Source organism: Taudactylus pleione, unplaced genomic scaffold (genome assembly GCF_031769625.1).
Source record: "Taudactylus pleione unplaced genomic scaffold, aTauple2 ptg000019l, whole genome shotgun sequence".
Taxonomy (NCBI): Eukaryota; Metazoa; Chordata; class Amphibia; order Anura; family Myobatrachidae; genus Taudactylus; species Taudactylus pleione.
This window is the reverse complement of record NW_028284421.1, coordinates 9,239,489-9,527,846: the sequence shown is the minus strand read 5'-3', so window position 1 is coordinate 9,527,846 and position 288,358 is coordinate 9,239,489. Positions and strand designations below refer to the sequence as shown.

At 42.0% G+C, this 288,358-nt stretch overlaps 2 protein-coding genes across 8 annotated transcripts in view; one reads left to right on the top strand and one right to left on the bottom strand.

Moving 5' to 3' along the window:
• The window catches only part of THSD4 (thrombospondin type 1 domain containing 4), an 898,709-nt gene extending 856,503 nt beyond the window's left edge, over nucleotides 1-42,206 (top strand). Inside the window, exons 14-18 of the mRNA XM_088445395.1 lie at nucleotides 3,888-4,061; nucleotides 5,043-5,216; nucleotides 30,979-31,158; nucleotides 34,642-34,786; nucleotides 38,576-42,206. Of these exons, the coding sequence (XP_088301521.1) occupies nucleotides 3,888-4,061; nucleotides 5,043-5,216; nucleotides 30,979-31,158; nucleotides 34,642-34,786; nucleotides 38,576-38,718 (816 nt within the window). The 3' untranslated portion in view covers nucleotides 38,719-42,206. The remainder of the gene's footprint in view (nucleotides 1-3,887; nucleotides 4,062-5,042; nucleotides 5,217-30,978; nucleotides 31,159-34,641; nucleotides 34,787-38,575) is intronic.
• Nucleotides 42,207-61,331: 19,125 nt separating this feature from the next.
• On the bottom strand, nucleotides 61,332-278,934 carry LOC148540320 (bone morphogenetic protein 7-like). Of its 7 annotated transcripts, XM_088443291.1 has the most exons (6): nucleotides 278,826-278,934; nucleotides 238,494-238,607; nucleotides 234,723-234,777; nucleotides 96,933-97,087; nucleotides 71,828-72,182; nucleotides 61,332-63,235 (listed from the first exon to the last, which is right to left on the bottom strand). In XM_088443291.1, exon 6 carries the CDS (start codon nucleotides 63,218-63,220, stop codon nucleotides 61,946-61,948), a length of 1,275 nt encoding a protein of 424 aa, XP_088299417.1. In that variant the 5' UTR covers nucleotides 63,221-63,235; nucleotides 71,828-72,182; nucleotides 96,933-97,087; nucleotides 234,723-234,777; nucleotides 238,494-238,607; nucleotides 278,826-278,934; the 3' UTR covers nucleotides 61,332-61,945. The 7 variants fall into 7 exon arrangements, with proteins under 7 accessions (XP_088299417.1, XP_088299410.1, XP_088299444.1 ...); XM_088443284.1 differs by lacking the exon at nucleotides 238,494-238,607; XM_088443318.1 differs by lacking the exons at nucleotides 234,723-234,777; nucleotides 238,494-238,607 and adding an exon at nucleotides 187,107-187,196.
• Nucleotides 278,935-288,358: the final 9,424 nt, after the last annotated feature.

Below are 288,358 nucleotides of genomic sequence, written 5' to 3'. Positions count from 1 at the left end.
CTTACACACAAAGTCACAGACACACACAATACTATACTTACCTGAAGCCCCGCTACTGTGTCCACAACTGTTTAACTACTGCGTCCTTGGTCCTCGCACTGGGCAATATATGGGAGAGATGTCAAGACATATCTCCCTTCACCCACTGCGGGAGCAGGAAGGTGGAGCTCAGGTGTGAGCTCCAGCCTCTGGCTGCCACTTCAGGGAAAAAGCTGCTGGGCCCCCGCTGGAAATGTGTAGGCAGCGGCGGTGCCTCTCCAGGCTGATTACGTTGCACCGGCCGTGCCCCTAACCCTCCCCCCCCACAGCCTACACCTAACCCCCCTAGTTCCTAAACCTAATCTATCACCCCTCCCTCGTAGCCTAAACCTAACCCTCCATATACAGTATATGCAGATCGAGTGATCTGCAGATGATGGTTGTTCATACACACTGAACAACCTTCATCTGGCCACTGGTCCCGCGTCGCACCTCCATCCTTGCAGTCTCTGCTGCAAGTGTACAGGCGGTCGGCTGACCGCCTATACACATAGGGCCTGATTCAGCAAGGATCACTATTTCGCGTCTCACTGCAAAAATGTGCTAATAATTACAATCGCAATGCCTTCGCAGCCAAACATAAGGACTCCCACTTTACCTTACACACATCCGTAGTACTTTGCAAGTTTGCGAAACCATCGGTAACATCAAGTACAATCGGAGCCTCATGCATACTTGCACAAGCACTGACCTTACTTTAAAATTGCTAACCTCATTGCACGCAGTGAAAGCCCAAGCTGCACATGGCATCACAATGGCTAATTTATGTATGCCCCTGTAACGGCGTTCAAATGTACTGGCACGCTTGCATTTCGCCGACCACCCCCCTCACCAAACCCAAATGGTTACTTCGTGTCCAATCACTCATGCATAGTCACAGCAATCGCTGTCCCGATCACAGTGAGGTCTTCGCGCGCTGCGATGCATGTCCAAAATGCAACAATTGGCCGATTGCGTACGTAATTGCAGTTGTTTTCGATAATGAATCAGACCCACAGCACAATGGACAGATATATCTGCCATCATCTGTGAAGCACAGTCAACGTGATAATTCTGTGAACGACGTCGTGATTGGCCAATATATCTGCCAGTGTGTACCCATCTTAAGCTAATACAAGACATTCTGATCATACCCTAAACATACATTTTTTTTGAATCAATGAATTGTAATTAAAGACTTTGGGCCAAATGTAATAGGTAGTCTGTTTTGGTAAATTGCGAGTTTGGTGCTAAACTCGCAATTTTTCACAACTCTCCAATGTAATAGGGTGTCTGTTCACTAAAACTCGCATTTTTCAGAGTTACTAAAACTCTCCATTCTCAAACTCGCATCCAGATGTTTTCACATTGAAAACAATCAACTCGCCCAATGTAATAGAGTGTCTGTTTCAGACTCGCAAAAAAAAGATTACCAAAAGTCCCCAAATAATAGACCTGCTTCAGGCTAGCGAGTACATCCTGAGCAGGTCAGATTACCACTGAAACATGCACATATCCATGAGATATGTACATGTTTCTGTGTGTACTTATGTTAAATGTTTTTAACTAAAAAAAAATTACGTGCACCCCCTCCCCAAAAGCATAACCAGCCCCGGGCTTTATAAAGCCTGTTCTGGTTCTAAAAATACAGGGGCCAAAATGTGTAGGGGACCCCTGTATATTAAGAACCAGCACGGGGCTTTGTTGAGCTGGTTCTGGAAAATCAGGGGACAAAACGAGTAGGGGTCCCCTGAAAATTCCAGAACCAGCACCGAACTCTTTCTAGCGGGGGGATAATGCCACAGCCAGGGAAAACCTTTCACCGGTTTCCCCGGCCAAAGCATTATCCCTGGCCGCTAGTCAGTCCAAGCCGGGGATCCCTGGGGAGTTGGGTACCCCCCAATAAAGGGATATCCCTCTCCAGGGCACCCCAGGCCTAGACTGATAGCCCGGGGCTATCCCCAGCACCCTAGGACGGTGGGTGCCGGGTTGATAGTGTAAAGTGTAAAAATAAAGTTTGCATATTGTCTTTAGTTGTAGAACCACAAGTACCTGCAAGCCTTCCCTGCATGCTGGTATTTGGAGAACCACAAATTCCAGCATGCGGGGCATTACGGGCCCGCTGGCACTTGTAGTTCCACAACTAAAGAAATACGTAAATAAACAAACATACACCGTGAATGTAAAATTTAATTAAAACATACATGCATACTCACACTCACACATACTCACCTAGTATCCGAAGGAATCCATAGGGGTGTACCTGAAAAAAAAAATCCATACTCACCTCTCCTATGCGTAAATCACGTCCACTGGCAATCCAGGGGTTAAAATAAAAAAACACAAAAAACCCGATCCATGCCGGACTGAGCAAAGGTATGTGTGTACACATACCTTTGCTCCGCGTAAGTGACCGGGACACACGTGTGCCCCGTCAGTGAAGGGGCCGCCAGCCAATCAGGGAGCATCTCCGTCGGAGCAGCTCCCTGATTAGCTGAATGCGGCCAGCCTGTGTCTCCCATAGACGTCTATGGTGAGAAATCCCCATTGAAGTCTTTGGTGGGAAGCGCTACATCGTAGCCGAAAGATTAATAGAGGTTAATCTTGTGGTTACATCAATGATACAATGTCGCGCTGTAACCACCATGAATGCAGGCAGCACAACTTTTGGACATCTATACTGTAGACCAAAATCATAGCTAGCCAATTAACCTTCCGGTATGTTTTTGGACTATGGAAGAAAATCATAGCAGCCAGTGGAAGCCCATGCAAACAACATACAAAATTACATAGAAGCATATTTACCTACTTTTTCAATATTGCCTCTGGAAAATCTGGTGGGTGATGTCAAGGCGGAAGGTCAGAATTTGTGGCATTGTGCAGCAGGGACGGAAAGACAATAACACAATTCACCGTAAGTTGCATAATCAAGGATCTGTATTGTCCACTTCCCTAGTGCAGTGGGCAGGAACCAGGAGGCTGACTTTCATTCTTGGGTATCTGCCAGAGCTCCTTGAAATTGAGCAGTTTTCAGTAGAGTAGGCAAACATGTGTAGGTGCCCTGGTCAGAATCAATGCTACAAGCCAGAATTGCTAGAAAAAAAAAAATACAAGCATTAGATGAACAGCACATTAATTTATTATTTGGTTTCTGTTGCAAATCAGTTTGGAAAAAATGTTTAATCTGTTTTACCAAAGACGTATTAATACTTTGCTGGGTGCACAGAAAACTTTCTTAGTTTGGCATAAAGCCCAATAGGTTCAGCTGCATTATACCACTTGGCTTCATTTGTAAGCATAGGGCAATCTTTTCTTTTCATTTGGACATTTGTGTATCTACCAGTGGAGGGGAATAAAAAACCTGTTTACTTGTTTAGCTTAGAAGCACCAGCCATTAGTCATATTCTTATTAGTTAATATTATGTCATCCTTAAACTTCTGACACATAGTTATAGCTCAGCATCAAATGGATTGACCTCTGACCATTATTAGAAATAGCATTGTGGAGATTACTAGGTTATCTAGCAATTCTCTGAATTTGTTTTGATTCACTCAAACACTTGACTTTAGAACATTATTCCAATTCATGTTGTTTCTCTTTTGTTCCAATTTTATGGTAAATTGCTAAAATAATAAAATTAATAATAATAAATTATTAATAATAATACATTCATCATCATCATCATCATCATAATAATAATAAATGCTGTATTAACCAGGTCTGGTCTTAACACACAGGGCACCAATTTCCATCCTATTTAGTGCCAGGTGTCATTATGCCATCGTTCTTATTGGTCATGATCACACTGGATGTTTGTGTACAGAGTCCGTTGTAGCACTTATACCTTACCATTTTGTTTCATTTGCAGTGTTCTGTGCCCTGTGGTGTGGGGCAGAAGACACGCGATGTAAAATGCGTCAGTAACATTGGGGATAATGTCGACGATGAAGAATGCAATATGATGCTTCGGCCAAACGACATTGAAAACTGTGACATGGGTCCGTGTGCTAAGAGTTGGTTCCTTACAGAATGGAGTGATAGGGTAAGATATGTGTTTCTGCCATCAAGTCACATGGCTTCACTTAGCTGTGATTCATTCCATGTTCCACAAGATAATATAAAATATTAACACTTAGGATATTCAAATAGAGAGGTTAAATGTAAACTAAGATTTTAGTATGGGCTGTTTAATAATAATTTTATTTATATAGCTCTTTCTCCAATAGGATTTAAGGTACTTTACAGAATACATGAACTTAATCGAGAGGTTTATATTTACAGAAAGCACAGAATCTATGAACATAATGCAGAGCTGAGTCAGCCATTATGGGTATACATTAGTTTCAAGGATTATTAGTCCTACCTGGTACCAGGCCAAGAAGCCATTTTGGGCCCACTACATAGTTTGCAATGTGCGAGTTAAGCAATATAAGGAAATAAGACATACAAGGGTAAAAATGAAAAACACCTAACAATATACCCATGGCATTGCTCTATGGATTTATTGACGTTGTTATGGGAATGCAATCTAGAGACTGTGATTTGTCACTTTAGCTAGTCCCATAAGACTTCACATTACAGTATGGTGGACATAAAGCAATGTTATAGAGAAAAAACATTGGCCGTTCACTACATACCAATGTGGTACAGATAGAAAACGATCCGAATACTCACAATCCAAACAAAATCTATGAAAACTAAACCTTTTTGCTTCAATATTACGGAGGTCTGCCTATTGAATCCACATACATTTCTTGCTGTAATAGCATTATTGAAAATGCCATCCTCGTGCTATTGACAAGCCAGGTCAGTGTGCCATTTATAATTGCAGATATTACATTTGGGAATGCAAATGATCTCTCTTTAAGTGACATTTTATAGGAACATGGTGACCATTGGTTTAGAAAACTCCAAATGTTTTTAATTTACTATTGTTTGAATCTAAGCCAGTGTGTATCCCCTGTGCGGCTCCCCATAGGTAACTACTGGCTGTCAGAGTAATTGCTTCCTCCTTCTGTTCCAGTGCTCAGCAGAGTGTGGAGAGGGAGTGCGGACACGGTCAGTGGTTTGCATGTCCAATCACATCAGCAGTTTACCGCTAGAAGGCTGTGGAAACAACAGACCGCCAGAGACTACAAGCTGTGATAACGGGCCATGTCAAGGCAAGGTTGAGTGGTTTACTGGAGCTTGGAGTCAGGTAAGTCAGTGTATTGTAATCAGCTGATTTTTTGTCTAAATGAAAAAAGAAAATATCTGAAGCTTGGTAAATATTTACTGAGTCAGAATAAGGATAGTAAATAATAATACAAAATACATAAAACTATGTTATATTTAGAGGCCTTGGCAGACTTTTTACCATCGCAGAGAATCATATACACTATATTTTTAGTTTCTTAAATAAAGCTGAATATAGTGATTAATAAATATTTGCCATTCATCCAGAACCTCCACTGCAAATGTATTTATTACTTTATTTGAAGATTATTTTTTACCTTACTGAAATTCTTGATTCACATTCTTTAGTGCTATAAAATGCATGGTAAGTGTGTGGTATGTAGGCCAGTGACAGTACATAGCATAGCAAATGGGTAATGGAATGCACACTATGGCATATACTGTAGCTGTGTTTACCAACTCCAGTCCTCAGGGAACCCTAACAGTACATGTTTTCCATCTCTCCTTGGTGGAGCACAGGTGTATTCACTATGGACTGACACACTTTAAATCCACACATGGTTCTGATTATTTCACTTGTGATTATGTGAGGAGCCATGGAACCAGGCAGTTAGGGATTCTTGAGATATTGGATTTGGAAAACACTGGCATATAGTATTCCAGCCCTGTCTGCTATCCCAGGTGCAGAACAATTTCTGCCTCCCGTGTTCACTTTTTCAGGACCAGCTGACTGTCCACAGATGTAGAGTAAGGTCAAATAACAAGTAAATAGAATTGTGAATCGTAAAATGAAGAGAACCCTATTTCCAAAATTATTACAGACACACACACACACATATATATATATATATATATATACATATAAGAAGATGAGCTTGCACTCAGTTATTGACATCCAACTGCAGGGATGCTCATGTAGAAACATAGCAGGATGTTGTTCATACACACATTACCTGGATAGCAGGGCACTTCCCAAGCTTATTGATAATAAAGAAAGGTCATTTATTAATCCATATCAAAACATCATTAGAGCTGACGTTTCACTCCTCTTGGGAATCTTAACCATGACAGATGAGAATATCCCAAAAGATCTATAGCAACCACACCCTGCTTTGGACAAACTGTAGTTGCATCAGATGATGGTGTTTCTCTGTCTTGCATGCCCATTGGGCAGTCCAGAATCCAGAGCTTGTCTGACAGATTTGAAGATTTCCTACTGAAAATGAATAACTTGTAGATCACAAAGAAGATCATGATTTGCTTAATAAAATGGTGCAAGGTTCTAACAACTTGATATGCAACCCACCTTGATATCCATTTTACTTAACAATTAGTAGTAGGCTATTATGGAGTCCCAAATATTTATTCCCATATGCAAAACATAATAAACGAGTTTACACATAATTGAGCCCTGCATCCCAAGCAGAGGCCCATTTGACCAGAACAGAACGTACTTCTAATTTTCCCCATATACATACAGATGCCCATTTTGTGGATATACACTGCAGAACTATTTTAACAGTGAACATAGGGCCTGATTCAGACCCGGACGCTATCCGCAGTGCGCTCGCTATTGCCGATGGTTGCTAATCTGAGCATGCGTATGCATCGTAGTGCGTGTGTGCAAACTACACAGTGCGTTCGCAGATCCCTTGCTCGTACAGCAAAGCCAGCCCAGCAGAGTGAGTGACAGGAGAGGCCATTTGTGGGTGGTAACAGGGGCAGTCCAGTAAAAACGGGGGAGTGAAGGTGCGAACGCAAGCGTGTCTGAGTGTTTCAACGCCGTTTTAGAGGCGTGCATAATTAGCAGGCAGCGTCATAGTACACGTCAACAGCCATTTTTTTCCTCTGTTTTCCTTGCAATGCTTGCGGTAGAAAAAAAGCTACCACAAGCACTGCGTTCACATCCGATAGTGGTCGATGTACCAATGTTTTCATCAACTTCCAGGAGATGACGTGGGGCAGTGGGCGTCTCTGCATACGCTAAGGGGAGTCTGCATACACAAAGTGAACGCTCGTACAGGTACGGTGGGCGTGCCTATGCCTTGGCGAGCGCTCGCTCCCCACCGCGTCACTTTCAAATATTTGCATACACATCGAGCGAGCGTACGCTCATAGCAACCGGGTCTGAATCAGGCCCATAGCTCCTATTAGAGCTATACAGTGTAAATCAATAGGAATTACAGTTTAAATATTACAAGTAAGCAGTGCTGTCAGTGTCTGCATTGGTGGCTTCTCAAACAAAAAAACTTTAGTGCTGAATGTGCTAGAACTCAATATTAGAGCAACTGTATTGGGTGCTGTCGCACATGTTTGTATCTACTGTACCAAGAACAAAAGAAAGTAAATACAGTACTCGTTAACCTAATGTGAAAATAGAAAAAAAAAAGTACAATGCTACCGGTACCATATACAACAATTGTTATAAGATCCATGGTGCTATTCCATAAATTAGAGGTTAATCTTAAGGCAACTATATATGGAGACCATCAGGCATAAGAATGTATATCCCAAAGTGATAGGAAATGAGACTTGTCCAGCCACACTGATAGTAGCAGTCACATGCTGTATGAATTAGGCTGCTTGAGCGGGATCGGTATGATTTACCGCCGGCCGCATGGCCCGGCAGTGAAGATCCCGACAGCAGCTAAGGTAAGTATATAAACTAACCTAACCCCCCCCCCCCACACCCAAGTGTCTAACCCTAACCCCCTCTTCTCCGCTGCCTAAACCTAAGTCTTCCGGGGGGGTGCCTAACCCTAACCCCCTTCCCCTAACCCTCCCGGGGGGGCTGCCTAACCCTAAGTCCCCCCCAGGAGCCCCTAACCTAACCTTCCCCCCTTGCGGCTGTCCGCGCCCAGCCCCTGGTTTATCTTCGATCGGGACGCCGGGTGTCGGGTTCCCGGTGTAGATAAAATGACAGATTGGACAGTCGGGATGCCGACAGTCGGGATTTAGACCACCGGCATCCTGACTGCATCCCGTTTGGGCCACACAGTGATAATGACAATCACGTGCTGCTAGAAACATTAGTGGAAAGAGTGGTACATGGATTGTGCAAAGTCACTTACTGTATGGTCCGCACGGAGTCAGTGATGGGGTGCATTTTTTTTTTTTTTTAAAGAAGGGGATAGGTTGTGCAGTTGTTTCTTTTGACAATGTATTAAAACATGTCAAATACAGAAAATGGGAAAAACTAGAAATACATAAGTAAAATAAATATTCCTCATCATCCCTGTGTTTGCAATCACTTTGTTTGGAGACAGAGAGTAACATGCACTGTATACTGTCCACTCCTCAGTCCTTCAGTCAGTAGTAGCCCAATGCTTATTTGTTCCTTAACATCCCCTAGAGCAGTAGTGGTTCCCAAACTGGGTGCTGTGGGGCACTTGTAGATGTGCTACGGGTTGGTGATCCAAGAGAAGACCAAATCAAAATGTTAATGTCAGCTATTAGCACTGGTTTTGCCTATCATAAATATGTGGACAAACAGAAGCTCAATGCTGTCCATCACCATAGAACAGTTTACTTAATTTAATAACCTTGCTGAATATATCAATAAGAAACTTTTGACCTAGGGGTGCCTTGAAAAAAAATGCTGGTACACTGTGGAGCCGTAATTAAAAAAAGTTTGAGAACCAATGCCCTAGGGAGGTTGGGACCAGTATGTAGGCACTCACTCATGATAGTCTCCAAGCCAGAATGTTTGAGGGTAGGCTGTATAGCAGCAGGAGCACCTGCCTCTAATACAACTCCTCATCCATAAGTTAACATGACCACCACCCATATCAGAGAACTAGATGTGGCATGGCTAAGTAGCTCTCTATAATAGCTCCTGCCCCCCAGTGCTTACCATGGCCCACTCAATATAAACAGAAGTGCCTGGGGCCTTGATCAGCACACCTCATTCTTAATTACAGCTACTCATGTCAGACTAGCTGTTCAGTCCAAACTCCATGGATACTGTCCCAAGATAAATAGCCTCAACAGTGGTTGATTTTAAAGTAAGCATATTTCAAGAGGATAGATTACAAATTGAACCCTGATGCATTTCATCGAAGGTACGAATTACTCAGAGAGTTACTGTACCGGAACTAGTTTCTTTGTGGTTTATATAGACCTTTCTAATTACAAGTCATGCCCCTCATCACAGTAAAAAAACAATCTTAATACTGTACACAAAAAAATTTAATTATAGACAATGATTTTGAAAAAATATGCTTTCAAAATATAGATTTTCAAGTTTGATATTATAGTACTTTTATATGTAAGTAATCTCCACATACAAACACTATTGGACATCAAGTAACCTAAACAATTAACAACACTATTTGAACCTCTAAGAGATTTCTTCTTGTTTTGCAATACCTCTACAATATCTGAGTATACACATTCTGTACTAATGTTTTATATGCAGCCATCTGAGGTTAAGTTAATATTTCTTGTAGAAATATTCCATTAACACATAGTGTTTATTTTCATATAGAGACAATGTAGTACAGTACATCTACTCTAAATATCCATCCAAGGAACAGTACAAACAGAATATAAAACTAATGTAAAGGTTTATAAAGACTTTCTCCTTGTAAGGTATTCAGTAAATTCCATTGTAAAATACAATGTACTATACCAAATTTCAAGGTCTGTTCTAAAAATAAAGCTGTCAAAGTTTTATAACCCAATAGTTTAGAATGTACAAAAATAACCCAAAAAGGTACATTGTTAAGTGGCAGAAATGCTAAAGAAAAATAAATTAACTTTAGAGTTTTCAAGCCAGACTCTGCTGTGACATTGTCTAATAAGGAACAAAACAAAAGAAAAAGATTTAGCATTAGTTGAGTTTGCTTAGGGGTAGTAGGAGTATTTAGGTGACAGATGAAGAATACGCAGTTTGGCTATGCCTCAGCTTCCCTAAGGAGCCGCTGTTAAAGATAAATCTAAACCCTTGTTCCTACTTCAAGGTTCCTTTTTATTCCTGTTTAAAATATGCTGTTGCCAGTGGTAGAAGTGCATTAAGCAAAGAATCAGAGTCATGAAAGGTACACTATGTCTTCTTGGTAGGACTTTGGCTTGACCTCAGCAAGTATAGTTCTTAAAGCCAACATTCCACTGAGTTGGCTCAAAAATGGCTGCTAATGAAGACTTTCATTATTATATCCATCTGGCACAAAAACGAGAGCTTGCAAAATGTTATGCTGATCTATTCTATTGTATCTTTGGCCCAGAGCTTTCCACAGGTCACGCATGCTTTTTTTTCTTTTACTTGTACAGCTCAATGTTTCACTCCATTGTACAAAATAACAGTGGTAGTGGAAGACTCTTATGTGCTCACAGCAATACACTGTTTTGTTCTGGTTGGATTGTAATCTGTGTGTTCTTCTAAAGCCATTTATTACTCTTGTGGCTCCGGATGGAATAAACTGGTAATAGGTTTGGAAGATTCGTAAAATATGGATGAGTTGACAGACCTTTCTAAATTGCAAATTCGCTTATAATATGATTGTAACCAGTAATAAAGTATGTATTCAATTTTGATATGTAGAAGCCCTCTGAGATAAAAACATGGCACAATGAAAACTTCAGTAGTTTAATTTGACTGCATGAGAGTACTTCTGGAGCTGAAAAGGGAAATAGCAAGTAAACAAAGAAATTGAACATTAATCTTTTTAGGAGACTAGAGCTCATAAATAATGTATGAAATGTGTAATTTGCTATTGTGTGTAGTGCTAGTAATAGCTGGTGCATGCAGTTTTTCCTTGTACTGCTCATATTATAAGTAATTTACATCTGTAAGCTCTGTAGCTTCTGCTTCATACTTAACCAGAAATTGTATTGTATTGCAGTGTTTAACAATCATATTACACAACTGTGAGTGACCAGCAAACTATGCAGTCTGATATAACAAACATATAGTACAGCCTTAAACCAAAGATTCCTCACTTCCCCCATTGCACCACACGTGTTAAGTAGAATTGGACAAGATAGAGTCATAGTAATTACCAGTGAAATGCACTAGTATCATTGGTTATTACATTATGGTTGCTTATCCTTCATTACACAGAATTTAATTGCCAACACCAGTCATGCTTGTTGCTATTGTCTGCACTTGGCCATATCTGTGGCTTGTTCAGATTCATCATGCAAAAGGGGGCACAGAGAAATTTTAAAACACTTTGAAATGTTGTAACCTACCCTATGGCGGAGCTTCATCACCGACAACCGGAGGCACACCACCAACCTGTTACCGGCCTACAGTCCGGAGGGGTTGAACACTGGCTGGGAGTTCAATGTGTTTTTCGGAGGCATTCATCATGCCTCTAACCCTAAACTATTGCTTCCAAAAAGCTGCTCTCTCAGCTGTCAGCTTTTCAGAAGTGCATGCGCAGCTTAAAACAGTGGAGCAAGCAGCCGCAGGCAGGCATCTTAAAAAATCCCTCTGCTGCACAAGCTGCCGGGTAAATGACAGTTTGTGAGACTATACCATCTCAGGATGACATACAGTAACACCACCAAGTTCTGATAAAAAGATTTTTTGGAACTTGATGAATGACAGACTGTGGAAATTATCATTGGACAGTTGTAACCAGGAGATATCTGTGATATCTCCATAGTTACATGAACGAGTCTGGCACTTAATTTATGCAAAAGTAGGTGAAAATGTTAATTTTCATCTGCTTTTGTAGAAATTGGGTAATGATGAATATAGCCCTTGGGGGCCTCTTCATCATCAGAAAAATTGTAAGGTGATAATTATGTTTTGAGCTTGCATCGAGTTTAGTGCAAATATCAGAGGCATTCATCATGCTTCCTTTACTAATTTATCACTTTCCACAAGCTACTCTTTCTGTAGGAACAGCTTTTCGGAGGTGCAAGGTACTTCCATGCTTTTTCTGCATTCTCTGCACAGTCTGTTTTCCCTCCCCAAATCCTCTCCCCCCGATGTCTTCTCCCTCCCCGCCGTCCCATGCATTGTCTCCCTGCTCACTGTCCCCGAAACTCCTGTGTGCTGTGGCCGGCGGACAGAACTGAAGCTGGGAACAGAGAAGAAGGTGAGTACTCCTTCTGTAGAGGAGAGGGTGGTAGGAAGCGAAGACTTCATGCCGGTTCCCCACCGCCACTCTTCGCAGCTGTAGACACTCTTGCAGGCTGTGGGAACCGAATACAGAGGTGAGGAGAGACTTTGGTGGAACCGGCAGCTGCAGTAAGGAAAGACACAGTGGGAAGGGATCTGAATAAATCCCTCTGCTGCACAAGCTTGTGAACACATTCGGGTGCTGTACATCATCTGAGGATGGTGAACAGTAACACCATCAAGTTTAAATTGTTTTTTTTTTGGAACTTGATGAATTACATAATTTCCACCTCCCATACTAAAGTATAGGGGTTGTGGAAATTATCGGGGCACAATTGTACCCAGGAGATATCAATGATATTGCCTACTTTACACAGTTAATGAATGGCCCTGAAACTTAATTTCTACAAAAGTAGGTGAAAATGTTAAACTTTATCTTGAACTGCTTTTTATAGAAAATGTGACACACTTTACTTTGTAAGTTCAGAGTGGAGAAAGATTCTCCATAATGGTGCTTGTGTTAGCAGACCAGCTGTGGCCAATCAGAGCAAGCAGAAACACTTTATTGCAATCCATGATTCCTATATGAGTATTTCAATTACATTGTGAACGCCAGCATTGGATAGCTTGAACCTTTGACCACTCTCCAAACATAGCATTGAGATAGTTATCTTACTATAAAACTCCTCCACATCCAACAATGTGAAATTAAAACTATGTTTCAAAGGTGTTTATATTACTAATGAATTAACATATTAAGTTTTGTTAAATTGTATGTGCCAGTAACAGGAGGTTGCAGTGAGTTACATGTGTGTCGGATGTAAACTATTGCAGTCATTGTGAATCAGTAACAGCAGCTAGATGTCAGCATAGTAATATTTTTTTTTTCCTGACTGAAGAATGAAACAACATCAGATAAACGTTAACAGAAATCTTAGCTTTGACTAAGGTTTCTCTGTTAGGCTTAACTAAGGTTTGCAAATACCAATGCTGCATGAGATTGTGGAGAGTACCCTGACTCTAGGTATCACTGCTTAATTAACTTTCTTTTTTTTAAAGTACATTTTTTTTAAAGAAATTTAATACAGCCAGAGGTGGAACTAGCGGCGATGCAGCCGGTTGCTTGTACCGGGGCCTGCTGTGGTGCAGGGGCCCTGCAGCCAACAGCACCGCTGCACCCGCCGCTAGTGTACCCCAGTGCCCCACAGTATTTAAGTGTAGTGTAGACCGCAGTGAGAGCAGTCCGCACTGCACAGTAACAAACACTTCCGCCGTCAGCAGTGGCTGTGTGTTTGTTATAACAGCTAATGAGATTCAGACATACTCTCATTGGCTGCTGCATCCATGGAAGGAGCCAGGCTGGAGCTAACTCATGAGCTCCGCCTTCCAGCTCCCGCAGTGGGTGCAGAGCGAGAGCAGGTCAGGAGGACGGAGGAGCAGACAGCGGCGGGTGCAGGAGAGGGGATTTAGGTAAGTGCTTTTTTTGTGTATTTGTTCTATAGGTGGACTACTACTGGGGGCACTGCACATAGGGGGGACTACTAGTGAGAGCAGTGCACATAGGGGGGACTACTACTGGGTGCACTGCACATAGGGGGGACTACTACTGGGGGCATTGCACATAGCGGGGACTACTACTGGGGGCACTGCACATAGGGGGGACTACTACTGAGGGCACTGCACATAGGGGGGACTACTACCGGGGGCCCTGCACACAGGGGGGACTACTACTTGGAGCACTGCACATAAGGGGGACTACTACTGGCGGCACTGCACATAGGGGGGACTACTAGTGAGAGCAGTGCACATAGGGGGGACTACTACTGGAGGCACTGAACATAGGGGGGGCTACTACTGGGGGCACACTGCACATGGGGACTACTACTGGGGGCACTGCACACAGCGGGGATCACTACTGGGGGCACTGCACCCAGGGGGTCTACTATTGGGGGCACTGAACATAGGGGGGACTACTACTGGGGGCACACTGCACATAGGGGGGACTACTACTGGGGGCACTGCATAGGGGGGCCCGAAGCATTTTCTTGCCCTGGGCCCAACACTCTCTAGTTCTGCCATTGAATACAGCCATATAGAAAAAGTTACATATTCAAAAAGCATCCACGTACAAGTATGTCCCAACTGGTATAATACAGAAAAGGAAGCATACAAGGAGCATGAGATACAGTTTTATATATCAAGCAGAAACTTTGAAAAGAAATGAGAAGAGGAAGGAAAGAGGACTGGAAAGCAAGAGGAAAAAGGGGGAGGAGGGAGGGGTACCATCATGAATAGCTGGTTTAGCCAGGAGCACATAGTAAATGTACAGACAGCAATGTATACTAATAGGATAGGAGTCCACAGCTGCAATTTGGACCTAAAGGACATAAATATATAGGCTAAATGAATCAGAAAGCTGGCCCTAAAACTAAGCAAAGGACGCCACACACACGCACGGGAGCATAAAATAAATTTAAATTAAAGTTGAGCCTAGACTGAAGTTTCCTGGGTGAAGCGAATGTAGTATAATTGAACCAAATCTGATGAATTTATCCAGTTTATCTTGCAAGGCATTGGTGATCCTTTCCATATTTGCAATAATTCATATCTTGGACAATACCATAAGCATGGAGGGAGGAGAGGGCTGCTTACAGCATCTAGCCAAAGCACCCCTGGCAGCATGAAGAACATTATGGACAAGTCTATTAGATGAGGCACTAAATCTGGAGACTGGTAGCCCTAATAAGGCAGGCCAAGGGCTCAGGGGAACCCATGTTAAAAAATCTTCCCCAGAAGGTACTTAGGCCTTCATTCAGAGGCGGCCGTACGGTCTATGACCGCATGGCCGCCTCGATGTTTGTCAAGTGCGCATGCGCACGAGGGAGCCGGCTCCTTCGTGCGCATGCGTGAGACCCGCTACGACCGACAGCGCCGGTCGTAGCGGGTCTCTTTCCAAAGGGGGTGAGCTGTCGATGTTGATTGACAGCTCGCCCTGTTTGGAAGACGGGCCGGGGGGGTGGCAGCCCAAACGGAGGCGTTCCCATGGGAATGCCTACCATTTGGGGGAGGCCCCACTGACATCACTAGTGATGTCAGTGGAGAGCTTCCGGCTCTGACAGAGCCAGAAGCTCTCCGGGGCTTACGACAAGTGAGACCCTACCCTAGGGTCTCGTCGTAAGCCCCGATGGTCGCGATGGTCTCTGACCATCACGACCATCACCCTAGCGGTCGTTAGAGCTGTGGGTGTAAACCCACAGCCTAACGACCGAAACAGAGGCGGGCGGTCAGGATGCAAGCGGCCGCCCAGTTTCTGAGCGACCGCTTGCATCCTCCGACCGCCTCTGAATGAGGCCCTTAGTGCCTGATTCAACAAGGAACGCAGTTGGTAATATGCACGCAATCGACCACTGTTGCATACTGCGCATGCCTATGGATCGCAGTGTGTGTGCACGAAATGGCCACTGCGATCAGGACTGCGTTCACAGTGACTACGCAGACCCATCACAGAGTGATAGACAGAAAGTACCATTTGTGGGAGGTGACGGGAGGGGGGGTGGTCAGCTGAACGCAGACGTGCCAGTGCGTTTCAATGCCGTTGCAGGGGCGTGCATAAATTATCCACTGCGATTCCCTATGCAGCCTGAGGTCTCATAGCGTGCGTGGAAGTTAGCAATTTCTGAGTAAAGTCAGGGCTTGTGCAAGTGTGTGTGAGGCTGCGATGGGCATCCTTATGTAGTGCAGCGGAGGCATTTGCAATCGCAATGAATTAGCTTACTATCGCAGTTCCACTGCGTGCATAATTGCTATTGCATTCGCAGTTGTGTTCCATAGTGAATCAGGCCCTTAATATCAACCCAGTATGTGCGAATCTTAGGGCATTTCTACAAAATATCTTGATAAAGTCCCTGTCCTGCCCACAACCCTGCCATCATAAAGGAGAGGACAAAGGGTAGATTTTGTGCAATCTGGAGGGAACCAGATACCACCTAGTATACATTTTCTAAGAGTTTTCCTTAATCATGGAGGAGATACTAGACTGTGCTACATTTTGTCTTATGATCAACATGCATCTTCTCCTGAGGATATCCAAATTCTGCTCCCAGCTACTTTCATGTGGAAGAATAGAGGGCCTGATTCAGAGCCGGACGCTATTTGCGGACAGTCATTCCAACAGAGGGGTCGGCTATTTAAATTGAGCGCTCGCTCTTTGCGGTTTGTTGACACCTCTATGTCTGAGCGAGCGAATAATGCGCATGCTATTTTGTAAAGACGCCCCTTTGCCGTTCGCATCACACGTCATCTCCGGTATTTAGTAGATTAATTGGGAACATTGAAAGGCATCTGAACTGCTCGCAGTGCTTGTGGTAGGTATTTCTTACCGCTATCACTGCGAGCAGTTCAGGCTAAAAGACAACCAAGTGACGTGGTCGATGACGCTCCTTTACTAATTATGCACTCCCATTAAATGCCCTTTTGACCATTAGGCACGCCTGCATTTGGATCTCCACTCCCCCGTTTTCAAGCACCTTCCCCTGTTACCACCCACAAATGGTACATTCTGTCAATCAAATTAGCAGCCCCTCGCTGTTTTGCGAGTGCACGATTTCCGACCACAATGACTGGTTTGCGCATTACGACCCATAAGCATGCGCAGTTGTGCGAACATCGCTCAGTGCGAATGAGCGGCCGCTTACGAGCGGCTCTGAATCAGGCCCAGAGTCTGGACCAGAGGAGCGAATCATATTATAAAATGGAGATAATACCTTGTCTCATAGGGGGCTAGTAACAATCTCTCATAAGGTGTTAAGTGTCTCAAGATCGCTTTTCTAGGAGTTTAAATGGGAGCATAATTGTAAATGCTTAAAGAGTATATGTCGGAATACATGATATTTATGAGATAAAGAGTCTAAGAAACACCAGGACATACCTTCAATAAGATCAAAAACAAATCTAGGATGAACAGGTAGCTGAACCCAGGAGCATGACTGAATGAGCATGGAGCCTGGAGGGAGGTCTGGGCTATCCCAAAGGGGAGTAATTGGGGAAGGGTGGGAGGAGAGGTCAAAATTGGTGCAGAGGAGCCAAATAGGAGTAAAGTCTTAAGATCCACGTCCTGAATAAGCTGGTAGGAGAAATTTTAGCTAGGATAAGTTAGCATTTGCCATTTCAATCTGGACCCAGGGTAAATTAATGGTAGGGGAAAACCACGTGTGTATCTGGCTAAAATGGTTTGCATAGTAGCACTTCCTTAAATCAGGCAGACCTCTACCCTCACCCAATGGACCTCTGAATAAAATTTAGGCTTTTAGTCTGGGAGGTTTATCCAGCCAGATAAAATACATTTTCTCCTTCTGCACCTGATGCAAAGCCTCAACAGAGTTACGCAAAGGGATGGTTTGCATATAATAAAGAATTCTAGGTAACACTCCATACATCCGCACCACGAGATTATTTGCTTTCGCTAAACTTGAAGGTTGGATGCTACTATAACAAAGAAAGAAGGAAAATTCTCCTTTATATTGAAACTCATATCAGTCTATGATAAAAATGCCCAGGTACTTAGTGCGCCAAGTGAAATTTAAGTTTTTGGGCTGAAAAAGGGACTTACGGCGGGTGGAGCTTCATCTATGGCCGCTTTTTACTTAGGCTCCCACATCCAGCTTAGAATCCTATTCAATCTGAGCTCAAAACCTGTCCTAATATTCTTATATATTCTAATACCTGAGAGTTTCAGGCTGACCAGGGACTATCTATTTTGGAAGGAGCTCCTGTGATTCCCCGGAATACAGATTTATAAAGTGTTGTGCTTATGACTGCCTTAGTTTTGGCGTGAATTCCACGCTCCCTATCTATATAATTCAAACTGCCTGACTGGGATTTGGTCTTGAGAGTGACTGCACGGTTGCTGTTGTCTCACGTGAGGTAAAGAGTGTGCATCGGGATTGAGCCTGGTTGGAAACTTTCAAAGGTGTCGCTGTGTGACTTACCTCTCTCTGCTGCCGGAGGCTTCTTTCTCTGATATGTGGACCCTGCTCTACCTGGTGTGTCTGCACTGTTCCTCTGCTGGCTGCCTGACACCTATCTGGATGATCCGGTCCATCTGTTGGGGACACCTGTGGCTGCTGCTCTGTGTGAGACTGCCTGCTCTTCCTGGCTTCATGCTGTATCCTGCTCAGCTTTTCCTACGCTGAGTTGACAGCTTCCATCTGGCTTTTTGCTGTAGTTGGAAGGACTCTGCTTTCGGCTGCACATAGCAGTGCCTGGGACTTTACCTTTGCCTGGACCATGAGAGGATCTGAAGCTGATAGTATTGGATGCTGAACTCACATTCCTTTCTGCCTGGATGCCTCCTTTGATGTCAATGTGATGGCTGGTGCTACTGCTGTTTTGGGTGCTGAAATCTTTCATCCCCTCTAACAGTTATTGTATAAATCCTTTACTAACCACCTGCACTGCTTTAAGTAGAGCCTTACATAAGAGAGCTGTTTACTATCCAGGCTGTACTGCATTTTAGTTTTTATCTCCAGTTGCCTTATTGTCACTTAGGACAACTTATTTGAGTCCACTCTGACCACATTAAAACCACAATTCACATTGCACTCTTCAAACTTCTTGCTGTGTCTAATGGTGCGTACACACTGTACGATCAGTCAGCATTAATGATATCGCAGACTGATTGTCCTGCACCTTCCTGGTGTGCTGGATGATCGTTATTGGTCATCCAGCACACCACCAACCCACCGATGACAGGCCAGTGACCAGCAATCAATGATCGTGGGTCCCTATGTAACCTGGTCGATATCGACCAAGTTGGCCTGCAGGCACAGGTCAATGGTCGATATCATTATCGTCCATATGTGCCTGCGCATCGCTGGTTGTTAGTAGGCACCAAAAATTTAACGATCTGAACAATAACGATATGGTAGATATCGTTATCATGCATTTTTATCGTACCGTGTGTACACACCATAACCCCTTTTTGTTACCACAAACAATAAGTCTCACAACCTATAACAATTGTCATTGTAATATGTCTAATACTGTTGTCTCTTGGCCCATTCTGGCATTTACAATCTGTATTGTGCCTTATTAAAGACTGTATGTTCTTTTTTAACCCCCATTTCTTTCCCATGCCCTGTTTGCTATTGTGCTACTAGTATTTATTACCCCATTTTTTTACTTGCCTTTGTATATGCTTATCTACACCAGGATGGTTTATTGTCTCCTAGGAAAATGTCTTTTGCTTTACCCAGGCTTCTCAATCTCTACTCTACACCATTCCTTATATGTAATATCTTACCTTTATCTACCTTTTACAAGCTATGACATTTATCACTGAGATTATATTTGTTTAGCTATGTTCTTCTCCATCTTTGTTCCCCTCTCCCCATGACTCTTATTCTTGCTCATTATACCATCTAGTTTTGGAGATATTGAAAGATTGAGAAAGTTTCTTGTTACGCTATTATCCCTATTTTACATGTACAGTGCATCCGGAAAGTATTCACAAGGCTTAAATTTTTCCACATTTTGTTATGTTACAGCCTTATTCCAAAATGGAATAAATACATTTTTGTTAGGGGTGTGCACCGGCCACTTTTCGTGTTTTGTGTTTTGGTTTTGGATCTGGATCTTTCTTCGTGTTTTGGATCTGGATTGGTTTTGCCAAAACCACCCTTCCGTGTTTTGGGTTCTGGGTTTTGTGTTTTGGATCTGTATTTTTTTTGAAAAAAAGTATAAAAACAGCTAAAATCACAGAATTTGTGGGTTTTTCTGCTCCTATGCTATTATTAACCCCAATAACCTTAATTTCCACTAATTTCCAGTCTATTCTGAACACCTCACAATAGTGTTTTTATGTCCAAAAGGTTGCACCGAGGTAGCTGGATGACTATGCTAAGCGATACAAGTGGGCGGCACAAACACGTGGCCCTTCTAGGAGTGACACTGCAGTGGCAGACAGGAAGGCAGTTTGAAAAACTAGGCCCCAAACAGTACATAATGCAAAGAAAAAAAAGAGGTGCAAGATGGAATTGTCCTTGGGCCCTCCCACCCACCCTTATGTTGCATAAACAGGACATGCACACTTTAACAAACCAATCATTTCAGCGCCAGGGTCTGCCACACGACTGTGGCTGAAATGATTGATTCATTTGGGCCCCCACAAAACAAGCTGGCAATTAATCTGTCCCTGCACAAACTGGCTCTACGGAGGCAAGATGTCATCCTCATCCACCGATTCCTCACCCTCTTCAGTGTTGTGTACATCCTCATCCTCACAGAGGATTAATTCGTCACCGCTGGAATCCACCACCACAGTTCCCTCTGTATGTTCTGGAGGCTGGTCTCCCTGGAAGAGTTGATAATTCATTTTTATGAACATCATCTTCTCCACATTTTGTGGAAGCAACCTCCTACGCCTTTCGCTGTCAAGGTTCCCGGCTGCACTAAACACTCTTTAGGAGTACACACTGGAAGGGGGCAACTCAGGTAAAATAGAGCCAGTTTGTACAGGGGCCTCCAAATTGCCTCTTTTTCCTGCCAGTACAGGTACGGACTGTCTGACATCCTACTTGGATGCTGTCACCCATGTAATCCTCCACTATTCTGTCAATGGTGACAGTATCATATGCAGTGACAGTAGACATGTCAGAAATTTTTGCCAGGTCCTTCAGTCCAGACCATATGTCCAAACTTGGTCCTGCCTGCCCTGCATCACCGCCAGCTGGTTGCTTAGTATACCAAAGTTTTTTCCTGGCAGCCCCAGTTGCAGAAGAAAATGAAGAAGGAGCTGTTGACGTGTCACGTTCTGCTTCAGCTGACACCAGCAGGTCTTTGCACCTCTGCAGGCTTGTGTCAGTCGAAAAGAGAGATACCACATAGGCTTTAAATCTAGGATCGAGCACGGCGGCCAAAATGTAGTGGTCTGATTTCAATAGATTGACCACCCTGGAATCCTGGCAAAGCCAATGAAGGGCTTCATCCACAAGTCCCACATGCCTAGCGGAATCACTCCGTCTTAGCTCCTCCTTCACTTTCTCCAGCTGCTTCTGCAAAAGCCTGATGAGGGGAATGACGTGACTCAAGCTGGCAGTGTCTAAACTGACTTCACGTGTGGCAAGTTCGAAGGGCTGGAGAACCTTGCACAACACAGAAATCATTCTCCACTGCGCTTGAGTCAGGCGCATACCCCCTCCTTTGCCTATGTCATAGGTGGATGTATAGGCTTGAATGGCCTTTTGCTGCTCCTCCATCCTCTGAAGCATATAGAGGGTTGAGTTCCACCGCGTCAAAACCTCTTGCTTCAGGTGATGGCGGGGCAGGTTCAAGAGTGTTTGCTGGCACTCCAGTCGCTGAATGGCGAAAGTGGACAGAAATTTTTCGGGCCACCCAAAGCGTCTCCTGCACGCCCCTGTCACTTTTCAGAAAATTCTGCACCACCAAGTTTATTGTGTAAGCAAAACATGGGACGTGCTGGAATTTGTCCAGATGTAATGCCTGCACAATATTGGTGGCGTTGTCAGATATCACAAATCCCCAGGAGAGTCTGAGTGGGTTAAGCCACTGGGCGATGATTTCCCTCTCTAAGAGGTTGTCGGCGGTGTGCCTCTTACTGAAACTGGTGATACACAGCGTAGCCTGCCTTGGAACGAGCTGGCGTTTCTGAGATGCTGCGACTGGTGACGCTGCTGTTGTTGCTGCGTAAGGTGATACATCTACCCAGTGGGCTGTCACAGTCATATAGTCCTTAGTCTGCCCTGTTCCACTTGTCCACATGTCCGTGGTTAAGTGGACATTGGGTACAACCGCATTTTTCAGGACACTGAGGACACTTATTCTGACGTTTCTGTACAGTCTCTGTATCGCCTGCCTAGTGAAGTGGAATCTAGACGGGATTTGGAACCGGGGACACACTACCTCCATCAATTGTCTAAATCCCACTGCACTAATGGCAGATACCGGACACACATCTAACACCAACATAGCAGTCAAGGCCTCAGTTATCCGTTTTGCTTCAGGATGACTGCTGTCGTTCTTCATCCTCCTTGCTAAGGACTGTTGGAGGGTCAATTGTTTAGTAAAAGTAGTGGTGTTCCTACTTCCTCTCTGGGATGATGAACGACTCCCAGCAGCAACAGCAGCAGTGGCAGCAGTAGGCGTAGCAATGCAGGATCCTCCGGAGGGATCCCGGATAGGATAGTCAGTCATGCCAGTGACATGGCCTGCAGGACTACTTCCGATCCTGACTAAGGAGGAAATTGACGAGGAGGGAGTTGACAGTGTGGTTTGCAGGCGCTTGGATACAACAGGACAAACACAGAAAATATTTTTTTATTTTGTTTGGAGTGCACTTTGGGGGTTACACCACCCTTTAACCAGCCGGCCCTTTACTTATGACACAGGCGCACGCTTGGCGCTACTTTGTTGTTGCACATGCGTCTACTGCGCACACAATTCACAAACACAAAAAATTATTTTTTCTTTTGTTTGGAGTGCACTTTGGGGGTTACAGCACCCTTTAATGGACAAGCCAGCCTGCCCTTATGACACAGGCGCACGCTTGGTGCTACTTTGTTGTTGCACGTGCGGCTACTGCGCACACAATTCACAAACACAAAAAAAATAAAATAATTTTTTTTGGAGTGCACTTTGGGGGAGCACCCCTGATGCACAGATCACCCCCTGGACAACACTACAGCACCCCTCTAGGACTACAGCTTTTATGGGACACTGCGCAACACAGTAAAGCCAGCTCCTATAGACTTTGGAGTGGACACAGCCCCTATGGACAACTGACTGCACAACACAGCCCAGCCAGCCCCTATGACAGCAGCACAACACAGCCCAGCCAGCCCCTATGACAGCAGCACAACACAGCCCAGCTAGCCCCTATGAACAACAGCAGCACAACACCGCCCAGTCAGCCCCTATGGACTGAGTGGTCACAGCCCCTATGGACAACAGCAGCACAACACAGCCCAGCCAGCCCTAGCTCCCACCCTCCCTCTTCACTGTCCACAGCCGGAGTGAGAAATGGTGCTGACGCGGGGACCTTTTATAGAATCCAAAACCCGCCAGATCCGGAAGGCGGGATGATGACGTTTTGCCTCGATTTCAGTTCCGAGTCAGGCGGGAAAAGTCGAGCCTGACTCGGATACGACTTGGATTGGGGGGGCTCGGGGGGGCTCTGAAATCCGAACCCGCTCATCCCTAATTTTTGTCCTCAAAATTCTTCACACAATACCCCATAATGACAACGTGTAAAAAGTTTTTTTGCGGTTTTTGCAAATTTAATCAAAAAAATGAAAAATAAGAAATCACACGTACATAAATATTCACAACCTTTGCTCAATACTTTGCTGATGAACATTTGGCAGCAATTACAGCCTCAAGTCTATTTCTATATGATGCCACAAACTTAGCATACCTATCTTTGGGCAGTTTCGCCCATTCCTCTTTGCAGCACCTCTCAGGCTCCATCAGGGTGAATGGGAAGCGTCGGTGCACAGCCATTTTCAGATCTCATCTGAGATGTTCAACTGAATTCAAGTCTGGGCCACTCAATGACATTCACAGAGTTGTCCTGAAGTCAGTCCTTTGATATCTTGGCTGTGTGCTTAGGGTCGTTGTCCTGCTGAAAGATGAACAGTCACCCCAGTCTGAGATCAAGAGCGCTCTGGAGCAGGTTTTCAACCAGGATGTCTCTGTACATTGCTGCATTCATCTTTCCCTCTATCCTGACTAGTCTCCCAGTTCCTGCCACTGGAAAACATCCCCACAGCATGATGCTGCCACCACCATGCTTCACTGTAGAGATGGTATTGGCCTAGTGATGAGCGGTGCCTGGTTTGCTCCAATCATAATGCCTGGCATTCAAGCCAAAGAGTTTAATCTTTGTCGTATCAGACCAGAGAGTCCTTCAGGTGCATTTTGGCAAACTCCAGGTGGGCTGGCATGTGCTTTTTACTAGGGAGGTAGAGAAGAGATGGGGTCTATACCTGACTGTATCAGGAATACTGGGGCGTGGTCTGACCTAGTAATGGGGTGTATAATATAAATTTTAATTTTGGAGGATAGGTCTTAGCCAATAAAGATCATATCTATTCTAGTTTAAATTATGAACCTGGGAGAAAAGAATATAATTCTTTGCACATGGGTCCTGGACTCTCCAGGAGTCAAATAACAAGTAGTTCTTAGCTGTAGAGTTGCGATCACTAGTAGAGGCCAACGAGGAAGGTAGAGGATGTGACTGGTCGAATTTGTAGTGGACAACCGTATTAAAATCCCACACCAGAATAATGTCTCCTTTGCAATACCGGTTAAGTTTAGTATCCAGTACAGCAAAGAAAGATACTTGGTTAACATTGGGGACATATGTTTATCAAAGTAACAGGGACTTTGTTTAATGTGCCCACCACTATGAAAAATCTGCCCCTTTTTACTTTTACAACCGTCTCCATTTCTAGTTGTAAATGGGTGGCCACTAGCATTGCAACTCCTCGCTTCTTGTGCATATGGTCACTTGCATGAAGGGCTACAAGGAAACCTCATGGAGAGCAGTTCTGAATGGGAAGTCCCGAGAAAATGCGGCTCCTGGAGGAACACAATAATCCCAGCAACTGCTGTAAAACAGGTGGTCTGCTTTTGTGGGCTATTTAGACCCTTAACATTATATATGTTACTATACACATTGTCGATGGGCACCAAGGAGCCACCTATGGCAATACATGCAATCCCAGCACCTGGACCCCCAGGGAAAAGGAGAAGACTACTATCCAAAAGAGCATGAGTCTGCAATAGTGAGCACCCATTAATGGAAAGAGTGAGGAAAAACTTCAAAGCCTCCACCTCTTTAGGAATGGCAGGATTAAGCTTTGATAGTAAATGATGAGCCTCTTCCTTCGATTTAGCTGATAGCTGTCTCACTTCTGATGTAATTATGAGAGAGAAAGGCAACCACCATCTATATTTGATGTGATTGTCCTGGATATTCTGGGTACAGTCCCTAAGATCAAAATGCCTCTTGAGTGTGGTAGGGGAATGGTCTTGGAAAACCAACAGGTGGTGAGCTTCAAAGAGACAGTTGATTCTTTTCAAATATCTTTTCTTTAGAATTGAAGTAGTGGCACCTCAGCACCACATCTCAAGGAGGGGCCATAGAGGAAGGTTTGGGTCTTAATGTGTACCTTATCCAAGAGCAGCAACTCAATTGGAGCATCAGGGAGGAGATTCTGAAAGAAACAGATCAGAAAGTACTCTAATTGAGCCAGCTCAATAGATTCAGGGATGTTTGCACTAGGCTCTCAGCCTGCATAACCGAGAGGGAGTGTTCCATATCCTGCTGAAATTGGATAACCTCATCCACCTTATGATCAACTTCATCTGTATGGGACCCCAACAATCTCAGAATGGAATGCTTTCTTGAGAGATGTAATTTAGGAAAGGATAGAGACAATGCTATCTTCCATTGAGGCACCTGAGGTCTCCATCCCCTTCTTCGAATCAGAGACTGTAGCTGCATGGGAGCTAGAAGCTTGTTTATGAGACGGGGGATGCATTTTGGAGAAGAAATAGGTCATATCCACCACAATCATATCCACAAGAACATTTTAAAGGTGAGGGTAGGGTGGAATGGTAGCAAGTGGTAGGCTGGAGAGATAGGACAGCATACAACACAATAAGAAATATAGTTTTACCACTGAAAGTGCACTGTCCACTGTGTAGGGATTCTGTACTCAGGACCTGATTCAGACCTGCTCGCTAGGATGTGATCGCTCGTTGCTGGATGATATTTGCATTCTGCGCATGCATCACATTGTGCGTGCGTGAACCACTGTAATAGATCAGGAAGCACTTGCTCGCTCAGCATAGACAGCCCAGTTGAATGAGTGGCAGGAGAGGCCGTTTGTGGGTGGTAACAGGGGCAGGCCACTGGAAACGGGGGAGTGGAGGTGCGAACGCAGGCGTGTCTGAGAATCTTAACGCCATTTCAGAGGCGTGCATAAATAAAAGGCACCATCATAGTACACGTCATCTAGTTTTATTTGACACTGAAGTGCTCGCAGTTCTTGCAGCAAGGTATAGTCAACCTCAAGCGCTGTGAGCACATCTGATGGTGCTCGATGTACCAATGTTTTCATGCACTTCTTGGAGATGACGTGCACAAGTGGGCATCTTATGAATGGTGGATGGGCGTCTGCATACACAAAGTGATCGCTCGCCAAGACACAGTGGGCGTGCTAATGCCTTGCCGTGCGATCTCCTGCCTTGTTGGGCTTGCACTGAATTTGCATATGCTGGGAGCGAGCGGCCGCATCTAGCGAGCGGCTCTGAAACAGGCCCTCAGATCACTGCTGGTAGGCATCCTGGGTTCAGCATCCACAGCAGAGGGCACAATAGGTGAAGAAGCACCCACAGATCAGAAAAAAATCAAGAGGTCAACAGTCACCTGCTTACAACAATTTGAATCCTCTGCCATCTAGGTCAAGCTCTGACACTATGGCGCCGCAGGAGAAACAGCTCAGTGGTAAGCCCCAGATGCCCGATTAACTTTCTAAAGACTGTTGCACAAAGAGATTTCAACCAATATTCTGTGCTTCCTACTCCCCAGCACAAGCAAATACCTTCAAGATAGTAGTGCGCCATTGATCCTAGGCCTTCATAATAGTCACAGCTCAAAGGATGGAAAAGATCCGTGCACCAAAAAAAATACAACAACAAACTGTTGTATTGGTAATGTTCTGGAGCATTGCAGTCCCATTTTCTCAAGACCCTTCACCACACCAGCACAATTTCATAATCATTATAAGGTGTCCATGCTGCAATTATAACTAGCCTATAATGTTGCTGATTAGTTTGACATTCTGCTGCAGCAATTTCAGTCACTATTAATAGAGTGTAATGCAGATAAACGTCAATGAAACAGGGGTGCTACATTACAATAAAAGCAATTAAATGTTTTATTTTCACCCTGTAAAGTTTAGGCTGCTTAAAATTCTAATTTGTTGCAAAGTGTATATTAGATATGAAAAAAATTGTTTTAATTTTGCTTAAAAATTAACGCTCATTACTTTAATTGTATAAGTAGTACAGTATTTTACTTATTGCCTATAAAATGTTAATTGAAAATAACACAATTAATATTTTCACCTTTATTACTACTATTAAATCTACGTACTATTAAACGTTTTTTATTGTATAATAGTTTCATTTTAAATGTCAGTGTAAGCCCAATAAACGTACAGTACAAGGTGTGAGTGATAAAACTGTAATAATTAGCACTAAGACTGTAATAAACCAACATATGTATAGTGATGGTTGCACGCATTCTGCACAATGTTTGATTAAACTTTCTGTTGCACAATAATTCATAGGACTAATAATTATTTTTAAATACAATTTGACTAGTTTCCTCCTTTAAATGTTGATTTTTCATCAATGATTAAGGCTTATACAGAAAGTATAAACTACGAATGCTCGCTCCGAACCAGAAATGCATTTGGTAATTTGGTCATCATGTAGCCCTAGTATAAAAAAAGCACTCCGACACAGGAAAGTATACAAAAATTGTATTATTAGGAACATCTCTATCCTGTCTGATGATATACAGGGTAACAGATCTGTACTTGATGGAATTGTCCCTCTGAATATACTCTCAGTTCTCCAGGGCTGGAAAATTGAAGATTAGTATTTTCCAGACAGTTTTAGGGATTTTGCGTTGTTTCACTTGCTATCAAAGTAGATGGATGAAGTGTGGACAAAGAGTGCCTCAGTCAGTTGGTTCCATTAATAAGCTGGAAGGTAGCTTTTTTTGAATTACATATAAAGATATCAGACTACCATTTAAGTTATTAACGTGTTGTCCTGGGTTTTTTTTTGCCCTAGGTCATACAATCAGTTTTACAGTGCCAAGTTTTAGCTAGCAAGACACATTCCTTTCCTTTATGAGGAATGACTCTGTCCACTTTGCACTAAAAACAGCCTAAGCTAACACAGATCAACTAGTGTGTTGAGATCTCTGATCAGCTGGGCAGCTGAACACAAGGTGGTTGCTGAAAAAGAAATGTAACTCATAAGTTGATAATAGCAGCCATGCAATACAGGCACTTCTACGTCACTAAATCTTAGTTTTCACATTGGGGCCTACCTTACAGACCTGGTCAAAATAGATTTTGGAGTGGCTTGTTAGACCATGGCCCGTTAGACCATGGCCCACTATAACCTCAGATATTCAGTACAGTTATTCATTGCAACCAATCTCCTACCAATTTGTTAGAGTAACCTCATAATTTGTCCTGATTTTTACTTAGGGAATGTTGTAGGGTGTAGGAAAGTGTTGACATATGTGCCCCTTTTTAATTGGGGACTTTGGCAGGTATGCTTCAGGGAGAAGCTGCTGCTTGGCTACATCTCACTCAGCATGCTATGCTAATAGTGAGGGCGATTCAATTCAACGCAAATTGAATAGCGCCAGGAGCGAGCTCCTGGAGCTATTCAATTCAGTGCGCTGTTTGGGCGGGCTAAGGATTTTTTCCCTCCTGGGGATGCGAGGAGAAATCCGCCCAAAGTGCCAGGCGCGCAGCTGTTTTTCTGCTTAGCGCGGCGCTAACAGCCGCACGCCCGGCACTATGGTCAGAGAATGCCGGTTAACGCGCCATAACACCCTTGTTTAGGCACAATAACCAGCATTCTCCGACCACACAGCGCACAGAATTGAATAGCTTTGGGAGATCGCTCCCGGAGCTATTCAATTCGCATTGAATTGAATCGCCCCCCAGTGATGGGTTATCTAATTTTTGCTTGAACATTCACCATCCCTATAATGTCCAATCAGTAATGCAATGGAAAAATGTGTAAAATTATGGTGCCCATTATTTTATTTTACAACACTTCAATCTACAACAGAGTTTATCATATCATTCTTAGCAAGATGCCTACAATGTACAATCTATACCCTAATTAGTCATCTTTCCAACAGTGGCGTAACTAGGGTATTTGGAGCCTAGGGCAAATTTGAAAAGGGAGACCCCCCGGATATGTGCGCGCGGCAAAAAAAATGGGCATGATCACTTAAAAATGGGGCGTGTCAACATGGCACACCCCTTTATTTTCACACTGAATATTCCTATCCATATGCACCTTAACCCCACTAGTGCCCCTTATACAGTACCCCCAGTATGCAGTTGTGGTCCCTCTTATGCAGGCCCACAGTAGTGCCCCTTATATAGTATCCCCAGTAGTGGTCCCCCTTATACAGCCCCCAATTAGTTCCCCTTATTCAGTGCCCCCAGTAGTGGTCCCCACAAATGCAGTGCCCCATGTAGTGTTCCCCCTTATGCAGTACCCCCAGTAGCAGTCCCCACAATGCAGTGCACCCAGTAGTGGTATCCCCTTATGCAGTGCCCTTTATATAGTGCCCCCAGTAGTAGTCCCCCCCATGCAGTTTTCCCAGTAGTGGTCCCCTTATGCAGGCACCCAGTAGTGATCCCCCCCCCTATCTAGTGCCCCCTGTAGTGGTCCCCCGAGTGCAGTGCCCCTAGCAGTAAGCCCCTTATATAGTGCCCCCAGCAGTAGTCCCCCCCATGCAGTGCCCCCAGTAGTGGTCCCCCTGATGCAGGCCCCCAGTAGTGATCCCCCCCTATCCAGTGCCCCCTGTAGTGGTCCTTCCTATTATTGCCCCCAGTAGCGGTCCCCCCAGTGCAGTGCCCCTAGTAGTAGGCCCCTTTTATAATGTCCCCAGTAGTAGTTCCCCCCCCCAAGTAGTAGTCCCCAGTAGAGGTTCCTCCTCCCAATTAAGTGCCCCCAGTAGTAGCCCCCCCAGTACAGGTCCTCCCAGTAATGGTGCCCCCAGTAGTAGCCACCCCCCTCCCCCGTTGTGCCCCCACCCCCAGTAGAGGTCCCCTCAGTAGTAGCCACCTCCCTCCCTAGTTGTGCCCCCAGTAGTGCAGACAGGTTTAAAAGAAATATATATACAAATATACTTACCTGAATCCACGCTGCTGCTCCGGACCACAACACCGCTCCCACCGCCGGCGCCCGCCAGTCCTCCTGGGCTGGCGCACTCAGCATTATGGGAGAGATGTCATGACGTCTGTCCCATTACCCACTGCAGGAGCCGGATGGAAGCCCGGCTCTTGCAGTGGGTGCTGCAGCAGTCAATGAGAGTCTATCTGACTCTCATTGGCTGCTGTTTAACACACGCATCGCCACCAATGCTCACGGCGATGCGTGTGTTATGCACAGCCTGAGCCTGCCTCCTGGCGCTATCCCTAGTGTGTATGTGTGTGAGCATGTGGTAGGGAATATAGATTGTAAGATCCACTGGGGCAGGGACTGATGTGAATGTCCAAATATTCTCTGTAAAGCGCTGCGTAATATGTATGCGCTATATAAATAACTGGTAATAATAATAATAATCTGTAATATGGCACCTTCATATTAACCATGGAGAGGATCATGTGACTTTTTGTGAGTTTGGCGCCTTACTTCATCTAGAAAAACAATAATAAATAAGTTTAATATGTACTTTTAGAATTTATGTGTATTGAAGTTCACCAAGGGCAATTGCTGGTGTCCATATTATCAGTACATTTAAGTAAAAAAGTATAAATTTAGAGTATGTCCACTGTCTTAACACGATTGTTACAATGCAGCTTTATGCAATATTTTGCGTATCTTTGTGCAATGACTCTTGTTTTGGTCTTCTCCATAGTGCTCTGTTGAATGTGGAACTGGAACTCAGCAGAGAGATGTAATTTGCATTCGGAAGACAGCCGAGGGTTTTACAGTTGTGAAGCCTCAGGAATGTTCTTATCTGGAGCGGCCTCCAAACCAACAGTCCTGCCATCTTAAATCCTGTGGCACAAAATGGTTCTATACTGACTGGAGTGCGGTAAGTTGTTTTATTTTAGGGTACTTGAGCGGCCAGGAAGACCATCGCGACCATCGGGCTTGCGACGAGACCCTTGTGGTAGGGTCTCATTGCCACAAGGCCTGGAGTGCTTTCGGCTTTATCAGAGCCGAAGGCACTCCCACTGACATCACTTGTGATGTCAGTGGGGCCGGCCCCAGACGGTAGGCGTTCCCATGGGAACGCCTCCGTCTGGGCCGGCACGCCCACCATAAGGGGCGTGCTGTCACTCAACATCGACAGCACGCCCCCTTTGGTGCGAGACCCAGAGCGACCGTTTGCTCGTCACTATCCGGGTCTCGCACATGTGCACGACGGAGCCACCTCCATCGTGCGCATGCGCACTGGGCCAACATTGACCCGCTTGCGAGCGGGTCTGAATTAGGCCCTCATTGCAGAGAGAACACAAGTGTCCTACATTCATTATTATCATCACTCATGGTAATGTGTAAATCCCCTTCACGGAGAGGACCCTGACGTCATCAGCCAGTGTCCAGCGTCATTCCCCACCATCCAAGTGGGCGTAGAGGGGGAATATAACCTTGTGGCAAGCATAGCGAGCCACCGAGCCCGAAACGTAGCGAGCGCAGCGAGCCCGTGAGGGGACAACTTTCTTCTTTAGGTGGGGACAACTTTCGGTACTTGAGTACATAAAGTACACAAGTACCATTTAAAACATTCATTGGGTTCTCTCTGCAATGAGTCCGTAAAGTACACAAGTACCTATTTTAGTTATAATTTTGTATTAAGTATAGTTGTATTCTGTATCTCACACTTTTTAGCAGTCATGTATGTAAGAATTAACTGTTCTGCAAAGAATGTCAACATTGTTTCTCATACCAGCCTTTATGTTAGTCATATTGTCCATGTGTTTATGTCTATGTGGAAGAAGATTCTATGGTCTGATAAGACCAAAGTTGAACTCTTCAGCTACAAAGCTGAGCGCTATGCTTCACCATTTGTAGTGTGACGCATGGTGGTGGCAGCATCATTTTATGCATAACCTGAGCAATTTTGCAATGGAGAATAGGCTGACATTTCAGCATCTAGATGTGCAAAACTCGTAGACACTTGCCCAAATCGTTGGTATAATCGTTGCTAAAGGCAGTTCTATAAAGTATGAACTTTGGGGTTGAGTAGTGGCAAAGTTAGACATATCTCAAAGACTAAAGGGTTCACTGATGCACTTGTCTGAAAGTGCTGCATGTGCTCTACAAGAATATTATCCTGCACCCAGTGGTGTAGCCAGCTCTTGACATGGGAGGAGCAAAGTTGGAAAAATAGTATACAGAGTCTCCAATGACCACCTTACAGTACAAAAAGCATCACTGTGACCACTGTACTACACAGAGAGAATTTCTGTGCCTACCATACAATACAAAGCAATTTTTTTTAACACCTCACAATACAAAGAGCATTTTGAGATCACCATACACTACACAGAGATTGCCAAAGCATCCCCTCATGACTAATTAACCCTTTCTCAAATATCATTCACTTTTGCAACATCATTGTAACAACCCCATTCATCATAATTAGTGCCTTAAAACTTTAACTCCCTCATCTTAATCATTAACCACATCATTGATTTAATTAATATTTATTAACACCCTCATTATCTTACTCAATCCAATTACAAAAACTTTTCACATTAAAGAACCCTTCATCTTAATGAACTCTATTAAACTCTTTGCTCTCTTCGATAAAATCCATTTAAAACTTGTACTCCTTATACTTATTGACTTCCCTACACATTCCCTCCTATGCCACTTACCTGTTGCTAATCTTATAGCACTTATTTGTGTGCCATGGTCACTGGAACATGAAAAAAGGATATGGCCTTCTAAAGGACTTCTTCCAACCACGGATAGATGCAGTAATAGGCTGCACAGTCCCTATAATGGGGGGGGGTCAGTGGATAGCCACGGTATTTGCCCACCTGCCTCTCCTTAACTCCTCCATTCTCAGACCATGGCACCCAGCAAAAAAAAAAACATAATAGGCAGCGTCTGGGCAACCCTGCACTGACTAGTGTCTCTACCTGAAGGAGCTATTTTAAGAGTTCTTCAGCAAAGGGGAGCGGTCGCTCCCCCTGAAACCCCACTGGCTATGCCTCATGGGGTATTCATTTAATCACCTATTTTCAGTATTTTGTTCATTAAAAAAGTGGTTCAACCATTTGTCAAAACTAATTTGCTCATTATTGAGTTTTTTGTTTCGATTAGAGGGAATAAATTCCAATTAAATACATCATTGTTCCATGATGTAACATAGCAAAATGTGAAAAAGTCCTCCCCCTTCCCCCTTCATTTATTTCTACTCATTCCTTGCTCAACAAATTGATCCCATCTTAGATAATTAGAGGCCCATGTGCTGTATACTTATGTATGCATAAGAATTGTGACAAGAATCTCTTTTGTTCAACACAGAGAGCAAACACAACTCTCAGATAGTACACTGGGAAAGAACCACAATATACCTCATATGGGTCCAATATGAAATCACAATAAAATATTGAAATATTTGGTAGAAGAACCTGCTTTTGTACTGTATGTACCCTTTTAGCTAAAAAAAAATAAATTAATAGCTTAAATACTTTTCCATTTTAATTTCTCACACATGCTAAATGCGGTGTTAATAGAATTAAGGTGATCTAGACTCATGCAAATAGAATTGCTATTTTTTCATATACTTTCCCAAAGTCATATAGTTTTAGTCCTAGCAACTTCCTTAATATAAGAATATGAGTTTAAATTTATCAATTAAATTGTATTTTAGGATTAGTAATTCTTTAAAGATAAGCTGTCACACAAAGATGAAGATGTTCCTCTTTCACTAAAGTAAATGTTCTCTTTTTAGTATAAACATTAATTGGAACATTTGTAATGTCTATAGGTCACTGCATTCTGTACCTTGTGTGTAATGAGAACTTGCTATCTTCGGAATACCTGATAGAGACAGACAGCTTTTTCCAACAAATATAAATCAAACATTTATGTCTATTATTAAATATACTGTGAGACTAAAGGCCCCCATACATGGCACGATATACGTGCTGATCCGACGGATCGGCACGATATAGGTGCTATATTGTGCCGTGTATGGGCACAATATCGTACCTGATATCGTGCTGCGCGCTTCCGCGGAGTCATACATCGCATCCCCAGATCTTCCTGCAGAACCATCTGATCTGGGATGCGATGTACGATCCCATTCAGATGAAGGAGGGGGGAGCCGGCATATCGTGCGGTCCCCGCAGACCGCACGATTGCTGACGGTGACAGCACGATATATCTACCAACGGATCGGCAGTCGCCCTACAAGGTGCATCGCACCATGTATGAGTTGTGAAATGTTAGTATTTCCTTCTATTTATTTGTAAAATAGCCAGTAAGCTTCACTTATTATGTAACAGTTCTCTCTACCTAATTTGTCCTACCTGTCTGATGTCCCTTGACTCTCTAGTGCTCAAAGTCTTGTGAAGGTGGTTTCCGGGTGCGTGAGGTCCGGTGCCTGGCCAGTGACATGTCACACAGTGATAAGTGTGAAGCAGATCTTAAACCAGAGGGCACAGAAACATGCAATCCACAGGACTGTATTCCAGAAATAGGTAATTAGTAGAGTCTGCTTCAAAACATTAACAGGAAGAAATTTAAAAGTAAAGAAAATTATATTTACTGTATTTTACATTATGGTAAACAAGTTATATTAAAAACCATGTGTATATTTGGGCAGGTGTTAAATGTAGCCGTATGTGTCTCTTTATAACATATTTTGGCACACAGTAAGTCACATGGTTTACAAAAGGCATACACGCCTATGGTTTGCTTAAGCCGCACTTTAGTAAATTTACCACATAGAGTCTATTTACACATCCATAAACGTGTGTGTGTTGTTTTTTACATATATTTGCATATTCATTAGTTATCATTGGTAAAATTTCCCATTTTATGGGTAATGCGCACCTGACAATACAATGTAATGCAATAGTTCAAAGGATTTAGCAAATTATGCAAATATGCATAAAAGGGTCAAAATAATAAGTTTGATGTGTTATTATTCTAATGAATATGGGGTTGAAGCAGAGTTGTCTGTAAATGCTCCCACATTGCTTGTATGGAAATGATGTATCTAAATAATAATGATTATTATTATTAATGTATAAATTGGCCAGTGTGCAGAGTTTTATGCATCTCTGCGACCACATGGCTCCTATCTGCACACTTGCTTTATAGCAGTCATCACCACTTGACAATTGCATCAGTCCTCTCCCTGGTGCAAAAGAACCATCTAAAAACAGGTGTAATTACTCATACACACAAAGCAGAGCCACCGACACACCTTCACACCTTCACTAAACTTTTGCTATGTACAATCACCCCATAACCACCCAGTTATACCCCTTCAGATGCATGTGGAAATGCACCCATGTTGTGTACAACTTTTCATAGCCCATACAGTAGTTGCATAGGCTCATCTCCAGGACAATGTGAAACCAAGATATGCTCTGCAAAACTGACTTGCATTCAACTTCGCATGGTCCCCAATATGTGTTTGTAAAGGAGTGATTAGAGCAGGTCATTATCTAGCAGATATCTAATTATAGAAGTCTAAATATAATAATTAACTATCCTAAACATTTTTTTTAAATAGGAATGATGCAGATAATAAATGGTGGAGAGCCCTACTGTATATTATTATTATTACAAGACAGGTATAATATATTCATGTGGAATATATATTCTGTGCCAAAAAACTAGATTACATAAAATATGAATCTACTTGTTTTGGTTCAAATTGTTTCTTTATGTAGCAGGACTTTTTTTATATGAATACATAGGAGTAATCTATGATGTACAAAATTGCAGAGACACGGCAGACTGCCTAGGTTCTGTAAAAACAAAAAGTTTGCAAGGAAATATTCTAGTTTTTACACCAGTAGATTGGGCAGAGCAATGGCATTGTTTGCCAAATGTGGACTGTACCCAGTTGTGCATACCCATGCTAATAGGGGATTTTGGTTTTGGGGACTGAGATAATTATACTGCAATAAAGGGTGTAGATTGCACATATTTGGCAAGCTCTGGCTTTGTGAAAGAGAATAGCAATTCATGACTGAGAAATTGGAAAGGATTGCTAACGTCCAGGGATGCTGAGGGGAATGGGACGGGAAGGGGGGATGTTCTGATTATCCATGCCCGGGCTTGTTGGAGGGGCTGTCCAGTCCCAGTAATCCTCTGCCCCTATATTGCATCTGTGCACAGGCAATTTCCGGAGCTATATTGGATCAATGAGGCTTCTATTCTCCTGGATCCTGTAGGTCTGTGAGTGTGAGAGGAGTCTGATGCTGAGCACAGTGTGTGTAAATGGGGACCTATCCTGGGCTGTGGGTGTGAGAGGAGTTGGGGGTCATATTTTAAAGAATTACAAAATGTATGATTTCTCAATATTGGTAAATAAACAAAACCACTTTGAAATCATGCATTTGCATTATCGCCTTCATAGCTCTACAATAAAATTAGTAATTCAAATAAAAACAAATAAAACATAATGAATTTCTTTTGAATCTACTTCAATGAACTACAGTAGATTCTACAGCAATCAGGGGTTAGGTTATGCTTTGGGAATACCCAACTTGCCCATGACATATAAAGTAGCTTTTAAAGTCTTAGCCCCAAACTACAATTTCCCTAATTAGATACAATTTGCAGAACACTGTATTCTCCAGAAATCAAAGCAAAAAGCATTTTCGAATTGGGTTGGTAGGATAGCTGCAATCAATTGGGTGTTTTGTTTTACAAATATACTGTAGGAACACATTTCATCTGGCATTGTATCATGATGGAGAACCCCTGAGCTGCTGATGTCCTCTTCACTTCCAAATGTGGAGCTGTTGGGCTTCAATAACAACATTTATCAGAAAAATGTTCCTCATCTATAGTCTTGGAATCTGTGAAAGTCCCTCCCACCCCTATATATATATATATATATATATACACACACACACACACACACAGTTAGGTGCATGAATATTGGGACATTGACAGAATTTTCATATTTTGGCCTCTATTCACCACCACAATGGATTTGAAATGAAACAAACAAGATGTGCTTTAACTGCAGACTTTCAGATTTCATTTGAGGGTGATTACATCCAAGTCAGGTGAACGGTGTAGGAATTACAACGGTTTCTATACTTCAGAATTCATTCTGCTGCTTTTGTCAGCAGTCACATCATCAATAAATACAAGGGAACCAGTTCCATTGGCAGCCATACATGCCCACGCCATGACACTACCACCACCATGCTTCACTGATGAGGTGGTATGCTTTGGATCATGAGCAGTTCCTTTCCTTCTCCATACTCTTTTCTTCCCATCACTCTGGTACAAGTTGATCTTTGTCTCATCTGTCCATAGGATGTTGTTCCAGAACTGTAATGGCTCTTTTAGATGTTGTTGGCAAACTCTAATCTGGTCTTCCTGTTTTTGTGGCTCACCAATGGTTTACATCTTGTGGTGAACCCTCTATATTCACTCTTGTGAAGTCTTCTCTTGATTGTTGACTTTGACACATATATACACCTACCTCCTTGAGAGTGTTCTGGATTTGGCCAACTGTTGTGAAGGGGTTTTTCTTCACAAGGGAAATAATTCTTCTGTCATCCACCACAGTTGTTTTCCGTGGTCTTCCGGGTCTTTTGTTGTTGCTGAGCTCTCCGGTGCGTTCTTCTTTTTAAGAATGTTCCAAACAGTTGATTTGGCCACACCTAATGTTTTTGCTATCTCTCTGATGGGTTTGTTTTGATTTTTCAGCCTAATGATGGCTTGCTTCACTGATAGTGACAGCTCTTTGGATCTCATATTGAGAGTCGACAGCAACTGATTCCAAATGCAAATGTCACACCTAGATTCAACTCCAGACCTTTTACCTGCTTAATTTATAATGAAATAACGAGGGAATAGCCCACACCTGTCCATGAAATAGCGTTTGAGTTGATAGTCCCATTACTTTTGGCCCCTTAAAAAGTGGGAGTCACATATAGAAACCGTTGTAATTCCTACACCGTTCACCTGATTTGGATGTAATTACCCTCAAATTAAATCTGAAAGTCTGCAGTTAAAGCACATCTTGTTTGTTTCATTTCAAAGCCATTGTGGTGGTGAATAGAGGCCAAAATATGAAAATTCTGTCAATGTCCCAATATTTATGCACCTGACTGTATATATATATAAATATAAAATACAATCTTTGGCAAACTGTGTCTTGACACCAGGGTTAAGGTGTCCCGGAAAATGTACCCTACAATTCAGCTGGAGATGGGGAGGAAAATGGGAGAAGCCTTTTTAACAGTTGTCCCAGTTCAGAAAAAATAATTGTTCTTTTTCTTTTGAAACAGATGAAACTTGCAAAGACAAATACTACAACTGCAACGTGGTAGTACAGGCCAGACTGTGTGTGTATGCTTATTACAAGACTGCATGTTGTGCTTCCTGTGTGAAAGCAGCAAGACGACAACCAGGATTTGGAGGAAGGAGATAACAACTACTGAGTATTTACCCCTGCACAAGAGGCAGTAGTGAAGCGGTGACAATGACTGATGACTCCTTGCCTCTGGCTTGTACAGTATGAACTCTTCATTGTACTTCAAATAGGACTTCATTACAATCCAGCTGTCTCAACCACCACCACTGTTATAGCAATGTTTTGACCTTTTACTTTAATAATATGGGCAGAAATTTTTTTACAGCACTATTTTAAACTTGACTTTGTATACACTGGTTGAGCAATAATGTCCCCAGCCTTCAGCAAATAAGAGGAGCCAAATTAAGAGGCACGAAGTTGGCATCTCTCTTTTTTTATTTTAATTTTTTTTTTACTTGGGTCAATGTGGTATTTCATGTACTGTATATAATCAAGAAATGGTTCTAGATTAATAATAGTCTGGGATGTTGGATTAACAACTTTGTAAATAATGTTTTTATATATAAAATGGAAATGCTGCAGTTTTATGGTTCATGTTAGTACATTGGAACATGTTTAAATAAACAGTATGTTGGGCTATTTGTAAATTTCTCAGTAACTAGTCAAAAATATAAAAAAAAGAATATATATATAAATCAGTTATTGTAAACAGTTTGTAATGGTGGAGGTTGCCCATTGGAGTATATTTTATTATATTCTATAAATCTGAACTATAAAAGCTCACATATCTTCCAGCTAGAAATATCTCGAGTATCTTCCCAGTGCCCCCCCCCTTTGCCTTTCCTGTTGCGCACTCTGTCCATGTAAGAACCATGCTTTCAATATTTAAGTTTCACACTTGCAATATATTTCTTAGCATATATCAATACTATTTACCAAGAAGCTGGACTATAAAATTAAATATGAAATAAGGACCAGATAGTAAACCGACAACTGTTAGCAAACTAGTGCCAGCCTGTGTTACCCACAGTTCTTAGCACCTTATGGCTGAGCATCATGACAAATGCAAATGCTGGAATGATAAAAGTTTTGTATTTACAAACTAAAGGTGCCTATCCACTAGAAGACAGGCAAAAGACTACACAATTACGACATTGTAATCGTGCAGTTGTTTGTCAGTCTGTGATGTGCCTACAGTGAACGAGTAGTCGTTCAGTGTAGACACAATCGATCATCTGCAAACATGATGAACCTGACGTTATCGTCAGGTTGACCAGCATGTTTGCTTGATGATAGATGTCTAAACGACCAATTTTTTAAACAATCTGTAATGGTGCCTAGTGGATAGGCACCTTTACAGTTATGTGTGCTCACATTTCCAGTCTACTGTTACCAACTGTCCCTAACTTCCAGGTTTTAAAGTTTTGCCCCTCTAAATGGCCTAATTTTTCAGGACAGACAAATTCCACAATAACACTTCTCTTTCTGAATATGGTAAGTGCAATTTGTCCTATACCATACTGTTAAGTAGGCTTTGTAACATATAGTTATTTAAGAGGAGTAATAGGGGGGGGTGGATAGCATGCACCAGACCCCTCTCTGCTTTTTAAGAATAGAGTAGAAATGGAATGCTAGAGTGCCATAACCACACCCTTACCCAAATTGTTCTATGGTGCCTGGCCATACACGGCTCTGTCCTTAGGGCCTGATTCAGCATGGATAGCTATTTCGATCACAGCTGCGATTACGCACTCAGTTCTAAAGCAAAAATATACTAATGTTTGCAACCACTCAGCCAGCATAGAGACGCCCACTACCACTTTCTCACATCCGTAAGACCTCGCAATCCTGTGTATACATCGAGTAACATCGGACCCTCAGCCAGATTACAGCAGGTCTGACCTGTCTCAGCAATTGCATCTCATATTGCACACAGTGAGTACTCAAACTACGTATGTAGTCACAGTGGCTAATTTATGCACGGCCAGGAAACGGCTTTAAACGGACAGGCACGCCTGCGTTTCTCCGACCACTCCTCCGTCACCACCCCCAAATGCTGACATCCCGTCACTCACTCTGCGTTGGCTTTGTTTCTGCCTACGTGATAACAGTGCGATCACTATACTGACTGCGCACGCGTACTGTGGTGCATACGCATGCGCAATACACACCATAGGCTGATCTGCGTACGCTGTTGCAATTACGATCCTTGAGGAATCAGGCCATTAGCTGCTGAGGTGAAAGATCTAAGAATATCACACAGTCTTCCTGGGAATTACCTTAAAATGTTGCCATCTAAGTACTCACATGAGAAATAAATTGTGTGCACATTAAGGGTGTTCATTTTGTCCTGAAAGAATGTATTAATTTGTTGTTTTTCTAATTATGTTCAGTTACAATATTTGACGAAAATGTACATTTCATTTCTAAACTTTTGTCCAAACATAAAATATATCAGCAAATACTAAGAATTGAATTAAAGACAAGTATTGTGTGTCGGTTTCTTCAAGCAGACGGTAATTGCTGGTTCCTCTGATCACCAATGATCTTTTATTCCCCATAGACTTTCTGTAGGGGTTCAAATACATGCAAAATATGAAATAAAGCAAACATGATAAATACTTTTTATGTCTATAGATACTAAATTCATTAGTATTTGGTTTTGCCTGTACTGAAGCAAAGTTCTGCCAGCTGCTCAATGGCAGTGCACTTTGTGAACATTAAATCCATAAGAACATATTGGTGTATGATTATTAGTTGTGACATTGTGTATGAGGCAATACATCAAATACTTGATTGAGTATAATTGAACTATATTATGTTGCTTGGGCGTCTATTCGTCATCCCTTAATTTCTACCAAAATAGGTGAAAATTAACATTTTCACCTACTTTTGTAGAAATTAAGTTTTTCCATTCATTAACTGTGTAATGCAGGAGACATCACTGATATCTCCTGATTACAATTGTCCCCTGATCATTTCCACAGTCCCCATTCTTTACTATGGGGATATAGAAATTATGTAATTCGCTAAATTCCAAAAAAAAATCTGTCTTCTGAATCTGATGGGACATTTTCTCCTGCTGCTCCAGTCTTCTGAGAAACTCCCCAGCCCGTCTCCATGTTGCACATGCACAGCTTCAAGACAGGCTGTGGTATACAAAGACCAAAGCAGCAGGAGAAACGTCTATCACTTCCGAAAAGCTGGCTCCGGAAAGAGAGCATCTTATCGGAAGTGATACTTTTGGTAATGAGGCATGATGAATGCCTCCAAAAGGTTTTTTGAACTCGCTGCTAATTCAAAACATAATTATCAATACTGATAATTTTGTCATGAAGAATAAGTTACTTAGTAAAGCTAAATTTACTGAACTGAACTACAGTATGCGTTTTATGTGACCTGATGTTATGCATCTTTTGTATATACAGTACACTCCTATAGGACTAGTGACATCGCTCAGGCCCAGAATGCACTGTAACCCCTTCTAACACAAACAAATGTGGCCCAGAAGGAGTTAAAGGATTTTCCTTGTCTGCCATACTTTGTCCCACTTTTATTGTTTATTGGAATTGTATTCAACTTTAATCATCATAAAGACAGATTCAAAAAGAACACTTTGAATAATGTTTGATATATTTTTTAAAAGCTATTTTCATATTCGCTTTACTTTATTTAATGGTTATTTATATAGCCACTACATGTCATGAAATGCTTTACAAACTACAGTATATGTAATCATTCAGATCATTCCCTGCCGATTGGAGATTACATTCTGTATCATCTACTACACACACAGGCACTAGGATTAATTTTGTCAGCAGCCCATCAATCAGTATGTCATTGGAGTGTGGAAGCAAACTGGAACACCCAGAGGAAGCCACACAAACACAGGGAGAACATACAAAACCTACACAGTTAGAACTCAGATTGGAATCAAACCCACTGTTAAGGGGGGTATCCACTAGACGATAAAGTTGAACGATTGAATGATAATGATAAAATCATTCGATAATCTTTGATAATCGTTTGAACATCGTTTGCAAATCGTGCAGTAATTGTTTCTAACGATGTACGATGCGCGCTCCCGCTGGTCGTTTGATCGTCTCCTCCATCGACTGAACATGCAGGTCAATTTCACTTGATTGCTTACAAATCGTTTACACATCGTTCACGCTGAACGATCAAACTATGAACTACTGTCTGCCCACTATAGCTGAAAGCTCTCAATCACAGATTAAAACAACATAGTTTATTGTTAGATCTTTTGCAAATCGTTTGCAAATCTTTTGCAAATCCTTTGAACAATTTGCAAAGGATTTGCAAAAGATTTGCAGAGTGGAAGATCATATTTCAAGGGAAACTTCAAGGGAAAATCGTTAAGAGGTTGGACAGGGATAAAATCGTCTAGTGGATGCCCCCCATTAGGCAGCAGTACCAACCATTGTGTCATTAAATAAAAGTGAGCATTCAGAATGATACATACGCTATGATGCAATTACATGGTACCCACTCTAAACAGCCACTTCCTGTCTCATTAGAAAATGAAAGAAATGCACAGATGTAGCAGTTATCTGTGTATAATGGTAAGTGGTACAGATGTTCTCCTTTTCCAGGAAAGCAATCTGTCTTCTCTGTTAGTATTCTACATGTATTTCAGCTTTATCCTGCTTTTGCCAGCCAATGACAATTTTTGACAATCAAGGAGCGTATTCTTCTATGACTAATTCTAGTTAGTTGGATATTTTCTATTACTACAAATAAATGCAAGAGTGGATGTGGTGCCTTATAGTGCATTCTTAGTACCCTTTTACATCAAAGTCCCGGGTCTAACCCAGGATTTGGAACACGTTTCAAACCCGGGACCCGGGACCCTTTTACACTGCGGCACCGACCCGGGCTATCATTTATTATGCTAAATTATTTTTTTTAATAGGGAATAAAATCAGAACAAGTAAAATCTAGACCTGTTTGCCTAACTTCAGTCATGGATAATGGATTCTGAAGAATGCAATTTGACAACACAGTGAACTTTAAGAAAGGAAAGACCAATCATGTCTAAGAAACAAAATTAGTTTTTATGAAGAGATACGTTTTGACTAAATCTTATGATCCTGATACAAGAATTTAGCAAAAGCAGTCAATGTTGCTCCATATACCAGTCTGATACATAAGATGAGAGTGCTACAAAGTAGTGGACAATATAAATGGAAAGTTTCTCCTAGTCTTGTTGATGATGATAACAAAAATTGCATCATTTATAAATATCCCATCAATATTTGATTGAATTCAGATATGGTGACTGAGAAGGCCATGACATATGGATAGCATCAGTGTCATGCTCATGAAACCATTGGGTATGCACACATGCTCTCTAAATGAGGTGTATTGTCTGGAAGACACCCATCCATAAGGAAACTACATATTACTGCTTATTAATTAATATTGTTAGTTGTCTGAGTGAACCTAGACATGTTGACCCATATTTATTTTCTGAAAATGTAAACTGAATTTATACACTGCTTTTATCTTCCTTATGTTTGAGGAAGGGGTTTACAAGTGGCACCCCTTCCTTGTTTACGGCATCTATTTATAACAATGCATTTGAGATCTGCAAGTTCTCTATCTCTTGCCAAATTTTTGTTTGTTGACCACCACTGTATGTTTTTTCTTCTTTTATTAAAAAAATTAGTTGACTTTGATCTTTTGTATCCTCATTCCAGGTTAATAGGAAGTATAACTAGAAAACTTCTCATGTGCATTTTGGCTCATAGACTGTCTTCTATAGTAGCCACCATTAATCCTAAAACTCAGCTGTTGCCCATGGGCTCTTGTTTTAATTTCAGCTCTCTTTCTAGTAATATAAATAAGCTGAGCTGAAGTTAACCATATGGATTCATAATTTTCTTAAATTTGCCTTTACTATAACTAGGTCTTTTGTGAAAGTTCCTGTGAGATTGACATTCCAAAATGGAGACATTTACTGGATATTGAAAATTGTGATTGAATATTGTTAATCTTTTTTTTATGTGGCTTGGTACATGGAAAAAGGCATTTTTTACTCCCACTGAGGGGTTAGGAAACTCCTACTTCTACAACATTTTAAATGGTACTTACTGACTCCATTTTAAACTTCCTGATGTTGATGTGTATGTTGAGCTTCCTTTGAGCTAGAATAGTGTGAGGACTTCAGCTGTTTTTCTCCACAATTACTATTTTAAAACGGAATCCTGTTCTGCTTTGCTTTGTTGACACTTTGGAAAACTATATTATGCCAGATCAGAATTTTAAAGTTTTTCTTTGCAGCTTCTCCTTCCCTAAATCCTATAACATGAGATCTTTTAAAATTGGTCCATGGAAGATTACATTACCAGGAGCTCTACCATATATCCCTCTAGTACCATGTCTATTTGAGGTCCATTCTTTTAGCAACATTAAAAGTCTGCCTCCCACATTCATCCCCAATTAAGAATGGACCACTTTAGTATCATTGAGAAGAGATTCTAAAGAATCTTTGAAAATCCTTCCCCTTCTATATATGTTTTGCAATATATTCTACCAGGCTTGTAGAGGTTTAACTTCTTGAAATCTATCTGTGAGTTCCCAAATCTATTTTGCTTTTGAAAATATTTCCGTTTTGATCTACCGAATTAAAAAATTAAAACATCAAACTTTTGACCAAAAACATATCTGCCCTCAAAGGGAAATTAATTCTTGGATTATGCATCTACATTCAAGGGTCATAATCACAATGTCCTTCTGACTACCAGAGAGTATGCCACAATTCTGAAAGATATTCTGATTGCACCATATGAGGCTTCACAAAATGTATTTTGTGTATATCCTGCACAATTTTGAGAAGTTAATTTATTTTAAAACCATTTGTATACATCTTTCCAAGTACACCATAGCCTTAATGTTCCAGATGCCACTGCAACTGCTGGCCTCCTAGCTGCTACAGCTGTTGAATGTAACTATGTTGGTCCCTCTTCAGGTTCTCCTACCCATGTTATCGTTAAAGCAATCAACATCTTCAAGGAGGATATTTGTTATCCTGGATTGTCTAGCAAACACTGTTTGGTGGTGTGTCCCAGGTTTTAGTCTCCTTGAAATGGAAAGTGTACCCACATTTGCCTATTCAATTGTAGTATGGCATTTATGTGGGGCTTCCACTTTTCTTCACTGACTCCTTTAATAACTTTATTAAGAGGAAATTGGCAGGTCTTTTTCTTTAACCAGCAAAACAGTGCTTCTTTAGTGGACTGTGCTTCTCTAGACCGCAGGTTCTCAAACTCTGTCCTCAGGACCCCAAACAGTGCATGGGTTCCAGGCCTCCTCACAGAATCAGAAGTGAAATAATTAGCTCCACCTGTGGATCTTTTAAAATGTGTCAGTGAGTAATGAGTACACCTGTGCACCTGCTAGGTGACCTTGAAAACGTGAACTGTGTGGGGTCCTGAGGACCGAGTTTGAGAACCACTGCCCTAGACTCATCAATCTCCATCACTGTATAGATAGCTTTTAACAGACTATCTATTAAATCTATATTGATATTAGTTTGGAACTAAGCAATCATCAGACAAATCAAATGCATTACAATCAACCTGCTGCAGATATGTTTCAGACATATGGGAAGCTGAAAACATTTGGCCTGAGTTAAAAACACAAGATAATGGCCCAGGCCAGAGGTTCCCAAATGCAGTTCTCAAGGCCCCCCATCAGGTTTTTTTGAGATATCCATGGTTGAACACAGGTGACTTAATTAAGGGTGTGGTTCATTAGGTCTACATTGTCTAGATAGACAATGTTTGAGTAGACAATGGAAGATAGACAGGCAATAGATAGATACGGACTGAAGGTCGACACACTAAAGGTCGACTGGTAACAAGCTCGACAGGTATGAAGGTCGACGGGGACTGAAGGTTGACAGGGTCAGAAGGTCAACACACTAAAGGTCGACTGGTAACAAGGTCGACAGGCAGTAGGTCGACACTCATGTCAAATGGTCGACACTTTAAAAAAAAATTAGGGGTAGGTACTTACTCCGACGGGTCGACTAGTAACAAGGTCGACAGGTATGAAGGTCGACAGGCAGTAGGTCAACACTTATATATCAAATGGTCGACTTTTTTTTGTTAGGGTTAGTGTCAGGGTTAGGGTTAGGCACTTGCCCCGATGGTTAGGGTTAGGCACCAAGAGAAGGGTTAGGGTAAAGATTAGGGCTAAAAAACACAACAAACCATGTGTCAACCATTTGCATATCGACCATATGAGTGTTGACCTAATGAGCATGTCGACCTTCAGTACATCAACCTTGTTACCAGTCGACCTTTAGTGTGTCAACCTTCTGACCCTGTCAACCTTCAGTCCATGTCGACCTACTGCCTGTCGACATTCATACCTGTCTACCTTGTTACCAGTCGACTTTTAGCGTCGACTTATGACCCTGTCGACCTTTAGTGTGCTGACCTTCTGACCCTGTTGACCTTCAGTACCTGTTGACCTTGTTACTAGTTGACCTTCAATGTGTCGACCTTCAGACCCTGTCGACCTTCAGTCCCTGTCTATTGCCTGTCGACCTTGTTACCAGTTGACCTTTAGTGTGTCGACCTTATGACCCTGTCGACCTACTGCCTGTCGACCTTCATACCAGTCAACCTTCTGACCCTGTCGACCTTCTGACCCTGTCTACCTGCATGTCGACCTTCATACCTGTCGACCTTGTTACTAGTCGACCTTCAGTCCCTGTCTATCTATTGCCTACCCAAACATTGTCTGACAATGTAGACCTAATGACCGGATACCCTTAATTAGTACCTCAGTCAATTTGATTTAACCACCTGTGCTCAACCATGGACTGTGCTAAAACCTGAACTGTTGGGGAGCCTTGAGGACCGCATTTGGGAACCTCTGGCCCAGGCTCTTATACCAATGCACTAGCAACAGAAAAATAGGCGTGATTAAAGCTATTCAAATGTGGTAAACCTAAGGTGGGGTTCCAGACTATAGATAGACAGTAAAAAGGTCGACAGTATCTAGATTGACACTAGATATTAGACAGTCATTAGGTTGACTGGGACAAAATGTCGACATGGACAAAAGGTCAAACCCTAATGGTCGACATGTACAAATGGTCAAAATGTCAACACAAAAATGATCGACACGTGATTTTGTTTATTAGGATTAGGCACTTATCAGAGGGATAGGGTTAAGCATTTACCCTGATGGTTAGGCACCAGGCGGGGAGGTTAGGGTTATGCACTTACTGGAGGGTTAGACACTAGAAAGGACTGTTAGGGTCAGGTACCTACCACGACAGTTAGGGTTAGGCACCAAGTGAAGGGTTAGGGTAAAGATTCGGGCTATAAAACAAGAAAAAAAATCATGTATCGGCCATTTTTGTGTTGACCTTTTGTCCCTGTCACCCATTTGTACCTGTCGACCTATTGACTGTCTAACATCTGGTGTCTGTCTAGACACTATCAACCTTTTTACTGTCTCTCTCTTAATCCACAGCCCCTAAGATGGTTGTGGTTATATTTAGATACAAAATAGTAATCAAATACAATATCTAACAGTCCCATCTGACTAATATTTAGCATTCTAGTGACCATAGAGACCACAGAGTGCATCTTTGCACCTGACACACAATAGTACCAACATCCTTGTAACTACCACACAATACAAGGATCATCCTTATGAACGAAACACAATGTAGAGTTCATGTTCCTCCCAGCCCCATCCTTTTTTATTAAGTTTTTTTTATATAGCACACATATTCTTTCCAAAGAATATTTAGTTATTCACATCAGTCCCTGCCCAAGTGGAGCTTACAATCATTCCCTACCACATGTACCCACACACACACACACAGACATATACACTTGGGCTAACAATTTTTCTTTGTTAGAAGCCAATTAACGTACCAGCATGTTTTTGGATAGAGCCCCCAGAAGAAAGCCACACACGCACAAGGAGGACATACACACTCCACACAGTTACTGCCTTGGTGGAAATTAAGGGCCTGATTCAGAGACGGACGCTCTGAACGAGCGCTCGCTCTGAATCAGGGCGGTTATTTTTTTTCCGGCCTCCTGGCCGCTGGCATAGCTGTGGGTGAATACCCACAGCTATTGCAAGCGGCCAGGTTGATGACCATCGGCTTGCGATGAGACCCTTGTGGTAGGGTCTCGTGGCTGCAAGCCCCAGAGAGCTTCTGGCTCTAATAGAGCCGGAAGCTCTCCCACTGACATCACTGGTGATGTCAGTGGGGCCGCCCCAAAATGGCAGGCATTCCTTAGGGAATGCCTCAGTTTGGCCAGCCACCCCCCCTGCACACCTACCAAACGGGGTGAGCTGCCAATCACCATCGACAGCTCGTCCCCTTTGGTGCGAGATCCGGAACACCCATCTCTAGCCGGGTCTTGCGCATGCGCACGATGGAGCCGGCTCCTTCGTGCACATGCCCAGTGTGCAAACATCGACCCGGTTGCGAGCGCTCAGCGCTTGTGACCGGGTCTGAATCAGGCCCTAAATCCAATACGATACAAAGGAACGTAAACATCTGCACACTTATCATAGTGCTTGAAATATTAACCCCGTATTCCTTAATTCATATACATATAGGTCGGGGGTGCTGCCAACAGACAAAAAGAAATTAAGATATCACAAAGAGAAAAAAAGGCAAAGATTTGTCCTCCTATGTGGCGCACTTGTCCATAATTAAATAAAATATATAACGTCTTTATTAGATATGCATTAAAACATTCCAAACGGAATACAATTACAGCGAAATAGGATAAAAAAGGGGGGGGGGAATGTGAAACTATTAGTAGAAAAAATGTGATATTAAAATAACGAAAAGAATCCTGCCGTGTGAATTTTATTTCATATTTATATTATCATTAATTTCCATGCTGTACAAACCTAAATTATTTATTTGCAGAGCTTCTGTGTTAATTAATGTAAAATGCGTTTTATTACATTTATGGGAGCGTTACTCAAATCATCTTCACCTTCAATCAATATTTGTGTGAATAAGGGGTGACCGTATATCTTCACCGCCAATCAATATTCATGCGGATAAGATGTAGTAGTATATATCAGCGTCATAAATAATTCCTAATATAGCTCTAGCTTTATCTAAACGCTATTATATGCTTATAATTCCTTAAAGATGTGTATCCATTTAGGACATATTATTTTACTACGGTTTCATATTGCTGCCACCTTAATTCATCACAAAAGATATCGATTGCCAATATCAGTTAATTCCAAATAGTTGTAATAATAGTTCTCAATTATAGAGAGCTAGAAATTTAGCTATATTAATATATAAATTTCTGCTGTTTAATGGGATCTAGTAACATGGTTATTTCAATTTAGAGTTCACATATATAAAGAGTGCACATTGTCCTGTAACTGGACATTTTCCACATATACATAAATGTCCTGTAAATGGACATATAACACAGAAATATTGTAGCGCCCAGTCAAATGAGTGAATAATATATTACTTATGTTTCATTACAATGGTGAGTTGTTTCTAACATATGAGAGCGCCGTACAGCCGCTCGAGTATATTTGCAACAGTGTTGTCAATCACCGTCAGCACTAATCAGCGCGCTTCGCTGATTAGCTTTGTCAAGGCAAAAAGTTTTTGCCTTGACAAAGCTAATCAGCGAAACGCACGTCGGCGTGTGTACTCCGTGCAATAATATTGTAGCATTGTAGCCTCGTCCAGTTACAGGACAACTTAATAGTTAATTTTGTGTATCTTATTTCTGTGTTATATGTCCATTTACAGGACATTTATGTATATGTGGAAAATGTCCAGTTACAGGACAATGTGCACTCTTTATATATGTGAACTCTAATGGGATCTAGTAACATGGTTATTTCAATTTAAACAGCAGAACTTTATATATTAATATAGCTAAATTTCTAGCTCTCTATAATTGAGAACTATTATTACAACTATTTGGAATTAACTGATATTGGCAATCGATATCTTTTGTGATGAATTAATGTGGCAGCAATATGAAACCGTAGTAAAATAATATGTCCTAAATGGATACACATCTTTAAGGAATTATAAGCATATAATAGCGTTTAGATAAAGCTAGAGCTATATTAGGAATTATTTATGACGCTGATATATACTACTACATCTTATCCGCATGAATATTGATTGGCGGTGAAGATATACGGTCACCCCTTATTCACACAAATATTGATTGAAGGTGAAGATGATTTGAGTAACGCTCCCATAAATGTAATAAAACGCATTTTACATTAATTAACACAGAAGCTCTGCAAATAAATAATTTAGGTTTGTACAGCATGGAAATTAATGATAATATAAATATGAAATAAAATTCACACGGCAGGATTCTTTTCATTATTTTAATATCACATTTTTTCTACTAATAGTTTCACATTTCCCCCCCCCTTTTTTTATCCTATTTCGCTGTAATTGTATTCCGTTTGGAATGTTTTAATGCATATCTAATAAAGACGTTATATATTTTATTTAATTATGGACAAGTGCGCCACATAGGAGGACAAATCTTTGCCTTTTTTTCCCTTTGTGATATCCTAAATCCAATACCTCAGTGCTATGAGGCAGTAATGCTAACCATTACACCAACCATGCTGCCTCATTGTGACTTGTGGGGGGGTTTAAATTTATACATGCTGAATCTAATTAGATTAAAAAATACTTATTGAACCACTAGAATCACAGAGCATGTTCAGCACAGCCCCCAATCCCTGCCCCCCCCTGTGCCAGCATTCCCCATTATTAGCACCTACTAATATTGGCACCCCTAATTAATGTTTCACAGTCTTCTCTGAAAAAAGCAAGCGACTACTAATCAACGGTCTTAGAGAATAGTAATTGCAAACCCTTAGGCAAGTGAGGGACTTCAATTCACCTAAACCAGGCAAAATGAACTGCTGGCTGAGTCTGAATGGCACGGCACTACTGGTGGGGTGAAAAAAAGTGTGGTGAGGAAGAGAGAGGAGGAACAATGGTGGAAAAAGGGAAAGCACAGGGAACAAATCTAGCATTCACTTTGTAACTATTGTGACAAAAACATTGGGGAAGTTGTCAAGGGGAGATATATATGCCCCAAATTCCTAATTTCTGTCTGGTAGACAGTTAACTAATCAGCAACCTTGATTTCCAGACCACCTGTGAGAGGCTGATAAAAAGTGGGTGGGTTTCTCTAGTCTGTCCCTCACTGCCTGGGGAGCAGGTTGAGGTCTGCAGAGAGAGATTGACCATTGCCTGTGAATGTAAGTGCTGTGCTGTTTTGTGAGTTGGATACAAGGGGGTAAATTTCCGTTTGTGGTCGATTTGGTAATTCTTTGCAATGTGGGTGTGAATTTGTAAATCAGAGATTTACTAAAGCTCACATTGCACCCAAATCACAACTCAAACACAACTTATCGCACCAAATCAATGCAATACATCATCAGACCAAAACATGCATCCTTAACTTTGGCACAAATGCAAACCATGGATTTACTAAGAATCAGGTTTGTAAAATTGATCAGATTTGCACAACAATACACAAAATCAATATACACTAAATCAGTGGCGTGATTTCAATGTAAAAAAAACATTTCTATTTAGCCAAAGCTGCCTGCTGATCCACCTTCACCTCTGACTCTCCCCCCTCAGCCCCGCTCCTACCACTCTGTCCCTCCATAACAAATAGCACAAATAACAAACTAAATAAAACCTGCACTACACTCTTCACACACACACCACAGACACACACAACAACAGATAAGACTAAAATAAAATCAACAAGGGACAAAAAAGTGGACAAACTGTAAAATGAGACAAAACTACAAATGAACACAATACAACTCACAAAATCACTCACCAATCAATATCTGAAAACAAATATTCTACTTTCCAGCCCAAGTGCTAACTCCTGCCAAGTAAATCTACCACAATGCACATGTTTGGAGAAAGCATCACATGCAATGTGTCATCACAATTCCCTTATAAAAATGTCCCAAACAGTTCAATCAGAAAATGGCAGGAAATGATTTCTGATTTTGATCGTATTTGATCAATTTGAGAAACGTCTATTTGATTGTATTGTTCCATATACAAACACACCACAAATCGGTGAGTATCAACATCAAAACAAAAATGACAGTCAAACATGATAATTAGCAAATTTGTGATTTGTAGCATAAAACGTTCCGGCAATGTCCTACAAATCTTAGTAATTTCACCCCTAGGTCCTTCCACCTTGAGAGAGGGAATTGTAGGTTAGTTAGAGCCAAACAGGCTCTCAAATAGAACTTACTGCGGATACTTGTACCAAGGCCCTGAACTGGCGTGCTACCAATTGACTGCTGCATGCAAGGTACTACGGTTTACCCCAGGAGATGGCAACCCTTTCCTGATCTGGTGACACCATCATATTAAATACCATTTAAAAACACTCATAATGTTAGTCTCAAGACTCTCAACCAGGGACTCTATATAAAGGCTCCATATTTTATTAAACCTTGTGGATCCAGACTCTAAATCTGGCAAAGCTTGCCTCTCCATATAAAATGTGTCCAATAAAGTCATCCCAGCTAAGGGGGAATTGGGAACATCAATTGTCCAAGGATTAGTTTTCTTACAACAGTCACATTCACTGTCAGCAAGGAATACAGGGCTGGCATTCTGAATGTCTGTGGCCAGTGCCTGAAGTTAGTAAATAACAGTGCAAACTATTATTTGTACTGTTATTTGCAAACTCCTCCACTCCAGGATATTTCAGAAGATGCATCAAAAATGTTGGCAAGGCTTGTAGCAGTCTTTTTACAGAGACAAATAATTATTTGATGTTCTAAAGAATACATCCACCTTTGTGGACATTATTATTTATATCATATTATATTTATTATTTTTTAAAGAGTTACCTACTGAACTACAATCATTGCTTAAATACACCTTCTGAGTTGGATAAACTAAACTTGTTTGCTGCTTTATGGGTGGGTTCTTTCAGGGATGTTGCAAGGTTTCTAGGCATCTTAGGCAAAGCTACATACAGTAATAGCACCCCTGCTCTTCTCAACACATTCTGGCTAACTCAACACATACATGCAGACTCAAGTTCCAGTCCCCTAGTCATACACAGTCACAAGTCATACTGAAAGGTAGATAGAGGGCCTAATTCAGACCCGCTCGCGAGCGCTGAGCGCTCGCAAGCGGGTCGATGTTGGCCAAGTGCGCATGCGCAAGAAGTCGCTATGGGTCTCGCACCAAAGAGGGCGTGCTGTCGATGTGAAATGACAGCACGCCCCCTTTGGTGGGCGTGCCGGGGGCGTGGCTGCCCAGAAGGAGGCGTTCCCATGGGAACGCCTACCGTCTGGGGCTGGCCCCACTGACATCACACGTGATGTCAGTGGGAGTGCTTTAGGCTCTGATAGAGCCAAAAGCACTCCAGGGCTTGCGGCAATGAGACCCTACCGCAAGGGTCTCGTCGTAAGCCTGATGGTCGCGATGGTCTTGACCATCGCGACCATCTTCCTGGCCGCTCGCTATAGCTGTGGGTGGTGACCCACAGCTATACGAGTGCCCAGGAGGCCGCTCCAAAAAGTAAGAGGAACGGCCCTGATTCAGAGCGAGCGCTCTGTCAGAGCGTCCGACTCTGAATCAGGGCCAGAGTCCGCACTAGTATTCACAATGTGAGGTTTGAAAAAATATCTATAGTTCATCAAAGAACCAACATTATGGTCTATTACCTGGTAAATCAATCTGACCCTTTATTGGTGGTGCTCCCAAAAGTAATTTGTGTAGAACACATAAGAACATTTTTGCTGAGAAGCAAAAGAACAAATAAAGTCTTTCTGGGGCACTCTTAAAGACGTGTATGCAAAATGATGAAAACATAAAACTTAACTTTTAATTGAACAACCCTTATATAAAACAAGAGTAGAAAGAATATACTCTAAGACAAAATCAAGAAAAATATACAATCACAGAATAAATTCATGTACTGATGTTGTTGCGGCGAAAATTTTAATAATATTCCTTAATTTGTCAATTCAATCTAAAAAGGGAAAAGTAGACACCCACCTCAATTCAATTTATACTACATACAATATTCAAAGTACATCTATTGAGGATGTACTTCATTCAATGTCTCACATTCAGATTCAAAAATCAAACAGCCTTGTATCATATTTTATACTTCATCCAAAATTAATTAAGTTTACAGAGGTAAAGTCAAAGTAAATAAGTAGAAAAGTAATAACCAGCACACAGAATATCAACAAAAGAGTCTGGTTTAGGCTTCTATTAGACCAGTCCAATCATATATACAGTATGTCAAATAATCACAGATCTGTACGAACTGACACAAGACTATTATGCAAAATAATCGACAATAATAAACTAGATGGTCATTCACTAATAATTATATCAACAGAGAGAGTAACAGTCTATGATTCAAATTAAAACATAATCAGTGTGTATTCAGCACTAAGTCAGATATATTGCTAGTAATTATCAATAAAATAGATCCTGGGATTGTAAAAAGCAATTGGTAGAGAACCCCTCGTGTACATGTGAGAATATCAGAGACGTCTGTGTGTAAAAGAATGTAGAAAAGCCCAGGGAAGGAGCTGTGTCTCACCACCTCTGCTTTCCTGGTCTGGAAACATCAAACCAGGGATGAGAGAGTGGTCCCCACTGTACCCCAGGGAAACAACAAATCAAATGCTTCTGCTGTCACAAGTCAGACTGCGAAAGTAGCTGCAAACAAGGCCTGATTCAGAATTGGACGCAGTGTTGATGCTACATGTATGCGGTCGATGTCAGAGCATGTATCCGAGCAGCACTGCACATGCATCCTCATGGTTACCACTGAGAGTTGCAGAATGAATTTAGACAGATAGGCAGTTTCATTGGGCGTGTCTGTGTGGTAATAGGGGCTAGCCCAGAGGTTCCCAAAACTCAGTCCTCAAGGAACCCTAACAGAGCAGGTTTTAAGGATAACCATGCTTCGGCACAGGTGAAAATTAGTACCTCAGTCTTTTAAATTAACCATCTCTTCTCAACCATGAATAGCCTTAAAACCTGGACAATTAGGGTGCCTTGAGGACCGAATTTTGGAAACCTCTAGGCTAGACAGATGCAGGCATGGCGCTGTCAGCAACTGCATCTTTTTCCACATTTGCACTGATACCAGCAAATGGTGATTGTGCACCTCCATAGGACTAGTGCAATCTCCAATGGTGCATCTTAATGTGCACAGCAGCCGACTAGCGCCGCAGCCAGTGGGCACCTGTATGAGTCCCATCGATGCAGTTGCGCTGCAGAAAAATACAGATATGTCCACTTGCAACTTTGCCGTTTGCACGGTAAATTGTGCCATCTATGACACAAGTCGCACGCCCACAAACGGGTAAGCATGCTGCATACGCACACATAGGATTGCATGGTGTGAATGCAGTGCACTGCATGGCGTACCATAGTGCACGCAGTCACTGCAAATCGCATGGTGCGATGTGTGTGCATCAGTGGCGTAAGTTCATCCCTGACGCCCGGAGGCAAGTTATAATATGGTGCCTCCCTGTCACAGCCACTGACACTGTATTGTAGCAATTTGCTTAGACGAAGGCAGCAGCTGATGGTATGACATGGAGCTCTCCACTAGTGTATGGTGGCTTCTCAGGCACTGAGAAGAGGTGCCATGTATTGGGCGGCCGTGACGGTCCACTCCGGGTACACAGTTACAGACCTAAGTTGGGTGAATATGTTGTGGACAATGGAGAAGGTGCCCCTTCAGAGCTGGAGCCCGGCGTTAGGCGTCTCCATTGTCTCCCAAACTCCTGCCCCTGGTGTGCATGTTTCCAGTGCAAGCAGCAAGGATGCAAGAGGACACATCTGTATGCAGTCGAGGCTGTAATAGCGTGTGCTACTGCACCTGGCCAACTATAAGAAAAGTTGTGCATTCATACTGCAAAAAGTCACAATTTCCCTTTAAATCTGATTTTGAATAAAGCACTTAATCTGGCCATCCACTATACAGTTTTCTGTCAGATATCTGTCCAATCTGGCTGGTTGGAATGAAAATCTGGTAATGTATGGGAGCAAATGACAAACGTCCATTTGCTCACAAACACTGGAAAATAGCCAAAAATGGTTGTTCAAATTGGTTAAATTTGTGTGTTTTAACCAATTTGTCTGAACAATTTTTTTTGTCCTTTTTCAGTGTCTAAAACCATATGATCTACTGTCAATTGCTCCCATACATTACCAGGTTTTCATTCCAACCAGCCAGATTGGACAGATATCTGACAGAAAAATATATAATGGATGCCCAGCTTTAATGAAAGTGGCAGTGTTTGGGATCACCAGGAAAGCCGATTTTCAGAGCAGCTTTCCCAGCATCGGAGCAATATATAATTGCATCAGTAATATTTTATCTGACACCGCAACTCATGTTTCAGACACTTAATCTATGAGCTGTTATCACAATTCCAAAGCTTGGTACATCCATCAGCCTTGCAGCCTCTATAGAAACCTATGGTCTGAAATGGAGGGCCCACGAGATCTCGGATATCTACTGTGGTCCATCGTTCTTACATTCAGGAACTTCCCCCCCTAAAAAAGGGTATTGTATTTTTTCAAGGGAATATCTTGCAAATATATTTTAATAAATATGCCCTATAGAGATTAGTTTACTACTGTCAGGCATAGATTTCAAATGTTTGCACTTCAAGGCCAGCTAGTGCTCAGTCTAAGAATGTTTCACCATGGCGTATCCTGCTAAGCTAAGGATAATTTACAATGGCCACCCATCTTAGAAATGTTAAGTTACTTTGGTTCACCATATTATTTGTTTGCATTTATACTTGTATTGTTACTTGTCTTTGGCAGTGATTTGTTTTTTCCAGGAGGAACATTTTGAAAAGGTAATTTGCTGGAATAATTGTGGTTACAGATTAATAAACATAATAGATTGCTAACCTTTGTGTAGTTTTGTGGAGTGTAGTGAGGCTTAATTCGCATGTGGGGGGTCCTCAATTCATGGCATTCATTCAGTAGGCCCACTGGCGATTGTGTAGGGTCTTACAGAAATCTACACCAAAAAGAAAAGGGGCATTGTTATTATCTTTATAAAAGAACCCTACTATATATTATTCATTAGGTGGTCACTGACCATTGTGAACATTAGTTTAATGGGATATCATGATTGAAGCCGAAAAATTTACTCTGTCTGTTCCCCAAATGCTTTCTTTCCATATCCCAGTTATGTTTACAATGGGACACTCTAAATTTTATATTAGTAAGGAAGTTAGTACAGTTATAGTAGATAATCTGTAAACTGGACAAATCCAATGCCATAATAATACATTTGACTTCTCACTGGCAAAGTATTCATCTGTTCAAAAACACCCACACCCTTTCATATCTATGGAGGTTATTTAACCCGCAGAATAAGGTGTTTATTTTCCATTTACATGTACACAGGTCATTCTAGAATTGATTATTTATTGACATCTAACCACTTTCCCCCTATAATTGCTTTCACTACAACCCATAATATTCTTGTTTATGACCACTCCCAGGTTCATTTGTCTTGCACATCCTGATGACATGTCCTGATTTTTATTTCTGACACTATCATTCTGGTGTAATGCAATGAGATAATTTTTGTAGTGATCTCACTCACAGATGGTACAAGGGATGCCAATGCTTACATTACCTGCACTGCAATACTGGCGCCGGTCATAGTCCCGGTGCCAGCATCCCGACCGCCGGGATGCTGAATGTAAGTAGCGGGGCCTAATCCACTGTATGTAGTTAAATTTACCAGCGGCTGGGATGCCAGCTGTCGGAATCCTGATGTTAGAATCCCGACCCGGGACTAAAGATAGCCCGACGACAAAATCCCAACAGCCAACAACCCGACCAAAGGTAAGCAGAGCTTTCTAGCTGTTAGCTAGGTTTAGAGTGCGAGAAGGGGGTGGTTAGAGTTAGGCACCCCCGGTGGGAGGTTAGGCACCACCAGGGGGAGGTTAGGGTTAGGCACCACTAAGGGAGGGTTAGGGATAGAGGGGGAAGAATGGTAGGGTTAGGGTACTTAATTCCCCTGTTGGCATCTTCTCCCTTTGGGCTTCCGGTGTTGGGATATGAACCGGCGGACTTCATTCCCATGCCATATTATATATATTAAAAAGGGGAAGTGTAAACATAAATATGATTAGATAGTAACTTGTAGTCTCTTTTTACTAATATGATTGATAGCTTGATAACCTGTAATCTGTAAAGTAATTTGCAATCTTGTATCTTTTCAACAAGATGTGACTATAGCATTCTGTGTGATAGGTAATATATGGTTTGGTTGATAATAACCCTATATTACATGATCTTTAATTACCCACCATTGTTGTGGAAATCCCTTGCTGTTATTATGATTGGATTATATCCAAAAATTAGTGTTGCAGATGTAACTTAGTTACCCATTGTCTACGGGAGCAAATCTGTTTTGTGGATGAATCTTAATTACCCATTGTCTACAGGAGTAAATCACATGTTATGAAGGGTACACACTGTGCCGGCAGATCTGCCGACACAGCGGCGATCAAGTAAGCTATACAGATTTACCTATCGGCCACTACGTCAGATGTTCCATGACATCACAAGTTGAGCTGTTAGTCACTGGCTATCCCTGCAGCAAGTGTACACAGAGCCAGATGCACCGATATACTGTATCTGCGGATATATCGGCCATCTGCTGTGCTGCAGAGAAGATGCAATGTGTCTGTGAACGAGATATATCACGAGTATGTTGGGGGTGTGCACCTCCCATATGTCTGAACTATCAGCCGTTCAATTGAATGGACGATATATCACTCAGTGTGTATCCAGCTTTAGTATTCATACATAGTCTTTCATAGCTATCAAACTATCCTAAAAGCGGTTTGCTAAAATATTGCTATATACAGCAATGTGTATTTTATAAAATAGAGCTCTGGTTCTGATTTATCCAGGAGACCGTTGCAACTTGCATTTGCTCATTTAATTTCAAGCATATACAGTATTATACTAATGTATCTAATTATTTGAGACAGTATCTGGATGTATCCTTTTATCTACATTCCCTTACAGTATGTTTGAAAGGAAATGAAGGAGGTATCCATGCTAAAAGATGCACAAAGTGCTGGTATATAATATTAATATCTATTACCAGAATAATCTTTTATATTTGTATTCACAAATGTTGTATTCACAAAATCTTAGCTTAAAGGATATGGTAATAATATATAGGATACATAAGAGATATAGGAGTGTATAATATGATAAGCTAACAATAAAATACAATGGGATAGTTATTAAAGCTCTGTGTTCTAATCACATGTCCATGCTCTATAAATATAGCAGGTGAAGTAGCTAGCTTTAACCTTTATATAGCCCAACTACCAAGTCTTGGGGTAATACCACTATGACTGTCGCATTACCCGTAAGGGTGAGCAGGACCCTGGCTACTATATTCCAAAGATAATGACAGCGGCTAACTTACATTAGATCCACAGTATGTGGAGAAGGCTTGTGGGTCTCTCTGAACCAACAAACGTTTTGCAATAACGCTTGAAAGCCAACGTTATTTCACCGGCAATCCTCACGGACTATTATGCCTGCTTTATTTGCAGAGTACGATTGTTAAATTAATTACGTACATTAAGTGGACATGTTATAACACAGATGCTGAGGGGTGCAATGTTTTCAACATATTGTAACTGTAGGAGTTTCTATGCAGTAAATGCTACGAGGGTTCTATATTATTAATTTATGTAATTCTATAACATTTGCGGGTTTTTTTATTCACATCTGCTTATAGTACTGTGAAGACATATATTTTTTTGAGAATACACCAATTGTGAAATAATCAGGAAAAAAATACATGAAAGCTGTATCAAGAGTTCACAGTCTAACCTACTGTATTAAGTATCCGTTCTTTAAATTAACTAAAGCTAGGTAAACACTATTAGATTATCTGTCTGATCTGGTTGTCTGAAAGAAAAATCTGGTAATGTATGGGAGCAAATAATCAACCATTTGTTCCCAAACACTGGAAAAAATGCAAAAAAGGTTGTTCAGACAAATTGGTTCAACTGGTTAAATATGATGGGCACATCTAACCAGTGGATAGAAACAAGCAGGGGAATAAAAAGAAAACAGTCAGGTGTAGCATAACATTATCAATGTGTAGGCTTTTATGTCTTGTCATATATACAGCATATATATATATATATATATATATATATATATATATGCTGTATATATAAAGTGCTGCTTCTCACCTCTATGGTGAGAATTCAAGTGTGTTGCCCGTCGGTGGCCACTAGATGGCGCCCAATGGAGCAATTCAATTGTTGCTCCGTTGGGACACGCACAGCCTCTGGCACTGAAATTTCTACTCGCAGCTGAGCAGAAATGATCAAAAAATGACCCGTTTGAGCACTCAATGGCACGACAATTTACAGTCATTTTGACAGGATGCTAACTAGTATTTAATAATAGCCAGCTCCACGCTTAATATAAATAATTGTAAGAGGAGTTTGAAAAAGGTGGGGAAGCACCAGATCTCTTTTTTAAGACACTAAGCAAAAATGTTTTTTACATAACATGTCCAAAAAATAAATAAAACAAAAGGGATTTTACTGCAGGAATGAATGTATTCAATGAATAGAAAAAAAAACCATGATGTTCAACATATTTATTAAATTATAAAAAAAACCAAAGGAACCTTTACATGTGATATTCAGGATACACCAAACACAGCAATTAACATTTTTGGGGACCCCGTCTCCAGTACTTCTTGAGACTCTGAAATTGCAGCACAAACTTTCTCTTTGTTCGAACTTTTTTCAATCTACTAGCATCAATATACGGTATTCCTTGCTGCCATACTCCACCTTCTGAGTTTATGGTTGATACAGTCGGGGGAGCGCTTGTATTTTACTCCAGTCCACAAGCACCACTGGGTGGTCTGGCAAAACCAACTAGAATTTTTATTTTTAAACCAAAACGTTACATTATATAGAACTTCATAGAATTAAAAAAAAAGTACCCCGAGTTATACAACGATGTTTATGCAAAACTACTCAAAAAGATAATAAAACTATTTCCAAAATAAAAGTTAGAAAAATATATTACAGTATGTCACATTAAAATAAAAATCATTCTTCATTATTGCTACATTAATACAAAAAAGCTCTTAAAACATCAAAAACAAATACTTAGGGACACTAAAAAAATTGAAAATCATGCTGTTCCAATTTCAATAATTGTAACTCCATGTCACCTGTAGTGGGTCTAGTGGCAGCCACATGATCGAACTACCATGTTTCTATACTTTTTCAATATAACATTGGAACGGTCATCAAAATATAGGACAGATATTCCCTGGAGTTCTGTAGGGGCACAGCATGGCTTTGGAACAGTCTCAGGGTTAATGAAGTGAACTAGAGTTTGGACAATTGCATGGTTAGTGGCATTCATGTAAGAGTTCAGTGGGAAAGCACATTCTCCATCACAGTAATAAGCAGCATAGCCTTCTGGGGCAATGATCCAATCTTGCCAGCTCAGATCACGGAAGCTCACATAAAGTTCATGCTTCTTACATGCTTGCTTCCAGAAACGGTGGCCACTGTGGCTGTTGCTACTCCTGAAGCTCTCTGTAATATTTGGTAGTGGGAGATCATCCTGTTCTGTGGAGGCCTTGGCTCTATCTTGATTCCAATGTTTACCACTTGTAGAACGTATGTTACGAAGGTGTATTGTTGCTGATCTAAAGAATGCCACCATGAATGGCTGTTTCTCTTGTGGACCACTTCTGTCAACTAGACCTACAAGTGTCGGTTTAACACTTTTATAGTCCATAGTCTCAACTGTCAATTGTAGGCCAAGGTTGTACTGTGGATTAACTACCCAGTGATTACTAGTTGCAGTAATGTCAAATGTCAACCATCCCATATCTGCCCCCCAGATAATCAAAGTATCAAGCTTGAACAGTTGACTTGGGTGTTGTTGAAGGACCTGGTATATACTAATCTGGTATGTTTCATTATGTTGAACTTGTTCTTTATATATTCTTAATTCAGCAGCTGTCACCTCTTCCCCAACAGGAATATCCACAAGATCAAATCTTAACTCCTTGCTATAGCACTGATGACAGAATTCGGTGTCATTTTCAACCAGATTAACAAAACTCATGACCAGATCAGCATCAGCAAGAAAATGTTTTTCCTGGAGACTAATCAGGGGAGGCTTTTCTGTGTTGAAAAATGGCTTGAAGTAAGGAAAATCAACATCCCCCTCCTTTCCGACTTTTATTGAATTGTACAGATCCATCATAAATATTGGTGCAGAAGTCCGTTTTTCATGTGAGTGAGGTTTTGGTCTATGTGGCAAACCCAACACAGATAAGATTTCCCTCTGGATCTCTCTGCGTTCATGGCTCCTCAGCTTCTTCTGGACAAAACTGGAGTGAATATTATTTTCCAGAACTGAATCAGATGTTATCAATCTCAAGGAAATGTAGCAGCAGATCAATGTATAGGTTATTCCACTGGATCTCACCACATTCATTTCTAGAGGATGTTGCTGCAATACAGAGAGAACATATCAAAGATCTATAGTAATAATCTAAACCATGTACAATTATCTACTGTACAGGCAAAATGGACCTGATAATCTATGCATAGACTGTGCTATATAAATGATAGCTAGAAGTGGATTGGTTGTTATGGATACTGTACATCTTCCCTTAGCAAAAAAAAAATTAAGCAGAGATTGGAATAAACAATATTATGTTAGTATCTAATGTTGCAACAACCATTCAGTTTCTGATTTTCCACAAAAAACAAATGGGAATTCCATCAAGGGCAACAATAATTTATTAATGTAAATATTTTGTCATCTTTTTTAAAAATATGTATGATTGATGTGTAACTTTTATAAAAGCTATAGGCAAAAAAAGTTACAATATAGCTATATATCTAACCCATGTCCCGATATATAATACAACAGTGGTGGTAAACCTTTTCTCAAAGTGTCAGTACGTTATTGCTATAGGACCCCAAAAAGGGAGATTCCTATGTATATCTAATGTCAGGAGATGCAAAAACAGATTTGAGTCCCCAAGATAGGATCATGAACCGCAAAATAAAATAGCTCATGTTGTACTGAGTTTATTTAGACGGGATGTAGTCTGTGAGCCGAGAGTCTAACTGCCAACCGTCAGCTTCCAGACTCTCTAATCCCGGCGTGGTACTAATGACAGGCATTGAAAACTCAACGCCTGTCATTAACCATACGCCGGAAGACCGACGCCTGGCATACCGAACAAAGGTAAGCCGGGGATGGACAGCCTCGGGGGGAGGGTTAGCCACTCCCCGGGGAGGGTTAGGTTTAGGCTAGGGGAAGGGGAGGTTAGGATTAGGCACCCCCGGGGTGAGGTTAGGGTTAGGCACCCCCCTTGTGACTTAGGTTTAGGCAACGGGGAAGGGGGGGTTAGGGGGTAGAATTAGGTTAGCGATACTTACCTTAGGGACGATAGGGATCTTCACCCTTGCCGGGCTGCCGCTGTCAGGATTTGAACTGCCGGCCATGCGGACGGTGGTAATACCTACTACACCCATTTAGACAGTATGTTTTCAGGCATCCTAGGAAGGGCTGGCTCTTTTGAGCAGACAACAATTCATGGGGGTGCCAACCTATAAGGTTTGCGCCGTAGTGCGACTGTCATTGGGACCAATTACTGTAGCACAGGTGTGCACATGCATACCCCCTAGGTGCCATTTGACCAGTGCAGCCTACCAAATCATTCTTCAATGATCATGACAGGACATTGTTGGGTAAACTGGAGAATGGGTGATAGTCTTAATGCTCCCACACTATCCTACACTTTCTGAGAACAGGTTTCCAACTGTTCCAGCAGAAACAGGTGCTCTTGCACTCCATGTCTGGGATGTGGGGTGTCGGAGCTCTGCCTCCCAGCTCCCAAGACCCTTAGGTGTGATGTTACTAAAGGGAACAGAGAACGGCACTGCCTGTACCTATAGCGGTATGTCATCAGGAGACTGGAGTCCACCAAACAGAGGTGAGCCCAAGAAGGCATTGTGTTGCCATATTGGGTACACTGGTTGGTATAAAAATGGGGCATTGTATGGCATAATTCCTGTGAAGGCAATGTGTTTTTTTTTTTTTTACTATGTGTGGGATGTACAGTAGTTAGATTGGTGGGGCACTCCAAAAATGATCGCACAGGGTGATAGTAGTAGACCTGGGGCTGGCCCTGTTCCCAGATACCAGTTACCCATTTAAACATTCCATTGTGTGTGTATATTTTATATACATTATAAACAGTAAATTGATAGTCAGACAGACTTTAGCATTGGGGAAAGGAGTAAATAGTCAATGGCAGCGCAAACATGACAAACCATAGTTTAATGTGAGAATGGTTACCTTCTCAATCTAGCATAGTTTCCAATATATGCACTTACTAAATTCTGCAGATTCCCACTCTAGCTAATGCAGTGTACAATGCTTTCTCCCAAAACTGGTTAGATTGCTGTGGGGTGGGGTGAGTGCATTGTTCAAATAAAGGTTTGCAAAGCAAATGAGCTAGATCCCCCAGAACTTTATCCTGGCTTCAGTGCTTTTTGTGCCTGTGAATTCTCACATAAGCATCTGTTGCCTTGAACTGCAAATGTGATGCCACAACTACAATGCTGCATTATAACTATACTGAAAACATCAACATCTGATCACTCAAAGAAGAGACCTTACAAAACTGCTAATCTCCAAGCCAGGAATTCTCATGCATTCAGCAGCAAGGTATTTACACATGGCATCTCATTAAAATACATTTATTTTGAGTTTGGGTCTGTAATGCGTCTCTTTGGAGCTGTTCCCCACGCCTCTTGTTTTCCATAAACCCTTAATCTATTTTCTATTTTTCTTTCATTAATGTATTTTCAGAGATTTCACAATCTCATTTCCTGCTACTGAATTGATGTCACACACTTTTCTTTTTTAAACAGAACTCCCTACTTTTCTGGAGGAAATTGTAACACTGTAAAAGGACAAATCAAATCCTGTATTGGTCTGAATTACAGTTTACATACTTCAAATAAAAGAGCTAAATAATATAACTTACATAACTGAAATACTGTGTGACTGCAGCTCATGTGCTTCTCTTTACATTTTCTTCTACTCTCTACTCCCCATTAGGGCACCTAACACGGGACTGCCAACTCCCGGCAGCTTATTGTGAGTGCTTTAATCACTATTTCAGCAATGTATATAAGTCGTGTCCTTGTCCTGCACTGTAATGTACTGTAAGTTACTTGTTTCTTGTTCACCTATTAGTTCTATGTACTATGTAAGGCGCTGTGGAACACTTGTGGCGCCATATAAATAAAGGATAATAATAATTTGTGCTGGAGTACACAAGATGGGAGGATGAGGAAGAATCTCACCATACAGTACTATATGAATGGCATCAACAAACAAAACACTGCAAAGCATATCTCTCTTTAGGGATTACTGTGATCAGAAAGGTATCCGGTCATTAGGTCTACATTTTCTAGATAGACAATGTTTGGGTAGACAATGGAAGATAGACAGGCAATAGATAGACAGGGACTGAAGGTCGACAGGGACTGAAGGTCGACTAGTGACAAGGTCAACAGGTACTGAAGGTCAACAGGCAGTAGGTCGACAGGGTCAGAAGGTCGACACACTAAAGGTCGACTGGTAACAAGGTCGACAGGTATGAAGGTCAACAGCCTGAAGGTCGATAGGCTGAAGGTCAACACAATAAAGGTCGACTGGTAACAAGGTTGACAGGTATGAAGGTCGACTGGACTGAATGTCGACAGGGTCAGAAGGTCAACACACTAAAGGTCGACTGGTAACAAGGTTGACATGTACTGAAGGTCGACATGGTCATTAGGTCAACACTCATATGGTCGATATACAAATCGTCGACACATGGTTTGTTTTGTTTTTTAGCCCTAATCTTTACCCTAACCCTCCTCTTGGTGCCTAACCTTAACCGTTGGGGTAAGTGCCTAACCCCAACCGTCGGGGTAAGCGCCTAACCCCAACCATCGGGGTAAGCGCCTAACCCCAACCGTCGGGGTAAGCGCCTAACCCCAACCGTCGGGGTAAGCGCCTAACCGTCAGGGTAAGCGCCTAACCGTCAGGGTAATCGCCTAACCGTCAGGGTAAGCGCCTAACCGTCAGGGTAAGCGCCTAACCGTCAGGGTAAGCGCCTAACCCTAACCGTCGGGGTAAGTGCCTAACCCTAACCGTCGGGGTAAGTGCCTAACCCTAACAAAAAAAAAAAAAGTGTCAACCATTTGACTATATGAGTGTCGACCTACTGCCTGTCGACCTTGACCCGTCGGAGTAAGTCTTTAACTGTCGGAGTAAGTCCCTAACCCTAACAAAAACAAAAAAAAGTAGACCATTTGACTATATAAGTGTTGACCTACTGCCTATCGACTTTCATACCTGTAGACCTTTTTACTTGTCGACCCGTCGGAGTAAGTGCATAACCCTGAAATTTTTAAAAAACAATGTGTCAACCATTTGACTATATGAGTGTCGACCTACTGCCTGTCAACCTTCACACCTGTCGACCTGGTTACCAGTCGACATTTAGTGTGTCGGCTGTCTGACCCTGTCGACCTTCAGTCCCTGTCTATCTATTGCCTGTCTATCTTACATTGTCTACACAAACATTGTCTATCTAGACAATGTAGACCTAATGAACCACACCCGATCAGAAAATGACAAAAGATACTTAATATATTTCACAGTCTAAACACTGCATTTCATACCACTTCTCTTCTACATTCCACAATCCTGGTTACTGTAGCCAGAGACTTTTTTGGAAGTATGCAATAACACGTAGGGCTGTAAATAAAGGTGTGACAGCGTTGGTGCCAGACAGAGCACCTGGGCTCTGCGGGTGGTACCTTCACTGCCCCACAGCCCTTTGCTTCTGGCTAGCAGGATCAGGGCTGCCAAGGACCCGGGTACTGATGGGAGCGTGGCCTAATCGTGGCTGGTGTGGCCACACCCCCTTAGGATTTTTTAAAAATTACTATTTGCAGCCGGAGAGGGGGGCACTATGAGCCTCTCAGCCCATCAGAAATCGAGGGAGGCGATCAGTGTGATCGTCCCACCCCCACAGACAGAGGAGAGCAGTCTCCCTGCTCCCACACAGCAGCATGTGATGGGCTGCTGATAGAGAAGAGGGAGGGCAGCATCGGACCCGGGCCCCCATCAGGCCCCGCCAACAAGCCCGGGCAATTAGTACCCCCCCCTTGGATAGCCACCCCTGAGCAGGATGCCTGGAATGGCACCCTGCAGCCAGTATCGCTGCTGCAGTGCTGCACGTAGTGTACTTTCGACGCTGCAGACAGGCATCATGCCCTATGTACAGCTGCCTGGAGCGTCTTGAACACGCTCTGGGCACTGCTGCACTTCTGGGTGCTGGTGGTCCCACCCCCTATGTGTGATGTTATTCACAAAGTGGGCGGGGCTGGCATAGGGTGCTGTAAATCCTTGTTATGGCACTGATAACATATGTACTAAAAAAAAAATGGCATACTTGTAGCCCCCTCTCCTTTACTTTGAATTATTAATTTGGAGATCTATGCCTTATTTCAGAGGTTCCCAAACACAGTCCTCAAGGCTCCCCAACAGTTCAGTTTTTAGAGATATCCATGGTTGAGCAAAGGTGACTTAATTAGTCAATTTGATTTACAGTAACCACATGTGCTCAACCACAGATCTCTCTAAAATAGGGGTGGGCAATAAGCAGCCCTCCAGATGTTGAACTACACATCCCAGCATGCCTTGCAACAGTTTTAGCATGGCCAAATAGCAAAACTGTATTTATTATAACTTCTAAAAAGTAAAAGTGGAGATGTTTCCCATAGCAACCAATGATTTTCTAGAATTCACTAGATAAAAGCCAACTAGAATCAGATGGGTAACACCTCTACTTTTCCTTTGTGGAAGTTTTTTTTAAATCTACCTCTTTGCCTACTTTTATGTTTACATGATGACATGAATCTTCTCTGCTCCTGGAGATCTGAAAAGGGTAGGTCCACCTGCTGCAATGTTATGCCTCAATCTACAGCAATATATTGCAGGGTGGTGCCATGATGGTGTAAAGTCACAGCAAATCACGTCACCAAGCTCCCACACACTTCGCCGGAGAAGTGTGTGCAATGCGGGAGTTTGTGTCTCTTGGATGCCAGGGAGAATTCTTCCAAATTCATAAGGACAGACCATGCAGTAGACCACAGGTTTTCAAACTCGGTCCTCAGGACCCCAAACAGTGCATGTTTTGAAGGTCTCCTCACATAATTACTAGTGAAATAGTTAGCTGCACCTGTAGATCTTTTAAAATGTGTCAGTTAGTAATGAATAGACCTATTCACCTGCTGGGTGACCTGCAAAAAGTGAACTGTGTGGGGTCCTGAGGACCGAGTTTGAGAACCACTGCAGTAGACTGTTGCTCAAATAACTACTTATGAAGAAAGTGGAAGGAGGATTTGAGCAGTAAATGTCACATTTTTTTCTAAAAGCAGCACCAATCATCATTGCATTTTAGTGCATTACTACCTGGGTGGATTGTTTTATCATTACTTACTTACAATAGTAGAAGTACAGTAGCACAGTAGTTTAATAGAGACTATTTAAATCTAAAAGAATCTTGAACAATGCAGAGACATAATAATTGTTACAACCTGCAGCACATCCAGTGTATCCTGATTAAGCACTCAGGGTCTCATTTATCAATGAGTTTTATCATTCACGACGAGTGATAAAACTCATTGCATAGGATAATGGTGCTTCAGCCAATCAGTTCCCAACTGTCATCTGTTTAAAAAATGACAGTTGGGAGCCGATTGACTGGAGCACCATTTATCATACGCAACAAGTTTTAGCACTCATTGTGAATGATAAAACTCATTGATAAATAAGGCCCTCACTACCGTGCATGTGATTATACGGGTGGAAGGGGCGACAATTCAGCAAGGTTGAATGCAGTGAAGCATGGGAGGGAGGGATATGAAAAATAAAACAAGGGGAGTGATGTAAAAAAATAAAATAATCAGGGATAGGGATGGTCATTGACCATCAATGGTTGTCATCAATGGTAGATGACCAATGTTTCTCTACCATCAATGGCAGATGCAGCAATTTTGCGCTTTTTAGAGACATACCTTCTCTGATAGGTCCGCCACCTTCATTGCGGACAATGGGGTCTAGGTAGTAGCATTAGAGAGAGATAAAGTGGATGGATATAAAGTACCAACCAATCAGCTCCTGTCAGTTTTCTAACAAAGCCTGTAAAGTGATGTGCAGTCACACCCCCAAAATGTCATACAACTGGGGGTGAGATTTTGCGGGCATGAGGCCACACCGCCTTCTGCAAGTAAGCACATCTTTGGAGCACACAGAGGCGTACATGACGGGGGTGTCAGGGTGAGTAGGCACACTGGGTGACACCAACCCCAGTGACACCATTGTTTAAATGTTTTAATTGTAAACCTATTTCTTAGTAAAGTACATACAGTACCAACAATTGTTTCAACAAATAAAAAATAAAAAAAGAGTTCTTAAAATATAACTTGGATAGACAATTGACTTCAAATACAAAAAGTTTAAAATATAGCAGAGGTTCCCAAACATGGTCCTCAAGGTTCCCCAACACTTTAGGTTTTACAGCTATCCATGGATGACCACAGGTGACTTAATTAGTACCTCAGTCAATTTGATTTAACCACCTGTGCTCAACCACGGATATCTCTAAAACCTGAAATGTTGGGGTGCCTTGAGGACAGCGTTTGGGAACCTCTGAAATATAGTGTTTTCTCTTTTTAACCACTACCTTAGAGCCCAGGGCAATACTGGTGCAATAGTATGGTTAATGCTCTTCAAATGGTGACATAATGTAACAAAACCAGTTTAATTCTCTATTGTGCAAAATCAGAATGTAGGAAGGGTCATGGCAACTCCTACACAGAGACCCTCAATAATGTGTTTCCCCTTGCAGAAAAGCTGACATATTGTTTGCAATACCCTATATAGACCAATAGAGTAGTAGCCTTATTAGCTGAATTAACATGGGCATGGTAGAATTCTTGTGTTACAAAGGGGATCAGCTAACAAATAATGCTAAATACATATCTTAAAGTATTGGGAATCTACATAATCTGTTTCATGAAGCTTAAAATACAGTAAAGTAAAGCACGCTGGCTAATTCAGTCAGACCAGGTTGTTCAGCCAGATCAGACAATAGTCACATTTGCAGCCCAAGTTGCTTAGATTCAATATTGCCCAATGGCTAATCTACTGAATGTCATAGCTCCAAAAAGAAGATTGATCATATGACTAAATACATACAAATTAGTCATTAATCCAGTGTTTCCCAACTCCAGTCCTCAGGGACCCCTAACAGTGCATGTTTATAGATCTCCTAGTTGGAACGCAGGTGTAGTCATTAATGGCTGACACATTATAAAATATCCACAGATGGAGCTAAATATATCAAATGTAATACAGGGGAGATCTGTAAAACATGTACTGTTAGGGGTTCCTGAGGACTGGAGTTTGGAAACACAGCATTAGCTGAGTACTTGGCTATAACCATTAAAATCAGATTGTTATTGTTCTGGCTAATCATTGGTCATGTTGTGAGGTCAAGACATGTTAATCTTAAATGTCAATATCTAGTAAGAGTTACACTATTATTTTAATATAAAATTAGCTGTATCCAATAGGCTTTGCCGTAACGCAAGTAGACACCACAGGCCGTTTAAAATTAAAATTTTACAACATTAAATCTAATTGTAGTTTCATATTTACATGGAAAGCCTGCAGCTTAATTTGCGGTCTAGTAAAAATTGGTTACAAACTGACTTGGACTTCTGAGACAGTAGTAACAAAGGTGACAGCTGCAATACAGTGTGTAAAATATATATATATATATATATATATATATATATATATACACACACACACACACACACACACCACACACACACATATACATACATACATATACACACACATATATGCACACACACAAAATACCTCTGCTGTAGATATAAACATTTCATGCAATTTACCAGCCCGCACAGAGTTGTGGTAAGCCATACTTACATTTTGTGTACACGCTGTAGCGTTGCTGATAGTTGTAGGTAATCCAGGAAAGTCACACACTGATAGTGTAATAAAACTGCAGATTTTCAAAAAAATGGCAAGTTCAACAGCTTTGTGTGGAGCAAATTACATGTTGGTTTCCGCTTCTCCAGCAATATATAGTTTTGTATTGTTTTATTACTTGCTTTTTAAAGATATTTCACAGTTACAACTTCCAAAGTGTTGAGAGGAGCGCTTTGAAGAATTGATGAGATTTTCAGTGTTGAATATCAGAAGATCATGAGATTAAGTTGGCAACTGGTCATGTTGATATAGAATCCGCAGAGTTCTGCAGGGATGGTGCTGGGTCTTGCAACTGAGAATAAATTAAAAAAAGAACATGTGCACCACAAAAAAAAAAAAAGTTTACATAAGAGTCCGAGCTGTCCTGTGTGTGTCTGCAACAGGTGAGAGGTCTTGAGGCATAATATACATACAGTAGAGTGGTGGGATGTTAAGAGAAACAGAGACACGCCTTTGTAAATACTTTACTAAACACTCAGTCATCTCTCCTAATCAAAAGGTGTGATGTATCATTTGCATTTGGAGACAAATAACAAAAGAGACCATATGATTGTATTGCAAATTAAGATGCAAGACTTTAAATCTTAATGGAAAATATATCATATATATATCTCAATATAATAATTATTTTTGTGCAGCCACACATGTTCAGCATCTATAAAGTTTGACATGTTTATATTAACTGGAACCTAACATTTAACTATAATACTACTTGGAATAGTAAGGGTTTATTCATTCATTGTTAGCAAAATGTCAGTTTGTACTTACTGCATAGAATGTATAAACCTATATATAATTCCAGAAAGCTAAGTAATAATGCCCTAAGCTTTATTTGCATGTTTATACATGTCACTATAAATATATAGTGTTTGGGGCCTTATTCATAGTTGTATGCTATGCCAGTATTATCACAAATGGAGTGATTTTTTGCCATTGCTCACACTTTTGAGTAGCACTGCACATGTGTTGGGTACATTACCATAGTTGCATGCCGCGAATATTTACTTGCAGTGTGAGTGACAAGTACGGAATGTTTGGGGGAGGCAACGGTGAGTGTCAGCTAAAAACACAGGTGTGACTCAACCGTTTTGGAGTTGTGTCACATCCTGCGTCTGAGATCTCGTACGCAGTTACCATGGCTCTGGTGTCTCAGTTACGGAGGCCATTCTGAGTGACAATAGACATACTCAAGAAGTCGATGTTTGCCTGATATGTGTCTGATGCTGCGTATGTGTACGTGATAGTTGCGATGCCTCAGGTGGGCGTCACAGTACAAGTCCAGGCCGCTGTTGCATTAGCATATATTCGCACATCCACAGCTATGAAAAATCACAGCTGCGGGAGCATTAGCGTACAACTCTGAATCAGGCCCTTGAAACATTGACCCTCATTCAGAGCCGCTCGTTAACAGCAGTACGCTCGTTGCGTTCCGATGTTCCGATGTTGGGAAACCGCGCATGCGTCGGTGTAACACTGCGCACGTGCGTACGGCAGATTGCGAGCTTTTTTGTCTCGTTCGTCAAATTGCGAACAGGAAGTGACATGTCAAATGTGATTGACAGAACAGGGCGTTTTTGGGCGTTGACGGGGGTGGAGATGGAAAAACGCAGGCGTGGCGAGGCGTTTTTGGGGCGTACATACATTATCTGATGCGAACGTCAAATGTGTTCGTACCAAGTCGTACGTCACTGGATGATCCTCTTTCCATTCAAACTGCTCGCACAGCTTGGGGTCTGGATTACTCGACCACATTGGCGATGGCCTTCTCCTCCGTCCCGGGCCTCCACGATGTTTCATCGATTAATCACGGCTTGTCAGAAAAACAATCAATTTTGAATTGAAAACCAGCTTGTAATGTGTTTTGAAGAGAGTTTTTTTGGTTAGCACAAAACCGTACGCAGGTGGAAATCATAGCTGCTAATTTCAGGATTACACAATCAATTAGCGTACATTTGTAGGTATGTTTTTTTTTGTTTGAATTTTGTTTTTGTGCTATTGTAACAATAATGTCATCATGTTTGTGTGTATTTTACCATTTTGCTTTGGTCAGGAGAATTTGCATCCTTATGTAATTTTTAAAGTGTTCCTTAAAGAGCCTTTTCTTTTAAATTTTTTTTTTATTTTTTTGGGAGGTCGTTTTTGCCTTGTGGGCCAGGATTAACTGTAAACCATTTATAAAATAATGTCAGAATACAATGTCGAACATTTTTTCAAAATTTATTTGAAAATAAAAACATTTTCTGGCCCATTTTTGGCCCAAACTTTTTTGGCAGTGTTATTCCAATAAAAATTATAATTTGGCCAAACATAAAAGGTATGGAAACTTAAAACGAAAAATTAAAAACAATTCACAAGAAAGGAGAGGAAAGTTTTGGCCAGAAAGGAATATGGGGCAAGCACAGAAGGAGTGTGGGAAAAGTAGCCAGTGCTGTCAACGTTTTTTCCCCCGTTTGGCTGGGGGAGGGTGGGCGCCAGACCGGGTCCGGGATGTCATCGGGCTGGCCTGTCCAAAGGCAGATGTTGTGGCCTCTGGACTAGGCACAGGGCTAGGCACATTTGGAGGATTGGCTAATGTTGTGCCAGAGGTGGAGGATCCTGATGTTCCGGCAGGAAGGGAGGTTAGCTCCACCATGTGCTGGCGAACGAGCTGCTCCAGGGCATTGGCGATGCGGATGTTGGCCCTGGTATTTTCTGCCAGGGCCTGACCAATGGTCACGTTGGCCGCAGCATTTTGCTCCAGGGCCTCAGCCACCCGTAGCAGACTGGCGTCCATCCTCTGCAGAATCTCCGTATGGAAATCCGATTTAAAATTGAGTTCTGTGAGGAGTGCCACTGCCTGCGAGGGGGATTGCCCTGGACTGACTTTTGCAGGGTCCTCAGCTGGATGTACTGGTTCCTCCCCTGCAGAGCCAGCAGAAATTCTGCGGCCAAGGCTCCCCTCTGGAGCAGACTCATCCGCCTGTGTCTCTGTGTGAAAAATGAGAAAAGAGTCACATTAGAATCTACATATTGGCACAATAACATTTCAGAGTTGGTTACATCACAATATTTACCTGGGACAACATGAGGAGCCGCAAAGTCTGGCATGTCCGTATCCATGTTCGACACGCCAAACACCTCCACAGCCTGCACACACCCCTGTGCCAGCTCTTCCAAATCATTCAACTTCAATGACACAGGGGTGGGACCCCCACCTGTCCCCCTTGCATGCCTAGCCCTGTCCGCCATTTTTTGTTTCAGGCGATATTTGAAGTCTTGCCATCTGTGGGTGAAAAAGTAAGCATTATTCCAGTTGTTTTTTTTGGGGGGGTTTTAGGGGGGTCAAGTTTTTACTTACCGCCGTTTGACATCCCGGGCTAGACGGACATAATCACCCACCCTATTGACAGCACTGGCTATCTCCTCCCACATTCTCCACTTCTGGCTTGCACCCATATTCCTGTCTGCCTGTGGCAGGATGTCCACACACTTCTGAACCAAAACCTCCATCTCCTTTCTTGTGAATTGTGGCTGCCTTTTCTTTTTCCCTGCTTTACCCGGAATACTGGGCCCAGCAGCCTCTTCCATGTCATCCTCCTCACCTATTTGTTTAAACGTTGAGAAATTTAAGCTTGCAAACTTTCACTATATTATGTTTCAAAATAATCCTTGTTTGGAAATGCCTGAAAAACTTACCGGCCGACTCTTGGCCATTGTTTCCCTGGTCTGTAGACATTTCTTACATCCAAACAAGAAATACAACAGAACGTTTTTTTTGGGTCGTGACGTCCTTATTTTTCGTCCGCATCATTGATTGTGCATTCCTATTATCCCTCCTTAATTTGTGCGGGAAAATAAACACTATTTATGGCTTTGGGCATCTCAAGTCGAGGTGGCGAGTGTTGGTTGTTGGAGGTTACGTTGGTCGGAGTGGATTGTTGGCGGGATTTGTATTTGGCGGTGTTTGGAGTTTTTTTCGGGTGTCTTTTTGGAGTTTTTCTTTCCGTTCGCTTTTTTTGGTGTGGTTGTTTTATTTGTCGTGTAATTTTTTGGTAAGTTTTTGGTATCCTTCTTTTTGATAAATTTGGGTCGCTAATTTTTTACAAATTCTCCTTTGGTAGGTTTCTTTTGGCTCTGCCCCAATGACCTTTTTATCCGGTGACTTATATATCCTCTATTGGTAAGTTTGTTTTTTCCCTTCTTTATTAAATGTTCATGTTTTGTTTAACGCAACTTTGTTTGACCTTACACTTTTAACCTTTGGTTTTGTGATTCCTAAATGTATGAACTAATTAGCGCATTTTTATCTGGTTATTTTCTGTATTTAAATTGGTTGTGATTTCCCGTTAGAAATTTTTTAAGAATTTGGGGCCCAAATTGTGGTAGTCTGCGCACTGTCGTTTTGCTCTTTGCCGAAATGTGTGTTTATCCCCTTTTATGTTTTGTATTGCACCCAATTTAGATTCCTAAATGGCCACCTTAAATTTTGGCATTGTTTGTTTGTTTTTATTTTTAGGTTTTGAAAATCATGACAATACCCCGGCATGTAAGCATCATTGGATTGTATCGTAAAGATAAGTAATTTTACAATTTTTTGGGGGCAAAAAAACCTTACATTCAATTCTTGCCATTTCAGGTTGATCTTGGTCGGATTGTTCTGGCCATGCTCCCGGAAGCCGACCAACCTCAATCTCGTCCCAGGCATAGGCATCGTAGGCATGCAAGGCCCCAGATATATCAAACACGTGTCACCCTTTTTGGAATGCCCGATGATGAGGTGTTAAGACGCTACCGTCTTCCGCCCCAAATCATCATATTAATAGAGAGTGATCTTGAGTGGCAAATTGACAGTCCTACAGCAATACCACCACTTACGCAATTTACATTTCTGTGCCTCAGGATCGTTTCAAACAACAGTGGGAATAGTTGCGGGAATCTCCCAATCCTCCTTTTCCAGGATCCTGAGGGCAGTGATGGAGGCCCTTTTCAAGCACCTCCATCATTTTATTCAAATGTCTTTGGATATGGGTGCCCTTAGTGTGGCAAAGGCCAATTTTTACCAAATAGCTGGCTTCCCACACATCATAGGGGTTGTGGATGGTACTCACATACCACTTCAGCCTCCAGCACGGCTGGAGGCCATTTTTCGCAACCGCAAACACTATCACTCCCTGAATGTAATGGTGGTATGTAATGCCTCCCTCCAGATCCTGTCCCTGAATGCAAAATTACCCGGAAGTGCACATGACTCATTCGTCATCCGGCAATCAGGGATATGGCAAAAATTAAACAACCTACAAGCTGGTGATGCGTGGCTTCTGGGTAAGTGGAGACCTTTAGTACATAACAATGTTAAGCTTGATACACAGTGATCCTGATGTTGTCACTTCTTTTTCACAGGGGACAGTGGTTACCCTTGCACGCCCTGGCTGCTCACTCCTTATTTGGCTCCCACACCAGGCCCACAAAGTGATTTTAATTCCGCACTTACAGCCACCAGGCAAGTGGTGGAGCGCTGTATCGGCCTTTTAAAAGGCCGATTGAGATGCCTCCACCGCTCTGGTGGCGAGCTCATGTATTTGCCGGATATGGTTTCGAAAATTGTGGTCCTGTGTGGGATATTTCACAACATCGCCATAAGGAGTGGTGTCCCAATGCAGCCAGAGGATGCCTTGCCTGAGGATGGCCCCCCGAGGTTGGCCGGAGGTCAGTATGTGGGGGGGCCATACGCGATGATGTGGTGGCCAGATATTTTAGGTAATTATTGGCACTAAAGAAGTTCTTTGACACAATGTGTTAAGGATTTTTGGAGACCATCTAATTAATTTGTTTTTTTTTTATCCCATCTTCTGTTTGATTTCATAATCTTTGGGACTGAAACGATGATTACTTCCTGCTACCCAAAACAAACCTTCATGGGGACACATTGGATATATATTCTGGACCCAATATTGCAATGCAACATTTATGGAATCATGTTGGCATGCTCATTCGTCAACCAGTTCTTGATTTTTCTTTACTTTTTTCATATGGTGTTTGATGGGTTGTACTTTTTGCTATCACTGTGTGTATTTTTTGTGAGCCAACACTTTGGTTTTTTAGTTATGTGTTGAATACATTTTTTGAGAGTGTAATTTTGCAAATTTTCTTGAACATTGCAAGCAAGTGTAACCAGGTTTACCCACGTTAAAATTGCTTAAGGGTTAATCCTGTAATGTCGCAATTTGATCAAAATTTAAATATGCTTTCTTGGTCAAAACCAACACCAAAAGGTATTATGTACAATCAGTATGCTTTGGAATCTCGGGCTAAGCAGGTTGCCCCCAAAATTGGAACATGTAAAATGTACTCATATAAAAATTGTAACACAAAAAAAACCCCAAGCAGATTGTTACTGTTAGCTGTATCATGTGCCTGTTTTCTAAAAATCTACAACACACAATCTTAGTGACATTAGTTGCAAAAACAAGCAAAACAGAGCTACCCAAAAATGACAATAGTGTGACCAAAAGCACATTTAACCAAAAAAAAAAACAAAGGACACAAAAATGGACACCCAAAAAAACAACAAAAAACAAACAAAACTGTTTTGCCATGTGGGATATGTGTATGGGGAAATCAGCAGTAAAAGGTAAAGACAAACAGAGATATACCCAAACTTTGGACAAACCAAATAAAGGAAAAGGCACAGACACAGGATTAGAACAAAACATTTTAAACTTCAAAAAAGGATAAAAGTGAAACATACCATTCAAAATGACGGCTGGCCCAGAACAAACTCCCTCGTCGTCCTCGGAGGTGGCCACATTCCCCAACGAGGTGGGAGGGGTGATCACGGATTCCGCCGAGGGGGTAGTCACGAGAGGGGTGGTTGGAGGGGAGGGGGAATTGGGATGGAGGGGAAGTAGCACAAAGGGATGTGCGACAGGGTCTGGGCAGGCTGGGGAGGAGGGGGAATTTAGGTTATTTTGGGGAGAGGATGTTTGGCTGGGGGTTGGGGAGAGGGGCCGAGAGCGCCGTCTTTGACGGCGATGACGCCGTAGTCTTCGCTCTGCCCCTAAAGGATGGAAAACAAATTGAGGTTACTTTAGAACATCACCTTGTTAAACGCTAATTGTTGAACCTCAAAAAATGAAAACATGGCCATGCAGATATGAGTACAAATAATAAATAGGCCATACATGAAAACATGCACATGCAGATATGAGTACAAATAATAAATAGGCCATACATGAAAACATGCACATGCAGATATGAGTACAAATAATAAATAGGTCATACATGAAAACATGCACATGCAGATATGAGTACAAATAATAAATAGGCCATACATGAAAACAGGCACATGCAGATATGAGTACAAATAATAAATAGGCCATACATGAAAACAGGCACATGCAGATATGAGTACAAATAATAAATAGGCCATACATGAAAACAGGCACATGCAGATATGAGTACAAATAATAAATAGGCCATACATGAAAACAGGCACATGCAGATATGAGTACAAATAATAAATAGGCCATACATGAAAACAGGCACATGCAGATATGAGTACAAATAATAAATAGGCCATACATGAAAACAGGCACATGCAGATATGAGTACAAATAATAAATAGGCCATACATGAAAACATGCACATGCAGTTTGGGCCACAAAGATAAACATGAAAACCAAAGTCAAATAAACTTACTTTCCGCTATCTGCATGCGAAAGCATGCCAGCAAGCGGGGCGTCCGCCGTTGCAGGTCGGACCACCTGCGCTCCAGCTGGCTGATCTGGCGGCGTGAGCCGATGGAACGCAGGCGGCCACGTACCTCCGCATATGCGTAACGCTTTTCCCGATTGGTGATGGGGGGAGGCTGGCTGGTGATCCGCCTGTCCATCACCTCGGTTAATACCAGGAGCTCGCGCCTGGTGAATGCCGAGGCTCTCATGATGGCAATGGTGTATTTTTAATAAAACAATTTTAATAAAGACCAGAAAAAAATTTTGATTGGCTAATGTATTTGGGTAATTAACAGGACCAATTCTATTGGTTAGTGTATGAGTCATGTGTTCGACAGGGCCACAAATCTATTGAGAGTTATGATAGGCTTGATGCAGTGACATGCGTAAGCTAATTTAAATAAAGAAATGAACCCAGTAAAATATGCGTGGGTAAAAACACAGAAAACAAATGGATAATTGCCTCAAACATGTATTTTGACAAATAAAAGCGAATGTTTAAGCCGTACGTATTCTGCGGGTAAACACAAACACGGACAAGTGTAAAGTTTATTGCATGTCAAAAAAAAAAAAAAATGGACGAGCAATTAAGCTAATTGATATATTGATTGGCATGATACGATTGAGGGAGGTAGGCAGAATAAACGAGCAGGTAATCGGAATCTGACAGGCCCACTTCCGGTTTGTACTTGTGCGTGCGTTCAGTGCAAGCCACAATGGGGATGTACGCTCGCTATTTGGAATGCTCGTTAGCTAGAGGAGGGGTCGGTAGACTTTGGGGAGGAAGTTTAGCTGCGTTCGAAATTACGAGCGAGCGCTTAAATTAACATTTCGGTACGTACGCCGAACGTACGAACGGCCACTTGCGTCCGGGTCTGAATGAGGGCCATTGTTCCTTGTTCCATCTTTAAATTCACTCCTCCATGTATCACCATCTACATTTTCTTAGGTTACAGGTGTCTTGTTAAAGACAACCACTTACAATGAGGAACGATTTTAGAACCACCTTCTCTAAACAATTTGTTGATTAAGTAATGTAAATTGAAATTTTATTTAAACAAAATGTTACATGTCTGTTTGTTTGTTTAAATAAAATTTCAATGTCTGTTTGAAAATACAATTACAATTGCAATATTATGTTCCCGCTCACTCCACATTATTAATGGAACTTGGTTAAAGTACATGTTGTTTTATTGACAAAATGAATGAACACAATACCAGAGAATGACCTAAATGAAAATAAATTATATATATATATTTAAATCAAATGTTCTATTTTGATGTGCCATGTAATGTTGGATACATTTTAAACAAGGGTACAAGCTTCCTTTCTTCACTAATACAGACACATTGAAGAGAAGTGGTGTGAAAACAAAACATAAGTATTACGGTCTTGGAATTCTGAAGATCCAGCTCGGGACCCTTAGGTACTGTATAACGGATGTGCATAGGAAACAAGGAGGCTTAACACTTTGGCTCATGGATATGAACAAGAGTATAGGTACACTAGTGACAGTGTAGGAACCACATACTTGTGATATATGCATGGATACTGAACTAAGGTCCTGATTCAGACCCGCTCGCGAACAGCACTCGCAAGCGGGTCGATGGTCCCCCACTGCGCATGAGCGAGACCCGGCCACCGACGGGCGCTCCATTGCTATGGGTCTCGCACCAAAGCGGGGCAGCTGTCGATTGTGATTGACAGCTTGCCCCATTTTGGAGGCGGGCAGGGGGGTGGCTGGCCAAACGGAGATGTTCCCGAAGGAACGCCTGCCTTTTGGGAGCGGCCCCACTGACATCATTAGTGATGTCAGTGGGTGAGCTTCCAGCTCTATTAGAGCTGAAAGCTCACTGGGGCTTGTGGGAATGAGACCCTACCACGAGGGTCTCGTCGCAAGCCCTGATGGTCGTGACCATCACGACCATCACCTGGCCACTCGCTAAAGCTGTGGGTGGTCACCCACAGCTTAGCGAGCGGCCAGGAGGCCGTCTTTAAAAAGATAAAAACAGGGACGCCCTGATTCAGAGCGAGCGCTCTCAAAGAGCGTCCGGCTCTGAGTCAGGCCCTAAAACTGGAGTGAACAGACCAGATCCACTGGATGACCTCACATCTAGTGACCTGTGAAGGCCAGCAATACACTCCAGGGGCAATGTGACCTCCGGAACTCAGAACAGTACAGTACAGGCAGATTGGAACTCCGAATTCAAGCCCGGAATCTTATGAACTGTAGTCAGTGTACAACTTGAGGAAGCAGCTCTGACACAAGACCTGGAGCTGGAACCCAGTGAAGAACTCAGAAACAGAGTCAGGATAAGTAGTACAGCTTACTGGGCACCTCAGTGTACAGACCTTATACTGCACACTGAACCCTAGCCCAGGAACCAGCACCCCTTCTCTGAACCAGCCCAAGACAATAGCACACATTGCAGGTAAACCAATATAAGTCAGCACAATAGTATAACCTAATAACCTGAACAATCACCAAGCACAATATAGGTAACTTGCATGTACAGTACTGTCCCAGCGGTATGATTGAATGATGAACATGGCTGCACACTCCGGCAGAGCCATAACTAGACATTTTGGTGCCCTGTGCCAGAAAGAGCAGTGGTACCCCTTCATATTGTAGACAGGGACAGCATGTGTCGCAGGTGCGTGGCGGCCATGTTCTTGTAGGAAAAGGGCATGGCCACACTATAGTACCCCCAATTCACATTAAGAGGAACAGTAGTGCCCCTAATTTACATTACACTACATAGTAGTGTCCCTAATACACATTACATTACACAGTAGTAATGCCCCTTACACATTATGACCACACAGTAGTAATGCCCCTTATATAGAATGACAACATAGTAATAATGCCCCTTACAGATTTCACCACACAGTAGTAATAACCCTTACACATTATGCCCACAGTAGTAATGCTCCATACATATTATGCCACGCAGTACAAATCCCTCCTCCCCCTGGGTCTCTCTCCTAAATACAGCACACTTACCTGTATAACAAGGCTCCTCAGTGCCAGGGAGTAGCCGCAGTCTCTATATCTGGCAGTTGCAGGCTTGAAGCCCAACGCCAGAGGAAAGGCTCCTCGGCGCAGGGCACTGTGGGACTGGATTGGGAGAGACGTCATGACGTCCCTCCCTGAAGACACTACAACAGACTTGGAGGGGGGCAGACCACAGGGGCAGGCAGCTGTAGCGCTGTCCGCTGTAATGTGTATTAGTAGCTGTGCACCCAGCAGATAAGGAGCTGGACACAATGCTACTATTATACATTGTAGTGGGTGGTAGAAGACAGGTAGTGGCCGCAATCGCTGGTGGAGGTGGCCGGTTCCGCCCACAGGGCATGTGCACTTTGTATGGGTGCACCGGCCGCATCACCATAGTTACGGCCCTGCACTTCAGCTCTGTACTGAGGAGTAGCAAGTTTGTGTGCAGCATGGAAGCTGCCATGCTGGCAGATGGAAGCAGGTAACAGTATACTTACTGGCTGGATGGTGATTGGAGCAGGCCTGTGTGCAGCATGGAAGCTGCGGCACTGACAGGTGATGATGCACAGTGGCAGATGGTAAATCTACAGGGTAGCAAAGAGAGTCACAGAGGACATGATCACAGGATACTAGGAGTAAACCTGGAGCCTAGAACTATCCTGGGAAAGGAACACGTTAATCAGGCAATGGGTTACTACAAGGAACTGGTTTAAGTGGTGGATAGCCATTGGTCTGGCTGACCAGGTGAGCGCACAGGTGCATTAGTTAATCACAGGGAGGTGTCCGTAAGATGTCTTGGAAACAGAAATAAAAGAATGTCTGAGTTTGTAAGGGATGCTAACATCCCGATTCATGAGAATAGAACTGATGTGGAGTTGTTTGCCAAAATGTACATAAATTACAGTCTAAAATGAAAAAAGCATGGATAAACTGCTGATCATCCCTTGAGCCCCATTTTGAGGAGAGTGCTCTGCTCTATCGCCTTATAGCTGCTGTGGCCCCATAGCAATAAAAGAGCGCCACTACACATGTGCCACCTCTATCCCAATGCGCTACTGCGTATGCACGCCATTACCAAGCTTCTTCCTCTACCATCCTCTGGATACTAAGGACAGGCCCAGGAGTTTCTCCCAAGATAATATTGTGACGGATACTGCTGGGTACACTAATATGTCACTGTGTCACCACCACTTACTGCCTGGTGTATTTCACTACCACCACTATGTATCTGCAGTTGCATGCTCCAGATTCCGTACACACCTGCATTAATCTGCTCCTGGCTGGATCTGTTCATACTGTGTGTTCATGCCCTGTGCTGCATTAACCCTGTTTTGTATCACATTCTGCTGCTCTCCCTGGTTAATAAACCAATCCCTGGTTAAGCTATTCATTGTTTGCACTTGTCCTCAATCACACACCACTGACACCTATCAACTTTGGTAAGTTAGGACCAAGGCCAGCAGGGTGTGAAGAATAACCATACCAAGAATACACCTGTAATAACATGAAAGAAAAAGGTTCCAAGTAAATACAGGAAAAACTTATTTATTCCATGGGTGAAAATGTACACTACAAATGCAAGTTTTGGATTCACGAAGCTAATCAGAGAAATAGCTTACATGGAAATTTGTGATGTAGATGCAGTTTAAGATGGAAAAATTATTGAGAGTCACTAGTATTCCAGATGATCACACTAACCTTAATGATGAGGATAGAGCCATGGGAACCATAGGCCTAGTTGTAGAGCACCACATGTATTCCATTATTCACAGGAAGGTGACAGCACATGAAATGTGGATAGCATTACAGATGTCTTATGAAGACAAAGACTTAATGAGTGAATCAACCTGTGGCACATGCTGTATGGCACTAAAGTGTAGAAGAATATGAATGAATATATAAATAGGATGTTGTCTGTATTTCAGCAATTACCTTTAGTAGGCATCCAAGTAGATGATGAAGAGACTATGATTTTCTAGCAGTAGCTTTGGATTCTAGTGCTGCCATGCTTTCAACAGAGATTGTATGAAGCAAGCTACTGAAATATCAAGAGCGCATACTTTTTGAGACCAATCCTGAGAATTTTATTCTGTCAAATGGTACAAAACCCAAAAAGCCCAAGTACAAGTGCTTCAAGTGTCACAAGATGGGACATTAGGCCTCAGAATGTACAGTAAGTGAAGCAAGTGGTACTGTACTTCATCATACAAGCATTATACAAAGAGTGAGTCAGCACTAAATGTTGCAGACAGTCACCGCAAAGATTGCTGGTACATAAGGAGTCACAAAGCACTTCAGCTGTAACGAGTGGTGGTTCAAGTTTTTAAAGTCATTTGATCCTGTAAATGTTAGCGGAATTGAAGATAAAGTCCTAAATGCCATGACAGTCAGGACAATTACTATGTGCTTGAGGATCAAGGGTGAAACAGTTGTTACAGACATAGATGTACTATTTGTGCCACATCTAGAAACCAATATGATTGCCATCAATGTATTGTAGCAATACAAGGTCCAACTCTCAGAGGGACATTGTGTTGTGTACAATAAAACAGAGACTTTGATTGTAATGGGAAATTATGTACAACTTAAACCTATGATCAAGCATGGTTACAAAAATTTAGTGATCCAATTGCAAAATCTTGACAACCCCTTGGTCCTGGCAAAGTGAATAAATAAGTTGATCTATAAGTCCAACATACTTTATTAAGGGACTACCCAACTCTAGCTGACAGTATCGGAACTCACTTCATTAGTTTCTACAGTAGTTCAAATTGTTTCAGTAGCTTGCATAAAACAGTATTGCCCAGTGTGCTGGACTAAGTTACATTATCCCTCCTCTCCATATGCCATGGCTTGTTGCTGTTCTTCCATTTGCTGAAGCATATAAAGGGTGGAGATTCCACCTGGTCACTACCTCTTGCTTTAGTTGGTGGCATGGCAAACTGAACTGTTCTCACAGCCATTGCAATCTTCTATGTGTGGTTGCTAAATGCCAAAAATATACAGATTATTTCTGGGGCCACAGACAGCATCTCCTGCACGTCTTTTTAATTTTTAAAAATAATTTTAACAACCAAGTTTATTGCATGAGCAAAACATGGGACTGGTTCAAATTCATCCAGTTGTAATGCTCTCACAATGTTACTTGCATTATCTGAAATTACAAATCTTGAGGAGAGTCCTTGCAAGGTAAGCCATTTCGCTATGACGTCCCTGAATTTTTCTAACAGGTTGACAGTGGTATGCCTCTTAGTGAAGTCGTGATACAGAGAGTAACCTGTCTAAGCTGACAATGGGCCTGATTCAGAGCCGTTCGCTATTTGCGGTCGTTCGTTCAAAAACAAGGGGTGGCTATTCAAATGATCCGTTCGCAAATTGCAGTCTGTTCACACCTCTAAGTCTGAACGAGCGAGCAAAACATACGCTCGTTTATTTGTTAAAAACGCCCCCTGGCCGCTCGCACCATACGTCATGTCCGCTATTTATTAGATTAATCGAGTACATCGACCAGCGTATGAACTGCTCGCTATTCTTGTAGTTGGTTTTTGCTACCACAATCTTGCGAGCAGTTCTGGCTATAAAATAACCCAGTGACGTGGTCAATGACGCTGCTGTATTAATTATGCACACCCATAAAACGCCCGTTTTGACCTTTAGCACGCCTGCGTTCGGATCGCCACTCCCCATTTTCAAGCACCTTCCCCTGTTACCACCCACATACGCCTCATTCTGTCACTCATAATAGCAGGCATTCGCTATATTGCGAGCACATGAATTTCGGCCGCACTGACTGGTTCGCGCATGCGTATAACGATCCGTACGCATGTGCAGATGTGCGAACATCGCTCGGAACGAGCGTACTGCCGCTAGCGAGTGGCTCTGAATGAGGGCCAATGTGTGTTAGATCCTGCATTTGAAGGCGAGTCACCCACCTAGTGGGTTGTAACAGTCATGTAATCTTTAGTTTGACCAAAACCACTTGTCCACATATCTGTGGTTAAGTGAAGAGTGAGTACAATGGTATTTTCTAGGACAAGAATATTTTTTTTTTATGTCCTGGTACAGGCGAGGAATTGCTGTTCTGGTAAATGGAATCGAGATGGAATGTGGCAGCGGAAACACTGGACCTTAATTAACGGTCTAAAACCACATGCATTGATGGCGTATATTGGATGCAGATCTAATGATAACATAGTCATCATGGCTTCAATGATCCACTGTGCAACTGGATAGCAGCTTACAGTCAACTGTTGTTTGAAACTAGTCTTCTTGGTCCCCTTCTTGGATGAAGATTCACCCCCAGCAGCAGCCACCATAGCGCTCAAGGATTCTATTGGGGACTCCTGGATAGGGGAGGAGTAAATTAGCTTTCGCAAATTGGATGCAAGAGGGCTACCTCCGATCAGTAATGAGAAGGTTAATGAAGGTGTTGGCGGTGAAGACTGCATGTGCTGCGATCTATCCATGCTGCTGGCAGCTGATGCTGGACAGGTTGTTATTTTTTTATAGGACTTTGAGATTTTCCCAAATAAATTGCTTTAACTAACTGCAAATCACATAACAGGGAGAAGGATCCTAGATGATAACGTACCTACCTCTACTTACTTTGACAAATGTTGGCAGGAATTGGACAAAAATAATTCCACACGAAAGATGTGACTTTGTGGCTTGCTGACTTTGACACAAACAGTATCAACATCCTCATTAGTGTCAGATGTACTCTTAAGCTGGCCACACATCTAAAGATTATCTGTCCAACCAGCCAACTAGTTGATTGTATACCTTACCAGATTTTCATTCCAACCAATCAGCAATGTGCTCCCAAATGCTGGAAAATGGACCAAAACTGTTGTTTGAACAAATTGTTTAAATCAAACATTTAACAAACTTGTCTGAACAACCATTTTCATCTGTTTTCTGGCATTTAGGAGCAAATTGCTGATCATCATTTACTCCCATTCCTTACCAGATTTTCATTCCAACCAATCAACAAGCTGGCTGGTTGGATGTAAGTTGGTCTAGTGTGTGGCCAGTTTAAGAGTACAGTGTAAAAATTATCAGACTCACACCTAGCACTCGTGGACACACTTAGAAACTCTTCAGCGATTTCTGAACACACAATTTGTACTTCAGCCTGAAGCTGGGTCCACATTTAACAATGTGTACCCAGCCGACCTATCGTGCGACGGGACCCGGTGGGGGTCCCGGCATTGGCAAGTGCATACACACTTGCCAATGGTGGGAGCAACAGCGGGACCATGCTGCATTCGGCAGCATAGCCCTCGCCGATGATGTCGCCCGTCAGACCTGCATGCACGCGATGAAGATCTGTAAACCAACCATGTGGAATCAGCATGGTAAAGCTTGTCACTGATAAAGTACATTGGGCAAAATATTCATTTTAATTACATTCATCTTCCCAGGCTTCTACGTGACCATGAGGTAAGCTCCTGTCGGATTTTTGTGAGGACGGGAATAAAATTAGGTGAGTGCACTTTAGATACAGTAGGTCTCTGGGGAAATGCACACCTAGATATTTTAAATGTGAGGGATGTCACTTAAAGGTAAAGGCCTGATGCAAACCGGTGAGAACAACAGAATGGACAGGATTTATTGCATCTGATTTGGAGTAATTAATTTTTTTAAAAGGACAGTTCGTCAAAGGTTTGAAACGCCTTCATCATCAGGCTAGGGAGGGATATTGTAGAGTTTGCATCGTGAACATAGGTGACTGAGCCGCTAGATTACTCAAATTAATCACTTTAGTAGTGTTGTCTCGGACCTCGCAAACCAAGACAAATCCCACCTGGTCAGTGTGAATTAAGGCTGGTAGCAGTTGCGGAAGCCTATTCGCAATTCGTTTTGAATAGAGTTTTAGATCCAAATTTAAAAGGGAAATGGCCCTATAGCTACGGCAATGAGATGGATCTTTCCCCTCCTTAGCGTTAATGGTAATGTTGGCTTGTAAAAACTGAGTGGAGAAATGATCTTCAACAGAAACTGTGTAAAATGCTCTGAGCATCAGGGGAATTAATATGTCACAAAGTTTTACAATAGGAGATTGGGAATCTGTCTGGACCATGACTTTTCCCAGATCACCTCTCCTAAATCTTCCTGTGTAAGGGCCTATCCAAATCAACTGCCTCATCTTCTGTTAGTGTAGGAAAATTAATACTCGAGAGATATGTCACGAGTGCCTGGGCACCGATCCCATTAACCGATCTTGGTGAACCCTCTCTCAAGTATAAAGCTCAGAGTAATATGAATTTGGAGGTCAAACGGCACTCCTGACTGGTGTCATCCAATATGGACTCTACATGCATAAAAGCTCATTGTGCATGCAATGCCTTGGCCAACATCTTATTAGGTTTAGTTCCCTATTGAAAAAAAACACTCACACTTAGCCCCGTATTTAATATTTTTCGAGGCCGTGATACTTTTTCGCCTGCCCGACTTTTCGCCTACATCGCGTGTTTTGCAGGCGAAAAAGTATCGCACGCGTCCCCACTTATCCCCATATTCAATTTGAAAGGACACAAAAACGGCACCCGGCAAAACTGAAACAAGCGAAAAGTGCTATCAGGTTTGGGGAATTCAGCCTGACACCCCCAAAAGATACACTGACATTGGGGGTACACAAAAAATACATTATGGGTACCCCCGAATAGCCCTGCTGAAGGTATTTGGCCACTTTAAATGTCTCAATAGGTGCTATGTAGCGTTTTTGCAGAAGTGGTGAAGAATACCATTTAGCAGTGTTTTGTGAAGGAAATAACTAGTCCCAGCAAATTTGCGGTACTTGAAAATGGGGGGTAGCATATTTAAAAGTCGCTAAAGTGTAGGTAATAAAATCGTGAAAAATACACCTTCTGCAAGCACCTGCAATCGAAAAAACAACTGGGGCATACTTGGGGACCCCCCTGGAGTCTATTTTGCTAATTTTTAACTTTGTACCCCAACTTTGGATTTTTTTTCACCCCCAAATTGAAAGCCATTTTTTGGGGTGTCCTTACGTCTTTTTTAAAACATTTTTGACACAGTTTACCTTTGGGGGGTTGTTTTAAGGCTGCACGGGGGTTCCCGCAATGTTGCACCCCAAAACCGCAATTCTGCACTTTTTTCCGCCTGCCATTCATATGCAAAACTTTTCCGCCTATTACATTGCATTGACTTTCAAATCTAGTTTTATAAAACACGAGCTTATCTAGAATCAGTGAGCTCTGCAAGGGTATCACCAGACACCTTGCGTCTACATTGCCTGAATCATCTTTAAGAGAATCAACTTTTGCCCCTCCTTCTGTTCTTCCATGTAGGAACCAAAGTGGATCAGCTTACCCCAACACATTTATGAGCTTCCCACAGCGTGATTGCGGACACGTCTGGGTTATCATTAAGAGAGACAAGATCATCAATACACTGTTTCAATTTGTCCCTATCTAAGCATATAGCAGGCGGGGGATGACATATCTTAACCATTAGGAATACCGGAACATGATCTGACTATATAAAGTGCCCAATCTTCACAACGCCAAGCATAAGCCCTATGATCCAATTTTTTCATCTGCAGTCACTTGGATAAAAAATAAATCAGAAAATGTAGGCGCAATTATGCAGCTATTTCATTCAGAGCAACCCTGATTTTTACATTTTGTCCTCACTCTGTTTAATGAATACTAATGTGCATTGTCAAACACTATCAGGTCTAAAACACACTCTGATCCATATCTCAGTGCCATTCTAAAGGTTTTCTACCCTATAAAGCGATTTCTAACCTGGAGGTCTGGACAATTGCAGAGATGAAGGCACGGGTCCAGGCCAAGGCAATGAACAATGAAAGAAAATCACAAATCTCAATGTGAGTTTACATAAGAAAAAGACAAAAAAAAGAGAAAGTTGTTTAAGCCATTATTTAACCACTTAACTGACGATTTTTCCAGCAAAACCGGTCAGAAATTGCTGGGTCCGCTGGAAAGTCCGGGGAGTCAGAGGAGATCCATTTTGCACATGTGTAGAACAAATTTATTCTTCAAAAACACTGTGCGTTTACATCCCATATGGCTATGGACCTGATGCAGACCCGCTCGCTAAGGTGTGATCGCTCGCTCTGAGCGATTTTCACCCATCTGCGCATGCATATAATTCGCAGTGCGTGTGCGCTAGCCATTCATTGTGATCTGATTTTGGTTGCTCGTAAGCCACTATCAGGTCGCTACTTTGAGTGACAGATAGTGCCGTTTGTGGGTGGTAACAGGGGAAGGTGCTTGTGAACGGGGAAGTGGATGGCCGAACACAGGCGTGTCTGGCCACCAAAATGCTGTTTAAAGGGCGTGCATAATTAGAAAAGTAGCGTCATTGTACACGTCACCTGCATGTATTTCAGCCTGCGCTGATCGCTGTGCTTGTGGCAGGTTAAGGCAACCCCAAGGGCTGCGAGCAGCTTCGATGGCTCACGATGGTCCTGATTAATCATTGTTTTCCTGGAGATGACGTGTGTTGTGAGTGGCAAGGGGGCATCTTTAGAAACTTGCGAGCGCACTTTGCCGTAGCTCGCTAAAACATAGAGGGCGCGCTTACGCGACGCAGTGCGGGCACTTCATTTAAATATTCGGCCTCTTTTTGCAAGCGAGCGACCGCAACTTGCAAGCGGATCTGAATGAGCTCCTATCTCAGTTAAGTGGTTAATAAATAAAACTTATAAAATATACCGAAATTCATATATTACTTAGAAGAAGTAGGGAATCATTTTCCAGTAGTGGTAGTGCTTACTGCTGCCAGGTCACTAATCTAAATTATTTATGCATATTCTACATGCTTTTCCTCCAATTGATTCAAAGATACATTAAAATTATGAAATACAGAAGAAAAAACTGATGACAATGCACACATTTCTTCTAGTACACTAGGGCATATTTATTAAATAACATTTGTGGATTATTCACAAATATTAAGCATCACTAGAAATTATGTAACAGTCGATCGGAGATAACCGATACGATCCCCATCCCTGCATGTGATCTATGGAACATTCCAGTAACCCTTCATTTCTTTTTGCCACGATAAGCAATGATAGTTATCGGGAATAATTCTGGATAACAAATAAATATGCCCATAAATGTTTAGAGCACTACAATACTTGGTGCTTAGCAAATAGCATGTTTATCTGATTTATGTGCAAAATTACACTTTAGAAATTATCAAACCATCAATGCTAGGCTGATATACCACCATAATACAATGTTATATAACATGAGAAGTTATTATAAATGTGTCTTATGACCTCATCAGTTACTAAACAGAAATGACCGATTGACTTACAAAGCCATAGTGCCAAAGAACAGCTTGGTAGGTATGAGCCAAGCTTTGTTTCAAGGAGAAAGGAATGGTTGAGGATTTCGTATGAACTCGCTATGAAGATGTAAAATACACTGGCTAAAGACAAGTATTGGCAGTGAATCAGCTCTTTTTTGCATGAGCCAAAACCAAATGTAAGCCAGGGTACTGAGTTTATTATTCAGATTCAAGCAGCATGACATCAATCTGATTCTCCTGCCCTTATGAGAGTTTGAAGGTATTAGGGAAAGGGCATTGTTACTGGTTTATCATTTTACAGGGGGCCAAATACATAAGCTTTTATGCATTTTGGCTCAGTGAATAAGTGTGCTGCATCATTGATATGCAAGTGCAGCAATGAACTTTCCTTTTTATTCATCATAATCTGCCTGCTTGAATGAATGGCCACACTATTAATCTGTAGAGATTTAAATGGACAAGCCCCATGCTGTATATAGAGTGGGCAATTGAATTTCAGGGCTGCATCAATTTCTGGGCGAATAAGTTCATTCATATGGCTATTCAGCATTCACAAGCTAGTACCAAAAAAGCTGTACGATCTTCTCGAGTTACTGTTTTTGTTTGTTCTTTGTTTCAGGGGTCATCATAGGCGTGTGCAGGTGTCGGCACAGGGGGTGTCCCTTTGGCACTGCCCCCTCTGCCGGGTCATGGACTACCCTGTCCCACCTCCCTCCAGGACATACACTTCTCACCTGGCCGTCTAAAGGTGCCCATTCACTAGACTATTTAATTGAGCGATTGAACAATAACGATACCATTATCGTTCATAAAATAGTTTGCAAAAATGTCTAAAACGACCAGCGATGCGTGCTCCCGCTGGTCGTTTAGACATCCATCATTGTGCAAACATGCTGGTCAACCTGACGATAATGTCAGATTCAGCATGTTTGCAGATGATTGATGAGCCTGCACTGAACGACTGCTCGTTCAGTGCAGGCACATCACAGACTGACAAACGACTGCACGATTACAATGTCGTAATCGTGTAGTCGTTTTCATATCTGCTAGTGGATGGGCACCTTAAGTGGGTAGTCTATGTCCCGTTGGGAGGTGTGAACGGAGGTTGTCCATGACCCGGCGGAGGGGTAAGTGCCAAAGCGGCATCCCTGGTGCCGGCATCTGCACATGCCTATGGGTGTCAACTGTTGGTAATGAAGTTAACTCATGCGCTATCTCCATGATGTCCATTACTGAAGCATTAGGTAATTTACCAAAATGACCGCCGACCATGCTACTGCGCATGTTTGGCTCCATATTGCTACTGTGATTGAGAGCCACGGTACTACTCAGACATGTAGTACTCCGGGGAGACCCTGCATGTCACTACATATATATGACTAAATGGTCCGCTGTAACTGTATGTTCCACTTCACTTCCGCCACCTGCTGTTGTTCCTGTGAGTACAGCTGTACATCTGCACACTACAATAAACATGAAACACTGTTTAAGTCTCACTGTGTGACCCACTTCATATGCTGATTCTGCTAGTATCTGCTATTATCCAACTTGTGTATACCACAAACAGTAAACACATATCAGCATACTCAACCCCAGTCCTCAAGTATCAAAAACAGGTTATGTCTTGTGAATTTCTTTTATCATGCACAGGTGATTAAATCTATTTTGCTGGGAAAGTAATTATCCTACCTTCTTCCACAGACAGAAATTCTTAGTACATGACCTGTTGGGAAAACTTGATGGTTGAAGTTGAAAGCCACTGCTTTTTTTTTAATGAAGAAGCCCTTAATTCTCAAATAAAGTTAACCATTACATAAATGTTTTCCATTTCAAAAGGGGGCTGTCTTTGAAAAACCAGAAGACATGGGAAACCTACTTACAGGTATAATGCAAAGTCAGCATTCCAAGGAGTTTGGTCCTGGAAGCCTTCGGTTATTTCTAGATAGATATAAAAAGGGAGGGTTGTATCGATCATATATTGTGTAAAAGTGATCTCTAAACATATGGCAAAGTTCTTTTACACTGCAGTATTGCTAACAAACTATGAATCTCACTTGTTTTCACTTATTTTACTTGGAAATTTTTGTTCTTTATGCTTTTCCTGATTGTACACAAATTTTTCTATTACCATAAAAAAAATAGGTGTTCTACAGCTTAAACAGAGGGTTTGGAGAAATACTGAATTTGTCAGTGGGCAAAGCAGCCCTACAGCCAACAAAACACCCAATAACAGTATGACTTCACCCAATATGTAAACAGGGTTAACACCAGTAAGATAATTATGCATCGAGTAACATACTTAACTAAAAAAGCGTTTTAAGAATATTTAAAAATATTTTGGCAAATTTAAAATAAGTGACATATTTAAAACTTTTTTATTAGAGTAACTGAAGTATAAATGGCAAACTGGCTCACATACTGTATGTGGACATTGAAAAAGACTGTACTGACAAAGCAATACGTTAACCCTTGCTGCTCTATGGCAGCATTGCAAGCACAACTGAATATCGATCAGCAGCCTCAGTGACATTTCATCTATAAATGCTATCGATAAATGTTTTTTTCTTATTGCCACAATTAAAAAAATAAAAAACAAAATAAGACATCTGTGCAATAGAGCGCTCAATAATAAATAGAGTTTATGATGAGCAGAGGGAAGAGATACAAGAGAGTAGATTGAGATTAGATGCAATCTATTTAGTCAATCCTAATAAATAATCTTTAAAGATGCTTGTGTGACTGTGGATAGTGTAAAGGACATCTGTAGAGATTGGCAATATTGTGGTACCTGCTATGTTTGTATTCATGCTTTGTACTTATGTGATGGTTCACCGTTGAGTATTGTATTTATAATGCTTAGTTTACTCATTTGGTGTTGGGTGCACTTTGTGGTTAATAATAATCAAGAGATGGCTTACAATCAAAAACATATTAAATATAAATATATTTTCATGTATGTATTTATTAACAGTTATTTATATAGTGCATATATATATATATATATATATATATATATATCAAAAGTTCCTGCACTCACATCATAGAGTCCCAGCAGCGGGGTGCAGCCTCCCAAACCAGTAAACCGGTCCTTCTATAAATCCAGAGTATTTCCCAATATAGGAAAAAACAGAAGGCACTCGCCAAAGTAGTAATGCATTTTAATTTAATCATATAACACATAAATATGTGAGGCAAGCATGCTGTTGGATGTGTGCTGCTGTTGGCTATATGATGCATAATATGCTGCAGTCTTGACAAAGGTCTTACGGGACTGAAACGTTGATGACGATACTAGGAAGCCGCTTGGATTGTTTCTATATGATTAAATGAAAAACGGTTACTACTTTGGTGGGTGCCCTCTGTTTTTTCCTATATTGGGAAATACCCATGATTATATATATATATATATATATATATATATAATTAAATAGACAATCAATGTGTTCTTAGCACATACAATAAGTAAAGTTCTGAATCTAGCTAGTCAGAACAATGGACTTTTAATACCATATACAAAAGCTTGATGCATAGAAGTATCAATTTATTAACCCCTTACTTGGGTTTCATCATTCTGCGGCAGCTGCCCATAACAACTGCTATAAGGTAATATTCCAAAATGCATAGTTACAGATGTTTTACAAGAAATATCTTCAAAACTTGGGACTGTCCTTTAAAATTAGGCACAGTTAGCGACTATGAAAATGTTCCTGACCAGGTCTCACTAATTCTACCTTTCTAAGGCAAGGTTCATTTAAAATCCAAAATTGTTCTCTATTCATAATAGAAGTAATACAAAAACAGACAAAAGTTAAAATGGACACATTATAAAGCTCTGCTACAAACTTAGTATAGCTAAAAACATTTCTTGCATATAATGTTACAGCAATTACTTATGTTGATGAGTCTTATTATGTAAGCTGGAGTAAGTGCACCCATGCAGATACTTTAGCATTGTACAAACTGATTGGATTATGCAGTGTGCTACTGTTTGTGCCTAATGAGATTAACAACATTGTACTAATAATGTTCCATTTGAACATCTTTAAGGATAGGTACAATAGTTGAATGCAGAACATTGTTTAATGCTTGAAGGGAGGAATCTCAAAGTTTCTATATTCTGTTTATTGTCATTCAAAACCTTCAATGTCTATGAATTGTTTAACATAAGTGTTAAAACATTTCAAAAGGAAAGTAAAATACAACAGCACTTTCCTAGGACTATTCAAAGTAAATTTCCACACTATCAAGAAACATAAGTGTTTTATCCTACATGAACTAAAGTGTGAAAAACTGTTGTTGTACAGTTAAGTTTTCAGGAAAATGAATCTTCTTAGAACACACATTTTTTGGTTTAGGATTAAATGAATGCCGCTTAATTGTACAATTCTGCTGCCTAAGGTTGTGTTACTGTGAATTTCTGAAGAAGAGAAGTGGGGACATTTTATGTGGTCTGAACTTAAAGTTGGCAGAGGGTGACAGAATTCTGGTCTAGCATCAATAACATGCAGCATACAGTATTAGCTCATATACAGGAAAATCTAAATAACCTTATCAGTACTCATTACATAAATGTAAAAGATAGTACTTTACTTTCCAAATGTCAAGACCGTTAGAAACATCCATAATGAAGATCTGTTTAATTACATACTATAGTTATTGATTCTAAATAATGAATTTTATGCGATACAGACATTTTAACCACAATAATCGTTTTGTGAAATGGGTTTCTGCAATTATCATAAATAAGGCGGCCAATGGTGAGCAGTCTTTCTGGTGTGATTGCATAGATCAAAGAAAGAAAGCAATGAATGTTCGCAGGTAGCAACAAATGATTCATCATGAACCTGCCTCATTTATCATGAAATATTTATATTAAAGATTCTGCTAACAGACCTATTAAAATTTTACATTTAATTAGTAAACAATTAAACGCTGGGCAAGAGTAAGGTCATGTACTGTAATACCCAGGATAACATAAAATATTTGCCAAATTAAGGCTGGATCATGTCAATCTGTACTCACCGCTAGAGAGTCTGTATGCTAAGATGAGAGCATGCGATTCATTTATGTGGACTTCTGGGTGGTCTCTGAAGGGCCACACAACTTTTGATTTTAGTCTAGGTTTTGTTGTCCAGGGTGGAGCTCCAGAAAATGTTTCTTAAAGGTATTATGGCAAACTGTAGGGATTGGCATATAAAGTATTGATTAGTCATGTACGTTAATTATATTTAATCAATTAATAAATTAAAACATTATTAGTGAAACAAGAAATGAATTGCAAGGCAGGGGAACATGAAAAGGAATGTAAAAATAATGAGAGAATAATAATAAAAAAAAGTGATAGTTTATAAGGTTGTTTCATAGAATGCTGACAATGTTGAATAACTAGTGAAAAATAATAATCAAATAAATTAAAAATCGATAGAAATTGCTTAGAACAAAGTTGTGAAAAAAAAGATTACACAAACTACTGTAGCAGTGAGACACGTTTGGAAAAGGAAAACTATTGAATACCAATGAATGTTTGTACACCTTTATTTAAACTCTACTTGTTTTGTTCCTTTGTAGGTTATAGAATTCATGTGTTCCTACATCTACTTCACTATTTTATTTTAACATACTTTTTTTTTTCATTGATTTGCGTCTATTTATTGATTATTCATTCTAGTGTTTCTCTTATTAGTTATTTCTCAAACACTAACTTAATATTCATTCATATAACCATATACGCTAACATCACTACTAGATGCCATATAATGTTCTGTAATTACAAACGGATTGTATTCATTGTCTAAATCAACCTAATATTCTAGTCTGTCCTTTTACAATATTATTTTTAGCAATATGAGCATTGATGCACAGTATTTTGTTAAAAAGTTAAAATTTTAATGTACTGTATATCACTAATTTTAAAACACTATCAGGGGTATTCAATATGGGAGCGAAAACATCGTTTTTGCGTTAATATCAGAGGTATGATGTCATTATCGCAGGTTTTACTTTTACACCGTATTCAATTTCAAAGACTTATCGCAGTTTTGAAAAGTCTTTGAAAAAAAAACGGGGATAACTTTTCACCATTGAATAGGTGTCGAAAAAAAGTGCAGAATTGGGTTTTGGGGTGCAGGCTTAAAAAAAATAGCCTGCACCCCTGGGAATGACACTTTGTCAAAAAAAGTAAAAAAAAAAAATAGGGACACCCCAAAAAATTAATTTAAAATTTGGGGTGAAAAAAAAAAAAAATGGGAAAAAATTAATTATTTAAGAATAGGGAAATAGGTTCAGGGCTATTCTGCAAGTATGCGGCAGGTGTTTTGAAGAATAGAATTATAGCGGCAGGTGCACAAATGGAGAATTTTTAAAAACTTACTTTAGGGACATAAAAATATGCTTCTACCCATTTTCATGTACCCCAAATTTGATGGGACCACTTAAAAAAATGAAAAAAAAACCCTAAGTGCTCTTCTGCATCACTTCTTCAATGTCGGAAAAAAAACACCTGCTGCGGCTATTTAAATCTCCGACTTTCAATTAAAGGCTAAAACGGGGGTACCCATAGTGATCCCCCACGTTTTTACAACTTTAGGGGGGTCTTACAATTTTTTTAAGGAAAAATTTGTAACTTTACACAAATCCAACTTCGGAGTTTCCCGTTTTCGTTAATTTTATATTGAATACGGGGATAAGCGGGAGCGCGCCCGATACTTTAACGCAGGTAAAAACTCCGATATGAAACGTTAACTTCGACAGTGAAGTTAACGTTTCATATTGTATATATCCCTCTAAGACAGACAATCACATATAGACAAAAAAAAAATCACAAAACATATATGAAATGCATCTCACTAGACAAATAGATACACTAATTATCCTCACAAAATATCTGTCTAAGTAGACTCTATCATATGGTACATTTAGACTAGGAGGGTATTAGTCAGTGTGATACACTCACACTCATTAAAGTCAATAGATGCTTTACAGCAGATGGTTTAACAGCAGTATCTTACTCCTTGGATTAAGCAGTTCTTTTAAACCATACTTTTCTTTTTCCACTTAATTTTTTGACTTATAAACCACCATAAGCAGGGGTCTGATGAATTTCCCTGAATGTACTTTACTTATATATGTTATACTTACTTTTTCGCCCTCTATTAAGATTATTGTGTATCACACTGACTAATATCCTCCAAGTTTAAATGTACCTTATGATAGAGTCTACTTAGGCTGATATTTTGTGAGGATAATTAGTGTTTCTATTTGTCTAGTGAGATACATTTCATACATGTTTTGTAATTTTTTAGTCTATATGTGATTGTCTGTCTTAGTGTTTTAATATTAGTGATATACAACATAAAAATTTTGACTTTTTAACAGACAAAAATAAGTTTGTGCCACCACAAAGAGATTTTTCTTTTCTTCCCTTTGTGTGCTATACTGTATTTTAACTCTAGGGGAGCATCGCCAACGTTATTTGCGGATGGCATCTACTTAGATCAGTTCAAAATTTATATAATATTTATGATTCTTTGCCATACAATCTGAGATTTTGGTTATAAATATGTTCATTTAAAAGCATGTGCGGAGACACTCTCCCTGTATTGACATGCACAGTATTTTCTCTATAAAAGGTTTGTTATGTAACTCAATAACTGCAGCTCAGCTCTGGGACTCAGGGGCATATTTATTAAACACATTTTGTGGGAAATCCTCTGAAAATAACCTGCAAGATGTAAGCACTTCTTGAATGTATTACAGAGGTTACACAGCAGATATTGGAGATATCTTCTATATTGCACAAGGTTCCGATCGCTATCACAGCCCCTATAGGTTCTTAGGGGGGGTCTGCTATATTTTGAAATTTACCAAGCTCCAGAATGCAAAGCTATTGTAGTCTATAGGCTACATATCACAGATATTAACAGGAGAGGATACCTCTGGATTGGTCCCGGGATTAGACATTAGGTCACCAGAGCTCCCACTTCTCAAAGTGAAGTGATCACTTTACTTTACACATTGCAGCCATGATGGCAAACTTTAGTAGATATCAGTGATATTAGCTGTTATATCCCATCTTCGAAAAAGAAGCCCACATAGGTTTCTATGGGGGGGGGTGCTAAAATGCCAAATTTAAAGCAAATGTAAAGCATTCCAGAACTTGGCCCCAATAGCCATTGCAGCCTATAGCTATACCCCACAAAACTCACTCCTCGGTACATGTTACTACCACATGCACAGTCAGCAGACAATGGATGTGAAGTAGTTCAGCCAGTGTCCAAAGCCATAAGTAAATTGATAGCATAAGCGACCACTTTACTTCTAACACATAACACCTCCTACTGGTTTCCCCTCCTAGCTCACAAGCCCGCATGCTCTCTACACTCTATTCTTCTCGGTCTCCCAAAGTAATCTCATCTCCTTGCTATAGCAACCCTGATAATCTCATTCACCTTTCTCCTATCAACTCTCTTGTGCCCTCTGGAATGCCAGATCAGTCTGTAACAACCTGGCCCTCATCCATGACCTTTTCATCAATTGCCTGAATCTCCTAGCCATTACTGAAACCTGGATTTTACCCTCCGACAGCACTTCTTCTGCAGCTCTCTCCTATGAGAGCCTCACCTTCCATAGTCCCCGGTCTGGGGGTCGCCATGGGGGTGGTGTTGGGGTCCTTCTACTCCCTGGTTACTCATACCAACTCATACCCTCTAAACCATCCCTAACATTCTCCACATTTGAAGTTCATGCTATATGCCTCTTCCAACCAGTACACCTCTGAGTCGCTGTCATTTACCATCCCCCGGCCCTCCCTCCAAGTTCCTTGACAAAGTTGCTTCCTGGCTCACTCACTTTCTCTCCTCAGACCTTCCCTCTATTATTCTAGGTGAATTCAATATTCCAATTGATATACTCACAGAATCCTCTGCCTCCAAACTCGTCACCCTCACTTCTTCATTTGGTCTTTCCCAATGGACCCCTTCACCCTCCCATGTGAGTGGGCATTTGCTAGATCTGGTTTTCACTCACCGTTGTGATATTTCTGCCTACTCTAATTCCATTTCCCCCCTCTCTGACATCACCTTCTCTTTTTTAACCTATCCCTCTCTACTTCCCCTCCTCTACCTCCAAAAGCCACCATCACATTGAAGCCATCGACACTGCCTTCTTCTCTTCCCTACTTGACTCACTTCTCTGCCCATCCTCTCTTTCTCCTGCCCTGAACAAGCTGCTTCCCTATACAATGCCTCCCTAACTTCTGCTCTTGACTCTGTTGCTCTGCATTACTCACCCATGCAAATCCACACCTCAATCCTGGCATTCCAAATGCACCAGATACCTGCAAAAATGTTCACAAACTGCCGAGCAACAGTGGAGAAGATCATGCTCTCAGGCTGAGTTTCTCCATTTCAAATTTCTGCTGTCATCCTACAGTGCTGTTCTTTCTCTCTCTAAACAGGCATATTTCAAGACTCATCTCCTCCCACTCCTCAAATCCCCAGCATCTCTTTCCACCTTCAACTCCCTCCTCTGCCCACCTCCTCCTTGTCTCCCCTCCTTGCTCTCTGCCACTGACTTTGCTAACTATTTTACATCTAAAATTGATTCCATAAGTCAGGACATCATATCCAACTAGTCCCCAGCTCTCCACCTGCTACTTTCCTGGATCACCCCTCCCCAACCACTTTACCAACTTTGACATCCTACTCCCCTGTATATGGAGAGGAAGTAATGGCCCTCATCTAGTCCTCCCCCACTCCATCCACCTCCCCCTTGACCCCATCACCTCCCATCTCCTCCACTACCTCTCTCCTTCTGCCTGCTCCCATCTTGCCTACCTCCTTAATCACTCCCTCTCTTCTGGCAATGTCTCTTCTGCATTTAAGCATGCCCTTGTCTCCCCCATTCTTAAAAAACCTACCCTTGATCTGATAACGCAGGAATATGTAGATATACATTTTCCTTCAGCAATTCACAAATATATGCATGCTTATGTTACTTTCTTTTCTTGCACTGCAATTTAGAGTATATAGAAATGATTGAGAATATTTATGTTAGTTGTTAGTTATTTGTCGAATGGCCCCAGGCCTAGAGAGGATAAGGCCTTCCCTTTTCTCTCTAAAGTAAGCAAGTGTGTGTCTGATGTGGCAGCCATCTTGTTTTATATCTTAGCTAAAAGTATGTTAAATGATGTATTAAAAATGTAGAGATTAATGTTTTATTTCTCTACAGGTGTGATTAACTATGGAGATATGTATAGGTTAAACTGCTATATACATTGTTCTAGCAATAAGAATAAGTTTAAAATGTATAAGTTTTAACAAATAAAAATATAGACAAAGAAGTAAAATGACTTGCGCTGCCTAGCTGCTGCTTTGTACCAACTCCCAAGAGCACCAAATCTTGAAACAATACATAAATATCACATATATGGAATGGTCCACAAGCACTGTTAGAAATTAAAATCAGGTGTTCTCCCTTCCGTTTTCCCTTTTTTTCTGGAAGATCTACCGATATCCTGTAACTCCCAAGACAATTCAAAAGAAGGGGACACTTTCAGTATGGTAAAGTATAGGAGCAAAACTTCCAGAAACTTCATGAAAATCTGTTGACTCACCCAGGCAAAATAAAATGCATTCCTCAAAAGGTTTCTTTGTCAGCCAAATGCTTCCTTATTTTTATCTGTATAAACCCCAATGGGGCAACACTCACCTAATATCTCATAGGTCTGTTCCCATAAAGATATCTTTTTAGGTGTCAGAAATTCCAAATGAATAAAAAATATCACTCCAATGACTCCAAGCAAATTGATAGCATTTATTCCCAGAAATTAAAACAAGAATAAAAAACAAAAAATTTGGCAGTTAAAAAAAATTATTCTATCTACAGTGTTTTTTTTCCTTCCTTCCACGGAAATATGTTAAGTGTAAAGTATTGGTATTGTTTAAATTTGCTAATTGAGTGATTTTAAGTTTCAAGGGATTGCATTATCTGTCAGATATTGGACAGATTTTATGCTATAATAATTTCTTGTGAATAGAAGTGTCTTGAACTTGTAAGTATCAAAGAATTGCATTGATATCTTGTTTCTTTTTCTGCTCATTCGGAGATAAAAAAAATTGTTCAAACAGTTTTTTTCCCCTTCCCTGTTTTGTGGGAGAAAGTTCTGTGCATGTGTGTATGTTTGACTGACCTTAACGGCAGTAGCGTCTGGTCAGAATTCTACCCAAGTATTGCTTATGGCTGCCGCTTGGAACTAGGATTAGAATAGGGTGTGTCACTAGTGAAAAACACACACTATAAGGCTATATATAGCATTGTATGTAACATGTGTGAGTGATCCATCAAAATAAGGTTGCACATACTTCTCTTATCGTTCCTTCTGCTACTTTTTTGTTGGAAAAACAAAACAAAACCCCTGATTGGGTGGTCAAGGTAGATGTGTTTTAATTGTTTTTATTTTGCGGTGTTAGATTTAGCAGATGGTTTGATTAACATAGATCAGTTTCTGCTGATATTTTATGATATTTGTAAACTTGAGGTGTTTATTCCTGCATTTGAAACATTGTTTAGGCTTTGTGTTGTGTCAGATAAATGTTTAGGTTTGTGGTTGTTATTAAGTAATTATTTAGGGGTTGAGGTGATAGGCATTGGTGACAGGTGTTTTTGTATTTTCTTTATTATCTTTTATGAAAGATGTGTGTAGAGAGACATGAATCTGGTTATGTGGGGTAATATTATAGACAAAAAAGTGAAGTCCACGGCCGTGGCTATATAGTTTGAAAAGGATCTGCAAATATGTGATCAGATAATATTGATGTGAAGGTGCTGATCTGATAATGACAGGCAGATAGCACAGCATAGGTGTTAATCTGATAACGAAGACAGGTAACACGAGGTTCTTTTTTTGGGGTTTTCATTTTGACAGACATGGCACAATTTAAAAAAAAATAAAAATAATCTTCATTGTTTTTGTAAGGGGCAACACTGTCTAAGTATTTGTATGGGATTGCAGAGAGTTTATGTAAGTAATATAGAGAGTATGAGCAAGTGATTTGAATGTGCAGAGGTAATTGACTGTAGCCTGCAATAAAGCTACAGAGTACAGGGGCAGGGCATGTGAAGCACCTGGATGGTAATGGTTGTTTGAATGAAGGTGAAGGAATTGGTTTGGTGAAACGGAAAATGATACAAGGGTAGGTTTCCACAAATTGTATTGTATGCCACTAACAAACTTATACTTGTAAAGAATTAAATATTTCTCTTTGCAAGTCTAAAGCTTATATGAGACTGGAAAGAGTGTTCCTATTTCAAGGTCAGGAGATTGGCTGTTTGAAAGAAAAAAAAAAGGAGTTTTATTTTGCAGCAGAGAGAAAAAAAAAGGTTTAGAGCTTGGCAGCAGAGAATGGGGAATGAGGTTAGCGCAATGCGGGATCTAGGGATATTAAAAAAAATGCATATGTGATTATGAATGACAAGTATGATGATGAAAATGTGAAATTTGTTTCTAAATGGTGTGGATATCCAAAATGGTCACCAGAACCTTTCCCAATGTCTGGCACACTTAATTTGTCTCTTTAAGAAGCTTTTAAAGCAACAATTATTTTATCCAAATTGGCCAAAAATAGTCAAACAATTGTAATTTCTCACAGTGTGGCAACAAGAATCTACACGATGCCACGGGATGGCAGTCGGCCAGTGGCACCCCCTGCCCTCGCGGCAGCTCCTTCCTCCTCCATATTGTGTATTTATACACACATCTGAAGCTTGAGATTGCTCCAGTCTAGATTTGCACCCTTCCCCCCACCTCCTCATATATGTTTTTAAGCAGGGACCTAGCATTTGACTGCACCAGGCAACAGGCTTAATCTCAAGTAAGTGCTATTTATATTGTTAGTGTCAGTTTATTTGGGGTGAGCGTTTGGACATGGGGCCCCCTGAGGTGTTCCGGCTGGACCTCTTCAGGGCATCACCATTTAATACATATAGTCACTTTGTATATCACCTTCATGTTTGTTTATTATTTATGTATTTTTTCACACATATTCTACTTTTATTATTATCTTAACACTCATTAGTTACTATTACACACTTGATACTTTAACACTTCAATGTCACCCTTTGTCATGGCCAGGGTATTTCAGCATGGCGCTAGGCGAGTGTTACCTGTGAGGTCGTTGTGGTGCGGGCTGTCTGGTGGTGGAGCTGGTGTCTGGCGGGGGGCTTTGGCTGCGCGCGTTGTTGTGCGGGCCTGTTGTCACTGCGCTGGTAAGGTCTGGCGACGTGTCTGTTCCATTTGGCATGGGTGCCGCCATCTTGCCTTCTGGCCATGTTATGCGGCTGGCCAATCCTGGTGAGTCACATGTTCCCTCTGGCCAGTAACAGCACGGCATGGGGTATTTAGGAAGGGTCAGTGCCTTCCTTCTTTGCCAGTGCAAAGTGTATCTCAGCCTAGCTGAGAGGGAGTTCTCTGTGCTTATCCTGTTCCTGTGAATTCACTGTCTGCCAGTCTGCCTGTCAGCTCCTAGCTTCCGCTGGACTACCCCACTTCCTCCATCACCCTTGCCCATACCTGAGTGCCTGAGCCTGCTGACATCCTGCTCATTTGCCTTAGTTCACTACCTGCATACCTGGCTTATTATTTCCTGCATCACTACCTGCATACCTGCTTGATTATAATCAGTCTCACTACCTGCACACCTGGACACCTCTAATTGTTTCTACTTGGACATTAACCCATTACTCTCACCACAGAACTCTTGTGCACATTTATATATTCCTGGACTTTTATTTACTGCCATATTCTATGTCTACTCAAGCACTTATTAAAAAACCTAGTTTTTATTCAAACCCGCTTCTGTGATCACTCCTGCTACAACCCCGGGTCCAAAAATAACCCAGAACATAACACCCTTCTTTTCATGTGATGCCCTAGGGAGGTCTTTGGCTGGACTGTCTTTTGGGGTGCCTTGCGTCCCAGATGAGAACCCCAGAGTGTTAGGGACCTGCTCAATGAGGTGACCTTGACGCTGGTGGGTAGGCCCGTATCATTGGCCATTGATATGCAAACTACCTCTGAAATTCTATTTACTAAATTTAAATGTAAACAGTAATGATCGCATAGTGCATCTGCAACTCTGTTTTTGTGTATGTTACTTTAAAATCTCAGCATGATGGCACCTTTCATTACCAGTGGGGTGTGCAGTATAGAGCCCCTCCTTATACTCCTTTGTCCTACCCCTGCCCTCCTTCCCCAAACCCTCTTACCTCCTTCCTATAGAAAAGTTATTTCATCTCCCCGTTTGTCTCTTTATTCTGTTTTATTCAAGATTTATACCTCAGAGACTGCTGTCTCTGATGATGACAATGCTGATGTAATGCCTAAGTTTACTGCTATATTTATGCTTGCTTTTTCTAATCAACAATACTAAGATTTGTACCTCACAGACTATTGTCTCTGAAGACGCTGATTTAATGTCTAAGCTTAATGCTATATTTATGCCTGCTTATTCTAATCAACTATTTTTTTATGACTATTCCCCAGAAGTGAACTTTTAAATCTGATTCAGCTGATTCAATTGATGATTATTACTGATGTCCATGTCCTTCCTGCAAATAATCTCACTATGATTAGCAGGTTCAATGTGTCCTGGATACCTTGCATTTAGCTAACCATTTATTGTTTGTGAGTACTTCACAGTTTCCTGAGGAAGATACATAGATGTTGTCACAGGAATCTGTCATTATGTACAGCATCATTCACAGCAAAGATGTGCAGGAATTTGTGCCCAGATATAGTATCCCATGTGTTGTTGAAGGTGACAGAAGTACACATTTTACAGGGAAGGTATTCCAAGCAATGTGTTAATATATAGGTATAAAAAGCAAAATTGAATGTGTAAACACTAACATTAAGTACCAAATTATCTAAGATGGGTGTGGACTGCCATGTGTTGGTTGGGGGCTTTACGTCTGGTTTTTTATAGCATTCACACCACTTCAAAGCAGCCACTTAACCTGTCCCCTTATGAGCTACTTTTTGGAAAAATGCCTATCCTCATGGTAAGTCCAGCAACAGACTTGTCACTGTTATATGATTTAACTACGAACTATGGCCCTCATTCAGAGCCGTACGCTCTGAGCAGAGCGCACGCTCTGAATGAGGGCCGCCCTCCATAATTATGGAGCGTCCTCCTGGATGCTCGAATAGCTGTGGGTCACCACCCACAGCCTATACGAGCGTGCAGTTTGATGGCCACGATGGCCGGAGCCTGCGGTTGAGGTTTTCAACCGCAAGGTCCGGAGTGATTTTGGCTCTATCAGAGCCAAAATCACTCCCACTGACATCACTAGTGATGTCAGTGGGCCGGCTTCTGACGGTAGGCGTTCCCTTGGGAACGCCTCCGTCATGGAGGCACGCCTCCGGCACGCCCACCAAAGGGGGCATGCTGTCAATCAACATCGACAGCACGCCCCCTTTGATCAGACACAACGAGCGAAGGAAAGTCCTTCGCTCGTCGCGTCTGGCGCATGCGCACGACGGAGCTCCCGCCATCGTGCGCATGCGCAGTGCACAACATCGACCCACTTGCGAGTGGACAGCCACTTGCGAGTGGGTCTGAATCAGGCCCAATGTTATACAATTCTCACAGCATCTGAAGACTTTACAAGAAAAGCAAGGAAAGCTTATGAAGAGACTCCCAGAGGGACCTTGTCATGGAGTCCAGCCTGGAAGCTATGTAATGGTGAGAAATTTCTTACATTCTGGTTGTCTCATAGATCAATGGCAGTGCCCGTTCCACAAGGTACCTGGAGGCTATCCTGCTACGTAACATGAAATCTAGCTATATTGCCCAGGAATTGTTAATGCTATATACCCGCTTGGGAATACCAAAGGAGGTCTTAACGGACCAAGGTAGCCCTTTTGTCTCTAAACTAATGAAAGATATGTGTCAACTGTTAAAGGTGGATAGGATTACTACCTCAGTTTGCCACCTGCAAACAGATGGGCTTGTTGAACGCTTTAACCAGACCCTTGAACAAATGATAAAAAGGGTGGTGTCTGAGATTGGGACTTACTCCTACCCTATTTAATGTTTGCAGTGCGAGAGGTACCCCAATCCTCTATGGTATTTGGGACCTGATTCAGACGTGCTTGCAAGTGGGTCAATGGCGGCGTATGCGAGACCCGTAGCGAGTGAATTTTCACTCGCTGTGGGACTCACTACAAGATGAGGCGGCTGTCGATTGTGATTGACAGCTCGCCCCATTGTAGGCATGCAGGGGGGGAGGCTGGACAAACGGATGCGTTCCTGAAGGAACGCCTGCTGTTTGTGGGCGGCCCTACTGACATCACCAGTGATGTCAGTAGTGAACTTCCTGCTCTATTAGAACAGGAAGTTCACTGGGACTTGCGGTGGACGAGACCCTACTACAAGGGTCTCGTCGCAAGCCCGATGGTCGTGACAATCATGACCATCGCCAAGCCGCCCACTAAAGTGGTGGGTGGTCACCCACAGCTTACTGAGTGGCCTGGGGGCCAGTGAAAAAAAAAACAAGCATGCCCTGATTCAGAGCGAGTGCTCGCAAATATCGAGCGTCTCTGAATCAGGGCCTTAGTCCCTTAGAACTACTCTATGGGAGGCAACCTAGAGGGATTTTAGATCTGTTGAAAGAAGGGTGGGAACAACAGTCATGCCAAGAGCCTAAAATCGTTCAGTTTGTGACCCAATTGTATAGCCGTTTAAGGCATATTGCAGCACTCGTGAATGAGCACATGGATAGGGCACAACAGCGGCAAATCGCCGATATGATGAGACCATGGTTAATCAGTCTTTAAAACTGGGAGACAAGGTACTGGTTCTGGTACCCTCCACTGAAAGCAAAATGTATGCCCAGTGGTGAGGCCCTTATGAAGTTATAGAGGCAGTGGGACCTGTTAATTATAAGGTTCGACAGTGGGGTAGAAGGAAAGAAGTGCAAATCTACCATGTAAACCCGTTAAAACCCTGGAAAGAGAGCACTGGTTAGCCCTCTTTAGTTGCCAAGAAAACCCCTGAATGTCAGGTACCCACTGAAGTTACCCTTAATCCCCGCACAAACAGGAGGAGGTGAGTTTAGTAGCACGGCACCAAGATGTGTTCTCTGCCATTCTGGGAAAAATCTAAATGATACAGCATGATATAGTTACTCCTCCCGGGGTGGTAATAAAACAGAGGCCATATTGTGTTCAGTTCTGGACGCCATATCTCCAGAAGGATATTAATACATTAGAGACTGTACAAAAAGGGCAACTAAAATAGTGCTAGGTCTACACCACAAAACGTACCAGGAAAGACTGAAAGATCTTAATATGTATAGTTTGGAGCAGAGAAGGGGAAGGGGGGACATGATAGAAATGTTCAAATATATACAAAGGTTTTAACAAGGTAAAGGAAGGAGACATTCTTCAAAGAAAGAGAAATATTAGAACAAGAGGACATGTTCTGAAACTGGAGGGTGGTAGGTTCAGTTGAAATTTGAGGAAAAATTACTTCACATAAAGGGTAGTGGACAAGTGGAATAGCCTCCCATCAGAGGTGGTAGAGGCTAAGACAGTAGAGCAATTTAAACATGCATGGGATAGACATAATGATATCCTTCAGAAGAAGTAAGGATCAATAAGGGTTAAAGTAACAATATGTTTAAAAATGGGGCAGACTAGATGGGCCAAGTAGTTCTTATCTGCCATCAAATTCTATGTTTCTATACCATATACTTGAGGCAAAGTGGGCAGCGGTTGAACAGGAAGTATAGGAAATGCTGTGCCTAGAGGTCATAGAGGAATCAAATAGCGAATGGAATAATCCCATAGTTTTAGTGCCTAAGCCTTCATGTGCTTTAGGATTCTGCAATGATTTTCACAAATTAAATAAAGTATCACAGTTTGATTCCTATCCGATGCCCCAGGTGGACGAGCTGGTGGAGAATTTAGTTTACAGCCAGTATCTCACCACCCTAGATTTGACAATAGGGTATTGGCAGATTCCTTTAACTGAGACTGCTACGGCCAAAACAGCCTTCTCTACCCCAGAAGGTTTGTTTCAGTATAAAATGCTGCCGTTTGGTCTTCATGGGGCTCCGGCAACTTTCCAGAAGGCTATGAACAGGTTGCTATGATCTCACAAGGAATATGCAGCTGCATGTCTAGATGACATAGTCCTCTTTAGCCCTGACTGGGAGTCACACCTTCCAAGAGTAGAAGCAGTGTTGCAATCTTTACAAACACATGTGTTTACTGCTAATCCTGAGAAGTGTGCCATTGGAATGGTGTATGCAAAATATTTGGGATATATTGTAGGCAGATGGCAGGTAAAACCTCAGCCCAGTAAGGTGGAGGCGGTCCTCACATGGCCTAAACCCAAATGTAAACCCAGCTCAGAACATTCCTTGGCCTACTGGGTTACTACTGCAGATTCATTTGTGATTTTTCCACTAGGGCAGCACCATTAACTGAGTGTCTTAAAAAAAAAGTCCCCAGACAAGATAGTATGGTCTAGAGCAGCAGAAGCTGCATGGCAGGATTTAAGGTGCGACTTGTGTGCAGAACCTATTTTGCAGGCTCCTAACTTTAAAAAGCAGTTTATTTTGCAGACAGATGCCTCAGGTACGGGATTGGGGCAGTCCTTTCCCAAGTGGTAGAAGGGGGAAGAGAAACCCATCCTCTACCTTAGCCTGAAATTGCTGCCCAGGGAGCGCAAGTACTCAACTGTGGAGCAAGAGTGCTTGGCAATTAAGTGGGCAGTAGAATCATAAAAATATTATTTGTTGGGGTGGCAGTTTTTGTTGTTTAGAGATCATGCCCCTTTACAGTGGATTCACATGAACAAAGAAGTGAATGCTCGTGTAACCCGCTGGTTTTTGTCTTTGCAGCCATTTAAGTTTGAGGTGCAGCATCATCCATGGAAACAGCATCTCAATGCTGATGCTTTTTCCAGGAAGTTTGTTGGTCCCGATCCTCCAAGCAAAAAAGGCAGCTGATTACATACACCTGTGTGTGGCTGGTTTAAGAGCTGCAGAGACACTGGGGAAACTGGTCCTGATGGTGAGATAGTTGCCAAAGTGACTAGTGTTAGGGATCCTGGATTTGCGAGTCCACTGAAGAAAATATTGCTGTTTGGATGACTTTGTGTAACATCTTGCCTGTGAAACTGCCATATCCTGTGTACCTGCCTGTGGTGAGAAATAAAGCGGCTGATGGATTTTACCCGGTCTATGTGATTTTTGCCACAATACACGGTGTCTGAATAACTCCACTGCCTGAAATAAGCAGTAAAACAAACAATGCCAGTACATTCCCTGAAAACAAACACTGCATAAACCATATTCAGGTAAAAGGGCAACATTGGTTGCAGTGGGAAACTTAGCTGTCCAATACCAGAGATTGTACCTCATGCATTACGCACACCCCATGGACGATAAGCTGGTGAACTAGATAAGTAAATGACAAAGATGATGGAGATTTCTGAGTATCACTGCAAGCAGGCAATGACATCCAAAGGCCTTTACCCAATTGCTTAGGCTTGGAATGCTGATTCAACACAAACTGATGAATCAGCAAGTAAAACAGTTGAAAAAGTTGAGAGGAGAGATTTGCCTTGCCATGGCCACCAATTTGACTCCATGAAACACCTTTGAATATTGCAAACAAAAATTAAAAAAATAATAAACTCTAATAAGAGGAACTGCAAATTGATTCAATAATAGAAGTTAGTGAGCAACCACAAATCAATGGGACATCTATAATTGGGAGGAGAAAGAGTTATTCTAGCTTTCATAATTAGGAAGCTCTTAGTGATGTCTTAGATACCCTACAAATATAAAAATTATGAAATCTCAGCCAAACCAACGTGCTTGAGTTAGCTAAGTTCAAAACTGCTGCCACTCCATCCAAGACATGTGAAGCCTAATAAATCCCATGGGCAACGACTCAAATGTGTTGATCTCTCCATGCTGGCCTGATTTCCTCTCAGACAGAAGAGGGGCACAATTCAACAACCAAACTAGAATTTGGTGCCAGCTCTCTATACCAGTCAAACCTGTAAAGTGCATCATGATGGTATTCTCCAGCCTTCTAATATGTATACTTACAGTAGCTCAGAAAACAATATTTCATATTGAACAATGAAGAACCACCTGAGCTACCAAGGGAATAGCTGGAAGACTAAATGCATTTTGCAGAGTAATCATATGACCCACAAGATTGTCACACCAAAAAAACAGCACTCTTTCACAAACATAATTAAATTGATGAAAAGGGGAGATCCAGCTGGACCCACTAACAGAAAATCATCCAGGTAATGAACAATCCCACTCTCTCCTGTACCCACCACAATGCACCAATTTAAAATACTGTAGAGCTGAACTTTTAAAAAAAATTCACAGAAAAAGTTGAGCAACCTATGGGCAGACATCGATCAACATATAAACCATCCTGCGACCAAACCCCATAGACCTAAAAGAGTGAGGATATAAGGGCGCATTTGAAATGCAGATTCGACAATTCTTATTAAAAAAAAGCATGGATGCTCACTATGCTCAGAGCATCATCAAAAGATTGATAATCCACTTGGCAAAGCGCTTCCAAATTTGCATCAGTGGCAGAAGAGCCCTCAGGATAAAACAGATGCTTGAATAATCTGTATTTCCTGGGAGGTTTCTTATAGATCACACCAAGGATAAGGCCAAATCATGTACCCAAGGTGCATGTCCTTTATCACCTTGTTCTTATGGATTCCAAGGAATTCAGAAGCAGAGTACAAATTTCTAGTCTTGAACACATACACTTCTCCCACAAATGGGAGAAGGAAACCCTCAACAAAACCTTTCCTCAAAATCTCCACCTCGGCTTGACATGGCTACTGTATATATGCACAGCAATTTAAACATGGCACCCACATAGAGGCTCTACATAGGACCTCTGACCCTGGCAGCCTGACTAACAAAGGGTCTCCTAACTGCTTTGCCAGGACATCTGAAGTCTTTGAATAGATGTAACACAACACAATGGACGTACAGGTGACAGTATCTGCACGGCAATCTAAGTTAACATTGCCCATTATTATATGCAAAACAATTCCCTCTGGAGGGCATCCAGGAACGGCTTCTGAAAAACTGGTTCTGCTGAAGCGTTCTGAGGCTGCATGTCATCAAATCAAACCTTGACATCTTTACAGCATAGGTCCTTAATTGCTAGCCCATTTTGTTTCCTCTGAAACTCCTCAGTATAGACCCAACAGACAAAACTCTTAGGCTATGTATCAAATATAGATACCTAATCATGTTCATGTGTTCAGCTGGATGTGTCACAAAATAAGCTTCAAAAGACATATATTCCACTCAGCAAGTTATGTTAGGATTTGTATGTGTCCTTTCCTATAACCGAAAAAAGAAAGAAAGCAGCTGGCGCTGAACTGATACAATAACTTCTACTAACAATCTGCAGCCTCTATATTTGGGTAATTACCAATCCCCAAACAAATTAAATAACTTAACTTTATATATGAATAGAAGCACTGATTGTCAGAGCAAATTTATTTCAAAATACACAATAAATCCATTCAACAAATGACCGTTGCCAGCGGGCAAAATAAAAATGATATAATCAACATAAATATAAAAATTTTGCACAATAAATATGATCACATATATAGTATACCATACGTATGCCGCTTTGCCTAGATGTTAATATCTACTTTGTCTTAGTTCATAAAATAATGTTAGTAAAGCTATATAATGTAGTGTACAAGCAAATTTGGCTGTTACTATAGATGTAAATGACAATTAGCTCTTGGTTAGTAAGCTTAAACATTAGTAATGATAGCAGAAAGTTCAGCAAGCTGTAGGTAATGTTATTATGTAGCCCATGGGTCTTTAACCCGTTGCCTACTGATGGTTAGTGTAGTGCGGTCTACACTGCACAGAAAAACACACAGCCGCCGGCACTGGCGGTATTGTGTTTGTTTTGGCAGCCAATTAGAGTCAGACAGACTCTCACTGGCTGCTGCACCCACTGCATCACCATCCGGCTCCCAAGGTAGGTGATGGGAGAGACATCATGACGTCTCTCCCATAGTGCAGAGTGAGCTGGGAGGATGCCTGGACGGAGGTGCGAACAGCGGACTTCAGGTAAGTGTTTTTTGTGTGTGTGTTTCTCCAATATATGCAAGAGCCACTGCATAGGGGGACTGCTACTGGGGTGGCACTGTATAGGGGGGACTACTACTGGGGGGACCAATGCATAGGGGGGACCACTACCGGGGACAAAATATAAGAGGCACTACTGGGGGAACTGCATAGGGGGGACTACTACTGGGGATACTGCATAGAGAAGACCACTACTGGGGATGCAAAATAAGGTGCACTACTGTAGGAACTGCATAGGGGGGACTACTACTGGGGGCACTGCATGGGAGGACTACTACTGGGGGCACTGTATAAGGGGCACTGCATAAGGGGACCACTACTGGTGGCACTGGATAAGGGGAACTGCATAGGGGGTACTACTACTTGGGGCACTGTATTGGGGGGCCACTACTGGGGGCACTGAATATGGGGGACTACTACTGTGGGCATTATATAAGGGGCACTACTGGGGAAACTGCATATGGGGGGGCTACTACTGGGAGGACTATATAAGGGGCAGCACTGGTGGTACTGCATAATGGGGACCACTACTGGGGCCACTGCATAATGGGGACCACTGCTGGGGCCACTGCATAGGGGGACCACTACTGGAGGCACTGTATAAGGGGCACTGCAGAGGGGGGCAGTTATGGGACATAATTGTTTGAGGATGGGGGCAACTGACATAGTTAATGGAGTAGGAGGGACATAATTATAATTGTGGGAGGAGGGGTGCCATTCTGGCACCTAATTAAAATTGTAGGAGGGGGCTGTTATGGGACATAATTGTGTGAGGAGGGGTAGGGTCTAAATACCACAGTATATCTTAGCAGTAACTCGGGCTTCGTTTAATTTTGTAATGTGGCCAACACATACGAGTATCCCCATTTTTTTGGCTGCAGAAAGAGCCTTCCTAGATTTAGCATTAAAACAAAAATGTTCAGATATTAACCCATTCCTATTAATTTCCTAATCCTGGGTCTAAGCTACTACTTGGTTATCTGATCTACCCTTGGTAGCTGTACCACCAGAGACCAATAAACTTGCTGAGGTCTAGCCCAAAGCATATGTGGGCAGGCTCTTCTGGACTACTGCTAACTGCAGTTGACTCCATGCTCAGGTGCCAGTCCAGATCACACTCAGAACTACTATCACCTGGAACACCAGACATCATCCAGTGGCTGCATATCTGAAAATCTACTGCAAAACAAGACAGAGGAGAAGAAACAACCAAACGAACTGTACTTTCTAGAGAGGCAGGGAAATAAATCTAGTTATGCTCCACCACCACAAGGGATGTGCTGGGATGGTACTCCTTTCCATAGTCGGTGACTGCCCCTGCAGTGCCAGTACAAAGATCTGTACAAATTAAGAAGCAACAGATACCAATTACTCTCTCGGAGTTGGGCTTAGACCTAACAAGTACCTTGTCCATATATTCATTACCACTGAGGCCACTGGTACAAAGGGGCTAGAGACTAATCTAAGGAAATCATTAAAATGGATTCTGCCAACAAATCTGATGGTAGAGGATATTAGGACAATGAACTCTGCATCACACCAGCACCCTGACAACCTGCACCTATGGTTGAATATTTAACCACAGCAGCATATGGTGCACCCTGCAAAGAAACCGAGCTGCCCCTGTTCACTGTTGACTGCATCTAAATTCGAACAGGCTGGGATTACAAAATCCATAGAGGGGCAGACTAGAACATATGCTCTAAATATTGATGAAACAGCCCCCACAGTATCCAAATAAATGGCTACTAGCATTTTTCAGCAATTATGAGGCCAGTCACGCATTACTGCAGTGTCAGGAGCCAAAGAGCTTGACTCAGCAGCAAGTGGTGCTGGGGCTAGACTTTAATTCAGATAGAGCCATAGCCATGCTATCCACGACCACAATAGACCACAGAGTCCAATCCACTGCATCGCTATTCATATGATCTGGCAAATGCCTGTGGCCCAGCTGGGCAGCTGAATGGTCACCAGAATTATGGATTTTATTACTGTACATCGGTCATGGAAAGTCACAGCACTGTGTGATGGCTACTGCAGGAAGCAGGGCAAGGCAATAGAGTCAGGGCAACCGGTATAATCTCCATGGCTCAGGCTGTCCTGGCTACAATCAGGGAGATTAGGATCCAAAACAACTTCAGTTGTGATGCATTTATCCGGGTTTGAGGCTTCCATTTTCTAAAGAAGGAAGGTCTCAAAGATGACAGCAAAGATGATGCACAACCTCATTTCTTCCCCTAGTAAGGGCCGTGAAGACTACTGCTGCAGTGTATGGACCCTATCTCTTCCCTTGTACCTGGTGGTCCCTCCTCTTCAGTTTGCACAGGAGCTGTGCTGTGTGCCAATGATAAAGGCACACACACACACACACACACACACACACACACACACACACACACACACACACACACACACACACACACAGTAGAAACAGCACAGAAGAGATAATGAGATCAGTAGTACTGTGAGTGGCACTGGGGAGGGGGTGAGATTTGGAGTGTATAGTTTGGCGAAGTTGATGTATATAGTTTAGGGCAGTTAAGTATAAAGAGGTAAGTTTTAAGTGTGTTTTAATATGAGAGTGAAGAGGTTAATGTTGTTAGGTAATGAGTATTACTGAATATTAATGACATGAATAGACAATGCGAGGAGTAATTGTTAAGATGAGGAAGTTAATGATTTAAAAGGGCTCATTATGTTAAATAGGGTTGTTATGAAATTAATGGTTTTTGAGGATAGGTTCATAGTGATGAGAGAATAATTTGTGTAGTGCTCACAAAAATGCTCTCCATATAACGGTCACAAAACTGCTCTTGGTAATGTATGGCGGTCTCAGAACTGTTCTATGTAGTATGTGGCAGTCCTAAACATGGGCTCTGTATTGTATATGGCGGTGACAAAAATATGTTTTATATTTTATGGCAGTCACAGAAATTCTCTCTGTATTGTATGGTGGTCACTGCAATGCTGTGTTTACTTTGTGGTGGTCACTGGAGTCTGCGTTTACTGTATGGTAATTAATAGGATGCTCTGTTTTACTCTATGGTGATCACTGAGGTCTGACAGTGTTGGTTATTACTAGGAATGTGCGCCGACCCCTGTGTTTTGGTAATGGATCTGTATCTTCTTCATGTTTTGGATATGGATTTGGTTTTCACATAACTGCCCTTGTGTGTTTTAGTTTTGTTTCTGTATTTTTTCTAAAAAAATCATAAAAACATCTAAAAACACATAATTTGGGCCTGTTTTTGTTCCTACAGTATTATTAACTTCAACAACATTAATTTCCACTTGTTTTCAGTCAATTTTGACAACCTCACAGCTCACAATATTGTTTTCATCCAGATTAGGCCCATAATTTGCACCAAGCTAGCTGGCTGAATAAACTAAGTGGGCGGAACAAACATGTGGCAGTTCAACTTCCAACATGGCACATAAGGAAACATTTGTTTTCATTAATCAAGAGGCCAGAGGGAGATGAAGTATATATGCAGTTGAAGACAGAGAAAGGAAGGGTTGATTCATAGTAAATTTAATTTACATTTTGGATAGCAAAGCAAATTTATGAGGGAGGGAGGGAGGGTGGGCAGTCATTTTCAAAGAATATTTGACTCATTCATATCAATCCTTGCCCCAGTTGAGCTCTTGTAGTGATCCAGCATTTTATTTTTTAAATGAAAGGGGCATGCAGGAGATGCTGTCTGTGGCAGCACACAAAATCGAAGCTCTGAACAGGAAGGGGGCAGAGGGATTTTTAAAGTCTGGTACTAAACATCTCTTATTATTGTGCTTCTGGGATTATGATTGAGAAGGCTGGGAGGCGAGGAGCTAGAACTCCAGATACCATCACAAATTAGTCTTTCCATTTGGTGTTTGAGTTGCATCTGACCAAACATGGTTGTTATGATCAAGGAAAACCAAGCTCACCAGGTTGGTATCTACAAATGAAGGTTGAAATATGGCATCAGAGTATTTTGCAAGTATACCGATTTGTAATTTTATTTGAAATAAATACAGTATAAAAACTATAAAAAAAGTAATCATCAAAGCAGCGGCACAAAATCACAGCAGTTAAAAAAATATAGGACATCTATAAAACTTTTGCAACACAGCAGTGGCAGACAGGATGGCAGTTTCAAAAACTAGAAAATTAAAAATGTCAGGCAGCAATACCCCAAACAGCACATAATGCAAATAAAAGAGGTACAAGATGGAATTGTCCTTGGGCCCTTCCACCCACTCTTATGTTGTATATAGGACATGGACAGTTTAACAAGCTAATCACTTCAGCATCAGGGACTGCCAATTGTGGCTTAAGTGATTGGTTTGTTTGGGTCCCCACAAAACAAGCTATCAACAGGCAGCTGACATTGCTGGCAATTAATTTTTTTTGTGCACAAACTGGCTTTGCAGAGGCAAGATGTTGTCGCTATCATCCAATTCCTCACCCTCATCAATGTGTACATCATCTTCACAGAATATTAAATTTGTCCCCGCTGGAATCCACAATTACAGCATCAGGTGCCTCTGTAATTTTTGGATGTAATTGGCAGTAAAAGTCTTCCTTGTGAAATTTTTAGTTCATTTTGAGGAACATCATGTTTTACACATTTTGAGGAAGTAGCCTCCTACAGTGATCGCTTACAAAGTTCCCAGCTGTGCTGAAAACTCTGAGTACACACTGGAGGGTGGGCAGCTCAAGTAAAGCAAAGCCAGTTTGTACAACAGCCTCCAAATTGCCTTTTTTTCCTGCCAGTAGTAAAACAGACATGCCTATTTGGATGCGATCATTAAAATAGTCCTCAACCATTCTTTGAATGGTGACCGTATCAGATGGAGTCATGGTAGAGGTATCATTAATTGTAGTCAATTCTTTTAGACCCGACCAGATATCAAAATTTGGTTGTGTTGACTCATCTGCATCACTAGTGGGTCTTTTTTTTGGGAAAGTTTATTTTTTTCCTGGCAGCCACACTTGCTGGAGAAACTGAAGGAGGAGCCATCGCTGCATCAAGTGCCCCTTGAGCTGACAATTTGCTTACCGCTCTTTGCATCTGTTAAAATCTGTGTCTGTTGGGAAGCAAGATACAGCATATGACTTAAACCTTGGATCAAGCACGGTCGCCAAAATGTATTGCTCCAATTGGTAGATCCGGATAACCCTTAGATCCTGGCGAAGCAAATAATGGACTTGATCTACAAGTCCGACATACTTAGTGGAATCATTTAATTTCAGCTCCTCCTCCAGTTTCTCAAGCTGCTTTTCCAACAGTCTAATGAGGGGAATTACTTGACTCAAGCTGGCAGTATCTGAACTCACTTCACAGGTTTCAGCACTCTGCACAACATGGAAAGTATTTTCCACTGAGCTTGAGTAAGGTACAGTCCCCCTCCTCTTCCTAGGTCATACTTTGTTGTGTAGCTTTGGATGGCTTTTTGCTGTCCCTCTATCCGCTCAAGCATATAAAGGGTGCAGGTACACCTCATAACTACCTCTTGCTTCAGCTGGTGACAGGGCAAATTCAACATTTCTTGCAGGTGCTGCAATCTTCTACATGCACCTGCTAAATGGTGAAAATGGCCAGATATTTTGCGGGCTACAGAGAGCATCTCCTGCTTGGCCCTGTAATATTTTTTACATTTTGCAGCACCAAGTTAATAGTGTAAGCAAAATATGGAACATGTTGGAATTCACCTAGCTGTAATGACTTCCATGAGTTTTTCTAATAAGTTGACAGCAGTATGCCTCTTAGTGAATCTGCTTACACACAGAGTAGTCTGCCTCTGAACAATCTGCTTTTTCTTAGATCCAATTGCTGCTGTTGGTGGCGCTGAAGGCAATACACCCCCCCAGTGGGCTGTTACTGTCATGTAATCTTGCATTTGCCCTGTTCTACTTTTCCACATATCTGTGGTTAAGTGGACAGTGGGTACAACAGTATTTTGGAGGACACGAAGGAAGGTTTTTTTTTTTTTTTAGCATCCCTGTACAGGCTGGGAATTTCTTTTCTAGTGAAGTGTAACCTAGATGGGAATTGGTAGCAGGGAAAAGAGGACCTCAATTAACTGTCTAAAACCCACTGCACTAATGGTGGATATCGGATGCACATCTCATACCAGCATAGATGTTATGTTGTCAATGATCCACTGTGCAACTGGGTGACTGACATCATACTTATTCCCCCTTGCAAAGGATTGTTTAACAGTCAATTGTTTTTTTTAGAACTACTACTAGTAGTCTTCCTGGTCCCCTTCTGGGATGAAGATCCACTTCTAGCAGCAGCAGCAGAAGCAGCAGGTGTTGCGCTCAAGGATTATTCTGAGGAATCCAGGATAGGGGAGGACTGAGTAAGCCTTATCAAACTGGATGCAGGACTACTTCTGATCATGATTGAGGATATTGTTTATGAAGGTGTTGGTGGTGAAGATGCCAGGTGCTTGGATCTAGCAAAGAAAAGGGAGCTAGCTGACACTGTACTGCTGGTTACTTTTTTAACCAAAGTTTCTGATTTTGCAAACACATTTGATGGATGCTCTGTAGATGATGTAACAGGGAGGAGGCTCCTAGATGGGTAGGATCCCTACCGGATTTGGGTAGAAATGATTCCACACATAAGTAGTGGATTTTTGTGTTTTATGCCCAGGCATGACAATGGGCTTTTCCTTATAATGGGCAACAACTGTTTCCACTGGGGCCTGATTTACACAAACAACATCCTCATCAACATCCTTATTAGCATCAGCTACACAAATATCCTCATCTTGGTGCACTTCCACAGAAGCAACCTCAATTTCTATGTTAGCATGTTGACTTGTGCATCCTCTGCAAATGTGGGGATGAGCTGCACAAGTGGTAGAAGGAGGCTCCACTTTGAGTACAGTATTGGAAAGGTCAGGCTCACACATGGCATTTGCCAACACACTTTAACTCTCCTCAGGGATTTTTTACATTTATGAGCACACAGTTGTTTTCTGTGCCTTAACGATTTTAACTTTTTTGAAAAGTCTACAGGGAGATTGGCTTACATCATCATAAGAGGCAGAACCACCAGTCATAAACAAAGGCCAAGGCCTTAGCATTTCCTTGCCACTTTGTATAGTGAAAGGCATATAGCCAATATTATGTATTTCTGCAGCTAACATTCCCTTTGATTTTTTTTCTTTACCACTGTAAAAGATTGGTTATTTGATTTTAGATACCCTGACTTAAGACCTGTATGTCCTTGGGCATCGGCATTAGTAGCAGTAAAGTACAGTGTCACAATATTTTTTATGAAGAAAAAAAGAATAACACTGCGCTACCACTTAGTGTCACAAGATTTTTTATGAATAAGACACTGTGCTACTACTTACAGTGTAACAATATTTTTTTGGAATAAGAAAAACATACTGTACTATGACTTATAGAGTCACAATACGTGGATGATCAACTGTGCTCTGGCAAGCAGTGTCACCGAACAATAATAGCGTAGCTAGCACACACACAAAAAAACCTGAAAAAAATATCTTCTCTTTTTATTTTTTGTGGAATGCCAATTTTATTTAACCTTTATTTTTTTACACTGGGTAAAAGCACCTCTGGACAAGGCAGCAGCCCCTTGATGAACAACACAGCATCCTTTAATGTACAACAAAGCACCCCTGCTGAGTGCGGATGGACCACCTGCAGAGTCACAAATATGTGGATGATAAACTGCGATCTGGCCGGCAGTGTCACCGAACAATAATAGTGTAGCTAGCATACACAATTTATTTATTTTTTGTGGAATGATAATTATTAATTGTAACTTTTATTTTTTTTACACTGGGGAAGAGCACCCCTGGATTGTCAGAGCACCCATGGACGACACAGTACCCCTTTATGAACTGCAGCCCTAGCCCCTTGATTGGCAGGACAACAGTGACATAGCAGCACCTCCCACTTTATGTACTGCAGCCCCAGCCCAACAACACTGCACCCATGAACAATTACAACACTGCACCCTTGAACAACAGAGAAAAACAGAGCACATCTCTTCTGCACTCTCACCACAGCCGGAGTGAAAATGGCGCCGATCACCGGGACCAGTGAGAATCCGATAGTGGGGGGATGACATTTTACCTCCATTTTTCGGATAGTCAGGCAGGAAACCCCGAGCCATACTTGGCTCCGACTTGGAATTGCAATTTTTAGATGGGCCCGGTTCTCAGAGAACCGGACCCGCTCATCTCTACTTATTACTGTTTCAGTTATGAGTGTGTGTGGGGAGGGGGGTTATTTAAAAGTCAGGTGTAATAATTGATGTAATTTGGAAGCAACTATTATTATTATTATTATTAGATATTTAAATTTGAATTTTTAAACTCCGGGGCCTGGGGCATCTATTTTTCCAACTTCAGCTCCTTCATGTCAAAAGCTTGCCACGCTACTGGGTGGAGGATACTATTCTTGCCGAGCACACACAACACTTCCATACAAGTGCACATATTACAACAATAACTTTGGCAGCTTCTTATGTTGAAGTACATTTTACAGGAATTACAGTCTACAGGACAAACCTAGGTAATTTACATTTCTATCCAGCAACATTAGACAGTACGTACATACCCAAACAAAAATATGTACTGGACTGTGCATTAATCAGTGGTACTCTCAGGGAGGGGTTCTGAGTACACACATGCGCCCTTAGCCACACTGATGGATCTATTGTTTTCTTGGGGTCAAGGACAACCATCTCCATCTCTTTACTGGACACAATTGGAGCTACAGCGAATGCACAGTGGCTCCTCAAAGAGCTCTGATCGGCAGAGCTCTCTATGCAAAGTATTTAAAAAGGTGGCTGAGGGAGAGCTGCTGTGCATGCCCAGCCCCAGCAGCTCCTCCCATGGGACATTGCTGAACTCAGTGACTGCTCAAGGCAGCAGAAAAGGGAGGTATGTTTCATGGGCTGCTACTGCTGTATACAAAAAGTCTATTTTCTTTATTTACTTTTATTTGTGTTTCATTTCAGTTACTGCATTTTACATTTCGTTACATTTTTCATACATACCTCGTAATATTCTACTTTGTATTATTCTACTTTTCGTATATATTCAAGTTGCCAATAACTATTTTTTCTTTTTACAGTACATCTCTTAAGTTCCTTGTGTCTTTACCTGCTAAACATTTGATAGGTCCTAGTTATCTGTACTTATTGAAACAGTATCTCTTATTGGCACAGGGTTATCATAGACACATGCTGCACTAACCACATCTGTCCAGGGCATCAATCTAAAATGCATAGGTAAATCCAACTTCACACACAGTAGGGTGATCCTACCCACAGACTCCAGACGCTGGGGGGGGCAATGTGAGCATAATGATGGCAGAGCAATGAGGAGGGGAGAGGGGCACTTATTACCCTGGCCTGGCATTATCTGAGGGGCCCTGCTGTGAAGGTGAATTGTCCCCCTCCACATTCTATTTTGCATTATGGATGGGGCTTGGGCCACTTCTCCCAGATTAGATCACACCCCTCTATCTCCCAGGCCCACACTATGGCCCTCATTCAGAGGCGGTCGGAGGATGCAAGCAGTCGCTCAGAAACTGTGCGGCCGCTTGCATCCTGACCAGCCGCCTCTGTTTTGGTTGTTAGGCTGTGGGTTTACACCCACAGCTCTAATGACCGCTAGGGCGATGGTCGCGATGGTCATAGACCATCGCGACCATCGGGGCTTATGACAAGACCCTAGGGTAGGGTCTCACTTGTCGTAAGCCCCGGAGAGCTTCTGGTGATGTCCGTGGGGCCTCCCCCAAACGGCAGGCGGTCCCATGGGAACGCCTCCGTTTGGGCTGCCACCCCCCCGGCCCGCCTTCCAAATGGGGCAAGCTGTCAATCAACATCGACAGCTCGCCCCCTTTGGAAAAGACCCGCTACGACCGGCGCTGTCGGTCGTAGCGGGTCTCAAGCATGCGCAAGAAAGAGCCGGCTCCTTCGTGTGCATGCGCACTGGACAAACATTGAGGCAGCCATGCGGTCGTAGACCGTACGGCCGCCTCTGAATGAAGCCCTATGTCTCGGCAGCCCTGAGTGACGGTGGTAAAAATCAGCATGAAAAATTTCAAAGAGTGTGGCTAGGCGAGGGACAAATAGGCTGGCAATGAAGCATTAGAGGGGGCAAGCATGAGAAAGGATGAATATATAAAAAAATAAAACCATATGTAGTGTTAAAGTGTCATGTTTTCGGAACCGCAAAGATGGAACCCCCCCTTGAAATTTTGCACTTGACCCTGCATTAACAGGCTTCTTTAAAATATGCAGCATCCCAATAACATATAAAATAATAATGAGAAGTGTATTTAATATACGAAGGAAAGAATGGTAATCATTAGGGACATTTTCTAGATGAAAGTTTGAATGAGTCTCAAAAAGTGTTTCTTGTTTTTTTTTAAACCATTTTCACTTTCACGTTTCAGACATTACCCATTGCTCTACTATCCTATAAAGTGGACCTTTAACTAATGATTTAGTTAAAGGTCCCTACACAAAAGCAAATTTGGATCTAAGTATTTGAAACAAAAACAGAGTGCTTAAAGTCAGGGAACATAAATGTTTAAATGAATGAAGATATATAAAACTAATAATTAACCCAAGTAAAGTGACAATAGTAATGGAAATTTCACCGCTTCACAGACAGCATATTTTATAGATGTCAAGACACTGTGAATCAGCTTGACCTCCATTCTGTATAATTACTTTCCCTGTCAGCACTAGATAAGACCCTGAAGTTAACTGAGCTATGCCGGATGGGACCAGTTATTGCAAATTAATGAAGATCAGACTATACTGAGGAGAAAAAATAATTCCAATTACCTTCATGAAATGGTGAGGTTATACTGGGAATGTAGTGAAGTTTATTGCTTTGCAACACAGAATGAATACTTCAATATAATGGTTAGCAATATGAATGGCACAAAAGAGGAATGATGAAACGCATGGTACTTAATGAGGAGCATTAAATATATCTGAAACAAAACAAACAAAAACGGACAGACTAAAAATCTAATTTACATGGAAACATTTTGACAGGTCTATTTATTTAGCGTTTCATAATATTATAGAAGCATTAAAGCTGTTCATTCTTTATATATTTATACACACACACACACACACTCATAATAAAGTTGTAGTAGTTGTGTCCTTGGGACTGTGTATGTGCTATGGAGACAAAAAAATATTTGGAATTTTTGTTTGTCTGCCTGTTTGATCCGGCATCATGCAAACACTACAGGATGAATTTGGATTGTGTTTTCAATATTGTATAGCTTAGTCACCTAGAAAGAAACTGTAGGTTTCTCCCTGATGTCACCTAGATAAGTATGTATTATCTCAAATGTGACATCAGGGAGAGGAGCAATAAGGGAAAAACCAGATGCTTGACACTCAGAGTAGGCTCCTCAAGCCAAAAATGACTAGATTATATAAATATTTTAGTCACAAATATACTTTTAGGGACTGTTCATGCACTATGGAGACAAACATTTTATTTTTGAAATTTGCAGAATGCTCCTCAAGTCCAAAATGACAGCTATATATTAAGCACTAATCAGGCAGCTTATCTTAACTCAACGTTGCAGTATACATGTCAATCCAGTAGATGGCACACCAAGACAAATATTACATATCAGAGTCACTGCTCATGGTACTTGCAACCTTTCAGAGTTACTGTAGGGTTAAGTAGCAATGGATTTGGGATCTACAAGATAGTGTAGCTGGACTTCCAGCACACAGCACTGTACTGATAATTGGTGTTCCGATCATGCTTCTGCAGAACTTGACTTTGCCCAAGTTATGCAACTGAACCAGACTTAAAGTCTCTACTCTATAGAGGAACCTAAGTGAGTCACATGTTGTAATGGGATCTGGCGCAGATGAGACTGTGTTTATAACAATTATACCCATTATCCTCATCAATTTTCCTTTTCAATTCAAGCATCTGTAGTTTCCTGTAAGTGTCTGCTTTGCTAGGTCAATTAACAAATCACAGGGACAAATACTCAGGGCTGCAGGCGTAGATCTCAGGATTAGCTATTTCTCCCATGGGCAGCTTTTTGTGACTTGCTCATGAGTTAGTAGCCCCAAGCATCCCTGAAGGAAACAACAAAAGCACATTGGGAGCACAATTAAAGATACATAATATCATTTTAATAAAAATACTTGTTCACAAACAAACCATTTGATATAAACATAAACCACCTATTATGGCCAATATAAAAAAAATATATAGTCCTGATAACAAAAGAAAGTCCACTTTTAATTAGGAGCTCCGGTATTGTATAGCTTTAGTAGGGATCCACATTTATTTTAAAAGATGACATATGTTCCAATCAGCAATTTATAGTTAGACAGCATAAATAGCTAGCAGCATGCGTTGTACTCAACCAAAGCACCATATAGTCAGCTCACCACTTTTGCAGAGGTCGCCCACAGATTGCAGTCCCAGTACAGTGACAGTAGTAGAACAGGTCCTAGGCATGCTCACCACCAACCATAAGAATCACCCACCTGAGAATTGGTGCAGCAACTGTGAAGGGAGCTGATGCCATTGACTATGCAGGGAGGGAGACCGCGGCTCTTGCTGAAAGCAGTGGAAGGTAAAATCCGGTCACCAATGTCCCAATCAGACAATCATAGCTCCGAGCATACACACACACACACACACAAAGAGAGATGGGCACTCACCACTCAGTAGAAGGCACTTTTAATTACTCACAAATCAAATGATAATGGTCAATGTTTTGGTCACAAATGGACCTTGGTCAAGACAGGACAACCACCACAAAGCTACCAACAAGGAGACCTATAGCCCAACACCCCTCAGCTTGCCTGAAATAGCCACATCAATTACTGAAGCCCCACCCCCCAGGTAGAACCCGGAAATGGATGAATATGCAGTGAACCACAACTTATATTCATATTGTATTGGTACTCACAGACTCAGGACACAGATACAACATATGGGGCTGGCACACACAACCAGCCAGTATGTGTGGACAGGGGAAAGCCCCGTTGCACCACTACCCAGAAGTGCTGTGCGCTCCATAGCGTGGAACGCACCGCAGCCAGAAGTGACGCGGCAGACCACACTCAAGAAGTCATGCGGGTTGTTGCTAGGCAGCGCTAGTAACAAACACAGCCAGCGCCATCCCACACCCAGAAATGAAGGCGCATGGAGATAACTGGGCTATTGCTAGGTAACACTAGTCACAACAAAGCCAGTGCTAAATCACAACAAGTATTAGTGGCTAAATCAGTAGGCATCGGGGAAGGAGAACACACCCATAGTAGAAAACAACACACATTACATATAAACAATGCACAATTAAAATAGTACGTGTACACATTATAGAATAGCTTGACCTAGGGACAGTCAATACTCAACAAATTAGACACCAAATAATCAAAAAATAGAATACACATACAATATTATTACTATATGCTCTAATCATATATATTTAGATCTTATATATGTTTGTGTGCCAACAGTGCTGCATATACCGCAAAAGGGAGACAACTAACAAATAATAATCGCACAGCAAAAAAAAAAAAAAATGAAAAATAGAAAGCAAAAAAAAAGGATGATGATAAAAATTAACAATAATAATAAATGCTTTACATTCATAGCTCAGTCACCGTGTGTCCATTACGAGTGTATAGAAAAAAGTGTACATATACAAAAATTATGTATATATCTATTCACCACAAAAAAAAATTATATGGCCTTTCAGGGGAAACAGTATCGATCAGTAACAGTAAATCCATCTGACCTCACATCTCCTCAGAAGAAGCTCTCTATCGCCACCACGAATTGGCTGTGGAACATGGTCTATCAGCATGCATTTCAATGACGCCGCAGAGTGGCCCACAGCTGCAAAGTGTTTGGCCACTGGCTTGTCAGAGATCTTAGATTGTAAAGTGGCCCGGATCATTGAGCGATGGTCGGCCATGCGGTCCCTAAATGATCTTGTCATCATGCCAACATAATAGAGACTGCATGGGCACATCAAGATGTAAACAACGTAATCCAAAGTGCAATGTAATTGATGGTGGATCGCTATATTCTTCCCACTATGAGGATGGGAAAAGTGAGTCCCACTCATCATTGACCGACAAGTAATACAATCTGCACATCTATAGCAGCCAGGGCGACAAGTTCGAAGCCAATGTTTCTGCTGCACCTTAGGTTGTTTCATAGGCCGCATTAATAGTTGGTGTAGATTAGGACCACGTCTGTATGCCATCATAGGTGGTTGTTTACTGATGCCCTTAAGTGCTGGATCTGGACCAGTGGTGTTTAATAGCTTTATAAGTTGCTATGGCTGCTATATCATAATTTTCAGGATATATCATTCTTATAGGGTCTACCCTATTCTTAGCGGTGATTTGAAGATGTCGTAGTCGTGCTTTCATCAGGCACCTATCAACTACTGATAGTGAGTATGCTCTTGCTAGAAATCTAGCACGCATCTCTAACAATTGTACTTCAGCGACATCTTGGGAGGTGTTGTTACATAGAACTTGAACAAACTGTGATATAGGTAGTGACTCCTTCAAACTACTCACATGGTGGCTTGATGCATGGACCAGTCGGTGGGTTTATGATATATGGTTGAGCTTAGTCGAGTTCTTTGGCATGAAACAGTCACGTCGAGAAAATTTATGGAATTTTTATCCAGACTAGCAGCAAAGCATATAGGGCTAACTAGCGCATTGAGGGTGGAAATCATGTAAAAAAAAAAAGACGTCCGTCCCTTTCCAAGTGAGGAACAGATCATCGATATATCTCTTATAACAAACTATCTTAGACACAAAATGACCCCGAATGTGCTTTTGTTCATATAGCTGCATATAAAAATTGGCATATGATGGGGCCAAATTCGAGCCCATTGCTGTGCCAGACACCTGGATATAATGGTCCCTACCATAGCAAAAATGGTTGGAGCCAAGTACTAGCTCAATCAATTCACATAGAAACTCAGTTGGAGGTCCAACATGTGTACCAGTGCTAATAATGGTTCTCACTGCTTCAATACCTGCCTGATAGGGTATCACCATATAGAGAGATGATACGTCCATGGTGGCTAACCACATATCCTCAGTTAGGTCATTTAGAATAAGAATTTTGTCAAGAAAATCAGAAGTATCGTGTAAGAAACTCTCCATACCAATCACATGTGGTTGGAGAAACCCATCAACAAAAATTGCTAGAGGTTGCAGCACCGAACCTTTTGCCAATATAATCGGACACCCAGGTGAGTTGAGCAATAAACTTGTGGATTTTAGTTAATAAGTAGATGATAGGGCACACCGGGTGAGGCACTGTTAAATAATAGGCTGCCACCCCTTCATCAATCCACATCAGTTGCACCACCCTATTCACGACTAGGTCGACCTTGCATTTAACCTCGGATTGTACACTCTGATATGAGAGTGCGTGCAGCTTACTGGATTGATTGTAATATACTGTGTATATATATATTATATATATATATACATACATACACACACATAACAGGAGCGGTCCCCACTAGGTACTTTAATCTATATACTTAGGGTTGATGTACGTCCTGGTTTTCCCGGAAACGTACCGGTACTCAACCCTCTGTCCTGGCATCCCAAAGGAGCCGGACTCTGGAGGGCAGCTGGTGGTGGCAGTGCCAGTTTCAGAGCCAGTTTAAGTTTGGCATCAGTCACGAGCTGGCAGCCAATTAGAAGCAGGCGTGATGAGGAAATCATGGCTCTCCGCGTCATAGCTCCACCCGCTTTTGGGGTCGGACATCAGATGCTGAGCGAAGCCTTCAGTTCTGTGGTGCTGGTCAAGCAAAGAAAATAGCTGATAAAGAAGAAAGATTGGCTGTGCTGTATAATGAAGGAAGATTTGCGGTGCTGGCCCTGCGGCAGAAGAGAGAGGTTGAGGACCAGAGAGTGCTGCAGGTGGTGGGAAGAAAAGAGCTTAACAAAGCTCCCCACAGCAGCCTCTCCCAGCTTAATGGTAGGCAGCCTTGGCCACTGGTAACTTATTCCCCCTCCCTAGACCACCAGGTGTTGGGTATTGGCCCATGGGTGCAATCAGTCCTCAGGTTGGTGGGGCATGTTAGGCAGATAGAGGGCCTGTGCCAAAAGTATAAAAATGACTGGGCATTAGGCCCAGGTCACTTTTTATGCCCTATGGTAGGCAAGCAATTGCCTGAGACCATGATGAGTGGCTAGGCATTAGGTCCAGTCTGCTCTTTAATGGCAGATAGATAAGGGAGGTCTCTACTGTGTGGCATAAAGCTCCTTAATCATATTATGTCACATAGTAGCCCCCTCTTAACTATCCGCACTTTAATGTGAATAAGAAGCCATACTATGTGTAATGGGCACTAGTACGGTGTGGTATACAGTGTATAATGGGCACTACTGTGTGGTATACTGTGTATGATGGCCACTACTACTGTGTGGCATACTGTGTATAATGGGCCCTACTGTGTGGCATACTTTGTATAATGGGCACTACTACTGTGAGGCATACTGTGAATAAAGGCCACTACCATTGTGCTGTTGCTCTGAGGGCTTGCATAGGGGCCCCGGAGCTGCTCCTGTGATGAGCTTGTGGAGTTTTTTTTTACTTTGTGGGATGGACATAACCACGCCTCCCTGATTTGGCCATCCCCCAGTGTGTCCTGGTTTTTTATTTTTTAACTCTAGCAATCCTATATATATTGTTTCACACAGTGCCATGTATATCTTTATACTGTACTTTTTTAATACAGTGATTAGTGAACAATAGTGAGAAAGGCCACTTTTTGATCAGAGATGATCGACTGCAGAGTGACACCAAAAAATAGTTCCAACTCAGCCTACTGACTGTCCATATTAGCCAATAATACTTGTTCTATTCCGATGTACCTATTCTTCTAGCAATGAATCATCAAGTATGCCGTTAATGTAGTTTATTTCTTATTAGTAATACTTGCATTATTACAGGTAGATAAAGACATCATCTCCTCAGTTCTTCTTCTCCTTCCTTCCACCTATCGCTACCTCCTGATCACATGACCTTCTGTGCGGCAGGATTCTTAAAAATACACTACCTCATCTTATCACTACTTGACAATGCACATAAACTATCTATATAGATGAGATACCACAATACTGTACATTGTTCATATTTGGAGTTTAACAAATAAAGAAATGTTATTTTTGAAGAGCAGAAGAAATCACTGGGAAAATAGGGCAGTGGGCATTTCCCAGTGATTTGCACAAGTGGCAGAAAGCCAGAGTCTACTGCGTTGCCAGAGACATGGAGACCTGTATGGAGCCTGCACATGGTCCTCTTCTCTTTTAAACCGCCCCTGCATACCATGCATTGGTCAGAGGATCTGACCTAAGATCATTTATTTGTATGAGTGACCAGGAAAGTGAGTTTATTACAAGTACCATGTACAGATTCCAGGGGGATTAAAAATGAATTTTGATCATGTAATACTTTTAAGCCTTACCTTATTCCTACAGTGGCCAATGAGAGTGCCCTGCTACAATCAATTATATATTTCTGAAAATAATATTTTCCAAAGGTATTTAAAATTCTCCCAAAATGAAAATTTGTGTTATACTAGTTAGCCAGCAGGTGGCAGCATTGCTATTTGGCTCTGCATCAGTTTGTATAGAGAGTTCTTGCCCCAGCATTCATAACTTTATGCATGACAGATAAGGACATTTCTTTTTGTATTTGCAAGCCTCCTGTTGGAAATCAATGCTTCATAGATTTAGTTAAAAGCTTTCCTAATTGTTAGCAGGGATTATATGAAGTTTACTTTTCAGTCAGATTGCTGCATTCTACAAATAAAATGTCCTAAAATCTATCACAGCGTTGATGTAATCTGTTGTCAGCAGAAGACAGGCCTCACAATTGATGTTTACAAATGTAAATGTGAAAGATGTGGATAACCACGTTTAGTTGAGCAGTTGATAATAGTTTATAATTTCCTGAATTTGACAATAGGATTCAGAATTATCTTTACCCAGTTTTCATTTTACACTTACATGAAGCAATTTAAAAATGAATGGTATTTAAAATGGCACTATTAATAGAAAACATAGTAGCTTTCCCAATGCCCAAATTAATTTCACCCCAGGCAAAGTAAAACTACTGAGCTGTGTGGCAAAATTATGACATCACATGCACTGCACTTCTGGTCTGATACATCATGGGAGCTCTGTGACAGAATGTACAGCCAGGAGCTCAGAGCAGAAGCCAAAGCAGGGGCAATTTGCAAAGAGACTTTCCCAGCAAGGGTTAAAATTTGTGTGTAGTTTTGTTGGGAGGTACACTGCCCCTCACAAGTTCTGTCTATGGGAACCATACAGACCATTTGTTTTAATATTATAACCATTGTTTTAATATCATAACCATAGGCATAGCTATAGTGGGTGCAGTTGCTATGGTGTCCAGATTAGGGGGCTTGTTTCTTGAAATGGGGGGTACTTTGGCACTCATATAGTGGTGGATATTACCTAAGGGCTGCAGCCCCCCCCCCCCACCGAGTAAAATATGCCACCCGCAGTGACTACCTAGCAGTGGCCTCCTGTTGGAAGTGCTCCCTGCTAATCACAGCTGAACTGAGTATTTTCTCACCCTGGTACTGCCAGTACAGACTATGATAACCACTCCCATGCTATTACGGCAGCCCTTACTAGCTTCTAGGGGCTGCAGTCGATGTAGTTCCTAGAAGGCAGCCAGTTTGCTAATTTGTGCACACATGCGGGATTATGATCCAGGACATGTGGACAATTACAGACCACCCCCGCACTCCAGACAGGTAAGGAGCCGCTGCTGCTCCTTCCGGTCCCTCTGCTTCTCTGCACTCCAGCGGTTGCAGAGATTAGCAGCCGCTGGGAAAAAGTTAATTAACCCCCCTCACCCCCAAAAGAATTTAAGTCAATTAAGTATTAAGACTGGCAGGTGTTAATGTCTTTAACCACTTGCCTGCATGGTCGCATTTTTACGACCACACCAGGCTGTGCGTAATCTGATCTGGTCACAATAATGCAAACGGCCAGATAAACAGTGTGGGCGGATGCAGGAAAAGAATTCCTTAATCAACTTACATTTCTTTGTTTTTACAGGGAGGGAGTAGTGTGTGTGTAATTATATGGGTAACCTATTCACTGCCAATGTGTGTGGACAGCTTGTAAAGTTGACACAGACATTTTTCAAGATTTTGATTTATACATTATTCCTGTCTGTACTGTGTAATTATTGAAGTATCCTAATCCCTGTTTCTGGCTGTATAAAATACACTTTGGAGCCTATTTGTTTAGCCATCACATATCTTGCACATTAAAGCACCTGAGGATTTTCGTCCAGCTAAAACAAGCAAGATTATTCTACAATCATGGACGTAAATCTGCATAGCTCCAGATCACAATAAAGGTGCCTATCCACTAGACGATTAAAATGAGCGATTGAACGATAACGATATCGTTCGATAATCGTTTGAAAATTTGGTCTTTAAAGCTGGGCCTCCACTATACAATTTCCTGTCAGATATCTGTCCAATCTGGCTGGTTGGAATGAAAACCTGGTAATGTATGGGAGCAAATGACAGTCGATCATATGGTTTTAAACACTGAAAAAAGGACAAAAAAAAATTGTTCAAATTGGTTACATTTGTGTGTTTTACCCAATTTGTCTGAACAACCATTTTTGTCTGTTTTCCAGTGTTTGTGAGCAAATGGACAATTATCATTTGCTCTCATACATTACCAGGTTTTCATTCCAACCAGCCAGATTGGAAAGAAATCTGACAGAAAATTAAATTGTATAGTGGATGCCCTGCTTTAGACATCTTTTAGACATCTATCATCATGCAAACATGCTGGTCAACCTGATGATATCGTCAGGTTCAGCATGTTTGCAGATGATTGTTTGTGCCTGCACTGAACGACATATCGTTCATTGTGGGCACTCTGCACTGTTCTGAACGACGGAACGATATCGTTATCGTTCAGTGTTTTCACTGTCGGGTAGTGGATACCCGCCTTAAGGGCCGTATCTAATGAGACGTGAAAAAGTTAATTTTTGCATGTGGAAACTTTTTGCACCATTTGCCTGCATGTGTCACTTTTCTCACATATGCGCAATCCTATTGTAAAAGATGCGAAGTGGCATTTGCCCGATAAATCTTCTTAGTGTTGTGTGTGAAAAGTGCAGATGAAAATGGGGAAAACAGTCTATCCCCCCCCCAAAAAAAAACAAACAACGTAAAAAAAAACCCAGTATAGAAGTCTGTTAGGGGACATAAATCACAGGGATTGGGGTTATTAATTTATGTGAAATAGCTGTTAATAAAGATTCTATCTAACAGAGAAAAAATGATAGTAAGCAATATTTTTTTGGAAAAATAAATGTTGTAGTTAGGGGGGAAAGGGTTTACATAAAAAAAGTCTATTTTTGTGTCATAAAAGTGCATTTTTAATAAAAAAAAAAAATACACCTGTCACTTTCACCTGCAATCCTAAAAACACCAGTACAGTTTTTTTCCAGTGTTGTTTTATCTCGTATTGGTTTTTGGTTTCCTCGACAGCAGCACATCCATAACTGCATTTCCATCAGCATTGTTAAACTCCCTAATGATTGATATCCGCATTATACCTTAAAGACTTGTCACAACTAAGGGCCATATTCAATTTGAGGCGTTAAGGCCAGATCGGCGGTAATTTACCCGCCGATGACGTAATTTTCGCCTGTTTTCATTTTACCCCATATTCAATTAGAAAGACTCTCCGCCTAGGCGGAAAGTTAACGCAATGTAATAGGTGGAAAAGTATCGCCTATGAATAGCAGGCGTTAAAAAGTGCAGATTTGGGGTTTTGGGGTGCAAGATTGTGGGACCCCCCATGCAGCATTCAGATAGTTCCCCAAAGGTAAACTGTGTCAAAAATTAAAAAAAAAAACACTTTTGGACACCCCAAAAAAACACTTTAATTTGGGGGGGGTGAAAAAAAAAATTGGGGGACAAAGTTAAAAACTATCGAACTTGACTCTGGTGGGGTCCCCAAGTATGCCCCTATGTTTTTTTTCATTGCAGCTGCTTGCCGCAGGTGGGTTTTTCACGTTTTTTTCAACTCACTTTAGCAACATTAAAATATGCTGACCCCCATTTTCAAGTACCCCAAACCTGATGGGCATAGTAATTTTTCCCAAAAAAATCTTCTAAACGCTCTTCTGCAGCACTTTCTTCCAAGCTGCATTTATGCACCTGCCGCGGCTATTACAAACCCCGACTTTCTTCAAGAGATAATAATGGGGGTACCCATAGTGATCCCCTATGTCTAAACATCTTTAGGGTGTCCCCTGGAATATTTCCCGAAAATTCCTGTTATGTTTCTACCTGTAAAAAAACGGGATAAAAGTTAAAAAAAAAAAAAAAAGGACATAGGGCCCCCCTCCAAAAGCCAAACCAGCCCCAGGCTTGGCAGCCAGTGGTGGTTTCTAAAAATACGGGGAACAAAATGTGTAGGGTTCCACCGTATTTTAGAAACCAACACCAGGCTGCAGGGACTAGTGCTGGTTTTAAATATAGGGGGCAAAAAAGACGTGAGGTTCCCCCTATATTTAAGACCAGCACCAGACCCAACCGAACGGGGTGTAATGCCACAGCCCGGAGACCCAATCACCAGGGCTCCAGGTCCAAAGCATTAGCACCCCAAGTCAGTCAACGCAAGCCGGCGAGCTCGGGGGAGTCGGGGACCCCCCAAAGAAGGGTCCCCCCCTCATGAGCACCCCAGGCTTATGCTGAAGCCCGGGGCTCTTCCCCATACCCCTGGAGCGTTGGGTATGGGGGGGCAAATAATGTAAAACTATTGTGTTTTAAAGTGGAACTACAAGTGCCAGCATGCCTGCCATTTTGCACTTGTGGAACCACAAGTGCCAGCAGACATGCAGCACTTGAAACTTCACTGTAAAATAAATAGTTAAAAAAAAACACAACACACACACCGTGTCCAGTATAACTTTATTACACACACCTACCCATTCACACATGCTTACCTATACCAGATGTATCTGTCCTCTTCTCCAGTAGAATATCCAGAATGAATGGCCCTGCAAAAAAGAATGAATACTCACCTATATCCTTGCGCTGGTCTCAGTAGCATCCCCGGGACTTGGCAAAAGAAAAAAAATGACTCTATTGACCACATGGGCAAGGGATGTGTATGTGTGTTGCCACACATACACATCCCTCCCGAATGCCAGCTGACGGGACTGAACGGGGCATTACAGTCCCATGAGCCAATCAGCAGCCGCGCTGACTGTAGAGCGGCCACTGATTGGCTCCGGCAACTTACAGTTCCTACGTGGGCTGACTCGTCAGTTGCAGGAGTCAATCAGCAGGCGCTCTACAGTCAGCGCGGCCGCTGATTGGCTCAGGGGACATGCAAGCTCTGTGCAGTCCTGTCAGCGCCCATTCGGGAGCTATCGGTATGTGTGGCAACACACTTACTGATAGCCAATGCGTGGATCATGAACTCGTTTTTTTGTTTTGCCAAGTTCATGAATTGCTGCGGAGACCAGCGCCAGGATATAGGCGAGTATGTTTTTTTGTTTCCAGGGCCATTCATTAAGGATTTCTACTGCTGCTGGTCTTAAATATAGGGGGAACCTCACGTCTTTTTTACCCCCTATATTTAAGACCAGCACTAGTCCCTGCAGCCTGGTGGTTTCTAAAATACGGTGGAACCCTACACATATTGTTCCCTGTATTTTTAGAAACCACCACTGGCTGCCAAGCCTGGGGCTGGTTTGGCTTTTGGGGGGGACCCTATGTCCTATGTTTTTAAACTTTTAACTCTTTTTTTACAGGTATAAACACAACGGGAGTTTTAGGGAAAAAATCCAGGGATGTTTACACTATGGGTACCCCCATTTTAATCTCATAAAGAAAGTCGGGATTTGTAATAGCCGCCGGCAGGTGCATTTATGCTGAATTTTAAAAAAATTACTTTAGGGACTTAAAAATATGCTAGTACCCATTTTCATGTACCCCAAATTTGATGGGACCACTTAAAAAGCTGAAAACAAAAACCTAACTGCTCTTCTGCATCTCTTCTTCAGTCGGGAAAAAAAACACCTGCCACGGCTATATAAAAACCCCGACTTTCTTCTGCAGGCAAAAATGGAGGTACCCATAGTGATCCCCAAGGTCTGGACATCTTTAGGGGGGTCCTACAATTATTTCCCAAAAATTCCCATTTTTTTTCGCCGATCCAAGTATCATAGGGTCCCATTTTCGCCTACTTTGAAATTGAATACGGGGATATGCGGGCACGGGCACGATACTTTAACGCCTACAAAACAGGCAAAGTCGGCTTTAAGTCCGGGCCACGTTAAATTATCGCGGCTCGGCTCTAATTGAATACAGCTCTAAATCTGATCTAAAAGTAAACACGGACAACAGGGGTTGAAATCAAAATAAAGGTCAAATTTTATTTTGACATACGATTGTTAATTATTAAATGATAATTATTGAATTATTAATCAAACTAGGTATTGCCAATTGAAATTAATTGTTATGAACTTAAAGTTAGTATGGTGGTGGACAACAAAGAACGAACACTCCAACAAACAAATGCAGACCAACACATCACTCACTGGTGTTCAACTCTCCAAAAAACATGCCCGGACAGGCTGTGTCATTTCCCTGTAGAAACGATTTGGCCTATATTTGAATAAGGAGAGTGCAATCATCTAACTTATATAAAAATGTTAAAGAGCACACTCTTTCTTTCCGCCACAACATGCATAACCTACACAAAAACCAAACAAGGGAGAGAGGAAGGGATTTCCAGAATCAAAGAGACTTATTTCCTGGAGACCAGCCCTAATATTAAACACAAAGACACGCCCCTCAAGACCCCTATAGGCTAACTCTAAATGCATGCCACTAACAACAATAATTCTTAAAGATACCCTGCTACTACAACCCCGGGTTTAACCTGGCTCAGTCAGATTGCCACTACCTTACGCTGTTCTTCTAGGCAGAGTCCTTTTACTAAGCTAAGTACACAGGGCCACAATGTGGGTACTCATAGAGTAAGGTCCATAGCCATGCGGGTATTCCTGGTAAAGTCAGATGGGGGTCTTAGACTCAGTGCCAGAGTATTTGGCTGTGTCAATTCCACCTGCTTGCATTTATCATCTGAGTGCGTGTACTCTGACACATTTGCTGCCTGTTTTGAGCTTCAGAGATATTGCAGTATGCTCTATTATTATCAGTTATTTATATAGCGCACACATTCCGTAGTGCTTTACAGAGAGAATATTTGGCCATTCACATCAGTCCCTGCCCCAGTAGAGCTTACAATCTATGTTCTCTACAATATGCACACAAACAATAGGGTTAAGTTTGTTGGGAGCCAATTAACCTACCAGTATATTTTTATATACTGGGAGGAAACCGGAATACCCGGAGGAAACCCACCAAGCACAGGGAGAATATACGAAGTCCACACAGTTAGGGCCAAGGTGGGAATTGACCCCACGACCTCAGTGCTGTGATGCAGTAACGCTCTCATTGCACGCTATGCGATGTACCCACAATACCAACACACCCAAGCCTCTTATTGCATGCTGCACACTGTACCCACAAGTCCCAGCACATACGTGTTTCTCGTTACAAGCTACATGCTATCCAAACAGTGCCAACACCTTCGTATACCCTATAGTATGCTATGCACTGTTAAAACAGTGCTAACATTTCTGTGCATCTTTTTGCATGATACACAAACAATGTCAAACACATCTGTGTACCTTATTGCATGCTATGCACTGCTCAATCAGTACCAACACCTCCGTCTACCTTATTACACACTACACATTGTGCAAACAGGGCTAATGCATCAGTGTACCTTGTGGCAAAACCTCACTTAACTGGCATGGTCACATGTGATGAGACCGCAGCCAGGAGGGTTGCTGCTGACAAGGTCGCATCATATGAAACCACGCCATCCGGCTGTGTCCCCCGGTTTTTGAAAAGGAAATCCATTCTGCAAAAGTGCAGAATGGATAAAATAGATATGTTCCACAATTACTACCAAATTACAGATAATCTCCTTTGGAAGTATACCAGCTAAGTCCCATAATTACTCATCATACAAACACCCTTTTTATGACAGATTCTCCTATCTTAGAGATACTCTCCCTTTATATGATAGTAAGCTAGACAAGTTTCACAGTTACACAAACCTTACTGATGCTCTCTCTTTGAAAAGTAGTAAACTAGCCAGTCCCATTAATACTCCCATCTTACAGATGCTCTCCCTTTGCATGATAGTAAACTAGACAACTTCCACAATTACTCCTACTTTAGAGATGCTCTCCCTTTGTAATGTAGTAAACTAGTCAATCCCACAAATACTCCGTCTTACAAATTATCTCCCTTTGTGCGATAGTAAACTAGACAACTTTCACAATTACTCCCATCTTACATAAGCTTTACCTTTGTATCACAGCAAACTAGCCAGTCCCACAAATACTCCCATTTTACAGATGATATGACTTTTTATGGTGATAAACTAGGCAAATCCTACAGTTGGTCTCATTTCACATATACTCTCCCTTTATATTATGGTAAACTAGCAACAGAACCAATTTTTAATGTTTAATAGTATTGGACTCATGGGGTCTTATTGGATACAGGCTGAGTGGCTGGTTGAAATGGGTGTCTGTCTCTTGGCAGTTGGCCGCACTAATGTTGGATGACAGCAATCATGTGTTGACTAGATTTTTCAGGCTTGAAAATAATCCACTTCATATATAATATAAATATAGTTAATATATTTTTATTTTTGTACATGTCATTGCTTACAGAGTTACTCCAAAGTGTATTACCTGGCACACAGCCTAATAAATTCAATTTGTGAATATTACTCAGTGGAAGCTGGATTTGAGGCACTTGCTATATGCTAGCTACAGTATGTGACTAGAAAAATAATGAATCTTGGTCACATTCTAGTTTATAATTGAAAGGGACAAAGGTACATAAAGACAAATAACATTAAATAGGCTTCTACGAGTAGCCTGTAACACTTGGCTATTACAGTCACAACACCAGTAGAACATTTATCACTTAGCAGTTTACTTATCTCAGCTACTGTCGATCGTCCTTAACAAAATATCAAATTGCCTGTCCAGCTTCTCCTGACACCCTGTACGATGATGGAATATGGTCAGCGAGAAAACTGGAAATTTGTTTTTCAAAATCATATCTAATGCTATAGAGATTTTAGGATAACTTTTTTGTAAGAAAGCATACAAATTAAAGATCCATAATTTGCTATTGATGCAATTTGGGTAGTGCAATCTGATAGGGCCCATACACCTACACAACCAGCATAAAGATCCGATTCATATACGATTTCCCTACAACTCCCCGGAGCTCCCTGGCAGTCCCGGCGGCATGTTGGTTGTTTTTCTTTAGCACAGGATCTGTCGTAAGATCGATCCTGTGTCTCACAGGCTCATAAAAAAACAGTCATTGAAATGACTTGAAATGGTAAACGATGGATTGCATGAACAAAACAAACGGCACGATCTGCGATGGACCATATGTGCTGCACATCTGATCATAAGATCCATTTATAGGAGATTTTCACAAGATCCATCTTATGACTTGTCGAAAATCGGGCAATCGGCCCGAAATCGTGCAGGTGTATGGGGGGCTTAAGTCATTTACAAGGGGAACTCCTTACATAGCTATAGTACCTGCATATATTTGCCATTGGGTTAGTGATTTATTTTACTTTAAACTTGTGTCTGTACTCTGTATACTATATAGGTGCAAAGTGTATGTGTGTATGTATAAATGTGTGTGTATTTATTAGAGATGAGCGGTTTGGACTCTGATACATTGAACAGATCCAAATCTAGAGGTACAGAGTCATGACTCAAATCTGCATGCCAAAATCAGACCTTGTAAAAAGGCAAAACGCTATATTCTCGGAAATTTCGGAACTCGCGTGTTTTAAATCGCAAATCCAATCCAGAGGTGAAGCAGGTTAAGCAATATTACCATAATTTTCTGTGCTCACATTTTCTTCATCACATATAAGGGCACTGTTAAAATGTTTATCTGCAGGACCATCTTGACGTTTGGCAACAATGGGAAGCTGCTCAGGGCCCCATGATTCTAGGGGCCTTCAAGCAGGGGCAGGCTGGGCCAGGGGACATCTCGCTCCATGCCTAGGGCAGTCGGCTGAGAGGCAGGTAGATAAAGATGCTGCCAGTCTGCTCTGAATGTAAAATACACACAAATCAGAGCAGCCATGCAACATTCACTACCTGCCTCACAGCCTGCAGCCACAAAGCCGGATTAAGGGGTGGCATAGCAGGAATGTCCTCCCGGGCCCTCCCATACTTTAATCACAGTTGCAGTGCAGAGCAGGAACTACACTGCGAGCCGGAGAAGAGGAAGGTGGAGCCTGTAATCTTTGCTATACATCTTTTTATGTTTAAACATTGATTTTGTTAAAAAGTGCCAATAAATCTAAAGGTTTAATTTAATTGACCATTTACATTTTTATCCCAGTGAATGGGTGGGTTGGGGCCCCAGTGCATTGCTTTGCCTAGGGCCAACAAAGCTGTTAAGATGGCCCTGCTTATCTGCCATTTGACACTTGCACGTGTAGGCGTAGGATCGTTGTCCGTAATTACAGACGTCCATGGGCTGCCTGCTCTACAACTCTGACACTTGTGTTGGAAATTATATTTAAACACCGCAGTTTGCAGTGTTCTTTGTTTCATCTTCAGAGTCAGGACTCAGATCCAAAAACAGCACCAGCTCCATCCTACAGTATACCCTAGCCTGTGGGTTGCACCAGCAATTTCTGTTGCATTGCCTGCATCTACAGTCGAGTGTAACCTCACTAACCAGACCAGGCTTTAAATTCTAATAAATATGAAGCCAATACTAGCACTACAAACCATTGTATTACAAATAATAGTTTGTTATTTAACTACTTATTTGTATTTGTCAGTGAACCCACCCCCCAAAAAATAATAATGTACATTTCAACACTGTTTAAAACACCCACAAAATGATCTTGTTGTACAGCACTTCTATTGTATGCAGAGTTATTTCACAGTTTACCTAATAATCTGCAAATGTTTGGTCTACTACGCTGGTATTTCATTTTTGAGAATTGCAAGTTATCAGTTACCCCTTTCCCTATCTTACTGTGGGTGACATGTACTAAAAGCCTATATAGGCCGCATTTCCATATGTACCAAGCTCAGGAATGAGATACATTCTAAAGCTTAGACCCGGTGGGTAATTTTAGATGGCATTACCAAATAGAAGCCTATGGACTTCCCCCGCGACATGAGCAGAATGACGCCAGAAGGACTTCTGGGTCATAAATACGGAATCCCCTCTATCGCAAAGTATAACTCTTACCTGGAGAGCTCTCCTTTGTGAGTTTAAATGCATTTCTAGGTTCTAGGTACTGTACATAAGGGCGACATTATCGCTGGTATGTACCTGATAAGTCCCAAAATACATGGCATCGCAGATGCAATGCTTAGTACATCCCGGCCCTGTGTGTAATAATAACATACTGTTTTCCTGTTATAATTTAATAGTAAAATCAGATTATTATATTCAGTAATGCTTCAATCTATGGTTCAAGATGATCATCCTCGTACTATCAGCACTGGCACTAGTAGTACTACAACTAGTAATCCAATATTCTGATAGTAGAAACAAAGTTAAAAATTTAAGTGAGGCAGTTATCAGAAGTGGTGTTTGTATCACAACCCAGACAATGTTTGTCAAGCCATCTGTAGCCTTGTGACACCAAAATAAGTCAATGTAAAAATGTTAACCACCTAGGCACCTCCTCGTTAATTCGTCATTTGCTGTGGAAAGTGATTAATTCCACGAAGTAAATCATGTGCAATAAGCTGTCCAGTAACAGCTACCAACAGTATGGTTAAATTCTTCATGCAATCTTCTTAGCCAACACCCTCATCATTGGCCTCCTCAGAAACAGTATTAAGTAGTCATATATTATTAGAGATGTGTGCTGACCCCCGTGTTTTGGTTTTGGATCTGGATCTCCCCTGGTTTGGGATCTGAATCTGGTTTTGGATTTTTTCCCTCCGTGTTTTGTTTTCGTGTTTTGGTTTTGGATCTGGATTTTTTTGCAAAAATTCATAAAAACAGCTAAAACCACATCATTTAGGCCTGTTGTTGTTCCTACAGTATTATTAACCTAAATAACAATGATTTTCAGGCATTTCTAGGCATGTTTAACCACCTCACAGCTCACAATATTGATTTCACTATTTTTCACCAATATAGGCCAAAGGCTGCAGCGAGCTGGCTGGCTAAAGTAAGCAGCAGAGCAGCAGCACAAACGCACGGCAGTTTAAAAAAAATATCAGACATCTATGAAACATTGCCACACAGCAGTGGCAGATAGGATGGCAGTTTAATAAACTATAATAATGTCAGTCGGCAATGCCCCAAATTGTGCCAAATGTAAAGGAAAGAGGTGCAAGATGGAATTGTCCCTCCCACCCACTTTTATGTGGGATATTAAAAAGGACATGCACAGTTTAACAAACCAAGCACTTTAGCCACTAGGACTGAAGCTTTCGTGGCTGAACTCCTTGGTTTGCATGTTATGGTCCAAACTGCTGGTAGCTGATACTGGACTGCTTGTTATTAATTTACAAATTTTAAGTTTGTTAAACAAATTGCATGAACTCGCTGCAAATGACGTAACAGGGAGGAGGTGCCTGGATGGTTAACGTCCCTTCCTATACTAACTTTGGCTTTACAAATTGAACAGATGCCTTGACAACTGTTGTCAGAATTTAGATTAAAATAATTCCACACCCAAGACGTTGCTTTTCTGGCCTTCTTTTTATCTTTAGCAAGAACTGCTGCCACTGGTGGCTGATTTACGCAAACCACATCCTTATCATCAACATCCACATTAGCGTTAGATAGGACACAAATTTCCCCCTCATCCTCCTTTTGCACTTCCTCCACACTATCAGCCTCATTTTTTATTATTTCACCATCTAATACTAGCACAGCCGTCATGGCGTCAGTGATCCACTGTGAAACTGGGTGACAGCTGTTATACTTCCTGTATCAAAGAACTGTTTAATAGTCAATTGTTTTTTTAAATTACTCCAGAAGAACTTAGCTCCAGAAGAACTTGTCCCCAAAGTAACGATTGATCATGACTGCAGTCTGGCAGCACAAGGTTGCAACTTGCATTGCTGGCTGGATCTTGTCGGTTAAGCCGAAAACCCACCCACACAAACAAGAAAACAATATGACACTTTACTTGTATTTTTAAAAAAAAAAAAACGATTGGAGTCTGTCAGCACAAGGTTACAACTTGCATTACTTTCTGGATCTTGAATACTACTACAATTAAGCCGAAAACCCACCCACACAAACAAGAAAAAAAATGACACTTTTTTTTTTAATTGAACACGACTGTAGTCGCTGGATCTTGTGTGCTACTGTGGTTCAGCCTAACAGCCATGTGCACACAGAAGAAAAAAATATATAGGACAGTGACACTTGTATTGTTTTTTATTTGATTGAACACTACTGTACTGTAGTTGCTGGATCTTGAGCGCTAATGTGGTTAAGCCTAACACCCACGCACACACAGAAGAACAATATATATAAGACAGTGACGCTTGTATTGTTTTCTTTTTTAATTGAGCACTACTGCAATCGCTGGATCTTGTGCGCTAATGTGGTCAAGCCTAACACCCACGCACACACAGAACAAAAAAATATATAAGACAGTGACACTTGTATTGTTTTTTTTTTTTTAAGAACTACTGGAGTCGGGCAGAACAAGGTTGCAAGTGCAATGTGCGTTGCTGGCTGGCTCTTGTGTGCTACTGTGGTTAAGCCTAACACGCATGCACACACAGAAAAATATAAAAACTTAAAAAGACACTTTTTTGGAGTCCAGAACTTGGGCCCAGAGATGGACACAGCACAAGCCCAGGACACAGCAGACAGCCCAGATGGATCACCAGACAGCACCGTGACCAGAGACCAGAATGGATCAGCAGTCACCAGCCCAGCCCAGGACACAGCAGATAGCACCAGTACCTCTCCCAGCCCTACACTACCCACCTTCCCTGTTCACTTTACACAGCCGGAGTGGAAATGGCGTCTGTCGCATGGTCCCTTATATACTACATTGATCATAGAGACGAAAGCTTGCGAACCACGAGATTTCCGTCTCTATGGTTTTGCCTCGGTTTCAAGAACCGAGTAAGGCGGGAACCTCCGAGCCTGCTTGGAGTCGACTCGGTTATGCTAAATTCGGGTGGCCTCGGTTCTCTGAGAACCGAACCCGCTCATCTCTATATATTATTGAATCAAATGCAATCTGACTCCGGCAATGCAATCCATAATTACTAAGAAAAACCTCTGGGCACTAGGGTAGCTGCTGTTGGGGTAGATTATCATCTAAAAAGGGGAACCAGAGTAAGCCCAGTTTCCATCAATCATCTGTCAAACAATAGTTTGAAAAGGGGAAGTATGTCAGCCATCATTATGTTGCACAACAGATCACCAAAGCCATGGCAGCCATGTTGACAATAATCTCTGCAATCAACACAACAGATTTCAGCTGATTAGTAGAAGTCATGTGCCCACGTTACCAACTTCCATCTCAATTCCATCTCCTCTTGATTTTCTATATCCGATAAAGGAACCAACATCGTGCATGCAATTCTAATGGCCAATTTTAAAAACATTCCATGCTTTGCCCACACAATAAAACTTGAGGTTTCCGAATTTTCTCAAAAGCAAACAAACAAGGTCTATGCAGGAAATACTCTTCATGGCCTGTAAAATGTTCAGGGTATTTTGGACATTCCACAACAGCCTGTAGAAAACTGCACCATCTGCAAAACAAATATGACCTTACATGTCATCAGCTAAAGCAAGATAAATATTCACTTTTAAAAATAATACTAGCATCATTTCCTTTCCCAATTCTTTGGGAGACTATACAAATTGCAAATTAATAACTTCCTGATTAAATTAATTTGGGTTGGAGTCCTACGGTCTTGAAGTTGTAAAAGGTTTTTGTAAAAATTTGTATCTACTGAAGCAATCGGAAGACACTGTCTTGATGTTTTTTCAGTCTTAAAGTTGCTGTCATATCCATACATGTACATTACTGTTATCCACAGCATGTTTTTTCTGAGCTGAAGACTTGTCAGAATAGTTTCAATGAAATTTGCTCTATGTCCTTGCAAGAACTTTTTTTTTGGTTAGTATCTGGAGGTATACACTGACTTCCCTCATCTTGTCCAGAAGCAGTTCCTGAAGAAGCCAACTGGCTTTTGTTTTGAAGATGGACATTTATTTGACTTTAGTAGCACATCTTAGCATATTAACAGACATAACTGCTTCAGAACAAGTTAACCTTCTTGTCTCATTTTGCAATGTCTAATTTATTTGCAAACTTTTTGTAGTATCTGTCATATGTGCACAGCTTTCTATAAAGCATTGTTTTTTCCAAATTAGATAATTTTTGTAAAGACTGGACCTTTCCATATCTCTCATTATTTATGGACAAGAATGATAAATAGTTCTTGCATTTCTTCATTAACTGTTCTTCAGGCATGAAATTGTCAGATAAATGCCTTTTCCTCAAATGTAGTGATGTTTCATTGATATTATTTTCACAGCTCACAAAACTCTCATTACTGACCTCCTTTTATTTAATACTAGACTCATCACAAAGAAGACAGATTTGTTTCTGATGACCAGTTGGGTACTGGCCAGCTCGTATTAGTGATTCCTTTTTACTTATTTTTAAGAGTATTTGGTCTCCCATAGATCTTGATGTAATCACCATACAGGAAATAATTACATTCTCTAAAGTAAAAAGGGTTTCTTGGTGGAATGTACTTATTTCAGGAACAGTGACTTATTCCTGTAACACAGTTGATGTCATTGGGATATCAGAACATTGATCTATATCTGTGTTTCTTTTTCTGTTAAATTATAGATGCACAATAGAGAACTCTAGTGATTCATTGTCTTCTATTTTAGAGGGCTATGGTATCAAAAGCAGATTAACTCTTAATTTAAGATACTACACTTGATTCTAGCCAAGAGGAGATGAAGCTCTGTTGCTGCAGTAGTTTCACAAATAAAAAAAAGTTAAAATGAGAATAATTATTTCTATTACTCTTTCTTTGAGTCAATAATTACATAATTATTACATTATTGTGTTTGAAATGGTAGTTAATTTTAAAAAAATGACAACAGCATTTGTTTTGGGGCTGGGCTGTGGTTAGAAAAATTGCACCATTTCTGGATGAACTACAATACCAGGTAAATATGTAGTGGACAAAGCTCTCTCTAATTCCATCTCTATGTATATATAATATTATATATATAACCCACCATATATTACATTTCTATTCTTATTCTTCAATAAAATAAATTCTACTTACTTTTAGTTATACAGTAATTATTCTAATCAAATTTAGGAGTTGATGTAACAAGCAGTGAAAAGAGTGGAGAAGTGGAGAAGGTGTCCATAGCAACCAATCAGCTTCTTCTTATTTTATACAATGTACTTGATAAATACTTCAGTACCTCAAAGCTTTTCTTGGATTGAACTATGCATGATTAACTGCACATTTCCCACATATTCTGTTAAGGAAAGTATTATTCCCATTGCCATGTCATTCTCATACACCACAGAGGCCTCTATCTTGATGCAGTCTTTTCAACATAATCAGTATCTACAATTTAAAAGTAACTGGATGAACTACATGGAGAGGTTCCCAAACGTGGTATTCAAGGCTCCCCAACAGCTCAGGCTTTAGAGATATCCATAGTTGAGCACAGGTGACAATTAGTACCTCAGTCAATTTGATTTAACCACCATGTGCTCAAGCCATGGATATCTCTAAAACCTGAACTGTTGGGGAGCTTTGAAGACCATGTTTGGGAACCGCTACTCTAAGGGGTTATCAGATAAACCACGATATCCATACGTTTTCTCCAGAGAAAACTTTTCAAACCCATTGCACGAACTTGCCACTTATTTCATGCATGCGCACTCCCATTTATCGTGTAATTCTATTGCAAAACCGGCAATAACACATTAGCACGATAATTCTTGCATGGATGACAGGTGAAAAGTACAGGTGATAATGTGGAAATCAGCCTGTACCACCAAAAAAGGTAAACTAATTTTGGGTAACAGTATAGAAGTCTGTTAGTGGCCATAAACAAATGGTTTTGGTTCTTAAATTGTGTCAAATGGCTGCAATATGCATTTTTCTATAACAGTAAAAAAATTATAGAAAGCCATTGTTTTTGGCCAAAGGTAATCTCTAGTTAAATTAGGGGTAAGTATGTATATTTCAAAAATGTTAAAAATACACCTGTCACTGACTCCTGCAATGTTTAAAACACCTGTCCCATTCATACAGCTCCCCAAAATACCTAACCCACTACTTTGAACCCATTTTCCTGCACATTTTACTTTTTCAACCCAAAAATGACTTAATTATTGGCTCAAATAAGCTAATTAAAAAAATATTTTTTGCCTAATTAGTCATTACGGGGAATGTCCCAGTTGTTCTGCACCAAGAGCCTGATTCAGAGCCGGACGCTATTTGTGCTCGCTCGTTCAGAAAAAAGGGGTGGCTATTCAAATGAACCGTTCGCTCTTTGCGGTCTGTTCACGCCTCTAGGTCTGAATGAGCGAACAAAACTTGCGGTAGTTTTTTGGGAAACTACGCCCCCTGGTCGCTTGCATCCTACGTCATGTCCGCTATTTATTAGATTAATCGAGTACATCGACCAGCATATGAACTGCTCGCTATTCTAGTGGTTGGTTTTTCCTACCGCAATCTTGAGAGCAGTTCTGACTATAAAATAACCCAGTGACGTGGTCAATGACGCTGCTGTATTAATTATGCACACCCATAAAATGCCCGTTTTGACCTTTAAGCACGCCTGCGTTCTGATCTCCACTCCCCGTTTTCAAGCACCTTCCCCTGTTACCACCCACATACGCCTCCTCCTGTCACTCAAAATAGCAGGTATTCGCTATTTAGCGAACAAGCGATTTTCGGCCGCACTGACTGGTTCGCACATGCGTATCACGATCCGTACACATGCGCAGTTGTGCAAACATCGCTCGGAACGAACGAGCGGCCGCTTACGAGCGGCTCTGAATCAGGCCCCAAGTCCCAACATTTCCAGCCCAAAATGGGGATTTTGCACAAATTTTTACCTACTCAAAGATGGTGAAAACTAATTTGTGATAATTGCTATGGAAGACTTTGGACCTGGGAAAACCGCGGCTAATTGGATAGCCCGATAACCATTGTTTGGAGAAAAGTTTTCACAAGTGATAACTTTTTCCCGAAAAATGGATTATTACCCCCTAAGTCTGCCACCATTTAATTTGTGTTGCACAAAAGGACCTTGTTTCCATTTACTTCTATTTGCATTCTATAGGTGTCGTATCGGATATCAAACTGCTGAGTGTTTGTGCTGCTGCTCTTTCATTTAGTTTAGACAGCCAGCTCACCGAAGCCTTTGGACAATATTGCTGAAAAATGAAAAAATATTGAAAGTTTTGAGGTGTTAATTTATAAAATTGACTGTAAATGACTATAAATGAATATATTAATAATACTATAGTATATTGACTATTTTTAACCACTTAACTAATATTTTTTTTTACAAAAAACGCTTATGATTGAATTAGGTCAAGAACATCTATTTAAAACTTATCCAACACAATTTTATTAAAAAACAGTTTAACACAATATTACTATTTAAAAAAAAAAAAAATCAGCTGTCAATATATCAGAATATTGATCATAGGTACAATGCGACATTGTGACTTTACATCTCCCTGGCGTCTGCTCCTGTCTGCAGCCACTGGGTATACACTGGGCGACTTAGGGATGGTTCATTTACATTTCCCCGATGTAAAGGGGCCGGGAGGTCCCTCTGCCATTGGTGGCTGCTGGAAGGATCAGGAATGGTGAGGGGACAGCTGCATGTGAATATATCCGTTGAAGGAGTCAGTATTCTACTATGCTACATTTCTAGTAGTGGCACAGGCTGCATTGTATAAATTAGGTAAGTAAAGTGGTTAATTAATATTACTTATAGGATGGTAATTTATTATGATACATCTCTGGTTGCATGTATGGAGACAGGTATTTTATGGTTATCTTAATATTAAAATATGTAGGTTTAAGAAGTGTTCTGGTTTTCCATTGTGTATTTGCAAGAGTGTTGCTCAGCAGATATGTCTCAGTTAGTGATATCTCCTGCTTCACTTTCCATTGCCACATGGGGGTATATTTACTAAAGATCTATTTGGATCTGTGTGAATTGCAATTTGATTATGTTTCAATTTCCATTAGATTTTGATATTGGAGATTTACTAAAGCCAAAATCGAATGTCAAAATCGAACAGAAAACTGAATTTCACTCAAAATTAAATATACTGTAGGCAAAGAATTTTTTTCCATAGTCGAATATAGGATCCCTTCATTTACAAACATTCGCTTTGCAAATCGAATTATAAATAGAACTAAAAATCAAACTTCAAATCCCCAAATGAATAGAATAATGAGAGACCGTCGATTTGAGCTTCTAAGCACTATTCTGTTGGCTGGAAATTTATTGTGATGCCTTTAAAAGTTCCCAAAAGCATGTGGGGGATGTGTGACACTGCATTGCGAGAACAATGCGGTCCCCATTGCCGGCGATGGGGACCTAACGCTGCCTCTTCGGCTTCATCGAAGCCTCCTAAGCACTGCCATGCACAGATTGACCTTAGCGCATGCACATAACACAGAAGCTCGTCGCTGGTGTTAGGCTGCCAGCAGCTGAGTGGGGGACTTCGCAGACAGGGAGGACTTTGTGGACCTCACCGGAGAAGTAAGTATTGGTAAATATCAGTGGCATTTTAGTTTGTATCACAGTGATACTAAACGAAAAATGTCTCTGGTATTAAGCTTCATTTTTAAATGGGACCCTTTAGCTGTGAGATGCTGCAGTAGCATGGTCAATCATGAACATTTCAGCTGCTGATAGGTCCTCCCATCCACACTCCATGTCTGATACTACTTAGGCAGGTAATGCAGATACACACACACACACATAGGAGAAAAGGGGATGTAGTCTGCTTCCTGATAGTATACCAACAGATTGCGCGGTAAGTATTAGGGCTAGGCACTAGGGGGAGGGTTATGGTAAGTCAATGGGACGGGAAGGTTGGGGGGGTGGAGTAGGGTAAGGATTATAATACTGTCAGTATTCTGACCATCGGTATCCTGACTGTCGGGATCCAGTACCCAACCCAGAGAAAAGCTACCATTTAACTCAAATAATAAAACACAAAAACTGGGATTGTTGTGCATAAGTGGAATCTGTGAAAACACATTTTACCCCTTTGCAGTGCTGTCTGCCTCATAAGCCACATCAGGATCTTATGGCTACAGTGGTGGCTCCAGAGGTGTGGCTGCATTATAGTCCAATATTAAACTAGGGGAACCATAGCAACTGTCAGGGATGTTTGCCAGTAGTGTGGCTCCCTTATCTGAATATTGAACTGTGCTGCAGCAACAACGAGTCAGTCAGAACATTGCACAGGGGGAGGAAACATTTTAGCCATTTTCACCCCAGTACGAGTCAAATTTAGAAAATCTCTGCTTAGTGGGTGCCTACGTTATGGAAGGCATATACTTCCCCATTTTACATGTTTCTAGGTCCAGGGATTTGGTCATAACATTTGTTTTTATAATATATAAACATACTGTATATACAGTCGAGCCACATTATTATGACCACCAGCTAATAGCCAGAGAAATCTCCTTGTGCAGCACGGACAGCAGCTAGATGGGCTGGGAGTGACTCAATAAGATGCTGGTAGTTTGGCACAAGTATCTGGTGCCATTCTGACTGCAGTGCATCCCACAGTTGCTGGAGGGTGCATGGTGGAGTTTCCATAGAGTGAACACAACAATTGCGGCGGTCCCACAAGTGATCAATTGGGTTCAAGTCCGGGGAATTAGGGGGCCAGGGAAGTACTTTGAAATCTTGGTTGTGCTTGTCCAACCACTGGCGGACACATCTAGCTATGTGACATGTCACATTGTCTTGCTGGAATATCCCATTTGCCTCAGGGAAGACAATCAGCAGGTTTGGGTGTATGTGCTCTGCAAGGATCGATTCATAACCAAATTGGTTGAGGGTGCCTTCCACATGGATGAGTGGGCCCAGAGAAAGCCATGAAAACATTCCCCAGACCATAACCCTGCCACCACCAGTTTGTGTTCTTCCAGCAATGGTTGCAGGGTGTTTGTTCTCCGATGTTTCTCACTTGACATGCCAACATCCATCCGTTTGATGAAGCAAAAAAACATGACTCATCAGAGAAGGCAACCCTTTACCAATCAGCGGAGGTCCAATTCTAATAAAGTTGTGAAAATTGAAGCCTTTTCCGCCATTTGCTTTGGAGCCCCATATGCAGCAGGGTCAGATGAACTGTCATTTTAGACACACGTCTGGTGGCCCCCAGGTTATTTTGACGGTGAGTTGTTACACCCTGGTCGGCCCTCACGCACCTTCATAACCGACATACACCTTGCTCTTGTAACACATTTTTCTCTCCCACTTCTGTAGTAACACATTTCCTTCCCTCATTATTCAGATAGGGGAGCCACACCAACTGCCAGTGATGTTTGGCAGCACTTGGAATGACAGTTGGTGTTTGACTCTCATCGTGGCAGTAGCACAGTTCAGTACAATCAGGGGGAAGAAACATTTCAGCTCTTTTCACTCCCTTAGGGCACACACCCACTAAAAATCATCAAAACGACTGCACGATTATGACATTCTTCCCCTTGATGTGCCTACACTGAACGAGCAGTCGTTCAGTGTAGGCACATCAATCATTTCCAAACATGTTCAACCTGACGTTATCGTCAGGTTGTACAGCATTTTTGCCCGATGATACATGTCTAAATGACCAGCGGGAGCGCGCATCGCTGATCGTTTTAGACATTTTTCTAAATGATTTGCGAACGATTAAACGATATCGTTATCATTCAATCACTCAATTTAATCGTCTAGTGTATGTGTGCCTTTAGGAGTCGAATTTTGGAAAATCACATTTTTTTTTCTTATTATCAATGTGGGTTTCTTTCATCTCTACATATCTCACTATGTATCCCTTTTTAAGACCTAAATTACCTCCGAACCTTGTCTTTAAGCTTCAATACTCTATTGCTATAAGTGTAGGTTTCTTTGATTTCTAGACTGCTTTGGGGTATGTTCTCATTTTAAAAATTAGAGAATAATGATGATGTCTGACAAATTCCATGTTTTTAGGCTATTATTGAAGAATTTTTTTTTTCTAGAATTATTGCTTCTTTCTCATGGTCCTCTAATTTTTCTATCTAAATTATTCAAGACAGCCTGCACCAATTGCCTTTGTAAATATATTGACTCCTCACTCAATCTTCTATAACAATGTTTACCAACTCAGGAGCACATTTAGACCCGCTCGTTAAGATGCAAACGCTCACTGCTGCCAATGGCATGCATTGTGCGCATGCATCGCAGTGCGCATACCTTAGCGAAAGTTCACAATGCATTCGCTCGCTGCACATAGACAGCCCAGCAGAGTGAGTGACAGGGGAAGCCGTTTGTAGGTGGTAACAGGGGCTGGCCATTAAAAACGGGGGACTGGAGGTGCAAACGCAGGCGTGACTGAGCATCTCAACGTCGTTTTAGAGGTGTGCATAATTAAAAGACAGCATCATAGTACACGTCACCTGGCTTGTTTTTACACACTGAAGTGCTCGCAGCAGGGTATGGTCAACCTCAAGCGCTTCGATCGCATCTGATGTTACCCGATGTACCGATTGTTGCATACACTTCCTGGACATGACGTGCACAAGTGGGCGTCTTAAGACGGGCTGCTGGGTGTCTGCATACACTATGTGATCACTCTCTAAGAAATACTGGACGTGCTAATGCATTGCTGTGGGATTGCACTGCCTACTCAATTTGCATAAACCTTGTGCGAGCGATCGTATCTAGCGAGCAGCTCTGAATCAGCTCCTCAGTCCACAAAGCACTCTTCTAGTTCAGGTTTTAGTGATATGCATGCTTGAGCACAAATGGCTAAATCAAAATAACTGCAGTACTAATTAAGTCACTTGTGCACAAGTATGACCATCCTTAAAACCTGGACTGTTAGTGTGCTTTGAGGACAGTGTTTGGCACTGTTCTACAATTACGGTATATGAATCTTATTCCAGCAGCACCCACTTCTTGACAAGCTACTGCACATTATACTGTATCTTAGCAATAGGATTTGATAGATCTAATGCAATCTATAAAATCATTATAAATGCCTATTGTTATTGGATTTTAAACTGTCTTGGTTAGTAAATTATTCTCAGCTGCATAGATACTTGATTTCATTACATGTTTTAAGACCCGCTTTAAAAATAAATAAAAAGATTAGCAGTTTAAGGACTTCATTGAATGTAACAAACCTACCAAAAAGATTTATTACTACACATTTTTGTTATGGCTCACATTAATAGAGATAAGATTTGGTACCCCTATTTAAGTTGCTGAGTAAATTAAGAGTAATACTGGGTACACACTGGCCGATATCTTGGCCCATCAATTCAGCTTTATCATCTATAAGGGCTCTATTTATCACAATCCACATCTTAAGGCCCCCATACATCAGCAATTGATTGCAGCAATCTTGCAATCAGCAATCGATTGAAAAAGGGAAAGATTTTTATACACAATCGATTGCAGATTGCAGAATTGCTGCAATCAATTGCTGATGTATGGGGGCCTTTAGATGCGGTTGGGTTGGGTTAATATCGCCTAAATTCTCATTGTGATATGCAGCAGCTGACCAGTGTCAGTGTGATCTGCTTACTAATAAATATGCAAATTGAAGTTCGTGGAGTAGTTTTTCATGAAGACTACTCCAAGAACCCTTTAGTACAGGTATGTGATACTAAAATAATGTGAAAAGGGTGTGTGTGTATTTATTGCCTCACCTCATCGCACATCACTGCTTCAGTGTAAGGTCACAGTGCAAGACTAGAGGTCATGTCTTTGAGGAGTCTTCCTGGGTAACAATTGTAAAACAAAAACACAGGGTAGAAGGACGCACCAAAGTTGAGAAAGATTTCTCAATTATCTATACAGTACACTCCTATATTTTCCACTTGTATATATCATTCATAATGAATCAAGTACATGTAATGATTAGGGGTGCTATTCCAGAACCAATATAGTCACAAATTCAAAACCACAGAACAGTAGTTCTTAAAGTGGAATGCACATGTATATTGTATAGGTATTAGGTCAATACAAATCTTATTAAAACGTAACTTTTATTTACTTATTTATAATAAACAATTTATACTAAAAATCAGTTAAATATAAAGACAAAGAATAGTGGTGAAAATTAAAATCAAGGCTTAAAGCTGGGTACACACTGACAGATACATTGGCCGATCGATTGATCGGCCAATGTATCTGCTGCCCATCGGGCAGTGTGTACCCGCGATATGTTGGTGAAAGTCGGCGTTCACCGACATATCGCATTGGCTGTGCTGCACAGTCGATGGATAGATATGTCTGCAGACCGCCCGTACACACAGAGCGGCAGCTGCGAGGAGGGGGGGGGGGGCGGAACACTCCCCACTGGTCGCCGAGTCCCGCAGATGATGGATGTTCAGTGTGTATGAACGACCATCATATGCAGATATGTGTGTCAAGTGTGTACCCAGCTTTAGTTTGTCTTAGTGTCTCACTTGTTAATATTCCCAGGCTGCTGTGTTTGTACAATACATAATATTGTGTTTATTTTTCCCTGTGCACACATACAACAGGATTTCTTAATAGATTTCAGTTAGTTCTTAGAAACAAGGCAGTAACAGGAGTCTATATTACTCTAATACAGTAGTAGAACAAATGTGCAGCCTAATGTTATCCAGCTGTGGTACACAATTCCCTCTTAGTAACTTAAGGGTTAAACGTCTCCACTGCACGCTTTCAATATCTTTCTACTCTTTATATTTTAGTAACATAGGTATATTTTCTCTTCAGTGTATACAACATACAATTCATTTGAAACAAATGTATCCGGCTCAGTTCTATTTTCCAAACTGCAAGGACAAATTTTAAACCAAATGTATCTTTATATTTATATTCAGCTGAGGCTTATGGTAGGGTTTAGCGCAGGGGCGTCTTTAGAGAGGAGGAGGCTCGTGTGCATCCCCCGTCACGGGCCCCCTCCTCTCACTCTGGTGTTCAGCAGCCGACTGACGTGGCTGGTCGGACACTGCAGAATCAATAGACTAGGCACAAGAGTGTGCCCAGGGTCTATTGCGCATGCGGTTGCCATTTTTCCGGCGATCTTCTCAGCGCATGACGCCAGAAAAATGACCTTGGCGGCCATTTTCCGGCGTTTGAACAGTGCTGGGAGACCCACCGCAGGACTTTGGAGAGGTAAGTATGACAAAGTATGGGTGGAGGGTGTGCGGTGTGGGCCCCCTGGACCCGGGAGCCCATGTGCACCGCACACCCTGCACCCATTATAGATACGCCCCTGGTTTAGCATCTGCTACTCATGTACATACAACTTCTAATTTTCAATATCTCATTATATGTCAATTCCACCAAGGGTTCATATGTACAAACTGATTTCTTTCACATACATATCCCCCTTTATCATGTTATGCCACCTTGTTATTCATATGTGCAGTCTAATTATGACAGTGCTGCAACTAGTGGTCACTCACATTTACCAGCTCAGTATCACACTGTTCCTGACTGCTACACCAGTGCTGCTATCACAGTTACCTTATTCAGTAACTCCATGTTCTACTACTGTCGCCTGTTAGTGTTATCAGAGCCTCTGTCAAGGTCAATCTGTTCAGCAGTTATGTGTTTCACTGCTGTTGCCCAGCTTTCTAAACAGTAATGACGTCGCAGTCCATCTCCCCTATCTTACATGTCGGTATTAATATGCTTATCACACATTTAATGCAGCATACTTTCTATTATTTAGGACACTTTAGACAGATGCAGCTTAATGCCAACGTGCGTTTATTGTGAAACACCAAAATACAAGGTTTCACCAGTTGAGCTTCCTCTGAAGGCTTCTAAATCTTTTATGCCTCAGTACTATTGTAGCATATTAGAATGGCCCTTCACCTCTTGACTCCTATTAATGTCCCTTGACACACTTATAGCAGGTGTCTTCAGGCTAAAAACCCCGGGTTACCATGCTGCCGTCCCTTTACATCATAGATGTTGGATCTCGTCTGAGGTAATTAAGGAGTGCATTTGACGGGTACAACATCGTTGATACATTACAGTAGGTAGGAATTTGTAGTAATAGGTCACTAGGCTTAGATAGGGTTTTGATTGAGACTCATACTGTGGATGCTGCACTTTAATCTTGTCTTCTGATTTCTGAAGATCCATCTTGTTAATTAGGAGTCTGATTCAGAACTGTACACCTTTAGAATTGCTACTGTGTCTTTGGGTGCAACACTGATGCTAAAATATGCTAATGCGGCATGAGGCGTCTTGTGTAAATAGAGGTCTCCTGCAGGTTTTTTGTGATCCACTGCTGCATCTGAGGATGCAGTCATTGGATCACTTGCATGAACATTGGCCATCTGAGTAACCCTCCTCGCAGACAGTGCTTGGCACATGCACAGTACAGATCCTGAACTTGAACCGATCGGCCACCTTTGGAGTTGTATGCAAACCATCGGGTTTGCGTATAACTCGGAATCAGGCCCTATGTTTACACAACAGGTGATTTGAATATGTGCATTTGTTCTGATTGGCTCTGATCTCTATTCACATAGCCTTGAGAGTATCTTTTGCAAATTATTTAAGTGATCATCATTGTCCTTACCCTTTACTATGATTTTGTGGAGCTAGCACTGACTAACAGACATCCATTTCAGCACCTCATCCATCCTTCTTTTGCAAGTAGCTGGGGCTGAGGCAATTCCAAAAATAGGATGGCTTTATTAGGATAATATCTTGTGACTGTTGCCAAATATATTTTTGATTTTTCTACAATTTAGATTTACAGAAATAGATCTGGCTCAAGCTTATCTATAAAGTGTTCTCCTCCATCAAAGCAGTCCTCAATCTTTAGAAACATAGAATGTGACGCAGAAAAGAACCACTTGGCCCATCTAGTCTGCCCCATTTTAAACATATTGTTACCTCAAACCTAATTGATCCTTACTTATTCTGAAGGATATTCTTATGTCTATCCCATGCATGTTTAAATTGCATTACTGTCTTAGCCTCTACCACCTCTGATGGGAGGCTATTCCACTTGTCCACTACCCTTTCTCGGAAGTAATTTTTCCTCAAATTTCCCCTGAACCTACCACCCTTTCAGAACTTGTTCTAATACTTCTCTTTCTTTGAAGAATGTCTCCTTCCTTTACCTTGTTAAAACCCTTTATATATTTTAACATTTCTATCATGTCCCCCCTTTCCTTTCTCTGCTCCAACTATACATATTAAGATATTTTGTCTTTCCTGGTATGTTTTGTAGACCTTGCACCATTTTAGTTGCCCTTCTTTGTATATTCTCTAATGTGGAGATATGGCCTCTAGAGCTGAACACAGTATTCGAGATGAGGATGTACCAATGACCCATACAGTGGTATTATCACTTCTTTCTTTCTACTACAGATTCCTCTTCCTATGCAACCAAGCATCTGACTTGCCTTCCTCATTGCTTTGTTAAAATGTTTGCTTGCCTTTAAGTCACCTGAAATAGTGACTCTTAGATCCCTTTCCTATTCAGTAGTTTCCATTATAGTTCCTTTAATACTATATTAGCCTTTGGATTTTTGAGACCCAAGTGTGTGATCTTGCATTTTTTGACATTAAACTGTAGTTGCCATGTTTTTGACCATTCCTCTAGTCTATCTAGATCATCAATCCTTTGTTTTACCCTTCCTGGTGTGTCTACCCTGTTGCATACCTTTGTGTCATCTGCAAAAAGGAATAGTTTCCCTTCAATACCATTTGCAATGTCACAAATAAAGATATTAAAAAGCACTGGACCAAGTACAGATCCCTAAGGTACTCCACTGGTAATATTTCCCTCTTGAGACTGCTTTCCATTTACTACAACTCTCTGTTTCCTATCCTGCAGCCATGATCTTATCCATTCAACTATCTTTGTATCCAATCTCATGCTTTCCAGTTTATTTAACAGTCTGCAATGTGGAACAGTATCAAAAGCCTTACTAAAGTCTAGATAAGCTATATCTAAGGCCTCTCCTTTATTTATTTCCTTAGTCACCCAGTCAAAAAAGTCAGTAAGATTTGTTTGACATGATCAGGACCGGCAACAGGGGGGTACAAGGGATACACCCGTGCCGGGCCCCAAGCATCTGAGGGGCCCTGAGGACTCAGGGGCATAAACAGAGTCTTACGTGGGACCGTGGCTAATAGTAAATCAATTTATCACCACCCCGCCGGCAGCCCATCTGGCCATGGCACATGTAATTAAGGAAGAAAAAAAATTATTACCCATCCGATCCAGCCCCCGTCGGTACCCCCGGCGGCCATGTCACCCGTTCAGAGTGTGGCCGCAGGCCCGCAATGCAGCGCATAGAGCGACACCTATCGGCACTCCCTGTATTACTGGCCTGCCGCTGCAACCAATGTCCATCCACTGAGGAGCAGGGAGGCCAGGAAGTGGAGGCGAACGATGCTGGGCAAGCGGACAGACAGGCTAGCACACAAGTGCTCTGCACCTCCACTGTCTGCCCCGTCTTTGATGTTTGCAAGGGTAAGTGTCCATGTTACATATACAGTAGCTCCAGTTTTCTTTTCATATATACTCACCCATCAAATACTAACAAGAAGGATAAGAACTGAAAAGATCACAGATTTTTATTTTGCCTTTAACAATATGACAATACATTTATTTGTGTGTATATATCAATACCACACACAAGATGCAGAATGAGGGCACTCATCACTTTGTAAAGGATCAGTGTGTTTATTGCAGCATCAGTTCACTCCCCTAATAAATACCCCTCCCACTTAGGATTAATAAGCAATTAAGGCAAGTCATAGGCTGACTACTTACCCTAACAAAAAAGGGACTTGCCTTAATTGCTTATTAATCCTAAGTGGGAGGGGTATTTATTAGGGAACCCGTGAGACTGCAGTTTGTGTTTATAATGTGCTGAGTTGCTACCTGATGTTGTTGCCCCGGTTGGACTTATATTGCCTTGCTGATCTTGGACTGCTGGACCTTGATAATGGCCTCTATGTACACCAAAACGTCGGTATTCTTACTTTCTAGCACCCCTGAATCTGTGAACTGATGCTGCAATAAACAAACTGATCCTTTACAAAGTGGTGAGTGCCCTCATTCTGCATCTTGTGTGTGGTATTGATAAATATTATTTACCTGGTTCTTGAACCGAAGAGGAGCACCCCCATATACCTATTGCCTTTATGAAGATGTGAGTGCAGACTATAACTGTCTTTATGTATGTATGTATATATATATATATATATATATATATATTTATTAAATACAAATGTGCTGGCACTCAATGCTTTGAGTAGTACATCCTGCCTGGGTGCCTCCAATATGCCTAGTCGATGGGCAGATCCAAAAGTAGTGATGAAATTTTGTATTAAAGGAAACGTTGACTGTATGGAGGTACCTGTCATGTGTTAGGTGTGAACACACCACGTTGTTAAAGTGATACTGTCCTGTGAGTGCCACTACTTTTGGATCTGCATATTATATAATATATATATATATATACACACACACAAATATATATATATATATATACACACACACAAATATAAATATATATATATTACATATATATATAGAATGTGTATATAGATTTAGATGAATGCAGCCTATATATTATATATATATATATATATATATGGATCGCAGAAAAAGGCGGCACTCAAAGAGACTTTCCATCCAAAAAAAACACAGCAATACTTTGCTAATCTGTCAACGTTTCAGTGTTTCCACTTTTATAAAGACATAAACAAAATAATCACAATACATACCTCAAATATTTCTGCCAGGGATTCACTGTATTATGTTGTGTCGCAATTTTTGGATTTCATACTACAACCAGTTGTACAGTCCCAAACTTCGATCCTCAGGGACACCACTAAGTTCATTCTGAAACTCCAAGAATTTTCTCCTCTGACGTCCAAACATTTGATGTGTACCATCGATGTGATAAGCCTGTACACCTCTATACCCCATTCGAGAGGTCTGGAGGCTATCAGGCGCATACTCACCAATAATGTAGCCTATGCCGGTCCTGATATTAGTTTCTTCCTTACACTTTTGGAATTAACTTTATCTAGGAATTACTTTCTGTTTGACAAATTCTTTATACAGAAATCAGGTTGTGCGATGGGTTCCTGTGTGGCGCCCAGTTTCGCCAACCTATTTATGTGTGAGGTAGAGCAAGGTCTATTCTTCAATTCATCCATCACGCAAGAAAAGATTACTACGTATGTACGGTACATTGACGATATTTTTGTGCTGTGGTCCAGCACTAAGGAGGACTTCATCAGCATGATGAAAGTCGTCAACACTTCAGATCCATCGATTAAATTCACTTTTGAATGTGATTTCAAAGCTGTACATTTTTTAGATGTGGCGGTCAATATTAATGAGAGTTTAGACATCACTACCTCAATCTACTTTAAGAATACGGATAGGAACACGTTTTTACAAGCGGACAGTTTTCATCCTCCTGCCCTCAAGAGAGGCTTGCCATACTCTCAATTTTTGAGAATCATACGAATATGTAATGATCCCACAGATGCTCTCCAACAGATCGACAATATGATGACTAAGTTCCTTGGTAGAGGCTATAACCCAAGAGCGCTTAAGGAGGCCAAAGAAAAAGCCTTACGAACACCACGAGCGGCAGCTCTCAATTCTAAAAAATCTGTTACAAAAGATCAAAAACTGTTATGGGTACAAGAATATTCACATTCTTCACTTGAAGTCACGCAGACTGCCAGACAGCTATGGCCGATTGTAGCTGGGGACCAGGCTCTTAAAATGTTGAAGGACTCTAAGATTACTCCTGCCTACAAGAGGGGCCATAACATCAAGGATCTAATCGTGCACAATGATGTGTCACAACACAAACAACAAGCTCCCACACATTTCCTCAGCAGGAAGGCTGGAAATTATAAATGTACGGGCTGTGTCACCTGCAGCCATTTGGAGACCGGTGACACCTTTGTACACCCTCGATCTGGTAGAAAACTGTATATCAAACACCCCCTGACGTGTACTAGCTGGTTTGTGATTTATTTCATCAGGTGCCTGTGTGGTTTCCTTTATATAGGGAAGACTACTTGCCAGCTGAAAGAGCGGATGGCACTCCACCGCTCTAGTATAAGGGCAGCCCTTGATGGGAAACCGGTGGATCAGCCGGTGGCTAAGCATTTTAGGGACTTTAAACATGGTTTGGCCACCTTGCGCTGTAAAATGATAGATTGGATTCCGCCAAGCACTAGGGGGGGCGACTGGGGCCGTATTCTGTTGCAACATGAATCCAGATGGATTCATGACCTACAGACCCTTCAATCGATGAGTCTTAATGAAATTAATTCGGTCTCTTGCTTCCTGTGATTTATGTTACTTGCAGATGTATTCATGTTCTGTTTAACTCAGCATGTGCACTTACCAGTTTGCGCTGATGTTCTAATGTGCCTGATCTACGCTTCTCATACAGTCATTTATGCTCTGTAAATTTTACCCTGATGTACATATGTGCCAGTTTGCGCTGGTGGCTTAATGTATCTTATGTATCCAGTTCTTTATTTCCCTCATTTGGATGTAGTTATGCTGTTTCTATGGTGATGGTAAACACTTTCGGTGTGTCCGCCCCTAGTGGATGACGATGACGCCGGCGCATTGACGCTCTCTATGACGTCATCGGATCCCCACCGGAACGGAGACGCGTGGTGAAGGAGCACTTGGGTAAATCTATTTAAGGTATGTATTGTGATTATTTTGTTTATGTCTTGATAAAAGTGGAAACACTGAAACGTTGACAGATTAGCAAAGTATTGCTGTGTTTTTTTTGGATGGAAAGTCTCTTTGAGTGCCGCCTTTTTCTGCGATCCATACATTACTTTCTTGGGAGGGCACCGGAGCATGTGTCTATTATAAGGTGGAGTGCCGGATCAAGAGGCTGTTTTATATATATATATATATATATATATATATATATATATATATACACACACAGTGTATATATATTGTGTGTATGTATATATATATATAAAATAGATAGCTACAGATGTGCATATCGATAGATGTAGATGCATGCAGCCTGCATATATATATATATATACACACACACATACATCTGTGTGTATATATATATATATATATTTCACACACATACATCTGTGTGTATATATATATATTATATATACATACACACACACACATACATATATATATATATATATATATAAATACAAAGACGTAGGGGAAGACTGTGGCAGACTCTATCCAAGGGCACGAGACCTTCCCTACTGCTGTAAATATAGATGAAAAAAAATTATATTATATATATATATATATATATATATATATATATATACACACACACATACATACATGGATATAGATGCATGTAGCTTACATCCATCTATATATCTATCTGTATATGTGTGTGCATTTCTTAGATTGAGATAGATAGCACAATTGCAGTGTCTTATATTAGGTGATATATGTATTGGGAGAGATGTGTGGGTTCTGTTGAGGGGGGAAAGAGGGCCCCAGAGATATCCATGTAACGGGCCCCAAGATTTCTGTTGCTGACCCTGGACATGATCTCCCCCCAGTAAATCCATGCTGTTTGGGATCCTGCAAATTGCTGGATTTGAGATAATCTACAACTCTTTCTTTGAAGAGTGTTTCCATCATTTTCCCTACTACTGATGTAAGGCTCACTGGTCGGTAATTGTTTGCCTCTTCCTTGCTTCCACTTTTGTGCAGTGGGACAACGTTTGCTCTTTTCCATTCCTCTGGAATTACTCCAGTAGCTAGTGACTGGTTGAATAATTATGTTAATGGTGTTACCAGCACCCCTTTAAGCTCTTTTAGTATCCTTGGATGTTCTGTTAGGATCTTTAGGTTCTAGTACATTAACTTTGTGGATTGATAGCTGGTTTAAAGCCTCCACAAATGCAAATATTTCCTGATATTCTCATTTTAAATACAGGGATTATGGGGATGGCATATTCACTCCACTCTACCTGTGATACTGAAATTGGAATGGTCAAGTTTTCTAAGTCCACCCATCTCCCAAGGCGATTTGAACCACTGGAGTCTTCTGAAATATTGGAGTGGCTCTCACCTAGACCTATACCATCCTTTATCCCTTTTAGTGTTCCTACTCTCTTTTCCAAAATTATATAGGAGTCAGCCAGTGAACCAGTCTCATAGTGGTGATATATGCTGCATTGTAATTATCGCATACTGCACCACTCCTGAAGAGGATCTGCATGAGTCTACCATCATTTACTTATTACAGGAAAAACACACACCTCACTTGGTAGTCATACTCCTTACAAAAACATGTTCTCATACATCTCCACTGGGAGATGAAAGTCATAACAACCACTGTCCTGTGTACAGCCTATATCATTAGGGTGTGCACCAGGGATACTCTTCACCAAGAGGTGTGGCTAGTGCCCCCCAAAGACATGTCTAGCATTACTTCAGGTTATGTTATCATTATCACTCCTTTGCTCATGTGCCCCCTGAATATCATGTTTTGCCCATTTTCCCCATATCATCATATACCCCATCAATCCCCACCAACTCCATCACTTCACTTGCCAATTTCCATATTATGCCACACAGTAGTTCTCCCAATTCATATTATGCAAAATATAACTGGAAAATGTGTTTTATATAGTACTTGTACAACTCACTGCTCTTCTCCATTCTTCTGGCCTCCTCGGGGGAGATTATTAGGGTGTTATGTGGGTCTTAGTGACTCACTCACCGACATCTCATCAGAAAGCTGGGGGCACGGGTAATTCACTGACAAACACGGAGATGGCACACCCTGGACCCTATGTGTACCTGGAAATAGCTTACTGTTCCCCCTGCATATCTGTCACATTTTCCAGGTTACCCAGCAGGTGCACAGGTGTAGTCATTACTCACTGACACATTTTAAAAGATCCACAGGTGGAGCTAATTATTTCACTTTTGATTCTGTGAGGAGACCTGGAAAACATGCACTGTTTGGGGTCCTGAGGACCGAGCTTGAGAACCTGTGCTCTAAATCATCGAAAATCTAAAGGAAATTTTGGTTGACCACAAATTTACTGGTAACCTACACCCTCGCTTATTAATCTGGTACTTACTAGAACTGGTACAGTATATAACATTCTGATCCATTACTTTCAGAACTATAGTTTTCTTGTGAATATGACTGAGCAGATATTGACCTTACAAAGCTGATTAATGACGATTACTTACTTGTCCAAATGCAATTACTCCTTTTTAATTCTTCTGTATATTACATGATAGGCTTTACTGGCAATGTTTTGTTGTGCAATTCAGGAGATTGATCTTATAACAGGGATCATTAGTTTTGTAAAGTATATGTTCTTTGTTGCACAAGCAATTGTTTAAATCACTTTGTAGTGTGACAATCTCCTTCAAACGCACCATGCTGCAATTTAATCACCTTACATGAATTTCAGGCGATTAATCTCCACTGTGGAGTTTAATGGGATGAGTGATTAATATCGCATTCCAGAGAATCTTTAGTAATTCTGGGCAGGAAACATTTATTGAAATAGAAGACACATGAAGGTCTCTTTTCTTTTATGTATTACCATCATTTCACCAATTGAATAAAGTTGAAACTTTGATGTTTTTTTGTGCATCGTGCCTTCTAAATAATAAATCTCATTATACTAAAATTTCTGTTTTCCTGCTTTCTGAATGCAAAATACGCATATTTATCATCCATATGGTTTCAACTTCAATTGAACTCACCCCTCTCATATCTACTTCTCTATGCACATTATAAATCTGCCAAGATGCACAGTTACTTGCCATTTCTAAAGCTGGGTACACATGTAAAAAATTTCTGTCCAACCATCCAACTAGCTGATTGGTTGGAATGAAAATCTGGTAATGTATGGGAGTAAATTATGATCAGCAATTTGCTCCTAAATGCCAGAAAACAGATTAAAATGGTTGTTCAGACAAGTTTGTTAAATGTTTGATCTAAACAATTTGTTCAAACAACAGTTTTTGTCCTTAGTACCAGAGGCCTTTCTCCTCAAAGAATTCCCCCCACAACCAGCACTGGGACTACAACCAACACCTTTGCTCCATTTTGTAATTTCAAAAACTCAACTAACACTAGAGAGATCCAGCAATTCCAATATTTGAGGGACTAGGGACCAATTTAGATCCCCACAATTCAACCCTTACAGACTAAGGACCAATTATGACCCTAGCTACCAATGGTGTAATTTCAAGCAGCCAGGAACATCAATTCATAATAGGAATAATTAAGGCAAATACACCACTCATTACAAGTCCAATGATTATTAGAAAACGGACCTCAGTTAGACAATTTCATGCATTCAAACTAGGGGTGAGCGGGTTCGGTTTTACTCGGATTTACTCGGATCTTTAAATGGCATTTTATTGGCTATCGCCTATCATGTGTTTTGGATAGCCAATATAATAAATCCAAGTTTGCGGTAAAGTGACGATAAGAACCGAGTAAATCCGAGTAAAACCGAACCCGCTCACCCCTAATTCAAACCCCTATATACCTCTTGCCCCTGGAGCACCCAAATGGTGTCATGAGCAAGAGGGACTAGAGGTGGTTGAAAATTATGAAACAAGACAAAGGTCTCATTAATATCTAATAGTATTGTGATGAGACTAAGTAATGGGGTATTAGACTACTACCCCTAACCATCCGTCCAAAGGACTACTTTCTGGTAGGAATATTTGTGAATATTTCCTGTTTTACCTTATTATCGAATAAATATGTCATTTTTCTGTATTTTGGAATATTTGCATACCATAATGGGTTATCGTAGGGATGGGAACCAAGTCTAAACACAATGCATTTATGTTCCATATACACCTTATACACGCAGCCTGCAAGTAGTTTTATACAATATTATTTATCATTTTGTGCATCAAATTTTGTGTTCATTGAAACATCAGAAAGCAAAAGGTGTCATCTCAGTCATGCTCAAAAAATTCTGTATATCAGAATATTTGGATATGGGAGACTCACCCTGTATATAAGGGGCCAAATATGGTCCCCCAAGAAAAGTTTTTAGGAGTAAAAGTACATTTGAACCTATAGTCAAAAGCCTGTTCATTGACACTATTAAACTAGTCAAAAGGGATGCATTACCTGCTATCCATAAACAAAAAATGTCATACTGTGATCTTACTTTGGATCAAACTAAAGCAATCAACACTTTAAAGAACAACAGAGTAATAATATACCCCACCGATAAAGGTGGGGTAATTGTTATTTTAAATAGATTAATATACTCTAATGAAGTACTTAGACAGTTGTCCAATGAAACTTATCAGAGACTGACAGGCGACCCTACATGGAGGTATAAGAAAAAAAATTAAAGAAAGAGATATCATTAGTATGGGTTTCTAATCTTTGGGTAGATGAATCTAGTTCTAAATTACTTATTCAGGAACACCCCATTTTTCCTCTCATATATTTTGCCAAAAATACATGAATCCCTTTCTAGTCTGCCTGGCAGAATGATTATTTCCTCACAAGGTTCAACCTCTTTCTCAGTATTTGGATTTTCTGTTCCAACCAAAGGCCCAGAACACAGATTATTATATACGTAACATTACACATTTTTTGAACATGTTGAAGAGATTTACATTACCATCTAATGATGTATTGTTGGTGACTATGGATATTGTAAATCTTTATACAAACATTCCAAATGAGGATGGCATGCAGGCAATTAGAGAGAGGATCATCTCCTGTGCACACTATGAAGATTCACCAGTTGATTTTGTAATTTTATTGACTGACATATTTCATAAAAACTACTTTTTATTTGACAATATGTTCTATCTGCATTGCCGGGGAACCGCAATGGGTTCTAATATAGCCCCAATGTATGCAAATTTATTCATGCATATATATGAAAAGCAATACATTATGTCACATGTTTTTGCTAAATATATTCTTTTTTATGTACGCTATATCAACGATGTATTCGAGGTGTGGGCTGGTTGTAAACAACATTTCCTCAAATTTGTTGATTATTTGAACTTGATTGAAGGTACAATCAGGTTTACTTTGAGCTTTAGTACTACTGCTACAAGCTATTTAGATGTCACTGTAGATATATTGGAGATTATCAAGATGTATGGGTTTACTAAGCAAATGGACAAAACACTTCTTGTAGCAGACAGCTTTCACCCTTGGCCTTTAAAGAAAGGCTTGCCCTATTTGCAACTGTTACGTGTTGCCTGTATAACTTCTGACTTGCATCAACTCCCAGAAACTTTACACAAAATGGGCAAAAAATTTATTAAACAAGGTTACGACCCTAATGGGATTAAAGATGCAACAGAAAAATGTCTGCAATGTGGCAGAATGACTGTTTGAAAACAACAAAGACGTGAAATGTAAAAAGTCTGAAAGATCGGTCTTTAATACTATTTTTCCATCATTTCACAAACAATTAAAAGTGCAATTTTACACAATTGTCATATAGTGCAGATGAATCTAGTTTTATCTGTAAGCTGTAAAGATCCACCACTATTCAGCTACAGTCGAAGTAACAACATTAAAGATATTGTTACACGACCTGACATCGGGATTAAAGGACCGAAAACCTGTCTGTCTTTGAAAAATTGAGTATTTAGTTGCTTAGGGTGTATTAACTACAGGTTTATGTTTATAGGCGAACATTTTAAAGATCCGCGATCTAATAGATCATTACATACATTACATAGATCTTCTATAAGGAAGGCATTTCTGAGTATGGACAGTAACACTCCACCAGTTGCAAAACACTTTGTTGAAATGGTTCATTTACCCTGCGACTTGCGTATGCGCAGAAAAGAAGTCTCCGGGAATAAGGCGCGGGTGCCATTTTTTCAGAGACCCATGCATGTGCAGTAGATTCTGGCATTAAGCCAGAATCTACCACGCTCTGTGTGCTGTCAGAGGAAAGGGGGCCCAAATGGAGGTTACACACGGGCCTCCTCCACTCTGTAAATGCCCCTGGCCAGAACATGACTTCTGGTCTTTGGAATACAAGCCTCTTTGGACCGCACGCGTCACTTCCGGTTCCCCGTTGGACGCATGGTCTGAATGGCGGAGGATCACTGACTGATTTGGTAATCTCTACAGGTGAGTGCTTGGGTGTGATCTAATTCGGTGTCACAGATGTCATTTGTAAGGCATATAAGTTTGTTGGCCTCAGTGTGGTGGTTATGCCCCTGGAGGAAGGTGCCTGAGGGCACTAAAACAGCTGTTGGGCCATACACCCTGATGCTGCAGCACTGGTTCATACTGCATGATTACTAAATGAGTACCACTGACATTTTGTTGCACTTATGCAGTTTATGTGAACGGATTATGTTTTTTGGACTTGGACTGACGGTTATTTGCGGATAGAATATATATTATATATATATATATATATATATATATATATATATATATCCAGAGAGAAGCGGCACTCAAACGGACTTTACATAGAAAGATACCACAGGTAAACGCAATTCCTTCAACGTTTCTGACTGTATATGTATATATATATATATATATATATATATATACATATACATACATACATACATACAGTCAGGTCCATAAATATTGGGACATTGACAGAATTTTCATATTTTGGCCTCCATTCATCACCACAATGGCTTTGAAATGAAACAAACAAGATGTGATTTCACTGCAGACTTTCAGATTTAATTTGAGGGTAATTACATCCAAATCAGGTGAACGGTGTAGGAATTACAACGGTTTCTATATGTGCCTCTGACTTTTTAAAGGGCCAAAAGTAATGGGACAAACTAAACAATCCTAAATCTAACTTTCACTTTTTAATACTTTGTTGCAAATCCTTTGCAGGCAATTACAGCCTGAAGTCTGGAACGCATAGACATCACCAGACGCTGGGTTTCATCCCTGGTGATGCTCTGCCAGGCCTCTACTGCAAATGTCTTCAGTTCCTGCTTGTTCTTGGGGCATTTTCCCTTCAGTTTTGTCTTCATCAAGTGAAATGCATGCTCAATCGGATTCAGGTCAGGGGATTGACTAGGCCATTGCATAACATTCCACTTTTTAGCCTTAAAAAACTCTTTGGTTGCTTTTGTAGTATGCTTCGGGTCATTGTCCATCTGCACTGTGAAGCGCCGTCCAATGAGTTCTGAAGTATTTGACTGAATATGAGCATATAATATTGCCCGAAACACTTCAGAATTCATTCTGCTGCTTTTGTCAGCAGTCATATCATCAATAAATACAAGGGAACCAGTTCCATTGGCAGCCATACATGCCCACGCCATGACACTACCACCACCATGCTTCAGTGATGAGGTGGTATGTTTTGGATCATGAGCAGTTCCTTTCCTTCTCTTCTCTTCCCATCACTCTGGTACAAGTTGATCTTTGTCTCATGTGTCCATAGGATGTTGTTCCAGAACTGTAATGGCTTTTTTAGATGTTGTTGGCAAACTCTATTCTGGTCTTCCTGTTTTTGTGGCTCACCAATGGTTTGCATCTTGTGGTGAACCCTCTATATTCACTCTTGTGAAGTCTTCTCTTGATTGTTGACTTTGACACATATACATCTACCTCCTGGAGAGTGTTCTTGATTTGGCCAACTGTTGTGAAGGGGTTTTTCTTCACCAGGGAAATAATTCTTCTGTCATCCACCACAGTTGTTTTCCGTGGTCTTCCGGGTCTTTTGGTGTTGCTGAGCTCTCCGATGCGTTCTTTCTTTTTAAGACTGTTCCAAACAGTTGATTTGGCCACACTTAATGTTTTTGCTATCTCTCTGATGGGTTTGTTTTGATTTTTCACTAATGATGGCTTGCTTCACTGATAGTGACAGCTCTTTGGATCTCATATTGAGAGTTGACAGCAACTGATTCCAAATGCAAATGTCACACCTAGAATCAACTCCAGACCTTTTACCTGCTTAATTGATAATGAAATAATGAGGGAATAGCCCACAGCTGTCCATGAAATAGCTTTTGAGTTGATAGTCCCATTACTTTTGGCCCCTTAAAAAGTGGGAGGCACATATTGAAACTGTTGTAATTCCTGCAGCGTTCACCCGATTTGGATGTAATTACCCCAAATTAAATCTGAAAGTCTGCAATTAAAGCACATCTTGTTTGTTTCATTTCAAAACCATTGTGGTGGTGAATAGAGGCCAAAATCTGAAAATTCTGTCAATGTCCCAATATTTATGGACCTGACTGTATATACATACACACACATATATATATATATATATATATATATATGTATATATATATATATATACACATATATATATATATACACATATATATATATATATATATATATATATATATATATATATATACACATATATATATATATATATATATACACACACATATACATACATACACACATACATACACACACACACACATACACACACACAGGGGTGGATTGGCTGTTGACTTCACCAGGAACTTTCCCGGGTGGGCCGAGGGCTGCTGGCTGCAGATTTTGTTCTTTTGTGTAAATATATTAAAAGTTTTTCACCGGCCCTGAATCAGTATTTCTATGTACAGATGTGGCCACAGGCCATAATAGAGCAGGGGAGGTAGTCTGGCCAGAGTAGAGGTGGGTCCCTTCCCTCCTGTTTCCTCCTCCTATCTAATAATGCTTGATGCCGGGGCTCTGATGTCAGGATCTAGTGACCAGCCCCAGCGCGAAAACCAGAGGAGACTGTCAGACTCGAGCATGCTGGTCCAGATCTCCTCCATCACTTGTTAGGCCAGAGCTTTGTCCCTGCTGTGCTGTCAGTGTGTTAATTATCACAGGATCTGTTACTAGTTGAGTCAGTCCTTCACTTACAACATTCTCTCACTCTGCTCCCCATCTCTCACTCTGCTCCCCATCTCTCTCCATACTCACCTTCCAGTTCTCCAGCACCTCATTGTACCCCTCTCTTCCTTTATTGAATATTGACTTTATAGCCACTACATGTTGATGACATTGGCTTTATTCCTACGTAAATAGGCGGCTACCAGACCATGTGATCTCCTACATGGAGTAGTGAATACCGACTAAAGTCGCTGCCTGTACACTAAGGATCAATTTCTTCCCTGTTGCAGAGAAATCATATAGATAAGAAAATACTCATTCACATGCTTGCTTTGTTTTTTTCACTGGAGAGATGGAATGGGGGCATGCTTCCAGCATGACAAAATGGGGGAAGAATGGCTTGCAAGCACAAAAGCACGCCCCTTGTAACCAAATCACGCCCCCTTTTTTATATAGGGCCGCTTTGGGAATTTAAAGTGGCCATGGGAAATTCCCCTAATCTGCCCCTGTATACACACTAGCTGATGTAACCAGTTTCACCCGGAAAGATATTTACTTTTTATCTCACCACTCCAGTAACACATACATTTTTGACCTCTATAGTAATGCAATCCTTCCCATACTTCTATAGTAAGACATTACCCTCCCTCACCTGTGTACTAACACATTATCCTCACTCACCTCTGTAGTAACACATTATCTTCACTCACACCCGTAGTAACTTATTCCCCTCCCTCACCTTTGGAGTAACATATTACCTCACTCACCCCTGTAGTAACACATTCCCTTCCCTTGCCCATGTTATACATTTCTTTCCCTCACTCAGTAGTAATAAATTTGATATTCCCCTCCCTCACCTGTGTAGCAACACATTCCCTTCCCATACCTGTGTAGTAACATATCCCCTTCCCCTCACTATTCAAATAAGGGAGCCCACACCAACTGCCAGTGATGTTTGCCAGCACTTAGGGTGACAGTTGGTGTTTGAATACTGAACTGTGCTACAACCACGATGAGACAGTCACTCAGGGGGAAGAAACATTTTAGCTCTTTTCACCCCCTTAGGAGTCGAATTTCTGAAAATCCCCCATTTTTTTTCTATCAATGTAGGTTTCTTTCATCTCTACATAAGCTCACTATGTATCCCTTTTAAGACCTAAATGACCTCCAAACCTGGGGGGCAATTCAGACCCGGATACAAATTAGCAGACTTTTGCTGCCATCAGGGGCAGGGTATGCAAATTCCGCGATCGCACGGCAAGGCTTAAGGATGCCCTCTATGTCTTAGTGAGCGACAGCAGAGCAAACGCACGCCAGTCTAAAGATGTCCACTTTTCCTTCTTAGCACACGTCATCTCCAGGAAGTGTATGATTAATCAGTAACATCAAGAGCCATCGGAGCTGTTCGCAGCCCTTGAGGTCGACCCTTCCCCACAGCAAGCACTGCGATCTCTGCAGGCTGAAATACAACCAAGTGACGTGTACAATGATGTTTCCATTCTATTTATTATACACAACCATAAAAAGCAGTTTTGATGCCCAGACACGCCTGCGTTCACAGCACCACTCCCCTGTTCACAAGCACCTTCCCCTGTTACCACCCACAAATGGCAGTGTCTGTCACTCAAAAAAATTATAAAAATGGATAAAATCACATAATTTGAGACTGTTTTAGTTGCTACAGTATTAGTAACCTCAATATTCATTTCCAGTCAATTTTGACCTCCTCACAGCTCACAATATTGTTTTCACTTTTCACCAATATAGGCCAAAGGCTGCAGCGAGCTGGCTGGCTAAATTAAGACAGAGCAGCAGCACAAACACAAAGCAGTTTAAAAGTATTTAAGACATCTATAAAACATTGCCACACAGCAGTGGCAGACAGGATGGCAGTTTAATAAACTATAAAAAGTCACCAATGCTCCAAACAGTTCATAATGCAAAGAAAAGCGGTGCAAGATGGAATTGACCTTGACGTCCTTCCACCCACACTTATGTTGTATATTAAAAAGGACGTGCACAGTTTAACAAACTAATCACTTCAGCGACAGCCACAGCCACTTTTGTGGTTGGAGTGGTTTGTTTGTTTGAGCCCCCACAAAACAAAAACTATCAATGGGCTTAAGGTAGCTAACAATGTTGTTAATAATTGGCTTAAGGCAGTTAACAATGCGGTTAATGATTTCTTCTATACATTGGCATGATGTCATTTTCATCATTCTCCTCACCCTCATCAATGTTAACATCATCTTCACACAATATTAACTCATCCCTGCTGGATCCTTCATTACAAAAGTCTCTGTACTTTGATGTAATTGGCGGTAAAGGTCTTCCTAGTGGAATTTATATTTTGTTTTAATAAACATCAACTTTTCCACATTTTGAGGAAGTAGCCTCCTCCGCTGATTGCTGCCAAGGTTCCCGGCTGTGTTGAAAGCTCTTTCTGAGTACAAACTGCAGGGTGGGCTGCATAAGTACTATAAAGCAAAGCAAGATTGTACAAGGGCCTCCAAATTGCCTTTTTTTTCCTCTCAGTAGTCAAAGTGACTGAAATGTCTATTTGTACACAGCCATTAAAATAATCCTCCACCATTCTATGGATGGTGACCGTATCAAATTGTGTTACGGTAGAGGTGTCACTAATTTTGTTCATTTCTTTGGACCTGACCAGATGTCAAAATGCTGTGCTGACTTGTCTGCATCACCAGTGGGTCTCTTGTTTTTTTCTGGCAGCTTCAGTTGCCAGAGAAACTGAAGGAGGAGACATTGTGGTGTAATTTGCCATGTGAGCTGACAACTTGCTCACCATGAGTTTTTTGCATATCTTAAGATCTAAGTCAGTTGGAAAGAAAGACATCTCATATGAAAAACCTAGGATCAAACAGGATCAGGGTTGACAACCCTTGGATCCTGGTGAAGTGCATAAAAGACTTGATCTACAAGATCTACAATACTTAGCGGAATCGAGCAGTTCTCCTTCAGTTTCTCGAGCAGTTTTTCTAAAAGTCTAATTAGGAGAATCACCTGACTCAAACTGGCAGAGTCTAACCTCACTTCACAGGTGACTGCTTCAAATGGTGTCAGCACCTTGCACAAAATGGAAAGTATTCTCTTCTGCACTGGACTAAGGTACATTCGCCAGCCTCTACCTATTTCATCACTTGTTGTGTTGGTCTGGATGGCTTGTTGCTGTTCCTCCATTTGCTGAAGCATATACAGTAAAGGGTGGAATTCCACCTTCTTACTACCTCTTGCTTCAGTTGGTGGCATGGAAAGTGAAACTTTTCTTGCAGCTGCTGCAATCTTTTGTATGCAGTTGCTGAATGTCGAAAATGTCCCAACATTTTTCAGGCCATAGACAACATCTCTTGCACACCCCTGACATTTAAAAAAAAAAATCTGCATCACAAAGTTGATTGTGTGAGCAAAATATGGGACGTGTTCGAATTCACCCATCTGTAATGCTTTCACAATATTTGTGGTGTTATCAGAAATGAGGAGTGGGGTAAGCCATTTTGCCATGACATCCCTTAATTTTTCAAACAGGATGACACTAGTATGAATCTTAGTGAAGCTGGTGATACAGAGAGTAACCAGCCTGGGAATGAGTTTGCATTTTGAGTTTCCAACTGCTGCTGCTGAAGGTAATACATACCCAGTGGGCTGCTAGTCATGTAATCTTTTGTTTTCCCAGTACCGCATATCTGTAACTTAGTGGACAGTGGGTACATAACATTACGTTCTAGTACAGTTGAGGATTTGCTTTTCTGGTAAAATGGAACCAAGATGGAATTTGGTAGCGGGGACACAGGACCTCAATTTAACTGTCTAAAACCAGAGGCATTAATGACAGATATTGGATTTAGATCTAATACTAGCATAGTCATCATGGTTTCAGTGATCTGCTGTGCAACTGGGTGACAGCTGTCATTCTTGGTTCATCTTGAAAAGGATTGTTTAACAGTCAATTGTTTTTGAAACTACTACTAGCAGTCTTCTTGGTCCCCTTCTTGGATGAAGATCCATCCCTAGCAGCAGCAGGCTTAGCGATCAAGGTTTCTTCTGAGGAATCCTGGATAAGGGCGGACGCAGGGCCTGATTCAGACCTGTTCACTAACCTGTGGACGCTCGCTATGGGCGATCATCACACATTTGTGCATGCATATGCATCAAAGTACGCATGCGTGAACCAGTCACTGCGCCCGGGAATCATGCACTCATAGTACACAGACTGGATGCTAATTTGAGTGACAGATGGTGCAGTTTGTGGTTGGTAACAGGGGAAGGTGCTTGTGAACGAGGGAGTGGTGGTGCGAATGCAGACATATCTGGCCGTCAAAACTGAGTTTTATGGGTGTGCATAATTAGCAAAGATGCGTCTTTGTACACGTCACTTGGTTGTTTTTCAGCTTGCAGTGATCGCAGTGCTTGCGGGAGGGGTAAGGTCTACCTCAAGCGCTGCGTGCAGCTCCAATGGCTCTCGATGGTTCCGACTATTCATAAACTTCCTGGAGATGATGTGCGCAAGTGGGCGTCTTAAGACCGGCTGGTGGGCTTCTGCATACACAAAGTGAACACACGCCAAGACATAGTGGGTGTGCTTATGCTTTGCTGTGCAATCGCCTGCCTTGCTGGGTGTGTTTAGAATTTGCATACACTGGGTGCGAGTGTACGCATATAGCGAGCGGGTCTGAATCAGGCCCTCAGCATTAGTAAATTGGATGCAGGATTTCATCCGATCATTAATGAGGAGATTGATGATTAATGGTGTTGGTGGTGGAGATTGCAGGTGCTGGGATCTAGCTGAGAGATGGGAGCTTAAAGACTCTTGGCTGCTTGTTGTTATTACTTTAGCAGAATTTTCACATTTTGCAAACATTTTTTCATGAATGCACTGCAAATGACTTAACAGGGAGGATGTTTCTAAATGGTTAATGTCCCTAGATTTGCTTACTTTGGCTTTACAAATGCTACAGATGGCTTGACAACAGTTGTTAGGATTTGGGTAACAATAATTAAACACATAAGAGGTGAATGTTTTGGTCTTATGCCCAGGCATGGCAATGGCATTCTTCTTCTCACAGGCAAGAACTGCTTCCATTGGTGCCTTACTTACACAAACAACATCCTCATCATTAACATCCTCATTAATAAGGTCAGCTACTGTACACAAATATCCCCCTCAACCTGTTGGCCTTCCACAGTAGCATTCTCAATTTCTATGTCAGCATCTTTACTTGTGCTGCTCATCCCCACATTTGCACTCTATACGAGTCCTGTATCAGAAAGGTCAGGCTCACACAGAGCACTCATGGACACCCTTAGACTCTTCTCTTGGAGTTGTGACATTCTGAACACAGAGTTTGTTCTTTTACCTTAGTGCATTTTTTTTTTAATCACCCACTTAAAGGTTGTAATTTTTTTGACAACTCTTCTAGACTGAGTGAGGACTTGCATCGTCATGTGAGGCAAAAGATATCTGACTGACAGCAGTTCTAGAACCACCACTCAAAAATAAAGGTGATGGCCTGAGCCTATATTTGCCACTGCATGTGCTGTATGGCATGTTGGCAATTTTATGTTTATTCTGCAGGAAACTTTCCTTTTATTAAAGGTGATGTTTTTTCAGCAATACAAAACAGTGTTTTGATTTCAGATGCCGTGACTTAAACCCTCTATGCCCTTGAGCACCAGCTTTAGTAGATGTTTAAGGACTAGTTAAATCATAACTTGTGGCAGCAGCTGCAGTGCTAGTAATTGGTTGCTGCTCTTGTTCAAATCGATTGACCGTCATGACTTATATCGAGTCACAGTGCTGATATTATTAACATGGTGGCCCTTGATCTACTGACCGTTAGTGTTTTAAAAAAACAAACAACTTCAGGCAGACCATGATACAGTGTTTAACAAAAATAAAAAGTTTTTTTTATTATTATTTTTATATTTTTCTAATTTGTAAACACTGTTGCAACTCACTATAGTAATGGTGGCAGTGGGACCATGGTGTCCAGACCACAGTAATGTAATATCCCTGCTGCAGATATAAAGTCTTAGGAGGAAGGTTGTGTAGTTGTATGTTTGTGTCTGAATCTGCATAACCTTTAGTTCAATGCATGTATATCTCAATCTCAACTTCTCAAGTGTCATTTATACCCCTTTTCCACCTAAATTCCGGGTCTGACCCGGAGTTGGAACAAAGTTCCTATCCAGATCAGACCCGGAATTTTGCCGGCGCTGACTCGGGATATTCCCGAGTCAGCGGCGCTCACACCGCAGTCGGGTCTGCATAGACCCGGCTTTTGCGGAGTGAAAGTGGTCGCTTGGAGATGACGTCATCTCCAAGAGCCACTGAAGCCGGACCAATCGGCTGGCTAGCAGCGCACTCCAGGTCATCGTGACCCGGAGTGCGCTGTTCTCACAGCAGGGTTTCACGGGCTACGCCCGTGTTAAACCCTGCTAGTTACCTGGGTTGGATTGCCGGGTCACTCGACCCGGCGATCCAACTCTCTCCCCTTTTACAACAGGGAGCTGCCCGGGTTAACCCTTCAAAAACCCGGGTTTTAGCTCCAGTGTAAAAGGGGTATAAATGAGGTCAGCTCCCAGCTCTCTGGCGGTCCTGTGTGAAATAGCCTAGGTCAGCTGAGCTCAGCACTGTGACACTGCTTGCTCTCCGGCAGTCCTGTATGAAATTGGCACCTGAATCACCACGGGGGGGACTCAAATCGGATCCAAAACACGTGAGATCTGACATCAGGAAGATGAGGAATGAAATATAATGGATTGGTTCATTTGTTTGTACTAGTGTAGTGCACAATATGCATGAATTTCACACCACTGCAGTTGTTGTGCATATATTGATTTGTACTCCAGTTTGAGTCCTCTGAAAACAATGCATTATTGTATGTAGGCCATTCTTATATAGTAACAGTAACAATCTTTTAGTTAGAAAAAAACTGTTGTGAAACACCATCTCATGCAGTGGATCAGCTATTATGTATAGTTCTCATTCACTACCAAGCATGCTTAAATATTCCATTTTTTTATGCAAGACATTAGTTCCACACTGCAATATCACCGAGATAATCCCATGTAGATTACAATGTGGGAGATTAGTTAGTCCTCCATGAATCCCGTTACACATTTGTCATGAATGGTGGGAGATAAGTAGCTGCGCTGATCGTAAAGAACTCAATTTGCTTGGTGGTAAATTGGGATTACTCCCAGACCAATAGACTGCTACTTGTACAGTATCTGCTTAACCACCCACATTTCATGACAAAGTCTACCAGGATTCATACAGGACTAAGTACTACTTTTGCACACTGTTACCTACAAAAATTCCTCCGGGGCCTATTAAGGTGCGAAACAAAGTCATGAAAATAAGGAATTTTCTAAGCATGCTTTGTATGAATATGATCTGTGCATAGTAACAGATACACTGCTACATGAAATTCAGTGTTTCTCAAAAGCCATTTCTAAATGAAGTAGTGATTACTTATTATTTAAGAATATCTACACAAAATTGATTTTTTGCATGCCAATTTTAAAACTCAAATTGGATTACAGTTCAATATACTGTATGCATGAATCTGCAGATTTATGCATATTGTGAACTACACAGATTCTAAAGAATCCAATCAAAGCTCTTTCTGCGCGAATCGCAATAATCTTACCATTGTTTGGTATTTTTAGGTGTTTATTAAATATTTTCTGTATTTTATTATATACATATATAGGGCCTTATTCAGAAGCGCACGCTAATGCACTGTAGAATGCAGATTCCTAATTATCGGGAATCTGCGCAGGCACTTGACCAGTTCTGCGATCCCGCATGGAGACTGGAAGCAGACTGTCAATGATTGACAGTCTGCTGCCATTTGTGGGTGGGGAGGGGGCGGTGATGGCTCAGTTTCCCAAAACAGAGGCGTGTTGCCGCCGTTGGGGGGGGGGGAAGAAGTCAAGATCTCCGTCGGTTGACAGAGATTTCCTGGCTTCTTCCTCTCATCTGTGGGGCCGGCTGCGTGACCCCATGCAGTGGCAAACGCAGGATTTTGAAAGGGGGGTTTTCAAATCCTTAATTACTGAACCAATGAAAAAATATCTAGCCACAAATAAAATATATATATATATATATATATATATGCAAGACAAGGGTACTGTTTATAGCGCTACACCAAGAAATATCTGTGTATATGTCCTTTAAATTGACGTCTTCCAAAAATACACTCCCCGTATAACCGGTGGCCGCCAATTTTCTCCTGAGAGACTGTTGCTGTATCGTCTCAAATGGTAGTAGAATTTCTAAAAAGGAGGTGAGAAAAGGCGCTCTCTGGTGTAGTATTTAGGAAATATCTGAATATTGAGGATAAGTATTAAAAGTACCTTCAACAATTTATAAACAGGCACATCAGGGGTCTTTTTATGGAGCCAGCGTGTATTCGTTCTCGGTATGAATCCCAATGTCGGCAGATAACTTTATCAGATGTGCCTCGGAATTCTGAACAATCACTTTGGTTCTGCTCCTCCTCTAGAGACTCACCTACTTTTAATGTAAGAACTTTTTTGTCTGTTTGTTTTCTATGTCGCAATAAAATCTCAAAAAAGTATGGCATTTTGAGAGCGCAATTCCTTTTATATATCTGCATGTTACACCATTGAATGTACGGGGAGGAGCAGAACCAAAGTGATTGTTCAGAATTCCGAGGCACATCTGATAAAGTTATGTGCCGACATTGGGATTCATACTGAGAACGAATACACGCTGGCTCCATAAAAAGACCCCTGATGTGCCTGTTTATAAATTGATGAAGGTACTTTTAATACTTATCCTCAATATTCAGATATTTCAGATGAGAGAGAGAGAGAGAGAGAGACTCAGCCTGTGACGGGGTATGCACACACTGACTGACACAGACAGAATACACACCTCTATCACTATAGAGGTGCCCCCACTTATACAGTGCCCCCTAGTAGTGGTCCCCCTATGCAGTGCCCCCAGTCGTGTCCCTTATACAGTGCCCTCCAGTAGTGATCCCCCCTATGCAGTGCCCCCAGTCGTGTCCCTTATACAGTGGCCCCAGTAGTGGTACCCCCTATGCAGTGCCCCCAGTAGTAGTGCCCCCTATGCAGTGCCCCTCCTATGCAGTACCCCCAAGTAGTGCCCCTTATATAGTGCCCCCAGTAGTAGTCCCCACTATGCAGTGCCCCTTACATATATTGGACAAAGACACACAAAAAAACAACCACTTACCTGAATCCCTGCACCTGCCGCTGTCCGCTTCTTTGTCCTCCCGGCCCGCTCTGCACTATGGGGAGATGTCACGATATCTCTCCCATCACCTACTGCAGTAGCCGGAAGGTGGAGCTGACTCTCATTGGCTGCTAAAACAAACACACTGCCACCGGTTAGTACGAGTGTACTACCCGGCGGCAGTGTGCTGTGTAGTACTCAGAAACCCCCCTGCGTGCACGTATGCCATGAGTCACCTTAGCCAGCCGATGTTCCGCAGAGTAACTGATGCTGTGTTGGACAACGCAGCTCAGATACGTAATCCAGCAGGAGGCATGATGCCTCCTGCTGTATTACCATATCTGCACAGACTGAATTGCAAAGCTGCTTGCGAGCAGCTCTGCAATTCCGTCTGAAGCTGAATCGGGCCCATAGTGTGTTGAATTTACAGATGTATTTACATTTACACTTTTAGCACTTGCCTTCCTCTCTTTCCAAGGGAATCGGTATGATTTACCGCCAGACCCATGCCCGGCGGTTGGAATCCCGACAGCGGCATCCTGGCAGAGGAGGAAATGCCGATCGTCAAAGGTAAGTATATACTAACCTATTTCTGCCCCCTAACCCTCCCTTAGGGGTGCCTAACCATAACCTTCCCCCCCAGTGCCTAACCCTAATCCCCACTCTAAGGGCCTAAACGTAACCCCCCCTTCCCCGCCACCTAAACCTAAGTCACCCGGGTGGGTGCCTAACCCCAAGTCTCCCCCGAGGATGCCTAACGCTAACCCCCCGTCCCCTAGCCTAAACCTAACCTCCCGGGGGGGTGCCTAACCCTAAGTTCCCCCCGGGAACCCTAAACCTAACCCGCGGCTATCCGCGCTCGGCATATCGACGCCTGTCTTTAGATCCTTGCTGGGATATGACAGTCAGGAACCCGGCTGTCGGGATTAGGTCTGCTGGCTTCCCGACTGCATACCCTTTCCAAGACCTGGACAGGGGTGGATTGGGATGGAAAACCAGCCAGGGAAATTTCTGGGATTAATGGGGGTTGGTCTGTGGAGGAGGGCGAGATATTCCATCCTCTCATACAGGACTGCGGGAGAGAGAGCAGTGTGACAGAGCTGAGCTCAGCTGACCTAGGCTATTTCACACAGGACCGACAAAGAGCTGTGTACTGGCTGAGCTGACCTCATATAGTGACACTTGAAGTTGAGATTGAGATGGATATATATATATATATATATATATATATATATATCCATCAAGGCCTGATTCTGTGATTCTGAGATGGATGCAGTTGCCGCCTTCCTTGCGTCTTTTGATGCAGATCATCCATCTAAGTATGGCCTCCAATATGAAAAATCACTTTCAGCAACAGGCCTGTGTCACTCCAATAACACACCCATCGCTACATCTGCGTATGATTAGCCAACAGCCTGTAACCACACAGGAATGTCCAACACATTTCTGATGCACTTCTTTGTATCTGAATCTGTACAAACACCATCAGGATGTATGCGTGGTCAGGGCCGGAGCTACCATTAGGCAACCTTAGGCAGCCGCCTAAGGGCGCCGGCCACTGGAGGGCGCCGCTGAGTCCACAAAGAAAAAAAAAAAGGCATAATTCATGGATGAGTGAAATATAATGAATTTGTGGCACAGCTGTGTGGCATATTAGGAATTTGCAGCAGTGTTATGAGGTACATTGAGTTTGGTGCTCTGCTCTGTGTAATATGAATTTGGGACACTGCTGTGTGGCATGCTATTTAACGGGGGGAAACTGATGAGTGGCATATTATGAATTGGAGGGAGCAGGGGCGGTTGGTGAAATGTTGCCTAGGGTGCCCGGAAACCTTGCACCGGCCCTGTGCGTGGTGCAACTCAGACAGAAAAAAAACACCCCACTGTGTCCAACATCACCCCTGTGTCGGACTCCAAATCAGGCCCATAATGCGATATACTATGCCATAGAGGTGCTTGCTATATAAACATAACTACAAAGGCTAATGCATGTTTACATAATGTCACTCCCATTCTATCTGCTGATCTCAATCATTATAAAAATCTTAAAAAGGCTCAATAAATTGAAAATAGCTATTACCAAAAAAAAATTAAAAATTCAACATTCTGCCTGGCAATATGTTAGCAGTCAGCAGCTGGCATGACATTATGGTGATCATCACACCAAACATGCCGCAGCATACTATGTGGTCTATGTACTAAGCCTTGGAGAGAGATAAAGTGGACAGAGATAAAGTACCAACCAATTAGCTCCTAACTATCACCTTACATGTAGGTTTTTGAAAAATGACAGTTAGGAGCTGATTGTTTGGTACTTTCTCTCTGTCCACTTTATCTCTTTCCCATGCGTAGTACATAGACACCTTTATCATGTACGGATATGGAAAATATGTCACACATACTTTATCCATCTATAGGCACAATAGCCAAAGGGTATAATAATAATTATTAAATAATAATATTATAATATATATAAAACTCAGTAATATGATTGGAAATGGAATGTGCATTATTCCCCAATGACCGCAGTTTCTAGCATAACCGCACACCTGTACTACGTCTGTCACAGCGCCATCTATAAACACCAGCATCACTCAGAGAGACACTACTGACAGAATAGCAGCACATTGCTGCCTCACTGATGACATCTCCAAGCGCCACTGAAGCCGGCCAATCGGCAGGCATGACCCGGAGCACGCCGTTTACACTGCAGGGCTTCACGGGTTATTCCCGTATTAAACCCTGCAAGTTACCTGGGTTGGATTGCCAGGTCACTTGACCCGGGAATCCAACCCTGTCCCCTTTTACATCAAGGAGCTACCCAGGTTAACCCGGCAATAACCTGGGTTTTAGCTCTGGTGTAAAAGGGGTATTATATACACGTTCTTTTTAACTTTCTATTTTTCTTACATTTTGCCTTTCCGCTTATGACTAAAATGTATACTAATTTTATTTAAATAGAAAAAAAATTTAGTAATGCACAGTATGTGCACAACACAAGAACTCAATATAAGGTGAGAATTGTGTCCCCATAGCAGTAATTATTGAATAAAGGGGTTTTCACTGCTTCACTCTATTTAACAATATGTTTTGCATGTTTCTGCCATCCTCATAGCCTGCTATGATGACTGCGCAGGGGGACAATGAGCTTTTCACAGTTTGATATCAAACATAATGCCATCTCAGGATCACTGACAAGATACTGAGCAGATACAGCACATCAGTGTCACCTCTCTCTGGGCCTAATTCCGACCCGCTCGCGAGCGCTGGCATGACATCTGAGCCAAAAGCACTCCAGGGCTTGCGGCAACGAGACCCTACCGCAAGGGTCTCGTCGCAAGCCTGATGGTCGCGATGGTCTTGACCATCGCGACCATCATTTTGGCCACTCGATATAGCTGTGGGTGGGTACCCACAGCTATGCGAGCGGCCGGGAGGCCGCTCTTAAATTCAGAGGGACGGTCCTGATTCAGAGCGAGCGCTCTGTCAGAGCGTCCGGCTCTGAATCAGGGCCTCTGATCCTTCCTCTGCAGGCTGCTGATATAGCTCCTCCCCATCTCACTCCTGGGCACTGAATTGTGATCATACTCATGTGCATCCTCTGCAATATAGTAATATAGAAAAAATGCCATGAAACCTTTTTTTCAGAGTTTAACATTACTATTGAAGGCAATTTTAGGCTTTGCAGAGGAGACCCATGGCCAGACTATCAATGGGATGGATGGAACTACAGCACCAGGCCTCCAGATACAAATAGGCCCATAACCATGACAGTATGATGATGACCACCCACCCAGCTGGCCATAAATCAAGTATTAAAATTGTATTTCTTATTTCCTTACAAAATTAATTCAATTATTTATTTTATATATTTATTGAGACAATAGAGCTGATAGTATAGGGTGTGTTTACACACCCATATTGCACCGACCATACCCACAGCTTCTCGGTTTATTACAATGGGAACTTGAACTTGTACCCCAGGCCCTTGTGGCCCTTAATCCTGCTCTGAGGAAACCAGATTGAGTACTACATTGCACGAGAGGCCTATTTCAATAAAGTGTGCCAGTACAACATTCTGTATTGCGGCAATAGGGAATATTAAGTGCTGCAGAGATGAGGATGGCATTGATAAATAGATCCTTTATTCAGGTCTTGTGATGATATCCATTGGTTTATTGTTATTAACCACTACCAACAGCAGCAACCCTTAAACTTAAATTTAGAAATTAAATGAAAAGTAAACATAGATACCACAGCTTTTATTAATTGGTACCTTACAACTAAAAGGTGCCAAAGAAGGTGCTACCACCCTAAACTTACTGGGGGACAGTCTGAATGCTTCCACAAGGAAGAGCCCAGACCCCACTGCATAAGGCACCATATATCAAAGAGTAAGTGCCCCACAAGTCCTTGCGCCACAATTGGCTGCTGAGATGTAGCACCTTACCTCCAGGCTGCGCCTTTACTATAAATCAGAAAAATTTGAGATAAGGAACACAAAATAGAACAAGGTTTTGGGCTGGATGGTGGGATATCAGAATGGCAGAGAGGCTGTGTAGTAAGCTTCACCAGACCTTATATTCTCCTTCAACCAAACACATACACCTTAAGAATGCTATTTGTTCAACCATTTGACTAAGACCTAACTAAAATGCTAATCTGTCTAGGATCAGGACTGTATTATTCAGTTAATCACCAACAAAACCCCACAGGACTCATATATCCTTAAGCTTATCCAGCTTTCACCAACTCAAAGCAAATTTTTTTCATGTTGGTGCAAAAGTGGGTATACTGTATCTATGCACCTAACCAAACACTACTGCGGAGGAGTGTTATAACTTATGTGATGGTTCAGGAATTAAAATACCATTAATTTCCTTTCTCCCAATTTTACTAATTTCACAGACCATGAAGCTGAAATGTAATATCAAAATGATGTAACAAATACATAATGTTAATTACACCCACCACTATTTGCTACTAAAAGTAGGTCACATTAAATGTTATCTTTTTAGTAGAATAGCTAGAGATTGAGGCAGTGACATTTTGGCTTTGTAATACTGCATCAATCGTTTCTCAGAATGTTATTAAAACTAAAACATAATGCTTCCAAGTGCAATATCATCCAATAATTACAAACTAACAATTATTTTCGGGGGAAAAATAGTTTGAATCGCTAAATTATTGCATGGTTTGTCCAGACAATGCCCCAAACATTGCAAAGTACAGAGTGCAAAATTAGCTTGTTCCTTTATTTGGGGTATAATATTCAGAAAAATCTATCTTATGAAGAGAGCGAATGGGTTTCTTTAAGAGATACATACAAAATAGTTTTCCTGCTGCAATAAAACAGACTTTTGGTTCATTTATCAGAATGAGAATAAAATACAAATGCATTTACCATTCTGATTTTTATTATATAGATTATCCTTAGCAGTACTTTCTTTTCATCTTTACTATTATACTTTTTGAGTTAGCCTCACCTTTTCTTTACAGACTGCCTTTTTTCCTTTCTTCTATATGGTTATACACGTTTGGTAGTATTTGATGATTAAGTTTGTTTTACTGGGACTCTATGGAAATAACATCACAGACAATGGTAGGAGGGGTTAGCGTTCACATAAATGTTTTTAAAGTCCAACATGACAACATCATTCTGTGCAAGAATCATCTTACAATACATTTTGTCTAAATAAACCTACCGTGGGTTCATCCGGTAAATATTCCCAGGAACTGAACTCCACATGCTCAAGTTATTTTAAATATAGAAATGAATAACCCTGTGCATTAATAGGTTTTAATATAAAAGTTATACTGTATATATTCCTTAGTAATGTAATCTCATTAAAATACTCAACTGCAATTTAAATTGATGACTGTACGAGGATTCTTTGCCATGCAATATACTACATTTCTGGTACAACTAGCTGAATTAACTGGCGTTGCCCGGGTTTAAATCTTCAAGTTATTAAGTTAGGCATCCCAGACCAACTGCCAGGCATCCCAGACCAATTGCCACCCCTCTGTGAAGTATTCATCCACATCCATCCAGTGGAAGGCCCAGAATAGGCTCCCTGGGTCAACGTTCTGCCAGTGTACACTAACGGGAGTTCCAACAGGACCCTAAACCCCCCTAAAAGCTGACCAGGATCCAACTGGACCACCTCACATTGGTTTCATCCCAATTGGTGCAGGCCAATGAATTTTATATATAAGATAGCGTCAAACTGTTATTGGACAATTTGGTACCTTTTTAATGTTATTTATTGTGCAAGAAATAACCCATAGGTTGGGAGGTGGTTAAACTTGCTGTAGAATTTGTTCTTATAAAGGTGGCTAAAGAAATGGGGTCTGACAGAGTATTATGCATGCTTTTGCACTGCGGTATTGAGCACACGACAGTACTTGCGATGTATATTGATCGAATTTACACTTAAGACCTGAATAGGTGTAATTAGATTGCAGCTGTGAATTTAGACAAAGTTCTGTGAGGACATATGGACCAACTATAGACTATGCAAAGGTGGAAGTGTAAAAAATTCTATTCAGAGGCATATCTTTTGCACCTAGTATATGGTAGGTACAAAAATATCACCCTAATGATTAGGACTTTTAGCAAACCAAGTGCTCAAATACGGGGTCAGTCACTTTGGATGGTGATAAGGGCTAATTTACAAATTTTGTTGTGTGCACACAGTTTGGGAGCAACATACACCCTTTTGCCATGTGGCTGCAAGGTCCAATGCTGCAAGTTGACCAAAAAGTATTGATATTCTTATTTGGGACTTCGTCAAGATGCAGACACTGGAATCCTGATAGCAGTTGGAAGCCCGGCTTTAGCCTCCCGACATCCCAATGGTAAGTATTAGGGCAAGGGTTAGATTTAGGGTTAGGGACTAGGGGGAGGGTTAGGGTTAAGTTGTGGGAGGGGAGAGTTGCGGTTAGGCTACCATGGGGGTGAGGGCTTTAGGCTGCCGGAGTGGTGTTATGTTCTGGGTTGTTTGTGGACCCGGGGTGGTAGCAGGAGCGATCACAGAAGCAGATTTGAAAATAAAACTAGGATCTTTAATAAGTGCTTGAGTAGACATATAATGTGGCAGTAAATAAAAGTCCAGGAATATATAAATGTGCACAAGAGTTCTGTTGTGGGAGCAAAAGGGTTAATGTCCAAGTAGAAACAATTAGAGCTGTCCAGGTGTGCAGGTAGTGAAACTGAAAATAATCAAGCCAGGTTTGCAGATAGTGAACTGAAGCGCAGGATGTCAGCAGGCTCAGGCACTCAGGTATGGGCAAGGGTGATGGAGGAAGCGGGGTAGTCCAGTGGGAGCTAGGAGCTGACAGGCAGACTGGCAGACAGCGAATTCACAGGAACAGGAAAGCACAGAGAACTCCCTCTCAGCTAGGCTGAGATACACGTTGCACTTTCAAAGAAGGAAGGCACTGACCCTTCCTAAATACCCAATGCCGTGCTGTTACTGGCCGGAGGGAACATGTGACTCACCAGGATTGGCCAGCCGCATCACATGGCCAGAAGGCAAGATGGCGGCGCCCATGCCAAATGGAACGGAGATGCCGCCAGGCCTTACCAGCGCAGAGTGACAACAGGCCCGAACAACAACGCGCGCAGCCAAAGCCCCCCACCAGACACCAGCTCCGCCACCAGACAGCCCGCGCCACAATGACCTCACAGGTAACACTCGCCTAGCGCCATGCTGAAATACCCTGGCCGTGACAAGTGGAGGGTTAGGCTGCGGTAACAGTGGGTTAGCGGGAGGGTTAGGATACTTTCAAAATTCAGTCGGGATTCTGACTGTCACAATGCTGGTATTCTGACTTCTGGCATCCCGACCGTACCCAGGCCTCTTATTGTTACTGTCAGGGTTCAGCCTAGGATCGGCTATCTCTTACCTCTGTGCCGGCTTCCCCTGACTTCCTTGTGGTCAGACGCCTGGTGCAATGAGGGTTGTGATGCTGAGTATTCTACCTTAGGCGCTTTTGCGGACTTCCATGGTTGGCTGTGTGTTTGGGGGATCGGAGTTCCCATCATGGGTGCCGCCATGACAGTTCCTCTCATGTGACAGTCCTCCTAACTAGGGATGTGCAGGCTCGGATAGGTTCGAGTTTGCACGTGGAGTTCGGATTTTTCCCTCCAAAAAAACGGAACTCAGAACGAGGCAAAACGTCATCTTACATGGACGAACATCATCATTCCTGGTCTTTTGTCCAGGAATGATGATGTTCGTCCATGTAAGATGACGTTTTGCCTCGTTCTGAGTTCCGTTTTTTTGGAGGGAAAAATCCGAACTCCACGTGCAAACTCGAACCTATCCGAGCCTGCACATCCCTACTCCTAACCAATGGTAGCATGATCTCAGTCAGCTGACGCTGTGCTCCAGTAATCTGCTACCCCTGGGTATAAATAAGCCTCCAGAACTCCAGGAAGTTGCCTGATCAACAGTTGTCAATCCTAGTTTACTAGTTGAGTTTTGTTTCAGGTTCCCTCGGATTCCAAGCCTTTGTTCCAGTGCTTTCCAGCGAGCAGCAGAGCTATAACATTCCTGCCTGTGTTCCAAGCCTCCAGTGTCATTCCTGTGAGCCACAGAGCTATAACATTCCTGCCTGTGTTCCAAGTCTCCTGTGTATTCCTGTGAGCCACAGAGCTATAACACTCCTGGCCTGTGTATCTAGCCTCCAGCGAGCTACAGTGCTTTTATAGCTCTGTGTGTGTTGGAGTTCCAGTGTCTCCATTCAGCACCAGGGTGATTAATATCTCTACCTGTGCATGCTGTTTTGTGATTCCCAGCTACAAGGTTATCCTGAGTGTTTCACAGCTGCACCAATTACAAGCTACAAGTGTTCCTGTGAGCAACAGTGCTGATTACATCCCAGCCTGAGAGCTTTGTTTTCAGTGACACTGCAATTCCAACTCTGCCTGAACATTAAAGTTACCAGTGTCTCCTGTGAGCCATTCCATCTCAACCTGTGTATATTACCAGTGCCATTCCGTGTGGCTAAGTGTGTCCACACACCGTTCCCTGTGTATCCTTTGTGTGCCACCCCGCAGTTCAAGTGCTATTTACACCTCACAAACAGCATCTCCTGGTGAATCTCCCAGTGCAATAGTGCCTTGGTTAGGCACTTCCCTTGGGCCACTGACATTCGAGTCTCTATTACCACGGGGCTTGGATACCTGGTCAAAGGACCGCGACCTGCCTGCAGGGTGCAGCTAAGCCAATATCCCACTTGGAGGGGTCACTGGCGAACACCTCCCTGCAGGTTAGACTCCGCACCTTTGACCAGGTCTCGTCAACGTCCAAGACCTGTGGATGAGGAGTCCTGATGTCCAGGCCAGTTCCCCGAATTCTTCCAAACTATCATCACAACCCCTCACTAGGGGATTCCAGTACGTCAAACCTGACAGTTACGGAATCTGTAGGCCTGGTGACAGAGGGGGACTAGGGGTATACCCATACCAGGCCCCCAGGCCCAGAGAGGCCCTGAGGTCCAGACGGGCCCCGAGGACCAGACGGGCACAAAACAGGGCTGCGTCTGCCGGGACCCATAGCCGCCAACCCCAGCTCTGCCTCCCTTGTAGCCTGGCCCGGGCAGCACTGGGTTCTTTTAGGCGCTCAGCTGCTGCCCGGGCATGAACTCCAAGTGAGCAATGCAGCAGCATGATGTGATAGGTCACGTCGCAACACGTCTTCCCTGCCAGTCAGGCAGGCTGCAAAGCTGCGCTGGTTGGGGACTTCTAACAACAACCGTGAGGAGTCTAGGTGATGATAGAAGAATAGAGATCGAGCAGAGAAAGATAATAGGCGCTGGGTACAGAAGAAGATGAAGGGGAAACTGATAGGGGCTGGGGCAGAGGAAGGTGATAATGGATGGAGGCACAGGAAGGTTATAGGGGCTAAGGGCAGAAGGTGGTGATGGGGTGGCAGAAAATGATGGGGGGCGCTTCTGGGCTGAGGAAAGTTATGAGGGACTGTTCCCTCCTACCCCTGACAGCACTGTCTTCAAGAAGACCTTGGAAGAGACGGCAGACAAGAACTACAGACTGCATCGTCCGTGACAGAGAGACAGTGTGGTAAGTCATAGTGTATTTTTACTTTATTTAAAGGTTGGTATATCTTTCAGTTAACATATCATGCAGGGGAGGGATGCTCGGGATCGGGGGTGGTGGTGAGAAGGTGGGGCCCCCAGAGACATCAGTGTACCGGGCCCCGAGATTTCTGTTGCCGGGTCTGTGTATCTGTACATTTATACCATAATGGTCTATGTAAAATTTTTTCTGTGCACTTTACATATGGTGCTGTCAAAGTGTGCTGACTGCATACTGTATATGCCATGTGTAAAGCACATGACCACATAGTGATCATTGAAGTTAATGGTCATGACATGTGAAGATTGGGACACCAGAGAACCTTGCCCTGTGGGCACCAGAGATACGTAATGAAAGCTATAAAAATATAAACTACTTTTTAGATCCTTCCAAACTTCAGAGTTAATGTAATTATTCATTAAAATCTTCAAAATAGCATCTCACTGAAAGGAAACTATTGTTTTTACAACAATCACCCACTTGAAACATCTACATTTTCAAAATTAGCTATCGGAAGTTCTTGCAGAATATTAGCAATTGTATTTGTCTGCGTATTGAAGCATAGAATTATCAACATCTTGGTACATAAATGCAGTTTAAGATTGTTTATTACCAAAGCGAAGGCTCAATATCATTGAAACATAGTAGTACACAACGCTTTCTACTTTGAATTCAACTGTAAAGCTTTCCAACTTTATGAGCTCGGTTCATAGAATAAGCAAATGCTTATGGTTTTATACTTTTCAAGGGAGATTAAGTTTTACTGTCGCAAGCAAAATAGAAATATCTGCATTAAGATAACTTGCAGAGATACTTATTGACAGTACACAATAATGGTAATAGCCTCTATGACATTGCTATAAGACAAATATTACTCTGAATTGATTTCTGACTAAGACAATTTATTCAACAAGATGTCTGGAGTTTAAGACGGTTTAAAATAATAAAAACTAAGCTGTCTTTTAATACTTTTCTTCATTTATTTAAAGACACCTTTGCCCAAATACAGTACATATTTACCCAAAATTGCATGTCAACACTATATAGTACACACTAAGGAGGGAATTCAACTAGCCGTGATAATGCAATAACTTTTTGCACCCTAAGTTTTCTCACTGCTAAGCGCTCCCATTTTTCGCACAATTTAATTCCAAAAGTCACAATGTGGCATTCACACGTATATTCTTGCTGGTCTTACCAGTGATAAGTATGGGTGAACATGGGGGAATCTGCCTGTACCCCCCAAAAAAGGCGAAGTGATATAGGACAACAATATAGAAGTGCATTAGTGACCCTAATAAAAGTATTTGGGGTTCTTAAATTGTGTCAAATGGCTGTTTTATGCATTTTGGTAAAACAGTGAAAAACTTATAGAAAGCAAGGGTTTTTTTTTTGCAAAATAAATATTATTTTTATATTGGGGCTGCATAAAAATGCCTATAGGATTAGATTTATCATTTAAAGACACTTTCAAATATCCTTCAAAATACACCTCTAACACCAACCTGCAATCTTAAAAATAACTGTCCTATTCATACAGCACCCCCATATACCTGTCCCACATCAATTAACCCATATTCCTGCACTTTTTCACCCCAATAAAGTAATTATTGGCCAAATAAAGTTTATTCAAAAAATATTTTTGCCTAATTAGTCATTAAGGAAGGTGCCCCAGTGGTTCTGAACCAAGGGCCTGATTCAGACCCGGTCGCAAGCACTGAGTGCTTACAGCCGGGTCGATGGTGGCCCAGAGTGCATGCGCGAGACCCGGATAGCGACGGGCAATCCGTCGCTCAGGGTCTCGCACCAAAGGGGGCGTGTTGTCGATGTTGGGTGACACCACGCCCCCTTTGATTGGTGGGCCGGGGGGGGTGGCTGCCCAGACGGAGGCATTCCCATGAGAATGCCTACCGTCTGGGGGCGGCCCCACTGACGTCACAAGTGATGTTAGTGGGAGAGCTTTCGGCTCTGTTAGAGCCGAAAGCTCTCTGGGGCTTGCGGCCAAGAGACCCTACCACAAGGGTCGCATCGCAAGCCCGATGGTCGAAATGGTCTTGACCATTGCGACAATCATTCTGGCCGCTCGCATTAGCTGTAGGTGGCAACCCACAGCAATGCGAGCGGCCAGGAGGCCACTCCATAAAAAGAAAAAAAAAGAAGACGCCCTGATTCAGAGCATCCGGCTCTGAATCAGGGCCCGTCCAAACATTTTTACCTTAAGATAGGCATTTTCCCAACTTTTAACCTGCTCAGGAGGTGGTGAAAACTAATTTGCAAAAACGGCATGTCAAAATTTGCACCCGTCAAAACCGTGGCTAATTGCGCAATAAGTATAAATTCCCATGATAATCCCTTTTCCCCCCTATATATCTTGCCAATTAGTCTTCTTTTGCCTATAGATTGTAAATTTGGGAGCAGAGCCCTCTTGCAGTGGCGTCACAAGGGGTTTGCGGCCCGCACCGGGTGTCACCCTTCAAGGGGGTGACACCAAAAAGAGCAGCACACACACCCGCGGGCCGCACCCCATCCACAGAAATGTCTGCTGCCCCCTTCCCTGGCACCACCGCCGATTCCAAATTTCCTGGCCCTGCACGCCGCCACTGGGGGTCACTTCATTCCCTCACCGCGGCTGGCGTCCAGAGCCACACACAAGCACAAAGCACAGAGCATCTCTCTGTGCCTGTGTGTGGCTCTGGACGCCGGCCGCGGTGACGTCATCATGCATGCGGCACGCCGGAGGGAGAAGATGGAGGAGCGCACCCGGACACCCCTAGTGCAAGCCAGCCTGGACATCTTCAAGAAAGGTAATTAGTAATGCACAGGGGAGGGGGCACAGCATAAGGGGCATTACTGGGGGTGTTCTAGCGCCACTGTATAGGGGGACTACTGGAGGCACAGCATATGGGGCACTACTGTGGGTAATGTATAGGGGGCACAGTAAAATGGCACTACTGGGGCACAGCATATGGGGCACTGCATAAGGGGAGCTCCTGGGGTAGTGTATAAGGGGCACTACTGGGGGTATTGCATAAGAGCACTACTGGGGTGGGGACTGTATAAGGGGTACTACTGGGGGTATTGCATAAGGGGCACTGCATAAGGGGAGCTCCTGGGGGATTGTATAAGGGGTACTGCATAAGAGCACTACTGGGGGTATTGTATAAGGGGGCACTACTGTCTGGAGGCACTACTGGGGGTATTGCATAAGAGCACTACTAGGGGTACTGTATAAGGGAACTGCTTAAGGGGCACTATTGGGGGTATTGTATAAGGGGCACTGCATAAGAGCTACTGGGGGTACTGTATAAGGGGGCACTACTGTCTGGGGGCACTACTTGGGGTACTGTATAAGGGCAATGCACAAGGGGCACTACTTCAGGTATTGTATAAGGGGCACTGCATACGAGGAGCTCCTGGGGGTATTGTATAAGGGGCACTGCATAAGGGGCGCTACTGGGGGCACTGCATAAGGTGCACTACTGGGGGCACAGCGTAAGGGGCTCTAATACAGGAGGCATTGCATAATGGGCTTTAATACAGGGGGCATTGCATAATGGGCTCTAATACAGGGGGTATTGCATATTGTGCACAACTACAGGGGCATTGCATAAAGGGGCACTACTAAAGGGGGAACTGCATAATGGGCACAGCTACAGGGGGCATTGCATAAGGGGCACTACTACAGGTGACATTGAATAAGGGGCACTACTACTGTGGGCATTGTATAAGGGGCACTACTACTGTGGGCATTTTGTATAAGGGTCAATAATGTGGTCATTGTGTAAAATGGGCACTAATGTGTGTCAGAACATAAATAAAGGACACTACTTTATGGTGTAATGTGAATCAGGAGCAATATGTGCGGTGTATTGTGGATATGATTGTGCTACTGTGTGGTGTAATTTGAATTGGGGATAGTATTGTATGACCCATGCCCCTTTCTTTCGAGTTCACACCCCTTCTTGGCGCCACAGGCCTTAGGCACACCACGCACGCTGTCCTTTTTTTGATAAATTGCCGGGAGAGAGGGGGGCGTTGTTCCAGAACGTCTCAAGGATCAATTTAAGCACTGCTACCCAGAATATCGGGCATGGCATCATCACGCTGCCGGGTGCACTTGACATTCTGGGAGGAGCACCTTGTGACTGCTAGACTGGTAAGGGGGAAGAGTTCGTGGAGCTGCGCACCTTTGTCCCAATTTTTTTTTTTTTTGGTGGAGGGGGGGGTGTCACAGTGCATTACAGCATCGGGTGACATCAACCCTAGTGACGCCTATGCCCTCTTGACCTAGTTTGTCTGTTAATGCTAAGCCTTATTTTAGTATCGTGTTTGTTGTCATTTCTAAACTGCTGCAACACGCTAGCGCTATACAATTAAATGCTAATAAATATATAACCAACCAATTTAATATTTGTTCTTTACAGCACATTTTAAATATTTTGTATGCATTACAGTCAATAATGGTTTTCAGTCTAATTATTTTATATATACACAATTATGTTAAGGTTTCTAATTTGATTAAATTATATTTTATACAAGCAGTCGACAAAATGCAAACTTTGTAATATCGGTTACACCACTCCTTTTGGTTTCAGTAGCTTTTAAAGGTACCATTCACTAGATGTGCATATTCGATTGGTTGGGAGCTACCCAATTAAAAAGGACCACAGGTTTCACTACTATTTTCTTGTACTTCTTAAAAACTGTTCATTAAAATAAACCTCAATGCTACAATTTAACATTATTCTTGATACTTAGCTGACACATGAAAAGTTAGAGAAATAAGGATTCCTTATCACTCCATTTAGAGAGTTCCGTAAAAACTGTTACTATAGAGATACCACAATGGTGATCCGTAATACCTAATTTTCAGAAAGTGTGTTTCTACCCTCTCCTCCTATACCTACTGCCCCTGCATGTGTGGTACCATTTACTGTACACTGCAGAGTCTGGGCAGAAAATGTCAATGTGATTGCAGAAATCTCACCTTTCTTATTATTCAGTTGTGTCCTTTAACACCTCACCTCAATACCACTGGCGCAAGTGAGCAGACAGGTCCAGTGTGACCCTACGAAACATCAGGAGACTGCACTAATTAATTTGATCTGCAACACTTCTATTAGGGGTATTCAATATGGGAGCGATAACATCGTTTTTGCGTTAATATTGCACTTATGACGTCATTATCGCAGGTTTTAGTTTTACACCGTATTCAATTTCAAAGACTTATCGCAGTTTTGAAAAGTCTTTGATAAAAAAAACGGTGATAACTTTTCACCATTGAATAGGTGTCGAAAAAAAGTGCAGAATTGGAGTTTAGGGGTGCAGGTTTAAAAAAAATAGCCTGCACCCCTGGGAATGACATTTAAAAAAGAACTGTCAAAAAAAGTTTTTTAAAAAAATAGGGACACCCCAAAAAATTAATTCAAAAATTGGGATGAAAAAAAAAAATTGGAAAAAAATGATTAACAATAGGGAAATAGGTTCAGGGCTATTCTGCAAGTATGCGGCAGGTGTTTTCTAGAATAGATTTATAGCGGCAGGTGCACAAATGCAGAATTTTTTAAAACTTACTTTAGGGACAGCAAAATATGCTAGTACCCATTTTCATGTACCCCAAATTTGATGGGACCACTTAAAAAAAACGAAAAAAAAAAACCTAAAGTGCTCTTATGCATCACTTCTTCAATGTCGGGAAAAAAAACCTGCTGTGGCTATTTAAATCCCCGACTTTCATTTAAAGGCTAAAACGGGGGTACCCATAGTGATCCCCCATGTCTTTACAACTTTAGGGGGGTCTTACAATTTTTTTAAGGAAAAATTTGTAACTTTACGCAAATCCAACTTCGGAGGCTCCAGTTTTCGTTAGTTTTATATTGAATACGGGGATAAGTGGGCGCGCGCCCGATATTTTAACGCAGATAAAAACTCCAATATGAAACGTTAACTTCGACAGTGAAGTTAACGTTTCATATTGAATACCCCTCTATATCTGTCTGTGACTGAGTCTGTATACTGTATAATCTGATGTGCTACAGTGCAGCGGCTGTGACTTTTTTCATGCCAAGTTTCGTTGTGCTAAGATGCATAAAAAGATGCACGGTGCAACCAGAGTTGCACAGGACCTGGCGTGCCCAGAGGGGCTATTTGGAGCGACTGCAGCAATAGTACATGAAGACATATCTGTAGGAATTTGGATTCTAAATTATTTTCTTTAATATTTCCTGATGACAATCTTTCAAAAGATTGAAACGTTGATATTTTCACGTGTCTGAGTTGTTTATTCAAAATGCCCTGAGTGCGGCTCCTCTGGAGTTGCTATTGTGGTGTATCTGTGGGGGCACCGGGCAAACAGTTAATATTTATTTAGATGTGTGCCAGACCACTTGACAAAAGTCCAGGAATGATGATGTTCGTCCATGTAAGATGACGTTTTGCCTCGTTCTGAGTTCCGTTTTTTTGGAGGGAAAAATCCGAACTCCACGTGCAAACTCGAACCTATCCGAGCCTGCACATCCCTAATAAATAAATAAATATATATATATATATATATATATATATATATATACACACACACACATAACATTTTTTTTTTATTTCATGTCTGTCTTGCATGTTTCTTGATTACAGTGGATTACAAAAGGCAACCTTTGGAAAATTAATATTAGAGCAGTGCTACACAATATGGTAACGTCAAATAGTTTTCCCATTTTCAGGTATTTCATATGCACTAAGTAGCTGTGTGTCATGAAAAAAAATACAAGAATCTAATTTTTTCAAATCAGATAAAGAAGGGACAGACCAACTTTGATTTGACTTGCAGTGTCTGCTTTGTATTGTCACAAGCCCTGACAAGATATAAATTCTGCAAAAAGGTATACCTTTGTGTTACCCAGTCACTACCTTGGAGGTTATCAGGTAGATTCAGGGTTACAACAAATTCATGTGCAGTAAGCACTTTTAAAATATTCCCTCACACCATGTAGATCTGCGACACCAAGTGCAGCAGGTAAACACCTTTTTATGTGCCTTTGGCATGTACAACTACTGTATAAGGAGGCATGGTAGCAGCCCCCCGATTTTATCACTGTAAGCGTGTCCAGCACTCCTGGAGATGCCGTGCTAACCCCAGAGACTCTCCCTGCACTGCCAGCTCCTCCTCTGTAACCGGGAGCCTGGCGCTGCATTGAGATGTTAATGTGCAGCGTCAGGCTCCTTGTCACTGGGGAGGGTCCGGCAGTTTGAGGTTACCCCCTCGGAGAGTGACACTTGGTGCAGTCCATACTTCTGTAGTGAGACCACCGAGTGCAGTATATAAATTAATGAATCACAGAGAAGCAAGAAGTTAATTCTAAATCGATGCGGTTTGTGATATGTAGTAAAACTTCCACAAGCAGTGATACTAGTAATACAATAGAACAGTATTATGGATTGGACATGAGCATTACTTTATAGTAGCACAATGGAAAGGTGGGAAAGTGTAACACATGAATGGTACCATGCATTCAATTACAACGTGGTAACAATATAATGCTTGCTACATCTGTAAATGCTACAGACACTAAAGTGTCACAATTAAACCATCACGTGATCATGTATAAATATTTATAAGGCAGAAACGCTGACTGAACTTTAATATGTTAGGTGACAAACTAGACCTGCAGCGTATACTATCTATTAGTGTCAACCTTACTTCATGAACTTGCCAAGATACTTTGTAAAGGGAGAACTATATTGCTGTAATATGCAGAATAAAGTAATGAAGCTAAGTGAAAGCAAACATAAAAATACTGTTGTGGAGAAACAAGTGATGTAAAGACTAACTATGCCTAATAGAGCAAAGTGTATAATAAGGGCTCCTCCTTACCATTCACCGTGGTGGTGGGGATGTGGCAGTACCTGAAGTGCCAAAGCTCATTGTACTACAGAACATCCAAAACAGATAGACTGTCATTGCAATGACAAGAAAATCTAAATGTAACCCCCTTATTATACACTAGTTTATAATAGTAGCCTTTAAATATATAATGTTTTTTCAAAGAAAACCAATGTTTAATCACTTTGTTCAATAAAGTCACAAAAAGTCCCTTCATTCTCTAAACCACAGGTCTCAAACTCAGTCCTCAGGACCCCACACAGTGCATGTTTTCCAGGTCTCCTCACAATCATAAGTGAAATAATTAACTTCACCTGTGGATCTTTTAAAATGTATAAGTGAGTAATGAATACACCTGTGCACCTGCTAGGTGACCTGGAAAACGTGACCTGTGTGGGGTCCTGAGGACAGAGTTTGAGAATCACAGCTCTAAGCTATTATGACCTAGTTTCAAAGCTTTCGTTTTTTTTTAGTTTTTTACGTCATCCTCGTTAATAGATAAAGTGCAGTAAATATTTAAAACATTTGGAACATAATGACTAATAGGACTGTTTAGGAATTAAATCAACTGGCATAATCAAGTAGACAGAATAATTCCTTACAAGATTTCGATATTTTCAGTAGTCTGAAGCCCATTAAAAAATGAACTGCTTAAAAGTGAAGACGTCCATGATGCTGTGTTCTGGAAGAGACAGAACACAAGGCAGTTCTCTAAAGCTGGGCATCCACTATACAATTTCTGTCAGATATCTGTCCAATCTGGCTGGTTGGAATGAAAACCTGGTAATGTATGGGAGCAAATGACAGTCGATCATATGGTTTTAAACACTGAAAAAAAGACAAAAAAATTTGTTCAGATTGGTTACATTTGTGTGTTTTAACCAATTTGTCTGAACAATCATTTTTGGCTATTTTCCAGTGTTTGCGAGAAAATGGTCGACTGTCATTTGCTCCCATACGTTACCAGATTTTCATTTAAAGCAGCCAGATTGGACAGATATATGACAGAAAATTGTATTGTGGATGCCCAGATTTAGAAAGTGTCATTTGAGAGAAGGTCAACAAATATCTTAATTGGAAGTATCTATAGTATATAGTATTTACAATGAAAATGTAGCCCTACTGTACCAGTGGCGGTTCCAGAGGTGGGGCTGCAGTGCAGGGAGCCACACCAACTGCCCTTCCAAATGCTGCCAAACACCACCGGCTGGGGCTCACTGGCAGTTGGTGGAGATCCCCTATTTGAATTTTGGACTTTACTGCAGCCCCACCTCTGGAGCCACCACTGAACACAACTACATCTTTCCACACAGTTGTCCAAGGTAGTGAAGGTCCATTAATATTATAGGCCTTACCCATTGTCCTAGCCTCAGAATTTCTCTGGTAAAAAACAGTTGGACAAAAATTGATGGAGAAATCAATTTTTTTGCTGACCAGTGGAGGATACCAAAGGACATTAGTATTAATATGATCACATGTTGATTAAAGAATCCTTGAAAAAAATTGCAAACACAAGTTATCTATTGTATTTGGTCATAATAGCAGTGTTACTCAGAATATAACTTGAGAAGGTTGGGATACGAGGTAACATTAGTACTGCATAGGGCAGGGTAATATGGTGAAAGACTGTAATGGGATACAGGCCATAATGGATAGCATCATAACCATCATGTCAACTGGATGAAGATAAACATTGGCTTGCAGAGGAATTTACCTCCTACACATTGCTGACTGGTAAATAGTCTTCCAGGGCCACTATGAAATATACACAAAGATCTTGACATTACTGTAAACATGACAACCTTAATTTTGGCAAACAAACCCAGTATTTTCCTTGATGGGCACGGTTTAGTTTTTAACTAGTGGTACCTTCATAGGCGCAGTAAAAAAAATAAGATCTATAGATTAACAGCAGGAAAAATCATCATTCCACCAACATCTGCTCCAATATAGTCAAAAGATGTAAATATTTAATTTCTAGACAAGTTCTATACTACTATGAGCCAAATGTAATAGGGTGAGAGTTTAGAAAATATGAGAGTTTTCTCACACTTTTTAAACTCGGCCAGTGTAATAGAGTCCGAGAACTAAGCAACAGAGCAAACTCGCATGTTTTTGAGACTCAAAAAGCTCTCACGATTTAAAATCTCATTCAGATTTTTTCCCATTTTGAAGATAAAACTTGACCAATGTGAGAGTTTACTGCTAAACTCTCACTTTTTCTAAACTCTCACCCTATTACATTTGGCCCTATATGCTTCCAAATATTTTTTATATAACAGGCCGAGAGCACAACCATCTTTCATATACAGTCTTTTACTGTGACTGAGTGAGTACTCTATACAGTGCCAGATTAAGGTTCACATGGGCCTGGAGCTGAAATTTATGAAGGGCCTATTGCGTGAAGCGCAGGGGGTGTGACCAGTGCCATGGGGGTGTGACTACTGATGTGAGGAGAGGTTGAAAAAGTGCAAATCTTATATTCTAAGTAAATATATACATTGTTGATTATAATGAAAAATTAATAAATCCATTTTTTTTCACCATAATTAACATTGTATATATTTAAAATTATTTTATGTACATTGCTGTGAGGGTACTTTGTGACCTAGCAAATTTACGCTACGTGCGCTCTGCGAACCTTGTTTCAATAAAATAATTAAACTAATAATCAATCATACGACTATTACAACAGTTCAAAATATGGCATAATAATAATCAAGGGTCTCATTATGTCATATTTCATACTATGGGCCTGATCCAGATGTGGACGCTATTACTCAGCCGCAAGGAAGCGCTGGTGCAACACTGTCCAACTAGAATGCAAATATAGCAGGAGGAGTCTGTAGGATATAGACACCCTGCATGCATCTGAGATCCCACTGCAGCATCCATAGACACTGCCTCAGATCACCATTGTCACCATCTGCCCCTAAACGGCAGACTGCGGCTCAGGGAGTACTGCGACTGTGATCACAGGGCCCATTGTGCGCATGCACCCCACAATCAGATATGTACATATACTATTGGGTTTATCTACATATCTTATTCAGGCCCTGTGGCCATATACTGTGTGTTTGTATATAATATACACAAATGTATAGAATACATATATACACAGATTCTTGCACACAAGCATACCTTGCAGTACAACGCTACAGCAGGCTTTTGGAACTCCAGGGTCAGCAGGACTGGGTCACGAGGAGGAGGCAGGGGTCACCTTTACGGAGCTCAGCTGCTCTATCCGTTCAGCCATGGTAGTGGGGTGGCATGACATCACACGTCTGAGGAGGCGCTGAGATACCAGGCGCGCAGGGTGGGGCCTGTGAAGCCTTCCCCTGTGCCGCCTTTTGTATTATGGTGGCCAAGTGTACAGCATGATTCCTTGGGGGAAACACTCTCTGCCCATTGGGGAGGGAGACTGCAGAGGACTTAACCCTGAGCACCCACCAGGCGAAATAGGGGGCTGGGGGACACATTTGGGGAAATGTTACAGTAATTATCTTAGTAAGTGATGCAGCTGCTGGGGTACTTAGTGGTGCATGAGTGCAAGCTCATTAACCCAGCTAGTGAGAGAGAGCTTGCAGTAGAGACTGCTGAGCGACCCTGGGGTCAGAGCAATTGTTACCTGGGAGAAAGCATTAGCTCTCCATTAGAGGCAGCAGGATCTCTAGGTGCCATGCATCTGCCCCTTGTCATGGATCTAGCTCCAGTCCCCGACAGCCGCCTATGTGCTGGCTGTATGACTGTGGATGCAGGCAGCGGGACATCCCGGCTATCACTGCCAGACTTGTCCCCTATACCTTTCCATTCAACTTCAAGCCACACATATTACACACATACTGTACATTCACGTTACTTACATCGAGGACGTCCTGCGCAGGCATCATAGCAACGCCCACTGCTGCTCTATGGGAAGTGTAGTTCTCACGGCCATAGACTCCCATTAGATACTGCACTCATTGCCGTGCAGAGACACTACAGCTCCCATCGGGCATTGCGTGGTTGGGCAGGGACTGATGGAGTTTGAGCTCTAGATGCTAAAAGTTAAATGCAGTGGCAGGAACTGTCCGAGACTCGATGCCTGGACTCATCTCGACCCCCCAAGCAGGCAGAGCAGCCAGGGAGGTGTGTGGCGTCAGATCTCAGGCAGCCGCTGACAGCTTTTAGCAGGATTTTTTTTCCTATTGCCTCGGGGATCTGTGATCCTGTGGGCCTATTTTCACCAGGGGGCCTGGAGCTGTAGCTCCATCCGCCCCATTGTTAATCCGGCCCTGACTCTATATAGCTGGCTAGAACAATCATGTGTCATGTATCACTGATTTAAGATTTATTAATAAGTCCTTGTATTGACATTTTGACAAAACTAGCAATGACAAAATGTGAAGCACACAATGATTTGGCTTAATTTGTTTTCGGTTTTAGTTTAAATCATCGTTTTGTTTTAATTTTGGATCTAGATTTATTTAAAAATTGATAGAACAACGAAATCATGTAATTTTGACCTGTTTTTGTTCCTAAAGTATTATTAACACAGCACAGATGGTGTAATGGTTAGCGTTACTGCCTCACAGCACTGAGGTCGTGAGTTCGATTCCCAACACGGACCTAAATGTGTGGCGTTTGTATATTCTCCCTGTGCTTGCGTGGGTTTCCTCTGGGTACTCTGGTTTCCTCCCACACTCCAAAAATATACTGGTAGGTTAATTGGCTCCAAACATAAATTAACCCTAGTGTGAATGTGTGTGAGCATGTGGTAGCGAATATAGGGCCAGATTCAGAGCCGGACGCTATTTGCGCTCGCTCGTTCAGAAAAAGGGGCCAGCTATTTAAATTCAGCGCTCGCTCTTTGCGGTCTGTTGATGCCTCTATGTCTGAGCGAACAAAACACGCGCTCGCTATTTTGTAAAGATGCCCCCTGGCCGCTCGCATCCTACGTCATCTCAGCTATTTATTTGATTAATCGAGTACATCGAAAGGCATCTGAACTGCTCGCAGTGCTTGTGGTAGGATTTTCCTACCGCAATCATGCGAACAGTTCAGGCTAAGAAACAACCAAGTGACGTGGTCGATGACGCTGCTTTGTTAATTATTCACACCCTTAAAACGCCCGTTTTGACCTTTTGGCACGCCTGCGTTTGGATCACCACTCCCCGTTTTCAAGCACCTTCCCCTGTTACCACCCACAAACGCCTCATCCTGTCACTCAAATTAGCAGGCACTCGCTATTTTGCGAGCGCTCTATTTCCGTCCGCAATGACTGGTTGGCACATGCGCATTACGACCCATACACAGCGAATGAGCGGCCGCTTACGAGCGGCTCTGAATCAGGCCCATAGATTGAAAGCTCCACTGGGGTAGGGACTGATGTGAATGGCCAAATATTTTCTCTGTAAAGCTTTGTGGAATATGTGTGCGCTATATAAATAACTTGTAATAATAATAATAATAATAATAATAATAATAATAATAATAATAATAATAATACAACATTAATAATTTCCAGTCAATTTGGAACACAAATGTTTTCACCAATATTGGCCAAAGGCTGCGGTAAGCTAACTGCCTAAACTAAGCTACAGAGCAGTGGCAGAAACACATGGTAGTTTAAAAGAATACAGCACATTATGAAACATAGTGGTACAGCAGTGGAAGAAAGCATAGGAGTTTAATAAACTATACAACCCTATAGAATGTTTTAATTAAAAAACTAATAGCCTAAAAGTAAAAGCCTAGTAGAAAAAAATATAATATATAACCAACACACAGGCCTTATGTCTATAAAGATGATTGCTACCGAAGTAATGTATAGTAGAAGTTACATAACAATAGGCAGCGCTTATAGCATAAAGATATTTTGTATTTAAATATGCAAATATAATTCTTTATATTAGATAGCTGAAAAAGTAGTAATCACAATAAAAAGGGAAACAATATTCCAAGAGCAATATAAAAAAGTAGAATACCTCAAAATTTCAAAACATGAATAAAAGTAGCTGGAGGGTATATAGATATATACCAAGACACATGCAAATTGGTTATAGTCCAAAACATATTCAATTTAGTATAACGTTTCCAGTGTTATCCACCTGACAGTTAAACAATTTGTCTTAAGCCATTGCAAGCTGTTTCAAAGAGTTATATGCAAACGGGTTACCATGCATGGGTGTCATGTAAATCCCTTGAGTGCTGTGGGCTAGACAGTCCCAAATTATTCCACACTGTGGTAGATGACAGTACCTTAATTCCTTTTTGGCAATCAGCGGGAAGGTGCAGTGGGAAATCCTGTGGAGCCGTGAAGGTAAATAAATGGATTTCTGTTGATATGACAGTCTCCCATTGATAAAGCTTTGTGTCCCCGTAAAGGATGATGCTGACTCCAATAGAGTATATAAGTCCTGGGGCACAAGCGAGAGGTAGGTGCGGGGCAGTTATCGGCAGCTGCAGTCTGCAGATATTATCACCCTAATAGAAGGTGAAAGTGCAGCCTCTCCAATGTGTAGACCGCCGATCTCCTGTATAATGAGCCGAATGCCTCAAGGCTCCGTTGGGTGGCTGCCCGACTGGCACGGGCCACTAGGTTTGCAATGCACAGGATCCCAAGATGTGAAACAGCTGATGTGGTGGATTTATTGCTGTGGTGTCCTCCAGATAATAATGCCTAACGTGTTTCCCTGTAGATCACAGCTGTATAGTAGAAAACTAGACCACCACCTAGCTTTCTCCAAAAAGCAAATCACAGGTCTGAGGCCAGTACAGGTAAATGGAGATGGAGTAACAGGCTAGTAGTCTTTACACCAATACAGCAGTTGAGCAAAGCCAATAATGAAAAGTAATTGGACCCTTGACCCAGTGGACCTTTCTACCCACCCTTATGTTGTATATTAAAAAGGACAAGCACAGTTTAACAAACTAAGCACTTCAGCAATAGGTACTGACACTTTTGTGGCTGAAGAAGTGCTTGGTTTGTTTGTGACCCCACAAAAGAAAATATTTTGATTACTTGATTAAACTAAGCTACCAATGAGCTTAAGGCTAAGAGTGTTATACATCCTCAAAATTTAAGATTTCATCACCCCAGGGCCATAACTAGGGTGGTATGACGTGCCACGGCACATGCCTGCAGGGCAGGGGGTGCTGTTCAGCATAACCCGTCAATTTTCTGTTTAGAATCATTCCCTTGTGGCTTCCTCTACATAGGGGTGACCAGCATCTCCTGGTCACCGCTATGTCCTCCCTGGCCAACTCCCTCTCTAACTGGACACCTCCATCCTTTATTTAAGGCACACATTTCAAAATACTGACATACCAGAGACTCAAACCCATCACCTCTAACATTGCAGTCAGACACCTTGCACATGGAGGTATTTACTCCTGCAAATTCAAAGTATATGAAACACAATACACTTTAAAAATAAATAATAATAATCAGCATAGCAGCTGAGCAGATCTATGTAGTGTGTGGCAGTAGAGGATAGGATGTTTGGTTGCACACTACATACATCTTCCTAGTTGCAATGATTGTAAATTGACAGTTATATGCTTCATATAGTTAGAATTCACAGGATTCCATTACAGGAGCATATAGCACCATGTGTAAGGTTTCTGACTGAAAAGTGAGAGGTGATGGTTTTAGCTCTTGGGTATGAAATGTGTGCCTTAAATAAATTAGGTTTTAACTGAAGGTTCACATATTCTCCTGTACTTTTAGTAGAGCTTTCCTGTCTGCCACTGTGAGAGGTGCTGGATTCTGGGTACTGTATGACTAATAAGAATATGTGTGATTTTAAATAAAAATTAATGTAACTGTATTACAAGGACCTCTAAAGCCAAGTGCATGACTGTGGTATACGGGGATTGGAGGGTTCTGAAAGCCAGTAATATATTATATTATATCTACTGTATATCATGTGGGAAGAGGCATCAAAGCATGTGCTTTTTCTGGGTGCAAGGGATTGTTGGAACTTTGAGTCCAACAGGCCAGGGTGAGGGAGGATAAGGGGCGCCCTGTCTGTCACATCATGTATACTGGGCCCCACAATTTCTGATGGCAGCCTAGAACACAGGCACCGATTTCTGACCCAGGCGTTACCACTCTAGTAGCTTTGCCAATGAATTCAGATGCCGGTACATACAAGGACCTGCCTGCAGCTGATATTTGCTGAATATACTGTACACTACAAGTAGCACTCTTTCAGTACCTACAGTCCGTTATCTACACTGTTTTCTCCAGGCTTGTGCATGGCTGTTCTGATGGACAAATCCTGCTGCATGTGCAGTTTCACCAATGTTCTCCTACATCTAGAGCTGGTGGCATATACTGGATAATTATTTTGCATCATCACTGCAGTCATTGGATTCACACTGTATTTAGCAGTGACACCTGGATAGCAGTAGTACAAAGGTATTGGTACCACTTCATCATAGTATGAGACAAATCAGATTTGTCACACCCCCTAGCCCATGAGGCCACATCCATTTTTTGGATGCACATCTTATGTATCTATTTGAAAATGTGGTGGTGGGGTGGGGTGGGGAAATGCTCCTTCAGGACCAGGACACCAAAAACTTTAGTTATGGCTCTGTGTCACCCTCATCTTTGTTGTTAATATCACCATCACACAATATTAGATACTGTAATCCCCAATGGAATCAACAGTTACAGTCTCTGTTTGTAATTGGCGGCAAAGGTATTCCTCTTGGAATATGTAGTTAATTTTGATGAACATGTTTTTTTGGAAGTAGCCTCCTACACCAAGCACTAAACATATTTTCCGAGTACACACTGGTGGGCAGCCTAAGTACACCATAACTAGTTTGTACTGTACAAGGGGCTTAACATTTTATATTTTCCTCCCAGTAGTCAAAAGGGACTATGTGATATAATTTGTACATTATCATTACAGTAATCCTCTACCATTCTATTGATGCTTAGTTTACCAGATTGAGTCATGGTAGAGGTGTCAACATGTGTGGGCAATTTTTTAAGCCTGACTGGTTGTCATAATGGTGTTTCACTCTGGTGTGCCGAGTTGACTTGTAACCACCAGTGGGCCACTTAGCCTCTTGGAAAAGTTCAGTTTTTGCCTGGTAGCAGCATTTGCAGGAGAAAACGAAGCAGGTGACGTAGTCGTGTCATGTGCAACCTGAGCTGACAATTTGCTTTACAAGGAGCTCTTTGCATCTCTTAATATCAGTGTCAGTTGGAAAGAAAGACATTAGGTATGACTTTAACCTAGGATCAAGCATGGTTGCGAAAATGTAGTGATCCAATTGCAAGATGTTGCAAACCCTTTGGTCCTGATGAAGCAAAGAACCTGATTTACAAGTCCAACATACTTAACAGGATCTTTTCATTTCATCTTCTATTTCAGCTTCTCTAGCTGCTTTTCTAGTAGTTTAATTAGGGTAGCTTGATTAAACAAAGTATTATCCAGTGTGCTACAGTAAGGTAACATCCCCCATCTCCCTATCTCATGGCTTTAAGTGTATGTTGTGATGGCTTGTTGCTGTTCCTACAGTCGCTGAAGCATATGAAGGATGGAATTTCACTTGGTTACTTGCTTCGGTTCATGGCATTGCAAATTAAACTGTTGTTGCAGCTCCTGCAATCTTCTACATGTGGTTGCTGAATGCCAAAATTCACATAAATTATATGTACCACAGCCAGCATATCCTCCATGGACCAGTAATTTTTTTAAGAATCTCTGAACCACCAAATTTATTGTATGAGCAAAGTATAGTACATATTACAATTCACCCAGTTGTAATGCTAGTACAATGTTACTTGCATTATCAGGAATTGGATATCTAGAAGAGAGTTTTAGCAGGTTAAGCCATTTGCCATCTGCCATTTGCCATCACTTCCCTGAGTTTTTCCAACAGATTGAAACTGGTATGCCTGAAACCAGTGATACAGAAATTAGCCTGCCTGTGAATGAGCTGGCATCGTGTGTTAGATACTGCTGCTGCTAAAGGCGATACACACACCCAAAACTTTATTTTGACCAGTCCTACTTGTCCACGTATCTGGAGTTAAGTGGATATTCGGTACAATAGCATTTTCTAGGCCAAGAATAACTTGCTGTGCTGGTAAAATAAAACTGAGAAAGAATATGGTAGCGTGAACAGTTGACCTCAACTAATTGGCTAAAGCTAAATGCATTGATGGAAGATATTAGATGTATTGTAGATCTAATGCTAACAACCCTCATGACTTCAGTGATCCACTGTGCAACAGGATGGTGGCTGTCATACTTTGTTTCTCTTGCAAATGGTTGTTTCACAGGCATTTGTTGTGTGAAACTACTGGTCTTCTTCTTGATCTCGTTCTGTAATGAAGAGTCACCACCATCAGCAGCCCTAATGTGCATGGATTCTTCTTGGGAATACTGGAGGGGGGGGGGTCAGTTTGGATGCAGGTCTAGCTCCAGTCACTAATAAAATTTCTACCACCAAAACTTTCATCATCAACTTTATGTGCTGATATCTACCTATGCTACTTGTAGCTGATGCTGGACTGCTTGTTATTGTTTTATAGGATTTTCCAGATTTTGATATATAATTTGAGTGAACTCACTTCAAGTGAAGTAACATGGTGGAGGTTTCTAAGTGGTTAACATCCCTACCTGTACTTACTTTGGCACTACAAGTGGTGGATTTTATGGTCTTTTGCCCAGTCATAACAACACACTTCTTCTCACCACTGGCAAGAATTGCTGCCACTGATGGCTGACTTACTTTGATAAAATTCAGGGGGAGGATGAGGATGGTCTCAATTTGTTCTTGTCAAACACATTAATCAATAACATCCTTATTAGTGTCAGATACATAATTATCCAACTCATCTTGATGCACTTCCTAGGTAGCATCCTCAATTTCTAGGTCTAACCCATCATCATTACTTTTACTACTACTTATCCTCACATTTTCAGTGGGTGTAGAAATTGTGGAAGAAGGCTACTCTATGACAACAGTGGCAGAATCAGAAATGTCAGAATCATACATAGTTGTACATACCATAACTCTGCCATGGACATCCTTAAACTCTTCTCAGGAATCTGTGAAGTTTGTGAATACACAGTTTGTTCTCAGACTTAGTGTTCTTTTTGTGCACTGTTTTGCTGTTTTAAAGGTGACACATCTGGACTCAGAGCGAGAAGATGGTGTATGCGAGGTTACAGAAGAGGTCTTCTGACTGTGTTTAACTCTGGTTTTCACAATAGGCATTCTAGTGCTGGTTAAGCAACCGGGCTTTCTGTAATGATAAGGCATACACTGGTGTGCAGATAACTGTGCCATACCACCACACCTGTACATAAATATTTCCAACTGCCACCACATCTAGTGTACATACAATGAGATAAGGAAATGAGGGACTATTACCTATACTATGCAGTTTTATTAAAAGACTTGAGATGTTTTTTAACACTAGAAAAAAAATCTTTTTTTGCTTTTATAATTTTTGGGGTGCAGCTGACAGGGACACCAACACACCCAGAGTAATTACAGTAATATATGCAGTCTTTAAAAATCATACACTCTTGAAGTAGGACTTCAATTGAATTATAAAACAAAGTCTGGGGATTATTTTGGACACCAGAAAAAAAAAAAAAAAGTATTTCTGCAAATATAATTTTTGGATGCAGATGACGGGGACACCACCACAACCAGAGTAAATACAGTATTATATGCTGCCTCTCAAAATCATACACTCTTGAAATACAATTAAAATATAAAAAGAAGACTGGAGATTATTTTTTAAATAGGAAAATATGTATTCTTTAAAGTTCTTTGGGGTGCAGCTCACTCAAGCACATCATAGTATTCATTGGACAAATACGCTTGAAAATCACACTGTCTTTGGCTTCATAAACAAGTGACACAATGTACAGCAGTGTAGTTAGAAGTGCAAGTTCACTGTTCCCACAAGAGCCTGTTTGCACTGGATTGCAGTTGCTGCGAGCTAGTCTATCCGAAACAAAAACTTTACATAATGACAAAGATGCCTGCAGTCATCCTTCCCACCCACTCCATTTACCTACAACTCTCTCTAATGGCATCTGAATGGAGTCTATTTGAAGACCAACTACAGCACACATGCTCTCCATACACTCTTCTGTGCGAAATGGCGCCGGATCACAAGAAAGGGACGATTGTATGCGATCCAAAACATGCAAGATGCGAGATTTCCAGTTAAATGAAGTTTTGCCTTGTTTTCAGCAAAACCACACTGTTCATGTTTAGTCTTTGATGGTAACTGACTACACATGCTTACAGTCATCAGCCAACTGCACTCATTTGAACCAATATGAAAATCAGCCCACTACCCAAACAACATCAGACATTTCAGTCCGATTTGGTAATCTACATCAAAAGAGAATATCCCTATGTGTACATGGCATAACATGTTAAATTAATTTGTTAACTATGCAGATTTCACTATATATATATATATATTTTTTTTTTTCCTTTCACTGAAGTATTTTATGTCACCAATTTGTTTTAAAGTACTGTCCAAACCGCAAATCATGTAATATTTTAGCTCTTCATCATTCATAAACCCCTTGGCAAAGTAAATGAGGAACAGAAAATTAAAGCATTGTAAACAACTAGCTAGCATATTATATAGCTTTTATAAAAGTGCAATTATTGTAAAAAAAAAATAAAATCATGCAAATTAAAGCTTGATTACTGTGTGTTAATCATTTCCTTCATAAAAGGCCCATTACTTTTCCAATTGCATGGTTGTATTAATGCAGCATTCCCACAACAATATCCAGTCTACAATTTAAAAAAAGTCATCCTGTGAACACTGAGGAACAGAAAAGAAAAATTATATTTCACACACATTTATTTAATTTATTAGGGATGAGCGGATTCGTATTTCCAAAATCCGAACCCCCCCCCGCACCAAGTCGGGAACAGAGTCTGACTCAGGTTTTTCCGCCAGACTCGGTCCCTGGAACGAGGCAAAACGTCACCATCCTGCTGTAGGATTTTCGCGGGTTTTGGATTCTCTTAAGGTCCAGCGATCACCGCCATTTTTCATTCCGGCTGTGGAGCATGCGTGCAGAGGGAGGGAGCTGGGAGCTGTTGGCTACTACTATGTTGTTGTGTGATATAATAAATATACTTCTATATAGTACATACAAACTGGACTGGCTGGCTACTGCGTGAAGAGGGAGGGAGCTGGGAGCTGTTGCTGAAGCTGGCTGGCTACTGTTGTCCATATACATAGGGCCTGGCTGGCTACTGTTGTCCATATAGGGGCTGGCCCTTGTCCTGTCCATAGGGAGGGAGCTGGGAGCTGTTGGCTACTGTACTGTTATGTAATGATAATAATAAAGTAAACTTAGTAGTACTTAGGATATAACACACACACACACACACACACACACACACACACACACACACACACACACACACACACTACTGGGCTGGCAGGCTACTGTGAAGAGGGTGGGAGCTGGGAGCTGTTGCTCATTCTGGCTACTGTTGTCCATACACATAGGGGCTGGCTGGCTAATGTTGTCCATATAGGGGCTGGCTGTTGTCCTGTCCATAGGGGCTGGCTGGCTGTAGTGCTGTGTTCAGGGGGTGCTAGTCCTTCAGGGGTGCTCTCTTCACCTACCACTAGTGTTTTTATGTGTGCGTGCCGTGTTTGTCACATCTGTTATCGGTGTAGATAGGTGTGCAGGGGTGCTGTGCTCCTGTCAAGGGGCTGCTGCCCAAAAATAAAAATCATTCTTTACAGTGGCTGTCCTGTGTGGTGTAGGGGCTGCCCTGTGTGGTGTTGCCCTTCAACAAACTACAGGGGCTGTCCTGTGTGTTACACGCTGCCCTTCATCAAAATAATTTTTACAGGGGCTGTCCTGTGTGTTGTACGCTGCCCTTCATCAAAATAATTTTTACAGGGGTGATTCATTCCATAAAAATAATGGAGGACAACAATTTGGAGGATAAAATAGGGAAAGATCAAGAACCACTTCCTCCTAGCACTGAAGCTGCTGCCACTAGTCATGACATAGACTATAAAATGCCATCAACGTGGTCTGCCAAGGCCGATGCCCAATGTCATAGTAGAGGGCATGTAAAGTTCAAAAAGTCAAAGTTCAGTAAAATGACCCCAAAAAATTAAGTTAAATCATCTGAGGTGAAACGTAGATTTGCCAATATGCCATTTATGACACGGAGTGGCAAGGATCGGCTAATGTCCTGGCCTATGTTCATGGCTAGTGGTTCAGCTTCACATGACGATGGAAGCCCTCCTCCTCCCGATAGAAAAATGAAAAGATTTAAGCTGGCAAAAGCACAGCAAAGAACTGTGCGTTCTAAGAAGATATAAGGAAGAGGTGGCTCCTTCCACTATTTGCATGCCCTCTGCAAGTGCTGGAAGGAGCACCCACAGTCCAGTTGTTGATATTCAAATTGAAGATGTCACTGTTGAAGTACAACAGGATGATTGGTGTAGCTGGCGCTGAGGAGGAAGTTGATGAAGAGGATTCTGATGGTGATGTGGTTTGTTTAAATTAGGGACCAAGGGAAAGATTGGTTTTCCATGGGATGAAAAAGCCCATCACGGTCATGCCTGGGCAGAAGACCAAACATTCCGCCTCTTTGGTTTGGAAATATTTCTATCCAAATCCGGACAACAACTGGTTTGCCATATGTACCTTATGTAAAGGTGTAATAAGTAGGGGTAAGGATGTTAACCACCTAGAAACATCCTCCCTTATAAATCACCTGCAGCGAGTTAATAAAAAGTTACTGTCAAGTTCAGAAACTGTGGCTAAGACCGTAAGCAGTCCAGGGACACCTAAATCCCTTTGTCCTGTTGTATCCAAGCGCCTGCAAACCACACTGTCAACTCCCTCCTCATCAATTTCCTCCTCAATCAGGATCAGGAGTAGTCCTGCAGGCCATGTCACTGGCATGACTGACTCCTCTCCTATCCGGGATTCCTCTGGAGGATCCTGCAATGCTATGCCTACTGCTACCGCTGCTGCTGCTGTGAGTCATTCATCATCCCAGAGAGGAAGTAGGAACACCACTACTTCTTCTACTAAGCAATTGATCCTCCAACAGTCCTTAGTGAGGAGGATGAAGTACGACAGCAGTCATCCTGTTACAAAGTGGATAACTGAGGTCTTGACTGCTATGCTGGTGTTAGACGTGCATCCAGTATCCACAATTAGTGCAGTGGGATTTAGACAATTGATGGAGGTAGTGTGTCCCCGGTACCAAATCCCGTCTAGATTCCACTTCACTAGGCAGGCGATACCGAGAATTTACAGAGACGTCAGAAAAAGTGTCCTCAGTGTCCTAAAAAATGGGGTTGTACCTAAATGTCCACTTAACCACGGACATGTGGACAAGTGGAATAGGGCAGACTAAGGACTATATGACTGTGACAGCCCACTGGGTAGATGTATCGCCTTACTCAGCAATAACAGCGTCACCAGTAACAGCATCTCAGAAACACCAGCTCATTCCAAGGCAGGCTTTGCTGTGTATCACCGGTTTCAGTAAGAGGCACACCGCTGACTACCTCTTAGAGAAACTGAGGGAAATCATCACCCAATGGCTTACCCCACTTAGACTCTCCCAGGTATTTGTAATATCTGACAATGCTACCAATATTGTGCAGGCATTACATCTGGGCAAATTCCAGCACGTCCCATGTTTTGCTCACACAATAAATTTGGTGGTGCAGAATTTTTTGAAAAATTACAGGGGCGTGCAGGAGACTCTTTGGGTGGCCCAAAAAATTTTGGGCGACTTTCGCCATTCAGCGACTGCATGCTGAAGACTGGGAGTACCAGTAAACACTCTTTACAAGGTTCCCGGGCTGCCCTAAACACTCTTTCAGAGTACACACTGGAGGGGGGGCAACTCAGGTATAATAGAGCCAGTTTGTACAGGGGCCTCCAAATTGCCTATTTTTCCTGCCAGTACAGGTATGGACTGTCTGACATGCCTACTTGGATGCTGTCACCGATGTAATCCTCCACCATTCTGTCAATGGTGACAGTATCATATGCAGTGACAGTAGACATGTCAGAAATTGTTGCCAGGTCCTTCAGTCCGGACCAGATGTCCAAACTTGGCCCTGCATCACCACCAGCAGGTTGCTTAGGATACCCGGTTGTTTCCTGGCAGCCCCAGTTGTGGGAGAAAATGAAGAAGGAGCTGTTGACGTGTCACGTTCCACTTCAGCTGACGTGTTTTCACCAGCAGGTCTTTGCACCTCTGCAGGCTTGTGTTGGCCAGAAAGACAGACACTACACAGGCTTTAAACCTAGGATCGAGCCCAGTGGACAAAATTTAGTGGTCTGATTTCAACAGATTGACCACCCTGGAATCCTGGCAAAGTGAATGAAGGGCTTCATCCACAAGTCCCACAGGCCAAGCGGAATCGCTCCATTTTAGCTCCTCCTTCACTTTCTCCAGCTGCTTCTGCAAAAGCCTGTTGAGAGGAATGACCTGACTCAAGCTGGCAGTGTCTGAACTGACTTCAAGTGTGGCAAGTTCGAAGGACCGGAGAACCCTGCACAACACAGAAATCATTCTCCACTGCGCTTGAGTCTGGTGCATACCCCCCTCCTTTGCCTATGTCATAGGTGGATGTATAGGCTTGAATAGCCTTTTGCTGCTCCTCCATCCTCTGAAGCATATAGGAGGGTTGAGTTCCAGCGCATCACAACCTCTCGCTTCCGGTGATGGCAGGGCAGGTTCAAGAGTGTTTGCTGGCCCTCCAGTCTTCGGCACGCAGTCGCTGAATGGCGAAAGTGGGCAGAAATTTTTCAGGCCACTCAAAGCGTCTCCTGCATGCCCCTGTTGTTTTTCAGAAAGTTCTGCACCACCAAATTTATTGTGTGAGCAAAACATGGGACGTGCCCGAATTTGCCCAGATATAATGACCGCACAATATTGGTGGCGTTGTCAGATTTCACAAATCCCCAGGAGAGTCTAAGTGGGGTAAGCCACTGGGCAATTATTTCCCTCAATTTCTCTAAGAGGTTGTCAGTGGTGTGCCTCTTACTGAAACCGGTGATACACAGCGTAGCCTGCCTTTGAATGAGCTGACATTTCTGAGCTGCTGCTACTGGTGATGCTGCTGTTGTTGCTGCATAAGGTGATACATCTACCCAGTGGGCTGTCACAGTCATATAGGGTCTCATTCAGACCCGGTCGCAACTGGGTCGATGGTTAGCCCTGCGCACACGCAGCGGCTGCACTGCGCGTGCACAAGCCCCGGAGCGAGTGAGAAACTCTCTCGCTCTGGAGCTCTCTTACAAAAGGGGCGGCTGTCGATGTTTTGTAGGCGGGCCAGGGGGGTGGTTTCAAAAATGGAGGCATTCCTTTAGGAACGCCTACCATTTTGTGGGCGGCCGCACTGACATCATCAGTGATGTCAGTGGGTAGTTTCCTGCTCGATCAGAGCAGGAAGCTCCCTGGGGCTTGCGGTTGCCGAGGCCCAACCTTAGGGTCTCGTCGCAAGCCCCGATGGTTGCGATGGTGTTCACCATCATGACCATCAATCTGGTCAGTCGCTAAGCTGTGGGTGGTAACCCACAGCTTAGCTAGTGACCAGGAGAGGCCGCACTAAAAAAAAAAGGAAGCGTCCGCCCTCATTCAGGGAGAGCAATCGTTTCCTGTGACCACCTCTGAATGAGGGCCATAGTCCTTAGTCTGCCCGGTTCCATTTGTCCACATGTCCGTGACTAAGTGGACATTGGGTACAACCGCATTTTTTAGGACACTGAGGACACTTTCTCTGACGTCTCTGTACAGTCTCGGTATCGCCTGCCTAGTGAAGTGGAATCTAGACGGGATTTGGTACCGGGGACACACTACCTCCATCAATTGTCTAAATCCCACTGCACTAATGGTGGATACCAGATGCACGTCTAAAACCAACTTAGCAGTCAAGGCCTCAGTTATCCGTTTTGCTTCAGGATGACTGCTGTCGTACTTCATCCTCCTCACTAAGGACTGTTGGAGGGTCAATTGTTTAGTAAAAGTAGTGGTGTTCCTACTTCCTCTCTGAGATGATGAACGACTCCCAGCAGCAGTGGCAGCAGTAGGCGTAGCAATGCAGGATCCTCCGGAGGAATCCCGGATAGGAGAGTCAGTCATGCAAGTGACATGGCCTGCAGGACTACTTCCAATCCTGAATAAGGAGGAAATTGAAGAGGAGAGAGTTGACAGTGTTGTTTGCAGGCGCTTGGATACAACAGGACAAAGGGATTTAGGGGTCCCTGGACTGCTTACGGTCTTAGCCAAAGTTTCTGAACTTGACAGTTACTTTTTCTGTACGCGCTGCAGGTGTTCCTAGGTAGTTAACATCCCTACCCCTACTTATTACACCTTTACATAAGGTACATATGGCAAACCAGTTGTTGTCCGGATTTGGATAGAAATATTTCCAAACCAAAGAGGCGGAATGTTTGGTCTTCTGCCCAGGCATGACCGTGATGGGCTTTTTCATCCCACGGACAACAACTGTCTCCCACGGAGCCTGATTTAAACAAACCACATCACCATCAGAATCCTCCTCCTCAACTTGCTCCTCAGCGCCAGCTACACCAGTATCCTCATCCTGTTGTACTTCAACAGTGACATCTTCAATTTGAATATCAGCAAGTGGACTGTGGTTGCTCCTTCCAGCACTTGCAGAGGGCATGCAAATGGTGGAGAGAGCCACCTCTTCCTGTCCAGTGTTGAGAAGGCCAGGCATCGCAACCGCCGCCATACTTGGACTCTCCTTGGGGATTTGTGATATCTTCTTAAAACGCACAGTTCTTTGCTGTGCTTTTTGCCAGCTTAACTCATTTCATTTTTGTAGCGGGAGGAGGGCTTCCATCGTCATGTGATGCTGAACCACTAGTCATGAACATAGGGAAAGACGTTAGCCGTTCCTTGCCACTCCGTGTCGTAAATGGCATATTGGCAAGTTTACATTTCTCCTCAGATGATTTAAATGTTTTTTTTAAGGTCATTTTCCTGAACTTTGTCATTTGGGATTTTATATGCCCTCTACTATGACTTTGGGCATCAGCCTTGGCAGATGACGTTGATGGCATTTTATTGTCTATGTTATGACTAGTGGCAGCAGCTTCAGCACTAGGAGGAAGTGGTTCTTGATCTTTCCCTATTTTATTTTTAATCGGACAAAGTTTGGTCCTCCATTTATGTTATATTGATATATACATGCGGTTAAGGCGCACACAAACACAGAAAATAAGAATTGTTTATTTTTTGTGGAGCACACTTTGGGGGTTACACCACCCTTTAACAGACGAGTCAGCCGGCCCTTTACTTATGACACAGGCGCACACTAGGTGCTGCTACTTTGTTGATGCAAGTGCGCTACTGCGCACACATTTCACACACAAACACAGAAAAATTAATTGCTTATTTTTTGTGGAGCGCAGTTTGGGGGTTACACCACCCTTTAAGAGATGAGCCAGCCGGCCCTTGATTTATGACACAGGCGCACGCTTGGCGCTGCTCCTTTGTTGATGCATGTGCAGCTACAGTGCACACAATTCACAAACAGAGAAATAAATGGGTTTTTTTGCACTTGGGTGGAGCACCCCTGATGGACAGATCACCCCCTGGACAACACTACAGCACCCCTTTGGGACTACAGCCTTTATGGGACACTGCACAACACAGCACAGCCAGCCCCTATAGACTTTTGGAGTGGATACAGCCCCTATGGACAACTAACTGCACAACACAGCCCAGCCAGCCCCTATGGACAACAGCATCACAACACAGTCCAGCCATCCCCTATGGACTTTGGAGGAGTGGACACAGCCCCTGTGGACAACAGCGGCACAACACAACCCAGCCAGCCTTAACTCCCACCCTCCCTCTTCACTATCCACAGCCAGAGTGAGAAATGGCACAGACGTGGAGACCTTTTATAGAATCCAAACCCCGCGAGATCCGGAAGGCGGGATGCTTCTTACCCCTTCCTCACCCAAACCACCTGCTACTATCTGTGCACAAGATTTTGCTTCCTATTTTAGGGACAAGATTGATGAGATCCGAAATGAAATGGTATGCTCTTCCTCATCTAGTGACCTGCTCAATTTGCTACCTGTATCCTCTGGCACATTCTCTTAATTTGATCTCACAAATGAAGATGATGTATCTTCCCTCTTCTCATCCTCCTACTCTATTACCTCTCCTCTAGATCCTATACCCTCACAAATCAGTAAAGCTCTGTCTCCTGTGCTTATCCGAACCCTAACTAAAATCTGTAATCTCTCTCTCTCTACTGGCATCTTTCCATCACTGTTCAAGCATGCAGTGATTACTCCTATTCTGAAAAAACAAAACTCTGACCCCAACACTCTCTCAAATTACCGTCCTATCTCCCAGCTCCCATGCCCCTCCAAGCTACTTGAGAGACTTGTCTACTCCCGCCTCACACACTTTCCTAACTCACACAACCTATTGGACCCACTTCAGTCTGGCTTCCGTTCCCAACACTCCACAGAGACAGCACTGACTAAGGTAGTAAATGATCTGGGCACTGCCAAGGCTAAAGGCCATTACTCACTCCTAATTCTGCTAGATCTCTCTGCTGCTTTTGACACTGTTGACCACTCTCTTCTCATACAAACACTACAATCCCTGGGTTTTAAGGACACTGCTCTTTCTTGGTTCTCTTCCTACCTATCTGATCGCTCTTTCACTGTTCGTTTTTCTGATTCTGCCTCCTCTTCGCTACCTCTATCAGTTGGAGTACCTCAAGGCTCTGTGTTAGGGCCTCTGTTATTCTCAATCTATACCTCCTCTCTTGGCAAACTAATCAGCTCTTTTGGATTTCAGTACCATCTGTATGCGGATGATACTCAAATCTACCTATCTTCCCCAGATTTATCACCAACTGTACTGGTCCGTGTCACTGAATGTCTTTCTGCCATTTCATCTTGGATGTCATCTCGCCACCTGAAACTTAATATTTCTAAAACAGAATTAATTATATTTCCACCAGCCAACAACAGTTTCCAACCTGATCTCTCTATCACAGTTGATAAGTCGACAATCCACCCTTCCCCACAAGCTCGCTGCCTTGGTGTCATCCTTGACTCTGAACTGTCCTTTGTTCCCCACATTCAATCTGTCTCTAAATCATGTTACATACATCTAAAAAACAAGACACTGCAAAAACTCTAATCCATGCACTTATTATTTCCCGCCTTGACTATTGCAATAGTCTCCTTACTGGTCTTCCCAAAAACAGGCTATCGCCATTACAATCAATTATGAATGCACCTGCGTGGCTTATCTTCCTTGCCAAACGTTCCTCGTCTGCTGCCCTGCTCTGTCAGTCCCTCCATTGGTTGCCGGTTTTCTACCGTATTCAATACAAAATACTCTTACTTACACATAAGGCTATTAACCAAACCACACCAACATACATCTCTTCACTCATCTCAAAATATCGCCCTACCCAACCTCTCCGCTCAGCACAAGATCTGCGTCTCTCATCCCTATGCATTACTTGCTCCCACTCACGGTTACAGGACTTTCTTTGGGCTGCACCCACTCTATGGAATGCCTTACCACGCACAATACGACTTTCCTATAGTCTCCAATCCTTCAAGCGATCCCTGAAAACTCACCTCTTTAGGCAAGCTTATCAGATCCCAGAACCACCCACACAACCTTCATAGTTTCCATATCTAATTACATCCCCTTTTACAGTCCACACACAACCTCACACATCGTCTTTCTCTCACATCCTCATGACATTTGGCCGACATTCCTGTGTGACTGGATCATGCAGTCAACCAAGAAACTGTGCATTGTGGCTGGACCAAGATGCAATATATAGCACCTATCCTTGTGTATTACTGCCTATTTCCCTATAGATTGTAAGCTTGCGAGCAGGGCCTTCCTACCTATATATCTGTCTGTTATTACCCAGTTTTGTCAATGTTGACAATTGTAAAGCGCAACGGAATATGCTGCGCTATATAAGAAACTGTTAATAAATAGATAAATAAAATTTTGGTGTTTTGCCTCTATTTCAGTTCTGAGTCAGGCGGGAAAACCTGAGCCGGGCTCGGTTCCCGGCTCGGATCCGGGGGGGGGCTCAGATTTCTGAAATCCGAACCCGCTCATCCCTAGTATGAATCATCACTTTGAATGTGAATTCCGAATGCAAGTGTAATGGAAAGTAAAATTACATCAAAACAAAAAAGATTGCAGAAGTGTGCTTTAGACTGCTGCACATATTATCCATCTCCATCCATCTCCCCTGATTGTCTCAAATTTATTATAATACTATATATATATTATATATATATATAAATATAAAATACACAGTTCATCAGTACAAAATAGACATACTATATAAGCGTGCATGTTTTTATGTAGCATAATAGGGACCCATCCTTTACTGACTGCACAGTCTGTAGAGCAAAGCAACAGGTAAGACCTATACGCAGTTAGTATTATGTAGCAAGTTAGTTTTGGGGTGAGTTTTGGGACGTGGGGCCCCTTGAACTGCTCTGGCTGGACTTCTTTGGGGCATCAACACTTTAACACTTATTTTTAACACTTTACATCACAGTGTTTGTTTTTTATGTTACATTTTCACACATTTATTTTTCTTTTTTCCAATGGTGCATACACACGGTCAGATCTGTTAGATGAACGATTTTTACCAATGGTTTGAACGATTTTACAAACGACTAACTATTTCAGACAGTATTAAAATGAATGAAATCGTCCAAATCTGACTGCAAACACATCAGATGTCACATATCGTTAACATCAGATATGAACGATTGAAATATTATTAAAATAGTTATCGTTCAGATCTGACAAAAATCTGACCATGTGTACGCACCCAGGGGCGCCGAGAGGGGGGGGGGGAGCGGGTACAGATTACCCGGGCTTCCTGAGGGGCCCGGGTCCGGCGCCGCTCCCCCTCAGAGTGTGCTGAGCTGCAGTGGAGACTGCTCGTGGCTGCTGAGCAGCAGCCACAGCAGTCTCCTAAGCCTGTGGGGGGAGCGATCACACTGATCGCGCCCCCCCTGGCTTTGCGCCGGGCTGAGGGGGCTCAGAGTGCCCCCTCTCCCGAGCGCGCCGCATATCTTTCGTTTTTTTTCAGGGAAGGGGGCGTGGCCATGGCTCCCGCAATTAGGCCACGCCCCCTTTTACCCGGGCCCCCCGCAGCTCTCAGCGGGCCTGTACGCACCATAACACTTTCAACACTAAGCAGCCACTCTCACTTACCCAACATTTCAACACCTCACTGCAATTTTTTTTTATTTTGTGTGATGCCCTGGGGTGGTTTGGCTGGGATGGTTTGGGGGTGTCCCATGACCCAGACGAACCCCCATAGTTTTGGCTAAATTTATGCCAAAAACCTTTCATATTATGTATAATTATTAATGGTTGTATGGTGCATCTGGTCTCTCTTTGTTTTCTATGTTGTAGTATTAGGAACCAAATCACTCCCATCCATATCACTCTGCCCCTTATTCTACCCCGCATGTTTATCCCATACACTGGGGCATATTTTTACCTCATTCAGAGCCCATAAAAAGTTTTACATAGACAATCCATTACTCAAGTATATATTTTATGCATTACATACATCTATATACTTAGTTTTATCTCACAAATTTTACATTTATGAAAATTGCACACATATACGAGTACAGTTCTTCTTTTAACCCATAACCAGGGTTACAGGTAAGTTGTGCACCTGGGGGACAAGGGATGCCGCTCCGCCAGACACAGCTTCTAACACCCATCACTTATTTGACTTTGGACATTTTAATAACCTCTCATAGAGACTTCATAAACATACATGGAGTATGACACATACCCCAGTGAGGCTTCTTAGTGACTTTAATATTAGTAGCTTTAATGAATGCTGAGTAGGAGCACTGTGACTCCCGACTATACTCAGTATAGGAATAAAAATCACAATTAGGACATGAAAATCTGGTTTCCTATATAATTTCTGTATAACTTTGCATATTCCTTGTACATCAATCAACATGCTAATTATGATCAACCCTTGCACTGCCACAAACATCTACCACGGACCTTCCTTATTATTTTATTAGCATTAATATAGATGACTGGATTGTGACTCATGATTTAAATCAGATTAACATTAATGAGCATAAAAATGTATAGTGTCCCGTGAAATAAAGGAAATTAAAATGTTCTATGATGATGCCGCTTAAACAGACATATGAACGTGCAACATGAAAATAATGTAGTAGTATGTACAAAAATACTAATCTAAGATTGCGTGTCAATCTACAGCTCATTTTTTATCTTTATGATCACTCAAATTTATTTTGATTATTTTAAATCTGTTAACATATGGCAGATTGCAAATTGATCTTTTAAGACACATTTTAGGATGCCAATACATTTGGAAAAAGTCATTATGCACTCCACATTGATGGATGTACTTTCACACTGCTCTGTGTGATTACATTTAAGACATTTATATAGTGACATCTGCATTGCATAATATCACTATAAACTGACACAGCGCAGTTATGGTGCATTCTGTGACTCCTGTGGGAGATGGGTCACAACACACAAATCCCGTTCATTTCGCAGTTCCACCCTTTAAACTTTTAGCTTGGCAAGCTCAGAAAAGTTGAAAAGCCAAATAAATTCAATGCAGCATTTCATTGCTAAACCTCTGGGACCTTTCAATCATATCCGCAGTCATATAGAAACTGCAGGACCTGGAAATTAGAAATCAATGAGCAGCTTGCTGGGAGGTGTTATCATTTGGTTTTTAAATTCTACAAACAGTGAAGCACAAGAGAACATGCTGCAGAGAACAATGACAGGCTGTGAGCTGTACACTGTGGGGTATTCTCTGATGAAGCCATAATAGATATTTCTAGTTAAGTCAAGACCCTTCATCACATTTAGACAGACTGTAAAGAAAGTACACTCATATCTGAGAATGGAAGGGATTCCCTGCTGACACGGTCTTTCTTTCTGTTCTTATACTCTCAGCGTGATTTCAGCTTGCTGGTGTGTGATGCACCACTAGAGATTTGTAGCTCCATCAGTGAGGAAAATGGAAGAGTACACATTAAAATTAACACTTATAGTGTCATGTATATCAAGTTGGAAAAATAGAAATTAATATCAATGCCATTTCAAGAAAGGGCTTAAAATGGGTTAGTTGGTTTCTAAAATGCAACAGAAAAGCCGTGCTTAGAGAGGATACTGCTGGGTAACAATGACAGACTGAGAGATGCTGCACTGTGTGGAATTCTGATGTAGAGATGGTTGACAGAATAGGTCAACAAGCTGTTTGACACAGCACTGTCACTCATTAACTACAAATTATAGCATGAATATAGATTTTACCCCCTTTGAATAACACTTTATAACTTTCAAAAACAATACATTGTAAAAAGGTTTCTAAACTACCACAGACTGCATGTGGGAAAAGCAAATTTGTTTTACGTTCCAAAATACACTGTTACTTTATATAGGCTGCAGTACTTGCACCACAATAACTACAACTGATGAGTGCAAAACATTTTTGCTTTTTCAACAGTGCCATAAAAACTGTTTAGTGACTATATAGTTTTATGGAATCATCATCATCATCATCATCATCATCATCAGGGAGCTATCGCACTAACCCTATGCTACAGTACAGTAGGCGCAAAATATACCCTTTTAAAAAAGGCATATTTTCACTTACATCCACAACTCTGCCATCACTGAGCTGTGCCCTTGTGAGAACAGACTGTTACAACCCAGTTACCCCCCTCCAGCTGCAAGAGCTGATGCACTCAAATGGCATTCATCTCTGTGTACGCTCCTTGCCAGGGCATGCGCAGTACGAATTCATGCACGATACACTCTAAGGTGTTCCATACTCTTCAACAGCACCTTAGTCAGCACACCATTACTATATTTTGTAGTACAGTATATAGGCAAAAGGTACTGTAGTGAATCTTCTAAAGAGTGGAGAAGTTGCCCATATCAACCAATCAGCTTCTAGCTAGCATGTATTAAAGTACATTCTATAAAATAATAGATTGAAGCTGATTGCTTGCTAAGGACGCCTTATCCACTCTTTAGAAGGTTTGATACATCTTTGACACATTTTCCCCATTGAAGGATACTGCTACTATACTGACACTACAGTCAATGCAGAACATTTTAATAGTTACAGATGTGTCCTAATACACTATTGCTGCAGTCACACCAAACAGCCCTTCTAAGTGCGCCAGTTCCCGTACGACTCGGCTTGCGCTGAGCATATTTTTCACTGGAATATGAGTCTTAGTCGCAATGCATTGTAACAAAATGAGACTGTATTGATTAATTTGATATGCAACAGTTGTATATCTGTGTGTGACTGAAGGCCTGATTCAGCAACAATTCCCTCGCAGTTGGCTGATGTTGCATTCCTGCGCATGCGAGTGCATCTCATTGCGCGTGCGTGAACCAGTCATTGCAATCAAGTAACGGATCGCACTGCATACGCAGTTAGCATGGAGGGACCACCGATGTTGATTGATAGGAAGTGCCGTTTGTGGGTGGTGGTGGGGGGGTGGTTGTGCGAACGCAGGCATGGCTGTGCGTCAGGGCATGCAGTATTAAGCTTGTGCGGCGGCCGTGCTTCACGATGTACACAGGAAGCTGCCACAATCCTGCGGCAGGTCAGAGCTACCACAGTTGTGCGTATGGGTTCGATGGTTCTCGATGTTACCGATGTTTTTGCAAGCCTGCGTACTGATCAAGCATAGAGTAAATGGAGGTGGGCTGGCTTTATGTAGTGCTGGGCGTCTGCATCTTGTATTGCGATTGCCGTGCACATGCATTCATTAGCATATTCTCGCAGCGGCCAGGTACATGCAATCTCTTATTTGCGATCCTTACTTCATCAGGCCCAGAGTATGAATCTGTATATACAAGGTGCTACGATGCAGTGACTGCAGCTTTTTTTTCCCACAGCAAGTTCCGTTGTGCTTCATCTGTGACTTTATAAATATTTAAAACTAAGTCAAAGTCGCAGCCATGGTAGAGGTTGAGTGATGTTTCGCTGTGTCTGTGGCGAGAATAAGACGCAAATTTAAAGTCGCTACTCAACACCTCTGGGCGCAGCTAACTTGCGCCAATCATCTCATGCTGCATGGTGTATTGAGGCTAGGTATATGAGGAAAAACATCTGTATCCAATACACTGCAATTAATTCATAGTCAATATGAAAAGTTCCTTTATTTACTGTATAGGGTCTAATGTAATTTGAAGAGTTTTTTTTATTTTTTCCTGGAACAATGAAAACCCTATCCAATATCACCATCTAAAACTGTCCCAAGCTACAGGGTAGCATAGGATACTTACAGAAATTAGGAACATAATTATGGATGATATGCTTATGCGTTTTAACAATAATTTAACCATGGGTGCTTACAAAAGATAAATATGTGAATATTTACCTTCTTCATATTTACATATCACTGGGACAGCTGTCTAAATATCAGCATCCTCAGAATTTATTTTTCTATTAACATGGGCAAAAGGTAATTTATCTCTGCTATAACAAATATTATTTTTCATCTAGGAGAAATTAATAAGCATAAATAAGCATTTAATATAAAAAAAAAAAGTCAGCATATTTTAGAACCAATTTTATAGGTTTTTTTTTATTTTATTTGGTTATACTTAAAGTCCCTAATTTTTCTATATTGGACACAATTTTTATTTAGGGGCCCATTTATCAACTAGTAAATGAATTATATTTTTTGGTGGTACCTGCAAATAAGTATTCCACCAAATGTACGTACGTGCAGGGCTGGTGCTAAGGTGTTTGGTGCCCCCTGGAAATTATAAATTTGCACCCGCCCTTACTTTTTAAAGGGAAAGCGCACACTGAAAAGGTGTGGTCTCAAAAGGAAGGGGTGTTGCCACACAAAAGTACCCCCAATTAAAATTGAGCTGCACAGCAGCGCAATCTTCTACACATTACACTGTATGCAGTGCCTGATTCACATTACGCCACACAGAAATAGTGCCCCTTATACACATAATGCCCACAATTGTAGCATCTCATACACATAATTCCCACAGTAGTGTGATACCCCATCAAGGTGAGGATAGGTGTGAAGTAGATATAAGCTGGAGTAACCTCTGTAGTAGAGATGCCTCCTCAATTTTTCCTTCTGTGACAACTTTCTCTGCTTAGACCACACCCTGGCAGAAAGTCAAGGACCCCCTTGCTGCCCCCAGTTCAGTGACCAACAATTGTAATGGACAAAGAAAATTTTATTCAACTCAAGTCCGGGACTGCAATGCTGGGTTACCTGTTCTTTTTAAATGTCATATTTCAGTTAAACAAATATATAGGCAAGTACAAACTACCTCCACAGTTCTGCAGTACAATTTATAAAATAATTAACTACACTACTGTCTATTAGTTTTAATAACCTAAGCTACTAACTTTAATAACTGCTCCATTTTACCTTCACTTACTCACTATGGGCCTCATTTATCCACCAGTTTTATCATACCATTACGATCACCAGTAAATCACTGTGTAAGGCCTCACACTGGCGAGGTCTTCTGCCAACCCCCAGTTTTTCCCTTAGTGCTAGTGTGTACACCGGTACTTAGGTTTCCACCTGGTCTTATACTTGGGACAGTAGAGACTATACTAGTGATCAGGAGGCATTTAGCGGCTGGTGGTGGATTCAGGCTGGCACAGGACAGAGTGACGGCAAGCGTACGGATAGATCACTGAGATGTGAACTGGATGACAAGGTGCGACTAATTAAAAGAATATGACTATGAGCCGAGGTGTGGCTTAGAGAGCCCAGATGCAGCCTTGAGGGCCGAGATGCAGCCTTGATGGTAAGGACGTGGCCTAGAGGGCCAAGGACCAGCCTTGAGGACTGAGCTGAGACCTTGATGGTATGGATGATGCGGACTTGATGGTATAGGTCATAAGACCGTAGGCAGATGCCACTGGAAAAGATGGTGCGACAGGCACTTGTAGACAGGGGCACGCTGCACTCATATAGTTTAATACTTACCTCTAAAAGTTCCATGTCTGCTATAGCAACGCTGCACAAATAGCCTGGAAAATGGCCACCTCTGCCATTTTCCAGGCTCATGCGCAGTAGTGAAATAGCCGGGAAAGTGGCGTCTGCACCATTTTGCTGGTGATCTGTGCATGCGAAGTAGACTCTGTTCACAGACTAATGCCCAGCGTGTACTGCTGTGATCAGTCTGTTTTAATTTGTAAATGGGACACAAGTACTGTGTTGCTGTTTAGCTCAATCATATTTACTTCTCACGGTCATCCTATATTTGGAATATTTAATAGATTTATATACAAACCATTTTTTTTTTTAATAAAAAAAGGTTACTTCAGTAGCTTTTTAATTTAATTTACAGTTGTAAAACAACAACAGATAAGATCACCATACATGCATATTCTATCAGATTGCACAATATAAACCAATCCTTGATACAGTAAGTAAGCAACATCAAAGGTCTGATAGATGTATCCTTTACACCAACACTGTTAGATCCAGTGTTATACATATGAATGTAACAGCAGTAACTGATGCATCACACAACACTCCCAGTCCGCCACTCGGAGAAGAGAGAGACTCACGAGATGACATCATCAAGATCAGTTCTTCAGACTGCAGCGGCACTTCGGGTGGAAGGTTAGTGTCAGTGAGTTACACCCCCCACACTGCCCGGCCATTTGCCTGCAGAGTTATAATAAATGCTTTAAAAACAAAAAAAAGTCCGTATAAGGCCCTCGGAATCATTTGGTCTGGCCCTCTGAGCTTTTTTCTGCTAGCTTCATTTTGCTAGCAGGGTGCCAAGAATGGCACATTGCAGCCAGGATCTATGCAGAAGTGCCGCCTGGAGTGTCCTTAGGACACTCAGATGGTCACACTGCTGCCCATACAGTTCCCCAGAGTAACCTCAGGATGCTCCATGCATTGCTGTAATCACCGGCAATTGTGGCCCCTCCCCCATGTGACATCAAGCGGAGGGGGCATGACCAGCACCGAGCCCGCGAATAATGTTATATCAAAATGATAAAAAAGTTCCCCACCCCTGCTCTATAGTTATGCCACTGCCTATATCTCCATGCAGTTGCAAGCTGCGTCGGACATCTGTAACCATAGACACTTTCAAATAAGTAAAATATTGGGCAATTGCGTTCACATCTGATTCAGGCTTTTTTCAATGAAAGCTTCCCCATGTGAATTACACAGTGATCATGGCGGTACTTGTACTGCTACAATACTTATGTTGATTAGAGTCATTTAATCATTTGAAACAAATAATTGTCCTTGAATAAAGCATTTTTAATGTGTAAAATGTCTTTAAACATTTTAGTTTGTTTTAATAATTTTACATATTTTTAAAACTTTATCATATTGTTATTATTTACATTTGGCTAAAAAAAAGGGAATAGATTACCGCAAACCATACTGTATATATTAATAGTGTATATAAGACAATAGCCAAAATTTTTATCTAGGTAGAGTGTTTTCTATGCGTTTTCAAAAACAGAAGCCTTCCATTTGTATCCCTAGAATATTATATAAACAAACAGAGATGTGTGCCGACCCTGTGTTTTGGTTTTGCCAAAATTGCCCTCATGTGTTTTGGATCTGTATTTTTAAAGAAATGCTAAAATCACATAATTTGGGTCTGTTTTTATTCCTACAGTATTAACCTCATTAACATTAATTTCCAGTCAATTTTAACAACCTTACCGCTAAGTTTTGGTCAAAAGGTTACACTGAACTAGCTGGCTGACTAAGCTTAAACCCTCTATGTTCTTGAGCACCGGCTTTAGTAGATGACGCCGAAGGATGAGTAACATCCACATGACTGGTGGGAGCAGCTGCAGCACTAGTACTTGGTTGCTACTCCTGCTGTTCTATCGATTGATATTGCTGATCCATAATGACACACTGTACAGATATTAATAACAGTGCCCATGAAGTTACTGTGCATTAGTCTTGTATTACGGGCATGCCTTGTGTTCATTAGTCTGAAAGATACAAACAATTTAAAACAAGAAAAATGATTAGTTTTTTTTATAGGTTCACACAAACTATCTGTGACACACTGTGCAGACAACATGGTGACCCCAAATGTACTGTGTGTTAGTCTTCTTGTATTCACTAGTCTAGACAAAAAAACCCCCACAAATTTAAAATAAAGTTTTTTTTTCTAGTTTTTTTAAACTAGTGACCACCACAAACAATATAATTGATTTTTTTTTCTGTTTTTAATATTTTTTATTTTACAGGTGGTGACCAAAATAAACAGTAACAAGAAATGTTTTTTTTTCTTTTTAACAGGTGACCAGATGGTGTGACACAAAGTGCCCACTGCCCCTGCTTGAGACTGCAACACAGTTCCCTCCACGAGTCCTCTCCACACAGACAAAGTGCCTCTGCCTTATATACAGACAAGGAACATACTGTGACTGTGCACTGCTGCTAAGTACTGCTGCCAAGCAAACTAAACTAGCCTTTTTTCTTTCTAGCACTAGAGCCCTACCTACAATACCTCCCACGTCAGATCTCCAATGAGAAATGGCGGCTGAACACATGGGAGGGACTTTTATATGCAATCCAAAAAAATCACAAGATCAGACAACAGGAAGATGATGTTTTGCCTTGTTTTGGGATCCGAGCCAATGGAGATAAACGAGTCTGGACTCCGATCCCTTCTGTCGAAACCGGATAATTGGGTAAGACAGAATATGTTTGCAATCAGGAAAACCTGCATGACGCTATCTTGTGAATGGCAGCAAGACTCCATTTTAGAAAAGAAAGCTTACACAAGCGCCATTTTGTCAAAAATACATAGTACACAAACCACAGTGCAAAGCTGCTAAAAGTAGCACGAACAGCTTTTTAACAATCTTCCCCAAACACATACCGACAGTGTTCAGAATACATAAAATGACTTTCCAACACATTAAAATCACCACAGACTTATATTTGAGCAACAGCAAGGCAGTGGTGTTTTCCCCGCATACATACATTTAAAAGCAATGGTCCCGTAACGCAAAAAGGATAATTATTACTTGGTTTAAACGCAATGTCAGTATATAAAGAAATGAATGTTTTCTGTAACTATGGCTTAGTAAATGACAATTGGACTGTGTGTGGAACCGTACTGATCTACTCTGTTTCCACAGCGTTCCGGTGACATCAATATGAAGATCAGAACATGCGGCTATGAAATATGAATGTTAGAGAGAATAACTATTTGAAATGTTGTAAGCCATAGCAGCTTAGATTTGCATGTGGGGGATGCAAAGGGAGGTTGGAGACCTTTTGTATCCATTTGAAATTGTCCAATAAATGCCCTGTAACAGATTTCTAACCCTTACCAAAAGACAATGACATTGTGTAGGCTTGTTTACATTTTTGTCCAAAGGACTGGTTATTCCAGTCTAATCAATAGAGATAGCTAACTGGGACTAGAACCTAATTAACAGTAGTTTCAAGAAACCAAAAGGATACTCCCTTTCTGATGACCTCACAGGTAAAAGGGGGCGGGAACATAGCATGCACATTCTGAGAACACACAAGCCAGCAGACACACTTGCAGATTTTTGGAAGAGAGAGAGGTTTCCTCTCTCACAAGACAACTGAAAATGGGTCTCAGTTCCCCTAGGTTATAGCGAAGTATAAATTGTGCAATATTTAGCCTATTTGGGTGTCTGTAGCTATTTTTGGTGTTAATCTGTTATTAGCTTAGCATGGTTTGTAGTTTTCTAAGGATATTCATGAGTCTGTGTTAGCATACAGTGGATGATATGTTATCTAATCTGTACTTTTCATCTACACTGTAGGGTACAATAGTCTGTTATCAGCATGCAGGAAAGGGATTGATTATGGAGTTTTTGTAATATTTGTAAATGATTGATGCTGGTTGATTGAGATCCTCTGGTGAGCTGTGTTAGGGCCTTCCCATGTGCTCTGTGTTAGGGCCTTGCCATGTGCTTGAACAATATCTCTGCTTGGGAGAGATAGGCTTGGTATGTGTTGTATACTCATGAATGTAATCATGGGGTGGTGTCAGTGTTATATCATGGAAGTTGAATTAATAACAGCTTTGAATGGTCATAAGTAATTGCCGTATGGTGTTGTATGGGTCAGATAAGTATATTGTCTTTATTATAATTGTGATCATTGTTGGATGTATGATTTACAGAGTTACAACTTAATGTGAGTTTTCAAATTGGAGTTTGCCTAGGGATCATGAGGCTTGCAAACAAAGGAAGAGCATGTGCTTCAGCCCTTCCCCCTCCCCACGGTCTAGTGGGTACTGGATGAGGTCTGTTGTAGGATGGTATTGTTGTATATTGGAATCAGCTTGTGTTGTATATGTTGGAATATTAAATGGTGCAGTGTTTGCCTGATGTGCTGGCATATGATATCCAGCTTGCATATTTAATTAACTATGGCATTATTGGAGATTTCAATGAGGTAGCTTCATAATGGAGTTTGTTTGTAGACCATGCGGTTTGGACAATAGGGCAGGAATCATACACACACACACACACACACACACACACACACACACACACACACACACACACACACACACACACACACCAGCCATCGTGAACATGTGCTCTCAGCAGACATTCATATCTCTCTCATTGTATTTTTGATGTGTCTCTCTTTCTCTCTCTCTCTCTCTGTCTCTCTGTCTCATATTGCTCATTGTATTTTGATCTTTAATAACCGTTTCATGTATATTAACTGTACCTTATGACCTAATGTTTGTACAATTTATTTGCGCTCATTATTAGATCATAGCGTTGTAACATCTGTACTTTTACCTAAATAATAATCTTTAGCACGTTGGACCGCTATTCAACTGTCTCAGTATTTCATTATGGTATAATCAAACACAGCGCTAATTAGCGACATCTTGTGGTTTTAGAAGGTATAGGCAGGTTTTGTCTTAGAGGTTCTAGGCAGGTGAATCTTAGAGGTTTATAGGCAGGAATGTATTAAAAGATTTATTTACAAATTCAAAACTTCGGATAAGCAAAGTTTAGGTGGGTTCGGTGTTTGGAAAACCAAACTCGCTCATCTCTAATAATCAGTATTTAATATTTTTGTAATGTACCTAATTTGTTTGTTATAGTATGTTTTTTCCGACTATTGTGGTAGGCAGATTCTGCTTGCACATCCATAGTCTATGAACAGAATTTGTCTCTTGTGGTTACCTCATCGAAGCCGCCATGAACCATTATGAAGGCTTTTACAGGTAATTAAATCTGCCCCTTAGGGGTCCCTCCAGAATTTTTTCAGGTGGCATACTAAACACTGGAGCAGGGCACCTTTAAGTTTTGAAGCACAAACATTTTGGATGCAATGTGGAGATAGGTGCAGGACGGGTGTCCAGTCTCTCCCAGTCTTAATATTGGAGTTAACTGTATTTTGTATTTTACCCCGCAGCACCAGGAAAGTTCTGTCCTGCTCTGCAGTGCTGTAATACTAAAGCCTTGGGCATACTGTATGGCGTCCAAATATATGGAGCTGCTGCACTGGGGACAATACTTAGATGCAGCATCTAATGTGTTGAGTCCCAGCACTGAGCGGAAGATGCAAAATGTTGACACTTGTTGGCTAAACACATATTTGCGGGCTACCAATATAATGTTTGTTATTCAGTTACACACACTGGCCACAACCCAGTTCTGTGTGGCACTATAGCATGCACTTGCTCCAGGAACCATGCTACGTCTCTAGTCCTGGTAAAAGTTAGATAGAGTAACATAACCAAGTTCCCCTTCTGGTTTTCTTCATAAATTATACTCACTCTCGAATTTATCAAATTCCATCAGTGAAGAGATGTCAAAATATAGCATCACAAATATTTATTGTTCATATGATAAAAAAACAGGGAATTAAAGAGGTGCGAATTACTGTATGCTTATCGTACCCAGGTAAATCTACATTATTCAGCATGTAAATGAATATCTTTAGTACAAATCTAATCGGTTTTACAAAATGTGGATGTAGCACCACATTGTGCACAGTATGGTATGAAAATAAATACACTCACCCATATCTGGGTAAGATAGTGAGAGGAACCCTAGTTCATTCAATTCAACTTTATTCTGTAAATACAATAAAAAAGTAATTGTTCACTAACAGATACTAAAGTTATCTTAAAACACTCACATTGGGCCTGATTCGGAGTTGCACACAAGTCTGAATGTGATTATATCTCATGATCTTTAGCAATTTGCTCATGTGTTGCAGCCAACAAATGCCACTTAGAAGAGTTATGAGTCCTTTGCATCTCAGACTCTTCTCACCGATGGCTGAATGAGCGTTACTGGGTGGCATTGGTCGCACATAAGACAAGTGTCCAGAGTGTATGTGGTGGGCATGTTGTTGAAAATGGAGAGCGCTACTGCAGAGACTCCATATTGAATCCTCTGGGGAGGCTTCGCTCCCTTACCAATATGGTCACCGAATCTAGTACTGCCCAAGAATGGTGCCATCTTATTCACTGTTGGAACACCACAGTGGAAGACACTAACTGTGAAGTGTTCCACTTAGCTTTGTGAGACCTGCAAATTCTGCCTTATACACACCCTCCTGAGCAAATACTCACTGGCTGGCGAGTTGTATGACACCCCACTCTGCTCATTATCGGCTCCATAACCAATGTGGATAACGGAGTACGGCTGTATTGCCACGGCTATCAATAAACCAACCCATTGATTAAGCAATCCGGGCCATTCATTGTCTCAGGGCATACACTAAAGGCAAACACTAAACAATGTGCTCCATGAATGATATTGGTGAAATATTTCCCTTGTACTTCCTGTAGTGCAGGACAAACGTTATTGAGTGTAAACACAAAGATATCTTTCAGTGAAGTTATCCTGCCACATCTCTGAACAGGTAATTCTTGACAATATAGTCAGATTGGCCTGCATGTTCGGACGACAAAAGAGATGGTTAATGACCCACGGGAGCGCACATCATTGGTCGTTCACTGAATACACACTGAACAATATTGTTATTGTCCATAAAAATCGTCTAGTGTGTATGCGGCTTAACCTTGCCATTCCAGCCTGCACAAACATATTCCAAAAGGTTATGTACCCAGCACGCTTCCGCTGGTGTGTACACTAACACTGCCACACCAACCTGTACACAAATATTCCGAAACAAGTCACCAGAGTTGCATTTTCAGTTGCTTCTTCTGCACCAAGCATGAGGTAGGTCATTACAAGTGATGATGGCTGCTTTCGCAGTGTTATTGCATAAATGTATACAAATCAGAATACGGGCACATAGTTGTATTGAAGCTCAATTGCTGGCGGCATCTGGTGTTGCAACCATATTAGGTGTGACTCAGAATTAGGCCCAGTATGTTTATGTACTTATACTGGAATGGTATTGAAATGCCTGACAGGATGAAGATCCCGACTGGGGCAGGTAACTACTATTCCCCTCCCCTGTCCTCCCTCTAACCCTAACCCTCCCTTAGTGATGCATAACTCTATAACTCCCGTGGTGGTGCCTAACCCTAAGTACCCCCGGGGGTGCCTATCCGAACCCCCCCTTCCCACACCCTAAACCTAACTCTCCCAGGGGGGTGCCTAACCCTAACCTCCCCCCCAGTGGTGCCTAACCCTAACCCCCCCTTCTCCTAGCCTAACCCTCCCGGGGAGTGCCTAACCTGAAGTTCTCCCAGGAGTGCCTAAAGCTAACCCTCCCCTTCCCCATGACTAATAGTAAGGGCACCCCGGACTTACCTCGTTCAGTCCGGCGTCCTTCTGTGTTCCGGTGTTGGGATTAAGACAGGCAACGAAATGGTGATGCCCATCTTAAATTCGTCGTCAGGTATTAGCTGTCGGGATTTTGACTAGTGGCATTGCGGCTGCCGGTCATTTAACTACATCCCCTTATACCACATTTAAATTTAAAAGCAGATTCTTGAAACAGACAGAATGCACCTGAGTGCAGTGAGAAGAGTAGATTGGATCTGGTTCTTTGGGATAGATGAAAAGTCTTTTTAAAAGTTTAGTAGTCTTCAAATGTGTTTTGTGAGCGCATTTGCTGCCAATGTTCTTTGTATTTTCAATGGCAAATTTTGTTTAAAAACCTCTTACTACATAATAAATGCAATCTAGAACGGATTATGAAATTTTTTCTTAAAACCTGGAATAAGTAATCAAACATGCAAGGCAAGGATAATGCATGCAGACCATAACACTGCTTATCGGCTCAGGTTAAAACAAATTATTTTTTTTCAGTTCCTTTACAAAGGTCATATTGATTGAAAGTTTAATTGGTCTAGTTTTTGAGACAATACGTTTTCACCATTTTTATTTTAGAGAGAGGAACTATATATCTAATGCAACTATTATAAACCCCCCCAAAATGAAGCATTGTTAAATTAATGACCTCAACTCCAAACTAATTAGCCCTTACATCACCATTTTTAAATCATTAACAAGACTCCAAACATTGCTCTAATTCAGCATGCTTACAAAAAACAAATGCACACACGGCGCATAGTCACACCATAGCGTGGTATGGGACATGTCTATATTGCTCCTTACTTCACTCACCTAATATACCCCTGCATTGCCAAACAAGCAGTAGCTGTGCACAGCATCATTACAGTTGGGGAGGTATGCAATACTATGCTGCATAATTTGTGCATGTTAACAATGACATAGGCATCATTAAATACAATTATTGTGATATGCGGGCACCCTATAGATTACATTTTAGACCTGCTAACAAATCATTATCTTTAATTTGATGTTTATGGCATCAAAGTGTCTACAGAGCAATACAAGGGGAAAAACATAAAATGTACAACAGCTAACTATAGTGTAAGTACAAAATACTACTATAACACCCCAGACTGGGTCAGACACATAACAGGGGCAAAAGTCTGAAAATCTTATGCCTTTATTTTATATGCAGACAGTCATGCATATAGTACAGGAATTCCCAACCACGGTCCTCAAGGCACACTAACAGTCCAGGTTTTAAGGATAACCATACTTAGTACCTCAGTTATTTTGATTCAACCATCTGTGATCAACCATGGATATCACTAAAACCAGGACTGTTAGTATGCCTTGAGGACCGAGGTTGGGAATCACTGATGTAGTATGTATAATTACTGGCATGTTCACAGACAATTGCAGATTAAATGCATCCAAACATGTCATTTATGATGCGGTCTTGGCAGACTATGAAATAACTATAATCCTCAAGTTATGTTTTCTGGATTAGATTAATTTTGAACCTGGTAATGGCCCTGGAAATTAGGTACAATTGTCAAATTATAAACAGTAATATGCCAGCATAGCATCATGGCTCATCCCCCGCTGCAACATATCCATACAGAGACAATAGGTAGAAGTTTATTAAGTAATGTATTACTGATTAGCAAAGTATAAAATAAAAACAGAATGTGTTACCTCTGCAGGACTATGTTGGTAGATCCAAATTTTGGACCAACTAGTATACAGTAAATGCAGATGTAAGTGGCAAAACGAAGGTGTTCCATTTTCTGTGTACTTTTTATTTATCCCTAGGCACAGTAAGCTGCTAATGTAACCTTGTTGTAAACACACTAGTGAATTGGAATGTTCTTTTACACTAGAAGCATCATCTGACAATTGTATTTCAAAAGTATCAAGATCAAGGAGCGGTGCACTGAAAGAATTTATTAATCTTTAATTTTTCTTAAAATAATTAACATTTTCCGTAGTACAATATGTAAGGGCTTCTAATACTGGTGGTAAGCAGGGTCTGAAACCATCCGTTGAATGACCACATGGCAAAAGATTACCTGCAGCAGCAACCCTCCTTTTCGCCCTCTAGACACTCAGTTGTCCAACAGGCAGCTTCTAGCCATCCTGTGTTCTCACCACCACATGCTCTCTCCATTTTCATAGGGAGAGGACTGTGGAATAAAGAGTAAGAAGAAGAGGTGAGAAACACCATTTGTTGCTTTAAATTTAAATATGCCAATTAATTTTGTTACAGGGGTTAGGCTAGCAAGCCCATCTGGCAGTTAACTGAGAGTTTTGTCTTTCATTCCACACTTGGTGATCAATTATACCTGTAAAGTGGACTTGATAAAAATCACCACAGGATGCCAAAGAACTGAAGAAATGTGACTTTACTAGCAGGAGACATTACCAACATGGCCGCTGGGGCAACTTCCGCCATCTACAATACAGCACACAACTACAGTGTCATCAGTTATTTACAAATGTCTCAGCACATTTTGTGATCTCCAGAAAAAGGTGTGCTACTTGCAGAACTCAGTCAGTAGTAGGGGTGAGCTGGTTCGGATTTCTGAAATCCGAATCCCCCCGAGCCCCCCCGATCCGAGTCAGGCTCGACTTTTCCCGCCTGACTCGGATCTGAAATCGAGGCAAAACGTCATCATTCCGCCTTCCGAGTCTCGCGGGTTTTGGATCCTATATAAGGTACCCACGTCGGCGCCATTTTCTCACTCGGCTGTGGACAGTGAAGAAGGAGGGTGGGAGTTAGGGCTGGCTGGGCAGTGTAGTGTAGTGTAGTGCAGTGCAGTGCAGTGCTGTGCTGTGCTGCTGTTGTCCATAGGGGCTGTGTCCACTCCTCCAAAGTCCATAGGGGCTGGCTGTGTTGTGCTGTGCTGCTGTTGTCCATAGGGGCTGTGTCCACTCCTCCAAAGTCCATAGGGGCTGGCTGTGTTGTGCTGTGCTGTTGTCGTCCATAGGGGCTGTGTCCACTCCTCCAAAGGCCATAGGGGCTGGCTGTGTTGTGCTGTGCTGCTGTTGTCCATAGGGGCTGTGTCCACTCCTCCAAAGGCCATAGGGGCTGGCTGTGTTGTGCTGTGCTGCTGTTGTCCATAGGGGCTGTGTCCACTCCTCCAAGTCCATAGGGGCTGGCTGGACTGTGTTGTGCAGTCAGTTGTCCATAGGGGCTGTGTCCACTCCTCCAAGTCCATAGGGGCTGGCTGGACTGTGTTGTGCAGTCAGTTGTCCATAGGGGCTGTGTCCACTCCAAAGTCCTGTGCAGTGTCCCAGTCCTAAAGGGGTGCTGTAGTGTTGTCCAGGGGGTGCTTTGTCCATCAGGGGTGCTCCCCCATGTGCAAAAAAAATTTAAAAATTCTGTGTTTGTGAATTGTGTGCACTGTGGCTGCACGTGCATCAACAAAGGAGCAGCGCCAAGCGTGCGCCTGTGTCCCATAAGTAAAAGGCCGGCTGGCTTGTCCATTAAAGGGTGCTGTAACCCCCAAAGGGCACTCCAAACAAAATAAAAATATATATTTTTTGTGTTTGTGAATTGTGTGCGCAGTAGCCGCACGTGCATCAGCAAAGTAGTGCCAAGCGTGCGCCTGTGTCCCATAAATAAAGGGCCGGCTGGATTGACCACTAAAGAGTGCTGTAACCCCCAAAGTGCACTCCAAACAAAATAAAAAAATATTTTGTGTTTGTGAATTGTGTGGGCTGTAGCTGCACGTGCATCAACAAAGGAGCAACGCCAAGCGTGTGCCTGTGTCCCATAAGTAAAGGGCCGGCTGGCTCATTTCTTAAAGGGTGGTGTAACCCACAAAGTGCACTAGTCTCCAACAAAAATAAAAAATTATTTTCTGTTTTTGTGTGCGCCTTAGCCGCACGTATATATCAATATAACATAAATGGAGGACCAAACTTTCTCCGATAAAAATAAAATAGGGAAAGATCAAGAACCACTTCCTCCTAGTGCTGAAGCTGCTACAACTAGTCATGACATAGACGATAACATGCCATCAACGTCGTCTGCCAAGGCCGATGCCCAATGTCATAGTAGAGGGCACATACAATCCCAAATGGCAAAGTTCAGGAAAAAGACCTTGAAAAAAACATTTAAATCATCTGAAGAGAAACCTAAACTTGCCAATATGCCATTTACGACACGGAGTGGCAAGGAATGGCTAAGGTCTTTCCCTATGTTCATGACTAGTAGTTCAGCTTCACATGACGATGGAAGCCCTCCTCCCACTAAAAAAATCAAACGAGTTAAGCTGGCAAAAGCACAGCGAAGAACTGTGTGTTATAAGAAGATATCACAAATCCCCAAGGAGAGTCCAAGTGTGGTGGTGGTTGCGATGCCTGACCTTCCCAGCATTGGAAGGGAAGAGGTGGCTCTTTCCACCATTTGCACGCCCCCTGCAAGTGCTGAAAGGAGCACCCACAGTCCACTTGCTGATATGCAAATTGAAGATGTCACTGTTGAAGTACAACAGGATGAGGATACTGGTGTAGCTGGCGCTGAGGAGGAAGTTGGCGAGGAGGATTCTGGTGGTGATGTGGTTTGTTTAAATCAGGCTCCGGTGGAGACAGTTGTTGTCCATGGGATGAAAAAGCCCATCACGGTCATGCCTGGGCAGAAGACCAAACATTCCACCTCTTTGGTCTGGCAATATTTCTATCCAAATCCGGACAACTGTCTTGCCATATGTACCATATGTAAAGTAGGGGTGAGCGGGTTCGGATTTCTGAAATCCGAACCCCCCCGATCCGAGTCCGATCCGAGTCAGGCTCGACTTTTCCCGCCTGACTCGGATCTGACATCGAGGCAAAACGTCATCATCCCGCCTTCCGAGTCTCGCGGGTTTTGGATCCTATATAAGGTACCAGCGTCGGCGCCATTTTCTCACTCGGCTGTGGACAGTGAAGAGGGAGGGTGGGAGTTAGTGCTGTGTAGTGTAGTGTAGTGTAGTGCTGCTGTTGTCCACTACTTCAAAGTCCATAGGGGCTGGCTGTGTTGTGCTGTGCTGCTGTTGTTAATAGGGGCTGTGTCCACTACTTCAAAGTCCATAGGGGCTGGCTGGACTGTGTTGTGCAGTCAGTTCCAAAGTCCTGTGCAGTGTCCCAGTCCTAAAGGGGTGCTGTAGTGTTGTCCAGGGGGTGCTCTGTCCATCAGGGGTGCTCCCCCCAAGTGCTAAAAAAATAATATATTTTCTGTGTTTGTGAATTGTGTGCGCAGTAGCCGCACGTGCATCAACAAAGTAGTGCCAAGAGTGCCCCTGTGTCATAAGTAAAGGGCCGGCTGGCTTGACCGTTAAAGGGTGCTGTAACCCCCGAAAGTACACTCCAGTCCAAACCAAAAAAAAATTATTTTCTGTGTTTGTGAATTGTGTGCGCAGTAGCCGCACGTGCATCAACAAAGTAGTGCCAAGCGTGCGCCTGTGTCATAAGTAAAGGGCCGGCTGGCTTGACCGTTAAAGGGTGCTGTAACCCCTGAAAGTACACTCCAGTCCAAACCAAAAAAAAATTATTTTCTGTGTTTGTGAATTGTGTGCGCAGTAGCCGCACGTGCATCAACAAAGTAGTGACAAGCGTTCGCCTGTGTCATAAGTAAAGGGCCGGCTGGCTTGACCGTTAAGGGTGCTGTAACCCCCGAAAGTACACTCCAGTCCAAACCTAAAAAAAAATTATTTTCTGTGTTTGTGAATTGTGTGCGCAGTAGCCGCACGTGCATCAACAAAGTAGTGCCAAGAGTGCGCCTGTGTCATAAGTAAAGGGCCGGCTGGCTTGACCGTTAAAGGGTGCTGTAACCCCCGAAAGTACACTCCAGTCCAAACCAAAAAAAAATTATTTTCTGTGTTTGTGAATTGTGTGCGCAGTAGCCGCACGTGCATCAACAAAGTAGTGCCAAGCGTGCGCCTGTGTCATAAGTAAAGGGCCGGCTGGCTTGACCGTTAAAGGGTGCTGTAACCCCTGAAAGTACACTCCAGTCCAAACCAAAAAAAAATTATTTTCTGTGTTTGTGAATTGTGTGCGCAGTAGCCGCACGTGCATCAACAAAGTAGTGCCAAGCGTGCGCCTGTGTCATAAGTAAAGGGCCGGCTGGCTTGACCGTTAAGGGTGCTGTAACCCCCGAAAGTACACTCCAGTCCAAACCTAAAAAAAAATTATTTTCTGTGTTTGTGAATTGTGTGCGCAGTAGCCGCACGTGCATCAACAAAGTAGTGCCAAGAGTGCGCCTGTGTCATAAGTAAAGGGCCGGCTGGCTTGACCGTTAAAGGGTGCTGTAACCCACAAAGTACACTCCAGTCCAAACCGAAAAAAAATTTATTTTCTGTGTTTAGCCGCACGTATATATCAAATCGATATAACATAAATGGAGGACCAAACTTTCTCCGATAAAAATAAAATAGAGAAAGATCAAGAACCACTTCCTCCTAGTGCTGAAGCTGCTGCCACTAGTCATGACATAGACGATAACATGCCATCAACGTCGTCTGCCAAGGCCGATGCCCAATGTCATAGTAGAGGGCACATACAATCCCAAATGGCAAAGTTCAGGAAAATGACCTTGAAAAAGACATTTAAATCATCTGAAGAGAAACGTAAACTTGCCAATATGCCATTTACGACACGGAGTGGCAAGGAACGGCTAAGGTCGATCCCTAGTATGTTCATGACTAGTGGTTCAGCTTCACATGACGATGGAAGCACTCCTCCCACTAAAAAAATCAAAAGAGTTAAGCTGGCAAAAGCACAGCGAAGAACTGTGCTTTCTAAGAAGATATCACAAATCCCCAAAGAGAGTCCAAGTGTGGTGGTGGTTGCGATGCCTGACCTTCCCAGCACTGGACGGGAAGAGGTGGCTCTTTCCACCATTTGCACGCCCCCTGCAAGTGCTGAAAGGAGCACCCACAGTCCACTTGCTGATATGCAAATTGAAGATGTCACTGTTGAAGTACAACAGGATGAGGATACTGGTGTAGCTGGCGCTGAGGAGGAAGTTGGCGAGGAGGATTCTGATGGTGATGTGGTTTGTTTAAATCAGGCTCCGGGGGAGACAGTTGTTGTCCGTGGGATGAAAAAGCCCATCACGGTCATGCCTGGGCAGAAGACCAAACATTCCACCTCTTTGGTCTGGCAATATTTCTATCCAAATCCGGACAACAACTGTCTTGCCATATGTACCATATGTAAAGGTGAAATAAGTAGGGGTAGGGACGTCAACCACCTAGGAACATCCTCCCTTATACGGCACCTGCAGCGCGTTCATAAAAAGTTACTGTCAAGTTCAGAAACTTTGGCTCAGACCGTAAGCAGTCCAGGGACACCTAAATCCCGTTGTCCTGTTGTATCCAAGCGCCTGCAAACCACACCGTCAACTCCCTCCTCGTCAATTTCCTCCTTAGTCAGGATCGGAAGTAGTCCTGAAGGCCATATCACTGGCATGACTGACTCTCCTATCCGGGATTCCTCCGGAGGATCCTGCATTGCTACGCCTACTGCTGCCGCTGCTGCTGTTGCTGCTGCTGCTGGGAGTCGTTCATCATCCCAGAGAGGAAGTAGGAACACCACTACTTTTACTAAACAATTGACCCTCCAACAGTCCTTAGCGAGGAGGATGAAGTACGACAGCAGTCATCCTGAAGCAAAACGTATAACTGAGGCCTTGACTGCTATGTTGGTGTTAGACGTGCGTCCGGTATCCGCCATTAGTGCAGTGGGATTTAGACAATTGATGGAGGTAGTGTGTCCCCGGTTCCAAATCCCGTCTAGATTCCACTTCACTAGGCAGGCGATACCGAGACTGTACAGAAACGTCAGAAAAAGTGTCCTCAGTGTCCTGAAAAATGCCGTTGTACACAATGTCCACTTAACCACGGACATGTGGACAAGTGGAACAGGGCAGACTAAGGACTATATGACTGTGACAGCCCACTGGGTAGATGTATCACCTTACGCAGCAACAGCAGCAGCGTCACCAGTAGCAGCATCTCAGAAACGCCAGCTCGTTACAAGGCAGGCTACGCTGTGTATCACCGGTTTCAGTAAGAGGCACACCGCCGACAACCTCTTAGAGAAACTGAGGGAAATCATCGCCCAGTGGCTTACCCCACTTAGACTCTCCTGGGGATTTGTGATATCTGACAACGCCACCAATATTGTGCGGGCATTACATCTGGGCAAATTCCAGCACGTCCCATGTTTTGCTCACACAATAAACTTGGTGGTGCAGAATTTTCTGAAAAGCGACAGGGGCGTGCAGGAGACGCTTTGGGTGGCCCGAAAAATTTCTGGCCACTTTCGCCATTCAGCGACTGCGTGCCGAAGACTGGAGCGCCAGCAAACACTCTTGAACCTGCCCCGCCATCACCTGAAGCAAGAGGTTGTGACGCGGTGGAACTCAACCCTCTATATGCTTCAGAGGATGGAGGAGCAGCAAAAGGCCATACAAGCCTATACATCCACCTATGACATAGGCAAAGGAGGGGGTATGCACCTGACTCAAGCGCAGTGGAGAATGATTTCCGTGTTGTGCAAGGTTCTTCAGCCCTTCGAACTTGCCACACGTGAAGTCAGTTCAGACACTGCCAGCTTGAGTCAGGTCATTCCCCTCATCAGGCTTTTGCAGAAGCAGCTGGAGAAAGTGAAGGAGGAGCTAAGACGGAGCGATTCCGCTCGGCATGTGGGACTTGTGGATGAAGCCCTTCATTCGCTTTGCCAGGATTCCAGGGTGGTCAATCTGTTGAAATCAGACCACTACATTTTGGCCACCGTGCTTGATCCTAGGTTTAAAGCCTATGTGGTGTCTCTCTTTCCGGCCGACACAAGCCTGCAGAGGTGCAAAGACCTGCTGGTGAACACACTGTCAGCTGAAGCGGAACGTGACACGTCAACGGCTCCTTCTTCATTTTCTCCCGCAACTGGGGCTGCCAGGAAAAAACTTAGGTATCCTAAGCAACCCGCTGGCGGTGATGCAGGGCAGGCAGGACCAAGTTTGGACATCTGGTCCGGACTGAAGGACCTGGCAACAATTTCTGACATGTCTACTGTCACTGCATATGATACTGTCACCATTGACAGAATGGTGGAGGATTACATCGGTGACAGCATCCAAGTAGGCATGTCAGACAGTCCATACCTGTACTGGCAGGAAAAAGAGGCAATTTGGAGGCCCCTGTACAAACTGGCTCTATTTTACCTGAGTTGCCCCCCCTCCAGTGTGTACTCCGAAAGAGTGTTTAGTGCAGCCGGGAACCTTGTCAGCGAAAGGCGTAGGAGGTTGCTTCCACAGAATGTGGAGAAGATGATGTTCATCAAAATGAATTATCAGCTCTTCCAGGGAGACCAGCCTCCAGAAGGTACAGAGGGACCTGTGGTGGTGGATTCAAGTGGGGACGAGTTAATACTTTGTGAGGATGAGGATGTACACACTGAAGAGGGTGAGGAATCGGTGGATGAGGAGGATGAGGATGACATCTTGCCTCCGTAGAGCCAGTTTGTGCAGGGACACATTAATTGCCAGCTTGTTTTGTGGGGGCCCAAACGAACCAATCATTTCAGCCACAGTTGTGTGGCAGACCCTGGCGCTGAAATGATTGATTTGTTAAAGTGTGCATGTCCTGTTTATACAACATAAGGGTGGGTGGGAGGGCCCAAGGACAATTCCATCTTGCACCTCTTTTTTTCTTTGCATTATGTACAGTTTGGGGCCTAGTTTTTCTAACTGCCATCCTGCCTGCCACTGCAGTGTCACTCCTAGATGGGTCACGTGTTTGTGCCGCCCACTCGTGTCGCTTAGCATAGTCATCCAGCTACCTCGGTGCAACCTTTTGGACATAAAAACACTATTGTGAGGTGTGAGGTGTTCAGAATAGACTGGAAATGAGTGGAAATTAAGGTTATTGAGGTTAATAATAGCATAGGAGCAGAAAAACCTACAAATTCTGTGATTTTAGCTGTTTTTATGCTTTTTTTCAAAAAAATACAGATCCAAAACACAAAACCCAGAACCCAAAACACGGAAGGGTGGTTTTGGCAAAACCAATCCAGATCCAAAACACGAAGAAAGATCCAGATCCAAAACCAAAACACAAAACACGAAAAGTGGCCGGTGCACACCCCTAATGTAAAGGTGAAATAAGTAGGGGTAGGGACGTTAACCACCTAGGAACATCCTCCCTTATACGGCACCTGCAGCGGGTTCATAAAAAGTTACTGTCAAGTTCAGAAACTTTGGCTAAGACCGTAAGCAGTCCAGGGACACCTAAATCCCGTTGTCCTGTTGTATCCAAGCGCCTGCAAACCACACCATCAACTCCCTCCTCGTCAATTTCCTCCTTAGTCAGGATCGGAAGTAGTCCTGCAGGCCATGTCACTGGCATGACTGACTCTCCTATCCGGGATTCCTCCGGAGGATCCTGCATTGCTACGCCTCCTGCTGCCGCTGCTGCTGGGAGTCGTTCATCATCCCAGAGAGGAAGTAGGAACACCACTACTTTTACTAAACAATTGACCCTCCAACAGGAGGATGAAGTATGACAGCAGTCATCCTGAAGCAAAACGTATAACTGAGGCCTTGACTGCTATGTTGGTGTTAGACGTGCGTCCGGTATCCGCCATTAGTGCAGTGGGATTTAGACAACTGATGGAGGTAGTGTGTCCCTGGTTCCAAATCCCATCTAGATTCCACTTCACTAGGCAGGCGATACCGAGACTGTACAGAGACGTCAGAAAAAGTGTCCTCAGTGTCCTGAAAAATGCCATTGTACCCAATGTCCACTTAACCACGGACATGTGGACAAGTGGAACAGGGCAGACTAAGGACTATATGACTGTGACAGCCCACTGGGTAGATGCTTCACCTTACGCAGCAACAGCAGCAGCGTCACCAGTAGCAGCATCTCAGAAACGCCAGCTCGTTCCAAGGCAGGCTACGCTGTGTATCACCGGTTTCAGTAAGAGGCACACCGCCGACAACCTCTTAGAGAAACTGAGGGAAATCATTGCCCAGTGGCTTACCCCACTTAGACTCTCCTGGGGATTTGTGATATCTGACAACGCCACCAATATTGGGCGGGCATTACATCTGGGCAAATTCCAGCACGTCCCATGTTTTGCTCACACAAACTTGGTGGTGCAGAATTTTCTGAAAAGCGACAGGGGCGTGCAGGAGACGCTTTGGGTGGCCCGAAAAATTTCTGGCCACTTTCGCCATTCAGCGACTGCATGCCGAAGACTGGAGCGCCAGCAAACACTCTTGAACCTGCCCCGCCATCACCTGAAGCAAGAGGTTGTGACGCGGTGGAACTCAACCCTCTATATGCTTCAGAGGATGGAGGAGCAGCAAAAGGCCATTCAAGCCTATACATCCACCTATGACATGGAGGAAAGGCAAAGGAGGGGGGTATGCACCTGACTCAAGCGCAGTGGAGAATGATTTCCATGTTGTGCAAGGTTCTCCAGCCCTTCGAACTTGCCACACGTGAAGTCAGTTCAGACACTGCCAGCTTGAGTCAGGTCATTCCCCTCATCAGGCTTTTGCAGAAGCAGCTGGAGAAAGTGAAGGAGGAGCTAAGACGGAGTGATTCCGCTCGGCATGTGGGACTTGTGGATGAAGCCCTTCATTCGCTTTGCCAGGATTCCAGGGTGGTCAATCTGTTGAAATCAGACCACTACATTTTGGCCACCGTGCTCGATCCTAGGTTTAAAGCCTATGTGGTGTCTCTCTTTCCGGCCGACACAAGCCTGCAGAGGTGCAAAGACCTGCTGGTGAAAACACTGTCAGCTGAAGCGGAACGTGACACGTCAACAGCTCCTTCTTCATTTTCTCCCGCAACTGGGGCTGCCAGGAAAAAACTTAGCTATCCTAAGCAACCCGCTGGCGGTGATGCAGGGCTGGCAGGACCAAGTTTGGACATCTGGTCCGGACTGAAGGACCTGGCAACAATTTCTAACATGTCTACTGTCACTGCATATGATACTGTCACCATTGACAGAATGGTGGAGGATTACATCGGTGACAGCATCCAAGTAGGCATGTCAGACAATCCGTACCTGTACTGGCTGGAAAAAGAGGCAATTTGGAGGCCCCTGTACAAACTGGCTCTATTTTACCTGAGTTGCCCCCCCTCCAGTGTGTACTCCAAAAGAGTGTTTAGTGCAGCCGGGAACCTTGTCAGCGAAAGGCGTAGGAGGTTGCTTCCACAAAATGTGGAGAAGATGATGTTCATAAAAATGAATTATCAACTCTTCCAGGGAGACCAGCCTCCAGAACGTACAGAGAGACCTGTGGTGGTGGATTCCAGCGGGGACGAGTTAATTCTCTGTGAGGATGAGGATGTACACAACACTGAAGAGGATGAGGAATCGGTGGATGAGGAGGATGAGGACGACATCTTGCCTCCGTAGACCCAGTTTGTGCAGGGACAGATTAATTGCCAGCTTGTTTTGTGGGGGCCTAAACGAACCAATCATTTCAGCCACAGTCGTGTGGCAGACCCTGGCGCTGAAATGATTGGTTTGTTAAAGTGTGCATGTCCTGTTTATACAACATAAGGATGGGTGGGAGGGCCCAAGGACAATTCCATCTTGCACCTTTTTTTTTTCTTTGCATTATGTACAGTTTGGGGTCTAGTTTTTCAAACTGCCATCCTGTCTGCCACTGCAGTGCCATTCCTAGATGGGCCACGTGTTTGTGCCGCCCACTCGTATCGCTTACCATATTCATCCAGCTACCTCGGTGCAACCTTTTGGACATAAACACACTATTGTGAGGTGTGAGGTGTTCAGAATAGACTGGAAATGAGTGGAAATTAAGGTTATTGAGGTTAATAATAGCATAGGAGCAGAAAAACCCACAAATTCTGTGATTTTAGCTGTTTTTTAAAAAAAAATACAGATCCAAAACGCAAAAACCAGAACCCAAAACATGGAAGGGTGGTTTTGGCAAAACCAATCCAGATCCAAAACACGAAGAAAGATCCAGATCCAAAACACAAAACTTGAAAAGTGGCCGATGCACACCCCTAGTCAGTAGTAGGAACACACCGTAAAATGAGATTAATTTACCAAACACTAATGTTCAAGACTTTGGCCCTCATTCAGAGCCACTCGCTATTTGCGGTCGTTCGTTCTAAAACTAGGGGTGGCTATTCAAATGAACCGTTCGCTGTTTGCGGTCTGTTCACGCCTCTATGTCTGAACGAGCGAACAAAACTTGCGTTCGTTTTTTGGAAAAATACGCCCTCTGGCCGCTCACATCCTACGTCATGTCCGCTATTTATTAGATTAATCGAGTACATCGACAAGGGTATGAACTGCTCGCTATTCTTGGGGTTGGTGTTTGCTACCACAATTTTGCGAGCAGTTCTGACTATAAAATAACCCAGTGACGTGGTCCATGACGCTGCTGTTTTAAATATGCACACCCATAAAACGCCCGTTTTGACATTTAAGCACGCCTGCGTTCTGATTTCCACTCCCCATTTTCAAGCACCTTCACCTGTTACCACCCACATACGCCTCCTCCTGTCACTCAAAATAGCAGGCATTCGCTATTTTGCGAGCACATGAATTTCGGCCGCACTGACTGGTTCGCGCATGCGTATAACGATCCGTACGCATGCGCAGTTGGGCAAACATCGCTCAGAGCGAACGAGCTGCCGCTTACGAGTGGCTCTGAATCAGGCCCTTTATTTACTATCTGCTCTTTAGCAGAAATCCTTAAGTTCCACTTACAGTATAGTTAAAATAAGAATACAGAGGTCTTTACATATGACTGGAGTAGCATGAACTTGTAGGTTATGGGTCATTTCACATTTACTGTACTGTAGGTACATAAGAAGTTAAGTGATTTTAGTGTTTGGTATAGTATAGTGTGGTTTGAGCCAATCATTATAAGGTTTTAATTAAGTGGGGGTGTATCCAATCATTTATATTATTGTTCAGTCCTAGGGGCGGTCTCTTTCTTAGAAACTTTGGACAGGGGAGTACTACATTACTGTTCTTGGATTTGTGTAATTTGTTCTATTTTCTTTGATTGCTTTCTCTCCCTACATTCTTTTTGTGGTCTCTCCTACTCTCTCTGTCTTTTCCATACTTTGGCCCCTTCCTTCTATTCAACTTTTCTTTATTCAGGCATAGTACTGCTTACACCACTTCTACATCCAGGTGGGCATAGCTCGGGAGGGACGACGACACCAGCATGCATGATGGAGCATGTGGCAGGGCAGTTGTTTAAGGGACACACTGTGGCCATAACCAGAACGATGGCGCTTTCCAGGGTCATCGGGGGACTTTATCTGAGCTTCCTGGGGAGCCATCTTGCGGCTATCCTTCTACAGGAGCTGCAGGGGCCTGCTGCTGCCACTAGTGGTGTGTGTAGGGTTATCCCTCCTTGTCAGGATGTCTCTGTCTCCTGCTGTTGTCACTGAACTGTGGGTTTACCAGGGAGTGTTGCTGGCCTGCATTTGGGGATGAGGACTTTTGCTGAGGTTGTGGTGCAGCTCCCTTCTGTGTAGGCAACTATGGCTGCGTTGTGGGGGGGGGGGCGGCACGAGGGTACCTCTGTTGGTAGTGCAGCTGCTGTAGTGTTCTCAGCTGCTCCGTTATTGTACATTTCTACAGTGTCAGTGCTGTATGAATCACCAATTTCATCTTTGGTCCCCCATTTGACCATCGGACCAATGCTGGTCATTGCCTGAATAGCAGTCTTCTATGGCGTGTAGCCCAAATTTTAGGAGCGCATTAGAAAAGGGCATTATGTAAATGTTTTTGCTTTGACTAGCAAATCACGGAAGGTGTTGTCAGCAACAAAGAGGAAGGGTGGTTGTGGGCAGGATGCATACAGGTCTTACGCCCCTGCATGCAGCCAATTAAAGTATCTATAAATGGGTGCAGGGTGTGTGGGGCACACGGGCCCCCGGGTTCAGGGGGGCCCACACTGCACCCATAGGTAATTATACTTACCTCTCCGCCGATTCCAACAGTACTGCTCCACAGCACCAGACTGGCGCTGTAGAGCAGCAAACACTCACTGGGAAAATTGCGGCAGCCATTTTCACAGTGATTGGCGCATGTGCAAAAAAGATGTCCCCAGGAAAGCGCCATTTTTCCAGAGAGTCGCACATGCACTATAGATTCTAGCATGAAGCCAGGATCTACAGTGCTCAGTGCCACTGAGCCGCCGACAGAGAGGAGGGGGCCCAAACGGAGGCTGCACATGGGCCCACTCCTCTCTTAAAATGCCCATGGCTGCATGCTGCTTTGAGACACACCCAGCAGAGCACATGAATGTGAGCAGTTATTTTTATTTTATACATGAGTTGTTTCGCTGTGCACATTGTTTCACTTGGTGCACCTACAGCAAGGAGTTTAATAGGAAACATCATGGAAGTGAGGTCATAGAGTTTGGAAGGAGGTCAAAATTTTTGTGGATGCGACTCAGCCACAACAGATTCTTCAGGAGGCTGAATGGCAAAGGTGTCCTACCATGGGCCCAAAGTCCCCATTTCTTAAACCTGTTAATGGAAAGGGTTACAATTTCAATAATGGGTAGTGTACCAAGTGTGGGCGTGATGTCAGTCTGGCTGGAATTCTACTCACATTGGCGGGATTCTGGTTTTTTTTGTATGCCAATTTTTCAGACTGTTTTACCTCTCCCAGTCATTGGTGAAGTGCACATGTGTACTCCTAGGAATATACGCTTAGCGATGGAGGTTTTGAAGGAAAAGGTGTATATGGAGGAGAGGTTGGGGTGCATGGTGGGTCCATATGTGGACCTGCCAGCAGATGATATAGTGCTTTTACCTGTGGGAGTGGTCTCTAAGAAGACCCCTAGTAAATTTCAGTTTACCAAGCATTTGTCTTGCTCGTGGGGTTCCTCAGTGAACAGAATGCTATTGTCAGGTTGTTTATCAAATCTTTTGATTCAACCTTGGGCATTTTCTGGTCTTTTGGCAGAGGAGATCTCAAGTGCAAGATTAATGTTGAGTCAACTTTTAGGCTGCTGCACCCTGCCTGACACTTTGATACATGGGTTTAGGCTAGATGATGGCTTTTAAATTTCAGCTCATGGGTTGCTGTGTGTCGTGCTTATTTTGAGAGATTTGTTAACTTTTCACATAGGTGGCTTTCGCTCGGTACAGGAGAAAGTTTTATTGCACATTATTTCGATGATTTCTTGTTAGTGGGTCCTTCAGGGTCTCCTACTTGTGTGAAACTTCTTTTTGATGGTTATGCGTTATTCATGGAGTTTGGTGTCCACATTGCCCTTGATAAGTTGTAGGCCCTGTGTGCATTTTTTCCTATTTGGGTATTGACATTCATTAATAACTAAGTAGGGTAGGCTACTGGTGGATAAAGTGGCTAGGGGAAACAATGCTATTGTGTTTGCCTTAGCGTCAGGGAAGGTTACGTAAAAGCAGATGCAGTCATTGCAAGGTCTTTTGAATTTTGATTCCTGAGTTAGTGGGCAGAGTCGTCTTTAGAAATTTAGAACACATGACTTCTAGGATTTACAGGCCACGCCATTTTATTATGCATTCAAGAGAGATCTTTCAGGATCTTGTTATTTGGGATACTTTTTTGTCCCAAATTAACAGGATCCATATTTGGCCTTCTCTGCTGGAATCCAACCTCTGTCTTCAGTTATTTTTAGAAGTGGCAGGCTTTTCAGATTATGGGGCCTATTCAGCCAACAAATGGAGTGTCTGAAGAGTGGAACTGCAAAAGCTTGATAAGATTTTTTCTGTCATGGTAGCTTTTGAATGATCAGGGTTTCCTTTGGAGAGTAGAAGTGTTGTTTTCTTATGCAACAATCTCATTGTGGTCCATGCGGTCACAGGCAGTGCACATTTTTTATGCCTGGCATTCGACTCATAGCCCATATTGTTTTGAAATGCCCGAGGAATAATAACTCTTTCCACACTTGGCATCAGTCAGGTGTGGATAATGGGATTGCTGCCGGGCTGTCTCATTTTGCTTGGGCTAGGTTTCGGGAACTGCTGCCGCATGCATATTTAATTGGTGAGTTGTGCGTTATGTCTGGCAGACATGGAGGGTTTAGCCCATTGATCACTTGCTCCCATGATCTATTGGGCCTATCCAGTGGCCTGGACAGATTGGTGGTGGCTCATTAACAAAGAATGAAGGCAAGAGTGCTCATGCTTTTTGTTTCTCTCCTTTGCTTGGAGCGATTGGGTAAGTCTAGGTCGTTTGTGGGAAAAGTGTTGGCATGTATCCATTACAGTACTTTTTGCATTTGCATGGAGCCATAGATGTTAGGAAGAGTTACCTTTTGGCGTGCACTTTGAAAGGTAGGGCCAATTCTAGTTGCCCCATTGATTTGCATTTGCTTCCACAAATTCTTGAGGTAGTTTTGGGGCTTTGTGCATCCCCTTATGAGATGTTTTTGTATCTGCCCTCATTTGCCATTGCGTTACATGGCACTTTTTGGATGGGTGAATTGGTGTCACCTTTGAGGAGAGCCCATTCCCCTTTGCTTATGTTGCACATCTTTAAAAGCAATGTTTACGTGTGGTGTATGGTGTAGCACTCCAAGACCAACCAACAGAGTAGAGGTCGGTGGATCTCCTTTAATCGTTTCTCCGATCTCCGGATTTGTCTGATGCCATTGGTTTTGTCTCATCTTCAACATACTGTAGGCCTGAGGTGCCTGGTGCCTGGTTGATGCTTCTCCAGTTACCAAATAATAGTGTGGGTGGGTGTTTAAGCGCTGCATCTTGGCTCTCCGACTTTCCCAGTCTGATTCCAGTACTCTCTCATTCCACAATGATGCAGCTACGTCGACTGCTGCTGTGGCGGCTGGTCCATTCCTGACATTTGTGCACTCGGTATATGGAAATCTAAAATGTATAGATCATGATACCTTAGATTTTGCTCAGGTTTTAGTGTCCGAACTTGAGGGATAGCCACCTGCCACATAAATGAAACAAAGCCAGAAGTAAAAAACAAAAATTACTTGAGAAAGTTAGATTTTTTTTACTGCTGGTTATACTTGACTTTCGGCTCCATACCTCACCGGAAGGTTTTTTTGTTTTGCCTCATGTAAAGCTATGACACCCTGTCCACTTTTTAAATCTATCTATTGCAATTGGGTTTGTTTAAAATTGATCTGGGTATTTGATTGTAGATTTACAATTTAATAACATTATTTGTTTTGTTCCTTTATAGAGTCTTGAGTGGATAGTCATTTTATTTGGGTGCGGAGGCACTCCTATGTGTATTGGGTAGCACATTCTGCTGCTGTGGCTGATTTTGGGGGATACGGTGGGATTCCTTTCACAAAGTGCTCGCTCAATCTGCTGCTTCATATGGGTGTCCCTTATTTTAAGTTGTTCATTTGGGAGGTAATGAGCTTATTTCCAATACTTCTTTAGACTTCCAGTCTACCATCAGACAGGAACTTGTGGATTTGGCTTAAAGGTGGCCCTTTTGTCAGGTGTTCTGGTCAAACATTGTTCTCTGGCAAATGTGGCGTGGAGCGGATAGTCCAGTGACCCTTGATTTGGTGTTGAAGCATGTTAACGTGGTGGTAGGGCATGCTGTGACATCTTTTGGTGTAGTAATCCCTCATCCATTTTTCAGGTTTTCAGATCTCCATTGTTTGTGCCTGACAGTGTCCATCCATCTGAACAATGCAGGGATATTGTTTTTTGTACAAAAACTTATTTAAAGAGTTTTAGGTTTGAGTAATGTTTTTTGTGTATGGTGGTAGCTGCAGTTCCTGGTTGGGGCTTTACTTGGCCAGAAAAAATGGTCCCACCTTTGAGCTCTAGTTGGTGCCCTGAGGTGCTTTGGTTGACTTAGGCTGATATCACTCCAATGGGGTCATCAGCACCACTAGTCCAGGTGGGCTTCTCCTTATATTGGTTGGGGATTTTCTTTATATATATATATATATATATATATATATATAATCTTATTTACAGTTTCTTCTTATATAGCGCAGCATGTTCCATTGTGCTTTACAATTGGAAGCATTAATAGAACAAAGCAGGGTAATAACAGACAGATATATAGGTAGGAAAGCCCTGCTCACAATCTGTAGGAAAATACACCATTGATACCCAAGGATAAGTGCTATATATTGCATCTTGGTCCAGCTAGAATGCAGAGTCTCTTGGTAGGCTGCGTGATCCAGTCACAGGAATGTCAGTCAAATATCAGGAGGATGTGAAAGAAAGACAAATGTGTGAGGTTGTGTGTGGACTGTGAAAGGGGGCATAATTAGATATGGAAGCTATGAAAAGTTATGTGGGCAGCTCAGGAATCTGATAAGCTTGCCTGAAGAGGCAAGTTTTCAGAGAAGGCTTGAAGGATTGGAGACTAGAGGAGAGTCTTATTGTGCATGGTAAGGCATTCCATAGAGTGGGCGCATCCTGAAGAAAGTCCTGTATCCGTGAATGGGAGCAAGTAATGTGTGGGGATGAGAGACACAGATGTTGTGTTGAGCAAAGAGGTCAGATTGGTAGATATTTTGAAATTTGTGAAAAGATGTATGTTGGTGTGGTTTGGTTAATAGCCTTATGTGTAAAAGTATTTTATATTGCATACGATAGAAAACCGGCAACCAATGGAGGGACTGACAGAGTGGGGCAGCAGATGAACATTTGGCAGGGAAGATAAGCCACGCAGCTGCATTCATAATGGATTGTAATGGCGATAGCCTGTTTTTGGAAGTAAGGAGACTATTGCAATAGTCAATGCAGGAAATTAGTGCATGTATTAGCGTTTTTGCAGTGTCTTGTGTGAGATATGGTCAAATTTTGAATATGTTTTTTTAGATGTATGTAACATGGTTTTCAAACAGATTGAATGTGGGAAACAAAGGACAGTTCAGAGTCAAGTATGACACCTAGGCAGCGAGCAAGTGGGACAGGGTGGATTGCCAAGTTATCAACAGTGATAGAGAGATCAGGTTTTTAACTGTTATTGGCCAGTGGAAATATAATTCATTCTGTTTTAGAAATATTAAGTTTCAGGTGGCGGATGACATCCAAGATGAAATGGCAGAAAGACATTCACTGACAGGAACCAATACAGATAGTGATACATCAGGGGAGGATAGGTAGATTTGAGTGTCATCCGCATACAGATGGTACTGAATTCAAAAAGAGCAGATTAGTTTGCCAAGAGAGGTGGTATAGATTGAGAATAGCAGAGGACATAAGACAGAGCCTTGTGGGACTCCAACTTATAGAGGTAGCGAAGAGGAGGCAGAATCAGAAAAATTAACAGTAAAAGAGCGATCAGATAGGTAGGAAGAGAACCAAGAAAGAGCTGTGTCCTTAAGACCTTGGGATTGTAGTCTTAGTATGAGAAGAGAGTGGTCAACAGTGTCAAAAGCAGCAGAGAGATCTAGAAGAATTAGGAGTGAGTAATGGCCTTTAGCCTTGGCAGTGACCAGATCATTTACTACCTTAGTCAGTTCTGTCTCTGTGGAGTGTTGAGAATGAAATCTGGACTGAAGTGGGTCCAATAAGTTGTGTGAGTTAAGAAAAAGTGAGATGTGGGTGTAGACAAGGCTCTCAAGTAGCTTGGAGGGGCATGGGATCTAGGACGGTAATTTGAGAGAGTGTTAGGGTCAGAATTTAGGAGAGAGAAAGAGAAAAAGAGAAAGAGAAAGTGAGAAAGAAAGAGAAAGAGAATGAGAGGGAAAGAGAAAACATTTAAGTTAGGGCTGGGATGAGTACAGGAGACCGAGATTTACCGATTTGTGAGGGTATAGGATCTAGAGGAGAGGTAATAGAGGAGGATGAGAAGAGTGTAGATACTTCATCTTCGTTTGTGGGGTCAAATGAAGGGAATGTGCCAGATGGTTCAGGTAGGGAATTGATCAGGTCACTAGCTGAGGAAAAGCATACCATTTCATTTTGGCTTTTATCAACCCTATCCTTGAAATAGGAAGCAAGATCTTGTGCACAGGTAGTAGCAGGTGGGTTGGGTGTAAAAGTATTAAAAAGTCACTTGGGGTTAGAGGCTTGAGCAGAGATTAGAGATTGGAAATATGTTTGTTTGGCAGCATCCAGAGCAGTACGATAAGAGTTGTAGATAGTCTTATATATGAGGAAGTCACTTGGAGTACAAGACATTTTTGTCACTGACGTTCTATTTTATGTGAAAGTTTTTGTAGATGCCTTGTTAAGTTAGAATGCCATGGTTGACGTCTAAAGTCTACATGGTGTGTGATGGGTATCTGGAGCTACCCATCACACACCATGACCTAAATGGAGGGCTGTTTCGAGAATCTGGTTTAGGTGTGATGTAGCAGTCTTAGAAGTGAATGTATAAATTGGTGAGAGTAGTTGAAGAGAGGTAGATAGTTGTTGAAAGTTAATCGCATTAATATTTCTGTGTGTTTTAGGAGGTTTGATTGATTTTAATGACATTGAGTTTGATGTAACGGAGGAGAGTGTGCAGGTGATAAGGTTGTGATCTGAGAGAGGGAAAGGTGCATTAGTGAAATCAAAAACTGAGCATAGTCTGGTGAATACAAGATCAAGACAGTGGCCCTCCTGATGAGTAGAGGAGTCAGTCATTTGGGAGAGGCCAAGAAAGGAGGTTAAACAGAGTAGTTTGGAGGCATGAGGAGATTGTGGACTGTCAATGTGGATATTGAAATCACCCATAATGAAGGTGGAGATGTCTGGGGAATAGGAAGTGAGGGAGCCAGGCAGAAAAGTGTTCCAGAAATTGTTGAGGTGGCCAGGTGGGCGATAGATAGCAGCAATTCGCAGAGAGAAAGTCCTGATAGAATGTACTTCAAATGATGTAAATGTGAGTGAAAATACTTGTGGGAGAACTGTGTATGTGAAAGATTGGGACAGTAATATTCCTACCCCACCTCCTTTACAATTACCAGGCCTGGAGGTGTGTGAGAAGTGTAGGTTACCATGTGAAAGTGCAGCAGGGGAGACAGTGTCTGGTTTGTGTGAGCCATGTTTCTGTTATCGCCAGAAGGTTGAGGTTAGTTGAAATAAAAAGGTCATGGATGGATGTTAGCTTATTGCAGACAAAGCGTACATTCCATAAGACACAGTTTAGTGACTTGGAGGGTGAAGGGAGGCACGCAATGTTTATGAGGTTAGCTGGATTTACAGTTCATTGTGGGTGTGGCACGTGAGTTGGCCTGGATTTGGAGATATGTCACCAGCTAATAGAAGCTGCAGGAGAGAGATATAAATATAATTGTGGGATTTGTATGAAAGTTTTATATGGCGACAGGTTGTGGATGTTATTGTCAATGTGTATAGATAAGTTAAAAGCTCATGTGTGTTTGTAAGAGGAGAGTAGATTAATGAGGCAGCAATATGTACAGAAAGATGAGCTGCAGTGAGAGTAAAGGATGTAGTGGCCTTAGCAATGATTCCATGGAGTGAGATAATATAAATAAGTTTTTGATACATTGCGTTTTTTTTTTTTCTTATATTTTTGTATGTTTTGGGAAAAAACTAACTACTTTTATGAAATGTAATTGTAATTACCTCGTTTTTGATGTTGTTCAGTATGTGTGTGCGTGTGTGTACACAACAAGGACAGAGGCGGCACTCAGAGTCTTGCAAAAAATGGTGAACCCTACAACAGGGTGTTTAGTAGGTCAACGTTTCGAGGATCGAATCCCCTTCCTCAGGACAACATGTTGAGGAAGGGGATTCGATCCCCTTCCTCAACATGCCGCCTCTGTCCTTGTAGTACTTACTAGAGGGGTGCCTAGGAGGGCACCGTAGCCAGATAGAGTGCTGGGGCATGTTTTGGGATATAGATTATATATATATATATACACATACATATACACACACACACACACATATATACACACACACATACATACATAAAAACACAAAGTAAAAACAAATAACCCCCCCCCCCACAAATTAACACATTTATACATTGCAAATGTATGCTCATTGAAGAACTTTATGATAAACTTCACATACATTTTGCAACCTTTGGAGAATATAGGAAGTTGTATCTGCAATCTCCTACCTCATTATTATTAATGCTGTACACAAACAACACTGACTCCACTACTGGGATTAGATATATTCCATTTTAAGTGGCACATGTTATTGTAATAATCATTTTAATTTGCATTTATGTTGCTAAATGTGGTTAATAAATATACATTATATCTTATTAGTGTCGATTTCTATCATTAATAATTTGCATACAGTAAGTACTGTTATGACACAAGTTTCTGGAAAGATGTCAGTCAGGCCAAACTAGAAATGTATTTTGTTACACTGCTACACTGCATGTGCTATGTATAATGGTGACTAAACATTGAACGTACTGACATCAAGGGACCTGCGTGATAATACTGATGGATCTAGTTACTTCGAATGCTTACTAAAGAAATTAAATGATTAATTGGGTTATGGTCTAAAAGAGTGAGAATTGATTTAATTAAAATGGCTATTGCATATCAACAACAAATTGATTACTGTGAATGCATGCATGTCACGTACATACTTCAATTAAGGAACATTCTGATTTAATTTATTAGCATATGTCAAATGGCTGCAATTCCCTATCTCAAGTGTACATGGAAATATAGTTCCATTTAGGAATTAAAACTTTTCGTAGCAACTTTCCACACCACGCACAAGAAGTAATCAGGCGAATCAACACTGCACTAAAAACTTAAATTCTTGTCCTATATTTTTATTGGAACCCATTTTTTTCAGTATTGATGGGTGCTAAGCACACCAAATTAAAAAAAAACAAAAACCTTTCTTGTTGTGGAAGACTTCAAAGAGTGCTGGACTGGTCATCCAGTTGAAAATCTGTAAAGACAATAAGTTTTTTACTCCCATGATTGAATGTGAGTAGTAGATTATAATTTTTCTCTCTCAATGACTACAGATTTGTGCATTATACTATCTGCAATTGATCCATGATAACTCCCCATCATATATATAAAATTCATTGGTCTATTTGTTTGTCTGTCTGATTACGCATCTGACACCTGTGCACCGATTTGGATGAAACAAATGTGGATCCTGGCCAGGTTTTAAAGGGGGTTAGGATCCCAGATGGACCTCCTTTTGGTGTCCGCTGGGCAGAACTTTGACATGGGGAGCCGGTTCTTGGCCTTCAACTGGATGGGTTTCGGCATCAGATAATTGTCAAAGTCAAATAATTGGATATGATCGCTTTACAATTATTATCTGACGATATAGTAGTCTATAGTCTGATGACGTGTTACTAGGACGCTACTTTGCGTTGGTGCAGTCTGAAGCGCTAAAATGCATATTCACAACACACATACACTGATGTGCATAACGCACACACATATATATTTACATACATACACATGGATGCTCATCTGTATATATTCACATACATACAGACGCACATTTGCTATTTCAATACACAGATGCACATATGCGAACCCATATGTATAAAATGGTTCCCACACATTATAGTTAATAACCAGAGTTATTAAATGTATTGTTATCTAATAATTATGATGTGAGATGTACTTAAAAGATATCTAAGGTTCAGAATACAGTGGACATGTCATGTTTGGTATCATACTAAATCCCTGTTTATTTGCAGACATTCATTTCTATCGGCAAAGAAGTCGCATCATGCGTCCGTTAGTTATGGATGATGGGGAGTTATTAAGTAGAATGTTATTACTAGTATGCAGTGTTGTAGCCAGTATTAACCAGTTCTTTGGTGGGACATACACGATGTGAGCGTTGGAAGACTGAGCCATACCCCTGATGACACCGTATGAACTGACCAATGACCAGAAGCAAGAACCAATGAGAACCTGTCAATTTGTCCCCTTTGTTAACTCTGAAACCTGTAAGGTATATAGGCTGTGTCCGATCTCAGTGTACACACATCTTCTTGTTACCGCAGATTTCAGGATTGATGACTGTATACTGGGACCAGTGCGCACGCGTATGTATCGGCTGTACTATTTTATTGCTTTTTACTCTAATTGTTAACTCTTACATCGTGTTACCCCTTTTTACATAAATAACTTTTTGTGCTTTGGAACCACACGATTGGACTGGAAAGCAATTCTTTCTTAAGCGACTTCCAGTGCTAAATAGTGACTACATGGTATTCATATAATAAAACTGAATAACTTGAAGATGATTCAAAACCCAGACATTGCTGGGTACCTCAGCTAGTAACTAAATAAAAAAACTGTTCTAAAATAGTTTTGGTTAATGCTTTTGGAGAACAAAAACCAACAACCTTAGATGTTATATTGGAAGGATAGTAATTGGTACCTTAGGTTATTCACTGTGTAGCCTCTCTGTGGTAACAGCGTATTATCTTGTAGAATGTTCCTCCATGTTATGAATTTTAAAAATAACAGTAAAGTTTATTTCACAAGCTATTCCTAAATGTTTGAACAGAAATATGCATTCAATAACAGGTTATAGGCCCAGACTTAAAAACCAAACAATCGAGTGAAATCTGAAAAGTTGGAGTAGCAACTAGCAATAGTAAACTAAATAATCATCAGCTTTGGGAAATTAAAAGTTGAGATGCTAGAGATCACTTCTGTGAGATTATCCCATTCTTGGTTATCAACCTCTGGTCTTTCATCAGTCTGTTTGTCTGTCTGGTTATTCAGACACCACTGCACTGATTGGATTTAAACCAACGAGAGGTGGTCCAGTTGGATCCCGAACAAATTTTAGGGAGCTTAGGGACCCAGTTGGACTTTCCATTAGTGTATGCTAGGCAAAACTTTGAGCCTGTTCTGAGCCTTCCAATGGATGGATTTGTATGAAAACTTCACAGAACATTGGATCCCGGAAGACATAGTAGGGGCTTAAGGTCCGGTCTGACCTCCCATTGGTGTACGCTGGGCAGCCTTTTCTGGGCCTTCCACTGGATGGATTTGGATGAAAAATTGACAGAGAGGTGGCAATTGATCTGGGATGCCTAACAGAGTGGTTGGGGGTCCCGTTCAGACCTCACAGCAGAGTACGCTGGGCCGAACCATGATCCAGGGAGCCTGTTCTGGCCCTTCCACTGGATGGACTTGGATGACATCACATAATAAAACTCAAAGCTTTAAACCTTGGCAACCCTGGGTACTTCAGCTAGTTAGTAATAAAGACAGATGCAAACAACCATAAGCTTATTAAAGTTGACCAGATAATTAATTCTCATATCATATGTGAATTAAGTGCTTGTGGCAATACATTATAAAAGCTGCAAGAAAGTCTATGGGGTATATGCAATAGGTTCCAATTTTCTGGAGCAAGTGTGTTTATGGCGATATAGCCAATAAAATTAAAGTGGCAATTTGTTTTAAGGAAAAACAAACATGTTTTTTTTTCGGCTTTAAATTTAGTGGCAATGGGCCGGATTCAGAGTTGTACGCTATTGCCAATGTTCACACAGTTGAGCAACTTTTTGGAATTGCTCATTTGCAAAAACCGGAGGAATGTCTCACTGCGCACACACACAAGCTTTAGGTTTTACAAAAATATTTGCAATGTCTCCATGATTGCAAGGCCTGAGCAGACAACTGCGATCCATGGGTGTACCTGGGCGGTCGAGTAGGTGGCAAAAAGTGTTTGCAAAAGGAGGCCAGTTCTTGGGCATGTTATGGGAGTTCCAAGGGGGTGTCTGGTGACAGCTGCATTCCCAATTGCAGTACCAGTGTCAGAAACTATTTTTACAGAGAACATTGACCCGGAATCTTCGCAGCCTAGGACTGGAGGAGTCGATGTGCATCCAATGTTGTGTTGATGGTGGAGGTGCACACAATGCAGGTAGGGGAAGTGGGTGTAACATCAACATTTGCTCAGTCCATCGCACACTATTTAGGCAGGGAGTCTGTTAGCAGGCATAAGCATATTTTGGCATATACATTGCAAGCACGATTATAGCTGCAAATGCAATAGCGTACAACTCTGAATCAGGCCCTATATCATCAAAATCACACCAGTTCTAGCAAATTGAAACCTATTACATATAGGGGTGAGCGGGTTCGGATTTCTGAAATCCGAACCCCCCCGATCCTAGGCCGATCCGAGTCAGGCTCGACTTTTCCCGCCTGACTCGGATCTGAAATCGAGGCAAAACGTCATCATCCCGCCTTCTGGGTCTCGCGGGTTTTGGATTCTATATAAGGTACCTGCGTCGGCGCCATTTTCTCACTCAGCTGTGGACAGTGAAGAGGGAGGGTGGGAGTTAGGGCTGGCTGGGCTGTGTAGTGTAGTGTTGTGCTGTGCTGTGCTGCTGTTGTCCATAGGGGCTGTGTCCACTCCTCCAAAGTCCATAGGGGCTGGCTGTGTTGTGCTGCTGTTGTCCACAGGGGCTGTGTCCACTCCTCCAAAGTCCATAGGTGCTGGCTGTGTTGTGCTGTGCTGCTGTTGTCCATAGGGGCTGTGTCCACTCCTCCAAAGTCCATAGGGGCTGGATGGACTGTGTTGTGCAGTCAGTTCTCCATAGGGGCTGTGTCCACTCCAAAGTCCTGTGCAGTGTCCCAGTCCTAAAGGGGTGCTGTAGTGTTGTCCAGGGGGTGCTCTGTCCATCAGGGGTGCTCCCCCCAAGTGCAAAAAAAAAAAAATGTTTCTGTTTGTGAATTGTGTGCGCAGTAGCCGCAAGTGCATCAACAAAGTTGCGCCAAGCGTGCGCCTGTTTCATAGGTAAAGGGCCAGCGGGCTTGACCGTTAAAGGGTGCTGTAACCCTCAAAGTTCACTCCAAAAAAAAGAAAAATATATTTTCTGTGTTTGTGAATTGTGTGCACTGTGGCTGCACGTGCATCAACAAAGGAGCAGCGCCAAGCATGTGCCTGTGTCCCATAAGTAAAAGGGTCGGCTGGCTCATTTCTTAAAGGGTGGTGTAACCCACAAAGTGCACTAGTCTCCAACAAAAATAAAAAAATATTTTCTGTGTTTGTGTGCGCCTTAGCTGCACGTATATATCAATATAACATAAATGGGAGAACCAAACTTTCTCCGATAAAAATAAAATAGGGAAAAATCAAGAACCATTTCCTCCTAGTGCTGTTGCTGCTGCTGGGAGTTGTTCATCATCCCAGAGAGGAAGTAGGAACACCACTACTTTTACTAAACAATTGACCCTCCAACAGTCCTTAGCGAGGAGGATGAAGTACGACAGCAGTCATCCTGATGCAAAACGTATAACTGAGGCCTTGACTGCTATGTTGGTGTTAGATGTGCATCCGGTATCCGCCATTAGTGCAGTGGGATTTAGACAATTGATGGAGGTAGTGTGTCCCCGGTTCCAAATCCCGTCTAGATTCCACCTGCATCCTCAAAGCAGCAGCGACAAGCGTGCATCTGTCTGTTAAAGGGTGGTGTAACCCCCAAAGTGTGCTCCAACCAAAATAAAATAATCTTCTTTTTTTCTGTGTTTGTGTGTGAAATGTAAGCACAGTAGCTGCACCTGCATCCTCAAAGCAGCAGCGACAAGCGTGCGTCTGTCTGTTAAAGGGTGGTGTAACCCTCAAAGTGCGCTCCACAAAAAATTAAAAAATTCTTCTTTTTTTCTGTCTTTGTGAATTATGTGCACTGTAGCTGCACGTGCATCAACAAAGGAGCAGCGCCAAGCATGCGCCTGTGTCCCATAAGTCTGCTAAAGGGTGGTGTAACCCCCAAAGTGCTCCAAAAAATAAAAAATAATTTTTTTTCTGTGTTTGTGACTTATGTGCGATGTAGCCACACGTGCATCAACACAGTAGCAGCGCCAAGCGTGCGCCTGTGTCATAAGTCAAGGGCCGGTTTGGACATCTGGTCCGGACTGAAGGACGTGCCAACAATTTCTGACAAGTCTACTGTCACTGCATATGATACTGTCCTCAAAGCAGCAGCGACAAGCGTGCGTCTGTCTGTTAAAGGGTGGTGACACCCTCAAAGTGCGCTCCACAAACAATAAAATAATTCTTCTTTTTTATTCTGTCTTTGTGAATTGTGTGGGCTGTAGCCGCACCTGCATCCTCAAAGCAGCAGCGACAAGCATGCGTCTGTCTGTTAAAGGATTACATCTGTGACAGCATCCAAGTAGGCATGTCAGACAGTCAATACATGTACTGGCAGGAAAAAGAGGCAATTTGGAGGCCCCTGTACAAACTGGCTCTATTTTACCTGAGTTGCCCCCCCTCCAGTGTGTACTCCGAAAGAGCGTTTAGTGCAGCCGGGAACCTTGTCAGCGAAAGGCGTAGGAGGTTGCTTCCACAAAATGTGGAGAAGATGATGTTCATAAAAATGAATTATCAACTCTTCCAGGGAGACCAGCCTCCATAACGTACAGAGGGACCTGTGGTGGTGGATTCCAGCGGGGACGAATTAATACTCGGAGGATGAGGATGTACACAACACTGAAGAGGGTGAGGAATCGGTGAATGAGGAGGATGAGGACGACATCTTGCCTCCGTAGAGCCAGTTTGTGCAGGGACAGATTCATTTCCAGCTTGTTTTGTGGGGGCCCAAACGAACCAATCATTTCAGTCACAGTCGTGTGGCAGACCCTGGCGCTGAAATTATTGGTTTGTTAAAGTGTGCAATATCTGTGGGCACTTGTCACAGTATTTACCGTGATAAGTGTGCAGAGGGGATTCGCAGAGACAGAGCTTTATCGCAATTTTTAGTAAATCCCTGTGATATTGTCTGAATTCGCAATAGTCGGTAATATCACACTACAATCTGCATTCAAAATGCGGATTGTAGTAAATAAAGCCCTTAGGGCTCTATTTACTACAATCCGCATTTGTAATGCAGATTGTAGTGTAATATTACTGACTGAATTTGCATTGCGAATTCAAGCAATAGCACAGGGATTTACTACAAATCCCTTTCAAGGACAGAGCTTGTGATAAAGCTCTGTCCCTTTGAATCCCCTCTGCACACTTATCATGGTATTTTTGAAAAAAATACAGTGACAAGTGCCGATGCATGCGCCAACCGACTGTCGCTAAGCCCCGCCTCTGGCGCTAAGCCCCACCCCTGGTGATCACGGACACCCCCGCAACCCCCCTCCCTTAATTACACTTACCTGCAATCATCGGTGCTCCGGTGATGTCCTCTGTGGCTCCGGTCAGCTGACATCCCATACTGCACTGGGGCTCAGTCAGGTGATGACCAGGCACCAATACAGGCTGGGAGACCAGCTGACCAGAGGGAGGACATTACCCAGAGCTCCGATTACCGGTCCCTGGACTCAGGTAAGTTTTTTTTTTTAGCAGTGATTAGCGTGTGGTCTGTTTAGACCACACAGCTGATCACTGGGGCCGGCTCCGGGCTCTGCTCTGCCTGTTAGAGCAGAGCAGGAGTCCGGTAACTGGGGGAGACCCTGGATAATGCCACCTCCATGTGGCATTATCACAGGGCTTTCCCCGATATTTTTTCACAAGTTTTAGTAACTTTGGCCAGATCACATTTCCCATGACAATTATGGGAAATGCGATCGGTTTACTAAAAATAAGTGATAATTAGGGCTTGGAGTAGAAGTTTACAAATTCTACTCTAATTCCTCTGTAGTAACTTTAGGTGATACTAAAATAATGTGAAAAGGGTGTGAAAACACCCTTTTTCACTTTATTTTAGTAAAAATAATGTTAATAAAAATAGAGCCCTTTGTGAGAAGGGCTTGCATCGTCATGAGGCAGAAAATTATGCCTCATGACAGCAGTAGCAGAACCACCACTCATAAATAAAGGCCAAGGCCTGATCCTTTCTTTGCCATTGCAAGTGAAGAATGGCCAGTTGCTAATTTTATGTTTTTCTATAATAAACTCTTTATTAGAGGGGGTGTTTTTTACTTTACCACTGTAAAATATTTTTTTTTGTTTTCAGATGTTCTGATTTTTTAGTAGATGATGTTGAAGTACTAGTATCAGATTTGTTATGACTGGTGGCAGCAGCTGCAGTGATAGTATTTGGTTGCTGCTCCTGCTCTCCTCTCAACTGATTGTTATCCATATCGACAAATACAGACTTAGTACAAACAATAGAAAATATATATATTTTTTTACTTTTTTGTAATTCACAGCTCATCTCACACTGTGTGGAGACAGCGCTTTTATATGTACGTGAACATATATACTGGGGGACAGCACGCAGATGTAGCACAAACAATAGAAATGTTTTAAACTTTTTTTTTTTTTATTTGCAGCTCAGCTTACAATGTGTGCAGTCACAGCGCTTATATGTACGTGAACAAATACATTGGGAACAGCGCACAGGTTGTATTGAAAAAGTATTTATTTTTTTCACAAATGACAACTGTGGAGTCACACTGCTTATATTGCAGTAGGGTATGGCTTGCAGAGACACAGTGCTAGTAAGAGTGGATGGACACCGCACAGCAACCACTGGACCCAGGGAGTGGATGAGCACAGCACAGTAACCAGTGGACACAGGGAGTGGATGGGCACAGCACAGCAACCAGTGGACACAGGGAGTGGATGGGCACAGCACAGCAACCAGTGGACACAGGGAGTGGAGGGGCACAGTAGCAGCCACTGGACACAGGGTCTTGAGTGGAAACAGCACAGCAGTCTGAAGGTGAAGAGACTGGACACATTAGCACAGCACAGTCTGAAGTCAGTGTGAAATGGTGCCCGAATTGCCTTGAGAGGAACTTATATAGAATCCAAAACCTGCGAGAATCAGACATTGGGATGATGATGTTTTGTGTCGAATTGGAATTAGAGTAAGTTGGTAAAACCTGAGCTGATGCTCAGATTCACTCGGAACCATGAAGTTCGGGTGGGCTTGGTTTTCAGAAAACCAAGCCAGCACATTTCTAGATAGAAGTGAACATGGAATAGCAATATTAGGAGAGTCGATTTTATTGCACTGGCGGGCACCCCGATTGATTTTATATAATGTATACTGTAGAGATGAGTGGATCCGGTTCTCCAAGAACCAGATCCACCCGAACTTCATGTTCCGACGCGAGATCCAACTCAAGTTTTACCGCTTGACTCGGATCTGAAAATGAAGCAAAATGTTTCATCCTCATACTGTCAGATTCTTGTGGGTTTTAATTATATAAAGATCCCCGCCATCGGCACCATTTTCACTCTGGCTGTGGAGAGAGAAGCTAGCAGACATGTAGTCAGTCACTGAGTGTTTTGTTGTCCTGTCAATAAGGCTATGGCTCCATAAAGGGGTGCTGTGTTGTCCAGGGGGGAGGGGGTGCTCTATCAATTAGGGGTGTTCTGCCCCAGTGGGGAAAAAAAAACCACTTTTTATTTGTTTGTGTGTGTGCGCGCGTTAGCAACTTAGCTGCGCTATTATTGTCCACATATTTGTGACTCCGCAGGTGGTATGTTTGCACTCGGCAGGGGTGCTGTGTTGTTATAATTAGCCTGTGGGAAGGGAGGGTAGAAGATAGTGTTACTCACCACTGGAACTGCTGGATGACAGACAGAAGTCACCATCACCTGACCGCTGGACCCAGAGGACACCGCCAGAGCTGCTAGAGATCCAGTACCATGCAAGTAGCAGCTGCACCAGATAAATGTCAACGCAGTGAATGTCAACATGCCGAGAATGCCAAAATCATCTTGTCGACATGATGAATATTGACAAAATATACCTAACCCCTCACTAGATCAATAAATATCTGCATGATGAAGGAGATCCATCCCGGTCGATTTCTTTGCCATTGTCCCAAAGCATAACATTCAACTGTTCTTCAGAAATATTTGTTGATAGTGAAGCGCACTACCTTCACAGACTCCATGCTTAAAAGTAGAGATGTGTGCCGACCCTCGTGTTTTGGGTTTGGATCTGGGTCTCCCACGGTTTTGGATCTGGATTGGTTTTATTAAAACCTCACCTCCGTGTTTTGTTTTTGGGTTTTGGTTTTAGATATGGATTTTTTCATAAAAAAAAAAAAAAACACATGTAAAAATCACATAAAATTAGCCCGTTTTTGTTCCTACAGAATTATTAACCTCAATAACATTTATTTCCAGTCATTTCCAATTTTGGCCACCTCACAATATTATTTTTTTCATCTAGTTAAGGCCAAACATTGCATCCAGCTAGCTGGCTGACTAAACTAAGCGACACAGCGGGCGGCACTAACATGTGGCAGTTCAGCTTCCAATTTCCAACACGGATACAGTGTTATATACAGTGTGGGTTGGATACACCAATAGTGCACTTACTGTGACAGCAGTGTCGGCAGTGCAGGGGTTGCTGAATGTGTCCTCAGTACATGGAATGGGAGTGTGGGAGTGCTGCCAGTGTCCTCAGTGCAGGGTATCGGTGGTGTCGGCAGAGCGGGGGAGCCAGCGGTGTTAGCAGGGGGCTGCCGGCGGTGTCAGCAGTGGGGGTGCCAACAGCTGGTGTATCGGCAGCGCGGGGGGGTTTTGTCTAGGAATGATGATGTTTGTCCATGCAAGATGACGTTTTGCCTCTTTCTGAGTTCCGTTTTATTGGAGGGAAAAATCCGAACTCAGCGTGCAAACTCGAACCTATCCGAGCCTGCACATCCCTAATTCAAACATACTGGTAAGCAACTGGGCTGCCTGTAGGAATAAGACATTCCACTGCTGTGTACAAAATTATGCCATAACACCACACTTGTACACATATTTCTAACAATATTAAGGACAAGAATATTTGTGCAAAATACAAATGGGCTACAGTCAGTTAAAAGTTATCAATCACAGTATAGCAGAAGGAGGATATATAGGAGAGGATGGAATATGGCAGTAGACAACCACAAAGATCATCAGATATATTTAAACAGGTTATGAAACACACTGTCATGCCACATGAATTGTAATTCATGGCGGATTATGCTGATGGGAAGATTAATGTATTATTAACTATTCATAAAAGTATAGCTGGCTGTGGAATGGGTATGATATACCGCCGGCCGCATCAGCGGCAGCCCGACAGGAGCAGAGTGCGACGCAGCGGAAGCCTGACAGCGCTGGAAATCCCGATCGTGGAGAGGTAAGTATCCACTAACCTAACCCCCCTAACCCTCCTTAGGGGTGCCTAACCCCAACTTCCCCACCAAGTGCCTAACCCTAACCACCCCCTTCCCCGCTGCCTAAACCTAAGTCCCCCGGGGGGGTGCCTAACCCCAAGTCCCCCCCGGGAGCCCTAAACCTAACCCTCCCCCCCGCGGCTGTCCGCACGCGGCGCCCGGCATCACTACGATCATGATGCCGGTCTCCCGGCGTCGGGGAAATGCGGGCGTCTACATCTAGATGCCTGGCATTTCACCCTTGCCGGGATAAGATAGTCAGGAAGCCAGCTGCCGGTATATAGGCAGTCGGCTTCCCGATTGCTTCCCCTGGCTGTATATGAAAAAGTCCTAAACAAAACAGAAATGCTATATTTTCGCTTTGTGCTGAAGTAGAGGTGCAGCAAATCCCCCAAATATATTCACATTATAATGAAGAGTACTAGGGATCAGCAGGATCATAAATCCTTAGCAAGTGCTTGATTGACAGCATGGAGCAGGTAGTTACGGAGTTAACTCCTATACTTTATTGTCCAATAGGATGGGTATGGGTGGGACTAGTCATCCATTTTCGATCTATAAGGCAGGGCTCTGCCTCTTCTTAGTTTGGTTTTCCTCCCTCATTCATTTTCTTTATTTTGTTATCCTTTTTTGTAGCAGGTTAAAAAAAAAAAGTCAGTTCAGTGGAATGTTTAGACAGATAGATTAAATTCTTTCCAGCCCCTATCGCGCCCGACGGAGCTATTCAATTCTTGCTTCTGTCGGGCACGATGAGCTGCCAGCGCTACATTTCAGCTCTCAGCCCCTGGGGGATGAGAGCCGAAATATGCGAAAAGTGACATGTTTGGGCGCCCAAACATCACTTTTCGCGATCGCGCCCAGCACTTTGGTCGGGTTTAGCTGCTTTATGCGACTAAACCTGACCTCCATGGGCGCGATCAGCACGAAAATCTTGGACAATTGCATAGCGGCCCGTGATTTCCTGTCACTTTAGACGGGAGATGCGGGCCGCGAAAACAATTGAATTCCGCCCATAGATAGATAGGAGTGTAAGTGTGCGCTTTTTGACAATACATCATTTGGGCTGATTGTACCCTACTGGGTTCAGCAGCATTGACTGTCTGGCAATGCTTACTGTCGGTATAAATAGGGGAGTTGGGGCCCAGTAAAACTATGCATGCTTAGAAGGGCAATTGGTCCCTGCGGTAGATTGGCCACTGCTCAACTGTTAATCGTTCTTATTGCCATCACAATTCTGAAGGTTTAAGTATTTAAAGGTGTTTTTCTTTTTGATGTTGCAATAAAAGGAATTATCATGTTTTTAAATGCCACTCAGTTGTCGTGTCAATTTTCTTTTCTTTATAAGAGTTACAAAAGGTATTTATGTTAATATCCTGTAAAAATACGAAATCTGCCGATCGGGAGTATATAAATAACTTCTGTTTAAACAAGCCACTCACTTTATAAAATAGCTATAATCAAAAGGGAAAATTGCTAATTAGTAACCATACAGTATATCACAGAAGTATTTTAAGGATGGCTGGATAATTGGTAATGCAATTTTAAAGAAAAAACACATTACTAGTGGTTGATTTGGTACATAAAATTGCCCATTTGAATAAGTCACTAGTGTAATTTCACCTTTTTGATAAACTACCACAAATATCTATTGAGAAATCCATCACTTTAGCAATAAAATAAAGTACATAATTTGCAATTAGGAACTATTGTAAGTGGCTATGCTATATGCATCCAGATAATATTCACAATTTGGAGAAATTGTAGGCATCTTAGGTTACTACACAAAGATAACATGCTCAGTACTACAAGATGTCACCCTTCACATCAATGGTTGGCTGCCAATAGATATGTATAAGAAAAGTTTCACAGTTGATCAATCATAAAATGGCAGGTGTGCGCTAAAGTTTGATTTTTTTTTTTTTAATTACAGTTGAGACATCAGGGATAAAAACAGTACAAGTAGAATCGGCTATGTTCTTACAAAGGAGCAGTTCTTACAAAGAGTAAAGAGTTACCTTGGAAAGATCTGCTGGAATCCTAACTATGTATAACATGACATTCCTACAGAGAGAAAGAGACTTGTACAGCCAGATTGCATTGGGGCTGTTAGAAATCTGAAGGCACGGAAATGATATCAGTGTGACAAAACTCATTTGCCAGGAACAGACACTGCTGTCTGGAGTTTTCTTTTATTATTTAATATACCTGTACAAACATTACATATCTGTAACAGGAGGAAAGAAATTTTTTTTTGAAGACTATAAATAATTAGCATGCGGTTAAGATTACAACATAAAAAAAGCAGTTGTGGTATGTTAGGTCGATAGTTCTCATGTCGACATGCTTAAGGTGGACATGAGAATGTCAAATTGCAGCATGCCAACAGTGACCTCCTGACTACTCTTCGACCATCACCTTGGGCACAGATCTCTGATTCTCCAGCATTTTGGTATTAATCCTACCCCTTACCCTCCCCCTACTGCGCAATGTCAAACAATCGCTCGATCTACATAAAAAAAAAAAAAGCCATTTTGTGCATCTCTGAATGAGGCCTCAAATAAGGGCAAATTGCTCTATTCAATCAGGTTTAAGTATGTAAGTGTTTGACATAAAACATACACGAATGAGTGGAAACAGATAAATCACATCTTTTAAAAACACCAATATTTGCAGATAGATTAAAGTGTCGTGCTTTATGCCCTTCGTCTATTTATTTATTTATTTTTTTAAATACCTGATCCTTCCACCATAGTGTAACTCTGGGAGCTCCGCATGAAAATATTGTGCCGAAGTACAGCATCAGCAGAAGCTGATGGACCAATAGTAAGTCACAAGCACAGAACTTGCGGCCCCGTCTAACATGTCTGGGAGAAGCCACGTCCATGTCGGACGAAGATATTTGACTGGTTAACACATTGAAATAGCATAATAGGCAGAGACACATAACTGGCAGCAGGAAAACTACTTAAGTATGTAGGTGCAAGGGATCAACTAAGATGACTGAGCAGCTCAGTAAAACGAACTTTAGAGGGGACCCTGCAGTACAGTAGTTCTCACACAGGGGCCCATATTGGAAAAAAGACGCTCCTGCCAGCTTCCATATGTTTTGTGTCTGATTACAGATAGTTCAAATGATATTTTATATTCCCTTTGATGCACTTTGGGATTAAACTTTAACAGTACCCAACAAGCCAAATACAATAAAATTATTTATATGAACATGTACAATAAATCATTTCTTTATTGCAGAATATATGGCATAATAAAAGTGGGGAACATCGACCCACTTGCGAGCGTACTGCCGCTCGCGAGTGGGTCTGAATGACCCCCAATATCTTTATCGTCCTTTTTATCTGGCCATGTGTATGCACCATAAGAATTACTTGCAACACAGTATAAATATGGAATGTCTGTGACCCATTCCTAAACACCATGTTATGATCTCATTGGATGTTTGCACCATTACAATAGGTTAAAAAAAAAATCAAGAACAAAATAATTATCCAGACATATTCTTTGATTCGCCACATATAGAATGACATAAACATGTAGATGCTCCAATTCTTATCATGAGAAATGCCAACACACCTTATAGTACATGTGAAATACATCTGTCATTCCGTATTGCTATCCAAGGTATAACATTCAATCTTTGCCTAGAAGCAATGCTGGAACACAATAAACCTTCTGACTTCTCGTACCAAGTGATGCATTCAGAATTGATGGCTCTGTCATTGCTTAGAATGATTTACATTGTACTATGCAGAGCACATCTTGCAAAATGTTATTCTCAGCTGCTACCTGTCACTATTTAACCAGATAAAATCTATGCCCTGTTGTGTCCTTCGCACTCAAGCATGATGCCGCCACATACTGTACTGTCAGACAGGGCTAGTTGTGTAGCACTTATTATCTGGGGGCTTGAGAAAGATTGTGCAATACAAGTGACATTTATTTAAACAGTGTCTGGGGAAATAAAAAATAAAAAACCCCACTATATTTAATTCAGGTAACTTTTTTGTAAAATAAATAAAAGTTTTATTTTAGGCTAAAATACATTTGTTCAATTGATGTTGGACTGTGCAGATTGCTTTTGTTAAAGTTGATCCCATATAAATTCCCCATTAGTGTAAAAAGCCTGTTGAGACTTTTTGGAGGCCAAGCAACAGGGGAATCACTTTTACCAGGCCTTAAGAAAATTTAGTGTCCAATTCATGTGCCACTGGACTAGTCAGATTGTTGGCTGCCTAGCAGCCACTGCAATAGTGTATTTTATTGTTCCCTGCACAGCGAGCATGATGATGTAGCACCATTGAATGGCAGAAGAGCCCCAACGAGGAGCAGGCAGCAGAATGTAGGTGTGGGCTGTAGAGTCAAGGGGAGGGGAGCTGGAGAGACACGGGGGGCAGGTGAGGCTGAGAGATCTTTTTTCTTACTTGGAGGGGTATTCAATATGAAACATTAACTTCACTGTCGAAGTTAACGTTTCATATCGGAGTTTTTACCTGCATGAAAATATCGGGCGCGCTCCCACTTATCCCCGTATTCAATATAAAATTACCGAAAACGGGAAACTCCGAAGTTGGATTTGCGTAAAGTTACGAATTTTTCCTTAAAAAAATTGTGAGACCCCCCTAAAGTTGTAAAAACATGGGGGATCACTATGGGTACCCCCGTTTTAGCCTTTAATTGAAAGTCGGGGATTTAAATAGCCGCAGCAGGTGTTTTTTTCCCGACATTGAAGAAGTGTTGCAGAAGAGCACTTAGGTTATTTTTTTCATTTTTTTAAGTGGTCCCATCAAATTTGGGGTACATGAAAATGGGTACTAGCATATTTTTAAGTCCCTAAAGTAAATTTTTAAAAATTCTGCATTTGTGCACCTGCCGCTATAAATCTATTCTAGAAAACACCTGCCGCATACTTGCAGAATAGCCCTGAACCTATTTCCCTATTGTTATACAATTTTTTTCACATTTTTTTTTTCACCCCAATTTTTAAATCAATTTTTTGGGGTGTCCCTATTTTTTTTAAAAACTTTTTTTGACAGTTCTTTTTTAAATGTCATTCCCAGGGGTGCAGGCTATTTTTTTTAAACCTGCACCCCTAAACCCCAATTCTGCACTTTTTTTTCGACACCTATTCAATGGTGAAAAGTTATCCCCGTTTTTTATCAAAGACTTTTCAAAACTGCGATAAGTCTTTGAAATTGAATACGGTGTAAAAGTAAAACCTGCGATAATGACGTCATACCTCCGATATTAACGCAAAAACAATGTTTTCGCTCCCATATTGAATACCCCTGATAGAGAGATAGAGGGTTCTAGGAGGGAAGTGATTCTCATAAGGGGCACCTAATGGGGTCTGATGACACCATAGCCAGATTATTCACAAGGCGGTGTAGGCAGACACCTAGGCCCTTTCTGACCCCTGCCACCGGCAGTACCATGAAACGAGCAGCTTGGACTGGTGAAGAGGTCACTGTGCCACCACTTGGATTGACAAAGTGATCTGCAGCTCATTATGCCAGGGCCAGGCTGCACAGGTAAGTCCTGTTCAAGTTCTTTGAATGGATCATCATAGTACAAGTCAATCTTTGGTGAGGACTGGTGTAATTTCTGACAGAAAAATATCAAAAAAGGACCTGCGTATTCCTGTCAGTTAGGTAGTGATGTGCAGGAGGGTGCAAGAAGAAATATTTTAGTTTGGCCATGTGTGTTTACACTTGTGGAGTGATACAGCTGTGGCTTTGTGATGAGGTTTTGGTCAAAGTAGGAAGTACATTGGGTGTGCGGTTGTTGGGACATAACACACGGTCATGTGATCTACCATGTTAAATCGTGTTGGTGGGATCAGTCTCAATATACCACACCATTTTATAAATATACTCTGTGTGTTTCATTTATTATATAAATCATACCTACACGGCACTCATCTATTTATATTCCAAATAGTAATTCATTTAAATTCAGGAAATGTTAGCTCCAAAATATAGCAATCATATGTCAAGCTGACCAACCAACACTCTCCCCTTCTGGTCAGTCCCTACACTGACACTCAAAAATATGAGCATTACTCTACCTCAATTGGCTCCAGCTTTCAGTCAAATTTAAAAATACAAATTATGCTTCTTCCTAGTGTATATTCTAGCACCCTGCACCTGTCAGAACCTGTGCAGTTCCTCTTTCCTGCCTGGGGTGCTGCTCTCCTCTGGTGTTTCTAGCACACTCAACTAACGCAACAAACTGCTGAGATACGGACCAGAATGTGCTAGAAGCACCAGAGCAGAGTGTGACACCCCGGGCAGGAGAGATAAACTGCACGGGTTGTGACAGGTGCTAGAATGAACACTACTTCTTCCATGGGTCTAGGTACTGGCTTAAAGAGACAAAACCACATTTAAGCATATCAGTTAAGGAGCACCTGGGGAATAAACTGACAATATTTGACTAACAAATGGGAAAGTGGGGTCCCATAGAAACTGTGACCACAAAAACTAATATATATATATATATATATATATATATATATATATATATATATATATATATATATATATATATATATATATATAGCCCAAATGATATCTTGCCTAGGGCCCCACGGGTCTTTAATCTGGCTCTGGATGACACACAAGGGGCAACAGGAAGAATGTGATGGCTCAAAAGGGAACCTAAAAGGTATATGAAAAAACAGTGGGCGTCCGGCACTGCATGGGCACCGGTGAGGGTTATCATGGGCTGGAGCTGTGGCCATGCCGTTAGTCAGGGCATGACTAACTAGGCAACACCACTATGGCCCTGCACACATGTCCAGGGAGTGTGCTATGCTTTTATGCTGTTCCCTCAGACTGTCCCCAAAGCTCCACAGAGCATGGGTTGTGGATTGTTCAATGGTGCCCATATGTAGTGGGAAAAAAACTAAATCAGCTCAGGTAGACTAGCTTTTAACACCACATCAGATGGCTTATGGTGATCCCCGACCCTGTATACACTTCATCGGCTGCTCACACTCACTCTAAAATCAAGCATTGGGAAACTCCCCTCTAGAAATTGTGTGTAAAGGCCCCCATACATCAGCAATTGATTGCTGCAATCGTGCAATCGATTGTGTATAAACAACTTTCCTTTTTTCAATCGATTGCAGAATTGCCACAATCGATTGAAAAAGGGAAAGATTTTTATACACAATCGATTGCAAATTGCACGATTGCTGCAATCAATTGCTGATGTATGGGGGCCTTAAGCCACAGGCATGGGTTCAATTGATTAATGATGCTCCACATCACAAATACCTAAAGTTACATTCTCTTATTTCAGCCAACAAAAATACTTTATCCATGTGTGCAGCAAGCATGTCAACCTGACCTATTGAAGCCAAGAAATAGTTATCTTCTCCTGAAGCCTCTTACATTTAATTGTTTAGCCTCAATTAAAATTATCTATAGTAATCTACATAGCAACAAAACACTCCACAGCACATGGAACAAACAGTAATAATGAATAAGTGAAAGCTCTCTATTACTCCCTGGAATAGTGCACTATGCAGAGTTATGTGTGTGTATGAGTAATTATGCCTCTTTTCAAAAGGTCTTTTGCACAAGACATAGGCTAGGGCAACTTTCCTGTAACATGACAGGAGTTGATTGGTTGGTACTTTCTCTCTCTGCAAGGCTAAGTAAATCCCTCCCTGAATGAGAAAGTCAATGGTAAATTCAGTACCAAGCACATCTCCTGGATGACCTGACTGACTGTCTGTATGAGATAACAGGTACACAGAACAAAATGTCTCAACATCAAGCTACAGCATGAACTTTAAAGTTTTCCATTCACTCTCATACTTAAGAGAACTAACACACACACACACACAAACATACACACACACACACACACACACACACACACACACACACACACACACACACACACTCTATAATTCACAGGTAATGGGAAACTTCTGATCTGCAATTAAAAAAAATAAAATAAAGCCTTAAGATTATAGAACTAAAATTACATAAATGATGTCTAAAACACAAAGGTTACCAAGCCAACTAAATAATCATAATTACCCTATACATAAAGATGTGTCTCCAAGGATACACAGACTACAGACTGACATTTAAACTGCATCACATTTTACACAGTCTTGTTGCATGTGTTTTCAATATGTTTCCATGATCAACTAAAGGATTTTGTGAGCTTATCATATATTTATTAAAATGGAGATAAATTGTAATATTAACTTCAGTCTAACACAGTAAAATATAAATATATTAGAAATTCAGACATTAATGTTAGCATTTTTAACCAGTTGATAAAATAAAATGTACATGAAGTTGTTTAAGCAAAATTAGCATAGTAAGTGGCTGATCTAACATATTTTCTTAAGTATGCAGTAAATCAGTACACTTACTTTTAGACAGCATAAATATAAGTGAATATGTATTTCCTAGGAGAATTCCAACAGAGCACACTACCTCCACCTCTAACAGACAGATATCACAAACTCCCATAAATCCACTTGCCACACAGGTGCATCAGGGTTTCAAATTAGGAGAATCAGAAGAAAAAGTATTTAACAGATAACAGGTATCAGCTACATAAAATCAAATGGTAACTTTGTCTTTTGTGCAGTGCAGTTTAAAAAATTAGGGGCATATGTATCAAAGCTTGATGTGAGATACAATTGTGAAATATATATATCACCAACCAATCAGCTCCAAACTATCAGTTCTTAAACACAGCCTGCAAAATGTAAGTTAGAAGCTGATTGGTTGGTGATATATATCTCACAATTTTATCTCACAACAAGCATTGATACATATGCCCCTTAGAGGGGTATTCAATATGAAACGTAAACTTCGCTGTCGAAGTTTACGTTTCATATCGGAGTATTTACCTGCATTAAAGTATCGGGCGCGCGCCTGCTTATCCCCGTATTCAATATGAAATTAACGAAAACGGGAGTCTGCGAAGTTGGATTTGCGTAAAGTTACGAATTTTTCCTTAAAAAAATTGTAGGACCCCCTAAAGTTGTAAAAACATTGGGGATCACTATGGGTACCCCCGTTTTAGCCTTTAAATGAAAGTCGGGGATTTAAATAGTCGCAGCAGGTGTTTTTTTCCGACATTGAAGAAGTGATGCAGAAGAGCACTTAGGTTATATTTTTCGTTTTTTTTTAAGTGGTCCCATCAAATTTGGGGTACATGAAAATGGGTACTAGCATATTTTTAAGTCCCTAAAGTAAGTTTTTAAAAATTCTGCAATTGTGCACCTGCCGCTATAAATCTATTCTAGAAAACATCTGCCGCATACTTGCAGAATAGCCCTGAACCTATTTCCCTATTGTTATACAATTTTTTTCCAATTTTTTTTTTCACCCCAATTTTTAAATACATTTTTTGGGGTGTCCCTATTTTTTTTTAAAACTTTTTTTGACACAGTTCTTTTTTAAATGTCATTCCCAGGGGTGCAGGCTATTTTTTTTAAGCCTGCACCCCTAAACCCCAATTCTGCACTTTTTTTCGACACCTATTCAATGGTGAAAAGTTATGCCCGTTTTTTATCAAAGACTTTTTGAACCTGCGATAAGTCTTTGAAATTGAATACGGTGTAAAAGTCAAACCTGCGATAATGACGTCAAAAGTGCGATATTAACGCAAAAACAATGTTTTCGCTCCCATATTGAATACCCCTGTTAGTGTCTTTATCAATATACAGTATACCAATACAATAGTCAAAATGCAATATGTCTCCTAAAGTTTTGGAAAAATAAAACATTGTATTTATATATATATATATATATATATATATATATATATATATGCAGATGGGTGTACTGTTTATAGCGACTGTCAGATTTCTAGTGGTTTATACACATTAATCAGAAACACATATCTTACTGGCAATGAATCAAAATATAAATATAAATGTAAAAATGAAATGAAAGTCTGTGTGTTGTTATAAAGTGTAAACAGATAATGAACGAAATCAGAAAGTGATACATATATAAAATGCAATAGTTAATCTATACAATATATAAAATTAGACAGTGGGGTGCATAAAGTGCAAAATTATTTCATAAATATACATACATAAAAATACATGTGGACTAACTGCCACCAGCACCAAACCTGATTTACACACACAGGGCATGATTCAGAGCCGAACGCTCTTTCAGAGAGCTCGCTCTGAATCAGTGCCCGCCTACTGGTGACCACCCACAGCTAGTGCGAGCGGCCAGGATGATGGTTGCGATGGTCAAGACCATCGCGACCATCAGACTTGCGACGAGACCCTTGTGGTAGGGTCTCGTTGCCGCAAGTCCCAGTGGACTTCTTGCTGTTACGGAGCAAGAAGTCCAAACACTGACATCACTTGTGATGTCAGTGGGTTCGGCCCTAGACGGTAGGCGTTCCCATGGGAATGCCTCCGTCTGGGCAGCCACGCCCCTGGCCCGCCCACCAAAGGGGGCGTGCTGTCACTCAACATCGACAGCACGCCCCCTTTGTAGCGAGACCCGGAGCGACGGCTTGCCCATTGCTATCCGGGTCTCGCGCATGTGCACGACGGAGCCGCCTCCGTTGTGCGCATGCGCACTCGGCTAACATCTACCTGGTTGCGAGCGATCAGTGCTCGCGAGCCGGTCTGAATCAGGCCCACAGTACCATCATTAAATTGTTCAATACATGTGTACTTGGGTTTACCTTATTAACTGGAGGAATACTGCACTAAGCACATTCCGCTACACATATCTGTGACAACTTTACTTTGCTACTCAATATATAAGGTTGGGGGTGCACTTACTGAAGAGATCTAAATAATACATAATACAATGTAACATATGTATATAGACAGCAAACAGTGCAGATATGACGCAAAAGCTATAGTGGGGGGAAGAGGGTTTAAAAAGGGGGATGCGGCCGATTTCTCAGCAAAGGGGAAACCGGTGCTTAGAATACCGGCGCCGGCATACCGAAGGTAAGTAGTGGTGTTAGAGGGAAGGTTAGGTTTAAAGTTAGGGATTACACAATAGGGGGAGGGTTAGGTTTAGGCAGCGGAGAGGGAGTGTTAGGGGTAGAAGAAGGGTTAGGATACCTACCGACAGGTGTCAGTATCTTAACCCTGTTGGCATGGTGGTGTCAGAATTTTGACCGCCAGGATCCCGAGTGCCGGCATTCCATACCCACCCATAAAAAGGTGTTAACAGAGTCACAATGTTATGCTCTGGCATCCAGTTACAAGTTATATATCAAGTTAAAAGTTATATTAGGTCACATATTCGTTCATCTGGCTACTTGGTGTAGATAAGTCCAATTTGGAGACCTATATGTACCTGGGATAAGGGGAGTAGCATGGAACCATGGTGCCTGGAGAAAGTGTATGTCATAGCGCCCCCCTCCCTGGACTGAACTGTGCCAATGAGGTATGGCCAGCCTGCGGGGGGAATACTGAAGTGAAGAGAACAACAGTAAACAGTTGGCAGTATCACGTTGGGCATTGAGGTCTTATTGAAGGAATGGAATGCTTCGGTGATGCACTATCTGACATTGGGGTAGATGTATGAAGCAGTGAAAAGAGTGGAGAAGTGTGCCAGTGGAGAAGTTGCCTATGGCAACCAACCAGCTTTGAGGTTGCATTTATCAAGTACAGTCTATAAAATTATAGGTAGAAGCTGTTTGGTTGCCATTTGTAACTTCTCCACTGGCACACTTCTCCACTCTTTTCACTGCGTCATACAATACATCTACCCCATTAAGGGGTAGCTGCTTTGTCACTGCTATATTTATGTATAACTCCTAGGATCTGACTTGTATCTCCTTTGAAACATTGTTGTTAGTCAATAGAGGAGATTGTATTATATATTCTGATCATTTAACTTAAATTGACAGAATACATGTGCTAGAATGAAATTACACAGGGTGCACAGCTTATTACTGCAGTTACGGCCACAAGCAGCTTTCACTGGAGTGGGAACAACTATGTGAAGTTCCCTTCTCAGCTTTGCTCCTACTTCACAAATATATATTGCACCTATATTAATGTAAGTAGTACTAACCATGTTCTGTTCTACCACCATTATTATTATTATTATTTCAAGTATCCTAATATTTTTTTTAAAACACCTTTCAAATAACACTGTGTGTTCATACGTGGGAACACCTCCATTACTTTAAATAGCAAAGCAGTGACTTTTTTAATCTCATACCTTATAATTGAAGTTTAGGACTTTACCTCAGATGTATCTCTTTTAAGTCATTTGAAGCACAATGAATGAATGGGGAGAGAAGGAGGGAGGGGATCAAAGAGGAGAGGGGAGAGGAAAGTGCCGATCAGAGAGAGGAGGTGACAAAAGCCAATAAGAAAGAAGAGGGGAAGGGCAAAGCCAATCAGAGAGGGCCAGTAACAGGAGCCAATAAGAAAAGCAGAGGAGAGTGGTGTTGACAGAAGCCAATAATAAAGGAGAGGGGAGGGGCAAAGAGTCGATCAGAGAGGGCTGGTGACAGAAGCCAATAAGAAAGGAGGGGGTGGGGAAAGAGTCGATCAGAGAGTGGTGGTGACAGAAGCCAATAAGAAAGGAGAGGACAGGGGCAAAGAGTTGATCATAAGGTAGAGAGGGGAGGGAATTAAAGATGTGAGAAGTTAGTGTAATCAATCTGATAGGAAAGGGGAGGTGACAGAAGATGATCATAGAGGAGAGAGGGCCAGAGGAGAGACAATCTGGGCAGCATGAAATGTAGAAACGGATCCCAGATCCGTAACTTATTTAGGATATAGAGCAAACAAACCAAGATAAAACTGACAGGTAGCCGTCATACTATGCAGTGCCCCATGAATTTGGGAACCCTGGATGGCATCCTCTGTCCATTTTTGATGCCTGGAGCTCATGTTTCACTGGAACCACCCTGCTACACCCCTGCTTGGGATGTCTAGTCCACTCTGGTCAAGTCTGAGGTGGGTTTTACCCGTGGTTCTGCAGTAGTTGTCGGAACCCCTTCTGCCGTCGTAGCCTCCCAGTGAGTGCTGCACTGAACTCGTTACTCTGGGATGCGCAGTCTTCAGTGTTACGCCAGAGTATGATTTCTTAGTACTAGCTTTGGAGCCACAAATCACTTCATCTTTAATGAAAGTTGGTTAATGTCATTAAAATAATGTGATCCTATAAACACCAGGGGACTAGGAGATAAAGTCTTAAATGCCACAAAAGTCGGTACAATTATTGTGTGTTTAGGGATCAATGCTCAAATAGTTATCACAGACATAGGGCCTGATTCAGTAAGGATCGCTATTGCAATCACAACAGCAATTACACACGCAGTCTCACCGCAAAAATATGCTAATGATTGCAATCGCAATGCCGTCGCAGCCAAACATAAGGACACCCACTTTACCTTACACACATCTGTAATACTTTGTAAGTCTGCAAAACCATTGGTAACATCGATTACAATCAGTGCCTCTCGCACACTTGCACAAGGCCTGAGCTTACTCAGGAATTGCTATCCTCATCGCATGCAGTGAAAGCCCAAGCTGCATATGGCATCGCAATGCTTAATTTATGCACGCCCTTGTAATGCAGTTTAAAAGCACTGGCACGCCTGCGTTTCGCCAACCACCCCCCCGTCACCACCCCCAAATGGTCACTTCCTCTCAATCACTCTGCGATGGGTCTGTGTAGTCACTGTGATTGCAGTCCTGATTGCAGTGAAGTGTTGGTGCACTGAAATGCATACGCATTCGCAGAACGCAACAATCAGCCGATCGTGTGTGTAATCGCAGTTGTGATCGGTAATGAATCAGGTCCATAGATGGGTGGTTTGTACCAAACTGACTGCCATCAGTGCACTTGAAAATAAGCGATACAATGTCCAAAGGGTCAGTGTGTTGTGCACAACAAAATAGGGACTGTAACTGAACTTCTGCCAACAACTGTATATCCTAGACATTGAGGAGTCTTGTGCAATGACCACTCCATATTCCAAGCAGTCAATGGAACTATGACACCTAGGATATGACAATGTGCAGAAACTTCTAGATATCATGGTGATGGGGATGTCAGTGGAAAATTCTAAAAGACCAAAATGTGAAGATTGCATGAAGGGGAAGCAAATACGTTGCCTCTTTCCTAAGTTGGTATTTGGAGCAAGAGCAGCATTAGTGCAGATGTATATGGACCAATGAAGAGGGAGACAATTAGTGACAACTGCTATGTTATGATGCTCATAGATGATGCTACAAGGATGAGGCACATCTATTTCCTGAAAGTTAAGAATGAAATAACAAGTAGGATAACAGAATACAAGTCTTGTAGAAATTCAAATAGGCCTGATTATAAAAAAGTTCAGGTCTGATAATGGTGGAGAATGACATACAATATCAACTCTTAATTGCTTACTCACATTAACAAAATGGTGTGAGTGAGAGAACAAACAAAACAATATTGAAAGTGATCCAGGTGATCCAGGTCTTGACAAGAGTTTCTGAGCAGAAACAGCCCAAACTATGGTATATATCAAGATTCATGCATCTACAGTGGCAGTCAAAGACAAAACACCTTTCAAGGTGTGGTTCAGTAAAAGGCCAAGTGTCAGTCACCTACCTGTCTTTGGGTGCAGGGCATATTTTCACATTCTTTAGGAGGAAAGATGCAAACAAGATCCCAAACCCATCTCATATACTATGCTTGGTTATTATCAGCAAAGCAAAGGCTACAGATTGTGGGACATTGCCAATCAAAAGCTTGTGAATTTGAGAGACATAGTTTTCATAAAGCAGCTTCAATAAAAGAAAAGCTAAGTACTAGAAACAGCACAACTAGAAGTGTGCCAGAAATGGAAAGCACAGATATAAGTGATCAACCACGGAGCAGGAGCTTTATGAGGAACAACAAAGGAAAACCTCCTAAAAGATACAGTGAGGAATTTGCCAACTTTGTCTACTGTGACCCTTAATCCATAAAATAAGCAAAGTCAAGGAGTGACTGGGACAGGTGGAAATTAGCCATAGATACAGAGCTTACAGCTTTGGACAACAATGTCACATGTACTATTGTGGGTAGATCGAGAAACCGCAAAACAGTCAAAAACAAGTGTTTTTTTTTCAAGAAATTAAACACAGATGGAAGTCTTGCTTGCTACAAAGCCTGACTTGTTGCCAAAGTTTACACCCAAAAACCAAGCATTGACTATGGAGAGATCTTCTCACCTGTTGTAAGGTACAGTACATTGCACATGGTCATTGTTATAGCTACTATTTTTATTTAGTGCTGTACCAACTAGACTTTAGATTCAGCTTTCTTGAATAGTGAGAACATGACTTGAATGCTGGAACTGTTGCTGTCAACCAACAAGGCTTCATTGAGGTGGTGCTCAGCTGGGCTAGTAGAAAACAACCTACTGGAGCCTTATCTACCACTGAAGCTGAGTACATGGCATTCACGGAAATAGCCAAAGAGGTGTTGTAGCTGAAAGACACTTTGAGGTAAACTTTACCAAAGAAATAGCCAAAGAGGTGTTGTAGCTGAAAGACACTTTGAGGTAAACTTTACCAAAGGTGAATTTTTGGTTGATGTCAATATTTAGTCTATTTTTCAGCAGTTTTGCAAATCGGAGATTTACTAGTCAAAACTGAAGTCAAATAAAAAAAAAATTGGCTTTAGAACATTGGACCAACCATTGATACTGAAAATCGACCAGATCATAGACCTACCTGAGGAAGGCAAGTTTAGAAGAAGCACTGCACAGATCACTATGGGCCTAATTCAGACCCAGACGCTAAGCCGTGAACACATGCTATGGTCAATAATCGCCCGTCTGCGCATGCATATGCGTCAATATGCGCATGCGCGAGTCACTCACTGCGCTCAGGAATTGTGCACTCATAGTACACAGACTGGACGCTAATTTGAGTGACAGTGCCGTTTGTGGGTGGTAACAAGGGAAGGTGCTTGTGAACGGGAGATTGGTGCTGTGAACGCAGGCGTGTTTGGATGTCTAAACAGCATTTTATGGGTGTGCATAATTAGCATGGAGGCATCATTGTACACGTCACTTGGTTGTATTTCAGCCTGCAGTGGTTGCAGTGCTGGCGGCGGAGTAGGGTCAACCTCAAGGGTTGCGTGCAGTTCTGATGGCTCTCAATGGTTCTGATTAATCATAAACTTCCAGGAGATGACGTGTGTTAAGAAAGAAAAGTGGGGGTCTTTAGACCGGCGTGTGTTTGCTCTGCCATCACTCTCTAAGACATAGAGGGCGTCCTTACACCAGACAGTGCGATCGCGGAATATGCATACCCGGCCCCTTTTGGCTGCGAGAGAGAGCAGCTTAGCGTCTGAGTCTGAATTGACCCCTATGTTCTGTGTAGGCTTCTTAGTCTCAAAAGCAATTAAGAAAGAGACTTTGGGGTAAACTTTACCAATGGTAAATTTTTGATTGATGTCGATATTTAGTCTATTTTCCATCAGTTTTGCAAATCGGAGATTTACTAAAGTCAAAATTGATGTCAAATAAACAAAAATTGGCTTTAGAACAGTTTAGAACATCGGACCATCCATTGATACTGAAAATCGACCAGATCTAAGACCTGCCTGAGGAAGGCAAGTTTGGAAGAAGCACTGCACAGATCACTATGTTCTGTGCAGGCTTCTTAGTCTCAAAAGCAATTAAATAGTTAATTAAAAAAAATGGATGGGATCCCTCCTAAATCCATAACCAACCCTGGACCTTGCAGCCTGCGCTTGTACACGAAAATATGGGGGGAAAACTGACCTGGGGTTCTCCCTGTATTCCTATAACTAGCTCTAGGTTGAACCAACCCGGAGGCTTACACTATAGCAGGAAGACAGAGAGCGTGAGGTCCGCCTGCCATAATGTAAATCTAGTCCCAAACTGGTTAGCCAAGGGCAAAGTTATGTCATGTTGTTTTATTTTTTATGATCTCCTGTGTTTTTGATTACAGGAATTATTTTTGTATTGTCATGTAAGACAGTCTTGGAAGAGGGAGATGGGGGTATTGGAGGAGATTGCTTGTGTAAGCGCAACCTCTGACCCAATGCACCCTTTGTGCATGCGTGGCTTTTTGCACATTCTTCTTCCATCCTCCATAGGAGTAGGACGTCCCCATGAGTGTCATGTCTGTCACTGATCTTTAAAGACATGGCTGTGCCACCGCTTACCACTGTGTAATCACCGCTCTGGGGCACAGGGTGGTAATACGAGAATACCGACATGGCAGTGACGTCAGCATTACCCGCACATAAGAGGTCTCCAGATTTGGACACTGCACACTTGTTATGGTGTATCTTGGATGCGATTGTGAGGAAGTCTTACTAGGTAAGCTGTTTTTTTTATTCATTGTCACCACCCCAGCTATGATGCTAGATGTATGTACTCTGGCTAATTAATGTATTAGATGAGAATTATACAGTAGGTATTGAAATTAATGTATGTGTAAACTATGGATGAAATTATTTTTAATAATTAATTGGCTGGCCGTATAATGGACAAGAACTGCTATTATGTGTAATGAATTATTGCATGTACATCGATCATGCTAGCAATTTATTTTATTAATATTTTGATCAATGTATTAAAATTTACATTATGGGAATTTTAATTACTGTATATATAGATTGTGATAGAGATTACTTTCAATGTTACTCTAACTAACTAATTATTGTATAGTACTGATAATAGGGTTAATGTATATTTATTTTGTGATTTAAATCCTTTGCGATCTTACCAGAGCAGGCTAATTAATGCATTTGATATGGCTTTAGAGAAAACGGTTTTATTACATATAGAGATTTAGATTAATATACTTTTTGAACATAATGGGATAGATTAGCAGATTTATATGTATTACTGTATGGATCATTATTGTTTCTGCTATTAGGCTTTTTTAAATTGGACTGCTTTTAACACTCCCAGTTGGATGAGATAACAAAT

What these genes read in the sequence shown, in the direction of transcription:
- LOC148540320 (XM_088443291.1), bottom strand. Translation starts at nt 63,220, where the DNA reads ATGAATGTGGTGAGATCCAGTGGAATAACCTATACATTGATCTGCTGC.